The following is a 283,007-nucleotide window of genomic DNA, read 5'->3' as shown; positions in this document are numbered from 1 at the left end:
ACATAACTCAATAAGAATACAAGAATAATATATATCATAGATACCAGAAACTGTCAGTCACATTCCTGTTCTTACGATACAGAAAGGTTGGTATGATGGAGTGTTCTGGCAAAGCCAAGCCTGCCTTTTGAAATTCAAGCTGTTCACCTCAAAGGTAAAAAAAACAACAAAAAAAAAACCCACTGAAAAGACTTAATTTGTGATTTTTCACACTTAAATATAATAGAAATCAAGTATATCCTCTGAAAATAACTGTGAGTCATGACTGTCTACAATGGGTGTAACACCCGAGTCCCACTGTCTGTGATGTTTTCCGAGCTTTCCGAGCCATATCTACACTTTGTTTACATCGCCGGGACGGCCGGCCGACTCATCCCCTCGCATATAAAAGTTGTTTAATTGAGGGACTAGAGAAAAGAAGAATAACATTCTGTACTCACTGCTTAACTGAATGTCACGTAAGCGTTTCTAGATCACGGTCATTTTGGGTAAATTTACATGCTGTGTGAAGATACGAGCATAATAAAGATCGCTAGCATTAGCATGCTAACACAACAATGCAGTGCAACTTGTTTTAGTTTCATGCTTGATCCATCTGCTGGATCAAAAAATTCGCAGATAAAGCCTTTAAAAAAATGAATTCCTTAGAGGAACAGCAGAGACTGTTTTCCATATAGTAAAAGATCATATGTTTATGCGGGGTCAGATGAAAGATGAGTTTCTACCAGCATCAGATTGACTCAGCACAACAGATGATAATGATTAACTAGTCAGTCTTTAACTTTGAACAACTGCTTCATGGTGAATTAATCAAAGAAGCATTTTGCAATGCTAAGGGGAAAAAAAAGAAAACCCATCGGAGTTGTCTCGATTAGGCCGAGAGCTGAAAGCATATTGCTCAATCCGTCACAATCAGCTGTGGAGGTGTCAGGAATAAATCACGCTATGAACAACTGCAGGACAAACGAAGGTTGGTTTAGAGTTTGATATACACTGGTTGAACATTTAGCTCAGTGTACAAACTACTTACAATATAGAGGGTCATTTTAGAAGACTATACCAAAAATAAAACCATGAAACAAGATTTTGGCATTTCCTTTGCAATACAGCCGATCAACAGCTATCAGTTAGTTGCCTTGTACATCTGACCCACTTGTTAATGATCTTTTTCAGGGCAGGACTCTCATGCTTACAGGTGAAGTTACAGGCAAAGAGCATGACACACTCAGACACCACTCAGAGGTGAGTATACTGTATGTGTAGGTGGTATTTAGAGTGACCACATTTCACCGTTAGTCTTAGTGTTTCAGATTTCCGTCAATTCATTTGAAAGAATCTCATACTGCTGGCTCAATTTGACATCAGCCCTTTACATGTTGTGATTCTGCAACGGTGCTGTGACACAGTTCCACCATTATAACAACTTTGTCCTAACATATTGCATCCGTCACAGCGTAATATTGGTGTCCCAGTCACTGATCTGTTCCCAGTTGTTGCATTTTTGGGTTGCAGAACCACAGGAGGCACAGTGTGTAAACAAACAGAGACAGCTTAACATACACACATATGAAGACATGCACACACGCACACACACACACACACACACACACACACAGCACTGTTCTGCCCTGTTGGCTCTTCCGGCTCAGGGGCCGAACTTGGTTTGGCATCAATATGCCTGTGTGCGTTACACAGACGAGGGGTAACAGGGGTGTAAACATCCCTTCTTGAATGGCAAAATGTAAGTGCCAATTGTCCTCCCATAAGTTCCTTGTCTTTAAAAGAATTCTGGTAATTAAAATCTTATTATCGCTGACAGTAAAGCTGCCCGAAATATGAGCTTCAAAGTTGACAAACTTCAGAATTTACATTTTACTGTCAGAACGGCATTTTTGACTTTTCAAACCTTCCACTACCTCAAAGTTGAAAAAAGTTCCTCAGGTTGATTGTTGGTAAACATGTATAGGCACTTTTTTTTGGAGACATTTGAGTAGGTATTTATTTTAAACATTCATGTACAATCTGTGTTTCACTCATTATATCTCTGTGTCCAACAGATCATTATCATATTGAAGATTAGTATGATGCAATGTAGAGAATTAAGGAACATTTCTGTCGCCTCCCATGCAGACTTTTGCCACTGATAGAGTTTGGTTTTACTTGAACAGGACTGGTTCATGTGATGGCAGCGCAGGGATCGAATCCGACCTGTTGCTCCTTTCCCGCATGTCGTTCCCCACTCTCTCTCTCTCTCTGTGGTCCTTTCTACTGTCCTATCTCTAAAATAAACTCATAACAAGCCCAAAAATAATCTGAAAAAACAAAAAGCAAAAAAATAAAATCAGCTACAAGATTGAATTTCTTTCATACCGCTGTGTGATTTGTGCTGGCTATGAGTGACTTCAAGAATTTTGGGCGTCAAGAACAAAAAGGATTCATGAACCTTCCCGACACATCGACTTGAGTGCACAGGCCTCTGAGTCTCTGCACCCTGCTCTATATTTAGAGCGTTATCTCAGCTCAGCTGCAGTGAAAGACGAGAACTCTCAGGGAATAAAGCACAAACAAAACAACTGCACCCTCCTTACAGCTCCGGACGATCGGTTTACATGAAGGAACACAGAGATGCTCCATAAATAATACAGAAGCAGAGACTCCTCTTCAACACGAGGTGTTCATGGAGGCTGAGCAGGTAGATTGAGCTGTGAGGTCAAACTAGCATCAACCAACTCTGAATGAACTCTCTTTCAAAAAGAAAAGTGAGAAAGAATGATGAAATCAAATGTGTACCATCATCTTTATTACATTTAAATAAATTAGATTTCTTTCATCTTCCTTGAATTCTTTGAGGACATTTTCAAGCGCAGCAGCTGGCCGTCTGATGCCGTTTGGTTAATTTCAAATTCTGTTCAGCTTGTGAAAGATTCTTCACAAATCTGCAGCCTGGAGGTCCCATTCACACTTTAAAAGACTTACTCAAAAGATTGAGAGTAGAATCCAGAATATTAATGACATCATCTGGAAGGAATCATGGAAATAAAATAACATACTTTTTAACCGTTGCAATTATTTTACTCTTGTACTAGTTCAGTTTAATAACGTACTGTCTTTAAATGCTCTGCTTGATTTAAAAGATATCACCAAGATTTTCTGAATAATGCACACGTTTCCCATTTCAAACCATATTTTTTTGGCTCAGACCAATGGGAAGTTGTTGTGCTTGAATGTACTCAATGCAATAAGAAATGTATCAGTGAACGTCTGGCTTTAAATGGAGAAACCATTTTTTTTAATTCTTAAAATTAAATAATTTTACAGTTGAAGCGCCATGCCCTTCCAATAAGACTTAACCTCTAGTAATGGTTATGTTTTGTGACCATGTACCAACAAGAAAACGCTTGAAATGGTGTCACGTGTCTCTCAGTACATCACACTGTGCAATCAGAGAGAACAAGGGCAGTTATGTTTGTATGTTGTCATTGTTTGGCTCAAGTTTAGCACGTTGCATATTTCATTTTCAGCAAATGAAACCATGTAAATGTTGCGTGAACACTTCATTTATAGTCATGCAAATTCGTCCGACTCCTCTTAATTCCTCCATAATTTACACAAAGGCCAACATTTCTGAACTGTTCATCTCTGTGAGATGAAAACAAATTCAAATAAACCGTGACCGCATGCTGAACCCGACCGCCATCCAAACGTGTCTTTTGGATGACTGAGAATGTGAGTCTGCAGTGAAGTGAGCAGGGGTGTGACTCACTGTGGGTTTGAGTGTAATCCACAACAGCACGAGAACAAACACAGGAGACACGCAGTGCGATAACAACCAGAGATCCTGACTGCATAAACTGATCATCGTCGTCAAACAGCGGGATGAATTCTGTGAAATGGTAAAGAAAGGTGGTTCTGTTTTGGCTTTTCTTCTTCTTAAACAAACACATGAGGGAATATCCATTGATCCCAGAGTAAGCAAAGGCGGCTGTGCAGTGTATCTGGTGTCCAATCATTTGGAGTAACATTGGTTATGTAGTCAGGGATTCATAAAATGTGAATGCACAAGAATGATTGAAGATGGGATTTTGACTTGATGGCAATTATCTCTTCCTCTTAACCTCAACCTAACCAAGTACTGTTGGTGTGTAGTGATAAGTCAGTGTTGAGTCCTCATTTCCCACAGGACTCAAACAGCCACCTACTAAATCCTGTTGTAGATCTATTTATCCACCCCAAACTATTTCCTGCATAGATGTTGCTATCAATCCTACAAATACACAATAATAAAAACAGGGCACATTCAAAAGAAATCACATGCTAATCTCTCAAATTTTCACAAATCCACTTTGCTAAAAGAGCTCCATTCAATCCAAAAACCTTACAACATTTTGCGCATTGAAAAGGAAGCTGGTAGATCTGTTTGTCCCCGTGTATTGGGAATAAACAGAAATCCATGCCTGTATAATTTAAGAAAGTCTCCTCATAACTCCACGCAGATCTTTTGTTTTCATCTGCCCCTGTTTTTTCAAATCTCCTGCTTTGTGCACAAAGACCGGAAAATGTGACTTTACCACAATCTACATCCAACCTATACTGGATGTGAGCTCACGCTGGATCACAGTCGGGTCTTGGTGTTTGATTTCGTCTTTGGCCGGTCTTATTAAAAATGTACCTCCTTGTGTTACTGTTGCACCAAAGTGTCGACTCAGCTCAGCACACATTTCATCCCACGTGCTGTTTTATCGACGAGTTTTTCTGACCTGAGTCAGCGGTGTTTCATTTACAGCATATTAGGCTAGTTTTAAACTTGGAACAGAAAGTCAAGCCAAGTTCCGACAGTGTTTGGATTGTACTCTTCCTCGAAACTTTTTAAAGATCTTCTTGCTCTACTTCTTCCAAAATTATTTCCATTTCTGCTTTTTCAACAAATATTTCCCTTGTCTTCAAGTATTTTGGAGTGCAGGTTTAATATCGACAAACAAAATGTTAGCGTGCTACTAGCAGTGATTACGAGAGGTTAAAAATGACCAGGAACAGTTTGAGGTCTGGATCTTGTCAAACACACTCACACACTGTTGATGTATTTAAGAGGAGGCTGCTGAGTGTCTCTGTGTGGTGAGATTACTGCAGCCTTTCCTCTGCATCTCAGAGATTAGCTAAAAGAAGAGAGAGTTGGCTTAACCATCACAAAGTACTCATTCGATACAGAAGATCACAGAGTAAGAACTGTGTGCTTAATCTCAAAGTAATTAACAAATTCCAATTATGGAAATGTCTCTCGCAGGCTGCAGAATGTTGCTACTGCCTTCACTCTGCTGCCTCAAACTGCTTTTGAACAAAGCCACAAATCAGGTGGGCTGAACTGTGAGAGCGATCTGAACACAAGCATTTATACAAATGAATGTGGGAAGTTAAAATACACATTCCAATCATTTGATACTGTAATGTAAAGCTACTACCCCCTATGTACAAAGACTGTATCAAACATGGACCTTGTTTCAGTGCCGTCACCTATTGGCTACTGAAGGGCAATTTTGAAGACCACTGATGGTGGTCGCCACATTGAAAACGCTGTCTCAACCTAGAAACAAGCAAAGAGGTGGAGTTAAGGTGGGCCTTAAGCCTCCTGGCCAACTGCTTGCAGTCAGATCAGTCACGTCCCTAAATATTATAACTTGTATCCTTCATTAAGACAAACAGATTAGTTGTAAAAAAAAAATGTTTTACCACTGTACAGTGTGTACCTGTAAAGACATGTAATGGAAAATGGACATTTTAACATCGGTGTGTGTGACTTCCATGGCTTTTGCAGCCAGCCTCAAGTGGACACTGACATTATATCAATAAGGTAAAAATGTACAAATTCCTTACAGCAGAGAAGCTGAAGTCAGACAATGGTTGGCTATTATGACTAAAATAAAACATAATCTAATACAATATTCATAGTTTCACTCCTAATAAGAAAAAAATGGTTTTCCACGAGTAAAAGAAGCATTGACATGTAAGTAAATCATACATATGTGCTTTTCATATGTCCAATTCACGCTATTTAAACTGTTACAACCAGCAATGTGGCTTTTCCTTCGTTGTCTTTTATATTTGTATTAATAATCTTTTTATTGAATAATTTTTATTGTCCATTCATCATTTTTAATGTGTAATGTGCCGGGTAGTGTCGTGGCCTCAAAGCCATTCTAAATTCTGTCCATACACAGTGTAAGTGTTGTGTATTAACATTGTCTTATTGATTTTAGATGTCGTTATTTATAAAAAAATATATATATATTGGGATTCTGATGGTTAAAAGCTGTAAAAAGACATTGAAAATCTCTAAAATGAAGGATAACATCACAACTCGTCATATCAGTGACCGCCACATTAAAGGTCCCATCACATTGGCCCTGAGATTAAACTCCTCTCCTGTGGCTTAAGTAACAGAAATGGGACACTGAAACGAGACTAAATGTCAGGACGGACGTGACAAAGACGACAAATACGTCCTGACAGTAGCTGCTGAGGAGACCTCATCTCCTCTGTCAGGGAGGACGAGGAACAGTTTAAAAAAAAAATGTATACTGCAATGGACAAAACCGCGAGCAACATGAATCACTGAACTGCTTAAATATATATTTTAATACAATGCTAAAAATCCCTGACATGAATACTGAGAAAAGCAAAGTGCTGCACTGCTATTTGTGAGTGAAACGTATCTATTTGTGTTTTAAATCCTATTCCAATCATGACTAAGGGATGTGAGTTTCTGTTCTGAACAAAGACTTCACTCATCTTAACCTGTCACCTGAAGGAGATTGACGTCCTACGGGAGCCTGATTGATCCAAAGGCAAGTGCTGCTGTGGCCTGCTAGTCAGGCTCATTTCATCAGGAGTAACTGGCTTCCTGAAAACTGATGGCTAATCCACAGCGGCTCCCAGATCATCAAAACACCCTAAAATTTGTGGCAAAGACAGTTTTATTTTTCACTTCACAAAATGATATCTTTAAATACGCTCTACTGATATTACCATCCAGCTGCCTTCTTTCTGTCTCTGATTATTCACTGCATTTAAAGCTGCAAAACTAGCCTTCAGCTACACACTGTAGCAACGATAGGACACTGGAAACATAGGGATGACTCTTATGGGAGCAGTGTGTCAAAAAAAGCCCTCGGACTGAAACTTGAAAGTTAAAAATGTGTGCAGGTTGAGAAGAATTATTAACATCATTAAAAAGCACACACAATCAAAGGAGGGATGAACAATCAGTGTTACATTAGCATTAGTAATACTTGTCTTCTACCTCCATCTACCAGGTCTACTTTCACTGTTCCACTCCCGTCCTGTTTCTACTTCATGCTTAATCATTCAAAAAAAAAGGTTGCTTAAAAAAAGCATCATCAGTACTTCCTGATCTCAGGGTTAATCGCATCCCTGTCGAGAATCAGCTGGTCATTAGCGAGTGTTGCTGTTTTATTGATCAAAGGTCAACCTGATTTAACATGCAGAGATCTACAATACATATCTGCAAGTGTAAGCAACAAACATCGCACTCCTCGCATGATTAAGGACGGAGGGCAGAGGTGGCAAGTCCTCCTGAAATTCAGTAGAAATTTTCCGGAGTGGTCACATGAAAGTAATACTTAAAAATAGTTTAAACCTCGGCTAACTTCATTAAACATATAAATACAGGAAATGATACATTTGACTGTTAAAATAATGCAAACAGGTGCTGCTAAAAAGTGTTTTTTTTTTTTTTTTTTGCTCACACATACAGGACTAAATCAGCAAAGAGATAAGAAGTGCCAATTTGGCCACAAGGGATGCCAAAACAACATCAAATACTGAAAGTTTCTCATGAGAGCTCAAACCAAATGATTCAAATACGCAAACAGGCCGAAAACCCTTGGGACTTCAGATTTAGAAATAACCTCTTGCCCTTTAAATCCTTTAGGGTAGAAAAGGATTTCACAGATCTAAAATGTTGCACCAAATGTTAAAAAAAAAAAAAAAAAAAAAAAAATTCCCATCCAGAAACCCTCAGGAGGAGAACTAGGACGCTAAATCAAAACATGATTAGAGAAACCAGCGAGACTCTGAGGAATATTAGATTTATCTGCTACACATCTGTACAACATCGGTCAGTAGGCTTGTAAAATTCAAATAAATTCAATTTTGTGGGACTTTGGGGGGTTGATGTTGTTTAAAAGTGTTGTAAGCAGCCAATTGATCTCTGACCCCGTTAGCAAACTGCATGTGTTTGTACTTGTCCTTGTTGTGTGCTGCTGCTCTCTCTCTATAGCATCAATAAAGGTGAAGATTTCAGTTTTTTTGATGACAACAAAGTGCTTAAAATGTTCAGCTTTTGAGACTCTTTTTCTCTACAAAGGAGGACACTGAACTGGACCACTGAAACACAAACAGAGCAGAAAATGCCAGACTTGTCAAATTTAATCTAACGTCAAGGTTCAACGTTTCACTACTTCCAACAGTTCACCGGATTTATCATTTGTCCCAACATCACACCGCAACCTTAATCAATACACAGCTATGTACAAAGATGTCTCCTCCATAAAGCAGCAGTGGATGTGCAGATGCTACCAGGTTGCTCTGAGACGGCATTTTCCCCCTTCTCCTCCAATCACGTGCCTCCTTCTCGAGGAAGCGTGGGGATGCAGATGAGGAGAGAGAAGGGGGCTCTAAAAATAGCATCATTTCTTTCCTTTTTTTCTCCTCCACAGCAAAAAAGGGAAGCAGAGAGGGAAGCAGGGAGGATGCCAGGGATGTTTGTTGGTGCTTCAGTGTGCAGGTGAAGCCAGGGCAATTGGATTACAAAAAAACGTCCCTACGGTCATTGTCTTTAAATTTGTTTGTAAATATTTTCTTTTTATCTTTAACATTCTTTTTTGTAAATGTGTAGATGTCAATACTTTTTAATTTTTCAAAATAATTACACTTCAATAAAGCTTGTTATTGAAGATTTTGAAATATAGTGATATCAGGCGTTGATAAAAAGACAGTTGCAATTATTAATATAGTTTTGGCATAATAATTAACGATAGTTTCTGTTTTTGAGCACAGAAAGCCTCTGAAGCAGGGTTAACCTCTCGTGTTACAATAAAAATCTTAAATAAAAAGAATGAATTGCTTACGGTAAAAGCAGCTCAACTTCAATGCGTTTTCTGAAACTGCGCTCACAGAATCCCCCAAAGACTCATAACCCTTACTAATATACGAAACGTAATATAAAAATATTGATCCAACATATGACACTGTGGCAGTGTTTGTCCCAGAAAATATAGATGTGTATATTCCCGAGAGAAACAGCAGATGCGCCACTCGTGCCTTCAGGTCTGACTGTTAGTGACATAGCTGTCGGCAGATGCAGCTCACATTTAAGACCCTTTACTGCACAAAATGACATGTTTGTAGTTCAAACCAAATACTGAAACATCAGAATTACATCATCAGTCTATGGCTCTTTCAATGGCTGTGTTCCACCCTTTAAAAATGAAATCACCTGTCCTAAGTAAACAGTCTCAAATGCTGTATATAAATGTAGAACTTCGATAAACTAAGGACTCAATTTTACATCGAAATGGAGAAAATTCTAAAAGTCAGGGACCAAAAAGCTGCAGTTCTTGCTGTCAGCATCCATTCATATAACATGCAGTCACTGGGAGCATTTATGTTATCTGAATATATGCAGTATAAGACAAGATACTATTTTCTGTCTCTATATGAGTTTACAGACAGTTTTCTGTCTTATTCATACATCATCATTATTTCTGTTTTCTGAGATGTGCTGTTGCAGTATAGGGAAGCACACACATGCTTACATTTAAATTCATTAAAAATGTCTGATTGGTTTAAGACTAAACGTTTTACTCATATGTCAAGACCACAACATAGGTTAAGCTCTATAGCTCAACGTTATAATACAGGCATACTTATCATTAGGACTCGCAGTGAGTCACTGGTACTCAGTAGTGACCTCTCAGGTTATTTCATGGTAATATTCATTAACATATAGTTAGATATTGACAACCTATTTTTGATGTGTCACTTCAACTGCATGTTTAATTGATCTGTTGAAGCCTGATCTGGTGTTTTTTAAGGTATCGTTTCTGCCTCAGACGCCAATTTCCCTGATTCAAACCATCGGACGGTGTGAAACGCCTTTCCTGCAGAACAGGCCCAGAGTCAAACCACAGATCCACAAAACCAAAAAAGCCTTCACATCCACCCACACAGATGAGACGAATAAATATACATTTCGTGCGCCCATGGCGGTTTTCACAAAGAAAACAGCTGTTCTAAAGCAAGCATCTAATGCCAAAGCCTCTATCATATACATTCAATTTCTTGATATTGAAACATTTACGCTCATTCACAAATTACAAAATAATACAGCACGAGCAAATGAACGAGGCGTTTCTCCCATTAGACAAATAAAGACAAAATCCCACCTTTATAGATTTCAATCCCGCTGCTATCCACCGCGTCCAGCACCCGCAAGAAACAACCACACCTGTGAAGTCGGACAGGTTACGCGACACAGCATCCGGCGATCAACTTCAAAATAAAAGTCGCTAGAAAACGACACGTGCATTTTTGTAGACGCTCAGACTGCGACAATAAAATCTCTGTTTGAATGCAACAACAGTAAAAAAAAAATCATCTATGATTTACAGTCTTCAAGTTAATGTGAGCTTGTGCCACAAAAACAAGATGTTTGATTGTTAATGGACAAATAGGCTACGATACTACCGTTCAAGGACTTTGTGTATTTCTCCACGCTTTCTGCTACCCTGTAAACCTCTAGTTCCTCCACTATCATAGACCTCACACTCACACAGTTCAAATGAGGATATGGGCGTGTTATGTTATGTTATGTTATGTTATGTTATACTCGGCTGATGTTGCCTTCAAGCCACTCATGCTAAAAGCATTTTGTACCCTTCTTTTCAATTAGATACAAATCTCTTTTCCAGCATGTTGTTTTCAGACTCAACAGACACAGACCCATGTGGCATTATCTGTGTTACATATCTGAGCAGGAGCTCGTAAACGATTTTATTTTGAAGGTGAAACAATTTTCTGGAACATCTGTAACTCCGCCGTCTTTACGCAGCGTGGACCTCAAATGAATGACAGGTGGGCGGGATTTAGGCCGCCGTTTGAAAGATTGACAGCCCACTTGACGAATACAAAACCACACCATGACGACCGTCCTGAAACACCCCTCCTCAACTTCTCAACCTTTCGTTTATTATTGATGGCCGCTGCTGGAAGGATTCAATTATTGATTAGGAGGTCAGCAGTAACCACTATTGCCATTTCCACTGATCACTAACACACACCTTATAATGTTTATTGTAAAAATGTCACAACAAAAACACATCAATAAAGCCTAGGTAAAGGAATAATTTAAATTTAATACAACACAGGGTTAGATGGATAGACTCGTTTTCGTATTAAAAAATATTGAGATATGTGCAAAAAAAAACACACAGTTTTATCACACTTAGTTAAACACATTTAAGATTATTAAAAAAAAATGGAATAAGCCAGGAAAGTGGCTTGTTTTTTTTCTACCTGATGAAAATCTTTAATGTGATCTCATATGTTTGATATAGGTGGTTGAATAGAAAAATAGAGTTCACTCAGAAACAGTTTTTTATTTTATTTTAATGTTGTGCCACTGTAACTTTCTCTCACCTACATTAATCTAGGGTTATATTGTTTTACTTTCTGATACACACAAAAAACAACAACACATGCGCTTCAAAGTTAGACAAATTCTTAATATCCAGAGTTAGATCCAAAAGGCATTTGGTCTTGGACTTTGAATTCATTTTCATATAGCCTACATCTATTAAAGTGCTGCTACTGATACTCATAAAAAGTTGCTTCAATGATTTTATAATTGATTTATATACACATAGCCTATATAACAGGTTTGAAAAAAAAGAACTAAGACACATTTGTGAATGTCCATTACTTTAAATTTGATGTCCTGCTATACTATTCCACAACAGATGATGTCAGCATTTAGCTTTAGATTCCTCTGTGGACCTGATCCCTGCTACTTATCCTTAAAGGTGCTGTCTGAGTGTGTCCTTGGTGCTTTATTACCAACTCAAGGAGGGTTTTCAAGGTGTTATGTTCCTTAAGCTTAACTTGGATTTGAGAGTCCTTATGCACGTCGATAGGTGTATTACTGTAACTTCTGAGTATAAATCAAATGGTCAAACAATGGATAAAAGCAAACAAAGATGTGACAGGTGCATACAATATTAAGGAATGCCAAGAAATAGTTAAACAATAACTATTGAGGATAGCTAAGCCAATTGAGGGTGCAATGTCATCAAGAAAGCCATCGAGGAGCAGTGAGTTAATGTGTCCCATGGGATTAGATATTCTAAAACAGTTACTATGCAAACAGAGCCCACAGACACAAACTCTAAAGCCTCATCAAATTACAAACAGCAACATGAAAACTTTTTAAAACGTTGGAAAGAATCAAACACAAAACAAAGCAAATTGAGAATGTTCATTTGCATTTAAATAAAAACTACAGTCAGTGAGCACAGACTCACTATCGAGCCACAGGCAGACCTTGACCCCCCCCAAAAGAGGACAGACTCTACTCAGGTGGAAACAGAGCTGCACTTTATAACAATCTGTGTAGGCCTATATCAATATATCCGCCCTTTTCTTGTCGGTACGTGTTCCGGCCCCTCTCTTGCAGCCTGCAGACAAACCCTTCTCCCCTGTTCTGACACCTGTACCTCCACAGCAGCAGGGGGCGCTGACGTTCAATTTACTTTCTGTAAAAACCGGTGTAGTGTCAAAGTTAAGCATGTTCGGACAGCGTTTCCTTTGCTGCAATAACCGCGTTTCTCTTCTGTAATTGTGATAAGGAATCAGGTAAGTTATGTCATTTATAGAGCTATCTGAGACAGGAAAGTTTGGGTTATGTTAGTGTAAGCGCTGATAGCCGGTTGGGGTCAGGTTAGGGTAAAGGGAAGTAGTAAATCGACACCGGTGAAGATTGCACTGACATCAGTATGTTGGATGTGTCATTGAATGGAGGGATCATTTATTTTTTTTCTATTTAATAACTGCACAGTAACCAGTTGACTCTCGCTTCATAGAGGCAGTCGAGCAATTAATCCTGACTGTAAAATCTCCAGGCATTCGGCTGCATCAGCGTCGTGTCCCCGGTGTTATGCCCAGAAATGCATCCCAAGAATTGCGTGCACCTCGCGGAAGTGTGGTATAAATCATATCATCTGGAACAAATCTGTGATGACAGACTATGTCAACCCTCAACGTGGCCCCTCAGGTCATTTTTTACACATCAATTAATTGGAAACATGAAGAAAAAGTGACAAAATCTGCCACAAAATCATGAAAACCAGAAATATGCCCATGATAATATTTGATCACTGGTATATGTTGAGTTAAATTTGAGACATAATTGACTGTAATCGTTTTTGTATCCTACAATTTGGCCCCCTTGGCGGTGGGAATTTAATGAATGTGGCCCCTTGCTGTGACCAAAGTTGCCCATCCCTGCTGTAGAGTAAATTGAAGGGTGGATATAACACGGTCACTCTTTAAACCGTGACACCGGAGCTAGTGAGTGTATATGCAGCAGCATGACCCCTGGATGAATTAATGACAACATTTTCTGTCTGAAAACGAGAGTAACTGGACTAACTACTGGTAAGTAAGGTGTAATTACTCATTCCACAATGATCAGATGTAGTATAATGCCAAGCACCCTTTAGTTGGATTGACCAGGTCAGCTGGGAAGAACACAAAAAGAGTCTTCTTGGTTAAAATGTCTGAATGAAAAAGGAATCATACAAATTGTACAACTAGGGTCTAAATGTCACCCAGTGTTTGTAATGTAACTTTTGTGACTAATTTCTTCTGTTTCCGATTGAAAAGTTATTTTATTAATGTTACCATCTATGACTCTGTCTCTCATTAAGTGTCTGATAAGGATTCAGCCATCCTGTATCATACACAGAGCAACTCTGAAGCTAAAGACCCAGCCTTAAAATGTACAGTGAGTTACATACAGCTATTACATACTGCTGTTTTTGTCCTGCAGATGACAGTACTCTCACTTGCAGTCCAAACATCATCATGCTTCCACCAGGGAGTAAAGAGTTTATGGTCCGGATACGGTTCTTCTGGCGTCCATTGTTCCAAGGCAGGAACCTACTGCTCACAAACACACTGAGTGCAGGAGGCATGCTGGCACTGGCAGACGTGCTGCAGCAGAGCCGGGAGACCCGCAAGGAGCCAGGCAGGGTCCGCAACTGGAAAAGGACAGGTGAGGAGGAGAGAGAAAGGAAGTAGAGACGGAGGAATGTCATTGTCAAGGTGCTGGTGCCTAGTCCGACTCAGGGCTGAAGAACCGGTCTCAGGTTCAGTGAAGTTAGATGTAGGGAGGCGTGCAGTGGATACTGAGCTGTTGTAAATGTCAATGCACCATCTGCTGTAAAGAGAAACACATATCACAGCTCCCACAGCAAAGCAGTTAAGCTCACAGGACCTCAATGCAAGTGAACTAATTATAGAATAAAATCCTTCATTTTCATTTAACAGTGTACGGATAAACTAAGTAACTATTCACCTGTGGTGCCAAAGCACTCATTGGCTTTACACGCCTCTCAATGTCCAAATGGAAATGTTATGTTTTGAACAATAGGATTTAACATGATTCAACATGTGCTCAGACACTCGTCTTTTGGTAAGGAGCATTTAAGAGTCTCATTTGAGATATAGAGTAATATTTTTTACACAAAAATGAATTTTTTTTTTTTTTTTTTGTGATTTGCACCTTTTGTGTGATAGTTCCACTGAAGTGAGACAGGACATGTTGGGAGGAGAGAGTGGGGGGAGGACACGCAGCATAGGGCCGAGTTCAGATTTGAACCCGCGGCCTCTGCAACGAGGACTACAGCCTCTGTACATGGAGTTTAAAGAAGTGAATCTGTACAGAATAGAGCTGTAATCAGAGGGCATGAAAGTGTTAGAATCGGAATCAGAATCGGTTTTTTATTGCCAAGTACATTTACACATACAAGGAATTTGTCTTGGTGCTAAAACAGTTAAAGGAAATAAAGCAAAAATAACAAGAACTTCAATAATAAAATATTAAAGCAATTACAATATATAATATACAATTTAAAAATGTGAAAATATAAGAAACACAAATTGTGCAATGAAGGATCTGTGCAGTTGACAATGAAACAAATCTTACAGTGTATATAATAATAATAATAATAATATATACAGTATATAGTGTTACAAACAAGACGTATAAAAACACAAAGATTCAGTGGTTAGGTACAAAACAAAGTACAAACATCTAATGGAATAATTAAAATAATTATAGAGGTGAGCAAGGTGCTGCTGACCAATATGTTCCAGTAGAATTCAAAAAATAATGATTTAGTATTTTAAAAGGATTTGTGCATGTTTCTGTTTTTTAATGACGGGCTCATTAGTGTTCATTCTTTTTCCTCGAAGGTCACATGTTTCTGGTTGGCTGCTCCCTGGGTCCAATGATGCACTACTGGTACGGTTGGCTGGACAGAGTATATGTGGGCAACGCTCTGAAAACAGTCGGAAAGAAAGTGATGGTGGACCAGCTGATCGCCTCACCAACAATGGCGTTATGGTATTTTGTGGGTGAGAAGGATTTCATAATGCATTGTTAGTAAGAAGCCCGTTTTCTCCTACCATCGCTTAACACGTTCCCGTCTGAACTTCTGTCAGTGTGCTCGTTCAGAAGCAGTTTCTTTATGACACACACACTTAAGACTAGTGACGTGTCTAAAGAGTCAAAGGTCGAACTAAAAGACGTAATGGGTTAAGACAACAGACATCAGTTATATTCTAAGAGTCTGGCACTCCTCCAGCCTCTGACCTTATCTGAAGTTGTTTTTTATGGAACACACTTCTTAGCACATCTGACAGACAGCTCTGTTTATTGCAGGTATGGATGTCATGGAGGGACACACTTTACCTGAGGCATGGGCGGAGTTTAAAGACAAGTTCTGGGAACTCTATAAGGCAAGTACACGTCTGTCTAACTCTGACCTGAAGATCAGTGCACATGTACTCACTTTGTTACACACTGTTATCCATTCATGTTCTGTTCATTCATCGTTCTACCCGCGGACTACCGGGAAAAGGTGGAGGGCTGGCGTCCGTTTTTAAATCCAGCTTCCACTGCCGTCGAACTCCGTGTAGCATCTTCTCCAGCTTTGAGCTGCAACTTTTTGAATTACATTTAAGACTCCCTGTGCTGTGTGCTGTGATCCACCGTCCTCTGAAGTTCAATAAGGATTTTATTCAAGAATTCTCGGACTTTGTGGCGGGGGTTATCACGAACTTTGATCGTTTATTAATTATTGCCGATTTTAATATCCATGTGTGTTGTGAGTCACGACCGCTGGTCAGAGACTTCATGGATCTCATCGACTCTTTTAATCACACACAGTCAGTTACTGGCCCAACGCATGAAAAGGGACATACACTGGACCTTGCGTTGTCTCATGGGTTAAATGTGTGCATTAGGGAGATCTGTGACACACGTATCTCGGATCACCTGCCTGTGTTTATCACTGTGACGCTGCCTTGCTCAGTTGATTCATGCGCTCCGGCACGTCGCCTGCGCGCTTTAAACCCTGCGACGGCGTCAAGGTTCTCCGTTGCTGTGATTCCCACAATTGACTCTTGTAATGCAAGTGCTGAGGAGATATTGTTTTTAATTCTACGTGCACCGATATCCTGGACTCGATCGCTCCTTTCACGGCCAGACGCCCTAAACCCGCGACTGAGCCTTGGCTAAATGACCCGCGCTCTCAGACGCGCATGTAGACGCGCGGAGAGAAAATGGAAAAAGGACAAACTTCATGTCTCCTTGGGGATTTAAATAGACTGTTTATCCGAATACCAGAGAGCCGTTAAATCTGCAAAAACCCTTTTTATTTCCAGTGTAGTTTCCAATAACAGCCATAGGCCCCAAGTCGTTTTTAACACTTTTAACCGTCTTTTAAATCCATGTAACTCTCCTTGTGTTGTGCCATCACCCACTCTATGCGGAAAAATTTCATTGATAAAGTTTCTGCCATCAGGTCTCCACCTCCCTCCATCTTAGATCCAGCTGTGTCTCCTGCATGCTCAGCTGTCTTTGAGCAGTCTTAGCCGGTGTCACTTTCTGTGTTATCTAAGGTGGTCCAACAAATGAGACCTTCACAATACCCTTTAGACCGTATTCCTCCCAGACTACTGAAAGACGTTTTTAACACTGTTGGGTCATCCATTTTAACTTTGATAAATACCTCTCTTGCCTCAGGCTGTGTTCCAACTGCTTTTAAACATGCTGTAGTACAGCCTCTCCTCAAAAAACATAACCTTGACCCTTCTGTTCTCTCCAGCTTTAGACCCATTTCTAAGCTTCCTTTCCTGTCCAAAGTTTTAGAGAAAGTGGTTTTAGAGCAGCTTAAGTTGCACCTTGTTCTTTCAGTCTGGTTTTAAATCACGCCACAGCACTGAAACTGCACTTTTAAGAGTCTTTTAATGATCTTCTTTTAACTGTTGATTCTGGGAACTCTGCTGTGCTGGTGCTGTTAGATTTGACTGCTGCCTTCGACACAGTTGATCACCAGATTCTTTTATCTCGCCTCGAACTGTGTGTTGGCATTAAAGGTGATGTGTGTGACATTTTGAAATTTTGTTCATGCGCCTATTTATTGTGTTTTTATTGTGCTTCATTCTATATGTTATTTTACTTTGTGTTTTTTAAGCTTGTAGAGCACTTTGGTCAATCAAGGTTGTTTTAAATGTGCTATAGAAATAAAGATTGATCGATTGATATTATCCAGAGATGAGAAGTTAGCTGCTCAGCTAAGTTGCATATTTAGCTTTAACTTGCACTGAAGTGGACTGAGGTCGCTATTATTGTAGAATTTAGTGCTTTTTAAGACACAAGGATTCATTCAGCCTTTGAATGTGAATATCAGTCCAAATGTCATTTTGTGTTGCCAAGCTTTGTAATGTAGAAGATAAAGATACTGAAACACATCTTTGTTCTTTTTAGGACGACATCAGTCGGTTATTTGCTGTTCCAAGAGCTCAAATGGCTTTTTTCTCCAATAAAAAAATGAAGCAGACAAAACTAGTTAACACTGGGTGTAAATAACACACAGGGGTAAAGACACTACATAGCCTTTAGACCAACAACCCAACACATACCAATAGACAGCACATCGCTTTTCACACATTTAATCAATACTCCCTGTTTTCCTTACGCTTTACATCTTCCACTTACTAATTCCTTTAAAGGAGGTTTCATATTCCTTTACCCATCCTGGTTTTAATGCATCATCGTGACATGTCCTCAGAAATCATCAGGTTACAGTGACAACTCTCTTGAACATCATCAATAATGGCCTTAGGATTGATTATTGCTCGTTGCGTTATATTCATGACTTTTCCTGGAGATGTTTGTTCTGAGTAATCTGTCCAGGTTTGTTCATGCTAATGTGCGTTGTTCTTTCTAACAGGCGGACTGGTGTGTTTGGCCTGCTGCTCAGATGATCAACTTCTACTTCCTGTCGCCCAAATACCGAGTGTTGTACATGAACTTTATCACCTTAGGGTGGGACACGTACCTGTCCTACCTCAAACACAGAGTAAGTCAGTCACACAGGATTTCAAAGGAACATTCTGTGTTTTATCATCTTTTATTGGGGAATGTGTGGGTTTTAAAATAACTGTTGATATGACCACATTTCAAGCTTTTATCTGGTTGTGAAAAAGACTGACATTGATGTTGTTCTGAGCCACAAAAGCAAACAAGATCATCAGAAACAAGACTGACTATTTCTATCAAGTTATGTTTAATGCCTGAACAGCTGCTGGGGGGGAGATGTCAGGTGAGGTGATTAACAGCATGGTATAAAAACGGCCTTAGTTTACATTTTCTACAGCTGTTAAAAACCAGCAGGATGAGATTTTCTGGTTAAAATGCTATTAATTACACATAAACAAGTCTATATCAGCAAAGAGATAGGAGGTACTGCTTTGCCCACAGGGGGCCTTCAAGTCAACACAAACTGGAAGAATGTCACTTTAAGTTTCTGTGTTTTTAATATAATTAAAATGCAGAATGAAAGTCATTCATTTACAGACACATAAATATAATAGCTTGAATGAGAGCAGCATGTCTACCTAAAGCACTGGGTGCTGCCTTTGCAGCAGGCTTTTGTAAAGCTGGCCAATCAGAAGAAAGTGTACCTCTAGGGAGGCTGGACTTAAAGAGACAGCAGATCAAACAACTTGTTTTCCTAAACAAAGGATGCGGTGGGCACTGTGTCGCTCTCAAACCATTTATTGTCTATGTGTTGCGCGGTGCGCAAAATTATCTGCAGCCCGCTGAGCTGAGTGCAAGGTCGCGCTTGCTATTCTTGCACGCTGCGTGGAAGTTCAAATCTTTTCAACTTGGTGTCTCCCTTTCCCAAGCTCTAGTTTAAAAACCATCAGAGAGAGAGTTTGGGCGTACCAGATGTGTTTAAAAAAGCAGCAGAAATGTGCCTCATGCACCTTCTTCTTCTTTGCTAGTCACATTATGGGCCCTTCATATATACACCAAAACTCTCCCACTACTCTACTTGCTCATAGTTAAAAATGATGAAGTGGTGTTGGTTAAACTGATGTGTATTTTGGTTGCTGTTGTGTCCACAGGTTGACAGCCCCCCAACTGCAGAGTCATCAGACAGCAGTGATGTTGATGCACAGCAAGAGGGGCTCCCAGAATCCAAACCTCTGGAACAGAAAGCGTAGAGATGGAGTCGGTGCTTGTTGGTAAAACTCAAGGACAACAAAGTATCTGCTGGTTTAGTCTGTTCATACTGATGGTTGGAGCTTTTATGTGTGACTGTGTCTGTACTCAGAGGATTTGTGGATGATGAAGTAGAAGTGCTGGAACACTTTGCCTTCATGTCTGTAGAGTTTTAGTGTGTCTCCGTCCAGTGTGTTTGTTTAATTTCTGTTTGAATAATGTGCATTCAGGGATTAAAAGCTGTGTCACTGCCCATAATGATAAACCATCTGCTGGTAGTCACTTCCTTTTTAATACAACATTGAGTTGCTAACTGCTATCATTAACATGATGTTCAACAAACCACTGAACGGACGAATCATTTTAAAAACTTGAAGAAAAAAAATCTGTTGTCTTTTTTGTGATCGGCACTGTGCACACTGTGACAGGGAGACATTCCTTTCAATCCTGTGCCATTATTTGGTTTCTGGTTTGACATGAAATAATAATAATAGAATAATTATATCATAGTAACCAGCATTAGCTTTGCCTTAATATGTAGAGATTTGCTACAAAGTGTTTGAATGCCAAATAATCTTTCTGCTCCTGTGAAATAACCGCATGATTGTCATTTGTATTACATATAAGATCCTCTATATTTTTATCATTTCAAACTGAATCCTGACGTGTGTTTAAACTTGATTTGTGACATGCTGCAGATGTGAAGTTGTTTTCAAAATGAAGTGTAACACTAGTGACTGTAATGTAACCTGTTATACTTTATATCTCAAGCAGCTTAGATTCTAAGTTATGGCACGTTAGATTATACATTTTATCCTGATGAAAAAAATATTATTCAATGGAGCAATATTTATATTTATCATAGTGCTGCTAATTAATGATGTAATATATTTTACACAAAAATTGTTCAGCAAAAATGTACGCGAGAGTTTTTACATTGAGCGAAGAACTTTGAAAGACGAGCATAAGCTCTATAAGGTCCTTATGGTTTTGTATGATGATTAAAATGTTTTTTATGTTGAATTTCTCAAATGCATGGCACTTAAAAAAATAAATGAAATTCATTTCAAATGAAATGGTCTAAAAAACCAAAACAATAAATATGAGAGAGATTGTTTTTAAAGTGTGTGATGACTTTTATTGTGTTGTAGGAGACATTTAAAGATGCAGCAGTGTCGTTCTTTGCCATCAATGTGACGACAGGGAGACGCTCTGGAGGCTTTTCTACGGTGTGCCTCAAGGGACAAAATAGCATGTGATTAATGGAGATAAAAAAAATGATTGCATTAATTTCAGACCTTAATTAATTGTGATTAACTGGCTCGAAGTGAAAGCATCAGATGACTATTTGCAGGGGATCAAACTATGTTAAGAATATGTTTGCTGTGAAGTGGGTGATTAAGAAGTCTCGATATTTGTGTTTAGTATACGAGCGGTAAAATAACTGGAGATAAGAGGACAGGTTAATGACTCTTCATGCTTTGAAAATAAACTGTAAGCCCTATTGCTTTAATTGATTAAAATGTCTAAAAGGGTTAAACTTTCAACTTGTGTTTGAGAAGTTTGAGTTGTTCAAATTGTTGAATTGTGAAATCAGACAATGTTTGACAAAATCAGATGAAGATCACTGCAGGTAAAGGACATAAAAAGGCTGTATATAGCATAATGTACTGTAAATAATTTAAAACTAGTTGTGACATACAGTAAATTTAGCTCTGTTGACATTTCATGACCAACAATCAAACAAGATTGCATGTGCAATTAAAAATAGACATAACCCATGCAGGGATAAAAATATATGTGAAATTTAAATAAGAACCTATAAACAGTTGAGGAAAAACTCTGTAACTAGACCTGAACGTAAAAAATAAAAATAAAAAACTTCTGAGTTGTGTTGTTTATATACGTACAGCAATGTTTAAAAAGCAGATAGTGCAAAATTATCAAAAAACACATTAAATAACAGGCAGTGCAAACATTAAATTTAATTAATTGAGGTGATCATTAAAGTGTCCAACTAGAGGCTGACTCTTGGGACAGCTGTGCAGATGGGAAGTGGAAAAAGGAAGATTTAGTCCAAGTGTGTGCTTTCCCCCTGCCATAACCGTGAGGTGTTGTACAGACGTATGGCCAGGGGGACAAAAGAGTTCTTGAGTCCGTCTGTGGAGCAGGATTGACTGCAGCCCCAGGTACCCGTAGGCCTTGACTACCTCCTCGTCGACCCCCCCCGATGGAAACAGGTTAGGGATGTGGCTTGTTCCTTCGGAAGTCCACCACCATCTCCTTGGTCTTGGAGGTGTTCAGCTGCAGATGGTTTGAACTGCACCACGTCACAAAGTCCCCTATCAGGCTCCTGTACTCCTCCTCCTGTCCATCCCTGACACAACCAACTATCACAGTGTCATCCGAGTATTTCTGCATGTGGCAGAGCTCGGAGTTATACTGGAAGTCAGAGGTACACAGGGTGAACAAGACAGGGGAGAGCACGGTCCCCTGTGGTGCTCCGCTGACCACAGTGTCAGATGTGCAGTCCTTCAGTCTGACGTACTGTGGTCTCTCTGTGAGGTAGTCCGTGATCCATCTCACCAGGTGCGAGTCCACCCTCATCTCGGTCAGCTTGTCTCTCAGTAGGAGGGGGTGGATGGTATTAAAGGCGCTGGAGAAATCAAAGAACATGATTCTCATCACGCCGCTCCCTTTGTCCAGAGGAGAGTAAGCCCTGTGTAGTAGATAGAGGATGGCATCGTCCACGCCCGCCTTCGCCTGGTGAGCAAACTGCAGTGGATCCTGGGCATGGTGGACCAGGGGTCTGAGGAGATGGAGCAGCAGCCGCTCAAAGGTCTTCATGACGTGGGACGTCAGTGCAATTGGCCTGAAGTCGCCTGGCTCACTGGGGGTTTTTTTTTCTTGGGGACCGGGGTGAGGCACGAAGTCTTCCAGAGCACAGGGACCTTCCCAAGCCGCAAGCTAAGACTAGCAAATGAATGAAGGTTTGATGGAGGATTTATTAATAGGGAAGTAAATATATTCCTCCTAAGCAGTTTAGCTTACTTGGTGGGTGACTTTGGCAAATGTATCCTTGTTCTTGGTGAGGTTCAGTTCAAAACAGCTTTGTTCCACTTTTACACAAACTCACTGAAGACCCCCGTGGTCTTGTACAGAGCCTGAGCCCAAGCAAAGGAGGAGAGTATGATTACCAATGATGCTTCTGCAACCATCTGTATATGGGGTGAATAATTGCTGTGAGAGGAAAAAGCCATGGGGGGAGCTAGTGGATGTGTGCAGGAGGGCCTTACAATGTGTTTTTTGTTTGTTTTATTTTGTTGTGTGTGTTTATTCTAAAACCACTTTGTTAGAGGTGTGGCTGCAATGTCTCTCTCTATCAGTCTTCTCGAAGACTGCTCATTTATTGGTTGTGTTAAGTAAGCTTTTGTAAATAACCCTGAAGGTCCTTTGCAGGGTCCAAAAGAATGCCGGAGAGCTCCTTTCTCTTGCAGATGTCAGTGCTCTCTCTGAGGTCCAAACAGCATGATTCCTCGGATAGGTAAAGGGCTTATGGTGGGGATAAGGTTCTCCTGTCGGACAATGTTTAAGAGGAGGTACCTGCTGATTACAAACACCCTGACTGGAGGAGGCCTACTGGCGCTGGGAGACTGTGTGCTGCAGAACTGGGAGATCCAAAAGGAGCCGCACAGAGTCTACGACTGGATGCGGACAGGTGAGGGAGAGAGAAAGGTGCACCCAGCCGGATGTCAATGTCTGAATAGCTTCTGCAACCCTGGTGCTTGTTGCCTTGCTCCATCTGGGACTGAATTGCTGAAAATGCAGTCTCTGCTTTGTAACACCAGATAATGTATAGCTCTTAATAGGTGTTGGAATTTAGCATTTCTGCAGAAATAAATTAAATTGAATGATGCTCACAACACCTATAGATGATGTTTAAGGTCCTAATGGTGATGGAAGACATTTGCCTTCTCCAAGTTGTTTTTTTAGATTTATGTTAGGCAGAGTTTGTGTGAGGGTTGTTGTTTAATTTGCCAAATCTTAACATACAGTACAATAAAAGCTTGAGAATGAGCAGCTGATCTGTTGAACACAGCAACTGCCTTTTTAACTCAGAGCAGACACATAGTTGGATGGGGTCCGTTTCCTTAAAACTAAAGTTACACACGTAACTACGGTTTTCTGGATGACCGCCAGAGGCAGTCCATGATTATGGATAATATCCTCCGCGGATGGAGGATATTATTACAAAGGAGACTGGGCCAGCCCGTCTCCTTTGGCGTGAGGCATCACTGAGGCCTTGGGTGCTTGAGGGTTCCAGCCAACTTATTGTTTTGAGAGCGAGTTCAATCCATTTAAGTAACAGAAATTGAAAATACAAAATCCATCCTGTTTTTGTTGTACTATAATGTAGTTAATCGGTTTTCAATGAATAATACAATTTGTGTGTTTGTTTTTGTAAGATAACATTTGAATTTCCATTGTTCTTTGTTTTAAAGTTAAGTGACTTTTTAAAAAAAATACATTTTGAACATATTGCTGTTCTCAAGTGGTTAAACCTCTAACCTAGCTGCGTGTGTGTTTCTCCAACAATACTTTTCACTGTCCTATTAACCAATAAAAAAGGTTAAATCTTCATTTTTCAAAACCAAAAAGCAAAACTATCTTAACCTTATATTTTCTTAACACATATGCATCTTTTCGGTCCTACTATTTCTGTCCCCCTTAAGGTCGCATGTTTGTGTCCGGCTGCTCCATGGGTCCTCCGATGCACTACTGGTACGCCTGGATAGACAAGAGGTTTGTCGGAACAGCTATGACCACAGTGTGCAAGAAGGTTCTGTTGGACCAGATTCTTGCTTCACCGGTGATGGCGTTGATGTATTTTGTAGGTGAGAAGGATTCCAAGACAAATTCAGAGGTCATACTTAATGACATGAGAGGAGTGAGACCAAATATGTTAGTATAAGAGGTGATGGAGTTCAAACATTAGAGATAAACTTGTCTGACGATATTTTCTTGACTGTCAGTAATATTCGGAGTGTTTAACATTCCTCCAGCCTCTGATCTGATCTGGTGTTTGTGTTGATGAAACACTGACAGACTTCTGTGTTTATGCAGGTATGGAGGTCATGGAGGGACACAGTTTATCCGATGGATGGGACGAGTTTATAGGAAAGTTCTGGGAACTTTACAGGGCAAGTACACCTCCTAGGATCTGACCTAAAGATCTGGTGAATCTGATCAGTGTGCATGTACTTACATTGTCAATCACTACACAATTTTTTATTTTATTTTTTCAACCAGATGAGAAAAGTTCAACGTTTTCAGTTTTCAGTTTTCAGATTTAAAACTGTGGCTTAACATGACTTTATTGCCTCTGGTTTAGAGAAAGAGTTGAATCAGAGCATCAGTCTGGATGCCATATCATTCTACTCAGCTTTCCAAACATGATGAAATATCTTCACTACGTTCTACCAATGAACCTTTTTGTTTTAGGGTCACATCAGTTTAGTTGTTTTTATCCTGGAAAGACCAAAAAGGAAAAGAACAAAAACCAACCAAGTGACAATGTGTACCCTCTCATGCAGTGAAGTAGCTGCCATTACAACGGTCTTTGCCATGCTAGCAGTGTGGATGTTTCTGGACAATTTTGCAAATACATTGATTTTCCTTTGAGGATAAACCCAGCTGATGTTGGTCATTCATTTTAGTTTCCTTTATGGCAAGAATAGGGTTGACACTTTGGGGACATTTCTCAACAACTATTAAATACAAGTTTATTGCAGGCACCTATGCACCAATTAATCAATCCTTACATTTTGTCCAGCTTATTTGGGGCAGGGTTGCCATGCCACAAGGCTGGGCATGGTAGTCCAGATGTCCCTCTCCAAGGCAACATTTCCTCTTGGGAGTCCCTCCAATGTGTTCTTGGTCTACTACCAGTTCAATATGCGTGAAAAACAACCATAATCTAATTCATCTGGCTCCTTTCGATTGCAAAGAGCAGCAGATCGTCTCTGAGCATCCACCAGATGTCTGAGCTCTTCAACATATCTCTAACCCTGAGTGCTAAAGGTCGTAGTCTGATCATGTAAACAGAAGCACATCATCTGCAAAGGGGGAGACACAATTCTGTGGTCCCCAAATCTCCTAATTTTTCCTCCTCTCTTTCTTGAGATCCTGACCATACTCATCACAAATATGACCCCTGTGGAGGTCAACATGCTTTGAAAATCTATATAACTTAACTTTGCCAACACATGTATCAATTGGAGGAAATGAGGACCAGATCTCAAGCCTTCTCCATTTTACTACTCTTTTGTGTTAGGAGCCACTTTTTATGCAACTTGGAATTAAGTCTTCGATGTTGACTGAGTAGTGTGATACTTTGACAACTGATTAATTTCCCCATCTTTAAAGATGGAAACCACCATCCTAGCCTATCCTATCCTAGACCTCCATGGTCTAGGATAGGATAGGCTTCCAGACGCCACATGGTCGAGACATATAAGCCAGTCAGCATCTTATTGCATCATCCATGCCTGGCACTTTGCAGTTAAGGTGATTAGGGGAGAGGGGGGAAGTCTGGCATCAACAAAAAGTCCAGTGCAGGATGTCCTCAAAGTGCTCCCCTTTGTGGTCGGGAACCTCAGTTTTCTTTTTTCTGGGTGAGGTGCTACAACCCTTTTTGATTGATTTGATAAGGGTCTGTTATCTCACTTGTGTCGCTTAATTCATTACGCTATTCACCTAGCATCATGATCAAGTCATTTTTAAGTCTTGTAAAACCATCTACATTTACATGTACTACCTTGCTTGCATCAAACAACCTCATAGTTTTTCTTTGGGTCCATTTACTGGTCCTTTGAAATTGTGGTCAGAATTGTTGCCTGGCACAGATTACCAAATGCTAAATATAATTCATAATGTGTTTTGAGAGACTTTCTATGTACAAAGATTGTGTGCCTCTTCTCAGTCAGAATAGTACAATAGAAATCTTGGTTTCTAACCAGCTGAGTGTAAGAATAAAGGTTTAGGACGTGAAAGACCAAAAACAACCTTCCCAGTGGGTCAGTGTTCATCATCTTTTTTGCTGTCCTCTGTTGATTTCCAAACCTGCTCAGCAGACTTCCCCGCCCTCTACTCATGCACTATTTACAGTATTTGTGCTTGGTAATCTGTCCAGGTGTGTTTATGCTAACCTTTTTTAATTCCTCACAACAGGCGGACTGGTGTGTTTGGCCTGCCACTCAGATGATCGGCTTCTACTTTGTCTCGCCAAAATTCCGTGTCATGTATGTCAACCTTATCAGCTTAGGGTGGGACACGTACATGTCCTACCTCAAACACAGAGTAAGTCTACCCCAAAGAAGATTAATGGGGCATTCTGCGTTTTCACATCTTTGATAATTAAAATGTGTTTTGTGATTGTTTTTTCATTTACCATTTCACGCCTTTTATCTTTTTCTGATTTGGTTTTAAAACGATTCCTTTTTGGACACCTCATGCAGAATTTAAATACTGTAATAATTTTGTAGGTTTTAATTGTTTTTATTGTGCTCCTCTAATGTGTAGTAATGTGTGTCAAACTAATGCTTTACAATATATTCTTGTGTCTAGAGGGCTTCACAAGATTTTCTATTCAATCACTTTGAAACTGCATGGAAATGTTCTCATTTATCATAAACATAAATTCAGCCTCCAGAATGCTCGTAATATGTCTTTGGTTTAATTAGGACTAAATGTAAAAGCCTTGCCACTGACATGGGTGAATTTTTATTCACATCAGACAGCGTTTAACCTGCTTCTCTGCTCATTTTTTCACAAATTATAATTCTTGTTTTAAACAAGCAGTGAAATAAGTGATACTAATTATATGTGGGTGTGTTTTGGTTCCTGTTGTGTTCTCAGGATGATGGTCTCCATTCTGCGGTATTGTCAGACAGCAGTGCTGTGGACGTTCAGCAGGAAGCACTCCCAGCATCCAACCCTCTGGAGGACAAAGCTTCAAAGCTACAATGCGAGACATGTTAATACCTCTGATTGTTGAAGTTTTGTAGTTTTAAGCATGAGTGAAGCGGCTGCTAATAATCAGATCTCAGCAAGATACGTACATGACAGTGTCAGTTGTTGAGTTTTCCTTCACGGAAACTCTTCTTTTTGTCTCCTTTTTAGTCCAAAGATTGAAACTTACTAATTCTTATTATCAACGGCATGTTTGTGTTACTGGTTTGACATAAGAGAGTCATTATTGATTTGGAGAAGCTTTACTAAATAGCTGCTGTATAAACTTTGCCTCAATATGAGAACAACTACTTTGGTCGGTTTTCATGCTGAGTTATGACTTTGAGGGACCTCAAGTAGGCTATAAGAAGATATACTGAAGAACTCATTAGCATCATGTTTGTATAACTTTTTTAAAAACAAGCATACATTGTCGAGGAATTTTGTTTTACTGTTTGTATTCTTGAGTATAGTATTTAAGTATTTAAATTAACTTTAAAACGACGAAATAAAAATAAAAATAAGATGAGAAGAAATTCAGTTTAAAAGAATGTGATGACTTTGTTTCCCCACTTTGTGTCTTGATGAATTAAGTTTGGTTACATGTATACAGCAGTCTTAAATCTTCCCCATAAAAATATCGTAATAGAAGAAGACAAGTATAATATTGTCTTTTTTTGTCTAGTCACATCAGAATCAGAATCAGAAGTATCTTAATAATCCTGAGGGGGGACATTTGTTACAATTGATCTTAAACACAATATAGAAGTAAATGTAGAATACAATAGAAAAAATAAATAGAATAAACAATAAGTACCAGAGTGAAGAGTATCTAAATAAATAATAATATATGAACAAGCACAGAGAATTGAATATATGATCAATATTTACAGATAAACATGTGAAGTGCTGAACAGTAGATAAGGCTCAATGACGACAGTGTCATCCAGCTTGTATCAGTACTGCACACATGGGGGATGAAGAAAAATTGTTGACCTGTTTACAGACAGATTGCACAGTTGAAGTAACATTATACAATGGAGAAGTTTACAGTCTATCTATTACTCAGAAGATTTTAAAACTCTTGTGAATTTTGAAGAAATAAGAAGAAATCAGGGAAGAAATCTGATTTTCTCTTGTCTTACATTTGATTGAGTGTTTGTGGTTCTTTAAATCGGCTGCAGTTTCAGTTCTTTGTATTTTCTAGCTCTGTGTGTTACATTAACTCAGATGTAGTTAAAGGTTTTTTTTTTTAACATGTATGCGTAGGTTTTTTTCCTTCACTTCAAATAGGACACTATTCCGAAGACAGGAATTCACTTTTGTGAAGAATTTGTGTGATGTCACTGAACAGCTGTTCAAAGCCATATGCACAAGTATGATTACAACCATTTTTAAAACATGGCAAACTTATTTACTCACATGCAGTAAAACAGTCTGGAGATTCTAAAAAATATGGGAAACTAGGATTTTATAAATAATACCAAAGAAAATATTAACTGCAACATGTACTGGACAGGAGGAGACTGACACATACCATTTTAATGTCAGCATTTTTAGTCACTGAATAATTACACCACCAAAGTAAACATGACTGACTTGGTAAACTTTGATCATCATGATGTTAGAGACGTCAGTGTTCAAAAGTTTCAGCTGTTGTTATAAGCAAATACAGAGCCGTGTTCAAACAATGACTAACCAGCCTGAAGGATTTGATACGCACCACCGTTTAGAGCACTCCTCCTCAGGCGCTCAACACATCCTGCTGTCAAGGATGTAGCCTGCGAGTGTGTTTGAAAGTTGTCAATATGACCGCCAGCCTTTTTCTCCCTCAACATGCCTGCAGCAATGCACCTCACTGTGCTGTCGTCCCTGCTTGCAGTGACTGTCTGTACAGGTAAGTCAACATTTCATAGTTTTGACAGTTAAATGTGTTCATTTGTTTGACGATCTAGCTAGAGTTGTGTCAAAGTCTTTAAAAGATGCAAAGTTATACAAATATGAAGCTTCCTGCAGTGAGGGGGAGGTTGAGCATGCTTGGGTGCGGTAGTCTAAGGTGGTTTTTATTCCTCAAAATGCAGAAATAACTTTGTATTTGATTGTATTGTATTTAAACTAAAATGTTAGTGCCTACAAAAGCAACACATAGGAACATTTGAGGGGCTGGTTTGCATCAAAAGTTTGCCATGTTATATCTTTGCCTCGCAGAAACCTTTATGTTCATGCAATATGCTTTTCCTGTTTCTGTTATTATATACACAAGTTATCATGTCTATCAAAACTGTGTGTATTACAGGTTGTTTTATGGGAACATTAACTGCTTTTAGTAAATCATAAGGTAACTGGGAAGGTCACGTCTGGGTGGAAATGAAAGCAAATATTGAATCAGTGAGCATCATGAACTAAACCTATACTGTGGTGTCTGCTACTTCTGCAAACACAGCTAATGCACACACATGGGTACATACACAAGCATACAAACACACACACACACACACACAAACACACCAAACACAACTGTGCTTCACCAGTAAAAACAAATCATTCCCTGCTCTGACAGACTGTTAACAGTGCTGCTTTATTAAACACGCGGCAGAGTCAACGGTCCTGAAAATGAACCCGAAAGTGAACCTCGGCTCAAGGACACAATAAAAAAAAAAAAAAAGCTTCATCAGTTGCATAAACAATCCCACCTCAGAAGCTCTATGGACCTTTTATTTCATCAGACAATATCTCCATCAGCAGGTGCAGTTTATTCAAAGATTGCGGATGCTTTTATAAGTTTCTTCAACAGTAACTTTGCTTTCATTTTGGTTATGAAGTCGTGCCTGAAAGTTCAAACCTACGCCTTTTACTGCAGTGAAAATCAGTCTCAGTATCAGTCAGGGTTTATTTAGTAAAGATGCTGTCCTGGAGCTTTGATCAAATCATTAATACATGTATGTCTCATATTAGTGATATGTGATTCATAGCCACATGGTAGTTATTAAATGGACTCGATGTGAGACGTTTTTTCAACTGTATAAACTTATAAGGACTACAAGGTTCACGTCAAAATGTCACATTAATAATGCTTTGCTCTGCCAATGCAAAATGCCTTTGATTAATTTACCACACCCTTAACAAACCTGAATCAGAATTATATCACCTGATCATATAACGCTTCCTGATGCATTTATGTGTGAAGCACTTGAGTGTTCCCATGTGTGAAGATGGAGGTTTGTTACATTATTCAGGCTGCTGCAGGCTGCGAGCTTCTTCTTCTTAGAAACAATAGAAGAACGATGTAGTCTAAGTTATCAAATAAATGTATGGGAGTAAAACATACAAATGAAGAAACTGAAACTCAAGCAAGTGTATTTGTCTCATTCAAAAACTTCTCATTACACTCATCATTAGCCATCCTCATTAACATCTTATTTCAAGATATAACAAGGGAAACATAAGGCCTGGATTGCCCTTTAGAAGTACAATAAATAAATTAGGCGTAATATATTTCAAGAAACTTAAGTCAAATGTGTACGTCCCATTGGCAGATTTAAAATAAAAAACAATATAAGAATCTCAGGCCTTGTTTTTTTAGTTAACATCTCAGAATAAGATGTTAATGTATACACTTCCTGTTTACAACCAAGCAAGATACATATCATTTCCTGGATTGGGCAATACAGTCACAACCTTAGAAACATAATATATCTCTTTTTATTCATGCTGAAAAGTCTTTTTGGATAACGGCAGCAGATGTTAGTTAAATAATCCTCGCGTTGCAAACGTTGACTTTTAAGATGGTTTGGCCCACAAGCACTGATGGGCTGTGCGTACAAAATAAGAAAAGTAATTCAACAGCTCAGATTTGCTACTTCATCTAACTGCCTCTTTTCTGACCAAGTAAATAGTTACATTTTTCCGCTTTTCTGTATCACAGTGAATATTATTGCTATGTTCCTGTAAAATAACTTAATGACTGAAAAATCACAATTCAACAAAGTAATTCTAAAGCAACATACAACTCTATCCCCATCATTTGATCAGCAGCTGACCATAAAATCCAAATTTAGTGGATTAAAGTTACAGCAACAGGCCTCTAGTGTTTGATTTCAAGATAAAAACAATACAACTCTCTGAGCACTGGTGCCCCATCATACGCAAAAGGTAGGCCACTCTTAACTTTGATTGACCTACAGACATCTTGAGTCCACCACTCTAACTTGTTAAAAGTCTTAAAAAACAAGCAAAGCCCTCACCGCTGACCTTGCAATGCATCTCACATAGTATTTGTTCCTCTGCAGGCACCACCACTTCCTCTGCAGGTACAACCACTTCCTCTCCAGCTGAACAGATCACAAAGATAACCACAACTGCTGCAAACCCAGTCACTTTCGATTTCCCTTTATCCACTGCTGTGCCCACCAAGAGCACACAGCAATCTACAATGTCAACAAATCAGACGACAACTGCAGTCCCTTCAGGAAAAGTGTCAACATCACCTCCACCTTCAATTTCCACTCAAACACCCAGCAGGACAGAGGGACCACAAACAAGCTCTCCTCCTAAGAATGCAACGACCAACCAGACGTCCAAAAGGACAGTTCCCCCTGGATCCACAGCAACACCAGCATCAACAGCCCCGAACATTACGACAGCCACCACAGTAAACACCACAGTCCTAGGTCAGACTACTGTGAGGGCTGAGGGCTAGAGGGTTCTTTATTTTCTTTGAGTCAAGGTTATAATTATGTGATGTACTGTGTACAAAAAATAACTTAGCAATAGTCCATTTGTGGTTGTTAAAATTCTTTTGACTGGTAATTAAACCACACAAACCAGACCATTCTGGACCAGAATCGAAACTTAGAAGGAGGACATACTGGCTGCTATACTGTTATGAGAGAAGCCAGTAATTCAATTTAGCATATTCCTTAATGTCTGATGTTATAGTATTTAATTCAGGATAGAGGATATAGTATGATTTAATTCAGGAGATATCTTACATATTGGTCCATTCATTCATAATGGCAGTTTATTTTTCATGTAACTTGCCTGATGCTGGTGTTGGCTTGTAACACATTTTGCACTTTGAGGCCCTCTGCTGGCAAATGCCAAGCTTTCAAATCCTATTTTTAGACACTTACACAGAGGCCGATTTTATTGATTTGTCTGAAAGGTGACTGTTTTGTTTTTCTTCAGGTCCTCTAGAAGAATGGAGTAAAGATGACTTGGCAGCAAATCCTGGTCTTGTTGCTATCCTCTGCATCTTCTGTATCGTCTTCGTTCTGGGGCTGGTGGTTGCTACAGTGAAATGTATTGAATTACCACGGTCCAACTTTGAGAGGCTTGAAAATGTTCCTCTGGTGAGTTAGAAATAAATAACTGAACTTAAGGTTTGTCACAGTTTTAATACTTAAACAAAATAAAAAATTTCCTCACACTTGGCACAAAACACATTAAGATAGATGGAACAATAGTGCAGACTGGCTGTAGTATAGCTTGTAAATCAATCAATCAATCAATCAATCAATCAATCAATCAATCAATCAATCAATCAATCAATCAATCAACCAATCAATCAATCAGTCAGTCAATCAATCAATCAATCAATCAGTCAATCAATCAATCAATCAATCAATCAATCAATCAATCAATCAATCAATCAATCAAACCTTATTTGTAGAACACCAATTCCTAACAAATGTTATCTCAAGACACTACAAAAGAGCAGGTAAAAGACCTTACTTATAGTTATGTTACAAAAGGGATAGGGAGAGATGGGATAAGATGCAGGAAGCCCGCCTCATCCATGTTAATATACGGGACATCTTAGAAATTAAAAAAAAATTAAATACACATAAAAAATGTTTTTCTCAAAACTGGGTTCTGTTATTATATTAATATTATCATACTTATTTATGCCCAAGTGTTCATTTTTCTTCCCTTTGAATTAGTTATTAGATGCAAAATATAGCGAATATAATTATGATGGACAGCTCTGATGACAAATGCGGCTCCTGCAGCATTTTTGAGTAGATGAGGAAAGGCGAGAGAGAACAAAAATGAACGCTACAATCAGTTAACTTACTAACGCCATAAACACGAGCGCCTGCTTCAAACCAACACAAGAATCTGTTCTTCTATGGACTGTAGCTACCAGAGAGATCTTTGACATTTGATTCGTAAGTTAAATGTGTACTTTGGAGCACAAAGCACAAAATATGTCAGCGCCCGCCGCTGGGATATTTTGGCTTCTATTTTGTACAATAGAAGGAGAAGGACAGGCTTTTTTCCCCACATTAATACCCAGTCATTAATACAGAATCAAATATCTAAACAACAATTACGTTTTTTTTTTCTCAAGATATTCAGGATCTCTTGCAGGGGTATTATTTCTTTGATGCCACATAAACTTTTTATTTTATTTAGCCATTCATCTTTGTCCAATACTGTTGTTTTTCAACAAATACCTTCAAAACTAATAAAAGTCTAATCAGCCTCAATTGAGTGTTTGTGGAGCTGGTAAGCATTAAGTTTGTTAATTAATAGACTAGTATAAGACAATAAACAGGTACATGCTAATCATTAGCATGCTAACATTTTCAATGTAGGCTTGTTGATGTTATGTGGTCAAAGCCAAGCCTCTGGAATCATTTCACCGGCTTCGTCCACAGAGAAATGAACTGTCAAACCCTGGCAGTGAATAAAGGCTGGTATTTGAAAATGTTTTCATCAGACATGCGTCATGTCTTCCTCTTTTTTCCTCAGCAGTGAGCACAGTGGTTTTCTGCTCTCTCTCTCTTTTTTTACACAAACAGGAAGTCTGATTGTGTGAAAAAGACTCAGAAACAGAGCAGTCAGTGGAATGACTGAACACTTTCTTCAGAAATAAAAACGCATAATTACACCTCCATCAGTGTATCAATAGGTATTCACACACGCTCAGAGTCCCTGAGTCTCTGCATATCATTTCAGGTGAAAATGTAACCAGGTTTCAGCAGAACACTTTATTACAGATTATAACTATTCTCTCTGGCTATCTGTAATTTGAAATAAACATAAGGTACTTGGGCTCTAATGTAAAGTAGGGCTCAAGTAGCTGCTGTAAAAGGTGTTGGATTAGGACATTGTTTACGCAGCAACATGAACAGTTCATGGCGGACAACATGTGGGACCAAACACAACAACTGCTGATTTTGCAGGCTGGGGATGATAAGAAAATAACTTGTGGGTTTGATATATGACACACATGTGGAGCTGCAGACTTAAACACATATTCTAGTTTAATGTTAACCACGTTAACATCTGCATGGACATGTGTTTCAGGCCTGAAATAAACACTTTTATATGCTCGTTAAAAGCATGCGTGCACACAAAACACTGGTGTCTTTAAAATGTACCCTCATTATTTCAGTCTCTTCTTCCATCCTTTCAAACCTAGCTCAAAACAACACATGCACTGACACTGCTGAAAAGATCTCAATAAGAACATAAAAGCCAAAAAACATGTTGACCTTTTGTAAAGGTCAAGACAAAGTCGTAAATGGCTGGCAAAGTCAGTGTTATATCGCTCACTAGATCTTGTTTTGGTTTTATAGAAGAGGTCTGCATGAGTTTGATTCTGTCCAGTCACAAACCAGAACGTTTCTGTCTTGGGAAATGTGTGTGTATTTACGGTGTCAGTCCCTTAGTAAAAATAAGTTCAGTTCATGACAGATCTTTCCAACTTTCAGAGAAAATGGGTTAAAATAGAGAGCAGATAAGTGATTCTTTTATAATTGTGTACATCAGAACACAGGTTATCCTGAATTTTCTTTTAACCCCTTTGCTGTTTCCTGTCTTTTTTTCCTCCAGGGCAAAGTGACCGAAGAGTCTCCATTTGCCCATTACTCTAAATGACAGAAGAGCTTACCGGTATTTCAGGCGCCACAGTCCAGGAGGAGTCCTTTCTTGTGATTGTGTCAGAGTGAAGTATTTCAGTCTCAGCTTTGACATGCTTATGTGGCTGCTTTAAATTCTACTGATTTTGCCTCTGAGGCTCAATCAACTGTTGCACTAACTCTTCCTCTGTGGTTTCTGTTGAAAGGACACGCAGCCTGAAGCACACAAATGTAAATTTTTCCCACATACATATTCCTCCTTCTAAGCACTCACTTCATTACTGCACTCTTGCACTTAACAAGTAACATAATAAGAAAACAGCACATTATAATTTTATGATTTGGGTACATTTGCAGACCTGGGATCAACTTAAAGTGTAAATTGGTGTAAATGAATGTTATCTTCATCTATAAATCTCTCTTTTGGGCTGTTGATGTATAAATAGTAACATAGCTGTAATGAGAATGAACAGGTTTTTGTGATTTTTTTTTCATTGTGTTTTTTATTGCCATATAAGATATTTACGTAAGGTCCTCTCTGGTCGGAGACCTGCAGCGCAGATTGAAATTAAACCCAACTAACAGCTTTCTGCTGCAGAAGTAAAATCATAACTTTAGTTATACTTCAACAGGAACAACAAACACAAACCTGCCCACAAAAAACAGAATAGAAATCACTTTGAATTTCTCTTCCAATGTAATGTTTTCACACATAACCCTTTAAAGAATCTTATCTGCTTTGTAAAACGGCGCTCTAATTTATTCATTTCACTTCTTGTCACTTCTGGTAACCTACAACGTATACAGCTCTCTTAATGACACAACCCTCTTCTAATCAAGAATCAAATATACAGACTTCTGTCAACGTTTTTGGACAAAGTCATTTTGCTCCAGTGCATCGTGTTTTAACTCAGGGATGGAGATAATCATGTTTTTTTTTGTGGGTAACTATTATTTAAAGCAGCCCATTCTTTTTGCATTTTGCACTAAACTTTCAAAGAGATGTATGTTTTCAATAAAATAAATTAAATATTCACATTAAATGAGTTGTGTTTTACTTTTCCTTATTGTTGTTGATGCATGGGCTTAGACAACAGCAGCACCAGTAATCTGTTATGTTTGGTTTTGGAGGGAACACTTGATCACATAGTTTCCCATGACAGACGAGTCAGACTCTAGAGATAAAGCGTGTTGTCTGCGGTGTTTGATGGTGAAGATTACCCTAAAAGGTCAGGATGAATGTGTGTCCTGATAAGAATGTCTGTGAGTCAAACAACACTACAGAGACACGTTTCCAGTCCAAAAAGATCATGAGGGGGTGTGGGAAGACAGAAGTCTGACGCAGGCCCAGTTTCTGAAAATCTTATCAAAAGTAAAAAGCATGTTAAAGTTCTGATTATTGGATGGTTGCATTAGAATCGGATGAATAACAATCCAAAGCGCCAGTTCAAAGATCAAAATAAGGGACAGCAACAGCTATCATAACAGGGGAAATCCAGAAACCAGCTTAACTGGGACTCGTATACTGCAAAAACCACAGATTGACAGTTACTATATTCTACTGTTGAACTTGGCATACAGTCAGCAGTACTTAAAGGGATACTTCACACATTTGCATTAAGCTTTGTATCATTAGAAACCTGGTAGTATTTTTGAATGGTCGTGCATCCAGCCCTCATTTTCCCCTGAGATGGGAAATCTTTGTATTTCTAAGTCTGAAAAGGAGCTTCCAGTGACGCAAAAATCGTCATATTGCGTCACTGGAAGCTGTTGCGATTAGCGGTGTGAAACTACAAGGCTAGTTCCTCATATTTTCGACCACTGAAGCTACAGACCAATCACAGATCAGTGGATGGGAACTCACTCCCAGAATCGAAACTTAACGTCCGCCATATTGCTTGGAAGCTATGCTAACAGGCTCTATGGAGAAAGCTGATAATGGCGAAAAAATATAAATATAGCAACGAGACGGCTGCTGCCGACAGGCCGGTCTTGTGTTTTGGCTGCTGTGGCCGCTGGCCAATAAAGTTTATCTTTATCTTTATCTTTATCTTTATCTTTATAGAGTCTGTTTTCTGCCAGGAATTTCCAAGATCAATTCTGGAAGAAATCTCAGAATCAGTTGAGGAAATGGCCTCATGTGTTGAAGAAAATATATCTGTAAATGTTTTTATTACTATATTTCTAGAAACTGTAACGATCAAATATCCCTCTGGGATTAATAAAGTATTTCTGATTCTGATTTGGACCTTAGTGGGAGTGGCCTGTGGTGCTGTGCATTCTGGGATTTGGTGTCTTTCATCCACATGAGCCAAAAAGACGCTTTCTGCCTTTTCTCGGCCAAGAAGGCACCAACTTCAAAATGTATTTCACATTTCTACTACATATATGACCCAATGTCAATACAGATTCATGTTTCAACGGGTGAAGTATCCCTTTAATAGTTGTATGATGTAGGCGGTTTCAAAAACAGCCTTAATACACCCTGGGGTAAGGTGAGACTAATGACCCAGGTGAAACAATGAGGGTGGGGCACACAATCACAATGGCGGGAAACACACAAAGGCAGGAATTCAAACTAAAATGTAACACAGAGGACAAGAACTACAAAATTAAACAGCAAACACAACTATTACTAGACTCAGGAATATGACAGTGGATATACACACAGGGAACTGAGAAACACATGGGCAGGAGCGCCGTATGGGGGGAGAAAAATAGGGAGGACTCTAAACATATTAAAAACATTCATTTTGGTGCGCTGGTGGCACAGTGGTTAGTGATGTAACATTCAGGCAACCTCTGTATTGCTAAACTCCCCCCTCTCTTTCTACGAAATGGTTGAAATGGGTTTTTGAAATCTGTGGTAGGGTTGAAAGATCAGAATTTCATGAGGATTTTTAAATCTAAAATATGAAAAAAACAAAAAAAACTCCCTTTGACATGCTTAAAGGCGACACGACGACGACGATGACAGAAAGGTGCTTTTAGCGTTTAATTCATTATTATTTGTATAGCCTTATTTAAACTGCAATTCAGTTTATATTTTATTCTCCATTATATTACGTTGTATTGTGGTCTTTAAACATAAAAACTTGGCAGTGATCATTTGCTTACATGTCAAGAGTGAAAAGAGAGTGTTGAGGTTAGAGATCAGTTTAGCAGAGGGTACGTGTTCAGACAAATTTATATTTATTAAAGCTTATAATGTTTGTTTGCATAATAGGGGTGTGGTTAGAGCAACTGTGATATCTTTTCATGGGGTAGGGGCCCACATTACCTGGTGATGGATTTCAGATGGAATCACCAAGCAGGGTGGGTGGTGAGGGTCTGGAGGAGGGACACCCAGGTTAGAGATCAGGAGGCAGAACTGTGTAAGTGGAAGGGCAGAAGAGGAACAGGGACTTTTGAGAGGATGGCCAGATTGAAGGGCATGTGGCAATGACAGGTCAAGAGGGCAGAAAGGAGGCAGAAAAAAACACCAAATCAACTACTGTATTGGTCTCTGTTTTGTCTTCTCTTTTATGGACCCTTTGTTATTGTATGCCAAAAAAAAAAACCTACTTTGTTTTATGTTCCAATACAATTAAAAAAAGTGGGACTTATTGTGGATAAGTTTTTTGCTTTTTAATCTAGATAAATATATCTTGTAAAGCATGATAAAGTGGTGAAATTAAGACAAGTAAAACTCGTGGCTGGAAAGTGTTTTTTCAGTAAGGTTGTTTACGTCCCAGGGCTACACTTCCTGTCACATGACCCGGGCGTCGACGTCACAGTGACGGCGGGGCACGAAGCGCTGCATCTTGAAGAGTTTGAAGTCTAACTAAACTGATTGACCTGCAGCAATAAAAAAAATGGAAAAAAGAGATAACTGTAGCAGTATTACCTGACTGACGCCCAAGACGGGTTCTTAAGGAATTTACCTGAAAGTACAAAACCCCGCGAGAGACGACGGCCGGTTGCTGTGGTGAGTGGAAATTCGTTTTTAAACTTTACCTCAAGACTGCACTTTGCATTAGTGAAGTTGGCTACATGTGGACAAAAAAAAAGAAAGGTCTGAAGATGTCATTGTTTCTGTGTAAAAAAAATGAAAGTAAAAGTTAAAATGACAACAATGAGGCTGTTCATACATCTGAATCCCTCATTTCGCTACTCCCATACAAAACCTATGGGAACAAATTGGTTAACATCTCTAAACAGTGAAGCGACACTATAAACTCATTCTATAAGCCTCTATGTTTTAAGTTCCTCAAAAGCTTTAAAAAGTCGTATTATACTATTCCTGTTAAATAAGTTTGTCATTGTACTGGGTATGCATTAAGTGGGCTTCTCCCACATAGACTCGCCCTGTTGTTATATTTGTATAGTAAGCCTATCCTTCATGTTTATCAGGAGGTCAAAGCAGCACATGTCCAGTAGCCTACAGTAGCAGAAGTTTCCAATCACAATAAGTGTTTGTCATGTAATGTGAGCACCGCTGTGTCTGCTGAACTGCTGGAATAATAATTCAGCATCATGAGCAAACCAACATGGAATGTATTTCCTCAAAATATTTATGCGTTCCCTCTTGCTGTCTTTATCTCCTTCCTTCCTCCATATCTGTTTCCTTTATTCTGTCTTCATATAACACACACACACACACACACAAAACACAAAACACACACACAAACACAAAACACACACACACACACACACACACACACACACACACACACACACACACACACACACACACAGTTGTAGGCTAATGAGTATACCTACTGTGATTCTGTTACACACACAGAACAGTTACATAAATCTGCAGAGAGTTATCAGGCTCCTCGTGGGTAAACGTTGTTCTGGCAGATCCGTTTCTCTGATGTTAGGATTACTGCTAATGTCATCAATTTAAAAAGAGCAAAAGGAAAAAGACGCAACTGTTCTCTTTTTTTGTCCATTAGATGGCGTGCTGCTCCAGCTCCGAGCTGCTCACACTCCGTCTTATCCATCAGCATCTGAAGCTGTTTGATCTGCAAATATTTGCAGAGCAGGACCTAAAGCTGCTTTGACTGTCTGCCTGACTGACCTCTATGTCACTTCTAAAGAAATCACTGGGGGGAAGGAGAGAAAGACCGATATGACTCAGTCTGAAGTTTGCCTCAGCAGCTGTTGTGAAGCATGATTTATAGTTTAGAATTTAAGCTGAGGATTTTCCTTTGGCAGAAGTTATTTGTCAAAGCTGATGTGAGCAATGAAATACAGGAAGGCTACATCTTAAGATGACTCATTCTTCTCGATAAATGTTTTGTTTTCTCAATAAGTTGAATTTATTTGGTTAATAAAATATTAAAAACGGAGAGGAAGTGTTTTCTATAGAGCCTTAGATCTTGTCATAAGCATAAGAAAAGAAGAGAGAAGAGTAAAAAGAAACACACCAATAAGTCGGGGGGGGGGGGGGGGAGGGTGTGTTTTGAACATTGAGTCTTTGTGGGCCTTATCAGCTCATGTTTTAACAAGCCTATCTGCTATGCGTCATCATAAGACGCCTTGGGTGTTCACTTTATGACGGTTGATTGTAGAATTGAAGACAAGGTCAGGTCTGATGTGATAGTTAATTATTACAGACTCTGCTGACCAGGACACCTCACTGACTGACTGACTACGAACACACACACACACACACACACACACACACACACACACACACACACACACACACACACACACACACACACACACACACTGGTAACGCCTGGATTATCACAGCAGATGACGTGCTATCTCTCACGGTGCAAGTCAATTTAGGGAAAGTAATCAAATTAAGAACATGTTCACTTTTGAATTCACAAAAGCGAACAACCAAACATGGATTTGTTTTTTTCCTGTTATGTGGAAAGAAAATATGCTGTGGCTCATTGTAAGGGCCATTTTCCACTAATCTTGATTATGTTTTATAATTTGCTGGAGTACAGTAAGGAATATATTTGTGTTTTAATTTGGGTAAGATTATTGAAGAGTTACCTGAAGTACGTTTAGAGAAACATAAATCTGTCAAATCCATCACAGACACGAGAAAATCATTTCTTGAATTTAATGAAATGTCAGAATTGGAATCAGAATTGGCTTCATTGGCCAGATGCTCACACACACAAGGCATTTCACTTCAACTTTACTCTATACGTTAAAATGTAAAACAAGATCAAACATTAAATAATATCAAACAGATAAACAAAATAGGAGTATATCTATATGACTATAGTGCAGCGGTGAGCAGTGGAAAAGATGTGGAACGTGATAATAAATGATGTAATTATGTAACAGATGGAGTCATTTACATCAGGTGGTATTTTTCCAGTATTCACATTGAGGCAGTGTGCAGAGGTTAATGTCAGATGACTCTGTGAAACTTATGTCAAGGTCTGCTCTGCAGTAATAACTGATTCATTGTTTTGGGGACTTTTCAAGGAAGCTGGTTGTTAAGAATGAATAACATTAGTGACATGTTAGCGGCTGTATCTCAGTTGGTAAAGTCGTCGCCTCTCAACCGGAAGGTCGAGGGTTCAATCCCCAGCTGAGCAACATGTCCAATGTGTCCTTGTTAAAGTGGCGGTGTATGAATGGATTAGTGTTGTACTTTCTGATGTACTGTCTGATGTACGTCGCTTTGGATAAAAGCGTCTGCTAAGTGAATTGTAACATTGTAACATGTTCTTGGTATAAAAGAAACTCTTCCTTGTTGAACGTAAATGCCACAACAGAAAATACGGTGAAAGATTGACAGACAGTCTAAGACAGACACTGACGGAGGTTACTGCTAGTGCAGTGTGGCTGAAGCTATCAAATATGACCTTTTAAGGTGATGAATGACGATCTTTCAGACATGTTTTTGGAGGCATCCAGGATGACGAAAGAGCCAAAAAGCTTTTTTATATGCATCTTTTCCCCCCCAAGAGGCAAAATAAACGAGGAATGCAGTTGTACCTGAAGGTTCAAAATGAAGAAGGGTTCTTATAACTAGAACGCCCTCAGAGGGTGCTGCTCTAGGCTGTACATTTCTCTGAATGGTTTCAGTAATGGGCCATTTTCACACCAGACATTTTAATAGGTCATGAAGTGGCAAAGTGGGAGGCGCTTTGTCAGGCGGCTCTGGCTCTGGAAGGAAAAGTGAGATTAATTTAGTCACATTGACAGCGTTACATGAGTCACAGCTGTAGAGCTTGGGTTAAAATAGAGCTGTTGAATAGTCCAACACATTAACCACTGGGTTCAAAGATATCTGGCTCTTTGGAATTTTATAATACAAGTAAAAGAACATTGTTTCATGACAAAACTGTGACTCCATAAGTACTTTTTAAAAAAGATTTTAGTGCCTTTATTAGAGGGATATGACAGTGGATATAGTTGGAAATCAGAGAGAGAGAGAGGACGGAATGACATGCAGGTCCGTTTGGAACTTGGGCTGCCCACAGTGAGGACTGTACCCTCTGTACATGGGGCGTGCAAACTAGCCACTAGGCCAATGGCGCACCTCCAAAAGTAAATTTTGAAGTAAAATTTGATCACAAGCTTAAAATTTGGTTACAGAAACTACAGCGTACATGTTGAGATCCAACGGAGAACTTTAGCGTTGTGTTTATTGAACAATGCTTTCACGCCTCTGACAGCCTCTTTCTACATACAGACACAGTGCAATTTTGTCCTGCCAAACTGGAGAGGAGGGTTGAACTGAAAAGAATCCAGAGCTACGCTGATTAGCTAGCTGCTAATATAACCCCTTGCCAAGCGGAAGCTTGTGGTTTTAACTGGCATGGAAGCATTTCATTTTGCAGCAACTGACTGCATACAGTATGTCTGCGCTGATTGTTTTCACACACTGCCAAACTCCAACATTAGATGGGTGTGGTTTGTAATTGAAATTTTTGGGTAATGCAGCATTATTTAAAGTCACCATGCTTGCCAAACCAAGTCAATGCAAATGGTGTTTTGGCCGTACTGCAGATTGTTTCCTGTATTTTCTGTCTTTTTTCAACAGATTCAATATTCATATTCAACCAACAGACTTTTCCATTAAATTTATAATTCCACATTTCAAACATGAATCCCTTGTTTATGCAGGCTGTGATCTGCCTCCAGCATGTCAACAGCAGGTCCTGTTTTCTGTGGTGTTTTCTGAGCTTTAGACAGTCTGCTGATTTATGAATTTATGCAGGTTTGATTAAAGCTGCAGCAGACTGACGAGGAGCAGTGACGATGTATATGTTTCTCAGAATTGTTCATGTTGAAGGTGAAGAAATAAAAATGTCTCACTCCCTTTAATACATCTGCAAATATATGTTGGACTGAAGGACTCCACAGCTGCCAATACGGAGTGAATTCACTGCATGCAAAACAAAACATGACAATTGTCTGGAGAAGCAGGCACGATGTAAAGCACCTTTAGGTTGGATGGGACTAAGAAACATTTTGTAGCCTCTGCAGGGTAACATAAATACGTTGCCTATGCAGTTATAGTATGATACATACATATATATATATATATAAAGAAGCCTATTATTTCAAAGTTTGCAAATTTGTTGCTTTCTTCCTAGAACATTATTTTAAAGCGTGTGTCTGTGTTTTTGCATGGTGTAAAAGTTCTTCCCCTTTTCACATTTTATGGCAAGCAGATGAATAAATAAATAAAATAAATGAGGATACAGTTCCATCCTGGGCTAAACTATGTCGATATTGATTGATTTTCACCTAAGACTTGTATGCCTTAATCAGAAATTGAAAACACTGAAAGCACAGAGAGGAGAAGTTGTTTTTTGTTTGTTATAATTTGAGATGCAGAGTGAGAATAGGACCAAAATAAACCTTAGTGATTGATTGATTCGACTCTTATGACCCAGGGGGATGTTTAATAATCTACACCTTTCACGGTCGCCTCGTAGAATAATCTCAGCCACAGCTAACCCTTGAGCTGTAAAGAAATAAAGTCTAATTCCAAAGTAGAATATCCTTATTAAACCTCTGACACGACACAAATTGAAATGTGTTACAAAGAACAACAACAACAACAAAGCAATCTCGCCCCCCCCCCTGCAGCATGAGGCATCACTCGTAGACTATCAATTATTTTTGTCCTACTTAGGGCGGGGTGTGTGATAGGACAACTTTAGATCATGAAGGATTAGAATTTGTCGACAATCAAGAATCCATATAGTTTATTCTCCGTCAAATCACACTATTAGCTACTCCGTTTCATTCCTTCCCGGCAGACACATAGATTAACCAATCATAGGGAACTAGCTTGGATCCGCCCCCACGCCCTTTGATTCACAACAAAGCGTAATTCATGGCCGAAAATGAAAACGAAACTTTCGAGTCAGTCCCTTAAAATAACTCCACATTATAAGGAACTGGTTTGGATTCCAACAAACCCGCATGGCGCAACAACAGTTATTTGCAAAGTTTGCATATTGGATGTCAACATAACAAACCTTTTTAAAACCACCTCATGAGACAGAATCCCAAACAGTATGCCGAGAGTCAAACAGTGAGATCAACCACAGTGCAGTCAGACCCGAAATGTAATTAAAGAAATGTAGTAAAACCCGAAATGAAATAAGTGGTCGATAATGTAACAAGATGCTGAGCCCAAAACTTATTACATACACACATCCAGTTCTGCAGAAAAGCTGCAAGTTGTGAAGCCATTTCTTTGTTCCCTGAAAAAAGCCTTTTGGCATTTTTGGTAACCTAACCTTTTTCTTTAACCTCTGCTGAGTTTACCTCTTACCTTTGTTCAGTTTTCAATTTCAACCCCCAACCCGTGGATCACCTGTTGTCATAATGGAATCGCGAGTGAAACTTTTTAATGCCGCATACAGGCAAAGGGAAAATAAGAGAAACTCTGATCAACTAGAAAAATAAACACTTCAGCGAGAAGAGGAAGTGCTAACCTATTTATTGGCCTCAGATGAATCAAAATTAAATATATATCAGTCTAAAAAACACCTGTGTCTGCCAGTGATAATGTACATTTTCACCCAAATCCTAAGTGTCATTAATGGAACCTGTGGGGCCTGGGTGTTGGCAATTTTGAACCACTTTGTACTGATCTAAGGTTAAAAGCACGACTGTAGTCCATTAAGCATTTTATGATTTGTTGTCCCTCATATAAAGCTCTTGAAAAGTCAATTTCTGCTAATTGAATTTGAGACCAGACGAAACGTTTTGTTTGCTGCTGTCCAGTTTGTGTAATAATTCCTGTTTTATTGTGTTTAACGTTGTTTTACAGCAGAATTTTATGAACTCATGTAGGCCAAGCACTGTGTCTGTGTGTGTAACTTAAAAATGAACATATCTGTTAGTGAAGGTAATAAAAAGGTTTTATCATGTTCTTTTCTGGATGGATAGAAAGCCTTTTTTTTTACCCACTGTGATGTGTCAGGCATTCTCAAAGATCCACCTATCACAATGGAGCACATGGTGTTGACAGGTGGTCTGAGTGAGTCATGTGATTTCCTTCAAGATGAATGTCCTTATAGACCATATTCTAACGGCGGACATGTTGCTGTGATGTCACGCTCAGGGCGGGAGACCAAATGTTGTTGTTAGACGTGTCTTACTGTTATGCTGATGCTCCAGGTTTAAGTCAACTGTTTTCATTTCAAAGCTCCCAGATGAAGAGAACGCACACAGACAATGGATACTGAAAATCTGGAGACACAACGGGCCATATTATGAGTTTAAATACATATTAAATTAACCTTTTAGTTAACGCTAATGTTAGCATTCAGCCACTTCCAAGTTCGTTTTAGAATCAATCACTGATACAATGAAAGGCATTTATTCATATTAGATAACGCTCATTTTATTTTATTTTTATCTGAGCCTGAGGTTAAACTTGACGGATCTAGCCTGCGCAGAAATGTTCACACGTAAAGATCTCCCTTCCAGCTCCACTGTTATTTTCACATTACTCTTAAATCCACGCAGAGTGTGAACATTAGCTTCTTTTTAACATTTGCACAAGCAATTCAATGAACTGACTACTTAAGCAAAATGTGCGACGTTAACGTGACTTAAACCTTGAACATAACTGTAAGACACAACAACAACTTTTGGGAATCCCACTCTGAGCGTCACGTCTTTGCAACATGGCCGCCCTGGGAATATTGTCTATTGACGCCTAGTTTTTAAAGTCCTCCTAAATGCAATTTTTTCCTCTAAACTGGTCGAAGAATTCTTTTTAATCTCTTTTATTATTTCTTATTTTGTATTTCTCCCCCTTTTTTTTGTGAACGATGACTGCAAACTTTTCAATTCCGAGGTAAATGGTTTTGAGGTTATTTTCTTTGCCCAGAAAAACGACTGTTGAATGTCAGATATCTCCGCAGATAGTGAAGTGGTGGATGATTCATTTCTCCCATGAGCAAGAACAGAGAGTCTCATGAGACAGAACGTTGGGGTGTTTATTTTTTAGTAGAACATTTCACAAGAATTGCTTTGTAGACATGTCTTTGAGCAGCACTTCTTAGAATGATGAATTTCAAATTAAAACCACCTCTGTTGTTTTTTTTTCTTTCTTTTAGCTGCTGTCCTGCTGCTGCAACAAATAAGCAGAATCAATGTCTCGGTTTGAGGTAAATAAGATTTTACACACACAGACACATCCACACACATCCCCACACACACACACACACACACACACCTTCTACCTGCCTTATCAAGTCTGTAGTTTAAACTTGAATTTGTAAGTCCCCACAAGATCATCACCTGAGTGTGATTCTGCAGCCTTGTGCGTCACATCGGGTTTCTCTGTCGGCTAATCACTCGGTTTAAACTGAGTGATTACCTGACAACCATTAAAATGTTATCTTTACTTCAGGGCTTTGTTCTTTGTTCCAGGTTAATGAAGCCACACACACACACACACACACACACACACACCCACACGTTAACACCTTTGTTTAATCATTTAGTTTGTATGTTAATAATAAACCTCAGCTTTGACTTCGGTAAGGTGTATGATGGGTTTTATTGGGTCAACTTGTGATTTGTTGATGGCGCCATAGGGCCGCCTTATGGTGGGGCTGAACAATTATTCTCAAAGTTTTCTCTGGCGACATGGCCTCAGTCTTATAGTCTTAGAGCTTTTTCAATGAGCCATGCTGACAAGAGAACTTCATATATTTCCCATCATTAGACAACTCCTGACATCAGACAGAACTTTTTCATCTTCACTTTTCATTTTCAATAACTAATCAGTGGACTCGGCGGAGTTCACTGGATCCATCTTCTGTCCAATTAACATTCCACAATTGTGCAATAAAGCCTGGAGCGATATGAAGAACAAATAAAATGCCTCCATCAGTCTTACAAATGGTAAAAATGTAATTTGCTTTTACTCTTTGTTTCTGATTAACTCAACCTCATATTTATTATCACGGACACGTTTAGGAAAATTTGCAGTCAGGCGTAACCTATTGGGGGCTCTGAATGAGTGATGGGTACAACAAGTTTTAACATTGCTCCAGTAGATCTCATTAAGTTGGCAGGTGAAAAACAGGCTGCGATGATGATTACTGTGGGCAAACCTTAGCTAGACATGTCCAATTAGCATGCATGTTGTTGCCAATGGCATGCTCATGTTGTCATTCAAAGTGTCTGAAAACCTCGTGGGAAGGATCTCAACCTCCTCTGTCCAAATACCAGTCATTCTCTTCCTGCAGCAAGATATTTTCTCGAGTGAAACTTCTGTGTCACATGGATCTGTCTCCTCCCATAACGTTGTCAGACATAAAATATAACAATAAGGGCCCATCTGTTGTGGCTCAGGAGGGCCGGTGTATCATCCACTAATTGATAGATTGATGGTTTGATTTCAATCTCCTCTTGACTGCAGATAGAAGTGTCTTTTGGAAAATGGTAAATCCTGAATTTCTCTTGAACCTGTGTTTTTGGTGTGTGACAGTGTGTTTGAATTGGGCGAATAGACTTGAGCGTAAAGTGCTTTGAGTAGTTAGACGACTTAAAAGGTGTGTAATCAGTAGTTTATTTATTATTTTTTCTTCATTTACCGTCTAAGGCAACAACATAAAACTTCTAGTGGACACACTTGGGTCGAGCATATTTTTTTTTTATTAGAGAGTTAGGACAGTGGATAGAGTCGGAAATCAGGGAGAAATAGAGTAGGGAATGACATGCGCGGGAAAGGAGCCAAAGATGGGATTTGAACCCGGGCCACCCGTTTGAAGGACAAGGGCCTCCAGGGCGCACGCACTAACCACTGCGCCACCAGCGCCCTGGGTTGAGCATAGTTGACCTTAAGGATTACCTTGCAGTAAATGCAGCCTGTTGAAAAGAGGGGGCAGGTTTACAAATACTGAACTTACCCTTTAACTTTTTGAGTGTGACTAAAAGAAGACATTCTGCTCCTGCCCGCCTGCTGAGTTAATCACGACAAAGTCGAGCATACAGCAAGATATAGATGGGATTCAGAAGGAGAGGCTTGATTGGAGGCTGGCTCTTTTTATGGATTCATGCTAATCATGCACTCTGCACCTCCGGGCGTCATTATTCATGCAGGTAAATGTTTTCAGCTCTGCATCAGAGGAACAGACTTCTCCTGGCTATCAGACATCACCAGCGCTTAGCGTGAGGTTATTTTTATCCGCTCCTCTCACCATTGTGATGAATTAATATTCATTTTCACAATTAGATTAACAGCGGCTGCTTGATTGCTCTCATGAGCGTGTGAATAATCAGCGTGTCCCAATGAAATGCTCTTATCATCTCTGATTACATCATCATGCTGCCAGGGCTCGCCTCTGCATGTGTGTAACTCTGTGTGTTTGTGTGGGCATGACATTAGTTACTACAACGGTTTGGGGTTTTATTTACCATATCCTCTGATTTTAAAACTCAACTATTGGTTCCATTGATTACAGACAACATATAATACAAGCCACTTTACACTTCTGGCTGCCATCAATTTGTTTCTTCTGAGCACAAAAGCAACAATTGAATTATGAAAGCCATTTTCTTTGTTTATTTGCAACAAAATATTAATGAAGACTGTTGAAAGATGTGAAGGATGTGCTTAATGACACAAGAGCTTGATTAACTGCACTTGAGTGCTGTCTCCATATTTATCACACAGGCTGAGAGAGAGAGAGAGAGAGAGAGAGAGAGAGAGAGAGAGAGAGAGAGAGAGAGAGAGAGAGAGAGAGAGAGAGAGAGAGAGAGAGAGAGAGAGAGAGAGAGAGAGAGAGAGAGAGAGAGAGAGAGAGAGAGAGAGAGAGAGAGAGAGAGAGAGAGAGAGAGAGAGAGAGAGAGAGAGAGACTCTCTGAGACAATATAGGCAGAAGAAAGTATTGGATCATAAATCTACGCTGGAAAAAACAGACTATTGTTACAATAAAGAATGAGAAGCTGCAAATGCTTATGGCGACAGAGTGTGTCCATGTGAAACCATGACTAAAGTGAGATTACAAAATGAATGCAAGATAACAGGGATTTAGATTGTAGGCCGTCAAAGATTGCTTTAAGTTTGAAAAATGTTTTCCTCCATTGAAGTCATCAGTGGTTTACACAAAGTTTTGTTGCAGGTCCTTTAGTGTTAAGAGGCTATTTAATTTGAAATCAATTTTATGCAAGATCTTATCTGAAGAAACCAATCGATAGAAGAGGCACATTTATTGTATACCCTATGGAAGAAAAGTAAATTAGAATGCTGCTTCGGGTACTAAAAGGTTTGAGAATTGACTGTTATTTTGCTTCTTACTCATTACTCGACTTGTTTTGGTTGCTCTACATTGAAATCCTTATGCTTTGCTGCTCCGTGACTAGAACACTGATACAGCTGATGTTTGAGGTTTGGTTCTGGCTGCGCCCTGCCACACTGTGCTGAAAATATGACTCAAGTGTGAATCGTGAGCACTGGTAGAGTGCTGCAGTCTCGATCAATTCAGAAGCATGCTGAAGACCAGACAGCTCATTGGTTTATAAAGGTAGGACACCCGCTGTCCCATCCGATCACACACCAGCTTCACTGCCTTCATCTCATTCTCACTAGCTGCATGTGACAGGGAAGCAGCTCAGCCAGGTGATAACACGACCAGCTGCTTCCTCTCCTCTGCTGATTGGCTGCAGGAAAATGTCTCACTCAGCTTAAAAAAAAAGAGAAGAAAATAACATATTGAAGAAAAGCAGGAAGGCACTGACGTAAATAAAGCTATATTAGGCTGCTGTCAGATAAAAATATCATACACTCAGAACGTCAGCTGAAGGGGAAATACATCAGTGTGAGCTGTGTGAGGGCTTGAAAAACATTACTGGCTTGTTTCTACAAAATATTCAAACAATGAGTCAGACAATAAAAACAACAATAAAAGATCTTCCTGCACCACAGTCACCTGTTTAGTATAATGTGTAACAGTAGACATACGTAAAAGTTAAAATATTATACAGATTGGGAGCTTCATAAGAGTCTTCATCAAGTTTGGAAAAATACCAGAAATTTCCAATGAACATTTCTGAAAAATTCCAAAAATGGGTTAATTCCAATTATTTTTTCTGGAAACAACAGTATCATTCCTATGAATATTTCCCTTGAATGTTTCCATTTTTTTTTATGAAAAGCCCTGATCATTTGGGGTGATGGTTTCTGTTCAGTTCTCAAAAAACTGCCAGTAAAAAATGTGTGAAAATCTTATATGACAATTCCCCCAAAATATTGATACAAATTCTTCCTAATTTCTTATGATGGTTTTCAAATAGCCCCAGTATTTCCAATAAATAAATTCTGAAAATTTCTGAATAAAAATGTATGTTTCTGGAAAGTGTATGTATGGGAAATAATGTTCCCTTTGTTTAATATGATAACAAACTGGTCACAGAATTCAACTTTCCCTATACTGGATATTCAGTTGTGATTGGCCTGACCTGAATCAGGACAGACAGAAATCTGTTTTAATAGTAGAGGGACCAGACTCATCTGCCAGAACAAATGAAGTACTGGATTACATAATTGTCTGCTTCTCAGGCTGGATGTTAATTTGTGTTGACCAATAACAGCAGTGTTTGTACATGCAACATGTTACCAGGTTCCACTAGGTTTATTCAGTGTATATTCGAATTTATGGATTAAATGAAAAACTGTGTCATATTAAACCCTTCAAAGTATAAAGTAGAATAATGTTTTAATTTAACATTCTATGGACTGTGTCCTGATTGACTCACCCCTTCAGTCCATATACCAGTCCTAAACCCTCACTGCCTCTTGTGTAAAATAATCTCATCCAGATTTTTAAGTAACACAGAGTTTCCGCCGGAAATCTGAATCAGTACATTTCCACTGATGAACTCTTTGTTGAATTCAGACGCATTCTTGTGTGGAAAGAATAGTGAGATCTCACTACAGAGTCTGTCCTGTCACTGGGCAGCAGCTCTCTGACACACACACACACACACACACACACACACACACACACACACACACACACACACACACACACAAAATCAGGTACGCAGACACACTCAAGTGCTCAAGTAATGTATCCAAAATTAATTGTGGAGAAATATGGAGAGAAATCAGGTTACTGACCATTTGTATATACCGTACCATGGTTTGAAGTAAGGAAACAACAGAGTCTAAGTCTACTGATTCTGAAGCACTTTTTTGTCCCTATAAGGACACACTCTCTGGCTTCTCACTGGGGTTGGTGAATTAATCACCTAAGTGCAGAGTCAGGTGTGTTTGTGGCTGATTGGCCTTGATTAAAACCAGGTGTGGGGAGCTTATATATACTCCTGGAATTCAGTGTTCCGTGCTGACTCATTATCGCACCTTCAGAGGTAGTGAGAGGTTCTCCCTGTGTGGTCTCTTGTTGTCTGTGTGTTCATAAACACAAACAAATAACTTTCTGTGTATTTGTGTCTCTTGCCAAAATAACTTGAGGTGCTGGGTAGTTGATATACCCCAGTCTTTTGTGTTGAGTTTTAAGGCCTCCCTGGCAGCCTTTACTTTCGTGAATTGTTTCTGGGTCTACCGGACAATTTAGTTTCGAGTCAGCTGGTGGTTTAGTTGATAATTTTCGGTGCATTAGTTAGAGGAGTGTTTTGGCTCTATACTATTTTCATTGTTCCCTACCCCCCCCCCCCTCCAATCTATCGCTTGTGATTTTTGTGGTTATCCTTCTTGGATAACTTTAAGACACCCCTGGGTCCGCACCTGTGTCCCACTTTCCCGTTTTCCTGACACTATAGGCTTAAAAGATGAGCTTGGTTATAAAGCAGCAGCTGACAAAACAGTTTCAGCGCAAGGTCCACTGACGAGCTTATTCAACAAGCTCATGGCTATAAATCTAACTGAGTGACACTCAGAAAATTGTGCTTGCCAAGAGTTTACTGTACAACATTACAGAGACATATATGTTTAATACTTGTTGATGTTTGAAGGTGATCTTGTTAGCCTTCTTCTTTACATTTCTTACAAAACAAAGCTTTATTTGTCCCTTTTCTATGAGCACCCAGACACATCTCTAAAGTTCAAACAAAGGAGGTATTCATTATAAAACTACTAAAGGCTAACAGTTAATGAGGGCATTGAAAAGATAGCTGCTAAATATCACAGTTCTAAAAACAGATGAGGCAAAGGAAAATCTGTGGCTGAACTTATCAGAAGATAGGGAAGACAGGCACTAAAAACTAGGGAAAAGTGAAGCTAAATGGGCTGGGCACACAGTCACACAGTCCAGAAACTCACGAGTTCAGTAAGTGGAGTCTTGGGAGTAACAAGGTGTGAGAATGTAGACGTTGACCCATCTCTGTAACTGTCAGATTCTCTTTGTGCCTTTGACTGTGGCTTTTATGATCAAATCTAAACACGCGATATCCTGCTTATTACTTATTTTTAGCCTTTACCTGAACCTAGTCTTAACATCAATTTCAAGTTAGTGTAGCTCTCAATACAGTCGCCATGTTAAAGTGTTTGACTGGGACAAAATAATCAAAGGTGAAACAAGTGGATTAAACCAGATCTTTAGATCCCCCGGAAAGAGTAGGTTAGATTTCCAATAAAAACAGAGACAGAAGTGGGCCTTTCACTCATGTTTGGCTTTGACACCTGATGCCACCGGGCAGGGAAATAAGGTTTTTGCTTTTCCAGCTTCTTGGAGGGTGGATCAATATCCATGATGTCTCTGTGAACCACCTGGTGATGACTCTGTGAACCACCTGGTGATGACTCTGTGAACTCTATGAAGCACAAATTACACACAAAGACTCTGAAGAGCCAAAGGCTTTACTGAAATGGACATGGATTTGTGGGCTAATGTGTTTTCTTGGCTACCTAAATCTCATTTGACACTCTTTGATTGGATTCATTTTCGTTATATGTTGGTTTTTTTTTTTTACACACATACACAGGCAGAATCACACATTGGTTTTGGCACACTGTTGTTTGTCAGCCAGACAAAGCTGCTGTCGCTGCGTCTGATGTCTCTCACTGCTGCAATCCATTACAGTGGATACTCAATGGATTAGCATGCACAGCGTACAAAAAAGGCAGTTTTATTGTCAGGGAAGAAGAAAACAAAGTACTTACTATAAGAGTCATATGTTAAAAGTCTTGCAATGCCTGCAACACCCACAGGACAGATGCTTGATGTCACTGGATTAATATGTGTAGATTTGTTTTTGCACCACTGAGTTATTTACAAGATATCAAAACAATTTAGGTTTCTATGGCAGAACTAATTTATATACTGTGTAAATAATATATTCATGCATCAACAAAGAGCAATGTTTTGCAGATTTATGGTAATTGTAACTGATTAGATAATATTTTACAATTTCTGTGGGGCATTAAAGTCTCATCTCTAATCTTTTACTAATGGATTTCTGAGTCATCGGTGTTTTTGCAGCGATAGAATGCTTAGAGGGTACATTGTACTTTGATAGTGTATGAGACTCTTTTATTATAATTTACAGAAGGGTTTAAAATGTACAACGTACAAGTGAGAAAAGAGCAAACACATAAGCGTCAATAGGAATGCAACAGTTTTACAATGTACGTAGGCATAGAAATTCTTTTAGCTGAATTCTAGCAATAAAATGCTAAATGCTCCAATTAAAATGCTAATATGCCAATGTTTATGAAATATGTTTACCATGTCCATATTGTCACCTTAGTTTGGCATTTACGAAATTTCCCAACATCCACATTTTAAGTTTTTGAGACATTTTAGTCAAAACCATATTTTGGCCAAATGGCTGTTCTATAGAGTCAGAAAAGTTCAGATCATTATCACTGTCACAAGCTTTCATCATCTGAGAACAGCAATGTCCTCTATTAACATTGTTGCTAATTACTGAACTGTCTTCCCAACAACCTTTGTTAGTAGATCTTTATTTTCATTCAGCTGAGGTTTGTTGATGTAATATTTACCGAGTTTACTAATATTTCAAATATAAATCTCGGCAGCAAAGTTTTAGAAAAAAAAAAAATGATAACCATATTATTTAACAACACTACAAACAAACAAACAACAGCGTCCGAGCTGACATTTTAATTTAATCAATTCCTCTAAAAAACAGTTAAATCAAAAAACTGAACATTATAATCTCAGATGTTAATATTAATGCAGGACTGTTTATATAACCTGCATGAGCGTACTGTATATTCTGTATCAGTTTATGCTTTGTTAAGTCTAATGCTCCTACACATTGTACACCGAAGTTTTAAACCCTGATGTTGTTTCTCTCTCATCATTGCAGAGTCGTCGGGAGTCGCTGCCAGCAATCCACCAAGCAGTGCGGCGGCGTTTCTCTGGTCAACTGCTGCTGCCTCCTTTGAGCAGGAGACACTCCTGTCAGGAACACCAACATGACACCTACCGGGCATCTACCCTACATGGTCTGCCTCTGGACCGCCTGGAAGTGCTGTACAGAAGAGCTTTGGCCAGTCATGATGAGCACCGGTAAGTGACAAACATACAACAGGACAGTAAAGTTATTTTTATTGTGCTGCCGATTATTATTTAATTGTTTTATTGCACACACTTATATATTCATATCATTGTTGAGTATACATACATCATGCTGATAAACATACGGTACATTATTATGTATTCCGCGTGTAAGCCTTACAGAGATTATAGCATTTGGTCTTGAGTGTGAGTGATTGAATGACAGTGCATCTTTATGTCCACAACAAGTCTGGTCTAATACGTGTTGTATTTTTGTTCAAAATGATCCGTTTATGCTCATGGACCCTTCCTGGTTACAGCAATTCTCAGCTGCCGCAGTGCTTTATGTATTTCTGTCATTTTGCCACCATCTTGACTGAAAAGAAGCCAAGTCAGGCTCAACTTTTCATTGCAGATTGAATAAGAGAGGCAGGGAAGATACTTACAGAGTGCACTTTTCTGAAGAGAAAGTGCAGCCCATCACAGTAAATGTTTCTGTGAAATGGTTTTGAGTTGTTATTGGGAAAATGTACACACACAGACACACACACACACACACACACACAGACACACACACACACACACACACACACACACACACACACACAAATATGAAGAAAAACAGGATGTCTTTTCAAGTTTCAGGTGATAACGAAGCACTCTTCACTACTTCCCTATTAATAGATGTCTGGTAATTGCTGCAGGAAGAGGCCTGTCTTCTAAATGTCATAGGTGTTTGTATCTCTCCTTCTGCCTTTGGTGTCTCTCCTTGCACAGTTCATGATCTTCATACCTAAACATTTGGAAAAATAAACATGTGTGTATGGTAGGTCCCTATACCATAGTAACTATATATTCTTAACTGTCTTTTTGGATTAACTGATTTTTTCCTGTGGACTTTTTTCCTACAATACTTAGTTGTGATATGTTCATACGTTTCAATGCATGAATGCAGTAAGACCATATTTACTTAAGAAGGTTAATAGTGTTGCACAAACTCATCATGTTATGGCTTTGCAGAGTAAGGATTCTTCATATTACCAAATGTGCTAAATTCACTAGTTATCTGATGTATGTTAGACCAGTTTTCTCTGATAGCTGACTCAAGACTAAAAAGTATGGTGGTCCTACCAGATAAAGTATAAACAGCTTGACATACTGAAATGTACATTTGTATTTGTGTTGGCTTTGGCTGAGCAGAGATAATTGAGAGTTGGCAGAGAGAGAAACAGATGGAGTGAGCAGGAAAACTGGCAGAGAAGCACAGTGAAAGGTGAAGATGGGGAGCAAGAGATGAGTAATAAAAGTATAGAGAAACCTAGACAGAGAAGCAGAGCAGAGAGAGGGATGGAGAAATAACGAAGAGGGGGGAGAGAGAGAGAGAGAAAAGAGCGAGAGAGAGAGGTTTTACGGACAGACTGAGAGAGAGAGAGGGAGTGAGATATAGAGCTAGAGAGAGAGAGAGAGAGAGATTTTTACCGACGGACTGAGAGTCGTTTCAGCACTCCGGCTCGTGGACAGCGGCAGACACCACCATGCCTCGCGCGTCGCTCTTTGTCGGTAAACGCTCTTAGGCGCGGGGTTTCCTCTTCAAACTCTTCAAAGACAGCCAACAGGTTTCGTTTGTTTTACCTTCCAACCTTCGGCTTCGTCAATTTTCTTTTTACAAACAAAATTAAAGTTAAAAAAAAAAAAAAAAAAATGGAGTGTGCAACGCTAAGCAGAGAAGGTGCAGGGCTCGCAAAGCCACCAAAACATCTCTGGCGGCAACCCAGGACTCACATACGAATCAAACAGCGCTTCAACTCGGACAACGAGAGATACCTGTGCCGCAACCGGACCCTGGAGAAGCTGCGACCCGGGCTGAAGAAACCGCGCATGTCCTGGCCCTCCCCAATGAAACGGTAACCTCCCTCTCCTCTTAAGTATCCAAACTCAGCACCAGTAAACCGGCTCATTTGTTCAGTTCAACTTATTTATCTTTCTGTAGATTGATAAAGGGTAGCTTACCAATGATATAGGCTATGCCAAGTCTGAACTTCACACCAAAAATGACAGATGAGAAGTTTGTTGTTTGGAAGAATTTGTAAGTTAGCTCCCAGATATTTTTCTGTTGTGACATGTTCACCTATTGTTCCAAGACATAAACCACAAAAACGTATTTTAAATATTTATGGCATTATGGAAGGCCTACTTAATTTGCATCCACCCTTATGCACAAAAAGAAAACATAATTAACCTTCAAACATCTCCAACCCACTTCATGTGCCCGTTTGGTTTAGGCCAAAAAAAAACAGAGCGCCAAAGGTTGCACAATGGTTAATGAATGTCTTATTTTTTCATAATTTTCTCCAAGATGTCTGGTCCATTTATCTCTGCGGGCTAATAAAAAAATTATGTGCCACCTTTAGGCTCCTCACCACCAGCACCTAAAACCCTGCTGAAAAATCTAATTTGCTAGGCTCAGCCATTAAACTATCAGGGTTCTGAATGCTAACAAATGCCATTACACTTAGATACCAAATCACTAAACAGCTTGTCAAGTTTATTGAAATATTTACCAAAAACACTAGAAAATCTTGTGAAGAGCTAAAACTTGTAGTTTGCATAGATCATGTTGACACCTGTGGACAAAACCCTACGTCATATCTTTCTGTGTCTCTGTCCTGTACATGTGTGAGTAATGTTTTTCATTAAAAATATGCTGCTTTCTTAACAGACTAAAGTATCACTGACCTTGAAAATTGGCAAATGGTGTTCTGAAAGCATGCTAGTAATCCCCTTGAATGACAACCACCTGGTAGCAGTGACGACAGACATTAAATATAATTTTATAGAAGTATCTAGTCTTATTCCCGGTGGTCTTGTTTGCCTTGTAGGTAATGTAGGGGCATCTGAGTTAATTTCAGTTCATGTTTGTCTAAAATCTAACACACAGCAATACAAAACCACAACAGCTCTGATAATAACCTGTATTCAAATGGAACAAAATAGGTAGAATAAAAATGGATGTCAGATACAGAAGGGCTTATAAGGTTAACCCTCACCAAGCTAAACAAGAGTAGCTTTTCAATTAAAGGTATGTAGGTATGTAGCCCATACTGTATATTTAGTGTCCGTGTTACTGCATGTCATAGATATTCATTTCTGAATCACTGCATCAGCAGTTAGATGTGTTGTTTATCATTGTCCCTGTGGAAAATATTAGGATGTTTATTATGATTTGTTAGAGGGTTTTGTATATGAAGAATGATTGTATACAAAATACAGTGGAATAAGTGTATTGGGTTAAAGAGCAATTCATTATCTATGACCTTTGAATGCAGTCAACCCACCCTTGATTAGCAGTTTGTGGTCATTGAAAAGCTTTGGGATTAAGGGTAGCTCTCAGGAAAAAATGTGCATAATTTGCACCCAATAGCCAGTGAATGTTTTATAAGAAGATGTACTTTGCCATGGCGTCTGACTCAAAAGACTGTTGCAGACCTGTTGCACGATTCTGTTTAAGTGGGGAACAGAAAATAACAAACACAGTGAATGGGTTTGATACTGCGCTGTGGAAATGCAATTTCATGCAATTATAGTTTTGCAACATTAGAGTTACAAAATAATATATTCTCTAATTTGTTGAAATTGATCTGACCAATCATGTAATAGAAGATAAGGATTATTTTATCCTGTACTAGTATGTGTCTTTGTGTGATTGAGTGGGTGTCTCCTGTAGAAGCTGCTTACCTGTTCTGCAGGCTGAGCATTATATTTCACTCCCTGCACTCTGAGAATGATAGAGGAGATGTGAGTGATGTTTTGCTTATAGCAAACTGCAAACCTCACCAGTCAGGCTGATGAAGAGCTCTGACTCCCTCTGCTTTTTTTTGTCCTTTCTTTCTCGTTCATACCCACGCGCTGCTTGGGAAGAGATAGATTGTTTGTGCCTCACCTCTTTTGGTATTTGTTTGTCTTTTGTCTTTTGTCTTTTTCGTTAGACAAGGAAGCCTTCCTTTTAGAAACATGGAAAAGAGAGAAAAGAAAATAGAAGACTAAATTAATATTTTATTAAAATGACTTGATTTTATTTAAAATAAAATACTATTTTTAATATGTGCTTCGTGAGCACTTATTTAAAGGACGTATGTATCATGTTCTTTGGAAAGAGATTTGTTTCAATCGTTTTAACCCTGATTTAGTCGTATTCCATGTCAGTATTGAAATCACTGCCAATCTTAATATTGCATTACCATGCTTATCCTTATCCACATCCTTAGTGGCAAACATGCATGTAAGAGACAATAAAGTGGGTCGTGTGATTGACCATGGCGGATTTTAACAGGCATGAAAACCACTGTCAGTTCAGATGTGTATATTTCCCAAGGCACATCTTGCTGTCAACAAGCAATGCTGTGGCTTGATCGTCCTCAGAGGCTTTCCTCACACAAGCTGAAGTGCTGTTTTTCCCCTGATAGAGCACTGAGAAGATAATGACCAAAAAAAAAAAAAAAAAAGGTTTCGCTTTAAGTTCTCTGTTTTTCTTGAGATTGTCAGACGGTTCGACATCAGTGAAGAATAAACTCTGCAAAATAGTTTACATTATTATTCAGATCTTGGTATTTTCAGTGACTGGTATGTGTAATGAAATACTTCTGGACGTATTGGTGTGGAGAACACATTTTGGAAAGACTCATTTTGAATCTTTTTTTCTTTAAATTGTACAAGTTAAATATTTTTATCTAGAATTGAGACTTAAAGACGTAAATATGGTAATAAAAGGATTTACATTGTCCTACATGTTGTGTCAGTGTTGTATGGGCCTTAACCAGCAGGCTTTAGGGGACCTCGTATTCATTTTTAGTTTGTGTATTCATATTAGTCTGAAATATTATAGAGTTATATTTTTGGGTCCACATACTTTGAGAAACATGACTATAATCAGTATACACAACTAGTCCTGCCTTGACATTTAACTGTTTGTTTAAGGGACAGTGGTATGATGCATTTAAATGTATTGCGTCTGTAATATAGATGTTCTATTTGGGATCAAGGAATTCTTCAGATCTTGATAAATTAATTTAATGTAGCCTCAGTGCAGTTTCTGTATCTTGATAAGGTTGAGAACAGAGATTATTTAAGATGTATTATATTTACTTTTAAAATACAGGGTACAAATAAATAGATGCTAGTTAGGTAACAGAAGGTAACACACTATTTTATTTCCCACATTGGGAACAATTTTCGCCTGGGGATCAGTAAAGTCAATCTTAGTGTTATATTAATGATTATGCTTAAGATACCATATTTTAAATATTATTAAATCAACTTCAGTTGTTATTTTATCTTTAGTATTTTGCACTGAACTATTGATCACTGGGTTATTTCTGTGATCACAAAAGGCAGCAATAGATAAACATTTTTAAAGAATGCCCTTGTGATTAATTAAATTAATTAATATACAATAATGATGATAATCGTTAAACCAAGATTATTCTTGGGTCTATAATGGTACCGTTTTCTATAATCATTGCATCCTAGTGTCATCTCACCTTGCACCTTGGATCAGGTTTGCTTTTGCCATCACTGTTAGCATGCAACCTTGACTGTTTTACATCAATTTCCTGATGTTTTTGAGTGTGAATGTCATCTGTGCTGACTACCCAACCTTGAATGATGACAGTGAAAATGCAAACAGGTAGAGCTGTAGGTAGGAGTAAGAGAAATGAGTCAGCCACCTTTATAGATTAAAACACCCCTGGCGTTACTGTAATTCTTCACTGAATACATTTTTGGTTTTTAGTCCGAGAATATCTCTGATGGTGTATCAGTTCATATGACTCAGAAGTGTTTTTAATTATAAAACAGCCTTCATACAGGTGGGAGTTATTTATGTAAGATCTGACATAAAAACATTAAAGGTCATAATAAAGCCTATTTCTTCTATCTTCATATCTTTATTATGATGGCTGTAATGGGCAGTATGGATGCTGGAATCAAGAATGGTTGACTTATGATAAAGGGTATGTTATGTTTCGCTGATGTTGGAGAAACAATCTTCAGCTTTTTTGTTTAAATTGTCCACACAGTTTGACACAATGTTGACTTAAACTCGCAATTAGCTGTGAAATATATAAACGAGTAATTTACATAATCGCTGTCCATGTGTAGTCATCATGTGCCAAACAGAGTAAAATTACAACAGATGGATTATAAATCCTAGTTTCTTACCGTCATAGCTTCATGGTAGTGAGGATTGAATTCTCTAAGACATTATTTTACATGAAACCGTATTATCTTGTTGTTTCCAACTGTTGGTTCGACAAAACCATCAGACAGAACCAACATGTTTAGCTACCTTTAAAAAAGTAAATGAATCCACTAACTGAGACAGGGACATTATACACTCACATGTTACTGCTGATTGAGCTCTTAAAGCTCATGTCTTTATGTCTTCAGTGTGTTCATGAAGGTGTGTTCTCCCAGACAGAAAGTAGTTGGATAGAAAAAAAAAAAAGACCTTCTTTAAAATCACTTCTTATGTAGGGGAAAATTACACTTGTTGCTATGGAGCCTGCCTTTATTTTCCAGGGAGAATCTGGGTTTCCCAGTATGGTATCAGAGGGGGTGAGGGAAGAATTAAGACCAAAAAAAATGAATGTTGTAAATGCACATTTTAAGTAATGTTAAAACAGTGTGACTGGATTGGTGTACGATGATGTAAAGGTAATTAACATATGCTGACCTGCAGATGTCAGTTCTTGTTGGATGATTTTACATAATAAACATCATTTCACGTCATTGCAACCACTACAGTAATTTCCCAGGAAAATGATTGACTACTGATGGATTCTGCCTTTATAACCCAGCATCAGTGTAATACACATGGGAGTGTGTTGTTGTGGGTTATTCTTCTTTAGTGATTTTTGAGGGAAGTTAATTTTTTACTATAAAGAAACCAAAATACACATGAATTAGTTAAATAAATATTCTGTGGTCTAGTATGTTTGATAAATTATTTCCCACTTAAGTTATAATTGAAGTGATTCTATAGTATGCCGTTGCATAGTCTTACTCAGCAGTTAACCACAGTTACCACAGACATTTTATCGTTGTAGCTCCTATTTTGGGCTATTATTTAAGGTTTAATTCATCTTCTGCATTTTATATTTCAAATTACTAGTAAAGAAATCAACACTGGGGTTTTACAGACCAAAAAGCTCAAATTGCCTTCAGTTCCTAATATCTCTCTACAGCCAGTGTAATTGGATCCGTCACACTTCACTCTTCACTGATGACCAATTTTACGCTCAGCTGTGCTTTCGTTAAGTGTCCAAGAAGTCAGATGTGTCCCTTTGAGGGGTCTGATCAAGAGTTGTGATTGTGAAAGGTGAAGACAAGCGCCCAGAAGGCATGAGGACATTGATAAACTATCATTGTGGTTTATTGAAAAGTTGTCAAAGGAAACACGGAGCAGCCTGCACCCCTCCTACAGACTGTCAGCCAAAGACAATCACAATAGTCCCGGGAGACACTGATAAATCTCCGAGTTAGTTTTTAGTCTGGGCTGTTTGCAAAAAGTAATTAGTCAAGATGCTGGAGACTGCATTTGAAAAATTAAAGGTTGAAGACAACTTCCAAAAACCCATAATGTGTGCTACTTTTTAGAAAGGTGCTGAGATTATACTAGTGCTTAAATATCAATATTTCTTTGGTGTTGTCTGTTTATTATGAAAAATGTATGTTGCTTCAAGGTACGAGACATTCCAGATTCATATTTGGTTGTTGCATTATGTGTACAGGATAGGATAACTCCTATCATGTGTACAGTAGATTTCAAGACATGCTCTAAAGTTTTGCTCTCTTCACATGGCAATAACAAATAAGAAATGATTGACCTAAAATAACAATTCAAAATGTCTTAAATAGTTAAGATGCAGACCCTACCTCTTGTTGTATTTGGACCTGAAAATGTAATTGGCCATTTAGTTCCTTCGAACCGACTCACGATGCATCATGATTTTAATTTATCCTCTCATTACACAGCACGACTGAGGCTTTGCTTCTCTTCCCCTCACTTTGTTTTCCTCAAGATGGAGAAACAGTCTAAATGTAAATCAAATGAGGTTCAGTCATTTTCCCCAAAAATCAACCAGGTACCCCGAGTGACTGAAGAAGCACTGGGTTGTTTGTTTGCTTTCTTCTTAGAGAAGGGTTATATGGCAGAAAGAGATGAAATCCTTAAAAGGGAACCTTGCTACTTTGAAGGTTTTTGTTACTACGTCCTCTGTAATCTTTAAGCTAACTGCTGTACCTAATTCCTCATGTGATCATTGGATTTTTAGACTTATAGGTGTCCTAAAAGCTTGTGTTAAGTTCCAGGAATAAGAGGAAATATTTTAATAATATACTTTGTGTGCCATCAGCTGGTTTACATTAACTTTGCATCTCAAGTATTATCAAGGGGCCAATTATTTAAATGTAGAGTTTGGAAAAAATAATTGAAATCAATTATTTTTAATACTTTGTTTCATGGTGATTTTAATAAACCAGTCTTCCTTTTAACTCTTGGAAGTTCAAACATTTTTATTTTTCCCAAGAACTTTGCCCAAGAGTCGGACACAAAAATCAGTTTTACTCTTCTTTGGAGACGTCTCTCAATAAAACATATGACAATCCTAGAAGCAGAGACACCAATATCCTGTGTTTTAGAGTATTTACTCAAATATTAATGTAAAAAAATATTTTTGATATATAAGTTACAGAAGATGTTATAAGTGATGAAAATGCAACATTCTCTTCCTTTTTTTTTTGAATTACAAGTAGGCTACTGTCTTACACAGAGCTGAGCCTTCATCAATTTTATATGGAAGAAATTTCAGCCTGAGGTTCAAAATACAAGTTTGTGATGTATAAAGCACTTACATTTGAAAAATAGAGACTGTTTTCGTGCTCTTTATGCATTTGCCAAAGGCTGGCAGTGAGATCATGCAGAATTGACAGTGTTTACTGAAATCCCTGGCAGACCAGTCGCCTGTAGCAGAAACACGGCCGGCATTTCTTAGAAACTGCTGTTGCTGCCTGCTTGATAAACTTGACTTGGTTTTCCTCATGGTGATATGTTTCATGGGCCTGTGATGCTCTTATATTTGTAACCGCCTTACTCTGTGCAAAATAACAATAACAATCTATTACAGTACCTCAGAAAAAGTGAAGCGTTGAAATGAATGATGGAAAAGAAATGGAAATATAAATGTCACATTTCAAATTACCTTCAACCTATGCATAGTTTACAGAAACACAAACATTACTTGTACACAGTTCATCCACAGGTTCTGCGTGCCTACCTCACTCTAACCTTTCAGGAAGTACTTTAGAAGCAACTACATAACGTGTTTTATAACTAATTATTTTAAGAAACATTTTATATTAACTGGTGCAGATTGCTTGTGATAGTTTGAAGTGACGCCTTTTACACTGTCAAGAGCCATTGACATTCTTTTTAAAGACCCTCAGTGGAATGACATTCAGTCTATAACAATTATAGTGCCCTGAATGCAAGATAAACAGGAAATTAATAATATCAATGAGTCAACAGACACTGTGACACAAAGAGTTATTTTATTATCCCTGCAGTGGCATCCCACTCACAATAGACAATGAAATGTATCCAAATGGCACACGCAGGCTGTACATTCTTAGCATCAGCAAGCAATGTGTCCTCACAGCCTGGTCACTGTAGAGCTTACATGTTGTCCCTGTCCCCTTCCATGCCAGAAGACACATCTGTTTAGTTTTAGGAAAAATCCTATATGTCCCTTTAACTTAAACATGGTATCAAAACTAGAGCAGTTTCCTAGACGTTGAGTTGTGGCATTTGCTGCTTCTAGATCAGTAAAATAGGTCAGAGGATTATTCGAGTGGGAAGTATCATTTGACTTAATAAGTTTAGCTTTCAGTTGAGAAACAAGTGAGTATATAGGAGTAGAGTATAAAGGATACAAGGTGAACCCAATATTTGAAAAAAAAAATCTAGATTGTCTGTTGTAGTGGAGAATGTCGGGTAATGTGTCATATATTTCTGAGTAGAAATCAGCAAATAGGATTTCTGTTCCATCTGGCATGAACAGTGCAATAGCATGGTGAGCACTACAGGAGATGAGTAAAGCACTTCTTCTCCATGTGCAAACAATGCCCACTGATTCAGTCAAGGTACAACAGATGAGAAAAATGAATGCAGTTGCTCATGATAAGCGTTGGATGAATTACCAAACAATAGCGGTGAAAAGAATAGAGATTTGTATCCCTGCTCTTGAACTGACCGTATTCTTCAAAGACGCTACAGTGAAAGCCTTATTTCATTTGTCCTTCAACACAAAATGAAAATTACACTGTACATAGTGAAAATTATCCTTTACAGGACAACTTGCAGGTTTGATTTTTCTATAATATGAATACTATTAATTCATTAATACTATTAATACTGTCAGACAATGCTTATTGACAAGGCAAACATTCATTTTAATAAGTTTTACTAAACAAAAGAGCACAAATTTAGAGTTGAGTTAAAGCTTCTAAAAAACATTTTTTACAACAACATATTACATAACATGGAGTCCTCAGTTGTCTGACTATGCCTAAGCTCATCTCACAGTAGGACAGCTGTGTGTGCACAGAAATATGGGGTATTCTGTACAGTGTGATGCAGACCTCTCTGTCTGTCTGTCATGCTCCTTCATCTGCTCCATATTTATGTGCACAGCCCATTAAAATGGCCCATCGCCAAATGCTGACACAATTCAGGGATGTGACCCACGAGCAGTTAGCGGTAGAGTTCAATTAATGCAGCGTGCAGATTAGATGTTTGAAGTGGATCTGTGTGAACAATAAGGATGGTTCTGGGTGATTCATTTGTAATCTGGTCAATACTCCAGCTGATTCCGACACTGCCTAATACATGTTTATCTCAATTTTCTAGATCAAAATGATGCCCATACAGCGCTGTTCCTACAAGATGCTATTCCTTTCCTTATTTACATCCAGGTAGCAGAGCAGGGAGAGTAGGCCCAATAAGCAGCTAGTAGCTGCGTTGCAGTTTGAGCACATGGAGCAGCATCGAGGGCCAACATTAATAATTTGTTTAACAGACTAGTAATTCTGGTCCATTAAATGTAGTACGGATTCGCTGTTATAAAGCATTTCTATTGTTTGCTTTTTATGATGTGATTTTAATGTTTGTCTTTAAATAATAATAATCATAAACTTTACATACCGTCCGTCTCTGTGTGCTGTGTGCGCTGCAAATGACAAAAGCTGCTAAACTGTTTTTCATTAGCAGCCGCCATGCTGGAAATCCCGTCTCAGCCTAACTTTCAGTCAGTCAGACCTATTGGATTTTGGATTGGATGATCCTGAGAGTTCAGTAAACCTTCAAGTGGCAGGTTAAAAGACGTTTGTTTGCCTGTGGTCTTACAGATGCGTTGATTGTGGCTGCTGCTGTAGTTAATTCTGCACTCACTGGGCCGTCACCGTGTGTGCCATAGGTTTTGGACATTTGTAATATGGTTGTATCATCCAGTGAGAACAAGGACGGATTAAATCATGTCATAGAATAAATTGGTGTTCCAAGTCCAGAAGACAAATAGTTTAATGATGTTGTTAAACTCAAATGAGAAAATGGATGAGCACAAAAAACAACAACAACAAAGCGATAATCAGTCAACGATAGGCAAAATCTGTGGAATCAGGTTCAACTGTGTAAATCCTTAGTCGGGGACAGGCCTATTCTAAACGTAACTGTAACAGTTATGTCTACAGTTTAAAGTACATTTAGAAAGAAGACTTTATGAAAGGTTTTACAAAAAGCAACGTATGCATCAGCTGTATTTAAATGCAAATATTTAAAATGATCACCTTTCCCCCACGCTGTATCGCCCTCCTCACCATCACACACAGAAACAATAAACCTGTAATATCAGTAATTGCTTTAGTTGAGCCGGTAATATTAGAGGAAAGGATAACAGATTCCAAAAGCAAACAGGAGGCAGTAGGCATAATGATTCATCACACTGATGCAGATCCTCTGGTGTGTTGAGTCAAGGGGCATCTCTGTGCCAATTAGTCAGACACGGGCAAAATAAAAAGAGATTCGTCTTCCTGTTTAAACAGGAAGGCTTGGCCAACTCCCTTTTAACTGACAGTAGTAAACCTGATGCTGATGTACAGCGTATTATTCATCATATCAATACTACCAAATCAACGACATCAACTTTTATTTTTAGAAACAAAATAAATAATGGTGGAGAGAAAATAAATAACCCCCACCTTTGTCTCAATGTGTGGTAAAAACATGACATTTAAAAATAAATATGAATAATAATCTGGATATTGAATAGATTTTTTATATTGTCAAAATACTAAATACTTTTGTCTTAATATGCTATTCATAGCCATGTTTGAGTGGTTTTCATATATCATCACTAGAGCTGCAGTGTTTCCCCTAGGTTTACAGCTTTTGGGGGGGGGGGGGGAGGGGGTGCGGGCAGACGGACGGCGACACAAACACTTGAAGGAATCTTAATGTTCATGCGTTACTTTTAATGACTGCTGTGCTGTTCTATCAGAAAGGTATCCTTAAATGACTTCTTTCCCTGATTTCCAACTCTATCCACTATCCTATCCCTAGGCCCAAAAAGCCCAAAAATGAATCTGACATTTTTTTTTTTTTATTAACTTGACCTTCAAGGGGGGGGCAGGGGGGGCCTAATATAATGGTAGGGGAAACAGTGAGCTGTGTGACATTTTATACACAAGTCAGAATCTGTGTCATATTCAGAAATTCACTTCATATAGTACAATGAGTTTTGCTACACTGCAATGAAATTAACACCCACACCAAGACATAGTTATCATTTCAATAAAGGATTAATCTGTTTTTTTCATTTATTCCTAACAGAATTTAAACAGCATTAGGCAAGATTTAAATGTTAACAGAAGCCCACCTTAACAGCTTGAATCACAATAGGGTGATGTAAAGAGGAGGATGGGCCATGTTCTCTGGTCGAGATGATAATGATTAAATCTCATTAGATTCTGCTCAGACATACAGAGACGATGGCGGATTCTCCTGTCCACACAGGAAGATGCTTGACACTTAACAGCATAATATCAGATTTTATTAACTAAGCCAATGTGTACTAGACGAAGAGCACAATTAAGTCCTGCCCAGACCACAGGGGAAACAAATCATTACTCATCAATGTCCTTGTATTGAATGAAAGTGTATTAAATGAAGATTGTTTTTATTTAACTGCATAAATTAAGATTTTTTTTTTTAACTGACTATGAATCTGGTCTGTAATGCAAAGTTTACCATCAGTAGACGGTGACTATTTTCCAGAGAGTGGAGGTGCTGACAGCTCCTCTCAACAATCAGATGGTTAACACAAGCAAATTCAGAGGAATGTCATTAACACAATATTCTTTGTGAATCACACCTTAAATTGGGGAGATATCAGCAAATAATCACAAGTCAAGGGACCATCTGCCCCAGTTCATTCTTTGGACGGTGTCATGTTAAATAGCGTGTAAATATTGTTGAGCACCAAGTTTTCTGTGTGGTTTGGCTAAAACTTTAACAAACTAGCTTTAAGATGTCTCCATTCTCAATGTCTGTAATTTAATTTTTTTTTAAATTATATCAGACAGCAGAAACTCATTAATTTTCTTCTTTTAGTCTGGTTTCTTTTCTAATAAATTGCACTGAAGATTGGACCTCATTAACAACAGTTCTCAAGAGTACATTTTCTCCTAAAACCCACTTACAGTACGCCGTTTTTAAGAAGACTCTGACAACCAACCTTTTCTTATCTGGGATTTCTTCTTGGCAATAAGAACAAAATCCAAGAAAACTCAATAGCACTCTAATGCACATTTGATATGCCAGTCCAAAATGATATGCTATTGCATTTTTCTTAATTTAGCACTTTTATATTATCAAATAAAATCTGATTTACTGTAAATATGGTCATCTTATAAATATATCTATGATTATAAACTAAGCTCTTAGGTAATAATTTTTAATCAAGCACTTATTCACAATGAAAAAAAACCTACTTTTAGACACGGGTATTTAAGTAACACATGTGTCACATGTTCCATTATTTTATAGGGTGTGACCTCTAGGATAAAGGTAGGCCTCAGTAAAATCGTACCGTAAAAATGGCTAGTTTCTCTTTGATGTTTCCAGTTATTGTTCTTTAGATACAACTTATTTAACTTCATCTTGTGTGTGTCTTCATCTGATTACTGAGATGTTCATAATTTTTGATGACAGTGCTGTCAGAACGAGTTATTTCATCAGTTTGTTGTCTATAATTTGTATCCACTACTGACGCTACTAAATATCATCTAATTAAACTCTATTCACTCTGTAATGTCTGGAATATGAAACACAGTGCTAATAACCTTTTTTTTAGTACCAATAAATGAATAAGATGAATATAGAAACCTTTAGCTGGTAATGTTGCAGATGTCAAGAGGAGAAAAATAGCACGAGGCTCCAAATGTCATGTTTCAAGGAGAGTAATAAAAAACATTTTCCCAAAAGGCTGAAACCCCCTAATGTTCCGACCTTTTAGTGACAGTCAGCCTCATAGTCTCACAGAGGGTCTTCATCCAGAAAGTGAAACATAACATGACCTTCTTGTTGATACATTATCAATGAACCAGCACCCTTGGGCCCATCAAAAGGTTTGCTCATTCATGAGGTACTCTTTGTTTTGGATTAGCCTTTTCTTCCTATGGTGTCTTGTGAATGGATGCTTTCACTGTAGTTTTATTTTAATTATGGAGGGCTTATTATACTGTTAATTGGAGAGATTGTTGACACTGAAAATAATATATACGAAAACATCACATATGATTGAGACAGTGAATTAAATAAACAAGATACCAGCACAGCCCACTCAGCCTCGGTTATGTATTCGGCATTGTTTTGTTTTCCTCATTGTTAGATACTTAGGACTCTCATGACACAAAAGCTGATCCTACCTTCTGTTCCATGTCTTCATAGTTTATTTTGAATAATGATGAGAGTAGAGATATATACAGTATATAAACATTATCAGAATGTTTTAAAGACATATACCCTGATATCATCTACAGGACTTGATCAGAAAACTTGGAGGTTGACCACCTGTCAGTGCTGCTGATGAGCAACGTGTAGTGTAAATGAAGCAGCGTCATGTAACAGCAGCAGATTGGACATGTGTAAATGAACTCTCTTCAGCTGTAGTAACACATTCTGGTGCTACTTTCCTCGCTATCCGGTGTTAAAACATTCCACCTCCCGACAGTCACAAACATATGCCGTTTCTAAATAAAGCCAATCCCCTAAAGTGGTCTATATGTTCTTTGTATCGAACTAGCGGTCTTGGATTTCTCATTGGAAGCACTATGGAAATAAACATTATGCCCGTTTCTGGACCTCATTCTAAAAGAGATCCAAATGGTGTCCTTTCTTATGGTGTCGGCTGGTTGTTTACATCTGAACGTGCATCTTCTTTTTAAAAACATTTTTTTTATATATATTTCGTTGAGGTTTCATTGTCTATAGCTATCAACCTTTACCTTGTCAACCTGGTTGTGGTAAATATTTATGCACAACTTCGCTGAGACCAGAGAAAATTACTCCTTCCACTCTCACTCAGATTATTTCCTCTGACCCTGACACATTTATGTTATACTATTGTAAGTGATGAATGCTGAGTTTATTCAAGGAGATGAATATGACACATGGTTTATACTGTAAAAAATATATACCCTAGAGACGGCAAAGACATGATTAAGTCTGCCTGCTGTGCCACTGAACCCGTGCCTGTTTAGGTTGAAGGAGTTACGTAATCCGTACAGTGGTGGGTTCTTTTTAAACCCCGTCTTTTTTATTCTAACCAGGTGATGTGTTTTTGTAAAGCCATGTGTTGCTTGGAAGTGTGAAACTGTCTGAAGGTTTTGGAGATGGTAGTGCGAGGTGAAGCTATAATCCATGTTTCATAGATGGATAGCTTGACTGTTATCTTGATTTTTTTTGGAGCATTTTAGCCTTCATTGGATAGGACAGTTGAAGAGAGACAGGAATCATTGGGAGAAGAGAGAGGCGGGTGACATGCAGCATAGGGCGGAGGTCGGATTCGAACCCACTGCCGGTGCAACAAGGACTATAGCCTCCATACATGGGGCGCAACATAGCCGCTAGGCTATCCGGCGCCCCAAGTTACTAGAATTTGTGGTTTAAAATGAGATAAGGTACGGGATAGATTAGGAAAGGGCACCAACTGAGTGACTGAGGGAGCAGAACACAACATTTCTTACACCCTTCACACTGTCTTTGTAGAGCAAATCTACTGAGAGGGTGTCAGACTATTAGGACATGGTGTGTTAACATGGGTGTCATTTGTTATAGCATTAAGATTCAGACTTTGACTTTGGTCTTATAACTTTTTTAACACCTCTTTAACAAGTCATACAGACAGAGATCACACTCTTACTCACAGGAACACAAGTAAACCATTGCATTTCGTAGTACGGGATGGGATAAAATGATGCTGCAAGTTCAGCTGTGTTTTGTTCAAACTTTATTAGTAGATATGTCTTATTTCTGCGCCAGAGTTGAAATCTTTTGATAACACAACTGTCTTGACTGTTAAAGAATTACAACATTACTCAAAGAAACTTTTTGTTATGCTAAATTGCACTATAATGTGGTATGTAGGAGTAAAAATAGCTTTAAAGTATCTTCCCTGTTTTAAACAAGAACTTAAACAAATATTTGTTTTAGTTTATCTCGCTTTCTCTCACATTCTCCATGCATTGTGCAAAGCCTCAAAGCCTCTGTCACTGTTGACTTTTGCCCCATGGTTTAATAAGCAAACATTCAGTGATGGCCCAGCTAACAACACCAGAGAGTCAATTAGTCAATGTTTATAGAACAAACTGTGCCATATGGGCTTCTTTCCTTGTTTTTCTTTCCTGATCTTTTTTTCCAGACAAAAAAAAGTCATAGAGAGTCAATTCAAATATTTTCTCTTAAATAAAAAAATATTACGTTTTTTTTCTACCTCAAACCTTTCATGAGGTGTTCCTCAAGGAACCTTCCTGGGTATTTTTATGTATTTAATCTACTTTTCAGTATTAAATATAGCCATAATGACTTTAACATTATTAACTTTTAAAGGATTTTTTTCCCTGGACTTTTGGAAACATTTTTTACTTACATAAACTCTGTTGCTGCAGGCCCCGCTCCACACAAGGTCACCAAGCGGAGGTAGAGTCTCAGATGTCCTGTTTGAATAACAACATACAGTTTGCCATTGAGGAGCTCCCCGTTGCCTAGGAGATACAACAGACCCTGACAGACAGATCTGATGCTGTGTGATAAAAGGTGTCATGGTTGTTTCTTTTTCTTGCTATATCTGGCCAGGTGTTTATTATCAGTCACTTCACTAATAATAAAGTATAGGTCTCTGTAAACTCTAATGTAAGAGAGAAAGACTCAGTTAGTCCTTGATGTAATAGACAACAAATAAAGCATAGTTTAGTTTGTGAGAGAAAAATGTTTCATGAGCTGCATGTGGCTGATAGAAGTTTCTCAGAACATGATGCGCTTACTAGGACATATGTGATATTCATGGTCACCTCAAAAGCAAAATCACACTTTTCCTGTTGTATGTTAGAGGGATAGTTCAGCATTTTTTAAGTTGGGTTGTATGAGGTATTTGTCAAGTGCAGACAAAGAAGCTAGGCTATATGGCTATACAGACAGGGTCGTTTGCTCAACTTACTTAAGCTAATTTAAAGAAAAACTGAGCTATAAAAACAACGTAAGGGTAAATGTAGGCTATATTGAAAAAATTAAATATATTGATTAAGTGAACGTATTGTGCAGATCATAGGTTGTATCAATATCCAAAAAACAAAATATGACTCGTCTGGTTTTTCAATTGAATTTGTGAAATTTTAAAGATGGTTCGTAAAAAAAAAAAAGAGAAGTTGAATATGTCAGGGACCTCTGGGCGGTGAGTGCCGCAGACTACAGACATGACATGTGTATGCTGCTGGTATCCTCTGATCCAGAAAGGTGTGAAGTACTGTGTTTACCTAGTCCCACTTGTAGCTTTCAATAATATCAAAATTCATGACATAACTATAAGTCTACTCAGCAAAATTCATGTTGAGTTGTCACACCATAGACGCAAATGACTGATCAGCATGCTTGAGGGGCAAGAGCATGTACTGTAAGTGATGCACCGAAGTAGAGCTAAATCCAAGTGACTTGCTAGCGGAAAAGTAAATTGCTGTTGATTTTTTATTTACCCCGACCAATTTTTAGCTCAGTTTTTCTTAAAATTAGCTTTAGTGGAGCAAACAACCCTCTCTGTATGGCTGTATAACCTAGCTTTCGTGGCTGCACTCTGGCCGGTCTTTTCTTAAAGGGGCCACACTGACCAGCATCTCTTGTGGCTAATTACTATTGACAAGTACCTCATTAAACATGTTTAAGTGCATGTGAGATAAATCTGCTGCAAGGGAATACATTAATGTCTGTATAGGGTTGTTTACCATTAGACATGCAACAATTTACCATTTGCTACTGCTGTTTTATTATCTATACTGCATCGTAATTGCTCGTCAACATTTTACACATTGTGATCCTGAACACACAGAATACACACAGGACCCTGTAAGAAATGTGTTGATGGCAGATTTCATTTATATTTCGCGTAATTATTCCCACAACATCAGAAACAATCAAAATGACACAGTGAATAATTCCACGAGGCAAAAAAGCCTGTCCTCCTTAATTATTACAGTCTCCAGACATGCTGGCAGGATCTATGTTAACTAATGCTCTGGGTGCTCAACAACAAATATACATTTATGTACTTGTTGTCTTTGCTGGAATCCTCAGCTGTATTCACTCATGCGTGCTTAAAGGAGACTGAGACAGTCCTTATTAATATCAGTCGGCTTCATTATCGGTGATTATTTATTATAAATCCCACTCTCTGTTGCATGAGAGCTTGTGAGTGTGGGTGCTTGTGCATGTGTTTCTGGGTGTATTAGACAACACACGCACTGAAGCGAGCATGCACAGAGGATGGTCTGGAAACAAACAGAAACAGTAACAAAAGCTTTCTGTCTCTCAGCCCTCTGCCCCTTTTAAAACTCAGTTTGAATGTATCAGCAAATGCAGTGAAATAAATCTGTGGAGTAGGTGCGCTTTTGTGCATCCTGTGTGTGTGTGGAACAAGCTCAGTGGACATGTCATTGTGAACTTGTATGTGTTTCTAATGGGTCCTCTAATTATCAATCAATCAATCAATCAATCAATCAATCAATCAATCAAACTTTATTTATATAGCACCTTTCAGACAAATTAAATTGCAGTTCAAAGTGCTTAACAAGAGTGCCGAAAAGTTATTGACGAAAAGTAGTTTATAAAATCATTGATAAAATCATTGAGAGACTAATGCACACCAATAAGAATTAAAAATAAAATATATGTATAAAAATAAAATACGACACATAAAAGCAACAAGATATTAAAATAAATACATAAGAGGAAAATATTTAAAATTGTAGTAGGATAAAAAGACAATACAGTAATGTTAAGATTTGAATTGATATAAAACACTATATAAAAGCCAGACTGAATAAATGAGTTTTAAGACTGCGTTTAAAAAGCTCGATATTCTGGGCTCCTCTCAGACCCTCACAAGCTTTTCTCCTGACTTCACCGCATTTTTAGACAAACAGACCCCTGGGCGCTAACTGTACTGCAAGATGATTTGCTATATAAACAACGTGCGCACTGGGCGTTAAAATGACAACTCTGTCAAGAGGAAATTGGTAAAAGACATACGCGCTGCACGCTATGGATGCTTTGCGCAGGGTGTATGATAGTACCAAAAGTACCGGTATATATCTTGAAATGTTTCCAGTCAAACAGTTATTCAGTGACAGACCCAAACAAGACTCTGTTAATACTCCACAACAAGCTCTGACAGACAAAAAATCAGGAAAGCATTGATAGCCTGGTAAGAATCTCTATCAAAACATAGGATTCTGGCTTTGATCCAGCTTTCGGCCTTTACCACAGAAACTAGTCCAGAATGAGCCTCTTCATATTCCTGGCTCCCCCTGTAGCTGGCTGGGACTCGGATGTATCCATCTGGACAAGCTTATCATGGCTCTGTGTGTTGCTTTTATATGTAACCTTATATCTTTTCCCTTTTTTTCCCTTTTCATATCATTTGGTATTTCAGTTGAACAACAGATTCATCTCTCAATACAAACACAAAGTCGAAAAAGAAACTTTAAATGGAATATATGAATATGCTCTGTATGTTCTTACTGACAAAGATAGAAACCAAAAGGGAAATTATCATACAAACAACATCACCTAACACTTATTTTCCTTTGAGTCATAAAGCACGCTTGTGTAGTTTTTAAAAGTGAAGACTTACCCCATATCGTTAAGAATTGTCTCACATTAACCCCCTAAAACCATACCCCGCTGCACCCACTCATTTCACTGCCTTTATAAGGGTTTACTTCCTAAGTTGTTATAAAAATCACTTAAACGTTACTAGAACAATATGTGGTAATTGTGAATAAGATTAACATTGCAGCTTTGATCTTGTCCATAAATACATTTACATCCAAGTACCATTATTTGATCCTGCACAAAGTACCAGTAGAAGAATCAGTGATTAAAGGAGCCTAACTGCTGAGATTAAGTGCTTAGAAGAAGAGAGAAGCTTTCAATGCTGGCTTAGGAAGAGAGAAGAGCATCAATTAAATGAAGTTGTATTTTTGCAGTCACGTTGTTTCCATCTCTTTTACTTAGAGTCCTTGGTTGAGAGTGTGAGAGGCACTGCGATGCAGTTTCACCTACAGATATTTGAGCTGTATGGATGAAGAAGTAAGAAGTAAAGGCTTTGAGGCTTTTCAGGTATTTAATGCAGGTTTTTCTGTGTTTTTTGTTTGTGTGTGCGTGCACCTGTGTGTGTGTGTTGGTTGTGGGAGGAAGACGTTGTATGTGACTCAGCCGAATAAATAGTTCCACATATCCTGGCATTAGTCACTTTAAGAGAAGAAATGGGATTCAGCTTCTCGTCTCTCCACCCCATTGACTCAGTATGATAACCGTTTGATTGACTGTGCCCACGCTGTCTACAGTTTTTATGTTTTCAATTATATTCTCCCACTCAGCCAACTAATTCAGTCAGAGATGAGATGGTAGACTGAGTTATGATGTGGACTCTTTCCAGGGTAAGAGGTTGAAAACGAGCTGTGGTCTCCCATGCTGGAAAATATAATTTATTTATTCAAATTTTCTCCAAGTGATGTACATTCTGTGGTATTTTTCTGATAGGCATTTGTCTGCATAAGTGTGTGTTTGTGAACGTGCATTAGCCCCATCTGCTGGTCACTTTGGCAAGACTTCATGCAAATGTTGGACTAGTTTTATGTTTTGCCGTGAAGATGTAAAGGCATTGTTGTCACTGTTTGATTGCCATTAAATGGTCATGGCCATATGATGTCTGCACTGTACACAGATCACATGTCAAAGTAGGCCAAAAGGCAGTAAAAAAAAAAAAGTAAGAGGACCTGGTATTAAGTAGTAAAAAAAAGTAAATAATTAAGGGTGCACCGTTCGATCGGCATGTGACTTGAATCGGCCGGTTTTCAGTCTGATGGGTCCTGATCTGTGACCGGCCGGTCCTCACAAGTATAGCCGATTTTAGGCCGATCACACAAACACACACGAGCCGTTTCATGCACTGTGGAGCGACACAAACACTAAGGGACGGACACACACACACACACACACACACACACACACACACACACACACACACAAAGCTAACATGTCGACAGTGTAGACGTGAGATACCGATCAGTGGAGGAGAAAAAGGTTCGACACAGGAGGATAAACACACACCCCCTCCCCACCTCGCTGATCCGCGCGTCTGAGCTGCCCATCTGAGCTGCCCATATGTAGGTACATGTAGTATTAGGCCTGTGTGCGCGCTCCCGCGATGTCTCTTTCTCTCTCTCTCTCTCTCTCTCTCTCTCTCTCTTTCTCTTTCTCTTTCTCTCTCTCTCCCTCTCTCTCTCTCTCTCTCTCTCTCTCTCTCTCTCTCCCTCTCTCTCTCTCTCTCTCTGTGTCGCTGGCTTGGGGAGCGCAGAACATTAAAATATTTAATTAATATCTCCGTAATATTATTTGGTTACGGAGGGACACCAGTGTATGAGCACGTTTAGAAGTAGCCTATAACTTTGCAGGAAATATTAGGCTATTGATTAATATCGATATTTAACGGATAAACATGATTTAAACTCGATCACAAAGGCAGAGAGAGACAGATGCAGACAGGTGAGAGTCTGTAAGTGAGTCAGGGAGAATTCAGCTGAACAGAGTAAAGCAGTGAACTTCTCTGTTTTTAAAATTTGATCTTTTTATGAGATTTAAAACCTAAAGGGATAAAGAGTGTTACTGGCTGTGTGAATCTCCAGAATGTGAAAATGTAATGCAGAGAATTCAGTTAATGTTTTATTGTAAAAGATCATTGAATACCTTTTGTTTTGTTTTTCTTTACATAGACACTTCCAACATATAAATAATGGCTTTAAACTAAAGTACAATACAGACCTGTACCTGTAACAAAGGGTTTGATTTTCAAAATCTTCAAGTGCAGATTCATTTGAGTGGGCATTAGAGATTGCCATTGCAGCAGTTTTCATATTTTTTTGTAACAAAAAGTTACGTAACAGTCAGGTTTTATTATAAATATATTAAATCAAAGACATTTTCCATTTTTTCTTTGCTGTTGCTGTCAATAATAGAGCTTTAAAGACAGAAAATCGGTATCAGCCAAAATCGGTATTGGCAGGTCAGAACAGAACAAATCGGAATCGGCCAGAGAAATTGCAATCGGTGCGTCTCTATAAATAATGAAAAAGTTCTAATAGAAGATTGTAATATCAGCACATGATTCACAAACGCAGACACAAATGTGTTTTATTAAACCAGCTCTTACAAAACAATGTTTTCTCAGACCCAAATTACTGTCATAATCTTCCAAGTTAAGGGTCATATTTGCTTTTGTCTGCTGTCATTTTAAGATTAGCAGTGATAAACATCAAGACAGATACTCCTTTCACCCATATCCAGCTGACACAAAGTCAAACATTGCAACCTTTATGATCGCTGAAGACCTAGTTAAAGTGTAAGCCTATTTGATGTATGAATACATGAGGAATTTGTTACATGTGAAGTGTACTGACTAAGTATTGAGTAAAAGACCTGAACTGTTACTGTAGTCATGTAAGGTAAGAGATACATGAGTTTACAGTATGTTGCTTATCAGAGGGGTAATGTTTATGTGAAAGCAGATTTAGGACTTCAGTTTGTGTATTTTGGCTCATTCCCTGGGTTTGTTTTGGGTTGATGAAGTTTAGGTCACTGCTGTCTGTGGGTCAAAGATGAAACACTGGTTGATCTCACTTTTTTCCATCACCCCTTAGCCCTGCTGGGAAAGCCCTATTCACTTGAGGAATAACTCAAAGTTGAAGTGACAAGTCCTGGGTTATCTGTTATCTCAAGCAGGCTCTGTTTTTAGAAAGAGAGGGGCCCCACTGACCAGCATGAAGAAAGTCTTTCAAGGCTGCAGCCTCTGTGCGTGTCTGCATTGGCAGAGATGTAATCGTGAGTTTTTCTTTTCTGCACTGATGGACTGAGGAAGGAGAGAGATGTATGTCATTTAACTCCTGCATGAAGGGGGTGCTGGACCATGCATCTTCATCTGTGTTATGAGCTAACAACGCTATAATTCAGGCCTGGCCATATTTAGGCAGGGCTCAGTGCTATGTAAACACAGCTTTCTGCTGAAGGGAGGGCTCACTCCTGCACTTGTGTCAGTGTCCATCAGTGTTGCAGAAAGCTCTGTGAGGAAAGGCAATGACGTTTTGCAAGCTGTAAAGTAAAAGAGGATCTTGAGACCTTGGACACTAGCGGAAGTGTTACTGATTATTTGCACGACAAGACAAGACTACAAGACTGAAAGTTTTTTTTTTTTTTTAATTCCCTTGAAGAATGCGGCTTCTTTGAGATGGATGACTACCTGTCGGGAATTTGAGTGCTACATTAGAGATCAGCGTTGGAGTTCAGCCTTTGATAAACTCTTTTACAGCAGCATGAGTGAGGCCCTCTGGGAAATCTCCGGGGAAGCTGATTGCTTCCCACTCAGCAGCCCTCAGCCCATCCAGCTAAAACCACGGTCAGCATCTGGCTCGCCTTGTGGATCCCCGAGGATGTCCCCTTGCGACTCTCCTCGAAACTCACCTCGCCACTCTCCTGTGCTATTCCGCAAGCTCCTCATGAACCGTAGCATTGCACTGCAAAGGCGCTTCACCTTGGCACACACACCCAGGTAATGGGTTCATCAAAAGTCCTTTACTGGTCAAGATTTATGTTGTTGTGTCTCGAGAAGTTGTTCATGGATATCAGTTGAATTTCCAAGGTCTTAATCTGAGATATTTGACCCTGTTGTACTTTAATAAACTCAAGCACATGCATTTGTTTTGGGGGCTGATAGGTAATAAAGCATGTCTCAGTTTTAGAAAAGCTGTTTTCTACGTCATCAAATGAATGTCATGGGTTTGCCGATGGGAAAAAAAGGTCTATTGTCTGATGGCAAGGTAACTGGGAAGCCATGATTTCTTGACGTGGGGATCAGTATCATATCAATGGACTTAGTTGTTCTTGCAATGAAAGAGGGTGCCTTGTTTGTGCCTTAGGTGTTCGGTGCTGTGTTCAGCAGGCCTGGCACAGGTCAGATAGATGTGGTAAGGATCTTGGCAACTGATAAACTGTGTGTCTGACCTGAGGTTTTCGTTTATAGGAGTTTATAGGAGGGCTTGCTTACTGCAATAACAAGGCCGATGCCTAATGCTGTATCTTCATTTATTCTCTTATCCCTCATGACTAAAAACAGGCATCATGTAGCTTTTTTTAGGTTGGGACAGATTGAGCTGATTACATTTAGAAGAATGTGACATTGAATAAATTAGCATAATTGTTTTTTTGTGTAATGATGCAGACACAATTTTACAGTTACTATTTATATAATATTTTTTCTTTTGCCTTAAAAACTGAAACTATCTCTTGGCAGTACAAGCAGAAGCAGTGCTGGCTTGTAGTGACCTAGAAAATAGATTTTCCATACACAAATCTTTGACCTGTAGGTCATTTGAGGAAACTAAATGCGAAGCTTCAAGGGAGGGAAGTAATGTTTTAACCCCTTGCTTTCATATTCTTGTCTGTAAACAAACAGGAAAATGTAAAGGGTCATGATGGTGATGGGTGTTGACTTATTTAGCAAACAACTGTTAATTTTAATTATTTTAAGAAAATTATTTATAATGCTTTACCACCATTTGTATAACCTCTTACAATCACCTCAATAATATTATCTTAAGTCATGAGGACATGTTATCTGCAGAGATCTTCAGTTTTTTAAACAGAGGTGTTGGCCTTTAAATGCCTTATTTTTTAGTTTCACGAACACATAAGAGTAGAGCTAAAAGTCAGAATTAATATTATAATTTGATGTCACATGAACATGACCTACCACAGACATCATCCAAACCTTTGCTTCCTCTCACGACTTCATTAATCCCTTTAAAGCTGGAGCCCATCCAACCGACAACTTCCTTATTAAACTCAGATGAGAAAGCGGCCCTTGACAATCTAACTCACAGCCCCTTTTCAGAGGAGTGAATGTCAAGTTAACCAAGTTCACCATCTGTGTCATGGAGTGAATTATGCAAATACTTTATTACTTGAGAACTCTGGTTCATGGAAGTCCTATAGGTGATGGGATCCTTTGAGCTTGATACTCTCAATATAAAGGTTACTGCTTGTTTCTCCAAAGTGGCCGTAACATTGCAGTAATTCACTTCCTGTACAGGTAAACTATAGAACAAGCTTAACCAGTTTAACATTTACATAAAATGTTAAAACACTGTGAGGACACACCAAAAACAAATGATTTACTTTCAATTCACGATGACATGAACCTGTTTTCACCCGACAGTGTTTGGCACTGTTGTGCCCCTGTCTGTTGTTTTAATAAGTATTGGTTTGCAGTTATTGTGTTGATGGAGACAAACTGCACTGACCTGTGATAATTGTATTGATGTGTTGGTACTGTGTGTGATGTAAGGGATGCCAATTTCTTTATGTGCTATCAGCTGAAGTAGATATACTCTGTCTATGCAGTCAAGATGATCAACCAAACAGAGTTTTAAAGAAGAGTCTAGTTTCTTTGGGAGGGCCACATTGATGGCACCTGAATGTAGTGTTAGTGGTGGACTCTTCCACTTGAAGTATAAAAGGACTTTGCAAGTTCTTGCAGTGTGTGAGACTTGAGCTTATCCTCTTTTATAAATTGTTAGTATCAGAGAGGGTTTCAATGCTCAGTTTTTCATATTGCATTGTGTACGGGCAGTAGATTGTGTTTTCTGAGTGAAAAAGTGCCTGTTTATGAAAATGTGCCACAACATCTCAAACATTGTTCCCTTGTCAGTTAGAAAACTGAGCCAGGCTAAAATCCACTGGATGAATCCAAAGATATCAGAGGACTGAAGCAGTGCCCATTTTCTGTACAAAACCATTCAGTTTAGTGTCTTCAGCGGTCAAGTAGTTCAACTTTCGGAACACCGCCGCGCTCGTCACGGTCACTTCTCACTCACCGACCAAACAAAATAAAGATGGGCAGGAATTAATATATCAACTTTGTCTTCAAAGTTATTACCAAGGGAACCGGAAGAGCCGCAAGCCAACCGTCGTAACCTAGCAACAGTAAGCACTTGTGAGAAGTTCTCTGAAATCTATGTTGTGGGTGCTGCTAGGGAAAAAAGTTAGTGGTTTCAGGTCCTTCAGTTATTATGCTAGCTACTCTTTGGTGCTAGCCATGGTAAAATTACAACTGAAGACTGAGGGAATAGTGCTGTGTTGAAATACATTAACAAAATGATCAGTCTCCTTGGAAGTTGCAGTTGTGCAACGACCATTCATAATAAACCAGTTTCTGCAACTGTTATTACCTCAATTTATTGTTCACATACATTTACTGACGACATGCGGAAAGAGTGATACCACATTAACAAGAAAATCATGTTTGTTCTAACATTAACCTCAGTTTAGTTTGCAGTGTTCACATAGTGCTAAGGGAAGTGGTTGTGGTGACTGACTGTTTTCACAAAACATTGATCTTCTTATCTGAAGCTGAAGTGATTAAACTTCAAGTGCTGGCAGATAGAAACATGGCTCTGCAACCGTCAAAAAGATACCAACAGATATATATTGTAGGGAACGTATAGTCTTGTACAATACTTTACATGTTTGCATTTTTACATCTTCTCTCATTGAATTAGTAAAAAAAAAAAAAAGACATTGCAGAAGTTGCATATTATTTTTCCTGTGGTCTGAGTTTGCTTGGATAGCCATAAAAGTGTCTGAAGTAAAAACAAAATAAGTCTAAAAATAAGTGTTCTGTCTGAAGGGCAGAGCATTAAGTTGTCATTACTTAAAATAACATCAACGGATATTCCTAAGACTTTTAATTCAGGGACATAATCGTCACAGCTCTGTATTTGTGAGATGTCACTGCTGTCTGCTGAAGGTTAAATCACTATTGCTGGGACTTTGTTGTGTTTCAGATGGAGGATGTGTATATGGCAGGAGTGTAATTTCACCTCTGAGTCAATAGACTCGCTAAAGCTCTATGCAGTGTTCTAGCCTCCACGTTGCTGTCATTTAATGTGTGAAAAGTTAATGAGTACTGAGAAGTTGTGAAATTTTTCTTCACACTCTTATACAAATATAATTTTCACTCTGGCGAACTCTCACGGAAGCAGTTAGGATTTTACCTCAGATTTCTTTTTTCATGTAGAGTTTCAAAGGTAGAACAAAACCTCACCTTCTGGATCCCCCAGGTCATCCCAAATTAACATACATTCATGTGCCAATACCTAGTTGTGAATACTTGTCAGTTTGTCCTCCTTATTATCATTTTTGTATTTAAACTGGAACTGTAATTATTTATCTGACGGACAAACTGACTGAGACAAAAAATATGGCAACGACCGTATTTTCATGATAATGATAGTTTTTTTTTAAATTCTTGAAGCAGAAAGAAAGAACAATAACACATGGCTACTTTGTCACTGAAACATACATAATCCATTATCTTTGGATTATAGACTGTAGGTTAACCAAACCGAGATAGCTAAGGCGTCATCCTGGGCTCTGAGAAGGTGCAATAATCATTTGTTTCAGTAGATACAATCTTAAATCAAATCCATCATAAAAAATATCTGTTGATTGATCTGTAATCAAAACTATAACAAACATCAGTTTAACATTTTTTGCAGTGCAAGACTGTGTTTGGTACTTCAGTGTAACAGGTTTTGCTGTGAATTCTCACATGCCCTTTAGTTCCCTCATACGCCCCTTGCCAGCCTGCCCAGCACCAACACTAACAATAAACCCCTGTAATGATGTAGCTGCAGGGCAGCAGAAGGAGGGTGTCGGGTCAGGTGGCCCGTTCATCTCACGTGTCAAAGAAGGCTGAGCAAAGCTAGCTCTGCCAGACACAAAAACACCCGCCAGCCACACAGTGGAGTCAGATCCCTCTTTGGCAAGTTGGAACACAGCAAAATGTTAAGCTGTCTAAATGTTGGAGCAATTTCAGTCTTGCAAAGCTCAGAAAGAGGCATCACTCACTGCTTTGACTGTGTCTTCAATATTTGGAAATGTTGCTTGAAAAAAGGATCAGCCTTGGACAACAAAACTGTTTCAGATGAACTCCTGCATTTGTGTTGACTTTGGATGTCCTGTACACAAAAGATTTCTTGACAGTTTCCGAGGACTTGGCGGGCTGTCCTCAACTTCCACAGCGACCTCAGGGGACTGCACAAGCTCTCACACTGTCGGAGGAAGAGGTCAACCTTGCTGACGCGATACCCTGCAGTGTCATTCCTCTCAGCAAAAATTCAGCTCTTCCTCTTTCCTGCAAGCAGAGTGAAGGACCGACAGAGAAGCCGGCTAACACAAAGTTTTCAGACTTCTCTCAAGAAGAAGACCATCTGCATTTTTCTGGACAGTCCGTGCTTAAGTACCCTTTGAGGAATGTAGTCAGTGTCATGTCTGGAATTGGCACAAGTATGTAGAATGACAGCAAACCAGAGACTGAAGAGACAACTTTGGTTAATCCCTTCATGCAGCTGTGTTCTCGGTTACAAAAGCTCCGATTCTGCTTCTTTCTTCTGGAGAGACTAATTGAATATCACACGCCAGTCTGCTCTGTTGAGGCTTGCCAGGAGCTTCCCAGTAAGAAGTCTGTGAAAGTTCTCATTGGTTTTCCCTGCATCCTGAGGCACTGAGGATTAATCAGATGTGGCCATCATCTGCCTTTGTTTTTGTTTCCTACCTGGAATTTTTCTGTGTATTAATTTAACACATTACAAAAAACCTCATGGGTACACTCAAGACGTTTCACAGGAGAAAAACCTCAGACTGATTTTCAAAAGTTCAAGAATCTCAAAAAGAGGCCAAGTGCAGATGTTCTAGCTATTTTCTTTACAACACTGACAGTCTCATGTGAGTCAGGAGTTCAAGGAAAAATGAACAAAGATCTCCGACTGGGAAGGAAAGGGCCGCAGACTGGTTTTGGGCACGGTAGAAGACACTCGTGCTTGGGGTATGTTCCTAAACTTTGCACCCTGCATGTTTGCAGCACTCATCTCCATGAGAGGGAGGGTTCACACAGCAGAGCGCAGTTACACGCTCTGTAGGGTTACAGCAAGTCCATTTAAAACAGATCAGTGTACATTTAGTGTTTAACACACCAGTGACATCACATTGCACTGTTGATGGCTGTTACTGATTTTTTATTTTATTTCAGGAGTTGCTTGATCTTAATCGATCTTAATCTTTGAAAAGTGATTGAGAGAACTAGCATGTATTTGTTAATAGAAAGTGCTTTATGATATACTGAATCCTCTATTTTTGGATATCCATTGTCCTGATACAATGGAAGTAGATTATGTCTATGCTGCCATCTGTTCACAGACTTTCACAGGCGGAAGAACATGTGTGTGGTTTGCCGAAGTAGTGCTAAAACAAAGGGGCTTGCTACAGAAAAGTAAAGCGCTGTGATCTTTTTTCAATGTAGCATACATTTATCCCAATGGTGATTTCTAGCTTGGTTTCTCTTAAAATTTGTGAAATTATTTGTGGCAAATGTATCCGTTTGCTGCAATGTATAGCTTAACTCTTGTGCCCATTTTCTCAATAGAGGGGCTGAGCTGACCAACATATAATGTGGCTAATATACTTACTATTGACCTCATACAACCCCACTTCAAAAATACCGAACTATCCCTTTAATTTGACATACAACCTAGTTTGTAGAAGTACAAATATAATGTAATTTGATATCTAAAAAATGAATTGATTATGAGGTTATGGTGTCTGGATGAACAATCGGAGAACAGGTAATTTGTGTAAAGGTGTACAAGTGTAAACCATAAACCAGTTCAATAGAACATTAACCATTTATTGCTTCAATGGTAGAAAATGCACCAAAATACAGTGTAGTAGAGTGTGTAACAAAGGTTTTTTTTAATCTTATATCCACGTAGCCTGCACACAATTCTTTCAGTTTAGGTAACCGCTGATGCAATGTTAACATAATCTTAACATTTTAATTTTAAGGCAGAGTAAAAATAAAAAAAGTTTTTTTTTTTGGAATAGAGAGGTGTTTTTATTAACTGAGCTAAGAGAATAACATCTATGTGTCAGGTTTGAGCTTTAGTCCTAAAGCGTTTTTCTTTTAAAGTTGTCTGCCCGAGAACCACTCTGGTTTCACCTCTGTGTTAATCACTCTCCCTCCTCACTGTCTTTGCCTCCTTCGTCAATAGGGTTCTTTGTCTTTTTCCTATTTAGTTTCCACCAATACTCCGGATCCACATTTCCACGTCTATGATCATACCCTTACTGTTTTAACCCATACCTGGTGTGTTGATTTATTACATAGTAAAAGGAAGACTTACAGGGAACCAGTATAGGGGAAATGTTCCACACTTGGAGTCTTAACGGGTATTTAATCGTGCTAATGCAGTCTGGTATAAACATTTTGTATGCATATTGGGAGAAGTGTGTGACTTTGCGCTTTTTGAGCTTTTCTCTTTTTTTTTCTTGTCTTTTGGCATTTTACCCAACAGCTTTTAAGAGGAAGCTTATTTTATTTGTGGCAAGTTTCATTTAGCAGACTTCCTGTTTTCAGCAAGATGACCCTGAGACAAAAGTTTCTGACTGAACAGAGATTAGAATCTGAACTGAATCATGCACATGCAGCAGTTATCTTTTTTTTGTAAGTGATTGTGCCTTATATTGTGGATTATGCATTTTTACCGACCCTCTGTGCATTGAGGGTTTTTATGCCATCGGTGTGCTTCATACAATGTGTTCAGTGTGTGAGCAGAGGGAGTTTGTTTTTGGTTAGAAGGCCCCACCTGTTGTTGCTGATCTACGATGAGAGACTGTGGCATGAACACACTACTTGTCTATTTTTTGTATGTGTTAGCACATACATGTTTTCCATGTGTTCATCTATAATGGACAGAATGGATGAATGTTTAAGTGTGTTTCTTAAAGGCTTTATATGCCTCTATATATATTTTTCACACTTAAATATAATAGAACTCAAGTATATCCTCTGAAAATAACTCTGTGAGTAATGACTGTCTACAATGGGTGTAACACCCGAGTCCCACTGTCTGTGATGTTTTCCGAGTTTTCCGAGTCATATTTTCAGTTTGTTTACATCACCGGGACGGCTGGCTGACTCCTCCCCTCGCGAATAAAAGTTGTTTAATTGAGGGACTAGAGAAAAGAAGAATAACATACTGTACTCACTGCTTAACTGCGTTTCTAGATCACGCTCATTTCGTGTAAATTTACATGCAGTGTGAAGATACGAGCCTAATAAAGATTGCTAGCATTAGCATGCTAACACAACAATGCACTGCAAGTTGTTTTGGTTTCATGCTGGTGCTCCAGGGCGACATCTGCTGGATCAAAAAATTGCATATAAAGCCTTTAAACAATGTGTTATGTTTTTGTGTTTTCCGTCTTTTGTTCATGCTTGTTCCTGTCATCAGTCTTGAGCATTTAACTCGGCAGGGATTAGTGGGCACCACCCAGCTCTGCTGCTCGGTCAGTGATTGACTCACCCTCCCATACCACATCCCAGCACAACCACAAATACATGCCACACCTTCACTGTATCAACCACCACAGGAAACATGCCGTTGTAGAAGCTGCACACTAAGAATTCTACCTTATTTATTTCCTGACAAATAGAAGTGTATTTTATTGTGGCACCTGTGACTGCCTCTCCAATTTTAAAGTAGAAAATCTGCCTTTAAATGCAGAGCACATTCGATACAAATTTGAAAAACAAATGGACAAATTGAAAATAATTCGAACCTAAGTCATAACACAAAACTGGAAAATAAAACGGCTGAAGATTACAGATCAAAGCGATGTGAAACAAGCGAAATGATCTCTGATCTCCATAATTGAGCCAGCATGGTCAGTCCCTCATTGGTCCTAGCTTATAGACCAATGAATTCCTAGCAAGAGCCTCCTTCTTGACCCAGTACAACCACAACAGAGCATGAGTGATAGGTGGAAAGGGGGACAATAACACAACAGACCCCCAAAATAAACCCCCGAGCCTGGAATAGTTCCCTAGCCCCGCCAGCCTGGCTGCACATAACACGTGAATGTGACATGTGGTTCTCGTATTGCGTGTATACACTCACCCAAACAAACATTCACATACCCTACCACAGCCACCCGTCCCATAATCCATATTGATTGTTCCACCAGAGTGTCGCTGTTGGTGCTTTCAGGCTGTGTTGCCAAAGTAATTGTTGTGTTTTCACTTTGAGTGGAAGACCTGTTAAGGGAGAATCTGGCTTGATTCAGTTTTGCCCTTGAAGTTGAGATGTGACAAGGAGTATGTTTGTTTAGGGTCTAATGCTGGAAAAGGGTGCTCTATGGCTGATGGTCTCAGCTTTGTGTGTGGAAAATGTAAATACCCTATTGTCAGGGTTGGAAATTAAAAAATCAAAGAAAATTATGTGATTATGTTGTCCATTTAAAAGTCTTGTCGTTTCTCTTGTTAACCTCGGTAAGAAGAGCTTTGCATCTTTTGCTCGTCCTTATTCTTGTGGTTGTGCTTGTGTGTTTGTTTCCTCTGATATGTGAGCATACTTTAGTTGTCAGGCACAGAGTGACCTCTGCTGGAGAGTCAACCCACCTTCAGGAGACTAAATCTGCACTTTACTCTGACTTTACTTACAAGTTAACTAAATATAAACACTCTACATAACTTGGTTTTACTTAGTTTGCACTCGGCGAAGGTGACTTTGGGTGTTGTTTGCAATGTTGAAGTGTGCTTGGTCACTTGTCTCAGACAAATAAAGAGTAAAGCCATGAACAGACACTACCCTCTAAAATAACACAGCATGTCCAGGTTGTGTGTCTTTTGGGTGGTGCAGCAGAGGCTGCATTATTTCAGCCCTACACACACTTGTAAATAATGAGTATGAACTTACCAGCATGATAGACTGTTAAAGCCAATGTGAAAATTACTTTATCGCTACAAAATCAGAGTTACAAACCAAAGCTATCCATGAAGTTGCAATGTGCAAAAATGAAAGTTTAACATTTCTGATAAAATGAATCTTACTGGGGTTACATTTAAATCAATCATGCTCATACCAGGATGTGAACTTCACATAAACACAGCACACAACAATTTTAAAATGTACCTGATCAAACATTCAACAGCTGTCTGATAAGCTGCTTTTGTTTGGTTTATTAGCTGTGAAACACTAAATACCGGCCACAGTGGTAATTAAGGGAAACAAAAACCTTCGTATACTGCAGTCAGGTTAGAGTGTCACCATAAAGATTTCTCCACTAGGTGGTGCAATTCTATCTCTGCTCTTCTGTCACTAAATTAAATGCACCATATAGGCTACAAGTGGAGATAAGCTTTTGGTCTTTCAGAAAAGCTACAATCGCCATACATGATCATAGTCTGGAGGATATGTTACTGTGTCTAAATAAAGAATTGAAATTGCTGTGAAACACAAGTAAATAAAAACTTTAAAATTAGGATTGGGGTTGGAATTTGACTTGAAGAAGAATAAACGAAAACTTGGATATTTCTTTTTTTTTTTCATACCATCAGCAGAGTGACTGATATTTTAATTAAAGGTCATAACTTCTATAAAGTATATGTTCATACAGTTGCACCCAGTCGTCCACATGCACAGAGTTACATGACACTCTCTCCTCACAGCTTACTCTCATTACTAGAGGTGATGTTGTCATAGGAAGCAGCAGCCAGCTGGACTGTAGAAGTCATTTGGCTGGCGGATACAGTTACACCGCGGCCTCTCAAACAGCTCACTCTCAGCAAACCTCCACCCCTGCATCTGTTATGAGGTCCAACATGTTTCTCAAGCACGTGGCAAAATGAGGGAGGAGAGCATCGGAGGGAAGGGTATACAAGGTTTTTATTTTAGACATCTCAAAGTCATACTGGAAATCAGAGCGAGAAACCACTGGCTACGTTTCTTGGTATTAAAAATGGACACAAAGAAAAAAACATGGAAGATATCAGGATGAGAGAAAGGATGTTTGGCAGGCACGTCTTTGTGTTTTTTTTATGGGGGGTCTTTGGTTGTCTGGAGGGTTTACTCACACTATTGGACTCTCACATCAATCAGCCTCACTGGAAAAGCTCATGCCAGAGTGTCGAAAAGGTGATTCTGAGGTTTTGCTGGGGTTTTTACTTTTGCAGAATTCAAGAAAATAGATCATAGCCAATGAATCTAAACTTGTTTTGTGGTTTTAAGGGCTATCTTATGTTAACCTGCAGGGTTCCTACGTTTTTCAGGATTATGGAGAAGAGTTGTGTTTTAATTTCTTGAAAGACTGGAAAACAAGTCAACCAAAACTGTTTCTTGTCATGTTGTGCACGTGTATTTAGTCTCTACTTATGGATGAGGTAATTGTGTTGGCTTCATTAAACTGTGATTGAAAACAATTGTCAATTGCAGCTGCTAGTGAAGAATTTCAGATGAGGGGTCAGCTCATCCAAATTTGAACCCCCCCAAAAAATGTAGATTTCTGCTTTTGGTTGGTCGCAAGTTGTCCCAAAATGAAGATGTTCCCAGGTGAGTCTTTGTTCATGAGCAAGAGGTAGCCAATTGGTACAGCAGATTCTGACCCAGTTCCACTGGTGAAAGGTGAAACAGGGGTCGACGTGAATGAGTGCAGTCACACAGAATACAAAGTAGCTTAAGACTGCAGTTTGTTCAGGTCCGGTGATGCATGGTAAGATGTTGTTCATGTAATCAGTTGCTCGACCATGCTAGAAATAGAAAGTGTTTCTATCTGATCCCACTGGCCACACTTGAAGGTGAAGTGACATGCCAGAGGTCATAGTGACGAGAGAGAAGTGATGTTTGAATATGGGTTTAAAGTTGCACATTTTTGTACAGTCTCCTCTGGAAGACATTCAGTTCTTTTATGCCTTTATTTGATAGGACAGCAGATGGAGTAGAACATTGGGAGAGATAGTGGGGAGTGACATGTGGGAAAGGAGCCACTGATCGGACTGGAACCTGGGTGCCCCCTTGTAGAGACTACAGCCTCCATACATGGGGCGTGACCTAACCGCTAGGCCATCTGGCTCCCCTTACAAGCACCCCTCTTGGATCTATGTGGGCTGGAAACTTTCATAGCTTGTTTTGTCTCCACAACTGCAGGAGAATCTCTTCTGTATGGTCCTGCATTGTTTTCATATTTCTAAACAACTGAGTCATCAGCTGGCCCCAGATTTAGTCTCTTGTGTGCCCCATAAAACCGTATCAGTCCAAATATAGGATGACTCTGGTTATAAGAGGTTTTTGGAAAAACAACTTTGAGAGGACCAAATCGTGTTTTTATTAAAGAAAAATGTATTTCAAAAATAATGATGACACAAATACATAAAATGAGGTAAGATGATTGTTTAAATACATTTAATGTAAAATCATGTTTTTCAGCATCTTTATATTAAATACTTAAACTAAATTAATTCCTCATTCAGTCATCTTTGAAGACTTCACAATCATGGATTTCTCATCTTTCTTTCTTGAAAAAATACAGGTGTTTGGTCAGCGTTGCCCATCTGCTCCAGGGGATATGAGTGTTTATTTCTTAAGCTAATCACTCAGCCCTGAATACACAGTAGCTTCTCTGAAGTCTGAGCGCAGGTGCTGCATACCCCCGTTCTGTTTTTCAGAAAAATAGTCACACACTCTCCTGTCAATCTCATGATCACCACGGTATGATTTTCTCTGACTGTCAGCTTTTTTTAAGCTGGTCTTTTGGGGCTAACCTTCTTCAAACATTACGCTCTTCATCACCCTATTTCTTGGTTGCTTAACAGTTGTATAATAACTCTGTTGCATTGGTAACCTACTGTATATCTGAAAATTGGCATCATCAGTTGTCGGTTAACTTGACCTCCTTTGAGCCACATGGTTCCGACGATCACCGTGTCCCCCCCCGGCACTGCAGCTGTGAGTGATGGCTTGCGTCAGTCATGAGGGGAACACCTGCTGTACGGATACGTGGCTTTTTTTCAGATAAAAATATCATACATTTCGACCAATATGGTAATAAAAGCTGTACAATCTGGTATTGCCCTGCTGATATTAGTCAGCCTGTAGCAGATAACAGATCTTATAGAACACATTTTTAATCATAGTTAGGCAATTCTTTACAAGGCTGTAGTATAAAGGCCTACATTTAATTAAATGTAGCTGTCTTAGTGAGTTTAGTTTACATGAAAAGACACTTCTGTTAGCCAAATCATGGCTAAGATTCGAGGCAAGTGTTGAGAAAAATTAAAGGCAGCAACAGTGAAGTAAATACGGTCAACTGGCACGTTGAACAGAAGCAAAAAAAAAAATTTGTGACGATAATTTTAGCATCTGAAACGGTCTCCATATCTTCAGGACATCATCTTTTTGGTAGCTCTCCACGCAACACGTTCTTTTTGACTGGCGTTTTAAAGCTCCCCCTTCCACCATCTCCTCTCCCATGTGCCCATCGACACGTCCAACTCGCTCGTCTGCCCTGCGTGTCTCAAAAGACAAATATTTGCCTAGCATTTCGACAGCAGCTTGCCGATCAGTTGGTGAGATCAATGGGTCCAAAAAGTCCATCCACAGCCTCTGGTGAGAATGACTCGTGCTACTCTGCCAGAAGTCTCTGCAGGCTGGAGATCAGAAATGTCCTGTTAATTATGCGGTTACATCGGCTGCTGTGTGTGAAAAAAATCACTATTAAAGTTCCAGTTTTAAAAAATCAATAAATATGTATACATTGATTTAAAAACATTTTAATGCAATCACATGAAATATTCAAACAAACATAAGGTTTGTAAGGATACATAGAAAGCTGAAGGGTGTGAGGCCGTTGAATGATGGTCAAGGATTTGGTTGCGAGGACTTGAAAGTAGTTTTAACTTGTACTGCGTGCAGTAAGTCAAGCTTGTGTGTGTGTGTGTGTGTGTGTGTGTGTGTGTGTGTGATTGCTAGGCATGGCAACAGTTAAAAAAAATGATACCCACAGGTGTTATGCTGCCTGAGAAATTTCCTGTTAAGAGTGGTAGTTTCAATAACACATACACCACACATCTACCAACGACAGCACATATAAATAGCCACACACACACACACACACACACACACACACACACACACACATACATCACACAACTACTACAACCAAACCCCCCCCCCCCCCATCTCTCTTGCTTACACACATACTGCACATACGCATGCACATACTTCATGTCTTTTTAAAGCCTCCATGTGCTGGCGGAGACACACAAAGCGAGTCTTAGAGAGACAGAGGGAGGGGAGCAGAGAGGAGGGGAGGGAGGAGTATATCTCCAGAAAAGAGAGAAAGCTGAGCTCTGAACTTCTCATTGTGGATTTGAATCAAACAGCCTCAACTCCCTGTGCTCAGCTCTCCAAACTGCATTAAACAGAGTGTTGCTGGAGAAATGACTCTAAAAGCCACAAGCCTTTGAACCGCCTTCCTTTCTTCACCCTTGACTGGTTTCTGAGTGGCGGCATGATGCTGAAATACATCGAGGAAGGCTTCCCTCCGCCTGTCTATGGGTCAATGGAAACCTGGTGTGCTGTGAAGGGAGAGGAGAGAGTGCGCCTACGAGTGGAGGAGCGCCTGGAGGAGGAAGAGAAGGATTAGCAGAAAACAAAAAAAAAAAAGGGAAAAGAAAACATTCTCAAACATGAGTTTACCGACTAACTGTGTGTATCTGGCCCCCTCGGTCCAGGATCGTTACTTCACAGTGAGGAATGGGAATATCTGTGGGTCACCGTGTGCTGTCAACCGGCCAATTGACATCGTGCAGAAACGCAGGCGGTAGGACAGATGTGCTTCAATTCAGATGTCATAGTTCCAGAACTTAGCACATGGCTGTCTTTTCTCTTTTTAAATACGTTTCACAATTCTTTCACCCACATATAGTACATTAAGATAATTGTATTATGTGGTAACAGTGATTTATAGTGATATAGTAAAAGTCTGTATGTCCTATGGTAACATTTGCATTAGATGGATGATCGCAACAGGATGGGAAACCCGCAAAATATGAATCGTAAAAATAAAGCCATGAAGTTAGTTACTATATTATAGATTATGTCATGAGAGGTTTTCTTTCAGTGAAGTAAATTAGGCTCTTTATGCAGCTGTGTTAATCTTAATACATCCACCACCTCTCATATGTCTGTAGCAATCCGCAATATTATCAAGTTGTTTTTTTAGGCAATAGTTGGTTAAATTTGGTGCTTGACAATTAACTGAAGAGTTTAACTATTACTGTTATTATTAAATAAAATGTGTAGTTACAACATGACTGACCGATAATATTCTTATTTCCATGTCAGGGGTTACAGGTGTGGCTGGAGAGCGATTTCCCTATCTTTGAAATTTCTGCTTCTGCCAGATTAAAAGTTAATCAGTGTTGCTCAGTATGAACTGTTTTCTATAGCGACCTTGCATTTGTATCTCCTTATGATTTTGATATCAATCTTACTTGATGTACAGAACAGTCAGTCTGTGTAATGCACGCTTGAAGTGACCTTAGGGTACTTTTCCCAGTACTTAATGAGTATTAATTATCCATTTAATGCCTTTTAAAGAAACAGTGTTATACAGTCATCCTTTTCAGAATCAGGTTTGATCCTCTTTTCCTTAATTGCTTAATGATAAGCTGTCATCTGTAAGAAGAACATGAGTCAGAATTGCATTAAAAGAGATTGTTAAAGACTGAATAAATTCTCTTTACCTCTCAGAACTAAATAATTTGAATCCTGTACTGTATGTCAAAATTACATCAAATCCACGACAGCACAGTGTCCAGCATAGACTGAACAAAATATGTGTGTGTGGTTTACAAGTAGTTGGTTAGGGAAACTGGAAGAGCTGAATCAGGATCTGCTGAACATCTGTGGGTTTCTGTGGCGTGGAGCCTTGAGTGATTTAATATATCCTCACTCACTAAATATTGGTGGCAAACACAATAAAATATTAATTGTTTTTCATTACTGAGGCGGAAATGCTTGAAATCAAATTAAACTTTATCTACACCATAAAACAGTGCTTGTTTGTCACACACATAATTCAGTTATTAATTACAAGAACATAAGGACAAGAATACAAGAACAAGGACATGCAAAGACAGCAAACCTGCTCAACACTTTCTTTTGTCTTTCTTTACCTGGTGATGCAATAGTAATAGCACTAGTAATCCTCAGTGCCAAATGCAGTGGTAAAAAAAAATGTTTTTGCAGTGGCAGAAGTTTTTAAGGTGTAGACACAGTCAGTGGCTGGGGTCAAAGTTCAGATTATAGTATTTCCAAAATAACAAATACAAATAAACTAATGTTTATTTAAGTTTTACATTTTAAATTATGAATTGTAACAATACAAATTATACAAAAGATAACCAAATCAACAACAATAATTTTAAATGTATTTTAACAACAAAACAAAAAAGCAGGTATAGGGCATGAAGTCAGAGTGGAACAGAAATAATTTCCCCTTACTCATGCATTACTCAAACCCATTTCATGATCCCCACATGAGTCAACCTGAAAGTCACTATTTCTTTAAGAGTCATTGAAGGAAATCTGACTAATGTAGCAGGCGGCCTTTTAGAAAGTCATGACGACATCAGCCAGGTTGGGCAGGGAGGGGGATCAAAGTGTCTTTATAATGTCAACCCGGCAATAAAAAAACCTTCAAAGGCACATTTCTAATGAACGCAGGGTGGGGAGTATTTATAGGCCTGATGGATAAACCACATGTAATAACACAGTCAAAAAGCCACAGAGAAAAGTAGAGTGCACATTATAACCGGTCAAATCCCTTTAACCTGCACCCTGCAGTTCTCATTAGTTTCTATACGGAAACATACTGCTTCCACCGTCATAGCTTCCCCTGTAAACTTAAAGGTTTTACAATTAGTTTTGGCTAACAGACACGTCCATCAGTGCAGATGTTTAACATCTGCTTCTAAGGGTTATGATTGAGCAGGACTCGACAGTGTAGGAAAAATGCTTTTCTAGACCAACTTGTTTTTTTTTCCGATAACTGCTGTAAGGGCTATTGTTGATGGGCACAGCCTGAAAAGTCTGGGATGCTTGGATTGCGCTAAAACCAACCCAACGTATTGTATTTCTCATTGAAGCCTTGACTGCTGTTGATTCTTTTAGAAAAGAAAAAAAACTGTTTTGGTGGTAGCAGAGAGGATCTTCTCTCAGCATGTTGGTGACAGTCATGATGAAAAGTCTCTTAACTCATGCAGAGTTGTGTTTTTCACTGCCATATGAAATGTCACATTTGACATTTGCTGCTGGCCTTTAATGTGTCCCACTGTATTATGTATTGGGGAGGGTCTGGTCAGTTATTAGTTATTTCTGCCCACACTAATAAAATTCCAAGTAGGCAGTTTGTTACTTTGTCGTTGCAAAGTATATTTAGTAAAAAGCAGTTCAGCTAATTTGATCTGTGTTTTTTCAGGTTAGTGGTTGGTTCTCATTTTATCTTTGTCAAACTTTCTTTATTCTTGATTTTATCAGTTAAGATGTAAGCAATACTGTTTTAAAGCTCTATAAATGTAAGCAATACTGTTTTAAAGACTACTATTAAAAGTTTATTGTGTTTTTGTCAAGGTTGAACAGTATCTTAAACAGTATTGGTAACTCGGGTTGTCCCAGCTTGAAGCTGTTTTTTTGGAAGGGAAAATGCTCAGAACATTGCATATAAGACAAAGATAAGTTTGTAATATGAACCCTGATGGGGAACTGTTCTCTCGCTTTGTATACAAGTTAGTGTTAATATAAATCAGCTGTAACTCACAGCTGTGGTCAGCTGGTCTTTAGCAGCTCATTGTGCTCCCTCTGTTTGACTTATACATGCAGGGGAACTTTTGTTGGGACAAAAACATTCTCACAGACTCAAACCACAAACACTCAATAGAAAACTAATTAAATTAGTTTGGGGTAACAATCCACAAGTATTCAATATTGCAAATTCAATTTCATTTATTTTATTATTCTCAGAATGAAAATCTGGTCATGCATAGAGAAATAGAGAAACAACATGTGCATACATCGATCAAACATTAACTATCTGATTCATACATATTCACACAGCGCCAACGAAGCAGCTGGAGCAACTTAGGGTTAAGTGTCCAAGGACACATCGGACATGTAGCTGCAGGACCAGGGGGTTGAACCCCTGACCTTCCAGTTGAGAGACGACCGACTCTACCACTGAGCCACAGCTGCCCCTGGGGGAGCTTCTGTCTTGATCGCAGTGTCTGTCTGAGATCTGATTTAATTTAAGGCCAATATTTGGGGTGAAGCACAGTTTGACTCATAGTCTCTCACAGGTTACATCATGTTGTCCCTCCCAAAATGTCAGTAATAAAATCTGACCTCTCTGTTGGTGCCACAGCTGGTTGGCCCACCCTTCGGGCCTCAGCCCGTGTCAACACAGTGCGACATGACACAGAGCTCAAACACATGAGGTCAAGGGTCACTGCGCGCTGTCAGCATGGTACCACATAATGTAAACAAAGAGTCACGTCAGTTATGGTGATGCACTTAAGTTGTGCTTAAAGAGAGTAGGCTCAGAGTATCAGCTGACAGTATCAGAGGTCTCATAATTCCCCTCCTGCAGCTGGTTAGACTTTACCTACCTACACTGATTATGGATTTCTCTCCGGAGACTGCAGCTATTACTCTTTAAGTTTCATTCAGTATTAGTATCAGGCAACTCTCTGTACCCCACAGCTTACAGAACGAACATGTTAGGCACTTACTTAGGAATGTAAAAACATTAAATTTTACTTGTTATTTTAGAATAATAGTATTGCAGTTTTGTCTTGTGGAAAACAATGCTGGATCATATCTAATTCTTAAATAACTAAGATTTATTTTATTGTGATGAATACACAATGCTGGCAAAAAGTCCCATGACACTAAGTTGTTTAGAGCATTTTAATACCATTCACCCCTTCCTTATCCTCCACCCGTCATGAATCATTTTCGCTAGTAGCTGATGTAACCTTCCCGAAACGTCTCTGCGTGTTGTTCATATAGGACAAACCAAAAGAACAAAACTTTTACTTACAACATAGTAATAGAGCTTTACATGGATTGGATTTAAAAGGTTTTATGATTTATAAAAAAAATCTATTATACAACTTGCTAGTTGGAAAAGTTATTATGTAAAATTAGGCAGCCCTCCCCTAAGATTCTGAAGAGTTAAACCTCCATGAATATTTAGTCTACATGATATACCAAAGACAGCTGTGTATCAGAGTGATCCGAGAGTTAAGTTGTTTTCATGCTGAAGAATTGCTCAGAATTATGGAACGTCAGTCTCTGTAAACAGGTGTTCATTTGAACTGGAGATCATGACCTGTTGTATGTATGTCTTTAACAATCAGTGTATGATGGTTTTGGTGTGATGTTCACACACAGCTGTTGTTGTGCATTTTGGGTGTATAATAAGTCTCTTGTCCAGCATCCTTGCCATTTCACAGTTGCCTGTGGTTTTCCCTACAGCTGTCAAATCATGTTATGTCATGATGATGTTATCCATCACTTTTCTTCTTTTTTTATGTACTGTTTACAGGAACTGGCCTGCATCATTAAATGATCACATCAAACACATTATACTGTAGTGACATTTCGTGACAAAAACATTTTTGACCCTTGTTGAGGACTAAAGGAAATATTGATGTGACAGTGGCTCGTCCCTGGACTTGATCCCAAATCATTGCCTGTTCACAGCTGATGCCTCAACCCGTTGAACTGCAGGACGCCTCTACTTAGGGCCTTTTAAGTCGCTCCTCTTTGTTCCTATAACAAACATATCTCAAGAGAAAACCCACTGCGTCCACTAGCTTAGCCAGCTGGTTTCCTGTGTGTATCTTTTTTAGTGTCTATCATAGCATCCTTCAGGTTCTGGTCTCTTATTTCGTGGAAAAACAGAACTGCAGCAAGCAGTGGTCCAGAAATAATTGTAGGCCTGAGAGCAGGTCGATCGGCGTTGCAGTGACAGCCATGAAACCACAACTGACGTCAGAAGACAAGAGTGACTGTGCTTGTGTGACTGTGTGTGTGTGACTGTGTGTTTTTTATGCATAATATTACTGCTTGAACAGTGGACTGAGTGTTATTCTGAAATCTCCGTGATTCCAGGGATACTGACCAACTCAGGAAAAGATGAACAACCCACACAGGGGTTCTGTTCCATAATGTGGTTTCAGAATTAGACAATAGTGTGGTTGATGGACTTTCACATAATCTAAACAAATGAGGAAATAAGGCGTCTACATGCAGCCTGCTCCGATGCTGTTTATCACAGGTGAACTCGGTCACCTGTGTAGACTCCTGGGCTCCACCCACACTGCCGGATAACAGGTAGGGAAAAGCACTGGGGGGGATTTTGAACAAATTATTTTTTTTACTTTAAAAAGCAAAGTTACTATTCTGTTTCAGATACTTCTACACAAATCTGAAAATACAGGTAAAAAAAAAGAAAACCTATAATACAGCAATGAATGACTAGACTGTGTTCCTATGTGTAAGTGCTTATAAGATGCAGGCATCAGATAATGTAGAGAAAGCAATAATAATAAAAAACCAAGTATAACAATTATCTAAACTAAAAATCGTATTTTGCCTCAGGGGGTGTGTTTGTGGTCCAGGTATTATAATCATTTACAAAAGGCATTAAAGAGGTATTACAGATATGTCTGAGTTAAAAATGATCATTGCTATGAATACCTTGAGAAGTGTTGCAAATTTATATAACTGTTGTCTGCTTAGTAACACTTAAAAATATAAATGCATAATGGAGTTTATACATGGTATTTGTATATATTGTGATTGTGGTTTTGGTTATACATTTCTTGTAAAATTTCTCAGCTTTAATATTTTATTTTCAAATGCCTTTATTTATGACAATCTTACTTATCTTACAACTGTTAATAATAAACAATTAATAGTGGCAGTAAGCGGGTTCAAGCACTTTTTATGGCATTAAGCAGGTTTTAAGACTCAACATCTGGTTTAGTTGGGTTTAAAAAAAGCAGAGGTAGACCAATCACACACTAGTTTCGTCATCACAAAGCCAACAGCATTTCAATCTTTGTTCACTGAAAGATACACCATTGGTCCACCCTTCCACTGATTTGAATGAAACTCAGTGTGTGTTAAGTTATGTTAGGATCTTTCGTTCAACTCGCACAAAATTGAAAAGGGCTGTCTCACCTTAAAGGATCCACAGGACAACTCACTCTTCTTTTGCCTCTTTTATTTTCAATCCACTTTATCTTTTCATGATCAACAAATAACTGTCCACTTTGCTTCAGGTGACATCAAAAAATAATTTTAAAGAGTTTTTTAGATTGATAACCTTCATAGAAAGAAAATAAAATGTACACAATTTCATTACCTTCAAAGTTTAACTCAACACATACTGTTGCTATTTGTTTTAAAAAAAGGTACTGTAAATAAATTAAAATCTCAGCCTCAAATAAATCTAATAAATAAACAATATAGGCTAACTGGTATGAATATGTAACTAGACAAACCACATTAAAAACACAAACATCAAAGTAAAATCAATATTAATAAGTCTATCTTATACTAGTAGCATCTTGTGAAGTTCAGAGGTTTTGAGTTGTCCTTCATTTTGATCTCAGTCAGTTTAAACAGGATATATTAAAGGCATCTTAAGTTATGAGTAAACATGTGATCGACCATGCCCACTTTCATCAATCAATATGACACTTGGTACTCACCCCCAAATTTGTACCTAATATATGGGTACACATTTGGGATATTTTTGGTGCCTCCTATGGGTCAGGATCAAAATGCTTTGGTACACCCATTTCTAGACAGGCCCTGAACATCTGTACCAAAATTGACGATGATTGGACAAATTGTTAATGAGTTATGGCCGTTTCTTATCTGGACCCTGAGTCTTTGAGACGTTTTGATTGAATCAACACAGAAAAGGCAGAGAAGGAATTAGAGATATCAGTCTTCCATCATTTTGACTTGAGCTGTTGAGTAGCAATGTGATTGGCTGTTCCTTGGTTGCCCTAGGCTAATTAGAAGAGGAAGTGGCACACTCCATCTTACCGCTGGACTCAATCACTGTATACTGAAAGAAGCCAATTAGTGCTGTATGAACATGATTAGAGAAAAACTTAGTATGGCTTGTTGCTGGGCAAAGATAGACCTTTATGTGTGTGTGTGTGTGTGTGTGTGTGTGTGTGTGTGTGTGTGTGTGTGTGTGTGTGTGTGTGTGTGTGTGTGTGTGTGTGTGTGTGTGTGTGTGTGTGTGTGTGTGTGTGTGTGTGTGTGTGTGTGTGTGTGTGTGTGTGTGTGTGTGTGTGTGTGTGCGTATGTGTTCGTGCCCAGAACCGACCTGTCCAGTTGTGCACCAGTGTGATGTAAGGTTGTTCGATTTTCAGGTCGATTCTGGAGCCAAATCTAGATCTCCACTGCTGGGGCCATAATCACACACTGCCTGTGTGTGTGCGTGCGTGTGTGTGTGTGTGGTGGTTCTGGGTGGTTCTGGCCGAGTGTGTGACCCTCCTAACCAGTCTCTAATGATGTTAATGCTGATCAGCCACTGTATGGATTTCTCCCCAGCTGGAGAGACACAGCTAATCACTGCACATAGACTCCATGATCAATACCCATCCTGAAGACTGAACCAATCTTAGAGGCTTGCTGCAATCTGAAATTTAACCTCTTAAGAACTAAGCAAGTTACACTCATTCTTAAAAGCCAGTCGGCTAAAAAAGCAACTGTAGTTTGTTGGTTTGTTGTAGAACCATTCTATAATCAAACACCAAAGACAGCAAACAGATGTGCATTCGTTTTTTTTGTCCATTTATGCCTTTATTGGATAGAAATGCTAAAGATGGATAGGAAATGCAGAGAAAGATTGATGACAGCATCGTATGGCTGGGATAAAGCAGGCTGCAGTAATGTGGACTAAGCCAAATGCGTTAGGGTTCATGTGTCCTGTGGGCCCCATCTAGCCTGTGGTACAATTATATCCTACCTGCAAGATAATATGTTTCTATCATAACTTGCCCGCCAAAATAAAGCATGCACACCACATCCTATAATCCACCACATTAGCTGGCGTCCCAATCAAGACCTATGAGCACTAGCTCCCCCTCCCTGCAGTTGTTCTTGTGCAACACAACACAGCATCTCTGTGTTTGGCTTTGCCTCATGTGTGCCGATGATTATTAATATTATTATTTAACATTCTAGGCTTTTCACCAAAATGTAACAATCCCACAAACAGAAATTCAGTAGAGCTTCTAGGCCTGTAACTTTTCAGCCATGCCACCATATGTTACTTCCTTTCTTTTATCCTTTTATTCTCTTGTGACAATCCAAACAGAGGTCTGCTGTTTTCAAAAGCAAGTCCTTCCTCTGCCTGTAGGTCAAAGGTCACACAGAAAAAATAATAAACACAGCAGCTGGCTTGACTCGCCTCCCCATTGCTATATTTAGAGAAGCATGCTCTGAGATCAGATGTTGGTGTTGGACTCAAAGTGTTGTCTCTGTTTGGCTAGTCAGGTGGATGGAAAGATCAACAGGCTCTTCATGGAGGTGTGGCACTCAGCTTCTAACCAGTGAGGTTGAATACAACAGTGGAAATAGTTTGTTTTTTTTAAAAGAAGGGTGATGTTTCATGAAGTTCAGCTTCTACTCTGTACACAAGACTGCAAATGTAGTCTACAATTCTTTCATTTGTGTTTTACAACTATTGAATCAAATGTGGGCGCATAATAGTAGTGATGATTCCATATATGGATAATGCTTTCACAACTGCATGACACTTGGTGGGAAAAAAAACATGTTATACATTTGTTCTTTTATTTTTAAATTAGCATTATGTAATGAGAAGTGCATTGAGTGGATCAATTGATGTAACATAGGTGGCTTTTATCCCCTTCATTCCTTTTTCTTATAAGAATTCTTATGTGTGACCTCCACACTGTTTACATCAAACCAATTTTTGTTGCAGAAATGTGTTGTTTTTTTTAACAGTTTCTCAGCATATTGTGTACTATTTTATTGTGTATAATTTGTCATAATTCAGGCTTAACTGACCTTTGTCATCAAATGATGCCTTGTTAAATTCATACAGTGTGTTTCCACAGATTCAGCCACTTCAGATTGAGGCTTTTTTATTCATTTTACCAGCCATTCAATTTAACCTCTACGGCATGGGGCATCCTGACCTTTTTTTAATGAGTTTGTATTGTGTTTGTTTATTTGTGTCTTCTGTAAACACATGGAGTTTACATTTGTATGAAATGTGCTCAATAAAATTGAATTGAATTTTTAGAATCGATCAATCAGCTGAAACTCATCTCTTCAGAATATGTCTTCCAGTCAGAGCACCGGATCATCAGATTTGACACTGCAACAAGGAGATGTCTTACTCATTCTGGACTAATCTATTCAAAAGTAGATTCTTCATATTGAAAGAAAATATTGAGCCCGATGAGCACATGGTAGTAATGTAAAGTTAAAGAGAAGGGGATCTGTACTGCTCGTTTAGTGAAGAGGAGACGGGTTGTGAAAACCAAAGATGAAGTGAGGTTAACTCATTGCTTACGATGCCTTGTTTGGACAAAGTTGGCAGATTTTTTTTACTTACTTGCCTTGACGTGAACAGGTCTCTTGGACTCCATAAATAATTTCCATCTTTGTTCTTGTCCTGCCAACATTCCTGTGTGTAATGCCATGACTATATAAACACACACGCGCCACACACAGTGGAAGTGGAGAGGAAAGACATGTTAGACAAAGGGCTGGGTGAGGGGGAGGCGGTTTGTTTTTCTGCTATTTCAAGATGAAATGTACGATAGGCTTGAGGTGTAAAGCAAACAACTCCCTTTACTCCTTCACACCTATTCGCCCCACAACAACACATAATGCCCAAAAACACACACCCTTCTAAAATGTATCTTTTATACTTGAAGTGTGCTTTTCATTTTAAATCAGTAAGGAGTCATTAAGTAACCCCCCCCCCCCCCCCCCCCCATCTATATCTCATGAACACACAGTCATATTGTCTGTTTTCCTCTTCTCTCCTCTGCACCTCTCGCCTCCTTCATGATGTGATGTTTTGGGCCCCTCTGACAATTCCCACGCTGTGAGGGAAGAAAACCGGAGGGAGCGTGATTGTGTATGTGTGTGTGAGGCTGACCTCTGACCCTGGGCCTGTGTCATCCACCATCAAATAACATCTGGCCTTGACTGTTGTTTTCTGTACCCCTCTCACATGGATCCGTTGAATCCCTCGGCCCTGGTTTCCCATGAGTGAATCACAATCACACATGCGTGGAAATGGAACTGGTCATACTTTACATTTCCTGTGTTGTGTTTTGTGCTGTTTAAAACGCTAAAGCTATTAAAGATGTCATAAAGTCTGCCTCGGGTTAAAGAACATGACGTACTGATATAACTAAAAAAAATGGCTTGGGAAAAAGCCTTAAAGCCAAGTGACCCTAACTCAAGTACTTTGTTCAGTTCTCTGTTCAACAAGTTGTTCAATGAGGAGCATTATTACAGAGACATTTATGGAAAGGTGTGTTTTGATGTTGAATATCATTGTAATGTGAATGTTTACCACTCAGGAAGCATTTTAAGTCACATTAGCTTTCGAACATTGGTGATATTTTCCCTGTGGATTGATCTATATATATAATGGTTAATAAATTGGTTTAAAGAAATATTTCATATGGCTCTTCATCCACCAGCTTTTAGCAAAAGCAAATAAACATGTCAAAGCTTTACCAAGAGGTGAATGGATTGCTTAGCTCAAGTAAAAGGATCCTTCTCCTTCTATATTGTAATGAGGTTCAAACTAAACATCTTGGGAACAAAGGCAGACTTTGATGTGGGTTGTGTGTGGGTGAGTGTGAGAAAAGTTTAGTAAAAAAAAAAAAACAGGGTTAAAGAGAGAAAAGGGAGCTGTCATTTACGTCAGAGACATGGAAAACAATGCTGGAGGCAGGAGACGTACCAAGGTCAACTTGTTGTGTTTGCTGTGACTGAACAGGACGCCTGCCTGCCTGTTTGTAAAACGGAGGCTTGTTTTACCCAATTACAGAAGCAAGTAGTTGCTGTTTTACAGACCGTACTCGCATTGATGGATGTTTGAGTAATATAGTTGTAGAAATGCTAATGAAAGTAGTAGTGTCTATTAGTGTTTTTGTTGAAGTCTGGTGTCGGCATCTTAACAGTCTCATTTTGGCAAAAAATGTATTTGAGCTGGAAACATTTTCATCTCCGTCTACATAACAGACTGAAAATGTAAACTCTTTAACTCTTAAAGATGTTTCCTTTTTTCCCCAACATCTCACTTTTTCTACTTGTTTGCTTCATATCCCGTGCATTATTCAATAGGTTAATATCCTTTGCATTGCTTTCCTACTCACATACTTTTCCCTTCCTGCCCCAGAAACTTAATATTCCCTAGAGGAGCTGTGTCATCCACCGTCCCTCATTGCTTCTCCATTACTTCTCTATTTTACTAGTGATGGAAGAAAATAAGATGCAGTCGATTTCTTAACTTTACAGACAAATAATGAAATGTTTGGTTCAACTTATTTTACATTTTATTGTAAAAAAAACATGCGATGTAAGAGATATCATGGAAGAGCTAACCTATCAAGGCCTCAAAAGATAAAAACTAGGATCCAAAAGGGATTTTTTAAGCAGTGCCTTCTTTATGGAGGGTTATGTAACGTCCTTAGATTTAACATTTTAGTGAAAGGTAAGAGATTCTATGTTCCTGCACATCTGAAAATTATTTGGCTTTAGATTCATTTTCTCAAATTAATTTAGCTATTTCATCAGTGAAAACCTATTCTGTACAAGATGAGGACATGTGAATAAGTGAAAGAAGTTGCAGTACATTTTTTCCTTCAGTAGTGGGAGCTGTCTGCCTATCAGAAGTCTGTAGGCTGCTGCTTCTTGAATGGGAATAAATGTTTTGAATCAGCAGTAAACGTAGTGAACTGCAGCCGCTGAAAAGCTCAATGGTGATATCAAATCTGTAGAATGTGAAATGTTTTAAACTTTTTTTTTTAAATAAAAATGTGTTGATGTATAGGGGATATTACTTCATATTTAGTGTTTAGAAATGTGTTGTGCATTCTTTGTTGCATTCTTTGTTGCAGTCTTAGAAAGCATCAGATTAAATATCAGTATCATCAAAAAAACAACAGTTTTTAAAACGTCAACGGATTCGTCGGGTTTTTCTGAAGCTGCTTCAGTTTTAACACCGACACCAACCTTGGACCATTTATGTGATGGAGACTCTGCTATGAAATAAGCTTATTTAAATGTATTTCTTGGATAATTTGTTTCTATGTTTGTTCTTCAGTTAAAGAGAGAACGGGTAGTAGGAAAGTTTGCCTTCAAAAGATACATAACACAGTTATTGCAATCCATAAATCTTGGTTTTCAGTGTACTAATTATTACAAATGAACATGTTTAGTCATTTAATCCAATGGTTTGCTCTACGGTCACAGTATACCTGAGACCATCTGACCTGATCACATCTTGACAGTGGCCATGTAGATCGTCAAAGTGTCCTTGAGCTTCAGTGCCCTCGTTCACTGAGAGATTCAGGTGGATTTTTGAAAGAAATCGATTATGTTGCTAAATAATGGATTGAAAGGAGCCATCAAGAGGAACTAAACTCAAAAAAAATCTAATTTCATATGTTCAAATATGTATTTGGGGGAGGGGTGGGGATGGGGGGGTCATCTACGTAAGCACTGTCACGAGTCTCCTAGTGCCCCTCTTTCCTGGCAGGCAGATCTATTTTTAGCTTCTGACGTCATTGGTCTCCTCTGATGGAGCCTCGTCACAGCCGGCTACACCAAGCCATGGGGTGGGGTGTAAAATAGGTTTTGGGTTAGGTGTGTATTGGGAGGGTTATCATTGAGGTAAGCCCTGCTGCAGCCCCACCCCCATTGTCATGTCACACCAATCAGGTGGGAGATGCTGTACCACATCACTGTGCTGGATACAGCTTTCCTCATAACCCCCACCTTCTCCCTCCTCCGATCCTTTCTCTCTCTCTTTCTCTCTCTCTCTCTCTCTCTCTCTCTCTCTTGCTTCTGTGAATTAGGCCTTTCATTCAGCATCGATTGCATAATAGCCATCTTTGATTTATCAGCCACTGCTATTGCTGGAGTGCCTGAGGCACACTGAGCTAAAAATAGGCATACTGTAGAAGCTGGCGTCCATTGCTCTGTTAGCTATTATTTGTTATGATCAGAAAATGAGTGGGCTGTTATAGCCTGAAAATTATTTGTTTTGTAAAATAAATTCTGTGGGATTCACTTAACAGTGCTTTGAATTTCTTTGAATGTTCATTTTATATCATCTCAAAATGTGAGTAGTTGTAACCAAAAGGTTGCTGGTTTAAATCTTCGACTCTTCTGGAGAATGAACAGTATCTTTACTTCCCTCATGAAGTCGGCGTGTCTGTGAGAAAGGCAGAGCCCTGCTGAGGGAACATGAGCTGTGCAAAGACTAAAAACATTTTCATAAAGATCAGCAAGAAATCATTTTCATGTTAATGGTATTATGGTATAAACCCTTCACTACCAATATCAGTCGTCAGAGAAGAAAATAGAAAGAACCTGACTCTAATGTTTCTCTATCAAGGCTCTTCACTCCTTTGTGGTTGAAAAAATTCACTCAATTGTTGAATGTTTGCAATTCTCAACCCCAAGTGGATCAATAAGAACTGAGATGGGCTGTTATACTGTGTGCTTACAGGAGATGGACTGAAAGGCAGATTTTTCATGAAAATACCAAAGATTTCATTTTAATCACACAAAATTTTTATTTTTTAAATTGATGCTCACAGACATAAATAATTTAGTTTAGTAATGGGGGTGTCTTATCAGTGAAGAGGCTTGGAGGTGGGTAAAAATGAGAGAGTTGCGGGGGGCTGTATGGACAAGCAGCTCTTCTGACGTACCTCACATGAAGTCAGTGCTGACGTCATACAGAGATAGCAGAGGGAAATATGTGTGTGAGTGCGTTTGCGAAAAAGCAAGTCATCACCAGGTAGACTGTTTCAAAAAGACGTTCACTGTGAGGGGAAAATGTTTATATCCCTCAAACAGCATCAGATACACTTTGTTTCTTTATTTTCATGAATGGGTTGATTTTTACATACTGAAAACAGGAATAAATAAACCTGCTGTCACTTTCTTTTGTCGTTGTCTATGATCATTTCTTGCAATAAAACATGCTACTGTATTTGGAATATCATCTGGTAATGGGACATGCTGCCTTCTGCATATTTCACGTACATCTTCAGACACTCTGCAGAGACTTTATCGTTTAGCTTATCTCAGCCTTGTCTTATCTTTATCTCAGCTATTTCTTTTCTTACTCCATGTGTTAAAATACAGCTCACAGTATGTGGGGGTCACAGGGTTTGTACTATTGTGGTTGTTATGTGTACCCCCGATTTATCATGTACATTTAGTGTTAGTTATTAGGAGTTTGTCATTGGTCATGGCACTGCTTAAAAAGGTAGTAGTAGTAGTAGCTGCTAGGCTGTCACCTGACTACCTGAAACAATGCAGTTTAAAGAATCATGAAGTAAACATTAACAGTCTTTTCATGTATTTATTCTCTCTCTCTTCGCAGTTTTGATGTGGAGAATGGCTTGTCAGTGGGTCGCAGTCCACTGGACTCTCAGACTAGCCCCGGTTCTGGTCTGGTTCTTCAGGCCAACTTCCCTCACAGTCAACGCCGCGAGTCCTTCCTCTACCGCTCCGACTCAGACTTCGACCTTTCACCCAAAACCATGTCACGCAACTCGTCCACTGCCAGCGACCTGTGAGTATTTCAAAGATACTCTCCTATGACCTGTAGCCTAACATCATGCTTCTTGCATGGTGGAGCTGCTTAGCTAGATTTAGAGGAAATCTATGGGTCTGAATCCAGAAGAAACCACTACAACCTAAATTACAACAGTGGATTAATGAAGGCTTGAACAAGCCAATTAACTTCACAACTTATTAAGCTTTAAATATGAATATTAAAAGTTGTTTATTTAATTTTTCATTTAACAACAGACTAGGTGCTTGATACAAAGAAATTCAATCTCTGGATTTTACAAGTCACTCAGTGATGTACATCAGCGGTGAAAAATAGTATAATAATTAAATAATGGAATCAACCTTAAAAATAGAATACATCTAGTGCACTTTATTTACAGAACAGTTACCAGGGAAAACATAAATGTATTATACAAATGTTTTTATGTGAAACTATACTTTACTCTTTGATACTCAAAACATTGAACATTTTTTTCGCATTTGGCTTTGCAGATGTTTTTGGTGGCAGAGATCATGTTTTTCTGTTAACAAGAAGAGCAGTCAAGTGAAGGAAATACAAGTCAAGTCAGAGCTGTAGTCTTAGCTCAGAACTAGCTTTTGATCCAGTTCTTGCCTGTTTGTGCAGCCAAAGGTTTCTGTGTGCAGCTAGCAGTCTCAACCACCAATAGCTGTCGCTCCTTTGTTTTGAAGGGAGGAAGGATTGAAGCATTGGGAAGTCAATTGGCAGCCCCGGTGAGACAAAATGTGAAGACTGCTGTCATTTTCTGCCTGCCTCTTTGGGCTGTGACATGTTGCCAGAAGTCAACATCACTAACCCCCCCCCCCCCCCCCCCCCCCCCCCAACTCACCCTCCCACCACCATCATCCCCACCACCACTACCACCCAATTTCCCCCCCTACACCCCGCACTACCACTCACAATTCCACTTTAAACATCAGCTTTCCCTGAACTCAACCTGAAGTTGAATAAATATATTGAGTTTTCTGAGACAGTCACAGAAGATTTGATAGATGGTGATCTGTATTCACCCACATGAGGCTATGCTATGTATTTTCCAGTATGTTAAAAAAATACAATAAAATTAAAAGGGTTTTTTGTTATTAAACCCTCAAATTCAGGAAACGGTGAACAGAAATAATAGCTCAGGTTTTTCCAAATCCTGCACTTAATATGTCATAATTTATATTGCTGGTCAGGGATATGCTGGCATGACTGAGTCTGTACTTTTCACAGTCAATATAGATTAGAAAAAATCAAACTGTTAATGGCATGCATGCCTTCTCAAATATTGGCTTCCTCACCACCTAATGCACGAGCATCTCTTGTCACCTGCACATTTCAACTTCTACAAATATTTATCTTGGATGCACACCTACTGTAAGAGTGGTTTTACCCTCAAAGAAACACAGACAGACACCATCAGGTAATAAAGTTAATGTCAATATTCACTTTCCCTTTAGCTTCATCATCTCTGTAGAGCCGGACATTTAAGCTGCTAAATGCTTTAGAACAACGTTCTCATCAAACTGTGCAGCTTCATGTCGACTAGTTGTTGAAAGCAACAGCTTTGATAATTGAAATATGATGTAAAATATAGAACGAATGATTGTAGCTCATTTTTTATAAACTAAAATAATTAGCTCAAAATGTTTTTAAGTTTGTAACATCACTTCATGCAGGTTTATCTGATTAGTTTGATAAAACTTCAATGGTTATATGTACTACACTATCAGTCTTACTTAAGTGCATATTAAGTTTTTAGTTTCACAGCTTTACCAACTGAAGTCAAACTTGATTTTTCATCTTTGCCTCTAAGTAATATTTGTTGAACTAAAAATATGTCCTTTCCCCTGCTTGTGACTCGTGTGATTTTTGAGAGTAACTATTGCTCATAGGGAACTCTAACCTTTCTATCGTCCTTGTGTCGTCCCAACCTTATTTGTCATTATTTGTGTGCTTCTCTTCATTAATTTGATGCAATCGAGTGGTATATCTGGCTTATTCACTGGATGTTTGTTTCTGTTGTTTTTTTTTGTGTTTTTTTGTTGTCGTATTTTGTAGACATGGAGAAGACATGATCGTGACTCCTTTCGCACAGGTTTGTAGCATATGTTTTTCTGGTTTTGTAAGACCCGGAGTTTCCTGTAGTCACTGACCACTTTCATAAAACTTGACAAGTCAAAATTTAAATACAGTATTCTAACCAAGTGGCTCTATGACAGCACTGATTTGGTGACAGTTGTAAACTGATAGCAAAGGATAAATGTGGTTTAGCAAGCAAGTTTGAAAAACATCTGTGTTTCTTTACTGTGTTTATATGGAGGTAATTCAAATTGGAATATTCTCGGCTATAGGTCATTCTAAGACAATCTGGCTTACAAGGCTGTAAAAAGAAAAGTCAAATAATTGGTGGAATTACACGTGCCGTCCTCACTCCTGGTTTCTCTCTTTTCTTTAAGGTTCTTGCCAGTCTACGAACAGTAAGGACTAACTTTGCTGCTCTGACACATCTCCAAGACCGAGTGGGAAACAAGTAAGAACGTGAAAAAATCCCAGTGGCCTGTTGCACAAGCTATGTTTAAGTTCTGCATTAAGTTACACTAAACCCTACATTGAAACCCAACGTTTAACCTAAGTTGTGTTTTTGTTTGGTTGACCACGGTAACGTAAGGAACATCTTAACTAGAAGAATGTAACATCCAAACCGACCTAAGACACGACATTTTGACTTCATGTGACCAATGAAAAAAGCATTGGTCATTTTAGGGTTGCCTCTCGTACCTGTTTGTCTCTGAATAGACAAACAGAAGAAGACGATCTTACTTTATTGATCCTTGCAAGGGGAAATTCTGTTTTTTACACTCTGTTAATGAGTCATGCAACACACACATAGGCTGAAATATACACATGCACAAACATGATCCTATGGACATGCACTAATGGAGAGAAAAAAAATCCTGTTAATCAACACACAGAAACGAAAATGTGTGTAAAATATGACCAAGCATTATGATAACTAAAGCCTACACCATACTAGGTGTAAGATTTAAGTTATAAATGACTCTGACATTGGAACTATCTGAGCTGTTGCAACGACTGAATCCTTGGTAGTGAGTGAACTCTGGGTTTGTTGGAACGTACACATAGCTGCTTGTCATTTTCTTATTTCACTAACACTGCATCTGTTCCTCGTTTCAGGCGGCCTACAACCAGCACCCAGCCACCCATGTGTAAGCCATGTCTTACAGGTCAGTGTTAATATATCTGTGAGGTTTGTAGCACGTACGGCACTGTAAATAGAGTTACTGTTGTACTGTTCTAAGCAACTATTCTAAATAAAGCTAATTTCCGTTACAACCCCTGCTTTAGGTTTGACTGAGACTCCCAACAAGAAAAGCTTATAAACATGTATTTAATTGTGCCAAGAAAACATATATTTAAAATTGCAATATCCCCACTCTGTTTCCCTTTACAAAAATGTGGATACAGACAATTTCCTTTTTATTGACTGACCTGTAACATGCTTGCGTTTGACCATTCAGAGGAGCCCTGCCAGAAGCTGGCAGTGGAGACATTGGAGGAACTTGACTGGTGTCTGGACCAGCTGGAGACGCTGCAAACAAGACACTCTGTTGGCGAAATGGCATCCAATAAGGTGGGTTGACAATACCTTAACTTCAAAGTTCTCAGTAGGGCAGCACAATTTCATTGTTATCGCAATATTACATTAGAACATAATTACCACTTTGCTAAAGTCAGAATTTAAAGCATTGCTTTTACATTGTACCCATTGGACTGGTTCCTATAAATAATGGCAAGGCTGTCCACATCATTTTGATGCAGTTAAGTGAAGCTCAAGCTAGCTATCAGCTACCCTTAGATTAACTTGTGCCAATTAAGTGTTGGAAAAAAGCTGCTTTTTTTCTCATATCCTTCAAGTCTACTTCTTAGCAAACCTGAATGGATCAGTGAAAGTGCCTTCAAACTTTCTGTTTGTACGGGTATAGAAAGTGTTGCTGGTGTATCACAGTTAGCCACTCATATAGTGCATATAAGTGGCTAAAAACATATATCAAATATACCTCAAGAAAAAAGAAGCTAAGTTTTGTCTTGTTTATATTTGTTATCACTAAATGTAAGTGACATATGAAGGTAAATTCAGGGGTTATAACACATACAGCTGCACTGGAACACATTGTCAGACACTCCAGGCATCATGAATGGGCTATCCCTCCCCTGAATCAGATAATCAGCATCTCCACACTCTTCTCCTTCCTGCTTTTCCACACCACCTGGCGGCTACATTTTTTCTGCCTCCAACTCCCATTCAGATTTCTCTTCTCCACCCAGCCCCCAAAGCAGGACGAATCTTATTGGTTAGAGAAGGGGGGACTGTGTGCAGGCAGGGGGAGGGGGGTTCCTCACAGCCTCCCGCTCTCTCTATACATGTCTCATTGAGAGTGTGTGACAGTAGTTGGATGAGCGACTGCAGTCACACCGTCTCTACCCTGATGGTCGACCACATCCCCAGTTTCGCCCATCTCACAACACCCTACCCTTTCCTTCTGACCCCCAAACCCCCACCTCACCTCCACCACAGGACAAGGGACTATGGGAACATTCATTTCCAAACGGACTTCTTTCTCATGTTCAAAGCGACTCTGCTGCGCGTGGAGCAGAAATGAATGTGAAGATTACAACTATTTACTAAACAAGCAAACTTATCTGCTTGTGGTTTTGGATTTAAGCAACCTCTGACATCAGCGTGCGCAGTTTGACATGCATGCGTCGGCTTTCCTCGATAGTCTTTGCTGGAGACTCACACAGGTGAGCCATGTAGAAAGATTCTTGCCTTGTTTACAGGGGAATCTGATGGGCAGCAGTGTAAGCTTTGCAGAGGGCTTAACGCTGAGTGAGACCCTGCCCATTAGATCCAAATCAGTACTGGATCCCCAAACGGGCTGAATATCGAGAGTGTGTTCGCGTATGCATGTATATGTGTGTATGCAAAACAAATTGATTTTTTAAAAAGTCATGCATGTTAGCAGGACATTCTGTTATTAATTATTTAATGACATTTTAGCATTGTTTGTTGGTTTGCAGCAGAACAAATATGTTAAATATCGTTTGAAAATGTAAATGTGTGAATTCATGTGAGTATGTGAGAGTAGTTTGCAGAGACTGAGGAAAACATGAGGAATCAGAAGCTACAGAAGAAGGAAGCCGAATGATAAACAGATACATCTTAGTTAAAGGATCTTAATTCATGAATGTTTTTTGTCATATAGTAGCAACATAAACACTGCAGCATCACTCTCCAATCCACATCCCCTCCCTCAGCCACCACATGCCAAATATGTTACATAATCAGTGTGGAAGCTACTGCTGCAATAAAACTTAAGGAAAAAATACTGAACACTTCTGTTCTCATAAATCTTATTTAAAAAATGTATAACTAGTGTTTTTCAGATTTCCCACTGTGTTTTCAGACAGACATCCTTTGGGGATGTTGTGTGATGTACTTAACATTATACAAAACAAAACTCAGTGGATTTTTGAGAGGGGGAACTAAATTAATTTGCTTGAATGACACCTTTCTCTGCCCCTAATCTTACACTAAGGCTGCAACTCACTATTGTTTTCATTGTTGATTAAGGTAATGAACATTAACGTTGCATCATGTCTTATCACAGAGTAATCCATATCCCTGCTAATTTGCATGATTTATTATTATTATTTTTATTATTATTATTGTTCCAATAACCTGATATGTTGTCTAATTCTGTACATTTATCTTCCCAAGTCCAAAAAAATAAATGTATGTATACTCTTAGAATATGTACTTATCACTGAAACATCACTTATATATTTTTCTCATCAGGTAACAAAATGTTATGAATGAAACAGTGTCACATGTGAATCATAATATATGGTAAACATCATATCCTCTAGGAGTGTGTTCAGGCAGTTCATGAAAGGAGTTAAATGAAAAATCATTTCTCATTCAAGGAGAAAAGAGGGACAGGAGGAACTCAGGGACTTTGAGAGTTCTATTCTATATCATATTAATCTATGTACATGTTTTCAGCTATTAACCTGGACTAACCACCTTTTTGTGTCTGGTTTTGTTGTGTCTTCACAGTTTAAGAGAATGCTAAACCGTGAGCTGACCCAGCTATCAGAGACAAGCCGCTCAGGAAATCAGGTGTCAGAGTTCATCGCAAACACCTTCCTAGGTGAGTTATAATACCAGTATGAAACAAATGAAATGTCTCTGTGGGAGGGAGAGCTGCTGTTGGTTAGTTAAATCCTTGTTAATAAAAATTCCTTTAACTTGTGTTTTTATGGGAACTGAATCGGTCGCAAGTTTACAAGGTCCAATTAGCTACAAGTGAGTCAGTGTTTTACTAAAACCTTGTAGAAATGGTATATTTATAAATCATATAATGTTCAGTCAACTCTAAAATTATACTGGAGTGCTTTTATATAACTTCTGAAATTATAGAATCAGCAGTTTTTGGTGATGTTTTTGTATTTGAACAATCAAAATACTATTTTGAGTCATCTCATCGAAATTACTCAGTTTATAAAAATATGATGTTCACTTTGTGAATTAAACAAAATGAAGTAAACATGCCAGTGAGGCCTATGTTTTTGTGCTGCCTGCTCATCTGACTAAAAGGAACTTAATTGTGCATTTGCATGACTTAGCTTTATTGATGGTTTTACCGTCTGTTTTAAGAGATGAGCATAAAAACCGTGACGGTAGAGAACCATTCATACAAAGAGCAATTCAAAGTGCTTTACACACAAAGAGGCAAAAGAGGCTTTTCAATTCATTTTCTTGTTAAGTCAAAATTAGAGGGAAAGAATGAAATACATTTGGGGGGGGGGGGGTGACTTCAGGAGATGTTAAACACATAAAAAACATTACATTTAAAAAGGGAGTGGAGCAAAGGGTTTTGAGGAAACAACAGAGGGGAGACGTATCAGGAATCCAAGAGGGATTTCAACATTTCTTGGAAGGAGAAATTGTACAGGGAAGAAGGAGTATAAGGCAGAGTTTTGACGGAAAATATAAAAACAGCATGTTTTAACCGGAGAGGAGATCTGCTTGTTAATAAGAATGAACAGAGAACGTGAGATTTCTCCTTCCTTAAAGGAGAAGGAGGCGCGCCGACAGACAGCATTCCCTGACACATTGTGTGGCGTTGTCGTAGCAACAGGGTGCAATTTTATTAGACGGCATGTTGCATCAATAGGAGGCTCAGTATTCAACAGCCCTGCCGGCAGGATGGAGGTCCAGCCGAACGAGGATGGAGCTGTCAGTCGGATGCTGTTTTGCTATGAGTGCCTCAGCATTAAAGCCGGCTGCATTTGGAAATGAACACGATGGTTGTGGGTGTGAGGAAGAGGAGGCATTGTGAGAGAGGTGAGAGGGACCAGACAGCGCCTCGTGTGATGCTGTCACTCAGGTCGCTCTGCATCTTTATGCTGTCGTGGGCTCGCATCGTGGCTCTGATCGGGATATTTGTCAGTAAATCCTGCCTGCCAGGAGGATGATATTTGGAAACAGGCTGTCTTTGATTGCTAATGGGCTCATTATTGTCTAGTTTTGTTCAAATGAGGATGAGTCATTTTCATCACTACCGTGTCTTCTTAAACAGCACCTTTGTGTCAACAAATGATATGGAGATTCTGGTGATTCTGGTGTTGGAGACCTTGCTTTGGTGATCTCTGTGTTTCTGCTTAAAGGATGTCAAGCTTCTTTCTGGGTTAAAAAGAATCTCCAACCTGTAGTCGTGATGAAACCTTATCATACCTACATTTGGAAAAACACAAGAAGCGCTTTGTCATCAAGCTGAAGGCAAGGCTGAGCTTCTGTAAGGCAGATTTACCCATCATCCTTAGCTTTCTACTACTGTTATTCTGCTCCTGCTGCCATGTATCACATTTATGGTCACCATGTTTTGGTCTGAAAATAGAGTAATGTTGTGCAGGTGTACTGATTTTACATGAATATATCTGTGTCAGTGACCCACTAACTCTGGTCTAAATACAGTGAATACTATGTAATGTAAACATTCAAAACATATTGCTTTCATTTCAATCTATATATTATTCTATTTGACATGTTGATGACATTGTCGTACTTTGTATACTCCTTCAAAAAGAGACGCATATAAATGAGTTTTTTAAACTGATTGTGAGCAACAGTAAAATACTGGAGCAAAGTAAAGTCCTGTTTTTGACGATGTCATTATTACAGACTCTCAGTATGCGTTGAAAAAACACATTTTTAACTAAAATAAGACACATGTTAATATTTTGAAAATGACAAATTGAACTCAACATTTGTGTAAAATGAAGGTAAAATGACAGTATGTTTGGTAGAAGAGATCTGAATGATCTGTTTACGGGGATTTAATTTTTGCCTGACCTCAGCTGAAATGATGTTCATGTAGACTGACAGATCAGCTGTGTCAGTCGGTTTGAAATGAGTCAAGCTGCTCATTAATAGCTTGTAAGTGTATCCAGACTGCCCTCCCTAATGTCTCTATGCTTTGTTGAAGGCTGGCTTGCTTTCATCACACACTTCCTTTGAACTACGTACTGTAACTAATGCACACGTGTTCACATGCTGCACGACTAACTACAAGACAAGTCGGCACTAGTCAGAGTAGTTGTAACTATTAGGTGACGATGGATTATGCTTGTGGCAGTTTTAGTGAAAATAGTAGAGCAGTGGTAGTAGTAACCACTGTGACATGAAGTATTAGAAATAGATGTGATGTTAGGAGTAGAGTTTGTATCAGGTGCTGTTGTCACAAGTTTAAATGTTTTCAGTGTTCTCAGAGGTACTTGCTGCAGCAATTGTTTGCGCTTGCTGATTGCTTTGATCAATAATAATAATAATAATAATAGATAGATAGATAGATAGATAGATACTTTATTGATCCCGAGGGAAATTCAAAGCATCCAGTAGCAGGTTACAAAGATGACATGAAACATTTGTTACAAATTAACCACAAAACCGATGCCCCCCTCCCGTACATATATATTAGCCCAAAAAAAATATTTAAAAATACCGTAAATGAATTAAAATTTAAAATTTAAAATGATCAAAAACAGACATTAAATAATTAACAGTTAGTGCAAAATATAATAATGATGAGAGCACAATGGTAGTTTAGCAGAATAAACTAGGTTGGATGCAAAATGCTACACTTATCACATGGCTAGTAGTCAGCTAGTAAATAAAGTAGGAGTTGAGAGTGCAGACCAGAAACAAACTATGGTCCCCTTGGCAGTCTAGCTGGTCTATGTGAGAAAAGAGAAGAGAGGTCTTCTGGGATTAGTTTTAATTGTTCAATCTGGGTTTTTTTTTCTCGTGCTGTGTGGAAGAAAAACAGCTTAATGCCAAGATTGTAATGCTTTCAGAAAGGTCAGTGGGTTAAGACATGTGAGGCAATGCCTGTTCAAAACATATTCTGCAAAGTCATTTCCATTTCCTGGTGCTTCTTCTCTTTTTCTACCAACAAAAAACTGCTTCATTGAGTGTAACAACTTTTTGTGCACTTGAAGAAGTCTTATTGAATGTTCTCTTCCCTAAGACATGTGTGCAGAAACCCTGCACCTCTTTAAGAGACTTCTATAACAGGTCATAACTTTCTGTGTTTGAGTTGGAGTCGGTAGGTAAATATGACAGTGGGGAAGAAGTGTCTTGCAATTTTACAAAGAAATACATATTATTAAACAGTATGCTTCGATGTTTGCACAGAGAAACAACATGACGTGGAGATCCTGTCTCCACCTTCTAAGGAGAAGGAGAAGAAAAAGAGGCCGATGTCACAGATCAGTGGGGTGAAAAAAGTAACACAAAGCCCCGGCTTAGCGTCTACCTGCATCCCTCGCTTTGGAGTCAGCACGTCACAGGAAAGCATGCTTGCCAAGGTTTGTCCACGCAGAAATGCTCACAGACAGAAAAACACACAAACATAGACTCACTGTGTCTCATAGATAACCTGTTCACTTCTCCAGGAGGTCGAGAACATTAACCGTTGGGGTCTGGATATATTCAAGATAGCTGAATTTTCTGGAAACCGCCCTCTGACGGTTGTCATGTACTCCGTCTTCCAGGTGGGTAAATCCTTCAGCTCATACTATGCTCACCTCACAAAAGATCTAATTTAAAGAAATACAGGGATTATGCTGTAACGAAATCACAGCCAATTTAAAGTTCACACATTGACCACCAACACAGAATAGAGACTGTAATTCAGGGTTACTGTGACTCTGACTCTTTACTTCCTCCTTCCTCTCCCTTGCCAGGAGCGAGACCTTCTGAAAACCTTTAAGATCCCCACTGACACCTTCATCACCTTCATGATGACCTTGGAGGACCACTACCATGCTGATGTAGCTTACCACAACAACATTCATGCTGCCGATGTGGTGCAGTCCACTCACGTCCTCCTATCCACCCCTGCTTTAGAGGTGAACTGAGGCAGACGATGTTGTTATTCTACCTCATGATGTCTTTGTTAATTCTGTTTTTCATCGACTTTGGGATGCAGTTTATCAACATACGGACCACAGTTCCATCAGTAGACAGGAGGACACTGAAGTTTGTGTGTGGAAAAAAAAAGGTCAAAACAACAGTTTAATGTCAGTATGTTTGTATAAAAATTTACATTTTTGTTCTGTGCTTTGCTTGACCCCAGGCGGTGTTCACAGATCTGGAGATCATGGCTGCTCTGTTTGCTAGTGCGATCCATGATGTTGACCACCCAGGAGTCACCAACCAGTTTCTGATCAACACAAGTAGGTTTCTCTCCGTCTCTGTACAAAACCACAACAATAATTAATACACAGAAGAGAACGATTCCCCTTATTGCCTGAGACCACTTAAAATACAGAAAACCATAAACACATAAACACATATTTAAAACTGTTGTTTCAGATTATGGAAAGAGAACTTTGTGTAAAAAGGTCAACTTGTATTTATATTATTTTAATTTGTATTATTAATATTTGTAGCCACAGGCTTCCAGGCTATGTGTAACGGCACTGGCTCTTATTAAGACTGGGCTTCAGTCAGCACTGATTCAGAACATTTAATTACAGTAAGAAACATTTTGTTTGTTCTGATAAATGTTATTCAACAACTTCAACTTACATCACTGAAGGTTCTGAGCTAGCTCTTATGTACAATGATGCCTCGGTGCTGGAAAATCATCACCTCGCAGTTGGCTTCAAGCTGCTCCAAGAAGACAACTGTGACATCTTTGAAAACCTGAGCAAGAAGCAGAAAGACTCCATACGCAAGATGGTGATTGACATGGTGAGACTGCTACATCTTTCACATTCAATATTGATTTCCTCCGCAGCCGTTCTCTACCTGGACTGGCCCTTGACAGTTTGTAAAGTTTATGTACAGCTGCTACAGAAGCTTTATGTTGATGGTCACAGAGTACTTTAAGTAGGTTGCTGGAATAACATCAAGTCTGACTCAGGCCATGTAGATGTCAGACAGCTCTTCTTCCCTATCTGCTGGATCTGCAAGTACTTTCTTCAAATTTCAATTTCTACATTGAGAAGAACTTCAGATCGTGCAACCTACACACTGACAATAGATTCAAGTCTTACAATACGACAGACCCTACATTCTATTCCAATCTATTTTTTTGAGGGGCTTTAGCTATTTAAATGCCAGGGTTTGCCTCCCAATATGCAAATATCCCACCAAACCAGGCTTAATCCCATGTTCATGTGTTACTCTTGTAGCTTGTTGGAATCGTTTTACTTTGTATGGGTTTTAAAGAAAGACACTAAATAACCCAGGAAAAATACAATTGTAATCATTGATAAACATAGAATTAGGTGGGCAGTTCTCACCTCCTTTTGAAGAGACTCTGCACAACATCATCATCATTTAATCCTTAAGATTTCTGCCTCCTGCCCTTCCTCCAGATAAACAAAGGTGTTGTTGTAGGCCACGGTTGTTGCAATGACCTGTTTTTGTGGTTTTTGTCTTCATTAGGTGCTTGCCACCGATATGTCCAAACACATGAACTTCTTGGCAGACATGAAGACAATGGTGGAGACCAAGAAGGTGACTAGTCTGGGAGTCCTGCTGCTGGACAATTATTCTGACCGCATCCAGGTGAGAACTCCTCCTAATGACACTGAATATCACAAAAATACACATTAAATAACGGCGCACATTATATAGATATGAATATTAAACTATTTTCAAAGAGAGAAACTTTAATTTGTTCAAAAAGATTTGCTCAGAGTGAGCTGTAAATAACATCAGATCTCAGGTATTGGCAGCAGCATTTCTCCATATATATTTTGTTCAGCCATGAAGCTGGTGACACAGTGCTGCCACCTGCTGGATTACTACGGTACTATTTCATCCTCCGTATGTTTTGTGGTGATTGCAAAATCAGGGCAAATTTAACATAAGTATTGCTGTTACATCCCTGAAACTTTTTCAGATTTATTGGTGGTGGGTTTATAAAAAAAACAGGGACCATCTGGAAAAGAAAACATGCAACATTTGTCATCAGAGAAACTTAACATTTCTTTTAAAGGTTTACATTTTTTGGATCTTTATGCCTTAATTTAGAGACAGGATGGTAGATAGAGTCAGAAATAGAGGAGGGAGAGAGAGTAGAGAATGACATGCGGGAAAGGAGCCACAGGTCGGACTTGAACACGGGCTACCCTCTTGGAGGATTATAGCCTCTGTACATGGGGTGCACGCATGAGACGCTAGGCTACTGGCTCCTGTAACTTAACATTTCTCCTGCAGGTTCTGCAGAACATGGTCCACTGTGCCGACCTGAGCAACCCAACCAAACCACTGGAGCTTTACAGGAAGTGGACAGACCGCATCATGGTGGAGTTCTTCACCCAGGGAGACCGAGAGCGGGACAAGGGCATGGAGATCAGCCCCATGTGTGACAAACACAACGCCTCTATAGAGAAGAACCAGGTAACATCTGCTGACAACGGGAATGATAGGGCAAATACATTTAACTCAGAGTAACACATGTTGAAGGATTTATTATTTGAAAACATAAAGCAAAGACATGTTCCAGCTTTCCTCATCTGTTTGCGTTTGAATTTAAGTTATATATGTTTATGAATTAATTAATGTTATGCCTATACCCAGGTTGGTTTCATCGACTACATCGTCCACCCTCTTTGGGAGACTTGGGCAGACTTGGTGCACCCTGACGCTCAGGACATTCTGGACACGCTGGAGGATAACAGGGAGTGGTACCAGAGCATGATCCCCCACAGCCCCTCACCATCCAGCCCTGATGAGCACCAGGCTGGGCTAGGACCAGGAGGAGACTCTGCTTTGGGAGCAGGAGGGACCCTCCCTTCAGGAGGAGCGGGGGACAAGTTCCAGTTTGAACTCACTCTGGAGGAAGAAGAGGAGGATGAGGAGGAGCTAGATTCTGATCTGGAGAGCCCTCTAGATGAAGAATCCCAGTCAGGTGGGGAGCGGCACCAAGACTCCTCCTCCCCATCTTTGTCGCCAGACCCACGCAGCAGCAGCAGCAGGTACCGCCCCCCCTCGCCTCACCCATCTAGGAACCTGAGCCTGGCTGCCATGTCTGTGCGACGCCCCCAACCCCACAGGACACTTGCCTCCCCGGGACAGGAGGGCGCCGACAGGGACAGAGACCTGAGCCAGGAGGGCGACGGGGTGGCCTGTCTACGTATGGGAACGTAACAACCAGCACAACCTGCCCCACCCAAGAGACAAGAGCGCTGGATGTAGTGAGATGGGGTGGGGCAGGCCTTAAACAACAAAAGTCTGTATAATCACTACAGTCCCTTTACACTGGAGACACCCTCTCTGATTTTTTTATTCTGACAAGACAAATCGCTTTTGCCTCTCTTTGGGTGCCTGATCGGCCTTTTGTGTCCCGTCCTGCTTTGTTGTAGCTTCAGTTCGGAGCGTCCCAGACAAACACTGCTGCATTCAAACTGGGGAGAACGAGAGGTGAAGGAAATGTCTTCCTCCAAAATAACAGCATATGACGTTCAGACATGTGCAGCGAAGTGCGAGGAGCACCATGGTTTGACTGGGTCTTGGATATTATTTTGCACCATTGTTTTAATTAAGGTTATGAAAGTACAGATTCTGATTGGAATAAGTGAGTATGATTTGTTTTTTTGTTGAAGAATGATGTGAGTGATGAATCGTTTTTTTGCCAAATACATGACGTATATGAGCCGTGAGAAAATGGATGGGCCTTAACCTCAGGGTATGAAGAGAAACATAAATCTAATGTAGCACGGATGTAGTGGGTACCCCTGACCTGACCCGACCCTAAACTGCCTTTCCTGTTTATTTACCTCCAAACCAGAGACACCTGAGATCTACCTGTCTCTACATTTAATGAAAACCCTTTAACTGAAAATCTGGCTAGTGAAGCAATCAAATAATGTATATTTAAACCAGCTTGTAGCAGCGCAGAGATTGAACAATGAAGACTGAACTGCAGTCCGACACGTTGAAAACCCAAAAGAAACCTCCTGTATGATTTATTTTATTTTTTTACCTAAGATGATTTGAATGTTGTCATTGTTTTTAGGTCTTCATTTGTTGTACATTTGCTGGTCTTGTCTCTGTTTATAAGCTTGAAAAGCATTTTTTTATCAGGGTGCCTCCGGTCCGCAGTAGCACTTTACCGTTCTTGCCCTTCAGCTCTTCTATTCAGTCACACAAAGGGCTTCACCCACTGTAGTCCTACTGATCGCACACAACATCAGACACGAGGAGCCAGAAGGCAGGGCAGGAAACTGGCAGGCCAGAATTTCACAAACTAACTCAATAATTAGGCACCAGCACCAAAATGTTCGACCCTCATATAAGATTACAAGAAGAGCCCTTAGTGTACCATTTAAAGTTGGTATTGATGAAGTGGTCCCAGGTATGATGCTTTGCCTCAACTACAAATCCATACAATGTGGGGAAAAAAGATAAGAGTATTATTCCATATATTGATGTCTGGCAGCAACACAGAAGCTTTGGGCTGCAGTGTTAATGTAGGTTAAAAGCACACTTTAAGCATCCTTTAGTAAGAACAGTGCTGGTATTATTATGTGTTTTTCTTGGTGTCTGCAAATCTCATGAAAAGACCCACAATGCATTAGTTAGTTCCTTCATACTGTCAGTCCTCCTCTTTGACTTTCTGACCCAAATCCCTTTGTTTCTTCTTAGAAATACATTTTTAATGTAACAATTATACTCTTTGTTTTATTTTCCTCTTTAAAAAAGAAGAAAAGAAAAAGAGAAAGGTGAATAAGTTGATCTTTTAAGCTTTTAGCAAACCTCAATACTTTGTTGAGTTTTTATTTACTGCAGCATGGGATCGATCATTTCACCACTGAGGCTCATTTAGATAATTCAAAACAAACAATGAAGGTCTATGGCAGTGAGGAATAAGCAGCTAAACAGACAGTGCTTGTTAGTATGATCAGTTCATCGTGGGTTTTTGTTCTTTTCATGAGCTTTGGAGACACTCAGAAAACAAATGATATCACAATATGTAACCTTTGATTGGGCCGTCTTAGTATTTCCCACAGGCTCCAGCAGACTGTAAGAGAAGTGAATGTGGCCAAGGTGACGTCACACATAACTAGGTTCAAGCCTAGAGTTTTGGCTGCTGCAATCGTGCTTTTTTTGCGGAGGGGTAGGGGTCAGAATTGACCATATTTGGATTAGAGGCTTGATACCTAAGAGGTCAAGTTCAGTGATTTGAAATAATTTAAGGAAAAGCCTTAGAGACTGCTAGCAGCACCTTGTCACTCAAAGCAGCTAAGTCCTTCATTATGCATTATTAACTGTAAGCCTTAATATAAGTGACCATTTCAAAAACTTTTGGCACTTCTGCCTTTACTTATTATTTCAGCCATGGGGACGATGCGGGGTATTAACCTCTGCCTCACAAGCAAATGAATGTGATATTTACCACTCTTCATTTCTTCGATTACACGAGCACAGAGTCTGTAAACACACATTAAGCAGATGGCGAAGCAGCGATTATTAACTGGCTTGTAAATTTTGGGAAAACCTGATGTCAGTCTAAGCCTGATCGTTTCCTTTCTACTTCTACTAGAACTTTAAAACCCAAAGTTAAACTTCTACCACGGGTTAAAGCCTGTTTAGTTTTTAATATGTGCTGTTTCCCGATATTCAGACAGTACCTAATAAATCACCATTGTGTTAGCTGCCCACCCTGCCAAGTGGTTTACAGCTTCTAACATTTGTGACAGAAATGAATCTGCTGTAGTTTGAACTGAAGAGTTTTCCATCAGGTTTTATTTGTAAAGAAAGTGCTTGACTGGGATAACTGTGTGCCACAAGTGTTGAAAACACACAAACACCTGCCAGCCTACGATGCTGTACATTTTTACACTAGAGATTTTACCATTATGATTGTATTAAAGTCACTGACTTTAGAGTGTTAGTTTTTACTAATGAGACATGTAAACAGTATTTAAGAAGACAATTTATTAGATTTTGTGAGACTTAAGATCATCTGTTCATCCTTTTCCTAAACAAATAGCTGAGACTTCAGAATGTGTGTAGTTCAGGACTCTTTCTGTACCAAGTACATGTTCAGTGTTTGTCGCCGTCACAAAAGGTAGAGAGGCCAGGAAGCAACAACCACTACATGAGATATGAAGCACTTCCTGGTCAGGTAGTCGTAGAAAACACTTGTCCTTCAGTATTTTATTCTCTCAGCTAGTATGCTTTAATGAGCAGTCTTACATGTGATGGCAGGGGTTGGAGTGTATAGTTAAAGGACCATTCTGCTGTTATAACATGCTGGGACTCACAATATCCATCTAGAGCTCTGGAAAAGTAAGAAAACGATACATTTCCAGTTTTCATACTTTGTCTGGTTTTGTCAAATGCCAACCAAAAATGTATTTAATATTTTATGCTAATTTAACAGAACAAAGAGTTGCTTTGAAGAAAAATCTAATAATTTATTTAAAAAACTTTGTTTCACTTTCTGTAGCTCTCAGGGTCTAAAACCCTCAAAGCTCCGTGATGTAAATGCCACATAAACCTCAGCAGGGTGAGTAGAGCATTTGGATTAAATGTGTTGGTAATTCCAACACTTTTCCTCCAGCACCATCCACAGGCCAAACACTATACCTGCACAAAAGCAAAGTATGAATGTAACGGCAAGATTCCCAATGAAAGCTGGAAATAATACATGATTTCTGGCCTTTTAATTCAAGTTGCCTCGACAACAAACCCTCTTTAATTTTTATCTTTTTAACAAACTACTTGAGATGCCTAAAAACAGCACATTCACAGTTTTATGTGATTTAGTTTGGAGTGAACACTGCAGCATGTGAAGAATTTAAACTGTTAATCTTGTTCTGAAGAGTTGCTGTTCTTTGCTGGAATCGTTCAGTTATCTTTGTGACCTGGAGACAAATATGTCTCTAAATCAGAGAGCCAGCCACTTAGAAATCAGGACTCAACTTTTATTTAAAAAAGGAAACGCATTCATTCAAAAGTGAAACTTTATATGAAAAAAAAGTCTGTGGTTCTGTGCTTCCCTCTGATTTTAACACAGCCAGGATCATTCATAAGCAATAAGGATTTATTTTTTCACTTATGAAAGACACCAACACTCCAAATACTGATACTACAAAATGTTAACAGTTTACTTCTCTCGCTCCAGTGTTCACTTTGTATCTCAGTGCTCAGAATGCTCTCAGTTTGGTATCAGCATGTTAAAGCAGCACAGTGGCTCTTTGGGGACATCAGTACCAGTGTTGATGAGCAGCAGAGTCTCTGCTCACGCTGCGTTTCTGATGTGCCGATTCTGCCTCCATTAATGTTCATGCTGTCTCGTTTCCTCAGCTCTGTGTTGTGCAAACTTCTATAAAGATATTTATTCTTCAAAGCATCTGTCGAGACAAAGTACTGTAACATAGGATGTTTTGATTTCATGTTTTGGAGCCGAAAAATCAAGTTAACTTTATTACAAGAATGTATACATCTGCCACTCCAATGTTTTTGTCAAAGAAAATGAATTTATTTTTGTTCCTCGTTTAAAGCCAAAAGAGTCTTGGGAGTTCAGGGTGTTTTAAATGAAAAATGCCAATAAATTATATTGACAAGTATCAAACTGGATTTTCTTGTGTGTGTACATTAGACTCTACGAAACACAAGTTTGAACTATGGATATTGTGTCGATCAAGAGCTTGATGCGTGATGAAACATGAATTTCAAAATACAAACAGAAAAACCTGAAACAATTTATCAACTACAACCTACAGAAAAGCAAGTTAGTTATATTTGAAGGTGTGATTTCATTTATGACGTGTGTAACAGTCGGCAGACAGTAAACATTTTAAAGTTCTGTTTGTCTTCAGCAGAAGCCTCTGTTCAGTCTGACCGTGGCTCCTGTGCACACTGGAGGCTTCACTCCCTGCAAACACAACACACAGTCACATCCCAGCACCATCCAATACAGTAAGAAACACACTTCCTGTTTAGAATCATTATTGTAATGGATAAAGGAAACAGATTAAACTTTAATTAAGACTTCTCTATTATCTTTAAGATTTCCAAAGTCCCCCAATAAGTATACTCTACAATTACTGACACAAAATATCCCAGAGTAGAGTTTCAGTCAAGACATTTTTATAAACAAACCTTGTAGAGCTGGCAAACCAGATGGAAAAGTGAAGACATCGCCTGAACTTCATTCTCTTCAGAGTATTCCTGAAACACAAGTTCATGATCTATAAATCTGTTACAGTCAGCATCCCGTCAGAAAGCCACATCTAAACTGAAGACAGAGAGAAGTAGAGCAACACCATTTTTATTCTTCAGTTTAGTAACAACGTGTACTGCCACTAAGAATCCTAGTCCACTTTCAGTGGACTTTAATTCCATGAACGAGATCATTCTTTGAAATTAATTTCCATTTTGAGCAGAGGATATTTACTCCTCAGCTGTTTCACTGTCAACCTACACTCTCTCAAAAAGGTCCAGAGAAGTGAATATATTTAAGATGTAAAGTAGTCTATGATAATGTATCTCGTAAAAAAAAAAAAATTCTCACAATTTGAGAAATAATACATTGTTATACAATGTGTGCAGTAATCAAAGCCTTGTGTAAAAGGTAATATGCGTCACACCAGATGGTGTAATTTGTTCTCTGCAGCTTGCCCCTTATTTAGGTTGTAACTTGAGATGTTGGACATTAAAATTAAAAAAAAATTTATTTCAAGGACTTTATTACTTCAATAATTTGTAAAACTGCATTTAATCATCTACCTTAAGTGTGGGTATATCCAACAGTTGTATCATGAAAGTGATACTGATACCAAAGAGTACTTTATTTCATATGTATTTAATTGTCTGAAGCTGCAGTGATGATGGGGCAGTAACTAGTTTGCATTAAATCAAAAATGGATGCAGCAGTTGGCTGTAAACAAGATCGAAATAAATCAAAAAACAACATTTTAGATTTTTTTCCTTGACAAGTTAATACAACTTACTTTTCCGGTTACCTTAAAAACAAGAAGCAGCATGTACAAATTCCTGATACTTAAAACCCTAAAGTCATCAGTGCTTTACCCCGTTGAAGGTGACCCAGGGGACATGCGTGTGTGGGGGACTCAGAGCTCTGGTCATGGCGGCGTTGGCGTGCATCAGCTGGTTTCCCATGAGTCCCTTCACACACGAGTTAACACTGGACCAGGAGACAGAGGGAGCGTACAGCTGCACACACTGACACAACAAAACAGTTAGTTACAGCTTTAGTCCCTCCAGACAATTCCTTTCACAAAAGAATTGAACAATTTTTGTTCAACTTTCAGAACACTTGGGATAAAGGAAAAACTCAAATCTGACAAATATTTATTCTGTATCATTTTCTTTTTAAATCACAATAAATTTCAAGCTTTTGAGAAAATGTTTGTAAACTTGAATTATAAAATTAAACATTAAGCAAACAATAATTTAGTACAACATAATTTATAATTCTGACAAATATTTACTCTCTTGTGCTAGGAATATTTAGAACAAACTTTAAATAAGTTCTTTATTGTGCTTCCAGTTCTTGTCGTGTGAACTTAAAACACCAGAATTAATCAAAAAAAAAAGAAATGAAAGTGGGATAAAAGGAGTTAAGGCCAAAACTATGTCATTTTCAGGGGCTGTTTTTAATATTTGTTGTTACTCACAGGGCGGGCAGCACTGACAACATCTGCAGATGACTCCATGCAGTTGATGATCTGAAATGCTGAGTGACTGGTTAAGTGGATGATGCAGGCCTGCGGATCAGAACAATCGTTTCAACCGTGTTTTTGGATGCGTGATTGAAATGTGACAGAGTGCTGGAGACAAAACTGACAAACCTCAATCATGTTTCCTCTGCACTCAGGCTCCCCATGCTGACAGCTGAAGGGAGAGTTAGCAGACTGGATCTCCTGCAGGAGAAAACGCACAACTGCTCAGATTTCTTACATGACTGAAGTCTAACAATCTTGATTTGGAGGAACAGAATGAGAGTACCTTTGCATTCCCATAGGGCACCAGAGTGACGGTCATTATGTCCTGCAGCATGGTCCAGGTGGGGAAGAGTTGCTGTGTGATGAAGGATCTGCATGCTGGACACAGACTCTCATAGTACAGAGTGATGGACACTGGAGGAACAGATTGGTTTGGTCTGGTAGCGTTCACCTCCATACATTGCTTCTGAACCTGCGCCACACAGAAAAACAACAAAGGAACTTTTTTTTCTTCCTTGAATGTATCAAAATAGATCAAACTAAAAGGATTTTTTTTTTTTGCTTTTAACTGTTTGAATTTAATCAAACAATGTTATCAATTAGAATCTTAAAAGAAAGATTTCAAAAGTCCACATAAAACCCACTTGTGTTGTTATCACAAACTTCTTTGAGTAAAAGTCATACCCATAAGTTTAACACTTTTTCAACTATGTCATCAACTACACATTTTTATATTATTGAAGTAAAGAGTGGATCAGATCTTGTCCAAAGGTTTGCTGAATTCCAAAGTCTAGTTTATGAAATAAAACATCATCTTACCATACTAACACAAATGTTCTCTGACACATCAACCTTACAGTTAAAAAAAAAAGAAAAGGGGTTCTTATTTTTGCTTGAAGATCAAAAATCTCAATATGGCCGTGTGCAATCTCCAAAGGAGAAATGCAAATTGAATGTGACAAACAGCTTTAAAATCGAATATCCTGCCTTTTCCCAGGCAGTGTCACATCATGATATTTTTCCAGTGATAACACATAATCTTTTAAAAGTAGTCTCAATTTGAGTTTTAGTCATTGTGCATACCTAGTTTATGAAGAAAAGCAGAATTAAATTGAAATCTTGCTCATTTTAATCAAATAAAGCATGATAACGTCTTCAGGCCAAAATCCAAAGGAAAATAAACTACTGTTTTTCCCTCCAGCTATCACTCATTTATAAACCAATTAAGCATCACATGAAGAACCACTGGTGCTCAATTTTAGGAGCATGACTCTCATTTAAACTCGGAGCTGCAGACCTTGAACTCCATTGAACTCTTTTTTTCCCCAGTTTAGGACAACGAATGATAATATTAATCTCATGGTGTTCATTAGCCTCATATGTTTTGAATATTGTAAATCATTTTAAGAAGAAATGTATTCCTACAATAAAACAGTTTTGGTGTTTTAGCATTGACAATTAAAGAGTAGACGGCTGCTTGAATAAACAAATATATAATTGTCGAAAAACGGAAGTAGGAGAAAATGGAAAGAAATAACCCATCAGGCTGCTTCTTTCTGTCTTTGTTGAGAGAGAGAGAAAAAAAAGGAGTAAAAACGTCTCTTGCTTTAAGCAGTTATAATTAGGCTAAACACATCCAGCTGAGATAGGCCTATTACCAAGAAAAAATAGGCTACTGTAGAGAAGGACAAAAGTCCTCTTTATTAAGCTTTTATTTCATTATTTTACTCCCTTCCCCTGCATGTTTAATCACACTAAATATGAGTATCTGATAACACTTTGTAGATTATTTAATAAGGCTAAAGTAAATATTTTGAGGGTTCTCTGCTGTGACCCTTTATGTCAGATGATAGACAAATAACAGACTCCTCTATCAGTGCAAATGAATGTCTAAGCTATATGTTCATCCACTCACCTTGCAGGCTATTGCTATCTCCAAGGACCGACACCACTGAGACGGAGGGTAACTGCAGGACGGTTTAGGATGAGACATCCCGGAGCTCCTCCGTTCAACACAGAGGAGTAAAAACACAGCAATAAGTCCAGAGAGCTTCATGTTCATCAACAAGAGGACACTCCACACAGACACCGAGCAGAGGACTGAAGATGTTCCTCCTAAGAACCGCCTAATCAGCCCCGCCGTCAGCTGATTAACGCCAGGTGTAGGCTAATTGACTGCTGATGCTGCGTTCAGCGGGACTCGGACACTCAAAAACTCACTGCGCAAATGGGAGGGTACACAAAAAGTCCTAGGTTGATAACTTTTTAAAAAGCAGTTCTTAGTTTGGGGAGATTTTAAAATTCATTTTTAGTCTTTGCGCCATATAACATGGTCAGGTCATACAGAAGACAAAACAAAAAACGAATGTTAAATCATCTTGCTATGATAAAAAGGTTTTACGCAATCTCTCTTTGGAGATGGAAAAGACAATAGCCTAATAAACATCCTTGTGAAAAAATATTTTAATTCTAGATTAAATAGTAGGCTAAGATACCGATACACTTAAGTTAAAAACAATGACACAAATCCAAAAGTTTTTTTTATAACGCAAACTACCCCCAGGTGAGAATCTGCGTAATTTCGGATATTACGGTAGATTAAACTGTGCTGCATTTTGTTCAGGGAAGTTGGACTTGATTGTGATGTCACAGAAACATTTCGTGTTCATGGTAATACTAGGACTACGCCTCCTGTACAGTAAAATACAGAAACATTACACTTGCGACGAGGATTAAAGGGCAGTCACTCAAAGGGCCATTACAGCGACGTTTTTTTTTTCGGAGGAGGAAAGAGAAGAGAAAGAAGACAACAGGAGCGAGCATGGCAGGAAACACCGCTACTCTGTGACCTCTCGACACTGAAACTGACTCTGTTGGACCTTGCTGGAATAAATATGTGCAAAGGTTTGAAAATGACACCACTGCAATGAACATAACTGAAGATACTAAGCTGCTAAGTGAATTGTAGAAGCACTATTCTTATTGCACGAGTAGGTACATTAAATTATCGACACCCTAACAGATGATGCAGATTCAAAGCACAAGCTTAAATTACTAATTCTCTACCAAGAAAAACCTCCAGTATCAAGTCTACATTTTCAAGAGTTACAACAGGTACTGTCAACATGTTGAATTAAAAGACTGAGAAGAAGCATTAAACAACAGCAAATGGTCAGAAAACCCATTTGGACAACATGTGAGGGAACTGTGGAGGTAAATATATCCCCATGTTGGTGAATGTCTGACTAGAAGCTAACAATGCAGAGCCTGTTGTAACCCAAACCATTTTTGCAAGGCAGTGCCCCTCAAATCTAAAGACATCAGTACTAAATTACCAAAAAAAAAAAAAAAAACAAAGCTGGCCAGTACCTAAAGGAAGTCCATAACATAACAAAGACTGCATCAGGTGAGAAAACACAACTATTCCATTCAACCAAGAAAATTGGTCGGCTACAAACACCCACAGATCAACCAGTCGATTAGTCATTGGGGGAAATAAACTGATAGATCAACCTAGTGAGTGCACCATGACTGAAAATTAAGAATTAACATAAGTTTCTTCATGCACAAGATGACACCAACTTTCAGAATAATAGTGTGGTTGAGTATTTACAGTTTTTTTCCCCGGTTTTCTTACAGTTGATGGCAAGGTTATCTAATAAAGATGAATAAATACCAGATTAAAGAAAGCAGACCATGCCTTCCAATCGGTAAGAAGGTCGACGTTACATTTTGTGTGCTACTGTAGCAACTTGTAGCGCTGTAATTCAGAGATTATTTTCCACTCGTTGGGGCAGAGAACCCTAACCCGGAGCTAATCGCAGACTCGGACAAGAATAAGGCCTTGTGTCAATAGATCACCGAGTTCCAACACCCTACTGGAAGTGCTACAGCTACGAAGCCGAATGGGTATGCAACACTTGGCAGGGTCGGATGAGGACAAACGTTTTTACGACAGGTTGGTTTATAAGGCTGGTGAAATAGTTTTTGCAGTAATACACTAATCAGTCATCAGTGAACTGTTATGCGAGAGTTGTTTCATATCAACCACGCTTCATTTATGTAAGCTTATTCATTTTGTTAAAGTTTTAACATGAACATGATGTCCTCGCTCTCTCGACTATCACTGTCATTGCAGTTTGTACACCGTCAGTTTGTGATCATGAACCACTTCCCACATCCAACGATGAATACTTTGTACATTTCAGTCACTACTGTATACACAAATTAGATAATTAGATGCATTTTATTCTTTTTTTGTAAATATTTTCTGTTAGTTTTATTATATTTATATATATATATATTTTAGTATTCATCATCTGACTTAGTACTTCCTCATATTCCTTATATATAAATTCCTGTTAAGTGCACTTAGCAATAAAGAGAATTCTGATTAAGATCATTTTATTCTTAGGTTTGCCTTTTGTAAGCATTTCCTGGCTTTTTGGAAATGAGTGTGCCGCCAACACGAAGATGGTGCTCATCACCAACTCCAAGGCTGTATCTGCCAGCATCCATGAGCCGACTCCTCCAACAACGGTATGCAGCAAACATTTGATTTGGCCTGGATATCGACACGTTACTTTACAATCCTACATTTCAAAAGCATGCGATCAAAACAGATTAATGTTGGCTTGCCCTTTATTTCCACATTTCCAGACACACTTGTCAATAACGGTGAACAAAAATGTCAACTCACGGCAGTATTTACCATATATTTCACTCAAACTAATCTCTAATAGAAAGTTTCCATAACCAGAAAAGTTAGTTTTTGAATGCAATCACACACTGTCTTCCCGGTGCCACTGTGCCAGTCGTTCTGGATAAACGTCTTCTACCCTCAATCCTTCATCCAAAAGATTCGTTGTACACACTGGCAAGAACATTCATGAAGCCCTGGACTTCACAAACATTTACTGCCACGGTGATAACTGTGGCTGCCATTGTACAGTAGGTACCAGATTTGCTTGGATGGTCAGATTTGCTCGGTGTCCTTTGCCTGCGTTTGTATGAGGATGTAGCACGTTGTGATTGGCTGTCAGAGAGTCATAGAGAGAGATCAATGTCTCCTCATCAAAGAGTAAGAACTCAAACACACAGCCTCCAAACTGCCTTAAATGTTACACGGTTGATCAGAGTCCATGTCTGGACACATTTACATGGCAATGTGTGTAATGACGCCACCCACTGGTAACAGACAGTAAGCCTCGCCCTCGCGTAACATCAAATGTAGGCTATACTATGTGCCATCACTTCTTTTTGTGTCCAAAACTCGGTTTTGACAGCCCTTGTGTTTCTTGGTAAAAATTGTCCATAGATTCATAGCATTTATTGTTCATCCACATTCTCCGTTCGAGGACCCGCCAAAACTACACGTAAACTGTCCAACAAACAGCCAATCACAATGTGCTATATCATCACACAAACGTACAGTCAATCATATTGTGTAACGTCACTAGCAGACGCATGACCCCGAGCAGATGTGGCAACCCGAGCGGAGTGAGGTGAGAGCTCAGATTAGATGTTTCCTCGTTTTACAGGTATCTTTTTGGTGCAGATTTTACAAATTGCATTATCTAAATTAGTTATTTCTCCTTTTTAGTTTTTAAGGGGCGAGGTTACATTTTGTTTCGGTGCCAGTGCAGCTGTCATTGTTTCCTTCTGAACATGAGGTGGGCTGAGGCAGCTTCACGTGCGGTTGTGGCGGTTGCCTCTGTTCTCCGCTGTTGGCTACCGCGGTAATTCATTTTGGCGAGTACTGCGACACCCTGTGTGGAATCCTTAGATTATAAAAGAAGACTCAGCAATTCTTTCAATGATCATCTCAAATTTATTTGGGGATCTCAAAGTGCATATGTGAACAGTGATGTTGTGAAGTCGGTGTAGTCAGGTTTTACAACAACAAAAATGTATGGTAACTATCCAATTTCCTTAAATATGACCCCTAAAAGAAACACAAGCTATTTCAAAAACAGACGAAAGTCATTGCATAATCCATACAGTAAATCAACATTCACAATAACAGTATTTTCTCACAGCATTAGGCTAGAAGCAAAGGGCAGCTAAGCAGAATGACAGGTCCATACAGCCACAATGGTCAAAACAAAATCCAAAGTTACAAAACATAATTTGAACAAGTATTACGTGATTGTGATGCAGGGACATGTTAGGTATTTTATCAAAATGAGGAGCTCATCATCTAGGTAGTCCTCTAGTGAGAGGAATTCAGACACTGAGAAAGTTGGTAATGATCTTCTGATTAGAGAAATCAGAACTATTGAATGTTTCTCTTTGACAAATGTTACCACTAGATGCCACCATGTTTATGGCATGGAAGAACGTTGATGGAGATATTCAAGCTATCGAACTGCTGCCAAGCACTGGGTGAATATTAATAGTTACTAACCAGCCTCTCTCTTCTGATCTTATTTTAATCTACAACGAACCATTTTCCAACATAACCATTTCTTCACTTACTAGGATCCATATATAACCTAATATCAGACCCACCTTTACTTTTAAACACTTCCTCAGGTAAGACCAGTTCTTCTACTTTGCTATTTCTAACTTTGTTCCCAAACATAACCATGTCTGTATAGCAACATATGCTCGACAATATCAAACATCCAAGATGTTAAGTGCCCATCCATAACGCTAGCCTTCACTGTACACTAAACACTCTAACCACTAACCATCACTGTATTATTAAAGTCCAGAGCTATATCTTTTCAAACTTAAACAGCTGTCAGCAACTCCAGTATCTTTCACTATCAATCTCATCAGCCCAGGTAAATGGACTGCAATTACAAGAAAGTCAGTAAAGTAGTCCGGCCTAAAAGCAAATTAAAGTATATCATTCGTTACAACAGCATACACTGGTTTGCCTGAATGAATCTTCCATGCCATAAAACCTTTGTTTCTAGTGCAAAATGATATCAGACTGTGTCACTCAAGAAGGAGAAACCCTACGCTTTATTTGATGCCTCCTAGTCTTATGGAGTGTAAAGTTCACATTTTCAATGTTGAACTGTCAGCAGGTTAGCTAAATAGCTTACCAGGATAGCCTCTGCCTGGGCTCCCATTTCTATAAATAGTTGGAGAAAGTCAAACTTTATTCTGCTTGTAGTTTGTTTTTTTTGTTTTTTAACACAACATCATTCTACAACTGTGTGAAATTCTGTTATTATACAACAGCAAAGGTATTCTGGTAATTGTTACTTATTAGGTAGAGGATTTTGAAGAACTACTTTACGTGACCATGACACATCTTTTATGTTATGAGACATCAATTACTCTCCTACAAAACAGTATTAACACAAGTTGAGGTTGCGGTATCTAATTTATGTCATTTTTGTTAGCACAATAATAAAACATTTAAAGTTACAGAAAGGAGGAAACAGAAAAACCAATTGTGCACATATATACCATTACAAATATGTTTGACTTAACAAGAATATATTCTACTTGGTGGTCAGCTAATTATAGTCAGAATTTCTTTTTAAAAACTTTTTTTTTGTGCTTTATCAGTGCAAAGACATAACAATCTCATCAGTAACGTCTCCATAGTTAGCACCACCCGTCCATCTGCTTCAGGAACAGGTTGGATGTAAATGGAGACAGTCATAGTATCTCCACCTCACATGAGATACCTTCTGTGCAAATGGTATGCTTTCAATCCAAACGCCCCCAAGCAATGGTGTAGTCTGTTTGTGCACAAGCTATGTACCTTGTCTAAGTTTCTGCTACAAAATTAACCGGGATAAGTATATAAATATATTCTGTGTAATTCAAATTAATAAATACATTTATATTTCAGTTAAAGTTATGCTCTCAGTCTTTTCGGTACATAAAAACAAAAAAAGTGACATAGAAGGGACAGAAGACTATCATTTGGTTTTAGATGCTAGACCTACATGCCTTCATGAATTACAGTGATTAAGGTGCATCCATACGTGATTATTGTACGACAAGTCACTCTTATATGATTAAATAAGAGTTTTTAATTTGTATCCCGTAAGAGCTAACGTCACTCATGTGAAGACCGAGGCCAGGAGTCATGTGTCACCTCACCTGACATTATTCTATTTGCTTTTAAAATAAATTACTGATAAATAATCCTTATCTCTACACACTGAGTGTAATCCTTCTTGTCCACCAGTATGTTTACATAACAGCATTAACAGCTGATCAAAATGTGGTGCACTCTGTTGACAGCCTGTGCAATGCTGCACCTCACACTTTTAATACTGTGCAACATTATTCTGACGTATCATGTGGTCAAACGCACAATAGACCACACCTAGCATTTTTAACAATAAAGAAGACATCAAAGTTTTACTCCTCATATATGACTGACAGGCGACCTTGATTAGGTGCATTTAAAAAAATTAAAAAATAAACTACAGCAGCCCTTAGCACCACTTATGGAGTAAAAGCAAAATGAGAAACCTTCACAGAATACGGCAAACCATTATGAAGGAACTAGGGCTGTTAAACGATTATAAAATGTGGACGTGATTAATCGCACATTTTTAATGGTTAATCACAATTCTTAATCGCATGTTTAAAGTTGCATTATTTTGCATTTAAAAATCAAGATTGTTCGGCTTTTATTTTGAATTTATGTACCATCTTAGTGCCAATTTCCACATACTCTACGTTTACTACCACTCTAGTCAGTGCTCCTCTTTCAACAACTCAGCGACCAAGACTTAATTGGACACAATCGTTCCAACTCCCTTTATCGTCTGTCTAAGATTTTAACTCGTTGAACACCTGACAGAAGTGCCTTTTAGGGAAACCCTTTTAACCAAACCGGTGACTAAATATGACATAGTTATATGCCTGACAGTAATGGGCAGCTTTAAGTTTTAATTCCATATCTAACAATTTTAGCTTATAAAAATAGTTTGAATGATTCACTTTAACCTGCAAGCATCTCCTTGAAATCCACTCACAAAGTTCACTAGTAAAAGGAGACCCTGCTTACCTATCCATGACTGAAGGAACATGGATAGGCCCTAAATGTAAACAATTTTTTTTTCAGAGTGAGATATTTATTATTTATAGATGTAATTTTCCATCAAAAATATTCTCAGCTTTCTTTTGTTACAGTGTACCAACATTAAACAAACACATAATTTTATCATGTAACAATAATATACTCTTTACCCAGTTTGGTCCAGTATAGCTGGAAACTGGCAAACAAGTAGCTTATGAGGCTAATTTAGAGCAGTAAAGGTAATTTTACTGTTTAGCCAATCAAGAAAAACGTAGTTATTTCAACATAGTCAAAATGAAGGGCCTGTGTGACATTCCCTATCAAAAGCTTCACATGAACATTTAATCTCAGGTTAGAGACATATGTAGAGCTTCTCATGTCAAAACAATTAGTTAAAGAAGGGCGATTAGCTGATGATGAAACTCTGAGGGTACTCTAGACTAAAGAACTTATGATTAAGTAGACATGTACCAAGTTAGACACACCTGCTTCATCAGAGCATCAGCATCTACTTCAAACATCATACTCATGTAGTCGTACTACTTTCCTGCAAGTGACACAAAGTAAATTATGATGACTTAAAAAGGAACATTTCTTCATATGATCCTACTCATTTCACTTCATATTTTTAATCTACATCAGGCTCAAGACATAAAATAGAGAAATTAAAACAGTTATCTGACTCAACTCAAATTGATCTGAGCCAGAATGATGCCTCACATATACTTCAATAATTCTGCTTTTTAGGGGTTGATATTCCAAAAGTTGCATGTTGTCAACACCCAGGAAGGCTTTAAGTATTGGCCCGTTCCTAATGTCTGTTGTTTCACATTAATATCTAGAACTATACTGTATCACTGCTGTGTACAATTTATCTTAAAGCAATACTTATATAACACAAGTTATACCATGATTGTCTATTTTATTATCCACAAAAATAATCTGCAAAAAAATACTTATTTTGAAAGCGGTTGTAATGACCCAAGACTTTAGAGGTAGAATCCAATAAATCCTATCTTGTCTCATCTGTCATGTCCTGAAGAAACGTGCAGAATAAAGGCCTGAGGGCTTTTGATGCTGAACAAGCAATTGTGAAAATTGTAAGATTGCACAATTGTAAGATTACATTTAATAAGAAAATAAATGTTCTATCAAACTTCTAACCAATGACATCAATGCATGAATTTAGTTTTACAAGCCTTTGCACTCTCCTCTCTGTGCGTGGTGTATTGGTTTTCTTCTTTTAGATAAAGTGCTTGTGTGTCATTGTCTCTATCGCATTGACACTGGCCATAATTCACATATCTAGTTTCCTAGAAGCACCTTTAGAACCACAATTGCACCATATGAATGGATTATATTTATCATAAAGTGACGCGTGTCAGTATTTTTCAAAGCTTAAGAAATACATAGTGTTGGAGCACTATGTCCTTTTGGATGCACAGCATGATACAGAGCTTTACTTTGCATATTTTTGAGAAAAAAACACTTTTTAGAAATGTATGACCAATTGTAAAGACCATAAATTTGATAGTGTTTGAAACCTGATATTTGCATCTTAAACATAAATTAATACCTGACCTTAATTTTTCAAAGAAAATAACATTGTGTCTCTATGAAGGGATAACTTCTATAAAACAAAAAATCTGGAAGAGGGATACTCAAATTTTGTGTTTTCCTGATATTATTATTATTTTTTTTTTAAGATTCATTTTTGGCCTTTTATGCCTTTTTTGATTGGACAGGATAAAGTAGGAAATCGGGAGAGTGGGAAATGACGAGGGGAAAAGAGCCACAGATCGGACTCGAACCTGGGACCTGGAGGACCATATCCTCCGTACATGGGACGCAACCTAACTGCTACCCCGGATATTGTTTTAAACCACCACATTGTTAAAATGTCGTTACCTAGACACTAGCACAGGTATGGGAAAGATGCTGAAACTGGCACTAGTGTTGACATGTTGCTCATTACAATCTCTGAACTGCTTTTTTTCAAAGGTGAATTCTGTAACACCAATAACTTTTTCCAAATTATGTGAACAAACTGCAGATCACGAGTAAACTTTTTCTTTTTTCTGACTTGGCTGAAAAAGTTATGCCAGGAGTTTAAAATGGAGCTTTTCTATGAAACTACCAAAACGGACTATTAACTCATCAGAACTAAAACAAGTGTGGAAACGCTTTTCAACTGATTGTTTTGGGTCATCTTTTTGTGGGTGTGGTGACCATACCAGTTAAGGATTTGGATCAAAGTCCAATTAATGAAATTGAATGATTTCTTAAAATTATTCGAAGGTGACAACACATACCCGGTGCTCTGTTAGAGCCTGGTAACAGTGTCCATATTGATGCGTCCTCAGTGCTTGTACGGTGAAGCTTTGGGAAAGCGCCTATAGAGTGGCGTGCTGGTGTGTCTCAGCTGGGCTGCTGGCTGAGAGCAGGCCAGGCAAGTGTTACATTCAGCTGCTGGTTGTGTTGGATCAGGGATGTGTGTCGATAGTGGAGGACCAGCTCTCTCAGTGAAGAGTAGTGGTTGTAGGGCTCAGCAAAGCCATATCCAGTTGATGTCCTGTAGATCACACAGTGCTTCACATCCCCTTCCACACTGCATTGGATGAAAACGTGTCATTTTAGCTGCACAGCTATCATTTTCAACAAGACATAGATTAATCAGTAAATAAATAGTCATACAATGTAGGATTACAGGGATTAGAAAGGGGCAAAATGATGAGTATTTGAAAATGCAAACTATCTGATGCTACTCACACAACGGAGCAGGCGAAGCAACCTCTCTGAGTCTGGCTGTCTCTGATAAGAAAGGTCCCGTCTCTTCTCCCCCTCAGTAGTTCCTCTGCCTCTTTCCGTCTCATTCCACCAACATACCAGCTCTGCTCCTCCTGGTGGCTATCGTCCGCCAAGGTGTACGGGCTAAGAGATGTTTTTGTGGTGAAGAGTTAGACCAGATTGTTTTTGTTAGTTAGTATTGAAATTATAAAACATAGGGCTGTTGGTATATTGGATTAATACTTCATTGCCGTACTTTATCTTTTTATTTCACACATTGCATTCGTCAGTTTATACATGCATCTTTAACAGACATAAAACATTACCTGTACACATAGAAACAACATATTTCAGGTTCTAGCTAGTGGCAACAGCAACAAATATGAGTAGCAAATAAGATTCATGAATATTATCCTATATTAATATAAATACTATAATCTCAGTTGACCTGGATAAATATGAACACTCACTCTTCTTCTTCATTCCTGAGACCAAGCCATTCATTGATCTGGCTCTGTTTAGTGCCTTGCTGTGTGAGCCATCTGAAACATGAAACATGGACACAACATATTAAAATAAAACTGAAATGTATGTTAAACACACCCAAAGATCGAAGATATACGTTCTTCTGTTTCATTGTGTTAATTCGAAAAGATAAAACAGAGAGATTTTGTTGTAAACATGTAATGAGAGGTGACTTCGATTAACTGTTTAACCATCAAACTGCATGCAAGGCAAGGCTGCCCTCTGTTGCTCACTACAGTTTATCAAGAAAGGATGAAGCTTGGTGATGTGAGGATATAGCAAAGTCTTGCTAGTTGTTGTTTTGCTGAACTCAAATGTTTCAAGCACCACTAGTGTGTCTTTCTAAATTAACTCTAATAATTAAATTTGGCCTAAAAATGCTATTTTTGGTTGAAACACCAAAAATAGTGTCCTTGGTGTCACCACTTAACCCCAATTCTGCTGAGTTTAGGCATTCTAGAAACACGGCTAGAGAGTAGACTTAAATGTTTTATACTTTCTGAATTAGAACTTGATAACGTGAAAGAGCACCCTTAAAAATACACTTTTGTCATTGGATAAGCCTTATAATTAAGCCCCATACTAAGCATACCAAGATCAGCAGGTGTGGCAACATGGAACAGAACAGCTGACTGTTTACATACTAGTACATAATAGCTGTATCATCTGTCATGTAAAGATTCATTTAATGTAATTGTATCTTTGCTAAACCTAGCTTGAGAAAGCTAAATGAAATTCCAGGATATCAAAGAATAGGAAACTTTTCTCCTTTCTGTCCTTCTGAGATCTAGATCATAAAATACTTGCGCTTACAGCAGGTATTGATCTCTGATCTTCCTGAGCTGCACAAGGTCCGGCTTCAAGCTGTTCATCTTCCTGTCGACCTCCATGTGTGCTAGCGCCTTATTCCTCAGCTCCTCCTCTAACTTCTTCTTGCTGCAATGGATCTCCTCCACCCTTGACTGCAGATCATCCGAATTGTTTTGAATCCTTGTAGTAATGAGAAGAAAGAGAAGAAAACTTCAACAAACATTCAGTCTGCTTATTTGTTCTGAGTATGGGTATGCTGAATGAAAAGAAATGAAGGGGTTGGTATTAAGAATCATACTTGTCAGTCTCTGTATTGCTGTCTAATGTGAGGAACATGTCGATGTATTCTTTGCTGTAGCGTTCCTGTGTTTCACACTCCTCTTCAAAGATCCGAATGATTTCACTGAACGCCTCTATGGCTGTCCTGTTGCTCTGCAGTTCCTGTGGAAGGAGGAAATTAAATATCATGACGTAAGGCCTTCAAGCCCCTACAGTCAAGGCTCTACTGTGGTAAAGCAATCAGAAGTCAAATATTTACTTAAAACGTTCTACTTCGAACCAATAAAACCACTGGTTAATTTAATGAAATGAGGTTTCACTGATGAGGATGTTGTTGTACCTGGGATGTTTGGTTAAACTTCTCATACAGATGGTCATATTCTTTGCTCTTCTCTTTGTATTGATCCTGAAGTTTCCTCAGTTGCTCCCCAACTGCATCAATGTCAACTTCCATCACAACCTGCTGCTTCATAGACAAGAGTGGACATTTAAGATGATTTCTATGTGTTAAACTCTTTCTATTTCTGGCCAGTGCCACATAAAGGCGATCAGAATTATGATTAAAACTCAAGCAATGAAACCTCTACAATAAACATAAATTGAATCACTCTTTGTGTATAGTTAATTAGCATAGCTTGAAGCATCATTTACCCACCTGCTGGTGTCTAGATAGGGGGTAGAGAAGCTGTGTGTCCAGTTTAGAGTTGTACTGGGCCAGAGACTTGTTCTGGAAATACTGAATCAGGTCTACCAAAGAGGGAAAAGCCAGTGGCTCAGAGAATCCATACTTTTCCCCATGGTGGAAGATCTTTATCAGTCTGTTTGTGCCATCTTTTCTGCAAAAGTCAAAGCGTAACTGTCATTTAAAGCTGTCCAAACTGTCATTGAAAGTACATGATAAAGAATCCCCAAGTCCAAGATCTCTCCAAAGAGGAACAGTAGTAACAGAGGCCTTAAGGAGACGAGAAGGGATCAGCTGAGCCAGTGGGGGTCAAATTTTTGTGTTTCTAGGTGCTATGTCATGCATCAGCATGCACACTTAGAGGCTACTTTGCTCTTAGGAACAAGAAGGGAGCTACCCAGGCTTCAGGGAGGGAGCTTGAGTGTCATCTGTTTGGAACTATTTCACACTTGCTAAGCCAACAAGTTCTTTGGCTACTTGCAATTTCTGGAAGCCAATGATTCTAGGGATAGTGGTAGCCCTGCAAAATACAACACAAACAAGGCTCCAATGATTTATTTTTTATACTGTTTGGTATCAAGATATTTTATCATGGTAGCTGATACCTTTAGCCCAAGTATACATATAGGAACCCTAATACGTTGGCTTTATTGTCTAAATTTACACTTTTTTTATACTGTATCATTAAAATGATAAAAACGAAGTTTTCTGTCTTCCATGTTATTTTATGCAACACTTAATAGTTTTAACTTCCTGTTTTAATGCCCAGTTCAACCAACCAACAGCCACAATATTGTGGTATATAGCCCAATGAGCAATGTATTGACATGCACAAGCAAATTGGAGAATTCAGATTTGAATGCTAAAAAGAGCTTGGGGTAACATCAGTGATTTGTACTAGGTTCTAGCAGGTCAAAGACTTAAACACTTACTTCTTCAGGACTTTATACTAACTTAAACAGTTGTACTTTACCCAATGTCCTGATGGAGGAATTTGAGATTTGCATACAACTTATAAGTCTTAAAGACAGTTACCTTAGTGTAAGAGTGTATTCTCCCTTAACCTTGCTGGAGGCATCTCGAACCAGGAATGTCCCGTCAGGAGTGTTTCTCATAATCTCATTTACTTCCTCTCTGGACAACCATAGAGCACACAGTTTCAGTATAACATGTACATGTACAAGTTTCAGATGAACAATACCGGATTAAAATGTTGTATTTCATTAGCAAGCGTACAAGAAAAGAATCTACAATACTTGTGAAAATATTCCATACCTCGAGATATTTCCCCAGTACCACTCTGCCTCTGATAGATGGTTTTCATCAGAGCTGGAACCACATGCTGCCATAGCTTTGGTTATTTTGTTCTCGGATTGAAGGTCTGACCACAAAGGAATCAAAAATGTTGGTTACAAATACAGAATTTAAGAATATCCAGTCTTAGTATGCAGGAGTCTCTTCTCTTTAAAACAATGGATAATACAACATTTCCATTGGAATCTCATATTGTTTTCCGTTAATTATTAAATAATCTTCATCTTACTGATCAGGCTCAAAGTGAGATTTGAGACGCTGGAAATAAAGTAGAAATATGAGGAATTATTTTGCATGTCTCTATATTTTGGGACAGAAGTGATCAAACAGTGATATAGACATTTATAACGCTCATGACGAGCAGAACAGAATTGTAAAAGTGTCTGCTAAATGAACTGTTGAACAAAGACATAGCTGGTCAATACCTCCTTCCTTGGCGATGTTAGTTCTTGGGACAGGAAACACATCATGATCAACAGGGGAGGAGAGGTCCTGCAGAATCGCTGTCAGGGAACAAGACTGAGCCCCGCTGTCGTTTTGCCCCATCTCCGGTTCAAACAACTCTGCAATAACAACCGTACAGCACCAGAGTGTTACTCCTGATGTCAGATGAAGCCGGCCTGTTTGTGGCTATCTGCACTTTGTGGCTGCTCAGCACACACTGCTGGCCCAATGACAAAGGCTCCAGAGGGAGAACTCGTTGTGTTGCTTAGTCTTGCACCATGTGGGAGACTCTGTCCAGACTAGTCTGCTGACAGGTGACACTGTCTGACTGCCTAAAATACCAGAACTGGCACTCCTCAACGATCAGGCACACTCACCCAGACTCAGTGCTGCTCAGTGCTCGACCTCGCCTTGCCTTGCCTCTTCTCACCATGCCTCGTCTTGCCTAACAAACAACAGCTGTCTGCAGAGAGATGCCATGTTGGCCTAAAGGGAGCTGGAGCTGATGTGCCACTGTGTCTGTTTTTGTTTATTGGCTCTGTGTGTGTTAATGTGGCACTAGGGAAGCGGGGAAGGTGAGAACCTGTCCGTCAGGCATTTCCTAAAAAGCATCTCAATGTGTGAATTGATTGTGTTTACCAGTCTGTGGCTATGCAAACATACACTGTATGTGTGTGGTGAGAGGCATGCTGTTAGCAGTTGATGTAAATCATCCCTTCAGCACTTGTGATGGCATGCCTGCAGATACATTCAATCACTGCTGCAAAAGGAGCTGCATGCTTAAGGAATCATATGTATGTCATTGTAAAATGAGAAAGGGAGTAAACTCATTAACCCATCCTACGGACATAGTGAAACTCTGTCGAAACTTGTCCGCTATAAAAAAAGTAAAAAACAATTTGAGTTTTTGAAATTATCTTTCTAAAGGGCTAAAACAAAGTCAAAAGAAAATCAACTATGAACTACTTTAATAATCAGTCAAGGAGTTATTGAAGCAAACATTCCAGACATCCTTGCTTAGGGTCTCTGAAGAAAAGCACCAAGACTTTACATTTGTCACAGTACTTTTTATATCTTTGGTTGTAGACTTAAGGTAACAAACTGATATCTGAATATGTCACCTTTGGCTTTAGTAAAATGACAGGATACAATTTTTATTTTTTTATGTGTTTACTTTTACTATTTTCTAATATTTAGAATTCAACAATTCATCTTTGTCTTTTGTCATATACATATAACTATTCTTATCAAATTTATAGCAGAATAAATTATTAACAGTACCTTAACAGTACCCTATCTTACCTTGAACTTGCTGAACTGCTGATGAAGCTTCAAACCCAGTTTCCACTGATATGTCTTTCTTTAGTTGTGATTGGTTAAGTGGTAATGACATCGTAACAGGATTACGCTCAGGATTATCCATCATATGGTTGCTGACCTCTTTGATGACCACATCTTCATCCCTGAGATGGAGGGATGCTAGTGATGATGTAGGGAAATCAGCTGGCTGAAACTTGGGTTCCTCAGCGCAGTCGTTGCTGTCGTAACCTCTGAGCTGGAAACCCTCCTCTGCCATTTTCATAACTCACACTGAATAGTCCCGCTAGGTTTTATTGAGGTGAAGCAGCAGGATGGTAGGTGCCAGGGTGCTGTTGATCACATACTATCAGCTCACAGTCGCACTCATGGCTGAAGACAGAGAGGCTGATTGTGCAGAGTTCACGGTTGTCCTGTGTTGTGGAGATGAAGTGCGTTCCTCAACCTGAACCCCTGGGATACCCTCATCACAGAGCAAAGCGATGACATTGCCAGTAGATTCTGTGGTTTCACTTTTATACACAGTGGTAGTTTCTTATACTCTTTTGCTGCTCAGCTTTGCCGTCATTCCAGAGGGATTCATACCTGTGAGCTACCCGGAACAACCATAGGTGGTTACAGCAAAACTGAATGCCTGCTTCACAGAAACCTTAGCAATACTCATTGAGCTGTAAACCCACTGGAGAGTGACAGATTGAAGCATGTTGATGTATTTTCTCCATCATCTTATATTAGAAAATCCTAAAACAAAAAAAGATATAGAGTGCATGAATTAGTTTAGTACAATTGGACTTAAAACGTTTATGAAATGATAGCATGTGGCATAATATCTTTGTTACAATCTGCACTCCTCACAACTGTATATTTAGCTATTTTTAGTTTTTAACGCTGCTATATTATACTATATATATTATCCTTCTGTGTTTCAGACTTTCTGCCTATTGTGGCACTTACTGTCCTATTTTTTATACTAAAATGTGTAACACCATAATTATCTGATATATTTAAAGGAGCTTAGGAATAAAGAAACATTTGTTACCATTTTTAAGGTGGCCTGAGTTTTTTTGTAGTATTTATGTCAAATATCCATTTATAAGTCTAGTACCATATAATAAAAAGGAATGAATTCTTCTCAATCCACAGTTGTTAAACAATAAATACACACATAATTAAAAAAAATCACAAAAACAGTACAACCAGAACCACATCAAGGTGATGTGGAGAATTAATAATTAGAGTACCATTATATTAAAAAAAAAAAAAAAAACCTGTATTGAGAACGTCACTTAGCGTCCCTCTTAATCCACTGTCTTAATTCTCTGTGGTCAAGAGGTGCAGATTTACTACAGAGGTTTGTTATGTCAAGCACGATCCAGGCTGTGAAAATGTATCTTTAAAAGATATTAACCTATATTTTTCATACAACTATTGGGGAATTTTAAATGCCTAATGAAATATAATAATCAATTATATTCAGAACAAAAATTCAAATCAAGTGTGTAATTTTGAATCAATGAAATCAAAATATTGTAAAATAAAATATATAAGTAAGTATAGATTAGATTATTAGATATGATATTTCCTGGATTTCATAGGAATTTTCTTTCCGTGAGGTCACTGTATATTTTTTTTTACAGTAGCTGCAAAGTGTCATAATAAAACCAGTAACATGGCAAATACTTTATGGAGCTCAGCCTAAGTTTAAATCTTCTACTCAGGATTTGGCATTGCTTTATTACCCTTCTATATATCATATAATTTCATATCTTAGCAAAGGGATGCAACGCTGTAATATCGTCTAGCTGCCTTACGTGACAAAAATGAATCGCTCAATATAAATCAAAATGCGTTGAAATGAGATGTATGATTTATTTTGTTTATCTGACATTTATTTACAGAAAAATGTGAGCTCATTTATCATTATACAACTTACGATTTTAGACATTTCGTCTTTTTTTATTTGATTCAAAAAAACAACAGATAATTAACAACTTAAACGTACCTATTATTGTTGTTTACAGATGATGAAGACTTTGGTGTGTTTTTATCAAACATAAAGTGTTTGAATTTTCTCTGAATTTACTGAGTGACGAAAAATTGAAGATCACCAATGAAAATGGCGTCACCATCAAATAATCCGAATGGTACGCAGCAAGAAAGCCTTCACAGCTCTATATTAACTGTGAATTGTGTCCAGTTACGATGGATATTTTGAAACATTTTTTAAAATAAGTCCTGAGGTCATTATCACATCAGTCTATTTTATCTTGTGTAGAAACTTCCAGTACACTTTCATCTGGGACAAAAAACATTAGTAATTTTTTCCTCTTACATTTTTGTTGGTGTGTCGTAATAATGACTTTACCAAAACAAAATAAATTGTGTTTGCTTGGTTTATGCAGGATCACTGGATTGGTGGATCCATGAAGGAAAACATTGGTGAGAAGCAATTGGGAATCTCCAAAGTCCCATTGCGTAAGTTGCACGCAGCGCTTTACTTTCACAGAATGCCAGGCAATTGGAATCGATCATCAATAGAATAGTCAATCTACCATCCAAATAACAATGCTGAATATTTGTGATGGAGGCTGTCATCTGAATTGTTTTGGTTTTGGTTTTTTTGGTAAAAATGTAGTTGTAGACCGTTATTGAACGGGACAGCTGATGTACGCCATATTTTCCCATCGCCTATGAGCTCTCCATCGTCCCAATCCCAGGCTTGGAATGACGAAGCGATATGAAGACTAAAAATGCACACAACTTTCCCAAAATCAACTTCTGGTTTGATAAGAGCCTGTAAAAAAGACACATCATCAGCAAACTCTGCAGGACGGGACAGTACGCACCTACCTGGGCCAAGACAGAGGAGACCGGGCAGCAAGGGAAACCAACATTTCACCGACATCCATGAAGCGTCAAAGAGACGTGGCCGGACGCACACGTGGCTCAGATCAAACCAACCACAGGCCTCGGTCCTCACGCCATCCTATGTCCCTCCACCCCCCCCCACTCCTCCTATCCCGTACCGCCTCTCCTCTCGTGTCCTCCATCTTTTAAAGATCCACTCCATTTGGTTCTTGTACGCCCCCTCAAGAGTGCCCCATTTTCCCACGATGCCAATTCTCTGGATATTTCCTCTTCTCTTCATCGTTACACTTCAAGTCCTCATGAAAACCTAGATTTCTTTCCAAGACATGTCCCTCTTTCTGTTTACTTTTGCATGCAATGCACTGCAATGCAAGGAAATAAATCACCAAACTGCTGGGTGCAGAATGAAAAAAGTATTAAAAAAATTTGTATATATACAATGAAAAAATCTATTTAAAAAATGGAGGTTGTAGAGATTATGCATTAAAAGGAAATGCAAAAGTAGAAGAGCAGGAGCACTCTTCACACCGTAACTCTTTTTCACAGTTTGAGAGCACAGTGGGGGGACAGAAGCATGAGAATGAGTCGGTGGGAAAAAAAACCCTCCTATATAAATAAATAAGGGAAGGATGCCACTGTTGCTATACAGAGAGAGGGGCTTAGCAGTCTCCTGAAATCCTATTGGCCGGCTTGTTGCCATGTGCTTTGGAGTCAGCAGAGAGATGCTGCTAACAAATCAAGGAAACGTTCTAATATTAGACTGTATGTATCTAGGCAGCAGGAGCCCCTGACCTCTCAACTCTGCCAGCGTTACGTTCCACTTCACAGATCAGCATAATGAAAGAAGTGGTGTGGAAGTAACTGGTTAAAAAAATGTGACGGCGCTGTAGACAAAACAGGAGACACAGCCCCCCGCCACCCCGACCCAATACATAATATTCCAGCCACACAGTTACAAGACAGACGCGCGTCTTCTGATGGGGTTTCTGATACTTATGACATTTGATTCCTGTGGTGATGATGCTAGAGTTTCCTGCTGTAGACAGTTTGTAAAGCATTCAGTTTGTAACTAGTATTTTGTATAATGTTAAAATTATATCTTGACTAATATTTTAGTTTAAGATTCCTCTGTAATAAACTAGGTCAATGCATTAAAAATTCAACAAAAATGTGCCTGGTTAGTCAAAAAGAAAGCATGTATGCTGTCTGTCTTTGTTGTTGTTTGCCATTTTACCCAATAACCTGCACTTCTTCTGACATTTACTCGTGTGATTACTCAGTAGTCTTTTACAATATGTATAGCCAACTCTTTTGATTGTCAGATCTCATATGTATTACACATTCATCTCTTTATATTGAGGCCATGGCTTTTAGAATATCATTCCCTACACATTCTTCGTTTATTATTCTGTTTATCTGTTTGTAATAGTAAATGGACTTCAGCTTGTATAGTGCTTTTCTAGTCTTGTGACTATTCTAAGCGCTTCTACACCGCAGGGCACACCTACCCATTCACAGCCATTCATACACTTATAGCAGAGCTATGTAAAGTTCCCATTAGCATTAACTAATCCTTTCAAACACATCCATACGCCACCAACGAAGCAGCGAAAGCAACTTGAGCTTAGGTGTCTTGCCTAGGACACATGTAGTTGCAGGAGCTGGTGATCAAACCCCCAACCTTCCGGTTGAGAGACAACTCTACCATTGATCCACAGGCGCCCCCTGTCTTATTGCATTTTTTTTTTTAAAGTTACCAAATTTAATTAGATTACAATGACATCATACTTTTTCATTTTGTTAGCTTTGTATAGTGTGCAACTATATTACAGCATACGTTTTGTTGCTGGGCAGAGATGTTTTGAAAAGTACAAAGATTATACTTTCTTTGATTATTGCCGTGCATGAAGGCCATGCTTTACCATTTTGCAAAAATGGAGCCAATGTGGAAGTGCAAAATCCTGCAGTTCGTCAAGGGTCTGATTGAGGCTGGCTCCAAGAGCCCAGAAGTCATACACACCCATTCAAAAAATGCAGCGTTTTTACAGCGGAACATGTTTACAGTCTGGTTCAAAACATGGATATTAGTCCTATTAGTTATTGTCCTCACTACTCATTGGCATATACAGGGGTGCATTATTTGTAACTCATCTGTTTTGATTTCATGTACGATACGTGTTATGTATAGTTAGGCAGGAGGCTGACCTTATTGATGGGCAGACGAGATGTAGCGGCTGCAGCTGCCACCCATGAAACTCCAAAACCCCCTGCAGTAACAGATGGATGACGTGACTTAGACTTAGTCAATTAATATTTTTTACAGTGTATGGTTAAACAGTTCTTCTAGCTGAACAACCTGCTGATGTAAAAAAACGATTTACTTCATCATGATGTGAAGGAAGTCCTTCTCGCCCTTGTGACCATCATGGATCCTTCCCAGGGTCACACTTTTGGGTTTGACTAGCCTGATGTTATTTTTCCCAAATCACAGACGAATGCGAGTCTCTCTCGTAACAGCATGATTGAAGCCTCGAGACACACATGCAGTCTCTTGGCTTATGTGTTTATAACAAGACTTTTTTGTGTTAAGAAGACCAGAGGTTGTCACACTAAAAAGGTATCTAATCACCACAGAAATCCATTTCACACTCCTTTGCATCAAATGCCATGCAGCAGCATTTAAATGATCTTGTGATCTGAGTTTAAAGACCTGAGAATCTTGTGCCTGTTAAATTAGTTCACAGAAGACTATAGTCATGAGTGCATGGAACAACCAAAACCCACGTGCAACTGCAAATGTTGTACTTGAAGTGTTTGTCTACATGGGAGAGTGCAATTAAGTTGAATGAAATGTATCAGATGGCTGAAATGTAGACCTGGTCAATTCCAGTCACAGAAATGTAAAGTTTATAGATAAAATAGAAACTTCACAGAGTATAAAGTCAAAACGTAAAAGCCTAAGTCTAAAAGAAAAAAGTTGTACAAAGTCAGAGCTCCAGTTGAACATTTCCCCGGCATAAATAAAAAATGTACCAAACATGTATCCGGAAGATATGTGTCTAGTTCTAGAGAGTTGAACATAGAGAGAGTTGAGCTAACAAACACATACTTGAGAGTGTTAGTGGTTAGCATTGTGGACAGTGAACATTATTTTACAGAGAAACATATTCTGTGAAGCAAATAAATGGTGTCAATGCAGTGTCCATTCAGCACAATCTGAATATGAATGTAGAATCTTTAAGTAAGGCACAGGATTTTGGTGTTGGAAGCCGTCAGGTTTCCTATTATGTCGTGGGTTCTGAGATTGTCAGTGCAGAGAAGTGGAACAAATTTCATCTGTCTACATCAAAGCATGATCAGACAGCTCTCTGTATTTTTTTATTTGTGTTGTGACTGTGAAAATGATAAATTTTGCATACTTGTTTTCCATAGATTATCATGTTTTGTGTTAGTCATTTGTCTTTCGTTTCAAAGAGCATATCCTCGTTTGCTCCTAGGAACTAGAGACTGATCAGAAACATTATTTTAAATATTTGCTTGATTTTGTTGTTCTTAACAGATCAGTAAATGTCTCGGGTAGCCAATGCCAGTACAGTCCCAGTTGACTTAAAACGTTTGGATAGCTAGAAAATGGTTTGACTTCTTGTTGGCTTTAAGGCAGAGACCAACCAGCCCCTCGTCTCTAGACTCTACCAGCTGTATCTGGCCAGAAGTAAAGTCTTCATACCAGCGGTAGAGAGAAGGTGGAGCAGATGGTGATAGACAGTTTGTTGCAACATCTACAACCTTGCAAGATGGCAAGGTAAAGGAAAGTTAACCATGAATTAATCCAGAAATACTTATGAGTTTTTAAGTGGTTTTGCAACAGAATGATTTCATATTGATGCCTCTGTATGACCTTCTAATGCACACCTGGCCATAAGCATAAAGATGAACTAATTCTATATACAGTGAACAAAAAAATAAAGGCAACCCTTTTTTTTCATCAAAACTAAGACTTTTTTGTATGTACACAAAAGGCCAATTTCTCTCAAATTTTGTTCACAAATGTGTTTAAATCTGAGTTAGTGAGGACTTCTCCTTTGCAGAGACAATCCATCCACCTGACAGGTGTGGCATGTCAGGATGCTGATTATATCGTTTGTGTGACTTGTGTGCTAGTCAGAGTAAAAGGCCAACCTACAATGTGCAGTTTTCTCACACATCACAATGCCATAGATGTACATCCAACCGGCCTCACAACCGCAGACCACGTGTAACAACGCCAGCCCATGACCTCCACATCTGTCACATCGTCTTAGACCAGCCACCCGGACAGTTGATGTAACAATTGGTTTGCATAACCAAAGAATCTCTGCACAGTCTGTCAACTGTCACAGGGAAGCCTATCTGCATGCTTGTCATCCTAACCGGGGTCTTGACCTGACAGTAGTTCTTCATGAGAAGTCTTCTCTTTACACGCAGACAGCATGTATGGTGTAGTGTGGGTGAGAAGTTTGCTGATGTAAACTTGTGAATAGAGTGGCCCATGGTGGAAGTGGGATTATGGTATGGGCAGGCATGTGCTACAGACAAAAAACACAGGTGAATTTTATTGTTGGTATTTTGAATAGACTGAGAAACCATGATGATGAGATCCTGAGGCCCATTGTTGTGCTGTTCTTATGTTCTTGATATAGTCGCTTTAGAGTTATTCTAAATGTTGGTTCATGTTTGGGAAAAATGTGTTAAGGACAGATATGGAACTGTACCAGAAGAGTAAAATATCAGAACTCAATGTTCAGACAATAATCAGCCCTGGACTTCAAAGTCTGTGTCTCCCTACCTTCAGTTTATATTAATTGGCAACATTTAGTCCTGACACAGGGAGTATTATGGAGGTCATATTGATGGATGGATTTACTCTTTGTGTTTGGGTACTTGCCCACTCTTGAGTGTTTAATTGAACACAAGCTAACTTTCCCTGCTGTCTGTCTAGTGCTTCAGAAGAATGCTGGTATCTCCCCATATCTTGTTAAACATCAACCCTGCATGTCAGAAAGCTCCATTAACAAATATACTAATCTGAATGAACTAAATGGTCACTTTGGTTTTATGATTTCTAAATGTTTAATCATTTTCATTATTGAATTATTAATTAAAAGGTATTCAAGAAATGTTCCTGGATAACGCTGTGTGAGCACGTCAGGTTCAAGCAGGAGGCATTAACACGTTCTTCACGGACAGCTTTGCATCAGGATTATTATTCCAATTTTATCATTTTGAGACAATCCAGGGTGTTGAATATTGAAATTGAAAGGAAGAAAAGGATAATTGGTTACAGTTGCAACAGGACTTTGTTCAGAACTCTGTCCTGTTGTGACTGCAGGACAGGGTCTGAGACAACTGTCCCCTTTACAATGAAGTTTATCTTATCTTATTTTATATAATAATAATATCAAAACTTATCATTTAACTTAAAAACGTATCAAAACCAACGTCACAAAATGCTTTACAGAATATAAAAATCCTAACAGTAAAATACACAACAATAAAACTATGAAAATAAAAACAATCTAGAAATAAAACAGAAAGAACTAAGACAAAGATTGACTCAAGCTGACAGTAAAATAAATAATACATATAAAACTCGATGGATAAAACAAGGATTACAAAAAGGCCTTTCGATAAAAATAGGTCTTTAAAAGTGATTTAAAAAGATACGGATGTAGCTATGAGATCCTCAGGCAGGTCGTTCCACAGCCAAGGAGTCGAGGAAACTGCCCAGAACTCTGATCAAGGATAGGATACTATAATCATCTATTATACCAAATAATGCTCCATCACTATGTATTATGTAAGTGTGAAGTAAATAACGTGTGTCTGTCACCAGACACTCATGAGGGCTGCAGTGCGAGAGATGTTCTGATAAGACCAAAACTATTGAAGGTTCAAATCAGTGCAGACTTTAAGTCGGTTACTGATAAATATATTCAGAACATATTTCCCATATTTGCACAAATACTATTATGAATATATCAGAAATTCAAAATGATAAAGTATGTGCTTGAAATACTGTGAATTGTTCATATTGAATTATTGAATTATTGAATGAACTAATTGTTCAACTAATTGCAACTGTATTCAAAGTCTACCCTCTCTCTCCAGTTCATGGAGAAAGGGGGAAAGCAGTGCTGAACGAGGGTCTTTTGTGCTGTGGGAGAGTACAAGAGTTTCATTTGCTAATTTTCTTTTTTATTTGTTTCTTGAAATTCAATTGGCAAATTTTCTGCTTACGAGAGTTTTTGTATGGGGTTTCATGAATCTACATATTATTCCTTCAATGATGAATTGAGTCTGTTTCTCTAAACTTCACATTTTGGCTTTGTATATATTACACAATCTTTTTTTCAAACTTACATACAAATTTGATATGAACAGTTGCTTCTACTGTGTCAAACAAGGTTTCAATATTAAGAGGAATATCATCTTGCTAACACTCAATCTTGTCCTCCTGTGCTCTTTAACAGCATTCATGACTTTTCCAGATAGCGCCTCTACATTCTGATATATATATATATATATATCAAGTCAAATAGCAATATTTTATTTAACATTGCATGGCATTAGAAAGGAATGTGTAGGCAGGGCTTTTAGGTCCAGATTGGTGACTGTCGCCATGTTGGCATTAATAATTCAACTTAAGAAAGAGTTCATGTGAACATGTGAATCTGGAACTTTAAATGTCACTTCACATAACTTTGACCAGTCAGGGTTTAAGTTTGACTTCAGGCAAAGTGTCCTTTATTTTTCTATCTCAACATCAGCAAACTATGGAAAATCATATAAATCTAAGTTATAAGTTGATTGATTTGTATTCTTCTGTGACATTGACTCAAAGCATGGAACTTCTAGGTATTTAATTTTATATCACAAATCAAATGCTGGCCTGTGGCATTTGTTGCAAGATAATATGGAATTGATTTGTCCTGCATAGGAGTCTTGAGGCATAAGTAATGCTGTCGTCTGACGGCCTCACATCAGCCTTTAAAAGCCAGAAGACGCACTTTGAGTGACCACTGAGCCAACCCTGTACGCTGAGGAGTGTGTCATTGTATCCTGCAGTTTCTTAAATTAAGGCAAAGATCCAGGATGGATCACCATACTACAGAGATGAATGGTGTAGTTACCAAGTACCTGAACATGTGCATCCAGTGTAAACAAAATGATTTGTGCAGAGAACAGAAGGACTCCAAGGACTCTGTAGACACAAACAAGCTGCCTCGCATTGAAAACGCTTATAGCACCATACTGAGTGAGCTGGGAGAGAACGTGGACCGGGAGGGACTTCGGCGAACACCACTACGTGCAGCCAAAGCCATGCAGTTCCTCACCAAAGGCTACAAAGAAACAACTCAAGGTGAGTACAGTAGTGTGCATTGTTTGTCAGTCTAGGACTTTTAGTTTGATCCAGCATAAATATATGACGACCAAACTTTAAATCTTCTCACAGATATCCTGAATGACGCCATTTTTGATGAAAACCATGAAGAGATGGTGATTGTCAAGGACATTGATTTGTTTTCTCTCTGTGAGCATCACCTTGTGCCTTTCTTTGGAAAGGTAAGCTTTTAAAGCGGTTTCAAAAATCCTAAAATAGTAATACAACAACAACTCTTTGTCTTTAAAACACTATATAGCATGGATCATCAAGTATTTCACTGTACATGATCACACAAGTTTTGATTATAATGAAAGTATGTTTGAATCCTGCAGGCTCACATAGCATACCTCCCAAACAAGAAAGTGGTTGGCCTCAGCAAGCTTGCAAGGTAGGTTTTAAAAACTCACATAAACATGCTGTCACATAGATGTCTGTGTCATTCTCATCATTTTCTTTTAGAATTGTGGAGATCTACAGCAGGAGGCTTCAAGGTACAACACTACTGTTTGCATTTATTTCTTCATTCAATTTCTTTATTATTTTATTTTAAGATTTGTGTAACATGTTGTGTTTTACTGTCTGCACAGTCCAAGAGCGTCTCACCAAACAGATTGCTTCAGCCATCTCTGAGGCTTTGGAGCCGACTGGAGTTGCAGTGGTGATTGAGGCTGTGTGAGTATTACAGATATTTTATTAATATTCCTGAAGATTAATTTTTCTTCTTAATTAATTTACACAGCAGTTTTTTTTTTTTTTTACAGTTTCATGGCTACTTTAATAGCAGTAAGGCAATAAACTACATCACATTATTGTTTTGCAATTACAATAATATATTTATCATTGCCTAGGTTTATTGAAAATGTCATTGCTTCAAGAAATGATTGAATTCTTTGTAAAGCATGCATGTTTGTCACAGTTTGATTGTGATTCATTGTGTTTTAGCCACATGTGCATGGTGATGAGAGGTGTGCAGAAGATGAATGCCAGCACTGTTACAAGTGTCATGCTGGGAAAATTTCAAGATGATCCCAAGACCAGGAAGGAGTTCCTTGACCTTACACTGAGGAAGTGAACAGATTTTTCTTCAGCAGGCAGTTCAACTGAAGGAAACGTGTTAAAAAAAAAAGTATAACTCAACTGCTGTTGATTGTTGAATGTCTGGCAAACCATACTTTGAAATATGAAACCACACAGTGGGAAATGAACATTGGTGGGTGTTTTGAAATAATGTAATGTCGTCATGAAAGTCCAGTTTAAAAGAAAATTTACAATAAAAATGAATATGATCATTTCTATTTTCACCTGTGTGTTCATCTGTTTTCATCAGCCAATCACTACCAAGTTATTTAAGTCACCATACAACGAGTTAAGTTGTATGGATACTATTTAACATCCTGGAATGATAAATACTTTGCATGTACATTATGATGTATAAAAGATGTACAAAGATGTCCCCTAGTCATAGTTTGTCTGTTAAATGCTGATAATGCAGGAAAATCTAAAGGCAATCTATCCCCCCATGAAACTGCTTAAAAAAGGACATCATAGAAAGATTCATCAAGTGCACAACTCACTGCATTTGTATGGTTATAAATTAACATAACTGATTGTAGACAATGTTTTTTTGGCTTCTTCGATCGCAGAAGTCAGACAAATATTTTAAGGTTATTCTGAAATGAAATCTTTTACATTCAAATTTCACACTGCTGACTCTCCTTTGAATCACAATGTGTTTTTACTTACACTAATCAAAGTCATCCAGCCACAGCTTTATTTATTTTTTTTAAAATTCATTCTAATGGTCAACTTTTTGTTCACAAGTGTTCGCACAGGTCCGCTCAGCTTGTTGACTTACATTAACGCCATGACCAATGAATCAGCTCTTTTCAAAGGGTGGAAATCAAATCCATCCAGAGAGCATTACATAACCAAACCTGCACACAATCACAAACCAGGAGTAGATCCTGAATGAATCCAAAAGAACGTAAATAATGGATTTAATACTCTGTGGTTTTAATTATGACTTTTACAAGAAACACGAGACCGATTGTATATGATTGAAACTTTTGCAACCTGTAAATGCACTTGTACTGAGTGTAAAGCTAATAATGTATTTTTTGAATACTATATTTTGATCCGTGTTTTCTAGTTGATTGACAAATCCTCTGTGGGAAGTAACTACGTCCAGTTTAACAAAGCACAGAGAACTGTTTTAAAGTACTGAAATTAAATACTTTCATTTTCTGCATACTGTATACTTCTACACCGATTGTTCTATTATCATTAAAACGTCTTTATTGTTAAACACTGAGGTCCCTGTGCAGATGCAAAAAAAGTTTTCCTTTCAATCAACATTTTTGTAAATATGTTTATTTCAGACATGAATATATATATACTTAAATGTAAATATTTATATGAACATACAATGCACAGACAGTTAGTGCAGACTATGACAGTGAAGAGGTTCACAGATCAGTTAATCAAGGCACTACAGAAAGGGAAGACTAGATGGCAACACATGACAGTGTCATGACATTTGATGTCTGTAGAACACACTGCACATGTCATGCAGACAGAAGTTTGCATGACGTGCCACTCAGCATCAACACTGGGATATACAGTAAAACGCTGACGTAACATGACCGTAGTGTTGGGTCAATGTGCGGTTCACCTGGCAAAGGATTTTTGGACGTGTAGTGATGCCTCCTTTGTGTGTTGCCCATTACAGTAAAACATTAGTGGAGTGCAAACAATAAATGTAAGGTCTCTGATCTCCTGACCTCATTTAGACATGTTAGGAGCTCATATTAGTCTACATATAGTGCTTAATAAAAACCATTATGGAAAAATAATATTTCTCATATGAACAATACTTATAAATGCAGGGCATATGGCAATATATAAATACATATATATTTAACTAAATTCCAGTGGAGCGTTTCAAAGCTCAGATCCAGTTATGTTCGCTGCTCTGTCCTCCTCCAGTCCGTCAGTCTGAAGGATAGGGTTTGGTGGGGCTGGTGGGGCTCCTGGGCTGGGTCTTCGGACTCCCCTAAAAGACAGGAAAGATTCCATTTTTAATTCTCTTTTTTTTTCTTTTTTTTTTTATCATTAGGCTGCAATGGATTATATTTTTAGAAATTCTTTCTGCTCTTTGACAGAAAACAATACACTGGATCTTCAAAAAAAAAAAACTCTAGGGGGCAGCAGTGCACCTTCAATCAGTGTAACTCACAACCAAACTGAAACCTGGAGATGATCCTTCTCACTATTAATACTGGAGGAGACGTTGCTCACCGTAAAGTTATGTTATGAGTGTGGCCTGCTCTTCAGCCTGATGAATGCAGCTTTCCAGCAGTTTTACAGCCTGTGGCTTTCAAGACTATACCATTTTAATCCAAAAAATATAATCCTTAAACCCTGATGTTAAAAAAAGTTAACTTCACGTCTCATTCTTAAACTAAAGTTGATCAAGTTTACTACAGGGAAGATCCAGATTTGGGAATTATGTGTTGTGTTGTTTTACAGTTTGTAAGTATTTTCTCTTGTACATGTTGTATTGCAAAACAAATCGTGTTAGTGGTATAAGGATTGATTATTTGGCTTCAACTCAAGTGTGACTACCCCATCTGCTCAGAGAAGGAATACTGTTGGAGGGTGGACTCACCACAGCAGGCTGGGTCTTAGCATAGTTCATGTGGGCGTAGAGCAGCACAGCTGTGTCATTGTGAGATGCCTCGAGTGCGATGGACAGAGCGTTGCTGCCATCCTGCAAACAGAGGAGGAAGGGAGAAACAGATACAGCAGGATTAAGGCAGAGTGAGAAAAAGTGAGTTCACTGGCCCTTACAACACAAGAGACTGAGCTTTACCGGTTTGTCAGGACCACATGATGGACATTATATACGGTTGTTACTTTTCCAGTGGCTTGAACACTCTGCACTCCAACACTATGCCTCTGTCTGCATGTTTAACATCATTTGTGTGATGGGAAACTCATTCATTCTCATTCCCATCAGTCAGGTTACTCTCCTGGATCCTTGATTGGCCAGCAAAAAAAATTGAATAATCTGTCGTGCATCCTCAGCATTTCTTTCTCTTAATTCTTCTTTCCTTGCTAATTAATCCAACGTGAAGCTCCACAAGAAAAAAATGTATATTAAGAGTTAGATCCTCACTCTGAAATTGACGTATAAATGAGCATTATAGCTTGACCTTAGCCTTTTCAAAAAGACTGAAAAGGATTTTACTGAAGATGTTGATTTTGCTTATGTGATTGTCTTCTCTTTTTTTTTGTGAGAATTTAAAGACTAATTCAGTTAAAGGGTTGGCATATATCTTTCATCTACACACTGGTACTATTACTTTTTGGGAAACTGTTAAAATAAAAAAACAATTATGAAATCAAGGAGAGACTTCTACTCATATAATTTCATTTATTTTCAACACCTCCAGATGCTAACCTGATCAGTATAATTAAAATAATATAAATAAATAATATACATTCAAGAAGTTTTACAGTATCAAGCTATTTTAATTGATCAATTCCATTACTAATATAATTTGAGTATTGATAGAATCATCGAGGTGGGTTTGATTACTCGATAACGCCAAGTAACGTTTTAATACTCGCGCTCCCACATGCGCGTCATTTTAGGCTACAATAGTTGAACTAAGTTGGTGTTGCATGCACCGTGTCAGCCATGAGCAGTAAAAAGTCACAAGATTAGTACTTTGACAAAGAACACAAAAATAACGTGCACTGTAGGATAAGTGGCGTTCAACTTGCATGTCGTAGAAATACTAGTCTGATGCTTAAAGCACAAAGAGCAAGCAGAGACAGACATCAGGCAGTCTCACATCACATCATTAGCTGTTAGCACAAGTTGTTGTGATGATACTTGAGCAGAGAACAACAGCTGAAAAGACGAGCAACAAGGAGGTCCGTGTTGATGACATGTTGAAATGACTGAAAATGACCTTCCTGATAAGAATACAGAAATTGAAAGAACTAAAGGTTCAGCATTAGCACATTCAACTACACTGAGACTTACAGACATCGTTTTTTGTGCTCTTCTGTGTTTTTGGAGGACAGGAGAGGTAGGGGCTTTCCTAAACGTTTTCCAACCCCCACCCCCAGTCCACCTCTTGGTCCAGCTGTGCTGCACTGAAACAAAACCCAGGAGCTGGATCCTCCAAAAGGCCAACTCATTCTGGCACAGATGTTAAAGCTCATATATCTGTCTGCCTGAAGTCTCCTCAAGCATCCAGATATAACCTCTGTAAAATCACTTAAACACACGACTGTGCGGATTATTGAAAATAATGAGTGACACAACGAGTGACCTGAATGTTTTCACTTTGATAGATGTTTAAATTTAGTTGGCGATATATATTATCCATCTGACACAATTTTTGATAGGTCTGTTTATTATGGATCTATTAAAAGTCTCACTTTTAGACTTCTTGCACCTTTAATGTTTTTTAGGACAGGACAGTTTGTGGAAAAAAAACTGCTGACTTATGCACGGGTCACATGATGAAGTATTCGGATGACTTGGGCAATGTGTCTGCAGCTGTGGATTTGTGGCTTTTTAATTCCCCCCCTGGGATCTAGTGAGTAGCCCTGTGATTGTGTTTCCTGTAAACAGCACTGATTTCAGCAGAAGGCAGATGAAACTAATCTGATCACGGCTCTTTAGCGCTAACCCTATCTAGCTAACAAACAAAAACACGAAAGAAGAGAAGGAGAAAGAGGTGAAAAGTGGAGGAAACTGCACAGACTAATTTCCCATGAGGAGCCATTTCCTGAGCACAGATTAAGCTGAATCCCAGACAAGAAATCGCTCAGATGTTTCCGTCATTCAGGCATCCGACAGTTTGTTTTATCTGTAAGCTCAGGAAGTTTCCCTCAATGAGAGAATCAGCTGAATGGCTAAAATATCCAAACCTTACATTATCAACAATGGATATGTCACAGCCAGGCTGTTCCAGGAGCAGCTTGACAATCTCAGCACGGCCGTGTTCGCTTGCGCACATCAGAGCCGTGGATCCCTCGTCATCCTGCACGTTGACGTCAGCACCACACTCCAGCAGGGCCTGTACCATCTCCTGACGACCGTGGCTAACAGCTAGCATCAACGCTGTCTGGCCAGCCTGATGGTAAAGAAGTACAAATGTAAGAGAATACAGTTTTTGAAAGCTTGTCCCACTGGCAGCATGTTATATAGTACAACACTGATGTTTATAACAATCATACTGTTCAACAATCTGACAAAATGCTAATGAGGAAATAGTTGACTTGAACTCAATATCATCTTTAAAAGATGCATTTTTCTTTTAGTTTTTGTTTAACACCATCATCTTTAGGGCTACTGAAGTCTAGCACAGTGTCAGAAGTCTATGTAAGCACAGCTCTTCTAATGTTATTTAAAGAGACTTTCTTAGAAGCATTTTGGTTATTTAAGTTTTTGTTAAGTAAGAAATATTTTTACAACAACCAGCAAACCCTAAACAGCTCCTAAAGTTGCAACCAGTTCAAAAATATGGACTCGAAGGCTGGGGTATGGATAGGCTGATATTCATTATAGCAAGCTGGTTAAAGCTTCACGAGAGGCCATACTGCATATTACTTTTTGTCAGACTTTTTTGCCAACTAAAATATGAACATCCAAGAAATTTGACATTACCCTAAATGTACTAATTCTAAGAACTAAAACAAGACAACAAAGCTGGATGAAATGTACAAACATAAACATTTAATACTTAAAGATAAGTGTAAATAAGAAGTTCGTTCATGTAAAAATGTGGAACATTTTCGACCACAAGACAGTAGCACAACAGTACAGCGGAGGGATATCATTTAAGCAAGCTGTGTCTGGAATCCCTCTTTCTTTTACACAATCACAACTCCCTGGTGGACAGACTCATTTGTTAAGACTACCATGGGCAGCGGATTGAGGAAGTGCTTAGCGGAGACCTCTCATCTTAATGGGCTAGTTTTTTTTTTAATAGTGAGGAGGGAGTCCTGCTGATCAAACACTGGTCCCCATCTGGATCACAGTGCATTCTCCCTGAATTTATACTTTGTATTTATATACTGTAGATCGTTTCCTTATTCAGACTGGTCATGTAGTGTGTGCCAGTGCCAGTTATAGGGTCTGGTGTTAAACATGTAAAAATATAGATTAAGAAAACTTTGCTAAGTTTAGATTCCTTGTTATTAAAAGCAATCTTAAAGCCATAAAAAGTACATTTTAAGGTTTTACACATAAGTGATTCATTTTACAAGTTTAATAATACCAAATTCAATTTTAAAAATTATAATGTAAATAATTAAACATAGTAAAAGTACTTTGCAAACAGCTCCACAGTCTACAAATAGCACGTTTTAAATTCCTGACCCTTAAATTGCATTGCGTGCCTCATGTTGTTACCCACAGCAACAATAACAGGCGGCAGTAATTGGATTTATAGCCAGTGATGCTATAAATTTGGAGTCCTATGACTTGGCAGTGTGAGAGCTTTGTCAGGCGCTGTATCCAAACACATACACTACACAACCTGATTAGATCAAGGAGACGTAGAACCACTCAAATGTCAAAAGATCCCTACAAATAATGTGTGCGTCACATGAAGCTACACATTTCTCGAACCCAATCTAACCTATATCCAATTATTCATCTTGCTGTGAATGCAGAACTTCATTACAGCACAGGAAATGCTCTTAACACTTGGCCCGTTCAAGGGCACAGGCAACTAAGAAAGGTAGTTTCCACTCACACTAGCAGTAAGAGTCAAGGAGACATTCACTGAAAACCAGTATCTGTTTTGACTAATTAAAAACTAACTCAGTTAAACTTAACTTCTCCAACACTGTTTGCATCAACAAACACACATTCCCACACACACTGAACCTAAAGGGAAAGTGTTTAGTTCAGAATGAGCAAAGGAATGCTTCAAAATAAGACTATCAGTATAATATAACAAATCAAATCAGTGACTCATTCACCTACCCTGCAATTTTTCTGATTAGGCTGTAATACAAAGAATTGTTCCTGTGTGTAGTTGTATTATGCACTTTTTCACAGTAACAGTTTAATGTGTCCAAATCAAATTTCAGGCCATTGAAGAGTCAGCTGAGCTAGAGTCCATGCTTTAAAGTGATGAAACACTTCTGGCTGATGGAGCTCCACATATTCACAGAAGCTCTTTGTATTAATGTTTTCTTTGAACACATGGTGTCCTGTAACTATTCTTAGGTAATAAAAACCTGTTTAGATATCCAGCATGACTATAGCTTATCACATGTGTAAGACAGAAATGACTGCAGTGAGTTTACAGGGGGATCACTAAAGTTGCAAACAGCAGTTCTCTTGGAATAAATGACAAAGAGATGTGAATCATGTCTAGGAGCAACTGACGATGACTTGCCTGGCTGGCCTTAGCGTTGACGTTGCCCTGACCAAACAGCTTCTTGACCACAGCCATGTCGTCTTCCTCCTTCACAGTAGAGAGTGCGGCCAGCATGATGGCTGTGTATCCTGCCTTATTCTGTTTATCCACACTGCAGACGCCTGGAAGGAACATAGGTTTGAAAACACAGTAGATTTAAAAAAAAAAAACAAGTGTGTCTGTAGGAAAGGGGAGACACAGATTAGCAAATAGTGTGATTTGGATGAGAAACAAAACTTTGGGTCAACTGTGTAGCATAGAACTGTAACCCATAGAACGTGCACTGAAGCCCAATACAATGATTTTTTTTTGCTTTGGTGGATTGTCAACACATTCTAATGCTTCACGATCTAAGATTGTCCTATTACTTCAGTTTAGTTTGAACATCTCCTCACTGACCTGTGTCCAACAGCAGCCCCACAACACCAAAGTTGGAGTGGGAGACACTGTAGTGCAGAGCCGTGTTGCCGTTGCCATCGGTCATGTTGACAACGTGCTCCAGCAGAACTGACGACACCTCAGAGAACGCCATAAGGTAGTCTGAGACCCGTGAGGGCTGAGCCATTTTTGCACTTGAGATACGGAACCACTCGAGCTGGACGGTGTGGGTGCTGGCGAGCTGAAGGTAAGAAGTCATATTTAATGTCAGATAGAAACATTTCTTTGGTTTACTTATAAAAGAAAACTGATTTGAAAAGTAAAACATTATTTGTCTAATTTTAAAGGCAGCCTGACATTCTACTTAAAGTAAATTGTACTCCTTTTATTAATCTGGGGATAAACCCCCCTTTATTATCCAACTCTGGAAGCTTGGCTCAGACTCCTCTTTTATTTTTAGAACAAGCTCTTATTTTTTGTATTTAATGTTTGGTGCTGCCAAAGTAATACTCAATACAGTCCCACAGCTTCTACTAACTGAATTATTATGAAACATTTCTTCACTTTCGCATTGATCAAATAATCAAGTGATTCAGTTCACGTGTAACTCAGTGATTTAAAAAAAAAGGTTTGAAGAAGCATGCAGGGACGCACCACTTCCTTACTCTTCAGTGTTTTGATGTCATCATTAAGGTGGTTCTTCATGATGAGGCAGGCTTCACGCATTTTTGAGCTCAACTCAAACCTGCAACAAAAAGTTTGAAGCTAAAGCACAAACCAATTCTCTTTATAATATGCAGTATGTTTTTAAAAAGGATTTTTTGTACTTGTATATTTCTGTTTGTCATGCTAATAAAACTACCTGTCCTAACATGCATTTATATGTACAGTGACTCTTCTTGTAAGAAGTGATAACGTACTTCTCTTTCACAGAATCAGATGAATCATTTGTGGCTCTCAGCATTTCCTCGTCAGTGTCACTCTCGTCCAGGTTGACATTTCTCTCCTCCTCAGAAGTTTCTTCATCCAGAGCTGCCTCATCCTCCTCTGTGCTGTCCAAGCATTCACCTTCTCCACTTTCTCCAGATGAACTCCCAACGTCGTCCTCCTCCTCTTCCTCACTTGACGTAGATTCATATCTGGGAGACAGAAGTATTTGCTGTGATTCAGAGCAACTTGTGTAGTTTACATTTTACTCACTGGGGTGGTTCTCTTTCTTTAACAATAGGAGAAAAGGGTTTTGTTTCTTACTTGTCAGACCTGTGACATGATCAAAGGGTTATTTCCAAACTTCACGCCCTCATTTTATTTTTACATTGGTAGAAAATAAAACAAGGATTCATGTTACCCACCCTCCGTTTAGAATGCCAACAAACTGCAGGCTCTTTTTGCCAGGAGAGCGAGTCTCGCCTGAGCTACTCCCATCCTTCCTCTTCATGATTGATTTCAGCATACCTGTTACCAAAACAACAGGAAAGGGATCAAACAAAAGTTAAGGCAAAGTCCACCATTGAAACATTTATCTCACTCATGACACATGATATGAAGAAGTGATGCCATCATTCTCTATGACTGAAGGATGGTGCCGTCTCTTTAAACTGCTTTAAACTACTTTTTGCCTTTCAACTGAAACTGTCTCGTGGCAACAGAAAAATGTAAATTCTCCAAATACGTTCCAATGAAGGTATATCTGTTTTTGATCTCTGAATCATACCACCACTCTCTGTGTGATTCAATGTGTTATCTACCAGACACAATGTGTTATTAGTAGTCAGTTCAGGCACATAAGTCTAATTTCTCACCCGTCTTGGTGCTAATGGCAGCAGTGTTCTCTCCTTGCTCCTCCTCTTTATCCTCGGCCATACTGACCACCTCCTCCGCCGGTGAGACCTTGTATTCGGCGATGGTCAACTGTCTCTTTTTTGGCAATGTTACTTTGTGCGCCTCCTTCTTTTCCTCAAACAAGGTCTCCCATTGGCACCCGATGCTCACCACCGCAACAGGAGCTGGTTTCGTGGCTTCCTCCGGAGTATCGGTCTGCGTGCTTTGTTCGGTTCGATCTGCCGTTAAGCTCTCACCGACGCATGCATCACTCGCCTCAGGACGGCACAAAACTGCAGCATCCTGTGACACACAAGTCAATGTCTCTACCTGGGCATTTGCTGTGTCTGGTTTTGCAAGAACCCCCTTCTCATACATGACCTTGGAAGTTTTCTCCTCCATCTTGGCTTTAAGGATCACCAGATCTTTGTCTGCGAAACTCAACCGGTCCTCTAAAGCCACAATGGACTCTTGCTGGAATTTAATGGTGTCCTGTAAAGTGTCAATCTCTCGCTGTGCTTCGCTGGTCAGCCCAAGCAAAGACTCCATGACCCAAACCTCGGCCTCTTCTGTCTTTACTTTGGCCTGTGTTCCCTGCTCATGAACCAGAGTGGCCTCTGTCCCTGTGCCTTTCTCACAAACACTTACCCTAGTGCCTTCAGATGCGTCTTTCACACCCTGGCTGTAGTAGAAAACTACAGAGTTCATTGGAATATCGTCCCCAACAGCCACTGATAGCTTCTCAACAACAGACACTTTTTCTGGAGCTCGTATTAAAACATTAGATAAAGGCGCTTTAGCTTTCTCTTCCTTCCCTTCAAATTTCTCAGTCAGCCTTTTCAGTTCCTCAGATTTCCCGAGCCCTTTATGACCAGGCGAGGTTGGTGTAGTCAAACGATTATGGATACTATAATCACTGTGAAGGCTCTCTGTGGTTTGGGTAGAGGACTCTGCAGACGGTTGTTTCTGCTGGACCATCTCCATGGATTCTTTCTTGTCCTGCAGGGCTAACAGGAGCATGTCTTTCTCTGCACGGAGCTTTGCCACCTCTCTCTCCAGTGCAGGAACACCCTTGACTCTGTCTTCCATCTCCTTGAGCTGTTTCAAGGCTATAGCCATTTGCTCTCTAACTGTCTGCAGCTGGCTGGGTGGGATTGGAGTCGCTGAGGTGCCAGTTGCTGGAGTGCTGCGCCCGGAAGTTGCAGGACTGGGTTTAGTCCAGCTACTCTGCAGAAGCTGGGTGGACTGGGAGGGTAGGAGCTGTTTTTTTGGAGGATCTGCAAGCTGAATGCGCCCACCATTCTGGTGCTCATGGGTTTGTTCCTGTTGTAGCCGCCTGCTGGTTTCCAGAAGAGTCCGCTCAACTCTGGGGTTTCGTTGTGGTGGAGGGGGTGGGACTTTGGCTCCAGCAGAGAGAGGAGGAACACCGAGGAGGGTCACAGGTGAAAGAGAGAGTCCTTCACAGGGTGCTGACCCCAAGCGGTTGCGTGGTGGGGGTGGAGGGGGAGCCCTGCCATCCTCGCTTGCAGGAGACGACAGAGACTCAGTGGATGTCCACCCACTGGTCCGTCCACCAACACCTGGACTCTTGTGGGAGAGTCTGACCCCTCGGCCAGAGCGGCGTGAGCTGACGGGTGCTCTGCGGACATTGTGCCCGCTTTCTATCTCTTCTACATATTTGAGGAAATCCAGATCCAGCTGGAAACCATATGGAGTCTGGACGGAGTAGGAGCCTGGCTGGTCAGCCTCCTCTTGACCGGAGTAGATGAATGGAGAGCCCAGATCTGAAGAGAAATAAATATTAGACTGGACAGTATGACAGTCTGTGTTTCCAAAACGTGTTTTAAGAGTTAATCTTTAATATGTTTCAGTCACAAATGTATTGAGACATTAAAATGGAAATACAAAAAACAATGGAATACCATGCAGTGTCTTACCAGGCAACTTTGTGTTAACTTGAACCGACTGAGTCATTTTTCAGGAATGGGACCTTTCAGCACAAGCACAGCCTTAAATCAACACCTGGCAAAAGAAAACACGAAGTGACATGAATTCAATTGTCATGAGGAAGAGGAAGAGGAAGGAAAAGGATGGGATTTTTTTTTTTTAAACCCCTGCACAGTAGTTTGTTTAAAAAAGTGGTGCAAGACCATCTTTTGTACCCCTCTGACTGAGTGTAAACTTCCAAATCGTGTGCTCAAAATGTGGGCCATACAATGAACGTGTTTTTGCTTTTAGGAGACACATTGACACACACAAAAAAAAATACAGGACAAGCCAAGAGGCTCCCTGGGCTTACTTTACTCTAATGGCTGACATGGATGCCTCTTTAGAGGAGCTCTAAACTTACTACTAAGTGCCGGAAAGGCCTAAAGAACTTCATGTGTTCTCTTATGGCTCATTAGCACAGGGGAACCCGACTGAATTTTCAACTTTGAGAGATAAATTAATCCCTTGTTGGCTTCTCCTCTTAAGATGTGTTGAAGGATGTTGTGCCTGACTTCATCCATACCACAGAGAAAGTGTGTGTGTGTGTGTTTTGGTTAAGGCTCTCTGTCTCACTAGTGGTTAGTGAAACTGTCATGAAATCTTTATAGTAAAACTCCGACTTCCCTAACTGCAAGAGTCAGTAAGACATCCAAATGTACTTTTACTTTGAATGGCCTTTTGGAGATACTTAAAGCAGACAGTATAGAGAGCAGTCAGGGCAAACAACTCAGACCACAGTCAACAACAAAGAGCTGAACTCTGTCTAAAAACCACAGACAGTCTCTCCACTAACACCAGCATCACACCTTCCAAATCTTCTGAAAAACCACAGGATCCTTCTGATCATAAGACCACTTTAACCTGCCATACAAACCATTTTACTAAAGGGGAAAGTACTTTCTGCAAGGCAGATACAAAATAGAGTACATTGTTCTTCGTAAAAACACCTCAATTCAATGTCATTAAACTTAAGCTTTACTATGAAAAAAATGAAATCTGAATATTGAAAAGTCCTTTTTTTTGTTCTAAGTATAAATCAGTTGAGAAAAGGGAACACTGGAAAAAACATTGATCTATTCTTGCATACTACCCTACCACTATTCACAACTTGGTTCCTCTGTTTCAGCGCTACCAAGTGCGAGGGTCCATAACAGCAAATGGAGAGAAAAAAGGACAGTTATGTAACAATTACAGAGAGAAAAAGAAAATGTAATTATGAACAAACATTATAAAGTATTATAAAAACATTATTGGATTCTTTAATTTTATGATGGAAGAGGGAGTTACCTCTCTTTGCTGCTCAGTGAGCGATTCATGCAGCTGCAGTCGGGCTCCCAGGTTCCCACCTCCCTGCTCCACACAGCCCTGAGAAACAAGGAAAGACATAGACCATTAGATCCATCTTAACAGTCAATGACACATTACAGGGAGGGCACAATTCACGGCAAGGCATATAAACAGTACTACACATTTATTTTAACAGTGCTGTCTAGCCTTGACAGTTACCGGATGTTAACCCCATGAGATTCAAATTCTTATCCAAGGAGCACTGAAGGTTGTGGATGGACCAGTACTTTTCAAAAAGTTGTTTTTTCTTTATTTAACACATGTTATCCACCCACCTTGTTATAGGTTTTTTTCCATCTCAGCATTGGACAAAGGGAAATTCAATTAGGATTAGAGAAGATTTGTCAAAGTCATCTTTATTGTCCGTTTTTCAAACATGTGCTGGACATCGAAAAAAAACGTTTCGCTCTGAACCACGGTGCAGGCTAAGATTTAAAGATTTAAAAATATAATACAAATAACAAATATTAGGATAAAGAAGATATTTTAAAAAATTACAAGATAATGTGTAAAAAGATTTGCTGTCAAAGGAGAAGAAAAAGACTCAAGTTAAAGAAGCCACGGGGCACCGAGTCAAGGTGTGCATCTTGCTCTGCCATAAACTTCATGATCACAGGTGTGTGGGTTTACCAGGAAAATTACAGTGGCTGCTGTCTTTGTGGGTTGTATAAGTGTACCCGTGTTTTTGGCCTTGCAAGTAATTTCAGTGCAAATAACCTTCATTTCAAAAGAGCCAAAATACATTGTCTTTGATATATGAACCTTATACAATCTCAGAAACAGTAACCTGTAACCCGCATACAGTTTTTTTTTTTTTTTTAAATACACACTCCGCAACTGTACAGATGTGTTTTCCAGCAGCCTCTGGCACATTCCTCACGCATGCTGTTGCAACGCGCCGGTCGTCCTTCTAGCTGACTGACTACTGATAACCTATAAGCACACACACAAGTCACACACATACAGTATCATCTGTCAGCTCAGCCTGCAGCATACACACAGTTCATTATCCCAGTAAAAACCACAACATTCAGACTGACAGTAGACTTATTATCACAGATTATAACATGTTGTTATACACAATGGATACAATCACCACTGCAAAGATAAAGACACATATTTGCTAACTGTTAATGATGGATCTGCTCAGTATCTTATCAGCCTCTGCTCTGCTCCCCCTCAGTCTCTCTGTCAGATTTTACTCGTAGGTCAAACCACGGTAAAAATGACGCTCCATCTTCCGATCAGACGAGCTGTACAAACTGTGACCTCACCTCCATGGTTTACTCTGATGCAAACCAGAGAGAGGTAGTTCACTGCACTATTCCTTAAGGATCACATAGCTTACCAGAGCATGTAGGCAGGTTATTCAAAGGTAGTAGTAATGTGTTATTAGGTAACATTGTGAGAGTTACAATCAGCTGCACTTTGTGGCTAAGTTTTGTCTGTCATTTTTACCTAAGTACAATATGGGTGGCGTATTATTAAATGTTTTATCATACAGTTCCAATGAGATAGGATATAATGAATCCATGACAACAGAGTATGTGTCTCCAAACAAAGGAAGCATTCACTTCTGGTGCACTCAATTTGACATCATCATGACAGACCCATACAAAAACACACATGTTGTCATGGTTTTTCTTTTGTCCACACATCAACAATTATGACTGTTTGCAGGCACATGCTCATGACAGCGTCACTCAGGATGTCGATAGCGAGGCCAAATGAAACTTTACCAAGAAAACAAAGTACGTGAGATGATGAGAGTTGTAACTCAGGTGTGCTGCAGATAGACAGGTCTATGGCAAGGATGGAATTAGAACAGGACGTTCATGAACAAGGTTTGTGCATTTCTGTGGAAATCGTTTTCATTGGATGGCATTCTTTAAAGCACAACAAACCTGTCCTCATAATGATCAACAAGAAGCAACACAAGGACACCTTTACATAGCCTGTCTTTCTAAACAGACTGAAGGAGGAGCACTTGATTTTCAAAAGCAAAGAATAGAGTAACAAAAAAAAAATCAAGTCTGAGGTGTTTTCTCTTGACAGGAACTTACTGTAACAAACCCGGAAATGCTGCCATTGTCATTGTTCTGCTCTTTTTTGGTATGATTTCTTACATTTTATTTCAGCAGTGCACGTAAAGATGGTGATAGATCAAAACAATAATTCATAGAGCAGGATGTGTGTCAGCACTAAAGGCAGTATTGTGACCAAATAACACAGTAGAAATGGGACAGAACTCCGACTCAGGCACAGTCACTTGTCACGTCTGACATACTCCACAATGTCTCGGTGATGTTAACCTGTAGAAGCACAGGGCTCCATGACTGAAATGTTGAAGTGGAAGAGTACTGATGCTTGTGGTGCTGTGACGTATGCAGTGACTTTTTAACACAAAAAAAAAAAGCATATTAAGACGCAGAGGTCCAAAATAACATGAACACATATTTAGATATATTATCTTTATTCTTCAGAGATGAACTATCCTGAAAATGTTCCTACACAGGTTTATTACACTTCTCTGTTATCCAGAAGAGTAAAGTAAAAATAATCTTTGTTACCCTTCAGCTCTTTCCTTTTTGCCCCTTATTAATTCATATCCCAGATGTATTCTCTTATTTCTTTCTCCTCACTCTCACCTCCTTCTCTACCCTCTTCTTCTCACATGATTCTAATTTCTTCACACCCCTCTCTCTCCCTTTCCCCCTCTCTCTCTCTCCGTCTCACAAACCCACACACAACACTTCCCCCAGCTCCTCTCCTATAGTGTTTCTGTTTTTCTCCTTGAATTGATGACAGACAGCAAATTACAGAGAAGCTGCATTCCTTCCCTCTACACCCCGAGCCCTGACCAGCTGAGAGCCACGCTGTCGAGTTTCTCTCAAACTCACAGACACACACAAACACACACACACACACACACACACACACACACACACACACACACACACACAACTAAGTGCCAATGCTCATTATGCAACTCACAAAAGCTGCAAAGAAAAATGCCCATAAATGCAGACATGATTGAACACACACAGCAGAAACAGAGCAAACTGTGAAGCCTGCATGATATTAAGGCATTTATATTCCACCTATGTTTCCATTCAAACGTCTTTTCTATGTTCACACACACACACACACACACACACACAGACTCACACAAGGTCTCATGGTGCTGCAGAAAAACACAATGTTCACCGCTACAATTAAGTGAACACATTGTGGGCATACCATCTTAATTTAGTAAACCCTTTGAGAGGTTCTATTGTGCAAACACAAACAGCATTGTTCTTCACACGCTGAATAAACATTAGCCTGAGCCCTCTGTATTTTCACGGCTACAAATTACGTGACATTCTTGAATCAGTTTTGATGCAACACTGCAATCACAACCCAGCAGGTCACACCCATCACTGCAGTTGCATTTCTTTGCATTACCAGCACTTTGTAAAAAGTCATATGATAATCTCTTACCAGAACTCTTGGCAACAAAAAAGCCAGAGCTTTGTCAAACAAAAGACAATAAATACTCCTCCAGTAAGTTTCTAAAAAGGAAAACATATTACAAAAGCCAACGTTATAGTTTATTCAATGGGATCCAAGAAAGCACCATTTCCATTGTCTTTGGTAAAGTGATAGGTCTGGTGTTTTTCCCCCCTCAAATGTCAGAGAAGTTTCCTGGAAGCAACTATGGAATTTAAAAATAAAACACGTCATTGTCATTGACATCTAAATCTTGAATGATTCCAATTTCAGTAAAATCCAAAATATTAATCTCTAAACTACGATGGATCTTATTTTGTTTTGACTAGAATTTTTTTTTTGAGTTCTTCCTACCTGCAGGTTTCTATTATTATCTTTCTGATTGCTCATGTTTCCTTTACCCTGATGTCTTTACAGACCAGGGATCGTCAAAGTTGCTTACCAAGCAGACCACATTCATTTGATTCGCATTGCTAGAAGTCCAAATTGTAAGACATTAGGATACACTCAGTTAGAAGCTTTTTATAACTAGACTGAAAATATTAATACTGAACACAGAATTAAAGACAATTTGAACTACTTTTTCAGAGCTGTGAACAGATAATTTGCTGGTTATTAAAGTATATGTTTTATTTTTTCCAATGCATGAAGTAACGCTGCATAAAAAGGTTTTAAAGAAACAATTTTATCTAAGTTTTTGCAAAAAAAAAATCATGCCTAATGCATTTGGTCTTTTTAAATGGTGTCCATTTGGTAACTAAGATTGAAATCCACGTGGCAAATTCTGTAATATTAACGATTTATTGACATTTAAAATTGACTGTAGCGGGCCACTTAGAGTGAGGTGGGGGGCCCTATATGACCCCCCAGGCCGCCAGTTTCCCATCACTGATACAAACATTATTGTATCACAGACTAATTGAAATACAGTTTCATTATCCAAATAAATAAATTATAGCCAAATCAAAGCTGTTATAAACTGGAATTAAGAGAATCAACTTGATTGAATAAATCTGCTTTAGTAATGATTGCATCAGGCTTTAAGCAGTCAGAGCCACAAACCAGACGAGATCACTTAACATTAAAAACACTAGATGTTGACTTTGTCATCCAGCATTTCATTCACTGGACCTATAACTGTAGAGAGAAACATTTCTGTTACAAAATGCAGACCGGTTGTAGTATTTAACAGTGAAGTGTTCATTTATAAATGAATTTACAAAATTCAGTTTTTCCTCTGGTTCAGAAGGAACATGTGACGAGTGGAGAAGAACCCAGTCGTCCAGCTTGTTAATGAAAAACGGGAACATTTGGGTTTCCTGCGTTCAGCTGCTTCATGGAAAAGGAAATGTTGGTTCACATGCTTTCAAACAGTGACTTCATCCCCACCACCACCCTTTTCAAAACAGAGAAAAAGAGACACAATCTGTCAGTTAAGGAGGCGAGTGAAAGCCAACATCCTCTCGCCGACAGCAACTTTTACTCTCCATCTGCTTTACATGAAAAAGCCCATTCAGAAATCTGCACATGCATAGAAACGAAAATACAAACCCTAAACACTGACATACACACCCATGTGAATAACATTACTATAGCTGTGAGGACATTTTCAGATTTTATTTTCCACAATACAAATCATGTCCTGAAACTAACCAATGTTCATTTTCCAAATTAAAACCAGAAAGTTTTTGAAGCTGAAATGCCATAAACTAGAAGGACACCAGGGAGCAGAGACCTCCACTCAGGCAAACATCCTGCTATTCATTAATCCAGATCCTCTCCAAGATTTAATGGGCTCCTCTGAAGCTGAACATCACGCTACAGAACAGCTCCTAAATAGACAATGAGATGAGATTGTTTGCTTTACTTCCAAAACTATCCTCAACAATGATCCGCTGATTCCTTCAAGAGTGTCTGAGATTGATCTGGGAGCTGTTTATAAAGGTCAACAACAAAATGAAGCCTCCTGATCTTAAATGTTTCTGTCTAGAAGGAAACCGAGTCTCAACATAAATGTCCACTTTGAAAAACTTTATCAATCAACCCAGTTAAAGTCAACCCAAAAAACCAACGGCTATTCCTGAAATAGCAGAGTACAGAACATTTCTTTCATGTCTTTATCGTTTTGAGGACATTTAGGCCTAACAGGAATACAAGCACACACACAGGAGGGCCTTTCTCCTGCTAGGATAAATCTGCAGTTTCCTGAAGGGAAGCCCACTACTCCCCCAATAAATCCCCTCATCAGAACACACACACATACACACTCACAACCTCTTCATGCCCCTGTTGGAGACCTCCTATTGTCTCCCAGTAGGAACTGGGGGGAGGAAAGGGGTCCTGCCAGGAAACCCAACAGGCCGTCCTGAAAGCTGCTTCCTGAAGGCAGCAGGAAAACACTGCAGAGGAGACAAGCAGAGACTGAGAGCTGAACAAATAGAGCCAATGTGACATGAACACACACACACACACACACACACACACACACACGGCAGCATCCTGCAGCCAAAAACAGCAGAGACTAACATCACATGATGCATCACACTGAGGTTAGATAACATGTTATCAGTTCTGGCCCAAGTGTTTTAGTGTTTGTGTGTCCTGAAGCTCTCACACAGTAACACTCTGTCACCTCTCCGTGCAGGATTCTGCCACCAGGCGCCATTTCCTGTCTCACACTTCTTCAAAATAAATCACACACTAACGTCACACCATCAACATCTTGTGTGTCCTGCAGTCATCCAGAAAAAAAAAAAAAAAATCACTTATTTTTACCACAATTAGGTTGACTTCAAACTTCACATGCGTCCTGCTTCCCCTCCCTCTTCCTTCCAGATCCACCAGCAAACACAATCAGGCACATTCAGCCTCCACAATGAGGCTTTATGCCTCCATGATGGCGACGCCGTTTTCAGAAAGTTTTGTGAGGCCTCCTTGTTTTCTCCAAACGACCCCCTTATGCTCCCTTCTTTTTCTGACCATTTCCAGGTTCAAAATGTCACAAAGTGAATTTAAGAAAGTCACTGGGGAAGCCTGACACTTGTTGAGTTTTTAGATGAAGAATGAAGAGTTTGGCAGCAGCACAGTCAGTATGTTTACAAGCAGTTCCAAAGAGTCCATTTATTGCGGTCCCACTAAGCACTTTGCGTTGCCCGTCCCCTATTTTTCACTTTAACTTGTTGCCTTTTAGCCTGATAATCAGACTAGACTGGAAACACTTTAATTATTCCCCCAGTCTGACACTGTGTTCTTGTTACCATGTTCCTGCTTGAAGGCAAGTTATTTTGCTCTAACCAGTCAGCAGTAATTCTTGCCTAAATCTTTTTTTCAGAGCACTATTTCTGTTTGACTCAAAACAACAGCTGAAACAGCTATACCCATTAAAGAGTTGTTATATCTGGGATTGTTGCTCCGATCTGGTAAAACAGCTGTCAGGAGAACAAAAGAATAACAAATCAAAGACGTGGGCAGTGATTCAGAGGTCTGGAACCAAATGTTCATCTCATGGGATTTCAGAAAAAGCTCTATGTCACACTTAAACAACAGTTACATTTGGGATGTGCTTTAAAGATAACTTACATTTGTTAATCATGTATTGTTTTCTGAAGGGAAGTTGCAACTTTCTGCATCCACTCGGAAACTGCATTGTTGGTTTTCAACACAGAAAAGATTCAAATATGGACAACCACAGAACAACAGACCTGACTGGACCTGTTTGAATTCCTGGAATAGCAATAATGTTGGTTTCTCTTGGTAAACAATGATGTTAGCCTCTGTTAGCAGCCCTCACAGCGGCACACAGTTTGAGTTCAATCAGCGACAGCATTTAGTCAGCTGAGTCTGGGGCGGTCCCATGCCTGACGGTGTCCAGCCCCTCCCTGAAACAAAGCAGGGCTCACAAATCGATTTTTCCCCCCCAATTACTCCGTTTCCAGCACTGACGTCACGAGGCGCTTCAGACCAAACACACCTTGTTTTCCCACAAACTCTCCAGGCCTGTTCCCAAAACATGACAAAATAAACCTTTGTAGAAGCTGATTTTTAACAACATAACCTAAACGTCACCAGCCTGTTTCACTTTCAGCTTATTTTCCAACTCAACTGTACAATGTTGTCTCTATTCCCTGCTCTCTGATCTCAAATAAAGCAGCTAATAGCATCTTTAAACGTCTCTCTGAGTTGACCTACATTTCTGGTCCACAGATTTCTAAGACTCTGACCCATTTGTCTGTTTCACACAGTAGCGACTGCAGCCTCCAGATGTCCGATTCACATAACTACAGTACATGGCCAGATCTGAGCCGCTGCTTTCTGCGCCGAAACAACTGAAATATGTGTCTACTATCATGTTATTTCCTTCAGTGGTGGAAATTATACCAGTTCAGCACCTCTTTGATGGAGGGGATCGGGGTAATGACAAGGCGCTGGGTGCGCGTGGGTCTTTGAAATGCTTTGAAATGTGTCCCCAAGCTCCTGGAACACACCTTCTTCATCCACATGTATCTGCTCCAGAGGAAAACACATGTTTGTGTCCTCTTATTCAGTTCTCCATCTTGCACTGATTTAGTTCACTGCTTCTTAAATTTGGGATCTTGGAGTCGCACAGAGAGGCAATTTAAAGTCTGCAAGGCATTAAGAAAACTCAATTGAACATATCGATGCCCTCCATCTGAGACTCTGATGAAATTGGACATGTAATGTAGCCCAAATTATGAAGGAGACTTTTTTCATGAAGTTTGGCCTTTTCAGTCCTCTTGTTGCCTTGTCTGTTGTTTATTTGATTTATTATGTCCTTTCAGTTTGTTTTGCAAAGCTAATCTCTCCAATTTACGTAATTCTTTTCCCAATAAATTTTAAAGAGGAAATTAACAAATTGCAGAAACATTCATAGTCCTTTAGTTCATCAGCAGACTCGCTAAGCTCTTACAGAAACAAATATGATCGATAGAAGCTGATGTGAAACAAAAAAAAAGATTGAAAAAGGACAGCACATCAAAAGGTGAGCAGAATGAAAAGAACCAAACTTCAAAATAAAAGACGGTTCAGATGTTGTGTGGGAACTGAACATGGCAGTGTGGGAAACTTGTTCAGTCTCTTCTCAACCTCAGAGGGGAGGAGTGAAGCAGAAACGGCAAGAACAAAAACTCAACACGTTGGAGAAAGTTTGAGCACAACCACAAACTCATAATTCTCTCTCCATGTCACATAACCTTTATTTTTTTCGAGCCCAAAAAAATATGGAATTGGGTTCATAAGGTTTGAGGCAACACAGGGATCCGCATTTTGTGTTTCCAAAAACAGTCGTGGTTTAGTTCTTCCAAGGAGAAGCGGTTTAGTTCGGGCAAAGCAGCGACCTGACCGTTTTGGTCAGTCCAGTCTGTCCAAAAACCAGTCGGTCATTTTATAGCCAAAAAGCCTTTTAGGGTCATTTATAAAAAAAACTCATGGTCCGCATAAACAAATTCACCTGATAGCACCAACATGGCCATGTGTGGTTAGATTGTTGTTTTCTCACCCTGATGTCGGTGCACAGACTGGTTGGTGCCACTTTCCCAGCTTGGCCAGTACTTGAGTTAACATGGGTATTTTTAGCCCTGGGTTTTTCATTCAGGGTTTCTCAGCCTGTGGAGATAGCAGAGGGAGGAGAGTCTGATTAAACCATAGAGGTAGATGAGACTGACAATTCTCTCAATTTATTCAAACGTCCTGTTTTGTTTTGTTTTGTTTTCCTGTTTGTTTCATTCTGTCAGAAGGCACGGCCAGACGTTCACATGCAAATGGAGCATCACATTATAGACTGTAAATTAACAATCATTGGTTTAAAATGTTGAGGATGAATTTGGTTTGATGTACATATGTTACTAAATGTCAACAACAATTGGAAAGTTACCAAAACCAGGGTCATACAAAGGAATTGTGTTAAATAGATATATAGATGAGATGCTGTTTGACTGGGTGACACTTTTCTCCAATACAATAAATCAAGCCACTGTAGTTTATGTTGACACACATCCTCCTGTTGATTGCAGAAATCTTTACAGCATGAAGTGTGTATTCATTCATATCTGAGAATTGTCTCCTGAGAAATGTGCCGTTTCTTCTCGTTTAATAACTGTTGTCAATACTCCAGTTCTGCTGGTGAACTGTTTAGACAAATCAAACTATTTCATGTCCTGTTTTATAATTATTTTACTTTTTTGCAAAAGCCATCAAGGCTGCCACAGACAGATTAGGGGATGATCAACAGAGACACTTAATGCATTGCTGGTCTAGACAATAAGAAGAATATTTCCAGGCCCATCCTTGAATAACCTTTTAAGTCTTTTCTGAGCTATTCATGATCACTGCTCCACCTCCACAAGCGTCAGAGCTTGAGATAAGAAGTCTGGAGCGCCAGGCTACAGATGACAGTAGATAAAGACATGACCTTTTGCTAATTTCCTGTTTCATTAAGGCAATCACATGGCTGGTCTGAAAAACATTGTTTAGTATCTTAACATTGAATGAGTAGGACTTAAAGATGCTGAAACTAATTGTTAAAAGATTATCTGTTACAACCAAACACTATTTTCTGTGGATCACGACTGAAACATCGGATCCAGTGTGACTTTGATTTAACTGAACTGAAGAATTCGTTCACTTTTATTAGCAGCATAGAATATAATTCAACAACAGCAGAGATCATAAACTATTAAACGTATTAAAATGCCAAGAGGAAGGCCATCATGATTCAATAAGCTGCAGACACAGAAACAAAAAAAATAAAATCTGAATTAAATTAGATTTAATTAGATTTCTGAAGAAACTCAAATCTGTCATCTTGAGATGTTTTGAAACATGTGACTCAGTCTTGGGGTAAAATAATCACTTAGAAGTTTTCTTGATTTGCGTATGTGATTGAAAACTATATCTGGGAAATAGAACAGTTTTTGATTCCTCTCCAAAAGAAAAGTGAGGAGATACTAATGCCTGAATCCAAACAACAATGTCCACCCCTGTGTTTAATATTAGAGTCCTGTTTATTACATCCACAGTCTACTTCCTGTTCAGCTGCCAAGCGTGAACAGACTGGAGCTCCGGTTTTTAAAACAAAGTACTAAGAAACAAAATGAAATGAAATAAGCAACGTTTTGTTTTCTATTTAAATTCTTTCTTTTTAAAAAAAAAAAAAAAAAAAGAAGCTCCATAAGTGTACAAAACTCTCAGCTGCCTCTCTTGAACTCCCAAACTTCTGAAGAGCTGCTCCTGAGAAGCCTCTCCAATTAGAAAATCTGGCATGAAGCTGAAAGTGGTAATTTCCATATTCAAAGCCTGGATGCCTGTTCATTATGAATAAAGCCTCCTGCTATCAGGTTCCACAAAGCCCCCACACTTTAAACTAATTGCTGCCTCAGAATAAATAAAAAAAAACCTAAACTTGAAGAACATACCACAGTGACTTTCATATAGCAGAGAATAAACATGTTTCAACTTTAGAAAACCTCACCTGGAACTATTGTTGTGATTACAGCAACGAGTGGAAATCATGATCATGATTTCATAAATAAGACTTTTTCCTGAGCTAATAAACAACGGCTCCATCATCATTAGACACTTCCTTCAAGTATTTCAGTAAAAATACTGACGTGCCATCAGCTTAATGAACTTAAAAGTACTTAAAGTTATTAAAGTAGCCCCTTGATTTGATGTATATTTATAGATTATGGTTATGTATCATTGTCTTAGTGACATTTCAGTACCAGTGTTTCCCCTACCGATATAATAGGGGGGCAGTGACCGGTGGGGGTCTCAAGGTAACAATAGTCTCATCTTGTTTTTGTTTTTAAAGATTTATTCTTGGGGCTTTTTGTGCCTTTAATGGAGTGATGGGACAGTGGATAGAGTTAGAAATCAGAGAGAGAGAGAGAGAGAGAGAGAGTGGGGAAGGACATTCGGGAAAGAAGCCACAGGTGAGATTCGATCCTGGGCCGCCCGCTTGGAGGACTATAGCCTCAATACATGGAGCGCTCGCACTAACCACTGCGCCACCAGCGCCACAATAGTCTCATCTTAGACACCATGTCATCCAAACAAATATATGCAAGTGCAGAATCCAGTGGGATCTCTTTGTAACAAGAAGTTTCTCTACTGTGAACTTCACATTTTAAGTGAGGAAAAATAAAATAGCATGATTGAGAAGCAAAAAAAAAAAACTGAAAGCTCAGCAGATATTCTCCATTCTCCTTTCACAGACACATTCCCATCAAACCAAACTCCAGGCGGGCCAATCACATCTTACACAGGGCGGGGTTTAAAAGGTTGTTTAGGCACTTTGAAGATGGCTGCCACTGAATTCTTAATACTGTTCAATAAAACAGCATAAAAAGAGAAAGATGTACCAATGTGAAATATTGGGAACTTCATCAGGACTGTGTATCATGTTGAATTAGAAGCGATACAAATGAATGTTGGAAATAGCTACTTAGCGTAGCAAAGGGTTAAGAAAGGCCTGTGCACAAAGCAGGTGTAAAATCCAACTCAGACCTCAGACCCTGCCATATTATCTGTTTCACATATTTTTCATTCCCTCCCAATCCTATAGCAACGCTTTGTTGTGACCGCTGGCGTGTCATGAAGACACATAAGGTGCTCTTCAGCGTCTGCATGAGACACTTCAGGCTTCTAACTGAATGCGTTAAACCCATCCGGGTTACGATGTGACGCTGCAAGAAACTGCTTCATGAGAAGAGTAGGAAGACTGAGAGAGTCTGCTTGAGGAGGTGGCGAAGGATAGGCCAAACATCAGAGGACCTTCATCCGAGGAAACAGGTTTGTGTCCAGTGTAAATCCAAGACATAACACTACACTGCTGTTTTCTTTTTTTTTTTTTTACTGAATGTTTGCTTGAATTCAACTAAACTGAGGCGAGAGACAGAAATGAAACAGCTCTCATTGTTTGGGGGTCGTGTCCATTTTGTTTCTGACTGTGTTAACTGTCAGTCCAGCGCTGGTGAAGCCAACAACTTTCTCACGTGTCTCTGCATCATGTCACCGAGTTAGTGACAGCCTTGGAAGTGCTATAAAAAGTGCAGACCTCTCGTAATGGAGCTAAAAATATAATGGTTTATCAAGCAGCAGCACTCCTGTAAGGACAGACCCAAACTGGATTTAGATTCATCTTCACAAACTGTTCTATCCGTCCTGTAAACAAAAGACAATACAGTATATTAGGGGAACAAAGTGAGCAGTGTCAGGGTGAGGTAGCCTAGTGGTTAGTGCGCGCGCCCCAAGTACAGGAGCTGTGTAGTCCTCCAAGCGGGTGGCCTGGGTTTGAATCCGAGCTCCTTTCCCACATGTCGTTCCCCGCTCTCTCTTTCTAGATGACTTTCTCCATCCACTGTCGTATCTCTTAATCAAGGCACCCAAAAATAAACCTTTAAAAAAAGTGTGTATGATAGAGAAAAATATAAAAACAGGTGTCAGAGAGTAACACTGACCACACACACACACACACACACACACACACACACACACACACCTCTAACTAAACTTACAGCAGTTCTATTTTGAGGCGACAGCAGTAAGACAAAACTCAGGCTCCTGTTGCAGAAGACAGTTCCCCTGGAGAGAGCCTCAGAAACTCATCAAGAGATTAACACTCGTTTACATCGCGTCCCTGAGCATCGCCTCGGATCGTTCTGTGGTTATCATTGAGGAAAAAGTTCAGAATCTTTCTATATCGTGAAAAAAATAACATTAAGAAAGAACCTCTATTTCGTTAAAGATTTTTTTGGGGGCCATTTTTGCCTTTATCGATAAGGCAGCTGAAGAAAGATGTTGGGAGGAGAGAGTAGGGTCGCTGCGACAAGGACTATGGCCTCTGTACACGGGGCGCACAACATAACCACTAGGCTATCCGTTGCCACAAGAACCTCTATTTTTAACAAAGGAATTAAAGTTTAGATGGCCGCGTCAACTTAAGCTGCTTGTTTCACAACAATGTTACATTTCTGTTTCATTTTAATGGGAAGAAGCTGAAGAGGAAGTTCAACAAAATGTCCAACACATTCACTTTCAATCACTTTCCCTGAAACACTTTCTCTTTTGGTCTTTTGTCTGACCAGTCAATAAAGCCCCCCCTCCTCTAAAACCTCTCTTAAGCCCAGATATGTGAACGTATTCAACATGAAGAAGCAGTGGGTTTGACTCATTGCAAAGCTAAATGGTTCAAACCATTATCAGCCCTCTGTTCACACACAGATTGAAACAGGGCCTGCTAGATATCTGGTAACACCTGTATCAATACAGGGGCTGCACTGCTGTTATTCTCATTCCCTACCATGAAACTTAAACTTTATAATTAAGGAAGAAACAAACTCCCAACCAGGAGCAGCTCTTATTGATTTGTTAATTTTAGAAAAAGTGTTGTTTGTTTAAAAGAAATCCGACAATATTAGATCCACTCAGAGGTTTCAGTTACATTGTTTTTCAACATTTAAGGTGGAACGTGGATGTTTGACGTTTTACAAAATGTGCATCCAAACTACGGTGGGATGAAGAGAATATATTGGCAGTTATTGAAAAATGAACAATGCCCCAGGATTAAGTGAGTCTTAGGAAGTGAAAGATTCCAGCTGCACAACCATCCAGCCATCGTCACATCCTGGAACACCGTCAGCACATCAATCTGTCCTATTTCTGCTAAAGGTGGAGTTTCCTGTATTAACCAGAATCCAATTCTACAGCCCCTCCGATGTGGGAACGGTGACCATATCGTTTACATCAGTTTATGTTTTCAATCTAATCATTTGTATCATACCAACAAATCAGCTGCTACAAATCTCTGCATATAACCTTTGACAAAAGACAAAACATGACCAACATCTGCTGAGGTCGGCCTCGCTGTGACTGACTCAACATGTGACCGTCCAACACCACAGCTTGAAAACTCTTGAGATGATGCACAGCGTTAATGACAGACAAGAGACCAGCCAGGGGTGGTGAGAGGTTCAACACTTCTGACTTTATAATTGGAGGACATGAGGGGATTTCCATCCAATGCAGCAGCAGCAAAGCAGCAGATAAACAAGGGCAGAGGAAGATGAAAGCAACCCTCACAAAGTGTATTCTTTCCCATTGTTTAGCAGAAAGCTCTTTAGCTGAGACAAGGAGCAACACGTATCCTTACAAAATCACTAAACCTGCTAAAAAAATAATCATCTTAATCATACAATGACATTCAACCTTTTAAGTTTAATTTGAAGTAGGCTACAGAAATGCACATTTAGTTTGAAGATTTGAGCAAACTTAAACAAATAAATAGGGTAGACTACACTGAATACAGCCTATGTATATATTCGAGGACTGTGTAGGATGTATTATTTATTTAATCTTAGATATCAGAGTCGATCGCCTTTACAAATCAATATGGCTAAACAATTCTTTACTTTCACATCTTTAAAAGTGACTAAGTTTAACACTTACTTTAAAGTTACATTATACATAAAATATACAAAACAAGAATCCACTTTGAAGTAAAAAATACAAAGTTTCAGTATGGTATTATAAAAGGTTGTGGAAAGTTCCCTAGGCAATAAATCACCTGCAAAAAAAAAAGTCAGGAGATTTTTAATTTCTGGGCATGCCACAGTGATTATTGGAATTATTACCTATATGACAAACTAGAGGTCTTTTTTTTTTTTTTTGCAGAGACATTAACATACGTTGTGATCAATAAGACACTTTACGACTAAAAAAAAACGCGCAGCATACACCGTGTTGTCTGTTTTTCATAGGGTCGATCAGTCTGACAGGTACACTAATCACCTAATCGAAATAAAACGTCAATCAGTGTGATGCGAGTGAATCGATCCCTCGGGCTGCTTCTTACCTTCTGGCGTCTCTCCGTCCAGCCACACTGACGCTTGTCATGACTTTCGGAGAAGGTAAGAAAAGTTTGGGAGGAGAAGAAAAAAAAAAAAAACCTTCCCACTGACAGAAGTCAAGTTAAAAAAAAAAAAGCAGTAAAATACCACTTCCGGTGAGGATTTCAAAATAAAACGCTAACTTTAACCACGTAATGGGTTTGATTCATGTAAATACTAAAACTATTAGTCTAAAAAAAGACTTATTTACTACATTGTAAATTAAAATAATATCTTTGCATTGTTTGCATTTACTCCCAAATATTCCAGCTGTTTAAATTGACCTACATCTAGAGCAGGGGTGGGCAACTGGCGGCCCGGGGGCCACATGCGGCCCCCATCAACCCTCAGTGTGGCCCTCAGGTCAATTTCTACATATCAATTAATTGGAAACATGAAGAAAACGTGACAAAATCTGCCATGAAGTCATGAAAAGCAGAAATATGTCCAGAATAATATTTGATCACTGGTAAATGTTGAGTTAAATTTGAGACATAATCGACTGTAATCGTTTTAGTGTCCTACAATTTGGCCCTCTGGCAGTGAGAATTAAATTAATGTGGCCCTTGCTGTGACCAAAGTTGCCCATCCCTGATCTAGAGCAACTTAAAACCAGGGTTGAATTCCTTTTAAGCATATCCTTCTTGTAAAGCTGATCATCATGATGCACTTAATATTTACAGTCTATGGATTCACTGTGCTATAATTAAGCATGTGCTAGTCAGATGCACACATATTGCTGCATCTGCAGAAATATGTCGAATAACAGACAATGCAGCACTTACTGTATCACTATAACAAGTAAAACACCTCGCACAGAAAACAAACACAGTGCTGTTATGTACTGCACTATTTGCAAATACAATGCTCTGCTGCTTTACTTTACAGAGACTAGTTTATTACTAGGATTTCAATTTACATCTTATTTTTATTTTATTTATTTTTCATGTATATATGTATCCACTCTTGTGCTGATCGTCATCATATAAATCACATAAATTGTTTGTCATTTCCATATTTAACTTAAATGTATACTGTATTTTATTACTACTGTATTTCTAAATCAAGACATAGACAAACTAAATAGCCTGGCACAAATCTGCCATTTTATTCCTCTACACTCTTTGACAATTCTGCTACAGCTTTAAATCTTTGTATGTCTTTAATTATATCTCTAAATGTGCTGGAGACTTACTGTCGTTTATCTAACACTTGTGCTTTTATTCTGAAGGCAGTAGCGTGTCTCTTTTGCCGTTTCAGTTCTTAACTCTGACGACTTGACGCAGTTTCTTGGGTCTGATGAAGTTTACAGCTTGAAGGAATGACTGACAGACAGGTGGATCATCCAATGAGGAACGAGATACTGAGCCTGTGGGAGGGAGGGGTCTATGGAGCAGAGGGGTTTGTTTGTATGTTTGGTCGAATGGCGCCAAAATCGTCAAATTGACTTTAGGATTTGTGCAGTGCCAATGTCGACCCACCCTTATGTTACAGTGATTTTCCAGGAAGAACTTCAAGAATTAATCCTCAAGTAAAACGCCCTTTTTGTTATAGAAGCCACATTTTCATCCAGTGTCTAATATAAAAGGGCTGCGTGATGCTATCTGTATGTTAATATCAAAGTAAACCAGCAATCATACATTTTTTAGATAGTATTTTTCCTATTGCAGACAAAGTTAAACGTTTTAACATGAAGGCTGAAAACCTCTTAAACTGTAATACCCGTCATTCAACAGTAGAGGGCGCTGCTGTCTTTCAGGATGAAGCAGAGATACGAGATAGAAAACCACAAATAACTTGAAGAAAGGTAAACATTTTTTAAGTTTATGTTAAACAAGAAGAACAAACATGTTCTTTTATCTCTGGAAACTCTATCATGTAGCCTACATTGTTGGACTTTAGGCTACAGTAGGCCCATACTTTCACAGTAAAGCAGGATAAATAGGTGTTGTAACCTGATCAATCAAATTTAACAATCATTCAACATCTTTATTCAGTAAATATCATCATTTTTCTAGTCATAGCTTACCAATGACACAGTATATCTAGTCCTTTTCAGATGTGTCCTGATTGTTTTATAAATTCTAAAGCAAATGTGATCAAAATCTCATGAGAATTGATCTTTGAACAACTAAACAATTACTGCATTACAGCTGCTGTGAAACCATTATTGTCATCTGTTGCTCTGGGAAACAAACAAAACTACCGGTATTAGAGAAACAGACATTTTAGTTGCACGCCTCTAGATGATGCTGTTTCTCATTACTTTTAAAGACATTGAATGAACACTTCAGAAAGGCTGATATGTAAATATTGATGATCTAGTGTTCTAATAATATTTGTATTGTTTTCATCATGGATACAGGGCTCAGCAGAAAAAATAACATGATATAGGATGATTGGTCACAAATCAAGTTATTGGAAAGCCAGCAGTTATTATATAGCTGTTCTTAAATCTGAAATGAATAAAAACTGACATTGTCATGTTCTGGCCTTTTATTCAGGCAAGAAAACTTGGCTCTCGGGTGACCAGAGGGAACAATGCAGGGATTGGCAGGTCAGTGTGACCTGGCTGAAACAAGAACACTTTATCGATGATTAATAATCAATGCTACGCTGTCAAAACACCACACAACACCACTGACCCAGGACAGGAAGAATGATGGGGTCAAAATGTCCCACCCAGGAATAACAGATACTTATCAACAGCATGATGGTTTTGAAAAGGCCTGGATATTTTGAGCCTCTCTGAAAGAAAACTCAAATTGAATGGCCTTCTCCTAAAAATGTGTACCATGGAACTATGAGAATAGTGACAAAGTATCATATGAGCTAATACATGCAAAGTAAGGTCAAAAGATTGTTCATATTGCTTTGACTAACTCAGCAGCTTAATGAATCATCAAACATGTTGTGTAAGTGATAAGATCAAGTCATGTCTGACAGTTTTGTAAGATGGTCTAAATTGAACCACAACCATGAATCATTGTACACTTTTAAGTAGAAATCTATACAGCATTTTAATTTAATTTTAATTCAAGATCAGGAAACATAATATTGCATTAATTGAGTGTATCAGTGTCTTCTTACACCACTATATGATATGTGGTGTGCCACAGGGCTCTATTCTTGGTCCAATGTTGTTCTTTGTTGTCCATATGCAACAAAAGTAACTTCTCAAAAACACTTGTTGTTGTCTTATTGACTCAACATTAAAGCAATGACCTGATGAAAGAAGACACAGACACAAAACTAAGTTCATTCACAGAAAACATTTGAAACAATTTGATAACTTTGCTGTGAAGATCCACTCTTTTCATCTAATACATGATTTTTGAGGCAAATGCTGATGCCTAAATTAGACAGCCTGAAATTAGAAGGTTTTCCTGAGACTTCAACAACAGCTTTTTAAATTACTTCAAATCCTGTTTGCCATATGTTTTGCAACAAGCTAATTTCAGGAGGCCTTTCTGCTAAGCCACTCTATCAGTCTAACTTTAGGAAACAATTATGTTAACATAGATAACTCATAACACTAGTTTTAGCTTTTTTCTATTGTTTCCCTTTCACTGTTAGCATTGATAGTGTGTTCAACATGCTACTTGTTCAGGCATCTTGGTATTTAAATGATTTGTTGTGCCTCTAACCTCTATGAGGCACTTCAGTTAATCATAGCAACGCCTTCTGGCTGAAGACTAAAGATGTCAATGATAAGTGTTCCAGAGGTCATCAGAGTGATGAACAAGGCTGTGGCACAATCTTGTTTGTGACACGAAAAAGTTTTTGAATTCTTCTAAGTAATTGGAAAGTTTAGCTTCCTATGAACGTCAAAACAACTTGTAAACAAACTTTTCACTTATAATAAGTGCTGATCTCTGACTGTAGGAAAGTCAGGCTGCTTTATTGTAAGTCAGAGAGTTTATCATATTCTTTCAAATCAATTATTTTTACATGGGAAAAGAATAATGTAGCCTTTGTGTGAGATCTGGTCTGTTGGTAGAGAATCCCATTACACAGAAGCTTTTACCATCAATTGTTTTCCTTTCCAGTAAGGGCTAGACTAAACTGCCCTCTGCCTCTGCAGGTTGAATGGCATTGTAGGTAAATGTAATCTTTACTTGTGAAATGGCTCAAACAACAATGTGTGAACATAGCGGAGTGTTTGCTGGTGAGAGCGATATTTCCCTCAGAAGTAAGTTAAGACCAAATCAGAGGTAAAGGAAAGTGAATAGTGGGGCCTACATTCATCTAACGACAGAAACAGCTCCATTGAAACCTTTTCCTCTGACTTTTAGTAAATATCAAACTTTTTTTCACAAAGTGGTATTGTTGTTTTTATCCACAGTTATTGAATGTACACATTTTCGTCTGTCATTGTTTTTGAGTCACTTTAAAATGTAAACTTTTTCTTGTGGCTGTCAGGAGAAAACGTTTGGCCTTAATGTCCAGCTGTTAGCGTATAGTGACCCTGACACAAGTGCAGCAGTTTATACAAGGAGACCTCTGATGGGCCGTACAGATGGAGGAAGTTTCTTTTGGCTTGAAGTATTTAGAAATCGAACTGCTTCTCTTTCCTCCAGGTCAGTCTTACCTTGGTCCACACAGTCACGTTCACAGAGGATTAAATCAGACCCAAGAGACATGAACACACCTTAATTTGTTTTACTGCTGTCACTTACACTCAACCATACTGAAACAGCCATCTTTTCAAAAAATATACACAGAAATATACACTGTTCTTAACATGTATAGGATAAATATATAAAAAAGGACAAATATATGCAAAGGTTTTTTTTATTGTTTATCAGGGACAAAACAGTTGTTTGTGTGGATATTACAAGTACATGTTTTAAAGTAAACAGAAAGAAAGAAAGAAATTTAGCCAAAAATGGCAAGATTATCATCACTACTACCTTTTGAGTTTAGTTCAGATCAAATGTGAGAATTTGCAGCTTTTCCCTCTTGTAATTAAATGTGTTTTGGCTTTGAAATTGTCAAAATTTCAACCTCAGCTCTGAGAAAATTGGTTGGATATTGACTGTTTTGTGACAATACTGTTAATATACCAATGGAACGAGTAGTCAGCAGATCAATCAATAATTACAAATAATTGCTTAAAAAGGCTGTTTAAACTTTTTTTTTTTTTTTGCTGTAGCCAAAAGGGAGCTGGTTTCCCTCCTCAGAAGGCTTTTTTTTAAAACCAGTTTATGACTTCTTCCTGTTTGGCCTGGCTTGGCTCTCCCTGAGGCTGCAGTGAAGAAAACATGTTTTGCTGCCAGCGTCTCTGGACTTTGATTCTTACCTTGAGCTGGTGGACAAGTATCCTCCTGTCTCCATCCTGTCAGTATCACCGTGCCCTCAGTAGGGAAATGACTTTACGGGGCTTTGTTCTGATAACACACTGCTCTTGTTTGGCCTCCGACTTTGTTTATCCTTCACAGTTTGTCATTGTGTACAAAGGTTTCGACTAAATTACCAAGAAGTGTTATGGGCCCAAGGCTGGTACTCCTCTTTATTGTATCTCACTGTGACATCAGAAGAAACAGTGAAAGTTACTATACATCTGAAAATCACAGCGAGTACCTGACGAACGACGACAGATGTTTGAAGTGAAGCAAAGTAACACAAAAAAAGATAGAAAAGATCACTTCATACCAGACAGTACTGTTTATCATCGGTATCATCAAATATCTTCAAGTTAAATAAGACTCTTAATGTAGGATGTCAATTTAAACCTCTCGCTTAGTATGTACAATTTTGTAATATTTAGTCTTCTTGTAATGTGATGATAGCTGTAGGTGGAAATCAATGTTATAAACATTTCTTTTTTTCCCTCTACTGAGTTACACTTCCCTTTTGAGGGTTTTCCCCGGGTTTCTGGGTAAAAGGTGAACTGTGTGAAGAGAGATCTAAACTGTCTCACAGTGGAGGTCATGGCCAAGCAGAGCATGAAGTAATGTGATGGCAGGTTCAATGAACCAGAGAGGCCACATGTAAGTTATGTGGACTCAGGCAGAGGTTAATACAGTGACAAGAAAAGGTTAAATGGGGTTTTATTTTCAGAAATGGTGCAAAGGTCAAAGAAGTATTAATAGTTCATACAATAAGAATGAGAAGAGAATGACAGTTTTTAAGAAACTGACTTCACAAGTAAAAACAAATTCAGACACATAACCTGAAAGAGGACCATAGGACCTCAGTATGACAGGGTATCAGAAGAACTGAAATAGACACTGTAAGGACCAAAGCACATCTTCGCGATATTGGAGACTGTTTTTAGCAGCAGAGCAGAAAATATTTACGAAGAGTCCCCCAGCCTTGTGAGGCAAAGTTTGGATACAGGGCGCCAATGTTTTAGGTTCAAGCATGAACTCTGTGAGGAAAAAAATGATAATAATAAATGTATATTTGTATAGCACTCTTCATGTAAAAAGAATCATGGAAAACAAATCTCAAAGTGCTATAATAATAATAATCAAAGTTACTTCTGTTTTAATGACTTCAGCTTTACCAGCGTTTAGCTGACGTTCTTAGCAATTCAGTTGAAAGGTCAAGGATGCAGTTGTTGTAAGCATTAATTTGATTTAAATCATTGAACTAAGAAGACATGCACAATACAGTGTCATCAGCGTAAGAGTGGAGGCCCACATTATGGATTATCTTTCCGAGGATCAGGGATTTTCCAATTACTACAGAATATATATTAGGAAGGAATACAATCATTTAAAACAGATCCAGAGATACCCTCCAGACTTTGTGATCAAAAAGATTTGCCAACAGTGGGAACCACTGGGTCACTCATTACTTTAAAGAGTACAGTCAGTATGGTCGGTATCCCCAAACCCAAATGTAAATGTTTCAAAATGTCTGTTTTAAAAAGCAATCAATTGTTCAGCAACAACCATTTATAGCAGAAATTTTACTAAAATTTGGAAAATGTGGACAAAATTCATGGTTAAGATAAACACAGCTAAGTTTAGTTGCACATAAATGTCTTCACAACAAAATAAAACCAGATGAAGTCCCATCATGCCTAAAGCTATGTTCTGTTAGGGACCGATAAAAAGTCCTCACTCAGTAAAGGACGGTCAAGATTGTGCCAACACAAACAACCCCTGGTCCAAAACAACCTTATTTCATCTGATAAGAAAGAAAAACAGCAATGCAACTCTGTTTAGCATCAACAAGTTGTTCACTAACAACAGCTCAAGTTAGTCTAAACAAGACTGAACATTTCAAATGCTTCGGCTGAAGTGCCTGCCATACAGTTAAATATTTTTGGAAACCTCTTCACCCCACACCTTTAGGCATTAGGTGATGCATTTCACAACTAGGGAAATTTTCCAAAACAACAATAGCGTTATAAATTTTCTCTCTGCACTTTCTGCACAGTCTACAAGAAACTGTCCCCAGATTACTTTTATCTATACAACCAGGAATCCAAAGCACTGCTGTCCCCAGATAAACTCTTCTGTGGTATGCTCTGCAAATGATGACTGCTGCAGCTAGGACAGTTTTGCTTGCAGATGTGTTTAGACACCAACTACTTTGTTTTCAAGTTTTCCCTTTTCTTTATCCTTGACAGCCAGTTAAGTGTCTTTGTGACCCTGAAATGCTCATTGTCAACAAAAAACAGATATAAACTGGATAAAGCTTGAGGTGTAAAGTAAGTAAAGGCTCGTAGAGAAAATGAAAGTATTGGATTAATTTAAGTTTTGCACCAATGATGGTGTTTGATAAAAGGCTATTAAAATGAATCCTGATGGTAACATGAATGTCTGCAGCCAATTTTAATGACATCCATCAAACAGATATCTACATTTTTCTCTCTAAATCAAAAACCTGGTGGTGGCGTAAACGTCAAAGTATCCCTCAAGTCATTCACATTTATTATCTTCAGACAATAAACATAAATACAAAGTTTAGTGCCAATTCATCTAGTTGAAATTGAAATACTTCACAGGAGAACTGGAAACTTTGACTTGCTAGTGGTACTGGGAAAAATCATCAGATCAATAATGTCATTAGGATTTAACGTCTGGGGATCTGAAATAACTGAAAGAGATTTGACGCTAGTTCATTAAACTTTGTCATATTTAAGTCTTGATCAAAGTGGTGGACCTGACATCCCAATTTCTTTATGGTATTATTAAAAGTGTAGATCATTTACCTGCAGAGTAACATAATAAAATGTAAAAGATAAATGATCTAAAATTACATACTGTTCCCCATGAAAAACAGGCCTATTCTTTTGTCTCTCTCTGATCTGGGAGTGGATGCCTCGGGGAACGACACTGCTTTCTAGGTTAAAGGGCGAGCTGTAGAATCGGATTGTAAAAAAAAAAAAAAAAAAAAAAAAAAAAAAAAGCAACAGGTCTCAGCGGGCGAGAACACACAGATACAGATGCTGCATGAGTGTGGAATCTAGGGAAAAGGTCATTCCGATGCAAGTGAATGAGCGGCGAATCCACCTTTGAATTGTAAATACCAGCTGCTTTCAATGAGTCCCATTTGGCATCAGCATATGAAGCTGTGTATCGGGCTACCTTTCACACACTTTTCTTTTGTGCCAAATGTACGTAGCAGCCTCCCTTACATGGGAAAAACATAGAGAAGCAAGCCAAGGCTGAAAAACATGTATTCATCTTTTGAAGCAAATCTATTAAAGAAAATATTTATGAATAAAACGTTTAACAGTTAAACAGTTAAAAGTTATTTTTTATCATATTTGTTGAGATTTTTCATCTTTAGCTGAAAACAAATGTAAAATATTGTCTTACTAGTTTACTTTAATTAAAAAAAACTGCAGAGCTAAAGTTAGTTAAACTTCTGTTAAATACGCAACTTCAGCTGGCCGCTACTTACAGTAGCTTAGCATAATGACTTAACAGTGGGAATCAGCTAGCATGGCTTTCTTAACGAAGCTAATTAGCAACTCTAATGCTCAGTAATTAACATGTAATGCCTTCTATACACCGGAAGACTTTGAAATAACTTTAAAGACTTTAAAGACTTTTAAAGTTATTACGGATGGCCAGTGTGACCGCGCCCTTAAATGACTTACGTCTGACACCCTCTCACGTCTAAAGAGAATGTGTCAGCAGCTCACAGTTTCCGTAGATGGACGCGAAGGGATCATTACCAGTTATTAGCTAGCCATAGCATACTCACCGCCCCAGAGATTTCTGTTCACCTCTCTTCCCTCTCCACTCTTTTGTGGGACACAGGGGGAGACACGTCAAATAGGCATTCTATGGCTCTTCACAACTCAACAAGTTTATCCTCCTTTTCCAAAGTCCAGGAGAACCTTATGCTCCTTCGCCTGTCCGCTATAGTTTGCTGCTTCCTGTTTGGAACTAGCAAGACCGCGCCTAATGCGGTAATATTAAACATGTTTGATTTCATCAAAACGTCAAGACGAGAAAAAGAAGGCCTTAAAACAGTTGGGATTGGGTTTTATGACCACCTCAGACCAACTGAACAAGATCACAGGAGCACTCCCCAACTCAAGCAAAAGCCGTAATTAGTATTACAAAGGCACGTAGCTTATTGGAGGTTACATGCTGGACCTTTTCTTAGCTAGCGTCTATGAAGTTACAAGTCTCTACCGTTAAACAGTAACCTTGTAAAACCATGCGTTCAAAAGGAAAAACTATTTCATTAGTGATCTTTGTGGTCACTAGTGGTCTCTTAGCCACTTTTATACAGCTCGTTCAAGGTGGGACTGTTACGGCATTATTCCACCTGGTACTTTTGTATTAAAGTTTTTTCTTAGCACTGTAACTTTTGCTGCTTTGCTAAAGTGCTCATGATGGATAGGCGGGGTCTTTGTAATATAGCAATAAGTAAGGTCTTTTTACCTGCTTTTTGTAACATAACAATGAGTAAGGTCTTTTTACCTGCTCTTTTGTAATGTTAACAGACAAAGAGTAAGGTATTTTACCTGCTTTTTGTAAAGTGCCTCGAGATAACACTTGTTATGAGTTGATGCTATACAAATAAAAATTGATTGGTTGATTGATTGATTGAAAGGTTCTGAGGTGGAACGGTTAGGCAAGGTTGTTCCACCATTAAGCCAGCAGCGGAAAAAGTAAGAAAAAAAAGGTGGGACAGAGATGCGTACATGGGGGAAGAAGATGCTGCTGTTTTAAATAGTGTCAAAGTTGGGGTAATGATGATGCCTTGTGACGGTGCTGTAGTGGAATATCTGTATTAAAAAGGTGTTTTGTTACCAACGTACAAAGCTAGCTGCTACCCCTGTTTTGAGACGTTAAACTAAAGTATGCTTCTTGTTTCTGTATATTTGTGTTGAAGCAATGATGGTGGCATCAGTCTCCAAAAAATATATATACTTATACTGAAGAACAGGGTGGAAAGTTTCACCAATGTGTGACAAAGAAAGTACATTTGTAGTTGTTTTCTTCCCCATTCATTTGTGTTTCTAAAAAACAAACCAATCCAAAGTCTATTGCGCTAATTTTAGCTTTTATATTGATTGGTTTGTTTGCATACGTTTTCCACGTGACTTGTTTCAGAGAACTGATTGTATTTTTTTGAGGTTATTGATTGTGACAACATGAACATTGAAGAAAAGACAAAAGCTAAATATATTTCCAGAGTCTTCCAGCTGCAGCATCTCTGGATGTTTTCGTAGCTCCGGGTTCAGTTTTTCAAGTGTGTAAGTTCCGCTCTCCAGCTGTGCGTGTCTAATCCTTTACGGAGTCTCGGGTCTCTCCCCCCCCCCCCCCCAGGGCTGATGCAACATACCAGACACGTGACAACACCCTCACCTTTCACACACTAACCCACTGGTGCCTAAAAACACGGTCCTCCCCCTGGTCCAGCAACACCCCGCCCCTCTGAGAAGCTCATGTACTGTACATGTGCAGATGTGATGGGACATGCCGTGTCTGCACAATTACAGAGCCCTCAAGGTTTGTAAACATCCAGGAATGTTTCATGATGCCAATAGGTGGAAACTGCCATCATTTCCTATCAGAGTCAAAGTTTGATGCATTGAGATTTATAATCTGCAGATGACAACACTTAGTCTGGTGTTTGGTTAGAATCTGCTGTCGCTTTATCAGATAACTGCAGGTCAGTGTCATCCCAATCTCTTCATCCCAAACTTGTTAATGCTATTATTTAAAAGGCAATCTGAAACCGAGTCATCACTTTTAAATGCGACGTAAGAATAGTGCTAAAATAAGATATTGTTAGAGCATCAGTTCAAACCAGCATCATTTATTTGTTGGCCTGTTGAACAGAGCACAACTACGGTGGCCATCGAGAGACGCCCTGCAAAGGCCTTAAAAATGTTCCGTAGGAAAACAAGCTGCCAATTCAAAAAGGATGCCCACACAACAATTTTGTTCTGACATTGCTGAAGACCAGTCCAGTTCTCTTAAAATGGATATTAAATCTGATCCGACAACTTGCATTTTAGGCGTAAAAATTGCAGCCCCTTTAAAATTTAATTAAGGAACTTATCCATAAAAAATATCAGTGTGTTTAAGATGTTTTAGATCAAAATTCAGAAAAGGTATCAAATGTGAATATTTAAACAATGTGAGAAACTGAGGGATCACGTTAAGGGATTTTCTCATATAGAATTATTTTCTCATTTCTAAACTCTGCTCTCCAACTGTGAGTCGTTTTATATAGATTTTTTCAGCTCATCGTTCAGTGCACTTAATTCTACCGTTTTGATTCACGCTCTCCTCTCTCATGGCCTCACCAATATCACCAATCTCATCCAGTGAAGTTGGAGCTGTCACAAACTCTCTACTTACAAAATCATGAATGCCGTTTCATTGTGTCATTGAAACCGAAAGAAGTTACCACTGAATATGACGTCATCTGAAAACACCTTTAGATGCCCATGTCTGTAAAGTTTGACCGGTTTAAGAAGCCAAGGAGTGTAAATCCCAAGTGTTATTATAAATGTACTCCAGAATCGTAAGCAGCAACAATAGGTAAACTCTGCAAACTGTGGATTATCTGAGCATCAACCATTCAGAGGAACGTGTTTAAGAAGCAAGAGAAATCACGATAAAAAGGTTGATGTTGGGCTAAGATTTTGTTTTTATTATCTGCATTCTGTATTTTGACAGGAGCAGCACTCAAACCAAGACTGAGTCATGAAATCAAGAAAAACAGACAGAAAAGTCTGGCCAAAGACTTCTAATTTCCTGGCAGTCTGAATGCAAAATAAGTTACAAAAGGAACCTTAAAAATGCTTTAAGTTTCACCCTGACTCTGAAGATCAAGTTGCAGGTTGTTTTTTTTAATGCCACCCACCACAAATTCAAATGAGGGTGGTTTTAATACACACATTAAGGTCTTCCTGTCTCTCCATGTCTGGACATTAGTCCAACTTACAGGAAAGCAGTTGTTATTGTAACTGGGCAGAGGCATGGAAACGTATCCAAACAAAACTTCATCTACGAGCAGGACATTTTGTTCTGACACAGCTGAATAAGGATGATGTAGACTGAGCTGCAGACACAATGCTCTGCCTCACGTCAGCACATGAGCGCAGGAGGGCCGAGGAGACGTGCTGAACCGCAGCCCGCAGCGCAGCATCCCGCAGCGCAGAGACGTGCACTCAATCACAAGCCAGTGTTCCCCCGTGCAGTCAAGGGATTGACTCTGAGTCATGTGTTTACTTTGACTGCATGTCCCTAAAAAAAGGGGATGTTAAGCAGATAAGTGTAGCTATATAAGGAATACAAACACATGTTAAATCACGTATCTGGATCGTATTTGAGACAACGTTTGTTTTAGCTTCATCGTCCTGTACTTTGTAACTGTGCAAAAAGTTATGCAAATAGAGTTCCTGTTGAGGCCGTTTGGTTTCATTTTGAGTCATTGCTCCTCATTTTTTTTGCTTTTATGGAAAAATGACACTGCCTCTAAGTCAGCATCTTTTTTACAGATCTATTTGTGTCCAAATGCTGAGAATAATAAATTATAGCTTTGAAGGGTGACACTTTCTATTCATCTGTTCAAATGGAGCCATTAATGTTTTTCTTTAAAAAAAATACCAAAAGTGTAAGTGCAGTCAAATGATCCACTTTGGGGGATGGCGGTTTAGCCTGGCTGGTAGAGCAGGCGCCCTGTGTACAGCGGCTACAGTCGTCGTCCCACTGGTCGCAGGTTTGACTCCCGATCCTGACTTTGCTTGGTGCATGTCATCCCATACTCGCTCTCTCTCTCTCCACATTTCCTGTCTCTCTAAAGCTGTCCTATCAAATAAAGGCCCAAAACATTCTTATAACATGATTCACTTTGTTTTTTTTCACTTTGTTTTCTCTTGTGGTCATTTTGTTGTTTTCCCAGCTTTAATTGTTGCCTGTTGCCTCCATGGATGACAGCATTATTTATGTTGGTTGATCCACCACTTTGGTCCTTGGTAATTTCTCAACATCAACTGGACAGATTGTGTTAAAATTTGATTTGGACCTTCATGGTCTTCAGAGGATGAATCCTGTTGACTTTGGTGATGCTTTCACTTTTCCTTTAATGCCACCATAAGTTTTGAATTTGTGGTTGTGAATGATAGATCTGGAAACTATTGAATGTATTACCATGGGTTTGGTCCAATCGTTCATCTCTCCCTCAGTCAGGATTGTGATAACTTGAATGACCCTGCAATGTTTTCTCTTGTGACACTAATAGGTTGAATTTTTATTTCATTGATTCTTTACAAAAAGACAATGAGCAAATCTTCAAACGTTATAAGCTGAAAATGTAAAGTGTTTGGATAAAGAAAAAATGGTACATATTATCACATCATTACACATACACTAACCAACTAATCCTGTTAGTCAAACATTAGTTTAAAAGTTTACAGAGAATAAACTATCCCCCCTTTTGTTCACTTTTCCTCCTCTAGGTAAAGATGTCCTTAAATTACTTGTATGGCTGCTGTGTTTCCCTGACATCTGTACTTGATCAGTACACCACGTGCCTGCTGTCTGGGTGTGTGTGAGTGTATGTGTGTGTGATTGTTGGATTTTTTTTTCCCTGTCAGGAATGAGGCCTGAGGGTTGAACTTTCCCCTACTTCTCACACTGCCTGTCCATCTCTGACTATTCTCCAGCATTCCTGTTACAATGCTGCAGACACCAGACACAGGAACGCTTCACTGGCAGAGATAAACAACAGAATTCAACTATCACTGTTTTATTTGTGGAGGACAAAGACACAGACCCTGACACTTGATAGTGCTGATTAACATATAGCTAGGAAGCAACTTAAATGCAACAACCTGTCGGGTTTTCAATCTGAGTTTTTTTACACAACATTTCACAGAAGAAATCAAATACGTCAAAAGCAATTTTATCAAGCAAAAGATCACAAATATTTTCAGGTTAGGAAGATTTCTTATGTCCTACATCTTTGTTTATGAAATAGTTTTGGGGTTTTCTTTTGGTCGGACAAATTGAGACATTTGAGGATGTCAGCTATGGCTCTTGTAAATCGTGACGGGCATTTGACAAACTTTATCTGATATTTGACAAACCAAACAAAATAAAATATTCAAACTATTAATTAAGGACTCCAAGAGACCGCTGGATAAAAACTAATACGATTTATAATCAATAATTATTACTTATTTCACCAACAAAACACTTCAAACTGTGTTATTTGAATTGAAAAACAAAAGATACACGCAGACTTTTAAATACTTTGAGCTTTAAAAAAACACTTTACCGTCCCTGTGGTTAATCAGAAATTCAAAGCTTTTATTGCGTCATAGCCTCAGAGCAATTTCCACTATGAAAGCTTTTCCACGCCCCCAACCCCCCTCTCTCCCCACCTCCACGCTGCATCAACCAACCAGAGGAGATCTCTGCTGCAGCACTCAGCTATAAAAAAAAACCCACAGTGCCATTCAGCAGCAGAAAAGAGACATCAGAACAAGCCTTTCTAAAGAAACTAACCTTCAGCAGACACAAAGATGAAGACGCCACAGCTTCTCGTCCTCCTTCTGACCATCTTGATGCATGCAGCAGTCGGTTTCCCCTCTGACAGACGGGAGAAACAAGCCTCCTGGGACGATGTGAACGTGGTGGCTCACGGCCTCCTGCAGCTGGGTCAGGGTCTGAAGGAGCACGTGGACAAGAGCAAAGCCCAGATGAGAGAAGTCAACGCCAAACTGAAAGCCTTCAACGGCACGCTGGCCGAGCTAGAGAAGAAGCAGAGGGAGCAAAGCGAGGATTTGCTGGCCAGAAGCAAAGAGGCAGAGGAGAGGGAGAGGCTGGCTGCAGAGCTGACCGAGGAGATGAGGGTGAAGGTGGAGGAGGTAGGGAAGAAAGACGAGGACATTCACTCCAGGATGGACAGACTGGAGGAAAAGATGCAGGAGGTCCAGCCAAGACTGGAGAGCAACAACAGCGAGCACACAGGAGCCTCGTTTATCCAGGTACGGAGAGAATTACTCAAGTCTGTATGTGAATATTCTTCAACTATATAGAATCTGCATCAAGAGATTTTTCAAACTTTAAACAGCTGATCTCTAGACAAACTTGATCTTAAACTCAACCGACTCTTCATTAAAATAGTCTCTACTTTTTAAAACTCCAAGAACCACAATCTCACTCTTGTTGTATTTGAATGAAACAAAGCTCTAACTTTGATTTTCTTGTGTTTCCAGAGACTCCTGGCTGCACAGAACAGACGCATCGATCAGCTGGTGGAGAAAATACAGCAGCAACAAGACAAAATGGAGAAACAGAATCTTCACCTGCAGGCACTGCAGAACAAGGTGAGCGTCAGCAACTTAAAAAGCACAGCGAAAACAAGATGTATGATGCGAGAAGAAATGAAATGACCTAAGTCTAATGTTGATGACCCTGCTGTGTGATTTCAGGTTTCACATAAGAAAGTAAAATCCCACAGACGTAGAGATCAAGAGACGGTTCTGAGGGGGGAGGCGGAGCCAGGCACGCACACATCAGGTAAGGCGGCAAACCTTTTGTTAAAGAGTGATAGGAAAACATCGCTGTGAGGGCGAGAAAAAAACTATGAATAAGTGATGATGTTCACTTTGACCCAAAGATCTTGTTCAAAGTTTGACCTTATGAGTGCTCAATTAACCGCTGAGTTAAAGCTCACATCCCGCTCACAGGTTTTTAAACTATCACTGAGCAGACCTTTGTCCTTATTGTCCTTCTCCAGTAAAAAACTAAAATATCTCTTTCTATAATCAGCAACTTCTCATTCAAATTTTTTTTACATTTGTTTACGAGGATTCAAAGGTTAAACACAAATAACAGAGACAGTACACGTCTACAGATCCTATAAAATGACCTGTGGTGTATCTTCAGGTGACATAATAGTTGAAAATTTCACCTTTGCACCTGATTTTACAACTGTTGACTCACTGGCAGAGCAGCTCTTGTTCAGTCCAAAGATCAGGGGGATCGAGGACAATAGCTACTGTACTGTTTGTAGGACACACTAAGCTCTTCTTCTTCTTCTGTTCACAAGAAAGACAGCTTCGGATGTACTGTTTGAGGTCGGTTTGCTGAATCATTGTCTGATCAGTTTCCTGTTTGATGTCTTTTTTTGTCAGGTTTGGCCACAGCCTGTCATGATCTGTTTGTACAAGGACAGCGAGCCAGCGGCGTCTACACCATCCAACCACAGGGCTCCCTGCCCTTCAACGTGCTCTGTGAAATGACTTCAGGTGAGTCAGACGGGAATTTCCCCAACAGTCATCTGTGTTTTAGTAGGCAACGGCACTGTTTCACTGCTGAAGGCCAAGCAAGGATACATTATATGAACAACTACAAAGGCCTAAAGAGGAGACTTTATATTTTAGTTTTACTAAACAATCAAACACGTGCAGTAGATTTCATTTAAGCATGAAGTGTTTTCGCCAACTTTAACTCAATCTTTTTCTCTCACTGTGTTTGCTCTACAGAAGGTGGATGGACTGTCATCCAGAAACGTCTTGATGGATCCCAGAACTTCAACCAGCTCTGGGAAAGCTACAGGAGAGGCTTCGGAAACCTGAATGGTGTGTATGAACAAAAAAAGCTCCTCAAAGTTCAATAAACAAATCAGCCTTTAATGGCAAAAAACTCACCTGAACATTTTGTCCTCCTGCAGGTGAGTTCTGGCTCGGCTTGGAGAACATCCACTCCCTCTCAAAACAAGGACAGTACGTTCTGCAGGTTGAGGTCTCCGATAGTGCGGGGCAGCAGAAGTCTGATTATGGATTCCATCTTGACGGAGAAGATAAGATGTTCGCTCTCCACCTGCAGACGAAGTCCGAGAGTCAGGAGAACATCATGACAAGCGGAGCCTCTGGCGTTCCCTTTTCAACAATCGACAGAGACAACGACCTCGCCAAAGACGTCAACTGTGCTGAGCTGCTCTCAGGTACGTCTGCTGCACTGATCCATCATGTCATCCTGACTGGTACAGCTAAAAACCAAGAAATGTGGCAATAAAGCTAAGGAAATAACAAACTATTCATTTTTTTTTATTTCAGGTGGTTGGTGGTTCAGCAGTTGTGGTGAGTCAAACCTCAATGGCAGATATCTCAGAAGGCCGAGCGGGCTCAGGCGGCATCAGTCAAGTAGACAGGGGATGTTCTGGACGTCCACAAAGGGACAAAACACCTCTGTGAAGACCACTCTCCTCAAGATCGCCCCCGCCACAATAAACCAATGAGCAGATCAGTCTCTGAAGGACAGAGAGCAGAGGATGAAAAAAAACTACAAAGGACTGAAAGCAGCAGGATGATGAATCCAAAAAAGCACACTAATGATCTCTGGATCTTCACATATCTCTATGCTATGCTATAAGATACATTTTCTGTCATATTGACAGGTGAAACTAAATTCCCTTTATAAGCGGTTCACTTCTTAATCTTATTTTTTCTATCTGTGTTTTAAATATTTCTGCCATGATGATGTTTAGTGTATTAACTTCGACATGTATACACTCTAAACTTTTTTATATTTCATTGCTTTAAAGTGGATGAAAATAAATGTCTTAAAGGTTTCAAAGACCCTTGATCTTTGTTTAATCTTTATTAAACAGTTTACAACACACAATGACAATGTCAACACATAAATAAACATGCAAAGGAGAAAATACTTCACATTAAGGGTTCCTTTAGTGTTTTACTTTGAGTATTTTTTTTACAATGAACGAGGCCTGTTAGTCTTTACAGATGAACACTGACCTTTCAAACAAGTTCATTCATGACAGATTTCAACACATTTCAAAATAAAACCCCATACTTTGACACATGAAATCAGAATATAAGAATTCTGAGATAAACGCAATGATGTACACTCTTCTTCTCTGTGAGTTTTGTGGTTGAATCTGCTCATTTTATCGAAGACATTCAGGGTTGTTGTTTTTTCAGTTTACTTTTCTGACTGGACTAAAACTGAATCCTAAGAAACAAAATGCTGCCATCAAATCTTTCTCCATAAAACATCACTGCTGTTGACGAGGTGTAATACATGTAATTGAGTGTTTTAGCACTTTTATGAAATACTGCATGGTTTAAGGAGGTTAAATTGTTAAAGATCAGTCAGTTAAAGGCTCTTAGGGGTTTCTATCATTATTTGTCAGACACATATTTGTGAAACTTACCTCAAGTTTTATTTTTTATGAAACGTTACTGAAATGCTGCTCTCTGCTGGTGAGAAATTGTACAGTTTTAAACGTCAGCTTACAAAAGATTTTAAAAAAGTAGTTCATGACAATACTTTTAAAAAAGATTGTTCACTTCTGTTTATTTCTTCAACATCTGAGATACATTAAACCACACACATGTGACGAAAGCTTATCAGACACACGGGAAACAAGGCATTTTATCATTTTTATCATATCACCCAAGGTCCTCACACAGATTCCCTGATTTCAGTTTCATGAGCTCTTAAACTCTTGCAAGGCACCTCAGACTGCCAACAGCTGTTTTTATACATCATTTCAAAGGTATGTTTGTTGGCATCAAGGCAAATATGCAATATGTGTAAAAAGTAGTCAGCAGCAGAAAAAGAAGCGTCACAGAAAACTTAAGCAAGCGAGTGAGGGAAACCGGACAGGTTTGCTACATATCTCCTATTTTTATGAATCTATCAGAATCCATAGAAATGTGTTAACACACATTTGTGGTATTTTTTCATTATGAACTAAAATGTGGCACATTAAAAATCTTTCATGATTGCACGACAACAGTACACGAAGAAGAGGTTAAAAAGGCTTGCTTGTTTGTCTTTATAGAGCTTCATATTTTCACTCCAGTGTTTTTTACACCAAGACAGAAACACGATAACTTTAGTCGAGTTCCAGAAAGACAAAGTGAGAGTTCGACAATTAACAGAAATGGCACAAAAAAAAAGAAGAATCTCCTGGGCACAGCTGGTCCACTTGAGCACTTTTTTTGCTTTGGGGACATGTTTTTTTTTTTTTACTGATGCAAGAAGCAGCAACTTAAGCAACAATGTCATAATTGTCACGTCTTTTCTTTTTCCATCAAAGCAGCCTCAGACAGCTTCAGCCATGTTTGCTCTGGCTGAACAGCGCCACCTGAGCTTAAAACATCCAGCAGAATTCTCTCCACTGTAAAACACAGTGTAGACTTCAGGACTTCAATCAGTGATGGTCTCTTAAATACCATTTTACTCTAAATCAATGCTGTAATGATTGATCGATGCTTCAGCCCCTTTCAGACTGACAATCAGCGCTTAAAGTGTGATGAAGCTTGAATTCAACAAATCATAAAATGATTGAAAGCAAAGTGATGCTTGTTCAACTTAATGTAGGACAAGAAAAGAGGGGCATGAAGATGAGGATAGGCTCAGTGTGTAGCTTATCAGAGGTTCTGCTGGAGGAACTGCAACAGCGTAATCTCATAATGTTCTCCAGACTCCGGACAGCGGATGCTGTGTCGCTCATTGGGATAAACCTGAAAATAAAATAAAAAAGGTTCCATCATTTGGGACAAAGCTGAAATCTCACTTTGATGACTCGTGCTTGCTTTTGGTGAACAAAAAACTACAACAACCAGACCCTTTCAAAAGTGTTCATCAGAGAGTCCCTGCCCTATAAACCCCACAAAACCTTGTTTGTAAGATTTATTTTGGGGGTTCAACCTTCATTCTGATACCAACACTTCAGATTGTGAGTTGCATGCAGCCTTGTTCAGGGTTTGACTTTGATCAGTTGACATGAATAGACAGAGAATTTTGTTCTTATTTGACAAAACAGTTCTTGATTTAGTTTAATGTTGTGGACATCACATGCAGTCCAAAAAGTTATTAGTAATTATTATTAGCTAACACAATATGTCGTATTGTAATTCTCAGCTTATCGCAAAATGTTTAAAATCGCAATAATATCGAATCGTTACTCAAGTTGATAATATCGTATCATAGGGGCCTCTGGGGATTCCCATCCCTAATTTTTAGTGAGTTACTCATACAATACTTTTTGTGTTAAGTTTCTCTACAGACATATTTTAACATTCATACATTACAATCATTTAAAGACAATACTGAAAATGTAATCTTTAAAATTGTTCTAAGTTATTCTTGCCACAATTCAAAAAAGATAAAAAAAAACCATTTGTTTCTTGTCATCAGCTACTGTTTCTATTTCACCAAAGAAGGAGAGACTCTCTTTATGAGCTAATGACCTTACCTGCAGGTTGTATGGCTTCCCTGCGCGGATAAGCTGAGACACCAAGAAGTTAGTGTGGAAGAAGTGCACGTTCTCGTCTAGAAACCCGTGAAGGATCAGCAACCTGTTGGGCCTGCATTTAGGATAAAGATCCAACTCTTAGTTGTTTTCTTCTTCACATTAAGCATGCACAGAGTAAATGTGAGAACAGCTTACTGGAGAGCAGAATCAGATTTAAAGTGTACGCTTTGACATACAAGCCGAGATGCTTTTTAACCTGCGCCTGAAAACAATTACAATCTGTGTTAGTTTGTTAACTTAACCAATCTTTGTTTGACGAGAGGAAAATGGAAAGACAGTTTAATACTATAGGATTGTGATTGGTAGGCAAATCAACTGAACTGAAATCATTTTAAATATTTATGAGGGGAAACAAAATAAAATAAAAAAAACCTGATCTCACTCATTTGGGAGTTTGTCGGCATGCAGGGCGACAGAACACGCCTCGTATCCTTTCTTGTTTTTATCGGGCGTATCCAAATATCGCTCTGTGTAGCCAGTGTCATACGCCATCCACAATGTCACAGGAGCTCCTGCTATTGAAACCTAAAAAAAAAAAAAAAGAGAAAGAAGCAAAACACGAGCGTTTTATTATTCCTACAGCTAAAGTGTTTGAGTAGCAAGTGTTAAGAGTCTTACATTTATTATGTTATTATCATGAGATTGTGGCAGTAAAAGAGTTGTAAAAAACATTTCTCAACATATAAAAACACCTTATACATTCCTAAAAGTTTACTCCAGTTAAAGGCAAACAAATAAAGGACGAGTGGCTAAACGTCTCCATACATTAACCCGCTGATTTCAGAAGTCTCCTACTTCCTCACTTTCTGTACATCACTATCTGACACGAGCACAACAGAGATATAATAAGTGATTCTGACCTTGAAGATGTCGGGTTTGTGGATGAGGCCCATCAGGGAGAGGAAGCCGCCGTACGACCAGCCGTGGATGGCAACTCGACTCAGGTCCACAAACTTGTACTTGTCAGCGACGTAGTGCAAACCCTCCACCTGGTCTTCAATCTCCACCTGACCCTGAGTGGAAGAGACCAGAGGGGCCACCTCGGATTAACTCTGACATCATACCTTTACAAATGAACTTATCCAAGTCACTGAGTGCAGCTAAGCCTTATTTTGGAGGAAGAAGTGACAATAGTCTTTATATGCTTTGATGTGTGAACTTTATCACATAACAAAGGTTATTAGTCAATCGAAGCATTTATGAGTAGATCAATGTGGTGACTACCATTTTGTCCTTCACAGCTCCTTCGAACTTTAACCCTCGCTGACAGGAGCCCCGTCCATCGATGACCAGCACAGCGTAGCCCAGAGACGCCAGCGTGCTGAGCCGCAGGTACTTCAGTCCTTTATAAGAGTTATTCACTAACTGGACCTGGAGGGTAAGAGCATGTTTAGATCCACGTCATTGGATCATAAAAACATGAGGGTCATACAGTGAGATACTGAGGAGATCAAACCTGCGGGCCGCCGTACACGAACATGACAGTGGGATGCTTTTTGCCCGGGATCAGGTTGTGGGGTTTGTAAAACATACCATACAACTCAAACCCCGACTTCCCTGTGAAGCTGAAGATCTCTGGAGGCATGTGGTCGTATGGGAAACCTGGAAAAAACAACAACAACAACAACAAATGTATTTACAATGTACTTTAGGACACGTGTTTAGAGTAATGTAACCCTCTTCTATAACTATATGTCATGGCTGCCTCACAACATTTCATCCATTATAAACAATCTATTCAACTCTTAAGCAGGTTGATTTCATTACCAGATGACTCCATCATGCTGGCACAGAACTGCGGCTCTTTGTGCAGCGGCTCTCTGTCTGAGCCGTTCAGCTTGTAGATGTGCACGCAGGGTGACGTTTTCAAGCTGCTATAATGGCTGATGAACATATCAAAGGTCTGTATGGAAGAAGAAAAAAATAGGACAGGGTTAACAGCTTCCACTAAGAATTAACATTTCTGCTGAAATCTGTGGAGGAACACTAACTGTGAACAACCTTAAAGGAACACCGCCTTTAATACTTTTAATCATATGATCGTGTCAGAAAAACTTTCTGAAACAGCATTTAAATGGAACTGAAACTAAAGATAAAAACATTTTAATGAAGTTCTACATCCAGTTTAAGTTTTTCAGAACGTACTGAAGCTGTGGGAAAATGTTGTGATCTTTAAATAAATTAAAAGATAAATTTTGTCCTGACATTTCAATAAATCTGACAAACAGAAAGGTCGATCACAGACTTGAGATGTATGACGAGTGATGGTATCACGTCCTTCCTAATGAAAGAATAGTCATTCTTGAGCCGCTTGTTGTGAGAACACACTGGTTTGTCACATTGAGAACAACGAGCAAAACTTTGAGAAACCTACTTGAAAACTCAAGGTTGTGTGTGTGTGTGTGTGTGTGTGTGTGTGTGTGTGTGTGTGTGTGTGTGTGTGTGTGTGTGTGTGTGTGTGTGTGTGTGTGTGTGTGTGTGTGTGTGTACATCATGGTACCTGGCTCACTGAGCAGCTGTGGGAGAAACCTGGTTTGGTAAGTCGAACGATTTCTCCCGGCGAGTCGTAGCTGACGACGTAGAGGTGATGCTCCAGAGGAGAGTCTTTAGTTCCCTGGAAGTAAACCAGCTTGGCTGCCTCGTCCACCCAAATCTGAGGACTGGACGAACGCTGCACAAACAACACAGAGGGAGAAAAACAATTGCTGTATGTTTTGTTTGGACACAAAAAAAAAGATTTCTAAGTGACTTATTGACTCATTTTCTTGTTTCACCACACTTCCATCGTCTTAGTCCTATTCTGTTCTTATCTCTATATTCTTACTGTTTGGTGCTTTTACTTTGTACGCTCTTCATTAAGTACTATTTATTTACACACATTTACACACAGCACTGATTACATATAAATCACACTTAAACACAGGGTTCACTGCAGCTTCTCATCAAATACTCATGGACTTGTTTTTAACCCAAAGTGAATCTGTGATATTATTAAAGGACGGTTTATAGTTGAGTCATAGCCTTCACCCTGACAAACATGAGAATGTGATATTATAGCAACTTAGGCTACAGAGTATTTGTATGTTTGAGTAGACATTACACCTCTAAAGTATCAACTTTATTGACTTCTTATTAAATTGCAGGCGCTCTGAAAAACATGACCTTGCACTGATAACTCTTCTCATAGTAACACGCTGCTGACTGACTGGATGTGTGTATGCAGTCGTCATGCAGAACATCTAACATGTCATTTACAAGTCACTGATGATCAGCTGGGAATCAATCAAACCTTGAACAGGTAGGTGAGCTTTACCTTTGCTCCGTGATTGGCCAGCACCTCCCACTCCCCGCTAGTTATGGTCACTTCCTCTTTGAGTGGACACATGAAATCATCTGGTGATGGAGGAGAAAAGATAAGGTTGATCGAATAATGGATACATCGACTCTGTTCGACTCTGTTGATGGGGACTTTGTTACTCAAATAAAATGTTTGTTTTTTTACCTGCATGAACTGCACAATACATTGAAAATCAAATCGTGCATGAATTTTACTTGAATAAAGAACTGGGGCCTGAACATTTGAAATGAAATAGAAAAGACAAAATGTTCCAAGAAAAAAATGAAAATGAAAAATGAAATACATTTTTAACCTTCAGAGTGCGTGTATCCTTTGGCCCAGTGGTAGGTGCCCCGCTGTAACACTGAGGTGATCTTATACAGGTGGCAGAATCCTGTTTTGGATTCATTGACTGTGATAAAGGAGATCTCATCATCACTGGTTTGGATAAATGGATGAAAGATGTCATGGACCTGAAAGAAAAATGGTAAACTGTTTTTTTCCTTCACTCAGAGTTTGATAAAGTGAGGCATCGACAGAGAAATGTGATCTTTAAGAAATAACTAACAACTAACAGGAGAACAAGTTGAGTCTTATAGAAATGTGTTGTGGGGTCTCACATTGATCCAGATGTCGCTGGTCTCTTGGTAGATGATGAAAGGCTGGATCGTATCTCCAAGGGCCTCCAGACTCTCCTGTCTGCTGGCCTCATCCTGATTTGCAGGGATGAACAGCGCTGGAGGAAGCAGGACCAAGTGGAGGTGCTGCTGCCGCCGGTCCATCATGACCGCCCACGCGCTGACAAACACACACACAGGAAGAGTTATGATGGATGTGAGCATGTGTGGTATACTGACTCCATCTTAAGTTATTTTTACGTTCCTTGTTTGTTTGTTTTCTTCTGGAGAAATGTGTAACGGCTGTGGGTGCTTATTCAGGTGTCTATTCTAGCTTTTAGAGAAAAAACAACAACATACTATTTCCCGTCTTTTGTCCATCCAGCTCTGGTGATATATTCAATATCGGGGAACAAACTGGTGAAGGGAACAGGCAACTCCTTCTCCTGTGTGCTGACAATCTGAGAGAGAAATACAAGCTGTCATGAGAACGCTTTCTAAGAAACGTTAGATAAACTAATACGTTTTTAGTTTCACTGAACAGGCACTCACTTTTCCGAGATTGTCTGTTCTGATTTCTGCTATTTTGAGAGTAATATCAGGATTCTTGCTGCCTGAAAACAAACAAACTGGGTTACATATTATCGTACAAAAACTTCACAGACTCTGTGACGTTGTGTCATGCAAGTGTTTTATTTGTAGCCAATTGCAGTTCACCCTTGAATGAATGCATCTGCTCTTTATCTTAAAGAACACATAGAAAACCAGGAAACAACAGATGGATCACATATTTTACGTGTAATTAAAAAGCTTTACTGTGTCGCTCATACCTGCGCGTGGGTATCTGTAGATGTCGGTCTTGCGCTCCTCCAAGGCTGGAGATGGAACATGGATGATCTCAACTTCAGACTCGTCTACTTCCTCGTACAGAATCTGCAGAGTCTTACCCCCATCTGATTCTGCACCCGAGAGACAGAGAGGCAGAGGCGGACGAACAGTTAATAAAAAAAAACTCCAATGTGAATATATTTGAGATATTTAACTAATGGTAATAAACCAACCACAACGAATCTAATGATATTATGGGAATGATTGTTGCTAAAATAAGAGCGGATTTCTTTGTGACTCACTCACCTTCCCGAGCAGCAGGAGACCACCAGTTTCCAGTAAAGCGGTCAAACTCTTCCTGTGTGACAAAAGTGGCTACACCCGCAGATTTGGGGTCGTCTTTTGGGTTATCAATACCTGAAATAAATACGGAGAAAAACATAAAATAATGTAGAAAAAATTCAGTGTACAGGGTGAGAACATCTGACAATCTGATTTCTGACCTTTATGACAGAAGGTGAGCCTCCTCTCTTCACCCGTCTCTACGCTGGTCACCCAGATGTCATTGTTGTTGATGAAGCTGATAAAGTTGGGGTCCCCAGGGCAGATCTTGGGGTCCATACGTGTGCCTGAACACTGGCTTTTAATCTCGACAGGCTCCACAGGAGACGTCTGCACAAAAACATGGGAGGAGAAATATTAATAATGTCTGTAACTCCTTTTACATTTTAAAAGACATCTCAAAGTGCTAGGGAGAGGGAGGACATCGGAGGTTACGGCTGCAGGAGGTCGACTAAACTATGTTATCGTTAACAAGAAGGACAAGTGTGGCTAAAGAAAAGAGGAGGAGCGATTCATTTTCTATTCTACAGTCTGACTACGGGGGTATTCGAGGTCGGAAACGAAAATGTTAATTTCAGCAGGATCAGGATATCTGAACAGTGAAGCATGTTTTACATACATATCTTGTGTTTGGTGTGAACTTTCTGAAGACCCTTAAAATGACCTGCGTGTGAGATAGGGATATCTTTAGGCAGACATATTAGCAAAGACTGAGAATAATATTCACAAGTATTCTTTCATTTGTAAATAATTACTAAAAGAATGTTTTTTCTTTATGACGCTGCAGAAAATCCCTTCTGGTTTTTGACCATTCACCAAACAAAGCAACACTGATGAATTATATTTGGTATTTTTTATATTAATGATTTATCAACCTGTTGTTGTTTAGAATGAAACTAACATTTACTTGCTGGGCTAAGTTGAGCTGAAAAGGACATTTCAAAGTTAAACAAATAAATGTGTTATCTAGGCATGGATATCTGATTATCCCCCACATGGTTGAGGAAGTCTGAGAGTTTAAGAAACACGTTTAGATGTAAACTCGTTTTTAAATGACCCCTGACTATAAATTCCAAACTTGTCTGCAAGAAGACATCTCATCCTTTAGGTGTTTTATGTCAAACCGTCTTTTAGCTCACAAGTAAGCCTTTGTTGGTGTCATCGCGGCAGTAGTACAGACTGCTGTTGGCCTGGAACAGGAAGAGGCCGCTGGGTCGGTGATAATCATAGGAGGTGATGCCAGACACCCCCAGACGTTTCCTCTCTCGCAGCAGCTCCTCCTCCCGCGAGATGCCTCCGTGGTGAGGGCTGGCCTGAGGTCAGAGGTGACAGGAGGACACACAGCGTGACAAAGCTGGCCGAGCGAGATCAATGTCAAAGAGTTTGTTCAGGGCACGGGAAAAATCACAACTACTGGAAGGAAATCATTATGAACAGATTTAAAGAGAGAATAGCTCCGTGGCAATAAATGCACATTCAATCCTAGAGTTGTTTTGTCTTCAGAGGAAGATCTACAACAAGGAGTTCACGGTTATCCTCTCTTCAATGATATGATAAGAGGGATATTTCACATCAAATGTAAGAGACTGCTGGAAGAAGAAAAAAAAAATAGCCCCCACCTGAAAGTGATCCAGCAGCGGTTTCCATGACAGAATCAACAGAGCATCTTTACGGACCTTCTTGGGAATGTCTGAGTAGAGTAAAGCGTTTTCCCTGCTGGTGTAAGGCATTCCTGTCAGAACAGAGGACAGAGGACAGGTTAAGCTAGCCGGTGATGTTACACGATTTAATCATCTGCATGTTCAGGGAGAACAAACAGACTCAATCTGCTCTGTACTCTGATTTAACTTCAGCTTCAGTGTGCATATAACCAGCTTTTGTTTCCTCATTTCCATTCATTTTTCCTCAATGAATTTCATTCGAATGATTTTTATTTTATTTAAACATATTTTCCGATTGAATCTTTGCTTTAGCGATTTTTTATTTTAATGTCTCTTTTTTTCCTCTGTCATGATGCTTTTGATGTCTTGTGTGGAGCGTTTTGAATTGCCTTGTTGTTGAAATGTGCTTTATAACTTGACTTGCCTTGCCTATGTTGTGAGAACCTGCAGTGTCCGGATTCTGACATCAAAACATTTCACATTTTTTGGTTAAGCTGAAGCATTCTCTGCTATCAAACACAACCGTAGTTAAAAAAAGAAAAAAGCTGTAAGGAGTTTATGATGGATTGCTCCAGCTGGGAAAGAACACAACACCCCCAACAACTGCTTATCTACGAATTTGAAAATCTAGCATCAGGAGTTTTTAGAAGAGTCCAGTACGAGGTCCAACAGTGGTAACCAGCCAGATTTAAAAAGGAGCTCCAAGGAAAAGCTGTCAACTTTAGCAAGTAGCGCCAAGTGTGGCCAAAAGTAGAAACTAAAGAATAATAAAGCTTAAAATACAATCTTGAAGATTTTAATAAATCACTATCCAATGCACACTGAGTTATCAAAGCGGTAGTTAAGCATTGGCCCACAGATAACAGCTCTTTTACTTTTAGTCTTACTAACTTGGTGCTTTTGGTGACACAGTGGACCACAGAGACTTGTTTCCTATAAACCAGCAGTGGTTGGTTGGTCCAGAGGAAAGGCAAGAGGGAGTTTTCACAAGTGACTGTACAGTACAGGTACCATGGGTGAGCTCCAAAATACATCTGCAATGACTGCTTATTGCTTTAGGTGACATCAAGGAGAACGATTAAGATTTTCAAGATGGTAACCTTAAAATGTAGTTTAACATTTTTAATTTTAAAATAGCGCAATAGCAGAACAGTTATAAGTAAATCAATACAGATCATACTTGACACACTGAGGCCGGAGCAGCAAAATCCTTAAGTGTCCAAAACTGGACCTATTTTTGAACCAAACAAACTCAGCTACCAATAACTGTATGATTTCACTCGCAGAGAAAGCTGCTTGAGAGGCTGTAAAGAATGAAAATATTTTCAAGAAATTCTGTGCACAACAGCTGCTGCATAAAAAGAACCCCACAGACATATGGTTGAAAAAAAAAAAAAAAGTGAAATGGTTTCACTTGTCCTCCAGCACACACTGAATAAATCCACTGCAGCTGTTTGGACATCAAATGAGTTAGAAAATAGTCGCAAGCTGGCAATTCTGACTCACAAGCTGTATCCACAGATTATTCACAGAGGCACGCTACTTTCAAAGCAACTGAAAGGAAGCAGCTGAATCTGCAGGCTGACTATATAAAGCCGTTATGCCAGCAGAGTTGTATTCTTTTTTTTTTGACATTATTATGAAAAATGACACGATTCCGCGCTGAGCATGTTTTAACCCCCGCCTTTGGTCCCTGAGCTCACCGAGGTAGTAGATACGGTGGGAATGCGGACTGGCTTCGTCCTTCTCGATGAACTGGAAGTCATGCGGCGCCTTGTTGATGACCACGCCTGTGTTCTTGCGGCTGTTGTGGATGATCTTTCGCAGGCCGTCCCACGAATGCTTCTCCACCTGGTACTGTGTGGGGTTCACATCTTCCATCTCAACCACTTCTGTGCTGTCTGTCAGCTCATCCACTCCCATCATACCTGCCAGTGTGTTGCTGACGCTGTGAACAGAGACTCAGGCTGATCAGATTTCTAATTACTCATAATGGAAATCAAACAATACAATGTATGTATTAAGACAGTTTTAAAGACGCTTTGTTTTCTTAAAATAAAACAAAATGATAACACAAACATTTGGATTAGACAGCTGTGAGGAGAGAGCTTACCTTTTCTGCCTGTCTTCTGTTTTGTCTTCAATTTTCAGCCTCTTTACTCTGTGCATTAACCGCTCAACAACCCTGGACCAGACCTGACACCCTGTGAGGATACCAGGTGAACACATGAGAACTAAAGCTGTCAGACAAAGAAGGAAACAAACTTCAACACAGCAGGACCAAGACTAACTCAAAATCTAATAATTTAACCTGAGCTGTAAAATCTACAACAATTCCCTTAGCTAAGCCAACAAGAATAAAAACAGTTTTACTGCCACTGAGTCGACACCCAACTCCAGGGCAGACGTCCCCATGTTGTTTCATTGAAGGAGCTGCAGTTCAACGACCACCGCCACAAGTCCAATTGTGCGTTCCTGATATTAAGTCTCTCAGCTGCGTGACGCTGACGCACGTCTGTGTCATTAATGTGGCAAATATGACACTGCTACTCGACATTTTATCGAGGCCTGTACACAAAAGGCTGTTCTGTTGTCAGGGGGCCTGAATGAAGTGCAAATTCCTCAGAAGTTCAATTTGTACTTGGAGGTTTGAGTTTATTGAAACGCATCATAAAAAAGGTAGGACTCTCGACCCTCCACCCCCTTAAAAAGTATAAACACCTGTTAACTACTGAGGTGAGGTGAGATGAGGTCAAAGGAAAATCTATTAGGTACTTGAGTAAAGATATTTTTTTAGATGAATAAAAATCTAGATGATGCAGCTTTTTAACAAACAGGCATTTCAGCAAAACTGTCCCATCCCCTCATTTCTCTTAATTTAAACAATATCACTGATGTTTGATTTATGATGATGATAATTCAGATATCAATCAATAAATAAATCTTTACTTACTTGTACAGCAACAATTCATAACACATTTTATCTCGAGACCCTTTACAAGAAGAGCAGGTCTAGTCCATACTCTTTGTTATATAAGGTTTATTTTGAATTATCACTTATATGCAGTCTTGCAGGTCATTATACTTGTTAGATAGCTTTACTTTTTTGATCCCAAACTGGGAAATTGTGGAAACTACTTAAATATACACGTCTTGCATGAACACAACCCTTTTACATGTGTTTACCATGTCTCAAATTCTTCTACTTTAAAAAAAAAATATGTTTCTGCTTTCAACCTTTTTTTCATTCAGGGAAATACCAGGAAGCTTTTTAAACAGAAATAAAAAAATAACTTCCTTGAAATGGATACAAGCTGAACCACTTCTGACAGGGTGCCACTGTGTGCTTTGTGGTTGTGTCTCTTTCCATTATTTGTTTCCGACTACATAACACATTTTTTATTAAACATGCATTCAGAAATTAAAATTAATGTCCGATCTTTTTAAAAAAAACAGGTGAAATGCTCAAAGCAAGCCAGAGCTGTACCCACTTTTAATTAATATCTTCAAACTTTATATTAACCTGGTCTATAACATTTGTATTGTTGTATTTTAATGTATCCGCATAAAGTGTTATGGGGTTTTATGTAACTGAATGTTGTACATTTTTAATCTGATTGTTCACACAAAGGCTCAACTGTGGACACGAGTTGGAAATTAGCATTAACTATAAACTCTTTATGCAGCACATTGTAATGAAATTATGTTAAATTGCATTGTCCCTATTAAAATAAATAAATTAAAATTCAAGACACAGGTTGTTTTAGTTAAAGTTAGCTTTTTGATTATTATCTGACGTCATTAAATACTCTGTATTTGTTTACTCATATGTTCTGACACCCAAAGAGGAAAGTAGACAACACCTATATATATATATTTATATATATTATACAGATAACCACTCAGATTAAAATCATTATTGTGCCACAGATTGTTTTAGTTTCCTTTTTGACTAATGAAGCTTAAAGCCTCAAAACACACAGACAACATCTGTGTTGTTGTGTCGCCCTTCTCAAACAGGATTATACAACCCTAAAGTCATTATACATTCATTTAAAAACCTTCTGTATGCACTGAGAGAGCTAGCTGGTTAGCCGCCCATTAAGCAGGGACTTTGCTAATAGCACTTTAGACATAAACAAAGTCAAACTGTAAATACACATGCATTTAAAGCTTACACTTTAAGACCCCAAAACAGCGAGAGTTGTGTCCTTTTTCCCCCGCAGAAACTCCTTCATGGAAAAGGACGTCCAGATGGAATAAATCCTCAAGAAGTCAACTAGTTTCCAGGGAGCAGATATATGCTAACATGCTAACAAGGCGGAAATAAAAATCAGACGTTTCCAGAGTGCGACCTTTAACCCGGAAATGATCGTCAAATTCGGATTCGCACACTTCTAATATCTGCATTTAATTTATCTAAACCAGTGTATGAACCTTTGTAGTTTAAAGCAGATAAACGTCTCCTGGTACTCTGTGGAAATATCAAACCCTTAAAATTTAACCTCAAGGCACCAATTACTCCTTTCATGTGTTTTATGGCAAGTTTCTTATTTGCAAGTTATTTGTTTGCATCATGAAATTGTTTGAAGATAAAACATTTTTTTAAATGATTCAATGTTTAAGCCTTTGAAATATCTCAAAAGCTACCCAGCAGACATCTATAAACTTGTCTTTGGCAGATAAACAGTCCAGTCTCACTGATACTGAACTGGAAAAAATGATATTCCTTTTTTGTTTTTGCTCAAGAAAGTTGCCCGATAATTGTATATCTTTCGTCTACGTGGTATCTCCACTTGGTTTTTCAGCTTCTCTGTGGGTCTCTTCAACAAAATAAGAGAAGCAACAACATCCACAAACACAAACACCTGGGACAAACGGTGTATCCTTAAAACATTTATTTTTGTAATAATTTGTCCTTTTTTTTTCTTTTTGCGCAAGTGCAAAAAAATGCACCCAAAAGAGCCACCTGAGGGAAGTCTACATCTTTAAATAAAAAAACAAGCAAAGTGTACATTTATAGTACAAAATTCTCTTTTTAAAAAATTGCACAGTTCGTGTATAATATATATATTCATAATCTCCATTTTAAACAAACTTTAAAGGCTCAGAAAGTAAACAAAATTCACCAAATGAAAAATAAAAACATTTTCCCTAGAATTTAAAGCTGAGGAAACTTGAGACCCTGTTTTCATTTGTGTCCACCATAAATATACATATTTATATGCAAGTCTCTTTACATATAGTCTCTGTGCTAGTGTTTGACCAGACAATCAAAATTATTGCAAAGTAGTTTAGTTCTACTATAAAACATGGGGTGGGGGGTGGGGGATAAAAGCTTCTTTCTGCTGAATGTTCCTTAAGTTATGCAAAAAAAACCTGGGTTTCTTTTCACCCCTTTTGAATTTCCTGGAATCCCTGCTTTCACAAACGTTTCTTTTTCCACAAACTGTGCATTCAACATTCCCATAGAACAATACAGAACTCCAGTTTTGCTTTTAGCTAGAACACACATTTTCCCTGACTTCTTTTTTTTTGTTTCCGTTTTTGAACTTTACATAGCAGCCCTGCCCAGAGGTGGTGGTCAGCGTCGATATGGGTGGAAGCCCTGTACGTTGTGGTTCTGTCCTCTGCCAAATGCATTTGCGGCAGGCTGAGGGGCGGTGGCGGGCTGTGCTGTCGGCGCCCCATACGAAGCCGTCGGCTGGCTGGGGTCAGCGAAGCTGTGGCCAAAGGCTGTCAGTTCCTGCCCGTACCCTGAGAGGGACGACAGAGAGGAGAGTGCAGGGAGAGAAGAGAGGATTTGATTTCAGGGTCATCAGATGTTGATCAAGGAGAGGCCTTACTGCTTAAAAAGTTAAATGGTTCAAGATTTACAAAATTTTAATGTAAAGGAAATATCCACCAAATAAGCCCTACACCATACAATATATTCAAATTGTAATTTTTGTGAAAACATTGTTATTGTCAGTGAATATAACGATCGAAATATTTGAAAGTCCCTTCCAAATGATAATCATGTGTTTTTTTATTTATTTTTCCAATCTCCTTTTTGTCCAACTTTCTATTTTATAACCTGCTGAAATGATCAGTAGTTAACTTGATGATTGGAAGATCATCAAACACATCTCACTGTTTTTCTCTATTAAGGACCCTGAGCTGTAAAACAGAAGCGTATACATAGATAAATTGTGACACAACAAAATAAATGGGCCAAGAATTCAAGTGTACAATTCAATTGTTTCTAAAACAGAATTTTGAGGTTCAATGGTGGATCTTTCCTCTCAATTTAAATTCTGTATTCCTTCAATGAGCCATTCAATGTTGAAATGTATTTTGTACTAGCCTTTAGAGACATGAATGACAATTATGTGTGAATTTTAGAATCAATCCAAGCAGGCTTCATTGAGGAAAATAATCTCTAGATCTTCTTGATCATCAGTGCAACACACACTGTTCTTCTATTCAGACACTGGATGGCACTGTCTCCCAGCAAACAGACACAGGAGCTAAAGTGACACCCAGGAAAGGAAACTAATTTGCCGAAAATGGCTGGTGGAACCTAAAATTCAGAATTCAGAGCATTTTAGATTTAAAAATAAATAACATATTGGTGTTTGGTTATTTTCCTGCCCTGGTTACATCCAGTTAGAACTGGTTTTCGAAACCAAAACCCTGGATAGGGCAACCTAACTGTTATGGACAGACAACATTTACAAAGAAAGAAAGAAAGAAAGGAGGAGGCAAAGTTAGAAAAAAACAACACATTTCTTTCGGGGGTTCCACTAACAGGAAACAAGAAAACTTCTTAAGAACAGGGAGTGGTCCCAACAGGACCTGCAGACAGAAGAATCTGAGAGAAATTGGACATTTACTGGCATCGTGTCTTCCTTTAAATCTTCTTTCCTTTCTCATCCCTTCAGCTATAATGTGGAGACAGTAAATGGGGAAAAACAACGGGTGAATGGACTGCTGATGCATAGAGACTACTGAACCATGAACACATTTTCTGACAATTAGATCATCCTTTTATCATCAGCAAAGCGATGCGGACAGAGAGAGAGAGAGGACAAAAAAGGAGGACATGGTTAGTCTTGGTATAGTAAATCTACAGCCTCTGAGGGGGTTGGCTTGCTAAGAGCTCTAAGAGCCAAATTTCAATGTTAATTTCTTTCAGATCCACTCAGCTGTGAGACTGTCAATGGCTGTGTTTTACTATGCAAGAGTACAGGCAGTAATTTGTATGTACATGCAAAATGTACATGCAAAATATGATAGACGGAGCAAACAAAAGGGGGAAAAGAACCGGGTTGCAGCTCTATAAACACTACAGTACTGAACAAATTCTGCTTTTGTGTTTGTAGAAGACGATGCTGGCACCTACCTGCACTATATCCTCCCTGCTCATCCTGACCATAACTGTGAGAAGGACGCGTTGGTCCGTAGGCAGAGGGGTCCTGAGGGTAGTTACCCAAGCCTATCAGGGAGATGAGGAGACCAGGTTGACTGAACCCAGATACTGCTGGCCGACTACTTTACAATGTTCCCCCCTTACTGAGCTAACAGAGCTGTACATTTATTCTTATTTACTGCGTCTGCACTACGCTTGGAGAGTCATCTCTGCTCAGCTTCATCTGGAAGTCAAAACAAAATGTATTGTGAGTGTGTAAGCTACCTGTTGCTAGACTTTAAACCATGCCAGCCTGGTCTCATGAAATTTTGTGAAATGTGCATGATATTCTTAGACGTAGGTAACGTGAGATACATTTTCATTGACAAGCAAATATTATAAGAAGGAAGCCACTAGAAACAGGAACTACGAAAACCCCAGCAGTGAGTGGGGACAATATAAGGTTTAAAGATGTGAACATCTGGTGAGATATTTAACATAGTTGTTTATTGATTCATTTTGTAATTAATGATTTTATGATTTCTGACAACCTTATCTAAGATTATTTGATTGTTTTTAAGTAAAAAGTATAAACGTAAAAAGACTTTAAAATAGATAAGTAATTAAATAGATGTAAGGCTAAGTGATTGAAAGATGTATAAGTGCCATTTTAAAGACATTTAGATGATAATATGAGATTGTATTGAGGATAATATAGATTGTATTTAGGATAATATAGATTATATTTAGGATCATATTAAGAATGGCAATTGTTTTGGGCCAAGCTGATACTGATTTGATTTTTTTTCCATCATCCTTGTGTGACATTTTCCAAAGAAGGACAAAGATTTGTAGCCTTCTCATCATTGATGCCACTGATGGTCTCCATTTATTTTAGAATATCTAACTTGAAATCGAAAGTTGATTTATCTTTGTTTAAAATGCCACTAGTGTTGTGCGGGGCTGTTGGAAGCACTGACTATTGTAAATACTTGATGTTGTTTGTGTAAATAAGTCGAGGCACAACAGACCTCTTCAGTGTCAGGTCATTCAAGGACATTAGCATTACGTGAGGGACAGAGTTTAGTTTCCCAGAGTTAATTAGCTGATCTAAAGAAATATTATATAATATATATCTTATATATAATATATAAGAAATATATTCTTAATCTTCTTTGACGCACCAAGAGTTAATTTTGACATAAGAGTCAAAAACTTTTCAGAATATCTTTAAGTTAGTTTAATGTTTCATATTATACCAACGAATGTATGGTTTGCTTAAAAACAGATTATTGTTTCTGGTTCTACATTTCCTAAACTCCAAATAATCCAAACTTTCTTTCTTTGTCGAACCTCAACCACTTACTTACTTACATACTCTGACTTATTTTAGTGTTAGAGTTTGTACGTTTCTGTCCACAAAACCAAATGTCCTGCTAATTTTACAAAAACCCTGAGACTGTGCTGTTACTAAAGAGTTTGGTTACCGGACTCAGTTCCTAGACAGGCAGCCAACTAAATGAAAAAAAAAAGCTGGATGGAAGATAAGCACAAGCAGGAAACACTGAACAAGATGGGTGCCTGTCATGACTGACAGCAATCACATGGTTGCTTTCAATGTGGACCCAGCAGTGTGAAGCAGCTGTAAGCCAAGTCAGAGGGAAAAAAGGAGCCAGCAAAAACTAAATGTAGCTTCTGAATGAACATCTGACTCTTATCTGACTGTGTGCTTGTATGTGTAACAGAATGAGTGAATGTTGAATGAAGACCAAGCTTGTTATATTTCCACGGAGGCTGGTTAGTTCTCACAGTATCTCAGGCTTCATTTTGGTTTACAGATGAAAAGCTTCAGCCTCTGTTTCTGTTCTCAGCATGATCTTAAACTCTAAATCCAGCATGCGTTTACAATATATCAAAAGAGAATCTACTCTCTAAATGTTTTAAATTACAGAAATGAATAAAGCACATTATTTTCTAACAACAGAGGCTTAATGAAATATCTTATTTTGAAGCCATTCATGCTAGCCAAGAATGAACCAGCCAGTAAAAGATCCAGAAGGACAAATGTATTCTCGCTGAATACTGTCATAAGGCATTATTAATCTCTACTAGCAATCAAGCTCAAAGACCACAATGGTATCCATCAGAAGGTAAAACCTACAGGCACTTAACAATGCCTTGCCTCTATCTAATACCTGAGTGTATCCACAGGGCAGGTTCACATTTTGTAGACACACATGCAAAGCCCTGCAGCATTGATGCGACATATTGAACATTTTTGTGAGTTAACTTGGCAGTTGGACATGCCTAATTCCAGAAATAAGATTTCTATGGTCATGCTGGTTCTCTTCTGTGCCGATCGTGTCAAGACCGGGGAAAGAAGCCACCAAATTCATCAACAGGGAGGAAGAGGAGGAGGTGGAAGAGGCAGTAATCAAAAAGGGCAGGAATTCTTGAACTAAGTTTAAAGATAGAGTCAGTAGCTTTTTCCCAAAAAATGAATATACTTATACAACCTAATGCTTCCCTATATGACTTATGGACCTCTATACATGTGTGGCGGTGACTGTGTCTGCAGTGATCCTGTCCTATATTGTGATATTTTTGTAGACTAGGGACGTTTCTGGGTGGGGAGCGGATGTGTTTCCCCCAGCCAATGACAGTGTGTAGGTGAGTTTGGGAGTTGATACAAATCAAGGATTGGAAGAAATTCCGAAATATTACGGACGCAGACGTAGCGGCAAAGAAATGCCACACAGATAAAGCTTGTTCCAAAACTAGGGCGAACCTTGGGTTGGCTTTCACCCAAGTACTCAGAGTTGGACTGCTTTCTGTTGGACAGGCAGGTGCAAAACACTGGCAGTTAGCTTGTGCTAGCTTTTTTAATTATTGGCTTTGCCATAACAACTGATGTAATATTTTCAGGTAGGTTGCAGTGTAAGTACAAGCAGTAAACGACATACATGCTAACCCTGCAGTGAGTGTGTGCTTCTAGTGGCGATGAGCCCAGGAGGAGGGGCCCAGGTTGATAATGTGTTAACAAGCTGCAACAAACATTGCTACTGACTCTATCTTTCATGTCTTGTACAGTCAGTCAGGAAAAGGTTGAACCCCCTTAAAAATAAAAAAATGCAAAGCAAAAAAGAAAACATTGCAAGGCAGGATGATCTAATTTAAACCTACCAATCTTTTTACCAATCCACAGCCCAGCTGGAACAGACAGAAATGACTGCTGAAGACTCCTGGATATGGTGACACCTGAGCAGCATCTTCAGGGCAAGGGCCATAGGGGTTTATGTTTGCAAGAAGCATGTATGCATGTGTAGCTGTTCAAGCTTAATGGTACCAAGCTCCTGCTTGTGGAAGGGCTGGAGATGTGCACTTTAATGAGCTTTGTATGCATCCATAAAATATCCAGGGAGATGGGCAGGACCAAGGCGTGAATCAAAATTAAATGGGAGAGAAAAGGGCAGCAAACTGCTAGATGCACAAACTAGATGCACAATGTTTGTCTTACCATACTGGCTATAAGGGAAGTCAGGCTGCCCAGTGGGAGCTTTGCTCAAGTCCTGAGTTGGTGTAGTGGCGGGGGCAAAGCCCAGAGGTGCAGTTCCTGGAGTGGTGGGAGGAGGAGGAACCTGTGGAGCATACTGGTCTGCTTGGGGTGTGCCAAAACTGTAACCTGTTGGAGAGTAACAAGATCATTTCAATGACCTTTACTGTAAATAATTTCCAAGCGTTTCTTTGTCATAGATGTAACATTATGCAGTACAAAGCCTCAGTGTTCTTCTTCAATGTTCACAGTCACACAAAAAATTAAATCACACATCATACAAAAAAATACAACAGCAAAAATCAACTTTCTATTAAATCTGTTCTAAATTGTTGCTGAAACAAACACATTTTACATGTGCGTGTCTTTAGAATATCAACTGTGCTTTCAGAGCAAATAAGGACCTCTCTTCTAGTGAAAAGAGTATCTGCACTCATGCTGTCCATCTCTGATGAGAAGTTCCTCCCTGACCACAACAACAGCCCTAACATGTGTTTTATAAGCAGAATATAAATTACCAGTTTAGCATGAAAACATATTCTGCCTTGAGGATATTTTCACCACTTGAGGACCTTTTCATGTTAGCATGAGGCTATTGCACTCTGAAGAAGGAAACCAAAAAAAAATGACATTTCAACACAGCTGACTGTTATCTTTATCTGAAAATCGAAAGACATCCACAGAAACGTTTCCACATAACTCACAGTGTTAGCATATATGCTAGGTTACCTGTTAATACCTGTGTAAGTGTAAGCAGTGAGGGTATCTGAGTAACTGACCGAACTGAGGTGCTGTGCTGTAGCCCTGCTGAGGGTAGCCCTGAGGTGCAGCGAAGCTGCCCGCCGGGGTCGTGACCAGGAATGCGTTGAAAGGTGATGGAGGTTGTGTGGGGGTTCCTCGACTCACGGACAATGGAGGTCCGTACCCACCTGCTCCAACACAGAACAGAAGTTTGTATAGAAATGGTTTTACTTTACATATGTGTATGTCTTACATTAGTTTAATAATATTTGCTGCTAGGACTCTGAAGTACTTTGATTACATTGTGAAATATGAGAGCTGCTTATTGAACTATGTAAATCTGTTTGTCCTGACTCCAGCTAAAATCATGTTAACAGATAAGTATGGATCAAGGTTTTACATTTAGTCGTGTTTATTTATACAAATCAATTTCATTCTAATCAAATATCTATAAGCACAACTAGACAACAAGAAGCTTGTCTACTTCCTTCCTTACTAACAGACGCATCACGAATCACTCAGTTTGAGCATTATTGGAAACATCTGAATGAAGTAAGTACAAACCTAAAAAACTATGACATAGCTTCAAAAGTTCTGAAGCGTTAAAATGAGTAAATGTAACATAGAATACCTTTTATTAAAACAGAAAAAATACTAATAAAGAAAAGATTTGAATGTTGGCCCAGACTTTTCTATCTGCATCAACTTTAACAGACAAAAAATTGAATTTGTTGATTAATAATTGATTAATATGAAATATTTGGCTTTGCAGAACACAAACTGAAGTTGAATGAAACTGAAGGGCTGACACTGCAGTGAGCTATGCAGGTTGACCCGGAGGTGGTGATATGAAACCAAGCCTGACCAATAGCAGGAGGAGGCTGGAATCTATTCAAGGCTGCCATCTGTCCCAAGCAGCAAATTATCAGCCGCCTCAGCCATTATGAATCAGTGATAACACTTGCTGTTAACTGTCATCAGCCTATTGGCCGCACTGAGTGCAAGCCCATTTCTGTGACACAAGAGCTTCAAGAAAAGCAAACGATCACACAGAAAATACACAAAAAATATCTGTAATTGATCCATTCAGTAATGTAACTTACAGAAACAGAACTCACTAAATGAAAAGAAAGGATATTTTCTGTGTGTTGTCAAGAGGAGATGAAACACCTACCTATGGGTTGGCCAGTTGTCGACACCCACACTCCTTCAGGAACAGAAAAAAAAAACATTAGACTGAGGACATAACAGTCAGCTAAAATATAAAATGTCTACAGAATCCTGTTTAACATTGAAACTGACCCACATGCTGGAGGCTAATGAAGAAGCAGCAGGTTTAACACATTTAAACAGTCGCTAGGTTTCTCTCTGAACAGTGAGCCTCTCTCACTCGGCACTGGGACTCGTTCCCACTCACCCTGTGGCCCGTAAGCCTGTTGCCAGCCCTGGGCAGGCTGTGCTGTCCAACCATTAGCTGCACTCAAGATGCCCCTGGGTGCCCACTGGCCAGGGCAGAGCTGGCCAGGAGCTTTGCTGTCACGAGGTTCAGCCTTCTTCACTTCCACCTGGACAAAGGACAAGGAGGACACATTTGGCAACACCTGTATACTGTCCATGAAATCCCTCACCTAGACAGACCTGTCCTAAAACTTATAATTTAATCTCAACATGTTGGGCCATTTTGAAATCTTTCATTTTATTTGTATTCGAATAATGAGGGGTTGTTGTTAAATGTTATCTAAATGTTAACTTTGTAGCTGTACAACTATGTGTGTCAGGTACTGATTGCCAAGTCGGAATTTCACAGTAAACTAATTAATACTGAAAGGACATTACATTTTGTTTGTAAATGCATCGACTCCAGGTAAGAGTCTCTTGTGATGTACCTGAGAAACATAGTGTTATTGTTTTTCTTTAATAAAATGCCACATTTATAATTAAGTCATCTAATTGAAGTTCATGACTTACCTTTATCCAGCTAACGCTTTTAAGAATCTCATTTCATTTTAATGTTAACTAAGTTTTAGGGGGAATGGATGTAGAGATCAATTTGTATCTTAGTTGTAACACAATATAAACGATAGGCATGCAGATATTAAACATAAACAGTCTTTTCAGTCAATTTTTCATTGAATCTTCATACTGTGTCAAAGGTGAGAAAATATTTTCAACTGAGTACACGAGACTCAAACACTTCGATCTCAGAATACAACGTGAAATCACTGCAACCCAAAAAGAATAGAGATCTGTAGTTTTTTGGGGTGATATTTCTATCATAAAAATAAAGCTTATCTTTATTTTTGTTTGGGTAATATTTACTTTCAGTATCAATCAGAGACTTTATCCATGAATGAACTTTTAAACAAAGGTGATAAAGCGTTACAGCGGTGGATGACATAAAGTCTCATTTAATGTACCACCCCAAAAATAATACTTCCTGCAACTAGGCAAAGCTATCAGCAGTTAACCAGAGCAAAGAAACAGGTTGAGACTAAGGGGGAGCCACCAGAAATAGACTGAGGGGTTGAGTTATTAGGGTCACCTTGCAGGAGGAAAACGAATCGCAAATTTCTTCCCGCTTTAAGGTGTTGCCACCTTCCCCAGCCTCCCCTCTTCCTTCTCTGTCGACCTAATTACATGCACATGTTTCCGGCAGTGGCCCCACCGCCACCGGCAGCTATCTGAGTACCTTCTCCCGTGGGCATCACAGCTACGAGTGATGGATACCATGACTCCTGTACAGTCCCCAACAGCAGAACTGGGATTTGTTGCACAGTTTGATGTGCTCCAATTTCTAATTTTGTAACACATATCTCCCAGTCTCCCTCAAGTCCCAGGTAAGGTAATGTCAAGTCAAGAACAATGGATTAAGTTGAGTCTTCATTCCTGCTTGAAACCAGGGCAGAGTCAAGGGGGGCAGCTACCACCTGAGAGTACACAGGTTGGGTGTAATGAATTACCCAGAACTGGGATTAAGATCATCTTGTTTATGTATCAATCAGTGATATTCAGTACAATATCTTGCATTTACTTCTTATAATAGATTGATATTACAAAATGTAGCAAATCTGGTAGCTTCTTCTCTTGGGAAAAAAATGAATTAAAAATAGTTAAAAAGCATCACGCAATTTATCAATGCTTTACAATAAACAAAATAATCGCTCTGAGGTCAGGTAGTTTACGGAGTTGCCCTCCACGTCCCTGGTTCAACTGCAGCCAAAGACTTTTGTTGCATGTCATCCCAAAAGTACTTCTACATTATTTACTGTATCTCCTACTCTCCCATAGCAAAAGAAAAAGCTAAAAAAAAGTATTTACATTTTCCGGACTTTACAAAGCTGAAGCTGCTTTAACAGCGTCAATAAATGTTCAAAAGCTTTGAACAAATATCAAACATGTCAAGCATTGCAGACTGACCTCTAAATATTGTAATATGAAATGTAAGTCTGAAGAATAGCAGAAAGAGAAGACACTTGATGATTTTTTATGACACTACCGGATAAATATTAAGAAGCTGTGTTTGACTTTGATTATTTTCTTATACAAACAAATAATTTCTGTCTTCATTGAGGGCAGAAAAGAGACTGTCTCTCTTCTTGTATCTCTGCAGAGATTTAAGAGCTGCTAATTACAAAGTGTCTTTTGGGGAAAAGGGAGGTTGTTAGTGAATGAGAGCTTTAATAGAGCCTTTTAAATCCAAGTGTCAGGACCGATCCTAGCCAGATGTTTATCAAGTAGTACTTTAATTTACTACAGATATTTCAGTGGTTTGTTTTACTCTGCTGAATGTACCAGGTGGTGGGAGACTTCCAAATACAACAGAACAATAGATTGCATGCCAGAGGGTAAGGAATTGTGCTTAAATATAACACTATAGTGAAATAATTATTTATTTCCCGGATGGATAGATTACCTGACACTATCTGAAGTGTCTTTGCACAGTAAACTCCAGCCATCTGGTACACCCACTGAGTAAAAACAAACACTACAAGTGACATGCAAATATTATTGTGAGACTCATGTCTCATCCTGAGCAGCGTTTCAGAGAGAACTGCCATTTGTTCTTTAGAGAGCTGACAGACACAGTATGGAGATTCTTCAACTGAGGTCACTGACTTGAGCTTTTTCTTTTAAGTTTTCAAAAAGAAAAAAAAAACATGTTGACATGTAAGTGACCTGCCAACAAAATATCAGAAAACAAAAGAAACAGAACTGATTGGACCAATCCTTTAGGTGATTTATAGTCTGTGGAATCATTTACAGTTATTAGTCTTAATGTCTTTTTTGGCTTTAATATCTTTAAATTTACTAAAGACAGATCAAACCATGTAGGTTTCAAATTAGCAATCAAATGTAGATTAGACATCCTAAAGGAGTGGTCAGTGTAAACAAAGCCTTGGGTGACAATAGAAACTGTATTATAACAGCATACATGAAGGATCATTAAGCCTCTGGACCTTTGACATGCTGTAAGTATAAGGGTTGTATTGGTTGAGAGCATAATGCATTATTGGCAAACATCAAGACATTAACTTAGTGGCCTGATCATTTAAAGAGGTTACCATTCTGTTATATGATGCTAATGTCCTTTTAAAGCAGCATCATAGTACATCTCTCATTTTGTCACCCAAGCCTCTGTTCGGTCTTAAGGGTAAAATAAAACTACAACTACACACTTTTTTGCCCATGATGTCGTGAAAATGCATGTTGACAGCCTGGTCCACTGATTGTTCGGCCTCGAAAGTAATAAATCCAAAACCTAGCCAACGACCAAGAGTGAATCAAGGTAGCAGGGGGGTTGTGACAACACAAGATGAAGAACAGTATTGGGCTTCAGCAGAGTGAGGATCCGTCAAGACTGAGCAAGAGGCTCCTGGGGTTCGGATGATGTCGCAGACTCGGAGAACAACACAAATCCAAGACTAAAGCCTGAGGGATTGAAGGAAACTTTTTTCTTTACTGTGCAGTGAAAAATTTAGTGAAGATAACAACACAGGACTGCTTAACTGCTAAACATGACGACTGATGAGTGCAGCATTTGATTTCATGTGAAATGTCACAATGAAAAGTTCAATTAAGTGCATCCTCCACCCACTCTCAATCTTATATGCCAATCAAACCAACATTTTGTTACTTTATGCCGTTTCATCCAAACCCCACCTTGATCTGTCCCTTGGTATTTCGCTGTGGAGCTCACACTCGCAGCAGCCATTGTTAATGCATCACAAAAATATGGAAAAACACAAACTGTAGAATGCCTAAAGCTTTCTCCAAGCTTTCCCAAATTCAGTATTTTACTTTTGAGTCAGCCAGGATAAGCCTAAATGGACAATTAAAATATTGCTCACAAAGGTAACACAAAGATATAGGCCACATCTTTTTTTCTTAAAGTGGGAACTGCTGATTTTAATCAAGAGTTTTCATGGGAGATATACAAAGGTCATCAACAAAAAAAACTTTATCACGCCACCTGCTCATTCAACTTTTTATTTGACAATCTGTAGCAGAACTTTTCAGAGTGAGTGCTGTGCTGCTGTGATCTACTTCCAATCTGATTCACATTACGCATTGGCAGATCTGGGTTGTGCACACAGCTCTACCTTGGGACCTAACCTGAATCCAATTAACCATCCTAAGAGACAACCAAGATTTTTAGAGACCTCTAGTACCCTGCCAAGCATTCCCAAGCTTCATGATCTATCGCTATTAATAACATCTGTCAATGACCCGTCCTGTATCTAAATTTAAATTCAAGTTGACACATAAAACAGTTTGACATATCCTGGTTAAGCTGGCATGTCTTAGTAACGCTTCAAAAGAACATTTAAAGAACTTGAACTTCTGATAAGAACCAAAAGGTTGTGGACAAATTATAATAAGGATAGAGCTGAGAAATGGTTGATACAATTTGCTGAGTTACATACTGTTTAAGGTACTTTGTGGTAAAAACTTTAATTTTGTTTTCTTTATTCTAATTATTTTGCTCTTTATTGAGCAAAATATTTTGACCTTTCAACTATTCTAATGGAAAGCTAGTGCAAACTTTCTGAATAAACTATTTCATGATTTTCACCAGCATTTTCTTTTTTCTTCCAGGAAAACAATAAAATAATCTCTTTCACTCTGCCTTATTATAATAATAATAATATGCAAACATTCAGCCAACTTTGATGCAACTTTGTATACGCCCCATTTGAACCAAGTATGACATAATTTGGTGCCTTTACATTTGGCCTGTACCTCTGGGCTACCAGTGAATGCACAGTAACCTAAAGGAGAAAAGACAAATCTTAAGAGACACCGTTAATCACATTCAAACCATTCACAGGGAGAAGGGGGACAGAAGAAAGAAAAATAGAAAGGGCTTACTTACAAAAATACTTAACTTTCTACATATGGGAAAACACATACTATACCAATTAAGAAACAAGTATCGGTTAAGACTTAATCAATGTAAAGAAAACTTAATCCGGTGTTAAAAAGCTAATGGTTTTAGTAAAATCATTATTTATACTATTAAAAGATTATGTTATGGTTGTTACTGGTGCACTACGTACATCATGTTAAATTCCAGTGACAAACTATTCTGAGTTTCTCCCAACAGAGAATGAATGGGAGGTTTGAAGAAGAGCAGGAATGCATGCTGTAGGTCAGAGGCCACTGCACCACTGCTATGTAGGACAAATGCAGATGAAACAGCTGTGACTGTAAGTCAGCGAGCAGAGTCTGACACCAACACTGCTGGTGGCGTGGGGTCTGATTCCCAGTGAGGCCATCCATTCTAAAAGTGTCAGTAACTCACGACTCATTTATCATTAAGAGGATTTAATCTGTAATTTTACTCGAAGAAAAGGTCTGAGATTTCTGTCAAAGCGAAAGCTTTTTTTAAACCCTGTTTTAACAGACACCATTGTTCCTATGATAACAATGTAGTTTTCACCTTCAGCACTGTGACTGCAACCAGCCTCTTTAAAGGACAACCCCCCTCCCCCCACAAACACACTCGAACTGTGCTCAATGTGCCAGTTGCATGTTGTGATGAAGTACTGAATTTTTTGGAGCACCTACTTTCCCCCTGCAACCTGCCTTCTATCTTTAAAAGTTACTGACTTCCTTTGCTTTGTAACTCTGTAGTAAGTTTTACTTTGTAGTAGATCAAAGATTCTTGGGGCTCAGAGATTCTCTCTAAAGGTGTGCATCTCTACTTCACAAGACGATTACGATCCCATTAGATTCTCTAGAGCTACGATCCGATTCAGAGATGACTCATTAAAATATAGAACGATTCAGTACGATTCAATTCGGTATAATTTCATTAAATCTGCTCCGATACAAAAGATAATTGAATCAAAAGTTCAAAATAACATGTGCATGTTTTCATTACTTTTCCTATAGACAAGAGAACAGGCCTACTGTACGGAAAAATATTCTGTCATTATGTATATTATGTGAAGTCTTTATCACACATACATACACACTTTGAAAGGTAGTTTGGGGGAAGAAATGTTTTGTGTTACTAAAGCTGTTTTTACATATCCACATCGGAAAATGTCACTGAAATTTGAGCTCTTCTGTACATCTCTCTTTGTGGGCTTTGTAAAGCTCTGCTAACACTTAAAACAAAGAACCTGATTCCCCAAGAGGAAAAAATTCAAACCAATTTTACTATGACAGGAATGAAATCATCAAAACACTTAATTTCTCTGATTATCACACATGAATTGCAAGTGACATTCAAGTATTTGTGACACTTTTCTACAAAGTGTAAAGAAGCAAACTTCTTGAAAGTTTCTCTTCCTCCATATTAAGTCCACATGTCTTGATTTCTGAGATGGAGAACTCTAAATTGCTGATGCGATTTTGGACGCTGTTGTTTTGTTCTTGTGAGCTAACTATCGATAACTGCAAGCTCATGCTAGTCTTGTCAGAATCAAGTCCATCGAACTCGGAACCTTTAACGTTGAAATCGGTAACCGGTTCAGCATGGTTATCCTTACACAGCTAGCTCTCTCTCCTTAGAATATGAAGCATCATCATTAGTGAGACTACTGTGAGGACAACCTGGTAATCACAGTTTCTGAAATGTATTTAGCTTCTTCTCGTCTTTGGAGGCTAACGTTGCTAACACCTTAAAGTAGGCCCCTCTGTGCACAGTTAAACCCTTTTCACACATATGGAAATCTCCTGAAAAACTCTGGAGATTTGGCTACCCGGAGGGACTTTAGGCTATGTGTGAACGCAAACAGCCGCATTTTTCGCGCAGACTTTACCCGGAGTTTCTCCGGCAAGACCCCTAGTATTTTATCTGCAGAAAGTCCGAGTGAGCTGATGTCTGAACGCGGCAGCATATACTCAGGAGAATTCAATTCGAGCCATTGGGACCCGAGTGATGTTTATATACAGTGACTGCCTAAAGCAGCCTTTCCCAAACTTAGGACTGTCGCGGCCCACTTTGAAATACAAAATTGTATTGGGGTGTGTCAGTCAGACATTGCCACAGACACTTAAGGGAATCATGGTGTTCATGTGTTTCTTTTAATAACAGCAGTCAATATAATAAATGAACAATTATTTGAATTTGTAACGGTGACCAGCTTAGCTTTTGTTCCTGCATCTCCCGTTTCTGAGCGCACCTGACTGTATCTCATTGTCTGAGCTCCCCTGAATGCAGCACGCTAACAGCGCATCTCCTGAGTAACGGCAGAGAGAGAGAGACATGCCCAGAAAAGTCTGAAGACAACTAAGCAGACTACTGTATTTTCTGATGCTTCTTACAGACTTTTTATTATTGCGTGTGCGTCCTTGAGACACAACCACACACACACAAGCCTCAAACTCATGCCTCGTTATATAAACGGCTTTACCGTTCTGGATTCGTGTGTCTGTGTGTGTACATGTGCGTGTGTGTGTGTGCGCATCGGGGCGAAACTCCGCCGTGCGCGACACAGAGCAGAGGAGAATTGTAAATGCGCGACCATGATAAATAAGATAAATAACATACAGCTAGTAAGTTTGTTTAATACAAGTACAAGGTTCTATAGGAAAGGTATCCTTAAATGACTTATGTTGTGATCTCGCGCTATATAGGCTAGAAAATAAAATAACATGAACTTGACCATCAAGGGGGGGGGGGGCGAACACTGAATATTGTGATATATATATCTTTTTTATATATATACGTGGTGGAGGCCTGTTTGCGGCCCACCTGTAGTACCCACACGGTCCACCAGGGGGCCGCAGCCCACACTTTGGGAAGCACTGGCCTAAAGTGTCTGCACGCGACCACTACGATCTCCGTGCACGTAATTAAAATAGTGCACGCATTATGTTTTCTGTTTGTCAGTATGTTGTTCTCCTCTCTTTTGTGGATGTTGTCATTCCATTGGACTACACATAGCATTGATATAAAGGCAAACATTCTCATTATAACGTCGTGTAGCGGGCTCTGTTGCTTCGGCCGCTACTTCCGCGTTGTTTATTTACATCACGTCTTACCTCAAGAAATCCCCCGCCCCCCCTCCCCTCTGACAGGGAAAGTCCCCCGCTGTGAGGAGCGTATGTGAACGGCTAGGTCGGGAGAATCTCCGGAGCGGTCCTCCTGCAATAATCTAGATATTATCCGGCGTGCATATGTGAAAACGGCTTTAGTGGGGATAGCTAATTTTTAATGTATTCATCATAATCAACTTAAGAAGAAAGACATATTGTAAGCCCAGAGACCGTTTTTCTATATCTGCCCTGATTAGGACCAAATGAGGTTAAAGCCGGCCAAAGGCTTAACCAATGTTCGTCTAAAGGCTTTTAAGATATAATCTTTCCTTGCTCTCCTTAGGAGTGCCTGAAGAACTCTTCTTTCCTAGAAATAATATACTTGACCGAGTGGAAATGTGTCTGTGGAAAAGTCCTATGTTCTTACACAAGGTCATGAAGGACACTGCATCAGTCCTCATCACAGCCCGCCATTTCTGAAGCAATCATCACATTTGAGCATGTGACAAAAGGTGGGGAAATTATTTCTAGTTCTGCATCATATTAAAGACTTTTACAATTGGGCAAGTTTATCTATGTCCATTTGAATTACCTGGTTTCATGTATATCACAGAAGAGCATTTTTCATTACATCTTAAGAAACAGTCAGTGATTTCTTACATTTTATTTCCACTGTGCTGACTTGGTTTAAGGTTTTATTTTACATCCTTTTGTGCTTTAAAGGTGTGTGTTGTGCCCGCTACGGGTGACAGTGTTGTAATTAAATTGAATATCTCCATCTGAATGGGTTTTTTTCTCTTTGGGCCAGAATAGTTTGTCATGAGATTTAAGATGGTAAGGTATGGAGAGGGGAGAGAAAAAACGGGATCAGCTTTTACCTCGGGGCCTCTGCTTCTCCGCATCATAGATCATTACCACCTCTGTGACCTTGAATGGGACAAAAGGGAAACAGTGGCTCCATTTAGAAAACCAGACAGCGTCCTTTCATTGTCCAATTAAATATTCTACCACAATTTGATCAAATAATAATTAATTGTCCAAAGGCATTCCAATAAAATTTAAATTTTCATACTATAGTATTGACCCTGTCCAAAGTCACATCCATTCAAGCATTCTAAATAACAATAAGAACTGACTTGCGTTATGTGCTCTGCAATACTCACCACTCCGAATCTATTGAAATAGTCCCTGAGTTCAGGCTCGCCGCAGTTATGGGGGATTCCACCTACAAATATCTTCTTTGATTTATTGCTATCAGCTTTGCTGCCCTTCTGAAAGAAAACAGGGAGTGTATGATTTCAATGTCTATTATAGAAGGATCACTCTTGGAGGAGGCCAGTTAGCCAACATCTATTCAGACAGTGCAGAAAAATTAGGTTCTCCTCTTGCCCTGGGGTACAATTCTTAACATGTCATGTCAATGCAAACACTAGTCTCCACAGATCAGAGAGCACGGCTTACTCCACTTACTCTCATCCACAAAGCACTTCATGGCTGTGCACTACACTCACGCTGTCGGGGCTAGAGGCTGCTTAAGACAACTGTAAGTTTTAACGATTACATCTTCTGCTTTAGCCATGCTTCAACCAAATACGAGACTTATAAACATATTTTCATAGCAAAAGCAATAAGCAAAGCCTTTGCATTATAAACAAAATGACTAATAGATCTGCAGTGGCTTGATAGCATTTTTGATTGAGTAACAAATTACCCAAGTTGGTGCAGAGACTTCTGTCTTTCATAGAAATTACAGCGGATGGCAATTTCCTGTACTTTACCCTTTTACTTTACTCTACTCAAATCTAAGGCTTTTCATTTTTTCTTAGCTTTATGAAATGCAGTTGTAGAAAATAAATTTCGGCAAAGAAAAAATATTTTAAAGATCCAAATTCAAAAACTGTTCTAAATTTAAAAACAAATTGAAAGGTGTATGTATTATCTAGCATGGCTTTATCGAAGATATATAATTGTTACATTTGGAAACTGTAACTTGAACATGTCAACAATTCAGCCCAGTGAACGCTGAACCAGATATCTACAGTTATTGCTGCAGTCCCTTGGTCACAAGAAGATGCTTCTGTGATTTATCAAAACCCCAAACTCATTTAAAGAATTCTCAAAAGGTATGAAGGATGCAAAAAGCAATCCTTTAAGAGAGAAAATGAAAAATCTGAAAATGAGATTCAGGTCAAAGTCATTGAGTGAGGATGGAGACATTGACATCCTAACGTGGCCTCCCCAAGTAAAAATCAGATTCCTCTTACCCAGCCCTCCTTGGTTCGAGACTTTTCAGGCTGCATTCCTCTGGGAGTGCAAGGCTTCGGGTCAATCTGACAGCAATAAAGAGAGAGAGAGAGAGAGAGAGAGAACGTTTGACTTTCGGCCCAAATTAAAGGCACCTTCAAATGTCCTTCTTCACTGAATCTATTACAGTATATTGGTTCACCTCCCACTACTGAGAAACATATGTACTGACACACATTAATTTAAATGTATGGCTAATAAAATGTTATGCCCTTCTCAGCCTCAGTTAACACAAAAAAAAGGAGGCAGCATGTCATTCACGGGACACTGATTGTATGGAAGCATTAGAGGTTAAAACCAGATTAACAGCCATCTCTCAGAAATCCCGGTTTTTAACTGCCAATTTAGCTCATTTGGCTTTGAACAGGTTAGTCTTGATGGGCATACAAATGCCAAAAATCTGCATCATCGTTACAAATGTCTGCAGGCAGGTACAACCAAAAGCCAGACTGTACTTCTCCTTGAACAACTTCTGAGTCCTTTGTATGATGAAACACAAGATGAGGTTTTCACATTGTTCACACAAAACGCAGGCTGATTACTGCGCTGATTTGACAATCTGCTCTTTTATTTCAAATACTCACATTTCTTCCATCAAGATTGTGCGGCTTTGTCTCCAGCACCGTCCGTACACAATTGGGGTCTTTGAATTTGACAAAGCCGAAGCCTCGCGACTGATTTGTAGTTTTGTCCTTCATGATGACACAATCTACTACTTCCCCATACTGTGAGAAGTAGTTTCTCAGTGTCTCTGAGAAGAGAAACAAAGAAATAATATAACAGTGTTGCTTCATAAAATGAGCACACAGACACGCAGCAATACTGTGAATGTGAAATTATAATCCCAGGTATAACTCAGCCCTGTTTCCCTCCAGAACAAAACAAGGTACCATCATTATTTACTCAACTCATTCTTTCATTATGACAAATGATGCTTAGATAATGTCTTTAAGTTCTCAAAGGTATTAAGTTAAGTTGCTGAAGCTTGATTTTGCTTTAAACAGATTATTGGTAATTGTACCAATTAAAATAAATGTATAAATAATTAAACAGTTAAATTAAACAGTGCAGTCCCACTCAAGGTGTACAGTAACACTCCTAAATGGCTAACAAAGCACTGACCCACTGTCATGTTTCACGGCACCAAATATACACCCTACTATTGTAACGCCTTCACACACCCACAGGAGCAGGGAGTGCAAGTTTGAACAAATGAGGACTCACTTTGCAGCAAGTTATCGTAATTGCTTTTCTCATTGCTGGGAAGCCCTGAGGCATCGCCACGGAAACAAGCTCAGAGTTATAGAGTTGTAGTTCAGATCTTAATGTTAACAGTGCTGTTAACACAGGCAAACCCTTGTGCAGTGTTATACAACGAGCAAGAGGCAGTAAAGGCCTTTGGAAGAACTAAACCATCTCTGAGCAGGTCTGAATGAGTGGATATTGTAGAAACACACCTGGTTTAGTCTGTAGACTTTATAATGTAGCCCACCACTGTTGCCTGTTTTCAACTGATCCTAAATCATTACTGGTGAATGTCACCAATAGCCTAATCAAGGATTTGATTTCACTTTGGATATTTGGTATTGGTCACAATTTGTTTTTCTATGCATGTGTAAAGCACATTAGGGATACTGTACCTGTCTCATTCAGGGTTTTAACCACAGTGTGTGAGACACGGCCTCAGCTCCCTGTGTCTTGTAAACAAGCCAACAGTTTGGAGGCCGGGTTAATCAGAGTATTTAAAGCTGCATGTAAATGGGAATGATCATTGAATGTAAATTTTCTTTTTCCATGTAAAGTTGATAGGATTTTTTTTTTCAGAATAAGAGCCAAAAAAGGGATTAGTTGGTGCATACAGATATAATGTTTGACTATTAAACTTATGCAAAGACTAAACGTGGCCGTTGGCACAGCATTAAAACAAAACGCAGAGATAGGTCCGGCTAATCAGGACTACCTTATCAGCAAATGAATGGAAGCAGGAGGATATTCTAGTCCTGGTGAACTTGTTTCCGTTATTTCCTTTTCATATTAAAACTCATACAGTGGCAAATGTGGCTCCTGAATGCAGCTGCACCCCACAAATGAGCAACACAGTCGTCTTTTAAGTATATTTATTTTCTTGTCTTTTTGGATGTTCATTAAGATAGATTAAAGATTTAGAATCTGCTAATACAATGCAAAAAAAAAAACAAGAGGGTAGCAAAAATAAGAATGACACATTCCAAATACAAGAAAACTGCATCAATAACGCTGAGCAGAGGTCACAAGCAGACTCTTACAACACTCTCTGAGAGACACTTCATGGGACATTTGCATGAATGCAATCTAGATACTTGGAAAATGCACAGCACAGCTCCAACACTTTTCTGCAGGGCTATAGCATTGTGACATGTTTCTATTATTGTCAATTTGATATAATACCCACTAAATTGATCTGTTATACATGACTATGTATCAGATGTGTTAATATTGTGCACTAAATCTTCTATCAATACATCAATATTACCATACAACACACAATTATTTACACAACCATATGTGATAAAACAATGATGTACCTTACCATAGTGTTAAAATCATGTTATTCCACACAGTTCTTTTCTATTTGACAAAATAATCCAGGCACCTAAATTGCATTAATATCTACTGGTGTCATAACACTGCTGTGAGAGAGCTTAATGAAACACAGCATATATGCACAAACAGGCAGATACATCAGACAACATCTGATCACAGATAACACATAAAGAAGCAAGTCTTTCTCCATCTGATAAACAGTCACAGCCATGTTGTTATTATATTGTCAGCGAGCTTATCACACAGCCTATTTTTAAGTATTGTATGATATGTTAAAAACTCTACCTCATGTAAATTAATCATCTGTTATATAATAGCATATAGGCATTTTTGCACTGCTATTATCCTATTTAGCCTTGCAGTGTTTCCCCTACCATTAGTGTTAGGGGCCCCTCCCCGCCGTTTTTATTTTTATTTTAAAGATTTATTTTTGGGCTTTTTGTGCATTTATTGTAGGGGTAGGATGGTGGATATAGTCGGAAATCAGGGAAAGAAGTCATTTAAGGATACCTTTCAGACAGAAAAGGACATCTGTCATTAAAAGTAACACATGAACACCAAGATTCCTTCAAGTGTTTGTGTCGTCGTGTCGTCGTGTCGGCTTGTCCCCACCACCCCAACGCTGTAAACCTAGGGGAAACACTGCCTTGTATATAGTAGTCTTTTTTTGCTTATATTATGTTTATATTTAATGTTGTTCTTTTGTACATTGAGAGCACAGTTACTGAAGACAAATTCCTTGTGTGTGTCTAATCATACATGGTCAATAAAGCTGATTCTGATATGTCCAACATAATTTAATGATATCAAAAGTGATATTAAGTTAAGAGTGGACATGCTTGGATGTTTTGAAAATATTTCCCAGTGAAGAATATGTCATGGCTCAATGTGACCAGAAAATCTATAGAGTCATTTTTTTTTAATTCAAACTCCAAACAAGACTTTCAACAAGATCCTGTGGTGTGAAAGCAAAACCCTGCCGCTGCAGCAGTGCTACACAGATTTCTGTTCATAAAAAAATAATAATAATTTTGTGAGTAAAGAAACAGAGCCTTCATGAGTTTAACATGTGACTTACCTTGTGTGGTACTCCAGTCCAATCCGCCAACGAAAAGTTTCCTGAAAAGCAAATGACCATGAAATCAGTCATACAACAATCACTTTGGGGGGTAGATTAAATGAGAAAAGTCACACACACTGAAGACAGGACGACAGACAGAAAAGGTCTGCCTATCCACATGCATAGAGAGACACAAAAAAAATGTATTGGTGGGGAAAATTGCAGGCACAGTTTCAAAGGGATACAAGGCTACAGCTGACTAAACAGTCAAGTACACAGATATTACACAACATGAAGCAACGCTAATACCAAAGCTGCTGCAGCTTACAGAGAAATATACGCATAGCTTCAGATAAAAAAAAAAATTGTCTTGCATTTGTGTGAGTCATGTTAGATTGAGTCTTCTGGACTGGAGGTCTCACTTTGTTCCTCTATCACTGAATTCAATGGCCTTGACAATAACAGGCTTTTATTAACCTCCTGCCACGTAAGTTACCCCGGGACAGAGCCAGGGCATTTAGCAAGCTAGCACACCGATGAGCTGACAAGCCGAATCCAAAAAGCTACAGCAGCTGATTAACACTGACTTGAGCCTACACCGGTGACACCCGGAGTACCCTACCCCCCCTGTCGGAGGGGGAGCGGAGGAGAGCAGCTCGGCTCCCCGCAGGCGGAGCGCTGAACTCGGGGTTTGTTAAAACTGGAAGTTCAGCGGTGATTAAAGAAGCACAATCAAATAAAGATAACGACTTCTATAATGTATCATCCGGCAGCATGTGGTGGCTGTGCGGGGGGGAAAAAAAGTGAAGTAGTAGTGGAGAGGAGGATGCTCCATCCTCCAGCAGTGCCCGCTAAATGTCCTCGCTCTGCTGAAGTCTGCGAGAGGAGACTTTCGCTTCGCTGGGCGAGCTAAGCTAGCCGAGTTACTCCGAGCTAACTGAGAACAGCAGTTAAATAAGTAACAATATTCAAATCATTCATTTGACAACCCGTGTGTCAGCACTCCGGACAAACGTGGCACATTTCTCCGGAAGAAATAACAGCAACAACTAATCTACTTCGATGAATACTTTCACTTTTTTTTGGCCGTCTTTTCCTCAGGCTAGCGATCTCGCTTAGTTAGTAAAGCTAGCTTAGCTTACGAGCTAACGTTAGCTGTGAAATGACAGCTTGACAAGACAGCGCGCTCACTACAACTTACAATACAGTTTAAAGTTTCATCAGGTTTCAGAATGTTTGGGTTAAATAGATCTTACCCGACTTCATCTCCGACTAAGTTGTTGTTCATTTCTGAGGCTAAATGGGGGGCTGTAGGAGCTGTGACCGGCTTCTTGCTTCAGTGCTGCCCCTCTCAGACTGAGAGCGGAGGAAGGTCACTCCGCTTTTTGGTTCAAACTGTTCTGCGCAATGACGACGCTGCAGGGGGGCAGCGGCCTTTAAAGGAACATTACAACCAACCAGCCTGCACTGCCTTCACTATTTTTATCTTTCCAAGAGTGGTGGTAGCTACATGCTTTAAAGCCAGGGGTCTTTTTTTTATGTCTCAGTAAATGGAGTTAAATTAATAATATATTTATTATAAATAATAATCATTTAAAATGCTGCTCAAGTATCATTCAATTTAAAAGAATGTATAAAGAAAATATATAAAAGGTTCTGGGAAATTATGAGTGTATTGAGTTAATCTAACTGATTGTATTTTTTTGTTTTGTGAAAGAAAGAGAAAACAACAGGTTATAGCCATCTTATTCTGTTAAACAGTATCGAAAAGGAATTACATCAATTACATTACATTTAATCTTTCATATTTAATTTATAACCATCTACGACTCTGTTTTTGCACATTTACATTTAATCTTTCACATTTAATTTACAACCATTTACGACTCTGTTTTTGCACATTTACATTTAATCTTTCATATTTAATTTATAACCATCTACGACTCTGTTTTTGCACATTTACATTCAATCTTCCATATTTAATCTTCCTATTTAAGACTAGTAATGCTTAGTTAAATCCTGGTTGTATATATTCACATTCTTATTTTTGATATCTTTTACTACTTAATTACTTTGTAGTTAATATTATATTGTGTTTAGATTGCTAACATTGTGTTTTTTACTAGCTACATGCTTTAAAGCCAGGGGTCTTTTTATGTCTCAGTAAATGGAGTTAAATTAATAATATATTTATTATAAATAATAATCATTTAAAATGCTGCTCAAGTATCATTAAATTTAAAAGAATGTATAAAGAAAAGGTTCTGGGAAATGATGAATGTATTGAGTTAATCTAACTGATTGTATTTGATTGTTTCTATATTTTTGATCTATTTTTTTGTTTTGTGAAAGAAAGAGAAAACAACAGGTTATAGCCATCTTATTCTGTTAAACAGTATCGAAAAGGAATTAGGAAAAAGGGCGTTCAAGTATGCTGCCCTACAAAGGCAAAAGGCAGTAACTTCAATTTTTTTCGAAAATGAGTTTTTGTCATTTTTGGAACATTACAGATGTGCTTTATCATGTGGACAAATATCTTGAGTCAATTGTGTTGTTCTTTTGAGAAAATAGTAGGTTGTATTTGCCTTAACTTCCAAAAGCCCTCGAGAAACCAAGGCAGAGTAACTTCACTCATCAGGGTCTTTGCCTTTGTATTACAGCTGAAAGAACGCTCAAACTGAGTTAAGGTGTTATGCCTTTGTTTTAATATCTATCATATGGCACTTAATTGTGCCATGATCACTAGATTTCATGTTATCATTATTATCATATACTGATTTAATATAGTGATCAGCAACCAAGGGAGCTAACAAATGGAAGTTACTGCCTTTTGCCTTGGCATGACCTCTTATTATTGTACAGGCAATGCAACCAGAGTACCTTAACTTCCAAATAAGGGTCAAAGGTCATGTTTGACCTCAAGATTTTTATGTACATTAATAACCTGATTAAAAAGACAAAGAATTGCCACATTTCCAATATTCTGCCTGCAACTCATTTGGCTGGACAACAAATATACTTTAAAGTCATTTTTCTCAGTTCTACACTCTGGCGAGTTAAGGTCTTTTGTCTTTGTAGGGCAGTATGCTGCTCCCTCTTCTTGGAATCGGTTGCAAGATACTTTAAATCTTCGGGAGCTGGTTTCCTTGAATGTTTTTAAAGGTCGTCTTAATTATCTGGAGGCAGAAATATCTAACTGTAGATGTTTTAGCTAACTCGTATTGCCCTTTTTGATTGCTTTGTTGCTCATGACTTATGACAGATTCTGATGAACTGGTTCTTTTTGTGATTCCTGTATTTATGTTCATTGTTGTTAAGTGTTTTATGTCTGAAACCCTGTAATTGTGCTGCTGCCAGGTCTTGTCTTGGCCAGGACGCTCTTGTAAAAGAGATTTTTAATCTCAGTGAGACTTTTTCCTGGTTAAATAAAGGTGAAATAAAATACAAATAAAAAATCTTGTGTTATTAGGAAAGGGGGGCAGGTATTATAAGTTTTCTTCTTCCTGCTCCTGTTTGCTCATGAACAGTGTTTCAGCATTATGAGAAAATATTTTTTGTTGTGTATTATGGTGTTGAAACCATACACTGAATTGAGCAAATAAATCAAACATGAAATGAAATGAAATTAAAATGTTGCATTTAGTATCTATGCACCTTAACTGCCTCTGCTTTATCTGCTCTCATGCACTACATCACTTTATTCTATCCATTTTATATCAGTATTCATACAGTTCTGGTTACTTATTCCTGATGTTTCTTATCCATCATTGCACTACGGTCACTTTATTTATCTCATTTTTACCTTTATAGTTATATTGTATATATTAGTTCTGTTGTTCCATTATTCACCATGCACCTTATAACTTATCATTTAGTATTTGCCTACTTGCACATAGCTCTGTATATATAGATTTATTTCTCGTTTATTGCACATAGTTCTGTTTACATCTGGTCACTATTGCACATAGTTATGGTTACATCTGTTTACATCTGTTAGTCCGATCACTGTCCACTTATATCTACTCTTTTATATTTTGTATTTTGTAAGTTGTATTTAAATTTATACTTTATATTTAGGTTAAAATGTTTCGTACTTGCACTGTTGTTAATTTACTGCTCTGTGTGCCTGTGAATTGCCCCCCGGGGACAAATAAAGTTTTTTGAATTGAATTGAATTGAATAAGGCATTCCTATGAGAACAATGCTTATGTGAAAGCCTTGTCAAGCAGCCATACAACAATAACTAATAGCCAATAAGAATAAGAATATTTGAAAGATAAAAAAGCAGATAGCCCTCTTAAAACATAAAATGTTCCAAAAGTATAAAGATATCCAAAGTGCTGATTTTTGCTTTTAGTCGGATGAAAGTTAAAGTTAATGTTTTTACCATAATCAACATTTGTCTTCCTGTTGGAAGCATTTGTCTTTGGACCAAAAGATTAAATGTTAATCATGAGTTAAACAGTCAGTCCCGAAATCAAGTGACCTTAATAGAAAAAAATACAGTATAAAAGCATAAAAAACACCCAATTAAATCCAAAAACTAAAAAGGCAACAGACAAATCAGTTTCACATTACAGATGAAGTATGTGCTATTTGAAGAGTTGTTCAATATATTCAAGGTAACAGACGTTAACTGTTTTTTGTCCACTTATTTCTCCTATAGCAAGCATATTATTTAAAGATTTCCAACTTCAGTTTGATTATAAGGTACAGTTACATTGCATGGGGCTGTCTATCTCTTCTAGACTTTTGTTGGGCCTTTAATAATGATGGGCATTTATTTGCTAATTCTTTGTCTTTGGGTCACATATCCATTATGTCACTATAAAGTGTTTATAAAGAATAAACAATTCAAACAAGTCTTCCTCCCCTTTCATGTGAAATAGAAGCTAGTGGAGAGGAAATCCCTCTGCTCAGTGTCGACGTCAGAACAGACCCTTTGATTGATTCTCTTCTTTGTAAAAGAGATCTCTGATCGCAGTGGAACAAACCCCTTCAAATACATATTAAATAAATAAAATGAATAAAGTGTATTGCATTATTGACACAAGTTCTTATGAGCATCCCAGCAAAACTCAAGGTTTCTTTACATTTCATAAATACACAACCAATTTCATTCAGCCCAGAGGTTTTCTGTTGCTAAAACACAACTGAGATGATTACATGACAGCCACCATTTGACTGAGAACACACAAGTGACAAGCATTAGAAGCTGACATTTAAAACATGAAACATAAGTGACAGAGGTGACACATAATGCACCTAAATAATACCTTTCAGGCACAATACCTGTCAATTTACTTTTAAATATAGTCCGTGACAACGTGAGCGACTGAAGTCTGAGTGAAGCCAAGTGTTTTGCTTAAGTGTGTTATTAATAAACCACAGATAAAGAGAATTTAAATATTGTCAGATACTTAATTCATTTCATAAAGAATAAACAGAAATAATGAAGTCATGTGAACATTGAACACAATTTCTATCACATTCCCATAATACATTGTTAACTTTTCTTGTACTCTCAAGTCCTTTCATTTCATGTTTTTTTCAAACGCTGTAACTTTTCACTCCGCTAAGGCCACATTCACAAGTTAATTCATTTAAATATATAGATTGTACCTACAAATACAAGATTAGCTCACTATTGTGGTTATAGTGAAATACAACCTTGACAGGGTGAGCAGGACTCAGCCGCCGAGCTCTACAGTATAGAGACAGCAGACCTCTGAGTGACTTCTTTGATTTTGAAATGCTTTATTACTCCCTGAGGGAAATTCTGTTTTACACTCTGTTATTGAGAGAAATGCTTCTCACACACAAAAGGCCGAATCACACACATGCACAAACAGGACCTGTGGACATGCATCAATGGTGAGATGTCAGAGAGATGTCACTGCTATGCAGGGAGCACACCAAAGCAGTTGGGGGTTCGGTGCCTTGCTCAAGGGCACCTCTTCAGTCCTCGGGAAGTGCCCTGGCACCTCTCCAGCTACCAGAGCAACTGTCTGACTTGAACTGGCGGCCCTCCGGTTCCCAACCCCAGTACCTACAAACTGAGCTACTGCCGCCCCCAAACGTTATTGACCAATCAGAATCAAGTATTCTACAAAGCTGTGAAATAACAACACGTAAGCTTTTCTTATAAGCACTGTATTTACAGACACTTCTGTGCTTTTAACTGACTTTTTGAAAAATTTAAAAATTAAAAATTTGACTTACAGAATAATCTTTAGTTTGATTTTTATTCCTCTAAAATAAATAAGTATTTCCAAAACATTGTCACCTATATAAAACCATTTGGGGTTGCAAATAATCCTACTAATTGCTTACAAATTATAATTATATTTTCATTATCCTCTTAGTTTAAGCTTTGATTTGCTTTTAAGCTTTTTTTCAAGGAGATCATTAAAGTTATAATAACAATCAAGAAATAGCCAACTATTTATTTCCTTTAAATATTCAAGCTTCCTATGCATACATATCTACAAATGAGCAGGAGCAGCAACCTTGTGAAAGTGAATCATGCCTAATTCTTTTAAGACAGCTGTCACAAAAGCCATAAAGTCACACACTGCTTTTTGCCACAGTCTCTAAAGCTCAAGCTCCATCGCCTTTGAGAGAAAACACAGCACCCTCTTCCTGTTATGTGCAGAACAGCAACTCTGCAGAAGAAACACATTAAAGGGAATGCAAATGCTCCACCAACTAACTCTATACCACAGTCTACCCCCGGTCTTTGGTACGACAGGGTGAGCATGGGTTACTGCACCAAAGGATTACTATAGTAATTCTGTAGCTGAAGTACAAAAGATGTCAGCCTATAAATGTATCACTCTTAAAAAAAAGGGCCTTTTTTACACCAACATCCCCTTAAAAAACATAGCTGACTTATTTACTAGATATTTCACAGAATAGATACATTTTTTTAATAGTTTTCACTAATTCAAAATTCTAAATATATTGATCATAAATCAAAGATAAGAGCAGACAAATGCTATTACAGTAGTACATGGTTTTAAAAAAGGGTCATTCTAATGGCAGATTATTTTCTGTTTGGAAATAAACACCCCATAGTTCTTACTCATTGTATAAATTTGACAGATTTAAATGTGGAGTAAATCCAAACCTTCACAGTCCACATGCTGTACACAGCAGTGTAAAATGATCTCATCCCCCTAGTTGAAAAGACAATTATTTTTGGATGACTATGTTTAAATGTTTTTCTCTTGGCGATATGAAGAGACATGGACCGTAATATTCATACATTGCAACTGCAGTTATTTTCCTAATAATTAGAGAGAGACTTCTAAAGCATTTGAGTCGTCTTAAGTAAAATAGAGCTAAATGTTCATGAGGTTTAAAGAAAGATCCCAACAAGTTCTCTGTCACAGAGAATTACACTAAGTCAACTATGAAGCAGTTTTGAACCGTCTCTCTTAGTTCTGTTTACCACTGAAGTGAACTCCACCCATTATACTCTATTATATTTGCAAATAGCATCTATAACCAGTTATGATGATGCTCAAATACAACAGGGAAGTAGAGGTATACTAAACAAACAGTTAAATACTGTCCTGTGCAGGAAATGACAGGATGTCTTTGTATGTGCTGCTCTAGTAGAAAGGAATCACTGTTTGTCAGATGTCAGTATTTTTTTGCCCATAAGAAACAAAAACAAGATATACAGCCATCTGCCGAAACTGTGTTGGGGATTTCAACGTGGGATAGGGGAGATGCAGAAAGAAAGAAAGAGACAAACAGAGCAAAAACAACAATGAATACAATTTATAGCTACAATGCCAGTAATAATGGTAAAAGTAGGCTTTGTGTAGTACTAGTCGCAACAGCTAAGTATGTAAGATCAGTGTAATATTAACATTAGCAACTGTAAAGATGATGAAACAGGGAGGACTGATTATGTGAATTATAGAGGTTTAAGTTGAGCAGTTCACTTTAGTTTTTATAATAATGAGAATACATGTGGCTGCACGGTGGTGGTGCAGTGGTTAGCGCTGTTTGGTTCCTGATTCTAATCCCCGTCAGACAGGGCCTTTCTGGGTGGAGTTTGCATGTACTCCCAGTGCATGCTTGGGTTCCCCCCAGCTTCCTCCCACAGTCCAAATACATGCTCGTTAGGTTAATTGGTGACTCCAAAATTGCCTTTAGTTGTGAATATGAATGTGAATGTGAGTGTGAGTGTGGCTGGTTGTTTGCCTCTGTATGTCAGTCTGCGATTGACTGGCTTCTAGGTAGAACCCCGCCTCTCGCCCACTGACAGCTTGGGTCGGCTCCAGCCCCCGCAACCCTGAAAGGGAAAACGGTATAGATAATGGTTGGATAATAGATGTACGGCAGATATTAATAGTTGTAGCAGTTGAAGTCAGAGAGGTCAAAGCAGCAGGCCGTTCACACCAACGATCCAGAGGAACCTGTGAAACAAGGGAGCTCCCAGGAAGAAATATGGTTAGTAACTTAAATAGTACATGAATAATTGCAGACAGTGACATGTAGTTAATATGATGTGAATGCATATAGAGAGAGAGAAAGAGAGGGAGAGACAGGAGCTCTCAGTCTAAGACTATAGCAGCATCACTATAGGAGCTGGTCCAAACCGGAGCCATTCCTTACTATAAGCTTTAAAACAAAAAGGAAAGTTTTAAGCCTAAACTCATAAAAGTACAGAGTCCAAACCATGACTTGAGTCCAAAGGAGAGGGGCCTGAAGGCTCTACCTCCCATAGTACAATTAGAGACTGTAGGTACCAAAAGCAGGCCTGCATTCTGGGAGTGTAATAGGGGTGTAATAGGGGGGTTATGCTATTAGCTCTTTAAGATAAGATGGATCCTGGCCATTGTAAATGAGAAGAAGGATTTTTAATTGTATTCTAGATTGTATAAGGAGCCAGTGCAGAGAAGCCAATACGGGAGTAATGTGATCTCTTCTCCTAGTTCTCGTCAGTACACCAACTCCAGAATTTTGTACCAGCTGAAGAGTTGTTAAAGACGTATTAGGGCAGCCTGATGAAAGACAATTACAATAATCCAACCTGGTAACAAAAACAAATACAAATACATTAACTAGTTTTTCTGCGTTGTTCTGCGACATGATTTGCCTGATTCTGGGTAGATTACGAAGGTGAAAACAGGCTGTCCTTGAAATGTGTTTTATGTGGGAGTTGAAGAACATATCTTGATCAAATAGAACTCCTAGATTCCTGACGGTGGATGCCAGGCTGATTCCATCTAGTTCAGTTATATCATATGGAGGCTGTCGCTCTCCAAGCGGGTGGCCCGAGCTCGATTCCGACCCTTGGTTCCTTTCCCCCAAATGTCATCCCCCTCCTCTCTCTCTCTCCCCGGTCTGTTTCCAACACTATCCACTGTCCTATAAATGCATGAAAGCCCAAAAATAAATCTTTTAATGTATAAAACCGTAAAAAATAACAGAATGATAGCATGTGACTTATATAGTATATAAAATTAATTAATTATAATTAATTTAGAACTCAAAAATGCAGACATCAGTACCTAGAAGATTACAAAATACAGATTGGTACTTCAAAGATGTTTTTTTAATGAATTACCACAACCTAATCCTCCACTGCAGTTTGCTGTAACCTTAAACAACACTCGTTTCTTTATGGTCTTCAAATGAAATAATTGAATGATGGATTAAGCATCATTATTTAGAAACAAGATGTGTTATGCTCCGGAAGATACAATTCACATGTTTGTTTATTTGAGTCAACTTCCCTTTGTGAAATCAGGTTGACTGTGAAATCAAAACGAAAGAGAACTCTGAACTAACTGATTATAAAATGAGGGATTATCTGACTGACCTGTGTAGGACTTCTTCTGCCCTTTCATTCTGATTAGTCTGATGATGTGTAACAGAGGGGGGAACAAAAAATAAAAAACAGAGCATGTGATAAACAGGTCACGTAATACAGTAACTATGTATCACTGAGATAAATGTGAGTGTAGCGAAGATGGAGTGTGAACAAAGTGCTTGTTGTTTGTTCACATCTGAGGAGGAAATATAATATGGATGGATAATAATGGATATTAGCTACTCTTCATGTTCCAAACCTCAGACTATTTTAACTTTGATTGTAGATTTTCAGTTTTGAACAATAATTATGTAAAATAAAATGGTGCCTTGTTTAATATTGTTTTAATTTATGCATGGTTATTTTCTATGTTTTTTTTTTTATAGATTTCCATATTGTATAATCACCGACACCACTATGTCCCTCTCTAACCAGGTATCCTGTATGACACATACCCTCTGTCAGAGGAAACATGGCACACTCACCAGTTTGACTTTATTAAGGTGGGTAGTTACACTTTATACAGCCCGGCTCTGAGGAGATTCAAATTCAGGAGGAGGATTACTACAAATACATTGAATTGTTTGCATGAAAAGTGGAGTAAGGATACAGAATATTGGTACAAAACGTATAATTTAACTGATTACTGATAAACGGGACTGAGCTGCCTAATGCTGACTCGCTCCGTTTGTTAATGATTTTCAGGAGACCCAGATGCCTCACCTGCTCCAAGCCGGCTTCAAGAAGGAGAAGATTAGCACCACCACCATGGACATTGCACCACCCATGAAAGCCCAAAAATAAATCTTTTAATGTATAAAACCCTAAAAAATAACAGAATGATAGCATGTGACTTATATAGTATATAAAATTAATCAATTATAATTAATTTAGAACTCAAAAATGCAGACATCAGTACCTAGAAGATTACAAAATACAGATTGGTACTTCAAAGATGTTTTTTTAATGAATTACCACAACCTAATCCTCCACTGCAGTTTGCTGGAACCTTAAACAACACTCGTTTCTTTATGGTCTTCAAATGAAATAATTGAATGATGGATTAAGCATCATTATTTAGAAACAAGATGTGTTATGCTCCGGAAGATACAATTCACATGTTTGTTTATTTGAGTCAACTTCCCTTTGTGAAATCAGGTTGACTGTGAAATCAAAACGAAAGAGAACTCTGAACTAACTGATTATAAAATGAGGGATTATCTGACTGACCTGTGTAGGACTTCTTCTGCCCTTTCATTCTGATTAGTCTGATGATGTGTAACAGAGGGGGGAACAAAGAATAAAAAACAGAGCATGTGATAAACAGGTCATGTAATACAGTAACTATGTATCACTGAGATAAATGTGAGTGTAGCGAAGATGCAGTGTGAACAAAGTGCTTGTTGTTTGTTCACATCTGAGGAGGAAATATAATAATGTCAAACTAAGACACTCAAGCTGAAACAAATCAGTCAACAAGTGTGAGTTAGCAGTAAAAAAACAGGAAGAGATTTACAAAAGGTTAGGTGTTATTGATTGTCGATTGAAGTGTTGAAGGTCAAACACTACGTGGATATTAGCTACTCTTCATGTTCCAAACCTCAGACTATTTTAACTTTGATTGTTTTCAGTTTTGAACAATAATTATGTAAAATAAAATGGTGCCTTGTTTAATATTGTTTTAATTTATGCATGGTTATTTTCTATGTTTTTTTTTTTAGCAAATAATGATGGTTTGGAGCATTGTGATATCGTTCTCTTCATGATTTAATCAATTAATGAACAACAGGGCAGTCATTTAAATACATGGGTAGATAAACTTGGGTATGTGTGTGTTAAAAAATGCTTATTTGGCAGAGAGTGAGCCGTCATGTATTTTAAGAAAGGCTAATCCAAAGACAGAAAGAAAAACAGCAGAGGCACGATCCCCTTTAGGTTTTAGTTTGGACGTTAACCAAGCTCCCTGCCTTTGCTCTGGATGAGAAACTGATGTGTCGTAAGCTTGATTATACATTTATGAGTTTAATATAACTATTATCTTCTAAAGTACAGTAATTGAAATCACTGGAAATGATCCCAGTAGGTTTCACTTCTACTCAACTACTTGTAAAAGCCGACAGAGCTAAATCTCATGGAAAGGTTTCTGATGGGCTTTTTGGGGGGAGAGTGTGACATGACAATATTTGAGAAGTGCACAAAAAGAGTAATGGTTTATTGTTTTCCATGTCAGAGTGCTGCGCTCGCCGCAGCATTGTGAGCCTCAGTGGAAATAAGTATTATTCAAAGGCAGTGTGGATGAAGAGGCTCGTGTGTGAGTGGTAGGTGGATGAAAATCTGCGATTGTATGAGGACCCTCACTGAGAAGCCGCTGCCACTCAGCTTCACCTAATGGGACTGAAGTGGATGATGGGTAACCAGGGCAGAGGGGCTGTGAAGATGAGCAGATGTTGCATTTTTGACCGTCATTCTGTCTCATGCAGCACCTCATACAACACATGGAAAGAGGCTAAGTGACTGTGATATATTGTGAAAATTGGGTTAATTAGAAGTGTGGGAGCTACTTGTTCCTTTCTTTTCAGTTCTTTAGTCAATTTTCAGAAAAATGTGTTAGACCCTCAATTTTTTTTTTACTTAATACGATCCACATTTTTTATACAAGGGCAACTTCATCAGCTGTGTTACAAATGTGCAAATAATGGAGGATAAAAGTTTCTGTGCGCACCGGGACTCCAAACCTGTATATTTATCCTACTGGACTGCTTTAAAACTTTATTAGAACAGTTTAATAAATACTTCTAGTAATATGGTCTACTAAGGTTTGTTTTATTCTCCATCCAGTTCAGGCAGTTCATACAATCTTATGCAATAGGAACATGTTTGAATAAGAGCCAGTGCAATGGATGTCCTCAGCTGTCCATGCCAAGGCTCAGAGAGTAGAACAAATTGAAGAGCTCTCACTCTGCTTCCCGTTATGCATACCAAACGTTTTCATTCAACACAGGAGATGCCATGCTAACTATGACAATCTCTAGATTATTAGCTTTCTTAGGATGAAATTGACGGAAATAGTTAAACCACAGTGTGTTGTATCTATCCGTTACGATTCTACAACTATGTTTCAGTTAGGGGGGGGGGGGCCTGGCCCATTGAGGTTAGCAAAAACCACGCTGTCCATCCTACATTTAAGCAATGATAACCAAGATTTTCTTAAATACACAATATTACCTGTTAAAGCAACCAAAAATACACATTTTATGTATTGTTGTTTCATTACATTGAAGCCTGTTTCAAAATGTGTCTACTTAGAATGGTATGAGGACTTTTTTAAGTGATGTTCATGTTTCCTGCATTTACAACATTTCCAGTATCGCTGGCCTTTTCTAAATTCTGCTGAAGGAAGAACGCTACAAGCCGGTATAATCAACTGCTGGCTCAATATTTATCAGCTCTAACTGCAGCATAATACGCTTGTTTTTTAGTCGCCATGGTCTCCTGTACATTGACAAACCGAATCAGATATAGAAGGGCCCTTTCAGGGGCCCAACTATTGCTTTGGGTGGGCCTGCTCTGGAGACAAAAAAACAATGTGATGTAAAAAAAAAAAAATAATAATAATAATAAAGCAATATTGGCAATTTAAAGCAAGCAATGTGCTCAAAACGTACCTATATCACATGTAAAACCGTGAAAGAATTAGGAAAGAAAAGGGTAGCTTACTTATCACTCTGAATGGCCCATATCTGAATGTTTAACCTTTTTTTACTACTAATTTGTAACTGTGTGTGTATCCAGAACCAATTATGTTCATTTTTCTTTACGGAAACAATAAACATCTATTATTATCATATATTATTATTATCATCAACATCAGAAATTATTATTTGTGTAATTAATTGTGGCATTGGCAAGAAATACTCTAGTAAAGTAAATTGTGTCCTCACATCACGTCATTAAACTGATTTTCCTTCGTTACGACTTCTTATATAAAACACATTTATTATCTCAGAAAATTAAGCTATAATGAAGGTTTGATTTCTTCCTATAGGATTCAAATACACTTACCAGCAGTTAATTTATGCTTTGAAAACGGGCTGTTTAATTAATGTGTATGTGACTTCCTGTGCTTCTGAAGACACTAAATGGACTGCAGGACTTTGCACTTCCACACTGGCTTAATTTGTCAACACTTGAGGTTGCCTGGTAGCTAAGGTCAGCATCTTAGCGCTGAGTGAGTCATCGTTCTGTACAGAGGATCTTGGGCACCGCTGCCTCAGTTTTTACTCCGGAATGTATGTGCGCTTTTGACCTGTAGTGAAAATCCAGCAGTGTCAGCACTTCTGAGCCCGATATAAACCACCGCCTCCTGCCTTTCACCCTCTTGTGTGTGGAGACACAGTCTGCCAAACCGTTTACTAGAAACAAACAACAACCAACGCGTCCTCCACATCCAAGCAAAAATGACCTCCCCGGCTGAGCCCATTTTCTCAAAGGGAGAGACCTGCAAGGCCTCCTGGCACGATGCTAGCGCCGGCTACAATGAGACCGACACTCACCTGGAGATCATGGGTAAACCCGTGATGGAACGCTGGGAGACCCCGTACATGCATTCCCTGTCAACCGTTGCAGCCTCAAAAGGTAAAAGTGTTAAATCAAGGCTATTGGCGTCCATTATCGGACACCGTGTTTATTTGATGGTCTGCGTCCGATAATGGACTCTGCGCAAAAGACTGCTGAAAAATAACCGTGTCTCCTACAAGTATATAAATACAACTTTAAGTCATAATAAATTATTCATATTAGTATTGTAAACTATCTGGCACTATCTTTTAATGTTTACTTACTTTGAAAATAACTTAAAACATTTTAATGTTGAGGTATATATTCAGTAAGTTAATGTTTAAGTCAGGCTACTGTACGCCTGTTGTGTAAGTATACAGTTTGCCTTAAAAATATAAAGTGTGATGTTGTTTTTTTCAATTAAAAATATTTCGTTTTAAAGGGGCTGGGCCTCTTAAAAAGTATCTGAATCACACATTTTTACTCTGCTGTGGCCTATAAATAAAACTGTCGAGTCCGTTTTTTTCTGACAGATGGAAAAATAATAATCTATTATATTTTCAGTTTCAAGTATTTTCCGTTTATCTGATGTTTTGTCAAACATACTTAGAAAATAAATGTGTAATTTTGCAAGAGTTTAGCTTTTATTTCATTTATTTATGTACACATATTTCAGTCTTTTCCTTCATTGCTTCAGTACTCTTACTGAAGTGACACGTGAGTGTTTGAGCAGCATGGTGCTCTGTGAATACAACAGCAGCTGTTACTCTACACATGGGAACTGACCAAGAAGACTGCAGGGGGAAACAGCTCATCTGCTCTCAGCTTTGTGTGAAAATAGACTGATCCACACACCCTCGCAGACATGTGGGAAGGGACAAGCAAGTGCACTGAAACTGTCTGCACAACACTGTTCAAATGCATGTTTCCCTTGCACGGGCATGACACTTATAGTGTAGTTGGACACTGAAATGCATTTTACATGATTATATAATGTATTTTTTTCTCAAGCCAGAGGATTTCTGTGTATTTCTTTTGAACTTTAGTGCCTTACCTGAAATGTTTTCAGCTGCATGCAGCTTTGGGTCAATTTGTCTTTGGTGTATACACAAATTAATGAAATGAAGGTTACACTAAAATGCTGATTCAATCCCAATAAATTATTATGAAGGGGGCAGTTGACAAATAGCCTTTACCCCTCATCTATTTATATGCTAGGGAAATGAAACCCTTTGGCCTTTCTGTCCGACCACATGTTACAACCAACTAGCTCCCCTCCCAACAGAAGGAGAAACCTTCACAACAACAAAAATATCACAGGATATGGACTTAAGTCCTGCAAGGCCATAAGAGCGATATAATGTCAGTTTGTTACTGAGTTCCTAAATTCTGTTTCATCTGAGGTTTGAGGTTCTTGGTTGGAATTAAGTCACTGGAAAGCTTCAGCTAAATAAAAAAATATTTTCTTTTGTTTGTTTTTTTGTTGTTGTTGTTTGGTGTTAGGTGGTCGGGTTCTGGAGATTGGTTTTGGCATGGCCATTGCTGCCACAAAAATGGAGTCTTTCCCCATCGAGGAGCACTGGATCATCGAGTGCAACGATGGCGTCTTTGCCAGACTGGAGAATTGGGCCAAATCTCAGCCACATAAGGTTAGTAGGCCAATACAATCTACCCATATTAGTGTTTGACAGATATTTTTGTAGCTTGTGTGTTACTGTCTGCAGGTCTAATTTACTGTTGTTGAAATTGTTCTTTATTCTGCTGCAGGTCGTCCCTCTGAAGGGCCTCTGGGAGGAAGTTGTCCCCACGCTGCCAGACAACCACTTTGATGGTAAGACATCGTACCAGACAAGACAGAACTTTTGCTCACAGTTCTTAGATTCATCCATCTTTGTGTTTGAAGTAATTTGGAGTAGACATTTAATATGAATCAAACAAACTGTATATGGAGACTTTTTTCACATCAAAACAATGGCATTGTCATGATGTTTGATCAAAACATGAGGAATACATTTTTAAGGTAGCACCGCATCAGGTTGAAAAAGCAGCACTGCAGCCAAATTTTGGATTGCTGAACTTTGTGCAGGGATGCATCATCCATTCAAGAATTGTGTTTTTGTTTGAGGAACAGACTCTGAGCTATTGTCCCATGACACAACATTATGGATGAAAATATAATTAAAGTAACAATAAATGATATATGAAAAGATTTCCATATTGTATAATCACCGACACCGCTATGTCCCTCTCTAACCAGGTATCCTGTATGACACATACCCTCTGTCAGAGGAAACATGGCACACTCACCAGTTTGACTTTATTAAGGTGGGTAGTTACACTTTATACAGCCCTGCTCTGAGGAGATTCAAATTCAGGAGGAGGATTACTACAAATACATTGAATTGTTTGCATGAAAAGTGGAGTAAGGATACAGAATATTGGTACAAAATGTATAATTTAACAGTTAGAATGCCTTAATATCAAGATGTTGGCATCAGTCATACATTTGGCTTTATTTGTGGCCAGTCTGTCTGCTTCAGGTCACGTCCTTTTAAAGCTAAAGGACTGATTGACTTGGTTTTGCATGTGTTACTTTGCAGGGTCACGCTCACAGGATGCTTAAGACCGGCGGTGTCCTCACCTACTGCAACCTGACCTCCTGGGGTGAGCTGCTCAAGACTAAATACGACAACATTGAGAAGATGTTTGAGGTTGGTCCCCTGCAATCCACATTACTCTCTAATTACCCAAAATGTCACTTCTGTTCCATAATAACTTATACTCAACCCACACAACAGAGATCTTATTCAAGTGAAAAATCACCACATGGTAAAAATATTTAAAAATGTTCCATTATTTGGAAAAAAGTAAATGTTATTACATGTATTCTATCTAACTAAGTGACTACAATCAAAATGATTAATAAAGATTACGATCAGGAAATGTATGGTTTGAAGACTTCCATCGTATGTTTAGAGCATCTGATTGTCATTAGCTGGAAGTCAGTTGGAGATTTTAGTTAATAAAGTATCTCTCCATTATGAATTAAGTGAACATGGAAATCAGTGAAAACTTAAAGTCATGACTCCTATCAGTGATATTGGTGGAAATTTAATGTAACTTTGTTTTTGAACGGTCAGTGTGTGCTTCTTGATTGTTCCTCGTGTCCTTGAGTGTAAAAATGTAGCAGACTGTGTAGAGTTATGTTTCTGATATTTATTCTTATCGCCCAGCACTGATTCTGACCAATCAAGGTTGAGCTGAGTTCATCTCAATTTTCGTCCTTCAGCTGCGTCAAGGTTACTGATAAACGGGACTGAGCTGCCTAATGTTGACTCGCTCCGTCTGTTAATGATTTTCAGGAGACCCAGATGCCTCACCTGCTCCAAGCCGGCTTCAAGAAGGAGAAGATTAGCACCACCACCATGGACATTGCACCACCCAGCGATTGCAAATATTATTCCTTCAATAAGATGATCACTCCCACCATCGTCAAGGACTAAAGTCCATTGCTGCAACTTTTTTTTTTTTTTTTTTTACTCCAATGTGCCTTCTCAAGTGACCTCATCATTCTGTCATAACGGTTATTCAATAAATAAATAAATCCAACCAACCACTGTCAGTTTACAAAGTGCTTGAGTTATTGTACTGATATTTAAGCATAGGTTCTATTCCCATGTGGTTCACTGTCAACATCAGACTGTACAAACCTCTTGGCCTGATGTAAAGCTTTCGGCATGGTTGAGTAGCCGTTCTCTCGTAGCAGTCTGTGCTGCATCAGCTTATTGACACAATTTATTCATCACAGCTGCAAAAACACAACATGACACCAACAAAGGTGCATTTTCACCCCACTGAGCCTCCTCTGTTTTAGGTCATAAATCACTGAAACCCCCTCCCCCCCCCTCGCCCCACCATGTGCACTCCAGTTTTAGACTATCCTGGCACGATCAAATGTGTTCTTCATAAACTGCAGAGAGTAGGGAAAAATGAGGATGTGACTGTTTAACACTATAGACGTGGAATTCCTGTGGCAATATGTTGACAAATGAATACACAATAGCTCAGTGATATTTACGTCAGGCGAGTGTTTTAAAGATAAAGGAGAAACCAGTTTGTAAAATAAAATGATAAATGTATGCAGGTTAACAGTAACATCTTTAATTTGACCTATTTTGTCAAGTAAAAAATAGTGGCTATCTATTTATTTTTTATTTTACAGGGACATTTCATATTAATAAACATTTCTGTAAATATGCCAGAGTTAGTCAGAAGTCTAATTTACATCCGTTGTCCCTGGCCAAATTTTATAAAAGGCTCCCTGAAAAAAAAGTATGCATTGAACAATGCTGTCATGCTTTAGTACATGTTCATCTGAATTGTCCTGATAAAGCTGTAATACACTGTTTTAGCTGTTAAAAGAGGGGACTGGGCTGAACAGAGTGCATTATACATGCTAGATAACGGTGCATGTTATCTGAACACAGGGGAATCAGTTACCACCTGGCCAGGAGACATTAATCATTAGAAGGATGGATGACGCAACACCTGGAGTCAGCTGGGGAACTAGAGCAGCTGGTGGATCTCAGACCTGGATCAGGAGCACATGACTCATTTTTAAAACCAACACTCTCCTACAAAGAAATATGAAGAGGCGAAAACGGCTCAGATGGGCCAGAAGTAACTCCAAACAGGAAGTGGATCATGGATAGTGTTGAGTTTTCAAGATAAAAGTGTCCTGGTTTCAGCTCCTCAAACATGAAGATGTGTTCCCTCTCTTTGTAATTTCTGGTAATGAATGGAGTATGTTTGGGGGTTTAAGCTGTCAGGCACATAAACAATGGATGTAATGATTCCTCCTGTGGTTGGGGGAATCGTTCAAGGATATTTTCACATTTTTAACATTTATGGACAAAAGCATTACTATGTTGAAAAAAAAGTACAAGCTGATTAATTCATTTTAAAATTGGAAGCTACAGGCCAAGATAAGGTAAAGGTAAATTGACACCCTACAGCATTACAGAAATATTAGATATTGAAAAATTATTATTACACAAAAGGGATGTACTGTAATTTGTTATACTTTGGTTTACCTTTATCATATTTAAGTTATATGTCTCTTGTATGAGCAAGAGTGGCTCATAAAGGTTATTACAGCAAAGAAACACCAGACACTGTTTGTTTATGGTTATTTAGACATCATACACTTTCTCACCAGAGAGCTCTGACAAGTTTTCTTGATGAGTTCATATCTCAGACAAAAAATATTTGGAAATGTATTTACAAGGACAAAAGTAAATGTTACTTATTTTGCTTTATTACTGAATTTTTATTTTTTAATCAGGCATTCTGCTTCTCATCTCATGTAATTTTATAGTATAAGAATCGCAGCCTCATCATAAACATGCTGGTTTAAAACTTTTAACGTCCACCAACCCTCACAGAGAAAATGGTTTATGTTTAAATGGCGGTCATAATTCAATCACTTCGATACTGAACAGCCATCACACAGTGCTACTTAAAATTTGTAGCAAGGCTCAGCAGCACAGAGGACTACGAGTCGTTTGATTCTTACTGGAGATATTTAAAAACTATTCTGCTCTCTCTCTGCATACAGAAGTATTAAAACTGGATTACAATTCTAAATATGCAAAGCTGATTTAGTTTAGTTTAATTTGAGCTGTTAACAGACATTTTTAAAGTGATTTAGCAGACCATGCCTTCTTGGTCCAATATCATAACAATAAAAGCATACCCACAGAGATGTGTGGAGGTCAGAGTTGATGATCACTGGAGCCCCCTAGTGGCTTAAACTATGCTTAAGTGTCCGAAGTTGAAAGACCAACATAAAAATAAAGTATTTTCATGAGCTCAGTTTATTGAAAAATATTGAAGATAACACTTCCCCCTTACCCTAATGAAGTATTGGAAGAATAAATATGCACATGGCTACTTTAATGAAAAATTATGTGGGGCGGCTGTGGGTCAATTGGTAGAGTCGTTGCCTTTCAACCGGAAAGCCAAGGATTCAATCCCCAGCTGTCCAAAAGACACTTGACCCCAAATTGCTCCCGCTGCTTCAGTGGTGGTGTATGTATAGCATCAGTTACTTCTGATGGATGACACTACATAGCGATCATAAGTGTGTGAAAAGGGTGTGAATGGGTGGGTGTGACATGTGGTGTAAAAGCACTTTGAGTAGTTGGAAGACTAGAAAAGTTCAAGTCCATTTACCATTTTATGTTGTTTCCACATACAGAACTTCTCCAGATGTTCAAACTGAATTGAAGGAGCAGAAACAACGAACTAAGTGACAACTGCTGTGTTTGGTTGAAAGTAAGCAGCATAATAATAATAATATGCGCGTAAATGACAACAATGATTTTATTGAAGTTGGTTACTGAAGCTCTATATTGAGGAGGAGCAGTGCTCCAAATAAAACCAGAAATACAAGATTTACATAGCAGATACACATATACACATTCACTTCCTATACCAGATCCTCATCTTCTTCTCACGCTTGATTTTCTTCTGAAGCTGCAGAGTCCCGTACAGGAGAGCCTCTGCGGTGGGGGGACAACCTGAGGACAGGAGGGGAAATAACAGAGAAACTCAATTTCACTTCACAGAGTCATACAGAGGCCTACAAAACACAGCCAAATGATGACTGTCCTGTACAGTATGGAGAGGTCTGTATATGAGACAAAAAAATCAAGCAGTTATCACCTTCACTAATGTTACTACATGTTATCCAGACTAAATGCTAACATAGGCCGTTAGTTTCATCTTTAGGACTCAATCTAAATGGCCAACAGAATATGCACACCTAAGCATTGGTTCCATATTCTCTCAAATAGACAGTTTGTCTCGAGAAGTCTGAAGAAATGTTGGTATGAAATCACTTGATACAGAAAAGGGTCTTATGCAAAGTGTTGCCAGAAGTTAAAAGAACACCTACCGCATACTTTTTTTTTTTTTAATAAAGCATTTCTTATAGCAGATGTAAGACATTAGTGAATCTTATCGTTTCCATATTGCACAGTGAAGTTTACCTGGAACATAAATGTCCACTGGTACGATTCTGTCGCAGCCCCTGACAACGGCGTAGGAGTAGTGATAGTAGCCACCTCCATTGGCACAACTGTAAGAAGAAAATGATGAGGATATACGTATATTGTTATAAAGTATAATGTAAAGGTTTCGAACATCACTTTGCATCCATATGGTAAGAAACAGACACACAAAAGTGAAAACAACGTTCTACTTACAGCACAGTCTAAGCAGAATAAGATACACAGTGACTGAACTCATACTGTTTTTAACTTTCAGTTCAACTTTTGTGGTGTGTAAAATGTAATGAAAATCTTTTGGCTACCAATATAAGGCTTTGGCTATTAAGTGAGAGAGGGGAAAAGCAGAAGTAAACAAAATCACATCAAATACTTGTGAATCTCGGTAGAGGGGAGTGTCAGATTAGCTGTGGAGGATTCATGAATACAGGAGAGATGACACTGTTAGTAACCTAATTACATCAGCTGGAGTTGACTCACCTGCCCATAGAGATGACGTATCTGGGCTCAGGCATCTGGTCGTACACCTGTTGGAGAGAAGACGCAGTTCATTCTATCTTATATAATGTCTGACTAACAAAGACTCTGTGCTTCTGCTGGAGGGAGGATTTGTGCCAGTCTACCAATCCAATGCCAGACTGGTCTTAATCCCGCCTGCGTTTAAACAGCTATACTGTTCTCAGCGCTCCTATCCTGCACACAGAATTGTCTGAGCGCGATCACTCTCAACTGTTTAACCATCTTAAACAGGGTTTTCAATCTTTTTTTTTTCTCCATTTCACAAGTTACAACAGTCACTATGTTGTTAAATATCAAATGGTGCCAGTAGCTGCTATCACATCACACTCTTTCCCTACCTTGCGGAGAGCCGGAGCCATCTTATTGGTCAGCGTTCCTGCCACAATCATGACATCAGACTGTCGGGGACTTGCTCTGAACACCACTCCGAAACGGTCCATGTCGTAACGAGGGGCCGCCATGTGCATCATCTCCACCGCACAGCATGCCAGGCCAAAGGTCATAGGCCACAGAGAGCTCTGTGTGGAAGCAGACAAAGGATGATTCAAGAAAACACCAAGACAATAATACACAAAATCGTCAAGAAAACACAAAACAACATTACTCTCGTCAACTCTTAGTTAAGCACATATAGAACGTATGAATCATTTAGCTACACTGACTCAATCAGTGTTTGGAATCCTGGTTTTGGCATGTTATGAAAGTTTCCTTGTTGCTATATATGAGCTGCATTTAGAAAGGAAAGCCATAGAAATTCAGACAACACCTTTGTTTTTTTTTTATGAACGTCTAACTGGATTGTTTTGTCAGCAAAACTGAACAAATGTATCTTATACTGCTGACATCTACTGTGCATTGCTACTGAACTCAAAATGACTCATGTGCTGCTGCATCTGTTAGTATTGCCTTGCTTGCTAATGTGAAAAATAAAACCTCAACAGCAAACAAGGCATACTAAGAAAAAGTTTCAGACATGTGTTAAGCTCAGAAAAGTGACAAGGCAAAACTGCAATTAGGTGAAAGACATAATTGAAATTTCCTAAAGAAACTGCAACAATTATGTGGCATTTTGGACAAACACCAAACAGTCCCGAAACAATTCTTCATACATTGGCGTTCATTTTATTTTCATGTTTGGAAACTGCAATCAATATTGCAATTATCTTCAACAAATTAAGATGTAGTGTACCTTAAATGGGTATTAGCAAAGACTAATACCTGTTATCTACTCACCCTGCGTGCCCAGTTCACTAAGTCATCAAGCTTAGTGATAACATACTCCCCCTTGCTGCTGGCTACAGCTGCTGGTTTGGCTGCTGCCACCGCTGTGCTCTTCTCTCTTACTGGAACCACACTGAAACAGTCGGTTGGAGGAGATCTTAAGTATGTACACAGAGTTACCTTTGTCTCTGGTCTTTATTTGGATACATGCACTAAAGTCTAGTGTATGTGGTACTCTAGTGACTTGAGTACTGCTGTTAAACTTACCTTGTGGTATTCTCTATTTTTGCTGCGCAATGCAAACTCTTCTGCTGGACAGCAAACGCTGATAAAGGCCTTCAGGAGGTAGAGCGGGTCAGGTGAGAAAATGTAAACAAAGAATTGCAGCAAGAAAAGGATTCAAACTTGATAGACTGAATGACCCAAAAGGTAAATGGAAAGTTAATTTATTATATTCTAAAATCAGAAAAATTAGAAATTAGCCAATAAAGTAGTTGACAACCAGACACAGTCAGTTCACAGGAGGTCAATATGGTAACAGTGTAGTGTGGACTGTCACCATTTTAAGATCTTGTGCATGGTTGACAGTTTTAAAGATTTTTATGTGGGAAGTTTTGATTTTTTTAGCTTCCTAAACTAAGCAAAGCCTTAAAGGATTAACGTGGCTGTTCTCTCCAAACAGCACACAGGCTGAAGGCTCCTGTTGCCAAAAACAGAGACTCCACAGCCTGTCAGGCACTTCTGTTTGAGTGAACATTGTTTAAGCTTGTTTTTGTTTCATGATATCAAACATTCCTACTTCAAAAATAACATTACAATGACAGAAAATAAACAGATAAACGCTAATAGGTTAGAGCAGTGGTGTCCAAACTTTTTTTCTTGCGGGCCAAAATTGTCGTGTTAGAATCGCTCGCGGGCCACAGGTTTTGTTTTTTAGAATACAGTTGAAAAAATAGTAAGGCTTTGTAGATCAGAATCAAAAGGCTCGCTAAAGTAACCCTTTAATAAAAGGAAATCAAATATTTTGATTTCTTCGTTCTACTTTATTAGTTTTTTTCTCAGAATCAAGCCTGTAACGTGGTTAATTTTTTTGGAAAAGCTTTCTGCATTTAGCTCAGGTCATTAAATGGTTAAACAACAATCTGCTTGTTTGCAAAAACTTTGCATACGTTTTTTTTTCATAGTTTACAAAAAAATTTGGAAAATACAAAAGCTGTAGATTAAAAAAAACAACAACATACATGTTACTGAACATTTTCTATTTTAGGAATATTGTTCAGCCCTTGTTAACATGAAAAAGAAAAATAAGATAATGTGCCAATCTTAATCGAGGCCTCGGGCGAAAATCTTCTGATTCTTCATTTGAAGTCACGGGCCACAAAAAAATCCCCTCAAGGGCCGCAAATGGCCCTCAGGCCGCACTTTGGACACCCCTGGGTTAGAGAATGATGTGTATGATGTGTAAATAAATATATATATTTTGGAATATTTCTCCTGCATGTTTTGCCCAGTGAGGTTGAATTCATTGTAACATTGATAAACACCTTCACCCCTCAAAGTACAGAGTTGGATCCAATTAGTTTCACAACAAGGTGCAGGATTAAAATGTTTTTACCTGGTTGAGAAGCAGCCAAACATAGCCAGACGGGGTGCTGCAAAATAAAAGCATCAAACAAGGGTAAGATATATTTGTCATTTAAGTGAATTAACAAGAATTTCAGGTGTTTTCAAAATAAAAGCATTAAATAAGCTAAGATATATTTGTCATTTAAGTGAATTAACAAGAATTTCAGGTGTTTTTTTTTTTTTTTTAAATGTTCTGGCCAATGAAAGACCAGAGGTGACCTAATAAAAACACAACAATAAGATGTGATTTTGATGAACATATTCGGATATTCCAGCAGTATCTACATAGTTAGCCTCACTGATAGAAAGCTGGTCCACTTTGATCCAAACATATACGACTGTTCATGTGGTTTCAAGCCCACATGAACATAAAATATATCCCAAACATTGTCTTTTCAAAGATGCCGTGGCATTTGTAGGTTGAATGTTATCTTTCGCCTCGACTTCTGCTACATTTACAGGAGCTGCAGTTCACGTAAGAGAAACGTGAGCTAACCTGTTTTAGCCACCATGCTAAAGCAGGCGCAGCAAGGTCAGTGTGCGCATTCACTAAAAGTCACCAACACGAGTCCCTACAAAGTCAACCAACGAGGTAGAGCATTTTACAAGCGCGACTCGTGACTTCTCTAAATGACACACGTGTAACAACACTGTAAGTTTAGGTAATAGCGTTTAGTTTTATTCCAAAACATCACTCACCAGCTAACGCCGCCATCTTTGAGATTTTAGTTACGTCACACAGCTTCCTGTGCCGTAAACGCGCGAGCTGCAGAGGGCGCTGGTGTTTTGTTGAAGACCTGTTTTCACTGACGGTCAAATTGTTGTCTATTTATCTTATAATACCTTTATGTAGGTTTATTTAACCATGTTTTACTGTCATTTGTGCTATTGGATAACTTTTGCGTCATTCAGTTACATTTATAGGATATTAATCTAAAATGTTCTTTTTGCTTTTGGGATAGATTTTATCTTAATCTAAGCTCCCAAAATGAGACTAGAATTGCTATTTCAAAGCCTTTTTCATACTGTCAATACAATCATTGTGGGGAAATACTGTATCCAATATTTTTCTGTTACTTTAGTTGTTGAATACAGAAACAAGTTGGCTTTGGTTGAATGTAACTTTGAGTCAACCTGACAGGGTGCCCTCAGTTCAGCAATGATAACACACACTTATGTCTATATCTAGTGTGCATTGTATTGTCAACATATCTTTTCATATTTTTTAATAAAATGTTTAATATCAATAGCCTAAATAGTCTTTACTTGATCACTCTCATGGTCTACATTTGAAGAATAGAAACATGACATTTGTTGTATGGTGATATACCGAGTAGTGCTGAATGTAGTTTGTAGAAAACATTTTTCAGTGAGAGCACAATTAACATACTTCAATAGAACTAAACATGAAATGTACAATTCATGATGATTTAATGTATGAATGATGCAGGATGCATCAAGAATTCATGTTTACCTTACACCTTAATACATGATCTGTTAAGGAATATTTATTCCTGCGTACTTTTTACCAATCAAACTGCCTTGGTTCCATTACATAAGACTTTATTTCAGAATAATATATTCTTTTAGCTTTATGTTTTATCAAACTGGTTGACAGAAGCAGATTTTAATCTTATTATAATAAATATGTTGATGCATCAACCCAAATACATGTCTAACTGGTATCAGGATAATAATCTATATCAACTAATGAATGAGGTATAATTTAAACAAGATGATTTATCAAGTTTGAAGCAATCACATAATGGTGACTGAAATGATCATTAGGTAATAGTAAGAAATTAGAAACTACTTTATATTAAAAGTACCCATATTGTAGAGTGTTATACTTTCTGTTAAACAAATGCTTTCATAATACTGCCACTCGTTTGTTTTAAACATTTTTGATTTAAACAAATAAAACAGCCTTTTTTATACACTACTGTTCGCATTTCAGTGTCGATATGGAACGATTTTTTTACATGCTCATAAACCTACATGTTTACTATTTCAGATACATTGAGATGTTTCAAGCTCTTTGCAAATTTCTTTAGTGAACCTTTTAATTAGGATTATTTTTCCAAACTACAATTTCCATGGTCAGGGATTCACTTTCACACTGAAAGTTTTACATATTGTTAAATTCAAGAGTTACTATCATATCTTACCTATGATAAAAATCAAGTTGATCTTATGTTGTAGAGCAGATATTTTTACACAAAGCAGTGCACCAACACGATGAAAACCACAAAAGGAAACACTGTTAGAACCCTTTAGTGAAGCACTGAGTGGAGCTGCTCACTGACCAACAGAACAAAAAGAGTTTTGTAGTTTTGCCGTTTTGTATTACTCTTGACACCTGTGTGCACATCTTACCAAAATAAAAGAAAGGCTTGTTGTAAGTAATTTTATTGTATTGAATTTGTGTGAAGGAAATCCATATTGAAAGAAAGACAAGGTTTCATTCTTGCACTCTGTCAGAGTTGATGGAAAGAAGTTTAAGTCTTGGATCTTCGGTTGAAAGAACCAAACCTTTTCTCAGATGAAACTGGATAGAGCATGTAAATTATAGGATTACAGGCTAAAAATATTGTTTTTTTGACATGATAAATACCGTAAGTCCAATGCATTGCCTTTAATTAAAATAATGTGGATATCTCTTTAATCTACCCTTTGACTAAGTTGTCAAAAGAAAACGAGTGCAGCCTGATTTAGCTCTCTGTTTTGGTATCTGCCTCGTTTTGCACCACAAAATGAACTAGCCTCAAACAGCAGCAGCAGCAGTCACGGACAAGCGCAGGGTGGAGATGAAGAGCAGCCAGAGAACATGGAGAGCGTGTTATCACATAATGACAGCCCCAGTGCTGGAAACGCATGCTGTTGTTTCTCCAGGAATAGTTGCTCAGTTAGAAACTGAAAACTAGCCGGAAAAAAAGAAAAGAAAGTCGACTTTTACAAACAGCTTTTATTTTGTCTTCATCATGTACAAACTTTTTGAACAGTTGAAATAATAATGCAGTCCTTCAACTCAAGCTGCTTGTGGTGTTTTAAGGTCAAAACAAATTCAGCCACACATATAACAGAGCGTTTAAGTACTTTAGAGTTCCAAACATTAAATATAGGCACTGGAATAGCTTAAAGGGACAAATGTTTTAAGACCACAGCATTGTTCAAAGTCTGTCTCTGACACAAGCATTGAAAGAGCTCTTTTGTTCCAGATAATAAGCATGAATCCACATAAAAAGGTCCTGTATAGGAGGGGCAGAAATACAAGTTAAACTGTCACAGACGTTGGAGGTTATAGTGGCAGCGTGTGTTGCTGTGCTGAACAGCAGACCACAGGAATGGACTATTTTTAGAAAGATCTCCTCCTCTCCGAAGAAGAAAAGCTGGGCTTGCCTCCTCACTGAGAGTCCAGGATGTCTGTGGGGATGTCTGGTTTGCCACTCGGACTTTGTGATGTCTCCCCTGACCCGGAAGAGGGGGTGACCTGGTTATAGAGGATGTCCTGAGAGCCAAGAAGTGGTTCTTTGAGATTCAGGTTGTAGATGAGGAACAGATTGAGAGCAACCATGGCCAGAAGTGGGAAGAAGGTCAGACCGGAGCCGAAACCTCGCCAAGAGCTGCACGCATTCAGGCTGACCCAGTAAACAAGCCTGCAGGGAGATAAAACAACAAAAAAACAAAACAGGAAATCACATCAAGTTCTAACTTCACTGACACAACTCCCCACCAGTCTCACTTCAGCAGGGATTTAAAAATGTACAAAAAGTAAAATTAGCATTTCAACATTGTAGAATCTTTAGAATTTAAAGATTTCATTAAGGAAAGTACAGCAACCCTGTGTTGTTAACTATTACTGTATAACCGTAGCATTAATCTGTAGCATTTTACTTGTAGAGCTTGGCAATAAATAAAGTAAATATCTTAAAGGAAACCTGTAGACACAGTCAGATTGAGGCCTAGTTGGGTAAACAGCACAGAAACGGGGTCCATTAACTTCCTGGATTCTAAGCTAGCTAAAAACAGTCCAGTTTAATAATTAACCCGCAGGTAAAAAAAAAAGAAAAGTGAGTTGATGTTGGTTCACATTGTTTTTTGTACAGTCCAGATTAAATAATCAAGATGTACGACCACAGATAATAACACGGTCATGCTAGCTGTCTGCGCATGATTCCAAGCTAAGCTAACTGTCTACCTGCTCTAGTATGTGTTCTCTTTGCTTAAAACAATAACATGAGGTATGTAGCGACAGGTTTTCACATCCAACTTGGCAACTTGTGTATTTTAAAAATAGAGTTAAACTATTAGCCTACTTTAAAAACAATCTAAAATGATGACAAACACAAACTTTTTCATTTAAAAAGTGAAGGTGTTTCCCCCCATCTAGTTTTTGTAGTCAATCACATTGATGCAGAACTTAGTGCAAACTAAACTATCGTCTTTGAGTGAAACAAAGTACTGCCATGGATGCTGCTCCAACAAACTGAGCTGGTAGGAGAGTAAAACGAAGCTGGGTTCATTTTGACTTCTCTGTTATAACACACTGCCAAATGTTCTGCTTGGCTTTGTTAATGACAGTGGTTGTGTTCATTTTTAGCTACACTAGCGGTGTGTTCGTCTTTCAGTCCAACACTTTGGTCTATACTAAAATAACACAATTACTGCTGGCTGCATGGACATTTATACTTATGATGACTTTGATGATGCATTATGTTAGCTTTTGCGCCAGCATACGTTTTATCTGTGGTCTGGAATGAAATGACTTAACAACAAATAGATGGATTGACATGACATTTGGCAGACGTGTGCATCTGGCCAGAGTGCATTTAATTACTAAAAGTTGTAATCTAGCCTGGCTTCTTTAACTCTGTTGGATCTTAGTTCTATAACTTTAAGGCAATCGTTTAGGATGGGAACACAATACAACTGTTTGAAGAGCTATTTTGATGGCAGTGGAATCCCCATATTGAGTCTTTAACATGTGCGTCTCTGTGTTCTTGAAGCTAAATCATTTTATCTTTACAGGCCAGTTTTCCTTAAAGTGAATAGATGTGATCTGTGTGTAAGCCTGTCATGAAGAAGCCTCATTAAGTATTAGCCTCACCTTCCTAAAACAAACATGGCAACCAGTACCGGCACCAACTTCAGCTGGTCTTGAGGCAGTAAAGTGGCCATGACGACAAGGTTGAGGATGTAGAGAAGTAACTGCTCCATGGACGCCCGGACAAACAGCTGCTGCACTGCCCGTCGTCTGGGAATTGAGTCCGTTAGATCAAAGGAGGCTGTGCAGAACTGGCACATTGCACCCATGATCATCGCTGTGAGTGATAAAAGAGCAACACATTAATTACATGACCATTTGTCCAACAATCAATTTTCAACTCTCCCAGCTGCACTTGATCTCATCTCACGGCCTTCTTTGTTTAACTTCATTTGAATTCTGCCAACAGAATGGCCTTCATGCAAATTCTCCTCAACTGCATTGCGTTGACAAAACGCAATGCAGTTGAGGAGAGGAAAATGGTATTTGATGAGGAGAGGAAATAATGAAATGATTGAAATAACTAATGCTGATTTAATGTGAATTTAATTAAAAAGGAATTAATGCAGCTTGTGTCATCTTTTTTGAGAATGGTGGTAAATAAGGTTTGTTCTTTTCTATTTCAACTTACTCCAGATACGGACAGCACTTGTTTGAAGTGTGGAAAACTGTTCTCTCTAAAACCTTTTTCAATTTCAGACAGACATTGAAGTGGAAAAAACCCAAGGAACGAGTCAGTTTGGATTTTTATGTCACCCGCCCTCTCTTTCTCTCTCTGGTCGCCCAGGTTGGGAAGTGATTTGAATATTCTAAAACAATTAGGCCACAGCCTGGGAGATGAGAGACCCAGCCAGCCTCTTATTGTAGTTTCCATTTAAAGATATGTGCTGCAGAGGGAAACTATGCTTCTCTCTTCAGAGGCCTGCTGCACAACGGTTTGAAGCGTATAAAATTAAAGGGGACAGGGGACATTCCTAGACAAGGCGGCCAGACAAACTAAATCCTATCTTAATCTTAATCTTTCATTTGGCTGTTTTTTTAATATTAGTGTACAGTTGTTTACCGAGTAGGATGGGGACAGCCGCCACCACACAGCAGCACAGGGTGAAGACGATGCGGCTCGGTGTGTCAGGATAGTCAGGTGGTTTAATAGGGACGTAGGAATAGAGTGCATAGAGGATCCCTGATGCACAAAGAAGAGAGGCCAGGACTGAGAGGAAAGCGGGAACTCGGCCACTCTGACAGCACCGACATTGGCAGCAGCGGCAGCAGCATCGTCCCCGATCTGAAGCCTCCTCTGCGACCTCACAAGTCTCTCCCCGCCCCTCTGGGCTCCACACAGTCAGCTCCACGCTCTCTGGCGGGGGGCCTATCAGAGGTCGACCCTCATCCACAGTCGAATCCAGATTGGTGGACTCTGGACTCCATCTCGGTGTGTCTGTGCCATTGGGAATGTCTCCCTGAGAGGCCGGGGTTGGAAAGCCGCTGAGGTTTTCCGTGGTAGTATCCAAATCGTGCGATGTGATGATGGGACTGGAAAGAGTTTGATCCAGCTCCCCCTCCTCCTTCTGATCTGCACGTGGCTCCTCCGGGAGGTTGTCTCTGGGCTGCTGGTGGCAGGGAGCAGAGCCTGTTCAAACCAGACCACATTTTAATACAGAAACCAAAACCAGTTACTGAAAGCAATGACCTACAAACGCTCCCTCATCAGTCGTTCCCTCACTGCATGTGTGACACAGGGCAAAGCAGAGATCTGGGTTTCATGCCACAGTTAAGAGGTGGGTACCATCGATCGATAGACCTGTTAGGCGACAAAGACACTGCTGCAGGGATGCCATTTTTACACTTTTAGTCAACTCTGTCCTACAGCAACAGTGTAGATAGAGAACCAAATGCCAACCAAGTTGATTCTGACCCCTTAATTACTGTTACTTGGTCGGAAACGCTCGACAAACAGAAATAAGGTGAAGCCGATTTTGACCCTTACCCTCACTGTTTGGTCATTTTAGATTTCTTCTGAAGAGTAGAAAGGCCTAGCGCATTATATCTAATTAAGTATAACAGGAAAAAGGAAAAGTTGACTTAAGTTCGATTGGTTTATGAGGCTTGAAAAAACTGTTAATGGAGCACCACATCAACACATTATAAACTATGATAACTACCATAAAAGATTACAACTTCTTCAACACAAGATAGTGTCATAAAATAAAAATGACTGGTAGTTGGCTTGGGGGCTGAAGCCTCTAGGGACTTGAAAGTGAAGTTTTATAAAGATATGAGTGTGGCGCTGGTGTCCTATTGGTTAATGTGCGTGCCCCATGTACAGCAGCTTAGGTAATTCCCTACACTCTCTCTCCATGATTTCTGACTCTATCCACAGTCCTGTTTCTACAATAAAGTCCTAAAAGGCTAAAAGAAAAATAAAGAAGAGATGAGCTTAGCCAATCAGCAATTGCTCTGCGTTAATCAGTCCTGACTCTGTCTTAACTCGCTCTGGTTTGGGTCTGGACTAGACTGCAGTAATAACTCACCCTTTGAAGGATTTGATGCTGGTGGCGGTTCAAGTGAATGCTGGGAGCCGGAGATGGAGTGGGAGGACGAGTGCAACTCCTCCACCGATGACTCAGGACTGTCTGATACAGGGGCCATGGAGATCTGAGTGTCCAGGTCCAGAAAAGGGGAGAAGGAGAGCCTGGTGGGGTCAATGTCCTGGAGCTGGTTGATGATGTCACTGATGGACTCCTTCATGCTGTCAAGCTCCTTCACATTCTGCCGGTTTGTGGCCTGAACCCCCGAGATGCTCATAGTCACACTGCCTGAGGAGACCAGGAAGAGGTTCAGACCAGAAACCAGAATAGAAGAAAGTTAAAACACCAAAACCAGGGTCGCACAGGGCAGTAACTCCCCCCCCCCCCCCCTCGCAGCCTCCATAGAGTCAAAGAAACCAAATCAGTACACAACTTTGCCATAAAACCAACAGTGATTCATCTTTCCTTAAACTAAAATAGAGTCAATAATTCACTTGCTTTTGAACTTCTGGTGGCACTTGTGGCAAAATGCAGAGACCAGCCACATCATCACAAACCCTGACAGAGCATTTAAGGTCGTTTGGAAGTCTTAGTTGGAGAAGTACGGTGTATTCGTTTATGAGTTGAACCCTTCTTTTGTAACCTTTTCCAAACACTGTTTGTGAGTTCTGTTTCACAGGTACGTTGCTAACATTCTGGTAACACATTTTTTTTGCTTTTTACAAGAAAAGCTTTAACTGTCCATATAAGGCAAATAAAAACCCTTCAAACCAAAACTTTATTGTTGCTTAATGTTGAGTGATGTCAAACTGGCTATGCTGTGGTAGAAACAGGGCGTATTTGGATTAAAGTAAACGAGTGTTAATGTGAATTCATATCTGCAGTGGCTCAATAATCATTGTATTGAGGTTATTTTTCTGCTGCAAGGTGACTGTGCCTGCAGGTTTGAACAGTTATTATTCAGTTTTGTGCAGATAATGTGCTCCATGTCCAGTAAGGGAAAAAAGGAGAGCCTGTTGGGGTCCACATCTTGGAGCTGGTGGATGTTGTCACTAATGGACTCCTTCACGATGTCAAGCTCCTTCACATTCTATGAAAAATTTGTATGAATAAAAAACCAACATGCTTTGACCCCTATCAATTAAAGAAGTGTGACGTTTTGGTCACACAATACCACTCTCATGTCTGTTTGTTGAATATATCAAATTATAATTATCAGCCCTTTAGATTAGCTTTGCAAAGCAAGCTTATTTTCCTTCCTTTGAGTTGAGAAAATTGCAGCCCTTCTCATGTTAATATGAAACTTAAACCAGTTGACAGTTAGCTTAGCTTGGTATTAAAAGTTCAAACAGGAAACCAATAAGCCAAAATTAAATATACGATTGTGGAGTTATACTTTGTGTACAGATTTGACAAATACGATCAGCCAACTGAAATGGGTCTTATAGGATCCTCACAAGGCTTTTTCCCTGTTTTCAGACTTTGTGCTAAGCTAAGCTAACTGAGAGATGTATACATTCCTTATCTTTTATTTACAAATTAAACAAATAATTTCTGAAAATTCTGAACTATTTCTTTAATCAAAATGTGTTAATCCTAAAAATAAGAATTCAGACAACCTCTGCGTGGGTACAATCTGGGCTGGAGGTTATACAATAAGATATGATTTTTTTTGTCCCCTTAGGGAAATTTGTCTTGGACTTAGTGATGGTAAAGATTCATCTGCTTCCACTAGAGGTTCAAAAGTTACTAACTTTAAAAAGTCAAGACTTTGAACCAGCAAAAGATACATTTATTGATACTTGGATTTTACTGCAGTATTTAAGATTTGTTAGGCTATACCCAATAAAAGTGGAAGATTTCCAGTATTCCACTTGTTTTAAATATTAGTAGACTTGTAGATCAATATATCAATATATTGAATATTTAACAGAAATAGAACAATCTAATGGAAAATGTCAGAGCAAAGTACTCATGGACTTTATGAAGTGCAAATATAACTTGAGTACTTCCCTTTTAAACTACATGTATGATACATTATTGACTGAACTGCCCTGCAATTAAACAAGCTTCCCCCAGACTTAGTTCAACAAAGTGAAAATGATCCATCTAACATAACACAAACTAACACAAGCTATTCACTTGTGTGAAGATTCTTACAGTTGTCGAAGGAAGTTAAAGTGCAGAGAGTAGAATCTGTTGCAGCTTTTCCTTATTTACATGTTCTGAATTCTTCAGTGACCACTACTGTGAAATGGATCTTACAGTAAAAGGCTTAAGATCTAGCCTACATGTGATACACCGCTGCTTGTGTGCCGTTATTTTTTCAGTCAGAGACTTTGATTAACATCTGCTCTTAGAATTACAGCATTTTATTCTAAATGTTTTGGCTTACATCCAAACGATGGCGCAGAGTCGGCACACACAATCGACCGCGAGGATTTTTCTCCAAACAGTTGTGGACTTTACCATGTATAGAGCGCAATTACCGGAGGCGTCGCGCTCTTTTTCTAAGGTCGGAGGGGAATAAATCTTCGTGGTTATCAGAGCTGGCGTGGATGTGGAAACGCGCGTAGGGGGCAATGTGCTGTTTTGTGAGCTTTTCTCCCACTGCTGAGCAACTCTCTACCAAACACATTTGTATTAAAATTCCCCATCCACAAAGTGTGGTGTTGTCTGGAATAGTTCGGGGGCTGCAGGAAATACCTAATTTGTTGATAGATAGATCAAAGAACGCAAAAAAAAAAAAAAAAGCGCTCGAGTCCGCGTTAAGTCTGTGCGTAAAGCAGACACAAGTCATTCTGAAAGAGCAGCCCTGAAACCTAATATTTTATGGCCATTCAGCAGGAATCATATAAGTTAACAGATGGATTTCAGAGAAAAATGTGAGTTTATTTAACTTCAACTCAAGGTATTCTATTATAAACATGCCTCGTGTAAATTGACTTACTTTGGTCGAAGCACTTCCAGATTTGGTGAGTTCACTCTTTTCGCAGTAGCGTAAAAAAAAAAAATCCCTTCTCCGCCGTTCTTCCCTCCCCCTCCGTTTGCTTTTGTCTTCCAGGGATCCTGAACTTCTGAATCAAATTTCAAGACGGACAAAATACTAGGCTTTTTTCTCCGCCCACACAGGAGTGTTTTTTCCCCCTTCCTGGGTACCATGTCAAACACCATATGGAGCAAATAAAGCAGGAGCAGGAGGAGGAGGAGGAGGAGGAGGAGGCACTTTCTCTCAGTTTACCTTCACATTCAACATTAACAACCAGGAGTTTATCTAAACAGGACAGCAAACATTTACACTTAAACTAAACCTCATCAGTAATACTCAGATACAGGATAACAGTGAGGACTACTGGTCAAAGTCTGGACTGTATTTAAATGTTATATTCATAGTTTTTTTTAATTTACTTTAACATGTTTTTTTCTACTGATAAAATTAAAGATATGTAAAATCAAATATTCTTAATAAATTGTGTATTTCAAAATCAAGAAAAATGTCTGATGTGATATTCCATTAAATTCTACTTAACTGGAGCAGCTTCTGGTGTGCCGACTCAGTAGACTACTTTTTCTATGTCTGGATGTTTTTTTGTCCAGCACCCAGTACTTTCACTTTCTCGGATTTGCGTGCCTTTTTGACAGTTTTGTATGTCAAAATCAACCACTGAAGATTAGGTTTGTATTGTTGTAATTGTGTTTAGCTTCTTTTAACATACACACCAAATGTTTTCTTTGTTTGTTGTGGTAATAAGTCGGTAGTTACACTATCTTTCATGAAGTTGCAATAGATTATTATGCCATTCATGAAGTATAAATGAACACTTTCTTTGTTTAAATTGTGTCTGTTTTCATGTCAATGTTATTTTCTGTATTGACTTCAGAACGTTTCGAATTGATTTTAACGCGGTTATTTATCATTTTCAGTCCTTATCTTTGTATAATGAACCTCCAATATTCATTTTCATTCCCAAGCAGGTTGCAAACTTTTGCACGAAGTAATTCTTCCAAAAAGAGAAAGGATGAAAGTGATCCCTCCCATGTCTCACATCTTTTTTCCATTCGCTTTTCTATCACACTGGTGGCTCTTTCCTGTTGCACAGGAAGTGATGAGTTTTATTTTTTCAGCCCCAGGAACAGAATTTTCTTTAGGAAATAAAAAAAACAGCGTTTGGCATGCGACCCCGTTCAAGCTCTGCTAAAAAGCTAAAGAGGATGTCCACATGATCAGACTATGCAAAATAACACCATAACATTTAAATCTGAAATAAGTTCTGTCGTTAAAAATATTTATTTTTATAGAAATATGATTTTATTCTCATGCATCTCTGATTTGTTCACACTTTATTGAAACGTATTATACACTAAGTACAGAAAATAAATGAAAAAGCTTTTGGTTTTCCCTTATATCATAGGATCATTTTATTGCATAAAAAAGATATTCAAAATATACAGATTTCCTTATGTTTAGCAATGTAATCAATAAATTAAAATTTGAGGAATATAAACAACACGTGGTGAGTTTGGTTTAGTATATTTACACATAGACTGGGTGGCATTTATTGCCCCGTGGAATGAGTCTCCAAAAAACTGTGTTTTGGTGACGAACGACCAGCAGCATGTTTGGAATACCGATCTGCCGTCTTTTCAAGTCATCAGGGAGGACGAGCAGGTCAGACTTCAGGTCCGCTAATTCAAATTGGATTCTGCTTTTAGCCAAAGCATAAAAAAAGCCAACATTAGCTGTGAAAGTCACAAAGTATTTACAGGGAGGAGGGGGATGGGTCCTGTTAGTCTTCTGACAGCAGCCTGTGGAAGTGATCCTTCCTCTTCTTCAGCACCTCCCGAAAATCCTCCTGAAAAAACACAGCAAGAGATTTTCAGACAGAATGATGAAACTGGGTTGGAAAGAAAGCCGGCAGATGCTGCTGCAGATAATCAGCCGTTTGATCCACAGCTGAATGTCTGCTAAAACCATGAGAATCTGTCGGCTGCACTGTTCACGATGTGAGGATTTAAGTGGTTCATTAAAAATGACAGTGACACACTTCTACATTTTCATGGATCAACTCTCCAGCACAGCAGACACATTCCTCCTGATACTAAAGTTGAATTTTAGGGGAAAACAAATTCAACTACATTGTCCATTAGCACTGTTTTATCTCAGATTTAAAATCTGCAATAAAAAGGGTTTATGGATTACTTTTGCTACTCTCTGTACAAGATGTTTTTTTTCATATTCAACTGCTCATTATTGTATCCACCAGTCACTGGTTTTGTACTAGGCCTGCAACAACTAGTTCAGTAATCAGGGATGTGATTTGCAAACCGAAATATAGACATACTGCTGCAGACAGTTTCTCCATGGAGGGGATGAGCTTCTGAAGATCTCTGTCCTCCGACTCTCCGGACCAGCTCTTGATTGGAATCGTGTTCATCAGCTGAAAAATCAAGAAAACCCTTTAATGAATCAAAAGGCCTTTTTTTCCCTCATGTCACTGCACAGCTGGTCGGACAGAAAAATAAACTATTGAGGGACGGACAAAGACTTTTGGTTGGTTTAGTTCTTCTCAATGGGTTTGCTGAAATTAAGACTACAAGCATAACAACATCCCAGTCTTTACAAGTAATGAAAGTGACACAAAGTTAGATGTTAAAGTGACAGCTAAATCACAGCTCCATGATGCTTACATGGTATGGGTATGTGTGGGGGGCGTTGTCCAGAACAACCGTCTTGGCGAGGTCCCTTCCCAGCACGCTGAGATCTTTGATGTAGTGACCAAGAACACAGGCACAGTCCTCCTGATACAGACGATGTCTACCAGGGACATCATCAACATGTTAGAAATATTGACATAACCCTGTGTAAACCAGCATGGTGTAAAAGTTACTCCAGAACTACATTTCACATCATATTTAAGACAAAAATGTAGTTACAGTAAAATCTGGTGTATAAGACCCACATTTTTTCATCTAAAAAGTTCACTGCTTCTTTTACACCGGTGTGATCAATATACCAGAATAAAACGCTGACACACCGCTTCATTACAGCCACCATCACACACTGCATGCAACATGACGCAATTGAAAATTCCTCCCCATTCATTGTGTATTGCGTGCTGAGATCCATAGTGACACAAAGCAGTCTTGCTGCACTACTTAAACATCTTTTCACCCACATGAGGTCATAATCAAATAGTGGTAAGCTGTTCCGTAAACCTTGTGGAGTGCTCCCATATTAAACCTAACGAGTGACCAGCGGAGTCGGGCAGCAAGTATACCGGTGTGACTTATATTCCAGATTTTAGGGTAATTGTTTTCATCCATTCTTCATTGCATGATAAGAGTCAGATAAATCCCCTGGCTGTGACATTAAAACATCCAATCCAGACCAATGAATGGTACAATCACAATTAGACTGTTTGACATTTCGACACAATCTACAGAGGTGAGCGTGCAGCAGCAGCAGCAGACTAACACTCAGTGAACGAGTCTGACTAACTAACGGTCGAACTAAGAGTTCATTAAACACTCATGTAAACTAAACTTACCGAAACAGTTTCCTCTGCGGGTCCAGGATGTTCAGCGCCTTCTCAGCGTATTCCTTCTTTGCACATGTGTAAACAAACAGCTGCAACAGAAAACAAACAGCAGCTGGGACCACAAACTAGAACTCAACACGCATCACGAGACCACAAATAAAAAAGAGTTTTAAAAACTAAAGTTAATGAAAAACGTTTCATTATTATTTGTATATTATCTCACAACACTAAAAACAAGCACCGGACCAACAGACACCCGATGCTCTAACTCTATACCAGACAAAGACGTACCTCATAGATTTTAGCCATAGCCTGAAGAAACTCTTTGACATGCGGCCGTAGAATCATGTGCACCTGTTAATCACAGAGAGGATAGAAGAAAAAATAAACAATTGAAGAGACTTTTGCTTGGTGTAGTGAAGGCTGAAGAAGTGGCTATACTCTTTATTTTTCTCCAAATGATTTTTTTTTTTTAAGTGTCCTGTCCAGCGGGAATAAACGGCCTGTGTTACTAACAGTGACGTAAGACTCCTCTAGCATATTTAGTTAGTGCACCCGATAGCCAATTAGAGGCAGAGTAGGGAGGGTCATCTCTTCACCATTTTAGGAATTGCAGCATCCCACTGAATATGGTCAATCAACTAAAGGTGTGAATCAGAGGAGATTTAGTGGGTATACCCTATTGAGACTGAAAAATAAGTGGGAATACTCTGTATACCTTTGATAGCCTGCACTACAACACTACTTGAAGCACAAGTGATTCTTCTATCAACCTTTCACTCTCTTCACCACCTATAGCCATGTGATCAGTGAGTGGTTACCTTATACTGGTGGTCCTGGAACGCTGTGTAGAAGGTGTACTCTGCCCCCTCGATCTCATTCAGAGAGCTGAACATCAGCGTCTCCTCCTTCAGAGACACAGATCAATGTTACTACCGAAAAAAAACTAAAACATGAGCTTCTACAGTTAACTCTGGAACAATATCCTCAGCCAAAAGCTCTACGTGAACTCAACACTCCTGTCTCACAGTGTCGAGAGTAATACATCCTTCAAGACAGATGGGTTCAGTTCAAGCAAAAGCGAAATGCAGAGGATTCAACTCACCAGGTCAACCACCAGCGTGGCCTCTGGAGTGCTCCTGGTTTTCGGGGGAATATCTAGGAGTTTTGGTCGGGAGTGTTGAGACTGCAGAGGTACGTTTTTTATGAAGGTAAAGCTGAAAGAGAAAGAAATATGGCTGTTACATTAGAAAAGAAAAAAAATCACAGACACAGAAGAGGTTTACTCATACTGACATGAAACATTTAAATGATAAAATGATCTATTAGTGTGACTGTCAGAACAAACGTTATGTCTCTAAATTAGAGAAGATGTATTACAGGGATGGAGGATGGTGCTGGATGTAGATTACCGGTACATCTGTCTTTGCATATCTCCCCATGTACGGCTGCCTTTGCTTTAGTTCTCATTTCAGTTTAGATTTTGTTGTGTTGAAAGTGTGCGACTAAGTGAGATCAGGGGCAGGCAGCTTATACAAACAAGACAAACGTGTTACCATCAGATTAAAGTACACAGAGCTCGGTGCCAGAAAGGGGCTTAAAACGTACGGACTAAAGACGTCCTCGTCTTCCTCTCCAGCCAAAAGGTCTATGGAGCCAAAGCCAAAGACTCCTTGTTCAGGGCTCATCAACACGTTGTTTCCCGTACCTACACATTTCACATCTGGAAGGAAAAAACATTACAAGCTGTAAGCAACATGGATTCTGATCAACCAGGGAAAAGTGATGTTTTAACAGTTTGTAAAATAGATCTCTATCTTCCTCTTCAGCTAAAGTTTGCCTCAATATAATAAACTGTGTAAAAATTGTCTCTTGTTGGGAGGCTCCAAATCAGTTTGTTTTATGTCTCTTCTAAATGTTAAAATACATTTTATTATGCAAAATAACACCTCAATATGTGATGTGATCAAAGGAAGGACCAAACTAGGAGACACTTAATCGAAGAGTGTATACTTTTTCCCTTCATGCAGCTAACTTTAAAAGAGATGTGAAATGAGCCTCTCACGCACGAACCCAAACAGAGAACCTCGTTTACTAAATCTGTTCACGGCATCATTATAGTTTCTGACTATTTCAAAAGGGAACAGTAACTCAGTGTCTCACACAGGACACACAGTCCCCTTAAATAAAATAGATACCAACCAGCCGCTCACCACATTAATGACTGCTGAGCGTTTTAACACTCGTCGTTCTGTATGAAGAAGCCAGGGTGGGATTTAACCACAAGCCCCCAGAGAGAAGCTGGTCATTTATACTTTGGTTGGTAAGTGAGTAAACTCCACCAGACACTTCTGTCACAACAAAACTAAAAAAAAAAATTAAAAAAATCAGAAAATAGAAAAACTGGATGTCTTCCCAAATAATGGCAAGGCCGCCAACTCAAATTGCTATTGTCCCCAAAACATAAAAGTGATAAAAACAAATCTAGAATGTTCCCTACAGAATTTAAGGTATTGCATCCAAACATGTCGGTCCTCATTAAGAACCATATAGAAAACAGAATTACAGTTACAGATGTACTCACTCTCTTTACTGGGTGTGAGGAAACGCACGATGGGCGAGTAGATTTTTCTTGCTGTTGTATTCTGTGGGGTCACAGGGTCGATCTCTGACAGAATGCGCTCATGGCGCATGATTGGAGTCTTGAAGGCCATATCTGTCATTAAAATATATATATATATTTTTTTTTAATCGCAGGGAACAAGTTAAGGTATCACATCCAGAGAAAACTTCTTGTGAAAACATATAATGAGCATTATTGAGTATAATTTGGAGCTGCAAAAAAAAAAATCACCTGTTTCTCTATCATCCACAGCCATTGCCCTC

At 38.8% G+C, this 283,007-nt stretch overlaps 16 protein-coding genes across 21 annotated transcripts in view; 7 read left to right on the top strand and 9 right to left on the bottom strand.

Moving 5' to 3' along the window:
- rab3ab (RAB3A, member RAS oncogene family, b) overlaps window positions 1-10,596 on the bottom strand; it is a 21,424-nt gene extending 10,828 nt beyond the window's left edge. The window contains exon 1 of the mRNA XM_061033962.1: window positions 10,461-10,596. The gene's annotated coding sequence lies outside the window, so the exon portion shown is untranslated. The remainder of the gene's footprint in view (window positions 1-10,460) is intronic.
- Window positions 10,597-12,810: 2,214 nt separating this feature from the next.
- On the top strand, window positions 12,811-20,984 carry LOC132967066 (mpv17-like protein 2). The gene is made up of 6 exons (XM_061033961.1): window positions 12,811-12,924; window positions 14,120-14,344; window positions 15,547-15,708; window positions 16,016-16,092; window positions 18,591-18,719; window positions 19,771-20,984. Exons 2-6 carry the CDS (start codon window positions 14,155-14,157, stop codon window positions 19,867-19,869), a joined length of 657 nt encoding a protein of 218 aa, XP_060889944.1. The 5' UTR covers window positions 12,811-12,924; window positions 14,120-14,154; the 3' UTR covers window positions 19,870-20,984.
- A 2,411-nt stretch (window positions 20,985-23,395) lies between these two features.
- LOC132967035 (mpv17-like protein 2) lies at window positions 23,396-27,986 on the top strand. The gene is made up of 5 exons (XM_061033958.1): window positions 23,396-23,585; window positions 24,601-24,762; window positions 24,992-25,068; window positions 27,098-27,226; window positions 27,785-27,986. Exons 1-5 carry the CDS (start codon window positions 23,396-23,398, stop codon window positions 27,905-27,907), a joined length of 681 nt encoding a protein of 226 aa, XP_060889941.1. The 3' UTR covers window positions 27,908-27,986.
- Window positions 27,987-29,615: 1,629 nt separating this feature from the next.
- LOC132967050 (threonine-rich protein-like) lies at window positions 29,616-36,788 on the top strand. Its single transcript, XM_061033960.1, has 4 exons — window positions 29,616-29,774; window positions 32,167-32,547; window positions 33,065-33,228; window positions 35,720-36,788. Exons 1-4 carry the CDS (start codon window positions 29,714-29,716, stop codon window positions 35,762-35,764), a joined length of 651 nt encoding a protein of 216 aa, XP_060889943.1. The 5' UTR covers window positions 29,616-29,713; the 3' UTR covers window positions 35,765-36,788.
- Window positions 36,789-39,525: 2,737 nt separating this feature from the next.
- Window positions 39,526-127,707, top strand: pde4cb (phosphodiesterase 4C, cAMP-specific b). 2 transcript variants are annotated; one of them, XM_061033928.1, is made up of 17 exons: window positions 39,526-39,716; window positions 47,304-47,354; window positions 55,492-55,694; window positions 109,216-109,407; window positions 111,472-111,508; window positions 111,870-111,943; window positions 112,609-112,658; window positions 112,953-113,065; window positions 115,553-115,646; window positions 119,192-119,364; window positions 119,452-119,550; window positions 119,743-119,907; window positions 120,135-120,234; window positions 120,600-120,754; window positions 121,454-121,576; window positions 122,231-122,413; window positions 122,594-127,707. In XM_061033928.1, the coding sequence occupies exons 2-17, from the start codon at window positions 47,340-47,342 to the stop codon at window positions 123,161-123,163; spliced, it is 2,346 nt and encodes a 781-aa protein (XP_060889911.1). In that variant the 5' UTR covers window positions 39,526-39,716; window positions 47,304-47,339; the 3' UTR covers window positions 123,164-127,707. The 2 variants fall into 2 exon arrangements, with proteins under 2 accessions (XP_060889911.1, XP_060889905.1); XM_061033922.1 differs by lacking the exons at window positions 39,526-39,716; window positions 47,304-47,354; window positions 55,492-55,694 and adding an exon at window positions 79,817-80,164.
- On the bottom strand, window positions 63,248-131,865 carry LOC132967026 (gamma-interferon-inducible lysosomal thiol reductase-like). 2 transcript variants are annotated; one of them, XM_061033948.1, is made up of 8 exons: window positions 131,627-131,865; window positions 129,995-130,183; window positions 129,838-129,909; window positions 129,664-129,753; window positions 129,056-129,208; window positions 128,126-128,194; window positions 127,805-127,898; window positions 63,248-63,258 (listed from the first exon to the last, which is right to left on the bottom strand). In XM_061033948.1, exons 1-7 carry the CDS (start codon window positions 131,771-131,773, stop codon window positions 127,839-127,841), a joined length of 780 nt encoding a protein of 259 aa, XP_060889931.1. In that variant the 5' UTR covers window positions 131,774-131,865; the 3' UTR covers window positions 63,248-63,258; window positions 127,805-127,838. The 2 variants fall into 2 exon arrangements, with proteins under 2 accessions (XP_060889931.1, XP_060889921.1); XM_061033938.1 differs by lacking the exon at window positions 63,248-63,258 and having other exon boundaries at window positions 127,742-127,898.
- A 3,653-nt stretch (window positions 131,866-135,518) lies between these two features.
- Window positions 135,519-147,602, bottom strand: LOC132967002 (phosphatidylinositol 3-kinase regulatory subunit gamma-like). The gene is made up of 11 exons (XM_061033908.1): window positions 146,856-147,602; window positions 145,535-145,672; window positions 145,071-145,176; window positions 144,831-144,929; window positions 143,769-143,949; window positions 143,454-143,576; window positions 143,133-143,275; window positions 142,838-143,014; window positions 141,970-142,041; window positions 141,482-141,643; window positions 135,519-141,320 (listed from the first exon to the last, which is right to left on the bottom strand). Exons 1-11 carry the CDS (start codon window positions 147,133-147,135, stop codon window positions 141,131-141,133), a joined length of 1,671 nt encoding a protein of 556 aa, XP_060889891.1. The 5' UTR covers window positions 147,136-147,602; the 3' UTR covers window positions 135,519-141,130.
- Window positions 147,603-156,755: 9,153 nt separating this feature from the next.
- On the top strand, window positions 156,756-158,473 carry LOC132972122 (GTP cyclohydrolase 1-like). Its single transcript, XM_061035008.1, has 6 exons — window positions 156,756-157,137; window positions 157,231-157,340; window positions 157,494-157,549; window positions 157,621-157,652; window positions 157,749-157,833; window positions 158,104-158,473. The coding sequence occupies exons 1-6, from the start codon at window positions 156,870-156,872 to the stop codon at window positions 158,231-158,233; spliced, it is 681 nt and encodes a 226-aa protein (XP_060890991.1). The 5' UTR covers window positions 156,756-156,869; the 3' UTR covers window positions 158,234-158,473.
- A 1,038-nt stretch (window positions 158,474-159,511) lies between these two features.
- kank3 (KN motif and ankyrin repeat domains 3) lies at window positions 159,512-186,583 on the bottom strand. The gene is made up of 12 exons (XM_061033896.1): window positions 186,511-186,583; window positions 171,090-171,167; window positions 169,751-169,835; window positions 167,795-169,597; window positions 167,345-167,447; window positions 166,913-167,131; window positions 166,647-166,737; window positions 166,014-166,233; window positions 165,594-165,736; window positions 163,116-163,316; window positions 160,829-160,930; window positions 159,512-160,213 (listed from the first exon to the last, which is right to left on the bottom strand). The coding sequence occupies exons 3-12, from the start codon at window positions 169,785-169,787 to the stop codon at window positions 160,151-160,153; spliced, it is 2,982 nt and encodes a 993-aa protein (XP_060889879.1). The 5' UTR covers window positions 169,788-169,835; window positions 171,090-171,167; window positions 186,511-186,583; the 3' UTR covers window positions 159,512-160,150.
- A 14,855-nt stretch (window positions 186,584-201,438) lies between these two features.
- Window positions 201,439-204,961, top strand: LOC132966964 (angiopoietin-related protein 4-like). The gene is made up of 7 exons (XM_061033887.1): window positions 201,439-201,974; window positions 202,206-202,316; window positions 202,422-202,509; window positions 203,127-203,240; window positions 203,478-203,573; window positions 203,666-203,938; window positions 204,051-204,961. Exons 1-7 carry the CDS (start codon window positions 201,510-201,512, stop codon window positions 204,230-204,232), a joined length of 1,329 nt encoding a protein of 442 aa, XP_060889870.1. The 5' UTR covers window positions 201,439-201,509; the 3' UTR covers window positions 204,233-204,961.
- A 323-nt stretch (window positions 204,962-205,284) lies between these two features.
- LOC132966874 (dipeptidyl peptidase 9-like) lies at window positions 205,285-218,414 on the bottom strand. Its single transcript, XM_061033879.1, has 21 exons — window positions 218,244-218,414; window positions 216,179-216,269; window positions 215,769-216,013; window positions 214,024-214,136; window positions 213,544-213,717; window positions 212,566-212,734; window positions 212,369-212,479; window positions 212,065-212,193; window positions 211,787-211,848; window positions 211,595-211,695; window positions 211,238-211,415; window positions 210,931-211,090; window positions 210,594-210,673; window positions 209,781-209,951; window positions 209,048-209,183; window positions 208,737-208,882; window positions 208,505-208,651; window positions 208,141-208,293; window positions 207,663-207,805; window positions 207,221-207,332; window positions 205,285-206,486 (listed from the first exon to the last, which is right to left on the bottom strand). The coding sequence occupies exons 2-21, from the start codon at window positions 216,232-216,234 to the stop codon at window positions 206,394-206,396; spliced, it is 2,679 nt and encodes an 892-aa protein (XP_060889862.1). The 5' UTR covers window positions 216,235-216,269; window positions 218,244-218,414; the 3' UTR covers window positions 205,285-206,393.
- Window positions 218,415-218,948: 534 nt separating this feature from the next.
- On the bottom strand, window positions 218,949-242,592 carry dazap1 (DAZ associated protein 1). Of its 4 annotated transcripts, none has more exons than XM_061033882.1 (14): window positions 242,442-242,592; window positions 241,204-241,244; window positions 238,127-238,293; window positions 237,503-237,568; window positions 236,402-236,509; window positions 236,117-236,165; window positions 230,426-230,508; window positions 227,167-227,314; window positions 226,924-226,956; window positions 225,788-225,937; window positions 224,973-225,137; window positions 221,450-221,542; window positions 220,941-220,988; window positions 218,949-219,822 (listed from the first exon to the last, which is right to left on the bottom strand). In XM_061033882.1, exons 1-14 carry the CDS (start codon window positions 242,471-242,473, stop codon window positions 219,650-219,652), a joined length of 1,356 nt encoding a protein of 451 aa, XP_060889865.1. In that variant the 5' UTR covers window positions 242,474-242,592; the 3' UTR covers window positions 218,949-219,649. The 4 variants fall into 4 exon arrangements, with proteins under 4 accessions (XP_060889865.1, XP_060889867.1, XP_060889868.1 ...); XM_061033884.1 differs by having other exon boundaries at window positions 236,402-236,506; XM_061033885.1 differs by lacking the exon at window positions 221,450-221,542.
- Window positions 242,593-255,335: 12,743 nt separating this feature from the next.
- On the top strand, window positions 255,336-259,191 carry gamt (guanidinoacetate N-methyltransferase). The gene is made up of 6 exons (XM_061033878.1): window positions 255,336-255,652; window positions 257,078-257,223; window positions 257,342-257,405; window positions 257,832-257,899; window positions 258,175-258,285; window positions 258,937-259,191. Exons 1-6 carry the CDS (start codon window positions 255,475-255,477, stop codon window positions 259,075-259,077), a joined length of 708 nt encoding a protein of 235 aa, XP_060889861.1. The 5' UTR covers window positions 255,336-255,474; the 3' UTR covers window positions 259,078-259,191.
- A 2,752-nt stretch (window positions 259,192-261,943) lies between these two features.
- ndufs7 (NADH:ubiquinone oxidoreductase core subunit S7) lies at window positions 261,944-266,804 on the bottom strand. Its single transcript, XM_061033888.1, has 8 exons — window positions 266,710-266,804; window positions 266,000-266,036; window positions 264,652-264,720; window positions 264,397-264,517; window positions 263,502-263,681; window positions 263,125-263,171; window positions 262,627-262,715; window positions 261,944-262,155 (listed from the first exon to the last, which is right to left on the bottom strand). The coding sequence occupies exons 1-8, from the start codon at window positions 266,723-266,725 to the stop codon at window positions 262,058-262,060; spliced, it is 657 nt and encodes a 218-aa protein (XP_060889871.1). The 5' UTR covers window positions 266,726-266,804; the 3' UTR covers window positions 261,944-262,057.
- Window positions 266,805-268,955: 2,151 nt separating this feature from the next.
- On the bottom strand, window positions 268,956-276,711 carry LOC132966842 (uncharacterized). Its single transcript, XM_061033877.1, has 5 exons — window positions 276,533-276,711; window positions 273,586-273,870; window positions 272,118-272,684; window positions 271,118-271,331; window positions 268,956-269,666 (listed from the first exon to the last, which is right to left on the bottom strand). The coding sequence occupies exons 2-5, from the start codon at window positions 273,857-273,859 to the stop codon at window positions 269,414-269,416; spliced, it is 1,308 nt and encodes a 435-aa protein (XP_060889860.1). The 5' UTR covers window positions 273,860-273,870; window positions 276,533-276,711; the 3' UTR covers window positions 268,956-269,413.
- Window positions 276,712-277,906: 1,195 nt separating this feature from the next.
- Window positions 277,907-283,007, bottom strand: part of ctdspl3 (CTD (carboxy-terminal domain, RNA polymerase II, polypeptide A) small phosphatase like 3) — a 7,231-nt gene continuing 2,130 nt past the window's right edge. The window contains exons 2-11 of the mRNA XM_061033876.1: window positions 282,976-283,007; window positions 282,706-282,837; window positions 281,730-281,844; window positions 281,227-281,338; window positions 280,943-281,029; window positions 280,413-280,475; window positions 280,131-280,210; window positions 279,271-279,397; window positions 278,925-279,020; window positions 277,907-278,435 (exon numbers count right to left, since the gene is read on the bottom strand). The exon at window positions 282,976-283,007 is cut by the window's right edge and continues 86 nt beyond it. Coding sequence (XP_060889859.1) covers window positions 278,370-278,435; window positions 278,925-279,020; window positions 279,271-279,397; window positions 280,131-280,210; window positions 280,413-280,475; window positions 280,943-281,029; window positions 281,227-281,338; window positions 281,730-281,844; window positions 282,706-282,837; window positions 282,976-283,007 — 910 coding nt within the window. The 3' untranslated portion in view covers window positions 277,907-278,369. The remainder of the gene's footprint in view (window positions 278,436-278,924; window positions 279,021-279,270; window positions 279,398-280,130; window positions 280,211-280,412; window positions 280,476-280,942; window positions 281,030-281,226; window positions 281,339-281,729; window positions 281,845-282,705; window positions 282,838-282,975) is intronic.

The sequence above is a fragment of the Labrus mixtus genome, chromosome 3 (assembly GCF_963584025.1).
Source record: "Labrus mixtus chromosome 3, fLabMix1.1, whole genome shotgun sequence".
Lineage (NCBI taxonomy): Eukaryota > Metazoa > Chordata > Actinopteri > Labriformes > Labridae > Labrus > Labrus mixtus.
The sequence above is the reverse complement of the archived record's forward strand: the minus strand, read 5'-3'. Positions and strand labels throughout refer to the sequence as shown.

Coding starts and splice junctions, on each gene's coding strand:
- LOC132967066 (XM_061033961.1), top strand. CDS start 14,155: ATGCTTCCACCAGGGAGTAAAGAGTTTATGGTCCGGATACGGTTCTTC. Junction 14,345..15,546: donor CCGCAACTGGAAAAGGACAG/GTGAGGAGGAGA, acceptor TTTTCCTCGAAG/GTCACATGTTTCTGGTTGGC. Junction 18,720..19,770: donor TGTCCTACCTCAAACACAGA/GTAAGTCAGTCA, acceptor TTGTGTCCACAG/GTTGACAGCCCCCCAACTGC.
- LOC132967035 (XM_061033958.1), top strand. CDS start 23,396: ATGATTCCTCGGATAGGTAAAGGGCTTATGGTGGGGATAAGGTTCTCC. Junction 25,069..27,097: donor AGTTCTGGGAACTTTACAGG/GCAAGTACACCT, acceptor TCCTCACAACAG/GCGGACTGGTGTGTTTGGCC. Junction 27,227..27,784: donor TGTCCTACCTCAAACACAGA/GTAAGTCTACCC, acceptor TTGTGTTCTCAG/GATGATGGTCTCCATTCTGC.
- LOC132967050 (XM_061033960.1), top strand. CDS start 29,714: ATGCCTGCAGCAATGCACCTCACTGTGCTGTCGTCCCTGCTTGCAGTG. Junction 32,548..33,064: donor AGTAAACACCACAGTCCTAG/GTCAGACTACTG, acceptor GTTTTTCTTCAG/GTCCTCTAGAAGAATGGAGT. Junction 33,229..35,719: donor GGCTTGAAAATGTTCCTCTG/GTGAGTTAGAAA, acceptor TTTTTCCTCCAG/GGCAAAGTGACCGAAGAGTC.
- pde4cb (XM_061033922.1), top strand. CDS start 79,848: ATGACTACCTGTCGGGAATTTGAGTGCTACATTAGAGATCAGCGTTGG. Junction 109,408..111,471: donor TCGTCCACTGCCAGCGACCT/GTGAGTATTTCA, acceptor CGTATTTTGTAG/ACATGGAGAAGACATGATCG. Junction 111,944..112,608: donor CAAGACCGAGTGGGAAACAA/GTAAGAACGTGA, acceptor TCCTCGTTTCAG/GCGGCCTACAACCAGCACCC.
- LOC132967026 (XM_061033948.1), bottom strand. CDS start 131,773: ATGAACATGAAGCTCTCTGGACTTATTGCTGTGTTTTTACTCCTCTGT. Junction 129,754..129,837: donor GCAGAGGAAACATGATTGAG/GTTTGTCAGTTT, acceptor TCTGATCCGCAG/GCCTGCATCATCCACTTAAC. Junction 127,899..128,125: donor TGGTTTGCCAGCTCTACAAG/GTTTGTTTATAA, acceptor TTGTGTTTGCAG/GGAGTGAAGCCTCCAGTGTG.
- LOC132967002 (XM_061033908.1), bottom strand. CDS start 147,135: ATGAAAATGGCAGAGGAGGGTTTCCAGCTCAGAGGTTACGACAGCAAC. Junction 145,177..145,534: donor TAACATCGCCAAGGAAGGAG/GTATTGACCAGC, acceptor CTTTGTGGTCAG/ACCTTCAATCCGAGAACAAA. Junction 141,321..141,481: donor TGCTTCGCCTGCTCCGTTGT/GTGAGTAGCATC, acceptor CATCCAATGCAG/TGTGGAAGGGGATGTGAAGC.
- LOC132972122 (XM_061035008.1), top strand. CDS start 156,870: ATGGATCACCATACTACAGAGATGAATGGTGTAGTTACCAAGTACCTG. Junction 157,138..157,230: donor CTACAAAGAAACAACTCAAG/GTGAGTACAGTA, acceptor ATCTTCTCACAG/ATATCCTGAATGACGCCATT. Junction 157,341..157,493: donor TTGTGCCTTTCTTTGGAAAG/GTAAGCTTTTAA, acceptor TGAATCCTGCAG/GCTCACATAGCATACCTCCC.
- kank3 (XM_061033896.1), bottom strand. CDS start 169,787: ATGACTCAGTCGGTTCAAGTTAACACAAAGTTGCCTG. Junction 167,448..167,794: donor TGCCATTAGCACCAAGACGG/GTGAGAAATTAG, acceptor TTTTGGTAACAG/GTATGCTGAAATCAATCATG. Junction 160,931..163,115: donor ACATATCCATTGTTGATAAT/GTAAGGTTTGGA, acceptor CTCTGTTTGCAG/GATGGCAGCAACGCTCTGTC.
- LOC132966964 (XM_061033887.1), top strand. CDS start 201,510: ATGAAGACGCCACAGCTTCTCGTCCTCCTTCTGACCATCTTGATGCAT. Junction 202,510..203,126: donor GCCAGGCACGCACACATCAG/GTAAGGCGGCAA, acceptor TTTTTTTGTCAG/GTTTGGCCACAGCCTGTCAT. Junction 203,574..203,665: donor AGGCTTCGGAAACCTGAATG/GTGTGTATGAAC, acceptor GTCCTCCTGCAG/GTGAGTTCTGGCTCGGCTTG.
- LOC132966874 (XM_061033879.1), bottom strand. CDS start 216,234: ATGCACAGAGTAAAGAGGCTGAAAATTGAAGACAAAACAGAAGACAGG. Junction 216,014..216,178: donor ACAGAAGACAGGCAGAAAAG/GTAAGCTCTCTC, acceptor CTCTGTTCACAG/CGTCAGCAACACACTGGCAG. Junction 213,718..214,023: donor CGCTGCTGGATCACTTTCAG/GTGGGGGCTATT, acceptor CTCTGACCTCAG/GCCAGCCCTCACCACGGAGG.
- dazap1 (XM_061033882.1), bottom strand. CDS start 242,473: ATGAACAACAACTTAGTCGGAGATGAAGTCGG. Junction 225,138..225,787: donor CAGCACAGCACCTCAGTTCG/GTCAGTTACTCA, acceptor ACTCTCCAACAG/GTTACAGTTTTGGCACACCC. Junction 219,823..220,940: donor TAAAGGAAGACACGATGCCA/GTAAATGTCCAA, acceptor CGTCCCTCTCAG/GGTACGGGCAGGAACTGACA.
- gamt (XM_061033878.1), top strand. CDS start 255,475: ATGACCTCCCCGGCTGAGCCCATTTTCTCAAAGGGAGAGACCTGCAAG. Junction 257,406..257,831: donor GCCAGACAACCACTTTGATG/GTAAGACATCGT, acceptor CTCTCTAACCAG/GTATCCTGTATGACACATAC. Junction 257,900..258,174: donor ACCAGTTTGACTTTATTAAG/GTGGGTAGTTAC, acceptor GTTACTTTGCAG/GGTCACGCTCACAGGATGCT.
- ndufs7 (XM_061033888.1), bottom strand. Junction 264,721..265,999: donor TTTGGCTGCTTCTCAACCAG/GTAAAAACATTT, acceptor TACCTCCTGAAG/GCCTTTATCAGCGTTTGCTG. Junction 263,682..264,396: donor TAGTGAACTGGGCACGCAGG/GTGAGTAGATAA, acceptor GCTTCCACACAG/AGCTCTCTGTGGCCTATGAC.
- LOC132966842 (XM_061033877.1), bottom strand. CDS start 273,859: ATGAGCATCTCGGGGGTTCAGGCCACAAACCGGCAGAATGTGAAGGAG. Junction 272,685..273,585: donor AGCATCAAATCCTTCAAAGG/GTGAGTTATTAC, acceptor TGGTTTGAACAG/GCTCTGCTCCCTGCCACCAG. Junction 271,332..272,117: donor GGCTGTCCCCATCCTACTCG/GTAAACAACTGT, acceptor TATCACTCACAG/CGATGATCATGGGTGCAATG.